Source organism: Dromaius novaehollandiae, chromosome Z (assembly GCF_036370855.1).
Source record: "Dromaius novaehollandiae isolate bDroNov1 chromosome Z, bDroNov1.hap1, whole genome shotgun sequence".
Classification (NCBI taxonomy): domain Eukaryota; kingdom Metazoa; phylum Chordata; class Aves; order Casuariiformes; family Dromaiidae; genus Dromaius; species Dromaius novaehollandiae.
In genome coordinates, this window is record NC_088132.1 from 29,127,538 (window position 1) to 29,362,388 (window position 234,851).

Genomic DNA, 234,851 nt, shown 5'->3' on the forward strand with positions numbered 1-234,851 from the left:
GCTCCCACATATCTAAGTGATACTGGGTACTGAAATATACAATTGCCAGAGAACTAGGGGGTAAGAACTCCTGTAACTCTGTCCATTCTGTAAGCAAATGTAAAACTGTTTGGAAAGACTTTTTTTTTTTTTGCTTTTCAAAACACACATTTCTAATATATGACACGTCCATGGCAACTACAAAAATTATTTCAAGGATTTTAAACATATGCAGTTCTGACTGGTTCCTCTGCAAGATGTTTAGATGCTACACTGGATTTTGACACCTCTTGGCTTCTTGTCAGGTTATTTCTCTTAGAAGGAGAATCTTTGCTAAAACCAGTTATTTCATTGTACAGTACTGTTTATTCACACAGGATGTTCACGAAGCTACGTTTCCTTTAACACTGTTGGAACAAAACCATCAGACAAGTGGCTCACACAATTTTACACTCACACACGTGTCTTTTGTTGAAAGTGTTGCTAGTTTTTAGCTGCATGAGGGAAAAAAATGACTTTCTGGTATTTCCTATATTTATTTATTTCTAAATTTTATGATAAAAGGTAGTGCCTATCTAGCGCCTTGCTTAAAACTTAAGGTACATTAGCAATTTCCTCTAGGATATATGACGGGCTTTGCATAAAGAACAGCTCAACCTCAGTCACGCTCTGCTTACTTCCCAGAATAAGTTCATGTTGTTCAGTAGCTCATGTTGACTTTATCCACTTCCAAATAAGCAGTGTCTTTGATGTCAGCTAATTAGTTTTGCACTGCTTGTGCTTGTTCAACAAGTCTCTGTGTATCTGGACTAATACAAAAAGCATACTAAAATCTTACAAGTAAACCAATGATCTTAAACACTTCTCCTCAGCTCACACCTCAGCATAGATTCAAAATTCCAAATTTATATTCCAAATTCCCTCCTGAATACAGTCTTGATCTGTCAAAGGTTTTCATCTGAGCTAGGCTTTTTTCTTGGCTTGAAAGCCCTTTTTTAATCCTGATCTTGAAAGGATCTTAACTCCCACAGTTTCACTTTATTTCATTCCAGCTGAGACTATTTATTTATTTCCTAGAGCTGCTCACCATGCTGCAGCATGCTACTCAGACTGATTCCCTAGTTAACTAACTTATGACCTACGCATGCAACATCACTGAGACAAAGTCTGAACAGAATGGAAACCTCAATTGCTTCTAGCATATTTATATAAATAAAATAACCAAAGGACTCATAATACATCTAAAGATGCTACTGCTTCATTACAGCACAGAATAATTTGACTGTTACCACTGCAAAAATTAACCTTAAAAAGATTCAACATTTCCCAAGTAATTGAGACTTATCTCTGAAAAGGGCCCCCCGGAAAGTTTTGCCTTTATTTGTGTTTGCTACAGCATTGTATACCAGTGCCCATAGCAACCTCATAATGAAACACTGCTTCAGGGTAAACTTTCACATAGCCCTTGTCCAGAGCAGTGGGTATGGCAAGACACTAATCAAGGCCACCTCAATTACTTCGTGGCCTTCTCTGCTTTAAACAGGTGTTACTCTGGCTGATGATCCAACAGCATGAAGTTCTCTATATAAACACCTGAATATTCATTGCTTAGTATCAGGATATATATAATACACACTAAGAAAGAAAAGAAAAGAAAACCAAATCTCCTGGACAGGTAAAAAGAAGAATGAATGATTGCACTTGGGTAAGCTCAGTGCACAAGAATGCCAGAGGAAACTGGATCGAGAAGGTTAAGTCATATTTTTGTTGTCAAGGGATTTTACAGAACACTCATTTAAATCTTTAATATACAGTGGTTTCAGCTGGTAGCACTACCCTACTAATATACACTGATCTACATTTTGCATCCAAACAGAAAGAATACAGGCTAATAGCTAAGTTATGTTACTATTCTTTTTATTTTCATTATTGCAAAAGCCTTCAACATACAACAGCTCAATTTTATGCACTCATTCAAAGGTTTTCTAAAGTCTGTTCTACTAACAGGAAAAGTATGGTGTATTGTTTAAGCACTAACTGCAGCCAGTTATGAGTCCTCCATTTTCCATTTTTTAAACATCTATGACTCAGGATTTTATAACATGACAAATCTTTATTAAGACCCTATAATAAATTATTCATGTTTAATCACTGTCTTTTGCTTCAAATAGCATGAAAAATAATCTAAAACAAAACACTTTTCTTATTTGTCCCTAGGGTGCCATAACAGATGCTGTACACATAGCTACCATCGCAACAGCAATAAAAAAGCCTTTGTTCACAAAAAGCCTAGAATCCGCCATTTCTTATCAGTTATATTATCTTACTTTAAGCGAACCACCTTACTGTCTTTTTCTGTGTGCCAAAAGCGACTAAGATTTGACTGACATGACATAAAACTTTAAGGAATCACAATACTTACCTCTATTAAACTGCAGTTGCAGAAAAAAGGAAATGAAAGGACAACTTAGATTCCATGTTAAGTGAATGATACACCCTATTGCTTCAACACACTGATTTAATCTGTTTTTTTCTCATTTATACACAGTGTACATCAGTTCAAACTTACATATAAATGACCTATTTATATGCGGTATATTGTCAGGTCTTTCCAGTTATAGTCAAACCTTACGGCTCTACTTAGAGAGATGGTGAACTTTCCCAGGACTTTCTCATTTCAACTGAAATGTGTGTTACTTAGTACCTTCCAAGATCTGGCCCAGAGCACTTCAAAATGCAAGAAGCAAAAGGAATAAAAATTGAATGTTTTATCAACCTGATATTAATGACGAAGGATAGCGTTATCCATTAAAATCCATAAAAACAGGGATTGTTCTTTCTAAGATCTTGGCTTGTTTTATTTGCTGTGGTAGACAGACAAGCTAGCACTGAGTCACTTAATGTGCCTCTACTAAGCCTAGGAAATATATAACCCATTTTATGTAAATACTGATATATTAAAAGCACTCTGTTTTTACAGAGTTTCTAACCCAAAGATTTGTTTCTTATTAAATCACTGCCAGTATGAGTTATATTTAGGAGAACTTTATATAAAACATACCAAAAATCCATAGCTTTGAGTTAGATCCATTTTTCAGCTGTTTCTCAAAAGACGACACATGTAATAATACAGATGATCTAAACAAGTCTGCTGTTTTAAACAGTCAACTATAATTTATATGCTCAGAGTAACACCATTTCCAAAAGAGAACTGCCTGATCACATCAACTCACCCCATGCTCAGTCCGTACATTCTTCTTGCATGGTAATGACTAAAAAATGACATTCATCGTTATTACAGACTAAAAAAGATCTAAATAATGGATTAAGAACAGAAATTAAGAGCATGAATTAAGCCTTAGAAGGAGAACAGAACTTAACTTTCACAAGCAAAGCAGCACTAAAGGGCAGAAATTATGTAAAAAGATACCTTCCACTCCACTCTTGCTGTGTGATACAGTGTAGAACAACCAGCTGAGAGACTATCAAGGATCCAAAGCAGCTTGCTGCACTTACGGCTGCAGTGGAGTTAAATGATTTAATTATTTTTAATTGAGCCTAATTAGACCATATATTTGTCTGCTTATAGAATACAGATGTTAATACAGCTTTTTTTCTTAAGAAGTGCTTAAATATACACTATTAACTCTAATGGCTGGAATAAGCCATGGCAGCGGGTTATAGGAGAAGCCCAGGATCTTCAGACCTTAGTGTATTCAAAATACTGCACTTCCCATCCTGCCCTACTTTCTGTTCCAGCAGCTGGAGAGGGATTTTGTAAGATCACCATTCATACAACTACAAATCCGTTCTGTCAATACCAACTTGGCACTAGCAGGGAGATTTTAAAACAGCTGTCTTAGGATTGGCTTCACCCAGTATTTGTCCTATTGTTAATTACATCGGTTAAGCAACTGGAACAGTTAAAGTGGTAAGTAGCTACAGTTATCTGATCTATTTATATGTACACAGATGTCTATGAAAACTTAAAAAATAAGAGTAAAAAACTTTTTTTTCTTTTTTTTTTTTTTTAATAAGTACACCATTGTATTAGCACCACAGGCTGAACATATTATTTGTCTCCGAACAGTTACGGCAAAATAAAGATAAGACTAACCCTTGAAACAAATTGCTTTAGGTCAGAAAAAAACTACCTTCATTTCTTTGCGTGGCTTCAAAATAAACTAGTACAGATCAACAGTACTTTCATATTTGTAAACTTTGTGTCTTATTATTAATAGAATATGGATAGTATAGAAATATTTGTTCAGAACTATCTATTGTTAATCATAATAATAATCTTTAATCATTCTTTGGAAATGAATATATATACTGCCTTTGCAAGTATTACATACAGCTCATTACACAGAAGCTGTCAGAAAGCCTTCTTCTTATTAAAGTCACCATGTACAACTGAAAAAACTGAGTTTTGCAACTTTGGTGCTTCATGCCATGCACAACAGGCAAAGCAGAATAAAATAAGTTCAGAAGAAAAATCTCAAACTCTTATTTGGGTTTTTCCATGCCTAGCTTTCTAATTCAGTTTATTTCATACATGCAACTCTCTGACACAGTGCAAAGATCCTGCATAAAGGCCTGCTGGCTTCATCTCCATTGCAAGCTTCTCAAACTACACAACTGTGGTGAGCCAGGAACTTCTCTGTCAGGTTGCAGAGATCCTGCCTTATGCTGCTGCCTCTTTAAAAGGACAACATGCTTAGCTGCTAGGACATTTATTCAAGCACCACTGAAATGCAACACCGGACCTTTGTTTGCGCAAGGTTAAGTATTTGCTTTGGAATTCACCGTGAGAATGTGACATAAGCCATGACAAAGCCACCTTCAGCAGGTGACCTACAGATTTGTTTGCCTTTTTAGTCACAGCCTTGAGGCTTTTTTTTTTTTTTTTTTTTTTTTTTTTTGAGTCTTTTTGCTATTAACCATATGGTACTTAGGTCATTCAAGTGCAAATTCGTTTGTTTTTGCTTTGTTGCTGAACTATTTGCCTTTGGCCTTTGGATAAAATTTTTCTGGGGCTTTTATGTACAAGAAGAAAAAATGAATTTGATAAACTATTTTTTATTGGGATCTACTTCCTAAAAAGAAGTAGTAATTTAGAGAAGAAGAAGATGCCTTAAAGTAGAGATAATAGTCCTTTCCGTTTTCATAACAGAATGCTATTTCAAATTAGATCCAACTTAGAAAAAAGGGAATGAAACTTCCTGTACAAAACTATATACTGATAATTAAAACAATCACTTCCTTCAACTTTAGCTGATTAAAACTACACAACACCTTTGAAAGTATTTTCTACATACCCCTATTCTCATTAGTCATTTCACTGAGGGGAAAAGACAGAAACAGTGAGGCCCCTAAAGCCTCACCACCAAGTAGAAGCAAAGCTAGGATTAGAATTCAGGGTTTCCTGTTTTCCAGGTCTAGAAAAACATTAGTTTACTATTTCTCAGATATTATCAGGCTACTGATGCCTTATATGACATTAAAGGATCAGTATAATTTGGCAAATTACAAATATTAATCACTTTTCCCACTGGGCTGGCTGAAAAATTCCTATTAAAACTGTCCACCCTTTATAATATACTTTAACCTCTTGAGAATAAAGAAACAAAAGCATTGTTTGGCACTGGAAAGTCTTCGGTTTTCCTTTTATTTCTCTGCAGTAAGTCAAACTTTCTCATGGGTGAAAGATTCTGACCAGCTCTAGTAATAAATTAAGGGAACTTAGGTTCAGTGACTTCCCCAGTCACAAAGAAAAACTTGTGGCAAAGTTAAGATCAGAATCAAGATGCCATTAATCACAAACCTACAATTTCCTTGTATATGCATGTAAACATACAGGGTCAAATTCTCTGCTGGAGGACAGCAGGTTCCTTTTTCTTCACAGAATGTCTGTTCAAGTGAATGAAAACCGACAAATTTAGTCCACGGATCAGACCTAACAAAATGGCATATATTTATGCATCCTTTTGCAAGAATAAAGACAGTTTTTTCATTTTTGGTTCACATCCACGTATACATTTACTTGGATACCAAATGCAGGAATAATTATAGTATCTGGTGCAAATCCACAGCATGTCAAGGTGAACTTAAAAATGAAAACAAAAACTCAAAAAGCAGAGGGCACCTTGAAGAGAAATCATATATCAAAGATAAGTATGACAGAATTTTCCTTAATGGAACCAGTTCAAAAGAACTGACCTTACTGAAAAATTCCAGTACAAGTAATTTATAAGCCACATATTAGCAAAGATTATTAACTAGAATTTGTAATAGTCTCAAATTAATAATGACTATGATTTTATGTAAGAAGAATGAAACAATTTAAATATAAGTACATTCAAGAGAATTTTTTTGCCTTTTTTAAAAATGTATATCATATGGAACATAACGAGTGTAATAATGTCTGTTGTATTGTACAATGCAATTACTTAGCCATTACCCGTAATTATTTTCTTGACATACAACATATGAGAAAAATGAAGTGGTTCTCCAGGCTTTTTTGCAGTGCAAGACATTTAATAAAATTAAAATAGTCTTTCTGCTTAGAACAATGAAAAATGGACCACTACAGAGTGTTACCTTCCTTAATGCAGAAGCTGAAGCCACGGACAAGCCTAGATTGAATTCAACTTCAAATAATACTAAGATATACATATAAACAAAACAAGCCATATCTAAAAGTCTTATGACTTCAATTACATACTGAAACAAAAACAGACATGTTACTAGTACAGTACATCTGAAAATTTCTAATAAGGCTATGGAAAGTAAATCCCTTTCTATTTTCTCCCTCCAAGCAGACATACATTTCTTTCTAGCTGTGATCAACATGAATTATCAATACAAGGAAATTCATTTCAGATGTCATCTTTTCATGCACAACTCTGTCGAGACAATGGAAATCTCTGCAGTTTTAATTATGACCCCACAGTAAGTTTAACAGTTTCTAAAAGACTGCATTGCTCCAAGAGCAAGCAGACCTGCTCGCTTCAAAAATTTGTCCTAAAAATGAAAATAAAGTGAATATTTGCACCAGTTCTTGCCTGGTAATCTGTTACTTACAGCAATTGTTGCAACAACTGTGTAACAGTGACAAGAGTTATTGCTGTTTGAGCAAATGCAGTATTTGTAGAAGTTTCTTCTGCAAACACCTGTAACTTTTTTCATTAGAACTGAGCCTGTAATACAAAATTAAATTTTAAGTCCAAACTTTTTTGAATCCTAGCTTATTTAGCATCCATCTCTAATTTCAGTATTTGTATTCAGTAGAAAGGCCAGTTGTCTCTGACTAGAAGATGACATTTTCTTGACACTTAAAAGAATCAATTCTACCTGACTGATATAAAGTGCAGATGGACACATATAAACTTCATTAGGGAGTGTCTGTATTTCTCTCAGTGGTTACTAGGATTTTTTTAGAATTTTCATTTGTTATTTACCTTCCGCTTACTGATATTCAGATATTTTAGTTTACTTACAAAATGATTTCTCTCTTGTAAGCCAGTGGAACCGCTGGCAGACTTGAGCAACCTGCGAAAGTTCTTGATGGGACCGCAATGAGAAGATGCACAGCCACACCTCATCAGGCAGAAGAGGCCACACTGAATGTTTTGCCCTTATCGCCCTTAAAGTAGATCAAATCTACAAGTAAATGCAAGGAATGACAAACAAATACAATACAGTGTGTAGTATACACCTGCCTGAGCAAATACGCATGCAAAATCAGGTACTGAAGAAGAGAGAATTTTCTTTTCTTTGATGGCAAGCAGAGGACAGGAACAGCCTATTTCCCCTCCTCTTTCAATCTAAGTGGTTAAAAGCATGTATTTCTTGATTTCAAGCTTGTAGACTGAAGCATTCAAAATTTTGGCCTGGAACCTCTGTTAGCAGATTTCGTAATACTCTCCTTCAGGTCTCAAAGACATCCCAGAGTTAAGATAGTTTAATTCTACCTGATTCTTCCACATCAGAAACACAGCATAAAGCATACACTGCCAACTCCTGGAAGAGAGATCACTAGTCTCTACTCTAAAAGCTGCTTCCTACACCCTAGAGGACAGCTGGCCAGATCATCATCTATTTAGTAAAAATAAGCTAGAGCACAGCTCTACAAATACAGAACACATAGTTTCTATTTTCTAGTCAACTCTGACACTCTGTATTCCAAAAGTCTGAATCTTTTGGATAAACAATTTTTTTTCTTAAAGGCTGATTTGTGGCTCTCCAAAAATTAAAGTCAAATGTAGCAGTACTAGCATTTTAATACCCAGCTAAGTATAGATGTACAGATTTACCCCATCCATTGTTCTCTCAGACATCTAAGCTGTATTTTTGGAAGAATATCTGAAGTCGGACCCTAGGAGAACGAGAGATTATTTTGAAATTCCAGTTATGAGACAGTTTTTTTGTTATTTAGTAAGAAAAGATACAAAGAAAAGCTGAAGCAATAAATATATAAGCAGTGGTCAACCTCCACTGGCACACCCCAAACTTCAAACATGTTCACCGTCATCACAGGACAAACAGGATCAATATCGAATTTCTGAACTTTCACATGAAGAATTCTGCATTTTCATTTTAACCATTATACAACTGGCCAGACCATAATTTCTCATAACTTCCAATGCAAAATGACAAAAAGCCCTAGAGCGCTAGGGGATCTATTCTGTATTTTAGTCCAGGCTTTCAAAGGCCTTTTATGGCTTCAAATGACTGGCACAGGTAACTACAGGCACTATTTTGTGCCAAGATCAGTGATGTGTGTAATTCTTTGGGCACAACTGCTGTCACACAGCTGTCTGAGCAGGCAGAGGAACATTTTCTATTGAACCAGCACTAACAAACACTAAGACAGTAGGTTGTACGGAATCATCCTACAGTACCACACAGATAGATTACATGCTCTAATAGGTCTTCTCCATTTCTAAGAACTCAAATTTCCCCAGGTGATCTAAGTATTTGTCAGTCTTTCATTTAGTTTTTATTCTAACTCAATCTCTGGCATTATTTGGCCCACATTGATTTCTTCTGTCACTACAATTGCTAAATGGTCAACAATTGGTAGCAAAAGAGTTATTGTAGCAGGAAGCATATTAGACATTTATACATCACAGTGACACATTGACACTGCTTTCTAGATTGTGCTTTATACTATGTTCAAGTTGACCAGCATAGGGGATCAGACAAGATCGCTGACATACTGTGAGCCTGTCAAGTTCCACTCTATTGTTCCACTTACACATGAAGCTAAATAGCTGGACAGAGTAGCAGAACTGAGGGTGTAGTAACTTTGAACACAATTAACTGGTACCTAGGAGACCATACAGACTGCAAGTAAGAGCATGGGGTGCCACCCTATTTGCCCTTCACTTAACTTCTGTGCTGCTTTAATTAACAGCTGATGTGCTAACATGGTCATTATGCATGAAAATTATCCTACTGCTTCTATTAATTTGATTCTTTGCAAAACACCAGAAGTGCATTTCCAGGAAAAAGTGCATTCACTAATACACTTTAAGAAAACAAAAAAAATTTAACTTCTATTTAATGTGCTGAGTCTAAAGCACTTGTGATTAGAGGGCAACCATATTCTACCAAGAAAGCTTTTTCAATAATGTAGAGCCACACGTGATCCCATGTACATTAGCAGTGTCTTGCTGAAAAGCAAAATGGTTAGCATGCTGACATATCCATGCTAACATTATCATGTGACTGCTGGAAGAGAACCACTGGTTATCTTTGTAGGTGGAACACTGCTGAAGATTGAGATGGATCATAATTGCCAGTGTTCATTATAAAACAATAAGAGCGCAAATGTCTACACTATTTCCAAATATATACAATACTATTTCCATGTATATATTCAAGCTACAAGTAACAATCAACAAACACAAAACATATATAAACATGCATAGGTGAATGCAGATATATACAGATTTGTACATTTGCATTTACAAAAGCTACTACTTTGTCTTTAGCAGGTAGTTTCTGCTAAAGTTCAGGGGAAGGATGTGTTTTCACCGGTGTGGAATTGCCACCACCTACAGAAAAAATGTTCTCATAACACAATAGAAGTGAGAAGCTAATTACTAGGTCAGCGAATCCATGATTTTTAGTATTCTAAATTTTTTGGAATGTGATAATTAACAGAACACAGGACAAAGTTATTTCAAAGGTTGAAATGAATCCATATCAAAATTTAATTCAGTTTTTATGCATATCCTAATTTGTAGCACTCCAGTGGTTCTACTATGCTGAACCATACTATTCAAGTCTTTATGTCATATCACAGGTATCTTAGGTTTGAACTTGGAATTTCTTTGGATCAAACATTTTATCCTAATGCTTTGGGTCCCAAAGTTATTGGATCACAAACCACTGCAAGCCCTTGCATTAAGTTTTTAATCACTTTAAATACATCGTGGCTCACCAGTCATGGGCTGCTTCCCATGATCTGTGGACTCACAGATTGCAATCCATCAGTAAAATGAACTCAGAAATATAAACCAATGGGAAAATAAAAGAAGGAAAAAAATCAGTTAACTTATCAGTTGCATTGTGTTTGAATGCATGACTAGATTCGCAGCAAAATAATAACATGGATTCTAACTGCTTTGCTAGTGAGCAAGGTTTGCTTTATGCAACCATTATTGTTGAATCAGACAGTGAATGCTGAATAACATAATCTAGCAAATGATTGTCAGTTTTGGGCCTTTTATCTTTGAATGACCTGTCATTACTTCCAGTAAGAACACATCTAGAGTAAGAGCATAAGCCTGATAAGGAATGGGATGTTGAAGCCTCTTCAGGATCTCTTGAAGAGTTCTGACACCATGAACATGAGATCTGAAATACTGAAATGTGGTTTGTTATTAGAGTACATTCTCCATGCACTGCGGAACAGTTCGTGCATGAAATTATTTACTGGAACTGTTACATATTAGCTGTCTTATAGACCAAGAGACATGCAAAAAAGTGACAATAAACAAGTTCCACACTATATAAATCTGAGAAATACTTTTCCACTGAAAATTTTCATCTAATTGATCAGACACAGAAAACAAGATCACCATGCTTTAGAACACATGTAAAACCTTTGCCTGCTCACAACTCAAAATTAATTCAATACACTGCCTACAAAGAACTCTGCTGTAGAAGCTCTATCCAGCAAAGAATGATATCTATCTATCTATACATAAATCTCTATATCTGTGTATCTCTCTCTCAAAGCAAGATTTAACAACTGGGAACACCTAATTCTGTTGAACATGACATTCCACTGAAGAAACTTAATACCTGCTCAGGTAAGAAGTTAGCTTTGAGGAGAGCTATCCAGCTGCAAGCAATAAGGGGAGGAAAAGGTTAGCAAAGGCAGCATCTCTCAAATATTCTACCTCCACAGAACCACACAATCTCAACTTCCTTATCCCAAAAGCAAGCTTTAGGTGAGACTTTTGGAAGCAAAAAGTCTTCAGAAGTCAGGAGAAACTTTCCTAAGGATTTCAGTGAATTTACTATGGCTTTTACTTAGATCGGCAAGTAAGTGTTAAAAATATATTCCATTTTGATGAATGTTTTTGACCAGCTTTATACTCAGAGTTTTCATTCTGAGTTGGAAAGCTAAAGTATTCTGATTATAAAAGATATTTAACACTGATTTACAAATTAATAATTGTCAAATAACTACCTACTGGCAGATCATGACAAAAATACAGCTAAATAAGCATCTACCTGTTACATAAAGTATAATTGTCATTGTATAATCTGTGCAGAACACTAGGAATGTAAAAGGGAAACAGAAAAATGGAAAAAGCACAGTTAGTTCATATGGACCAGGAACTGAAAATGCAGAACACAAAATGAATCTGGTATTTCATATGATAATAGTAATAGATACTTGCTTAGGCAAACTATCAAGTATATGCTCAGTAATATATCAGTTATTGCTCCTACATGAAATAATAACTAACTTTTGCATAGTCAGTATTATATTACATACTACATTGCATATATAATTAGATTACACATAACTCTACACAAAGAATTCTGATCAACCAATGAACTAATTTACACTCTCAGATCTTCAAAAATGCTCTGATTTTCCCTCTTCATTATGGCAGCGTAAACCATACAATTCTTACTCAGATTAATCTTGTCAGAAGTTGAGTAATGCGGCTCTGCACATTTAAACCAAAAAGCAAAACACACAGTACAACTTTTTGTGAATAAGGCCTCAAGCAGGAACATGTACTGACTGTAGAAGGATGCCTCTAAAAATGGATGAAGAGCAAAAGAGAGGACACAAGAGAACAAGAAAATGAGTGCATAGAGGACATAACAATCAAGCACATTTGAATAAATGGCCTTCTGAATTACTTTTTAAAGGTGATTCTTCCACAGCTCTGGAAAGCTCCATAAATGGTGGCAGGAATAAAAAAACTATCAGAAGAGCATATGGTCTCCAGCATTTGGCAATTCAGTCAAGCTTTTAGTAACTCTGTCCATCATGTTGCAGAGGATACCGCAGGATGTTACATTGGTTTCACTGTGTAGTCCTAACTATATGCCCTCCACTTCCACCTTTCGGGCTGGAAAAGATGATTGCATGCTTCCATGTCTCTATTATATAAAGTTTGTTTACTTGGAAGTGGGATAGCAGCTACTAGAATATCACATTTAATGATATCCATTTAGAGGAAAAGTAAAATAGGGAGAAAAAACTGAAAAGTATCAAGAGATTCTCATACCAGTACATCATTTCTCCTTTTACTGAAAAGCCACACCTTACTTCTCTATTTTTAATTATTATGTAAACAATTTGGAATCTGTTTTCATCCTTCTTAACAGACTTACTTATGCCCTTTTCAGATCATATGAAAATGTAGATTCATGAACCTTGAGATTTATCTCACACATGTTATTTGGAGTTACAGGCTACACAAGCATTGAATAAAATTTATATTTTTATCTACAAATATACAATGGCATATAAATTTACTTTCACACATTGTGAGCACATGTCCCATTAGCTATACATTTAGTTGAGGAACTCCTGTCATTTTGTTTAACTGATGTACCTAACTGAAGGCTGACCATTTTGATACATACCACTGACCATCAGCACTGACCAACAGGTCTTTCTACATTGCGTGATCTGTAACAGGCAATGAAAAAATATTCATTAAAATAGTTGTTTATTTTCATTTGCTCTTCATCCAAAGCTATTAGTATGTTGTCTAATACTATGGACTAGCAAATATAATACAAACATACCACTGAAGACACAAATGTAACTGAACTCATAAAAATAGTATTTTATTAAACCCACTAAGTGTATTAGATTTCTTCGTAAGTGGATCTATCTTTGCAGAGACAGTATAATTCTAAAAAGTGCAAATACACATAAAGGAACCACTGTAATATCCATATGAAGAATTTAATGAATCCACTATAATGATAATGAGCTAATTACCTACGCAAAGTAATGGAGTAAAAATTGTACGATTCAGCTTTCATGGATTAACTACTTTACAGAGGCGCATACAGATTCCTCCTGTTAAAATATTAGTGACGGAAGACCTGAACTTCTGTTACATTGGTTATACTGATTTCATAATAAGACAGTCATACCAAAAGTCGCCTATTAGATAACTGATATTAACAGCATCTCTGTGTTTATTTTAGCATAAAATGAAAAATGTTGATGCAAATATTCATACCTCTCACCTATGGATATGATCTCTGACAACAGTATACTTATTTCAGAAGAGGCCTTTCATTATTTCTTCTTAACACATGCATATATATTCATAACACAAGAGCTTAAGAAGGTCTAAACTTGTATTTTGTCTTGTTAATGTAAATAATTACTGCTTGCCCCTGTGAACAAATGAGGGAAAAAAGAGAGACAAAGTACAGAGTTTCTAAGCACTAAAGTTCATTTAAAAATCTGTTAGGAAATTGTTCTTTTATACAGTATCTGCTGCACTTCTTCATGCAACATTACACACAAAGCTCAAATTCATTTAGGTCACATAGAATAAAAATTGATGGAACAAACAAAAACAATTAAACAGGTTAACAACAACTAACTGTAGGTGAGGGGATCTTCAGAAGAATAATCCAAAGTCCTAATATTCGGTTTTACCACATTTAAATTCTTTGCTAATGAGGCAAAAACGAGTGTGCAGCAGAACTCAGAGGAACATAGGGGTGGAGAAGACTGTGCAGGTCTCTGAGTTCGCTGCGCTGCATGTGGCTAGTACTACATCCTATACTTCTAGCCATGACTGAAATTCACTGCTATCAAATTAATAAACCTCTACTAATGTATAACCTCATTAACCCATATTAAAGTATAACCTCATACATTTATCAAGACAGAAGAACAACAGCAGAGTATTGAAAAGCATTAATAATCAGTTGGTAGTAAGGGCACACTATGATCGAAAATATGGAGAGAGAGAGAGATAGAAGGAAAAAATAGTATGACTCAAAAACTTTTTTATTCTCTCAATGAAATTTTCTCTCTCATATTTCAAAAAAATGCATGCAGTTTTGGCAACATATGCACATAGTAGTCTGACTGCAGAAACTGCATAGTTTGTCACCATTTTGACAAAACTTTCAATAAAAGAATTCTAAGAGGCTCTAAAATGTTTGTCTTTCAAATTTATTTTATGTTATATAATTTATTTTGTACTACCTCCATATATATTTTATATTGTAACTTCTGTTTTCAAAGCAGAATGTTACCGTAAGGTTGTAACAATAACAGCTATTTTTTTTGTTTCTGTTTTGTGGAAAAAAAAATTTTCAGCTGAATCTCAAGTAAAACTAAGATAAAAATCAACAAAGGATTCTAAAGAAAAATACAGGCGATAGGCCTTCCGCAAGGCAAGGAGCTGGAATAGTAACCTTTGGCCCAGTACTTTCCCTTTAAATCAGTGAACGGGGCAGATTTTCCACCCAGATCAAATTCTGCTCAAGCACAGCAAAAAGATGTGGATGAGTACTATTTGCAGGACCTCTGTCATTAGATAACCATGTCCGCGCATACAAGAACAGCATACAAGAAACTAGCTTAGCAGCACTGGCTCAAACTACATGTAGGACATTTCACCTGCAGAAAATCAGGCAAAGCAACACTCTGCTTTGTCTCATACACACGGAAAACATGATCACTTTTGGCAGTTGGCTCTAACATACACCCCATCCTTATCTCATTTTAAACTGATTCTATACTAGATTTATATCTAATCGGATATAAAGACATATCAGATAATTAGATATTTATATCTAATTTTGTCTAATCAGATACAAATCATATGAGATATAAATCAGACCTTCATTCAACAACTTTCGACTTAAGCATATAAGCTTTCATATTTCTTATAGTTATTTTATTTTTCCTATACCCTGTCTTAAATATTAGGCTGTTCAAGGCCTATTTAAAGGAGTGAAGTGCTAAGACCTTCCAAACAAGAATTTACTGCAAATCTAATGGAGGTCTTACAGGAAATTAACAGTACAGGACATATCTTGTCTAATTCATGGACATGATACAAAAAGAAATGTATATTAAAAGAATATATTCCTTTTAGTTTACCACCTCAGTGGACAGTGTCTTAAAATTAAGCTCTAGTAACTGTTATTTGAATTAGGTTAAATTGGATTGCTCTCAGGACAACTGTAACCTTAAGGCAACATACTTGCAATCAAGAAAATATCAGAGCTGAAGATAAGGATTAAGGGCACTGCAGTCTTGAAAACCAGTATTAAAGCTCTCAGTGGAACATTTACTAAAGATAAGAAATATAAGAAATACAAACTAGAAAAGTAAGCAAACCTTGCCTTTAGCTCTCCACATACGTAAGATGACCATGCAAGGCTGGATTTCTCCCAGTGCCTCCTTGGACCAGTTACTTTGTCCTAATGATTTCTGTTTCACAGAGTTTCCTGTCTAAAAACATGTAACAACACTAAGAGTCACCAAACACATGTACTTAATGCAAAGTATGATGGGTGTTGTTTTTAATATGGAAAGAGCAAAACTTTTACCCCACTGTAAGATAACTGTGATGCTGAAGTACAGTTTCTTGGCTCTATGTTATACTGTGCTCCATTAAAAACACTTTGGGAAACACGTCACTTCTTGTGAACAACTCTAAAGAACAACTTAATTTGAGGTGTTTTACATATGTCCAGGAAAAGGGCTAAGAAGTTAGTCATACAAGCAGCTTTTATGTATTACTTGACAACATTTTTCTAACGCAGGATTTTACCATGTTAAAACAGACCAATCTATTATATGTTTCAATGAATAAAAGAGTGTTATTTTTCAGTGTCATACTTATTTATTACCACATTAAGGACAGTTACAAAGTGAATAAATAAGAAAAGAAATGATAGTCACAGCAAAATACATGACTTGTATTTAATGGAATCATTAATAATGATTACTTACCCAATTAAAATGAATAGCTAAGCATACGTTAGAAAGTCTTTACCTAGCTGAACTTGACTTTTTTTTTCTGCTTTATTACTTACCTCAGGACTATCCAAAGGTTTTGAAAAAACACATTCTGCAGCAAATTTTCCTTCAAAGCTCTAATCCTCAAGCTGTATGGTCTTTTGTTCCACATCACTGCTCTTACTTAGTTTGCATGATCTTGTTAGTTTTGTTAGCTTTTTTTGCTAGTTTTGTTAGTTAGTCATTGTTAGTTTCTTCCATCTGATCTTGTTCAACCACTTTGTCTCCATGATGCCTGTAAACTGTATTCCCTTCAGAAAACCCATTATATTCGTGGAGAAAAGATAGTTCATTTCTCTTTGGGCTAAAGACTTTTAATCATACTCAGCACCTTCAAATAGAAATAATATTCATCCAAAACACCCATTTTGCGATTTGAACTTAATGTTGGTTCCTCCTCCCAGCACAACACTTTTCTTAGTTGGGGAGTTTCATCTAAGCTACTTTTCAAAGCTTGTGTAGTAGATGTGCTTATTTGATTTAATACACCTTCCTTCTGCTCATCAGTCTGCTGTTCCACATTGTATTTCCTAGAGTTTACTGATAAGTGATACTGAAAAGTGTATAGCCATATTCACTGCATGAATTTGTATTAGGACAGTTGAGATTTTAACAATTAGAACAGACCTTAATGGACAGACAGGTTACTGAAGGACTGACTACTAAGTTCAGCATCAGACAAGTACTTTCTATAGTAAAGCCTTTTGCAGGTGACTGTAGCCCTATTTTACTACCAATATTCTTGTCGACACTTGATTCAGTAAAGATGCTATCCCTCTGCTCTGTGCAAATCCATTTTCTCACTTCTACCATCAGTTTTTCCTCTTGTCTTCTTCTTCTGTCTGATCTTCAGATCTTTTCTTGTTTTTCTGTCCTGTCTGTCCTTTCAAAACTGCAAAATTTAATAACAAATCTTCCAAGTCATCTACTTTTTCCTTTGACTTAGGAGAGTCTGCCCCTTGTTGCTATCTGTAATACTTCTACCTCCATGGGTAGTGCCAGCCATTATGCAAAACGTGGAATTCTTCAAGTCATCCTCTTTATTATCTTGTATATGTTTCTCTCCTACTGCATTTTCAATTGCTGTTGGTCTTTTTTCTGAAGGAAACATTGCCTTGCCTTCCGACCTGGCAAAACTAAAACGTTTTTTATTTTTTGTTTGGAATGAAGAGACGTTCTTAGGAAGACTGAATACAAAAACTGTCCAATCAAATCTATTTTTAAACCCTGTCATTGCAATTCTTTCTGCACTGTCTTCATCAGAACTATCAATCGGGGGGCCCCAAAACAGCTATCCGTAGTTTCATGTGGAGCCTTTGCAGCTGTATATTAATCATCATCATTACATACAGCAGGAAGAGGTTGGAGATGACATATCTCTGCCTTTGTCTCTCCTTCATCCAAGCTTTCAAAGTATATTTCCTGGAGGTTTTGTGGCTGGTCAACAGCTGGAGGTTGGCCCAACATAACTCTGGTGATCTCAAGATGCTTTCCTTCACATTCATTCATAATGACCGTCTTCTGTTGACTGGTATGAGACCGAATCTTAGAGAAACACTTGTTTTGAAGAGATAATGCATTCTCTCTTAAGAAATTTAGAGGAAGAGATTTTTCTGCATATTCCATGTTATTTGATGAAGCTGAACAAAGCCCTGCACACATCTGCATGCAAATTGAGGTTGTCTGCCCACAAAGAGCAAAAGCTGTCTGAACTGTTAGTTTTTTCCATCTTGCTAAATGGTGTTTTTTTCACTTAATCTTGCAAAAGGACTCATTCCCGGTGCAAATGCAAATTTTTTGATATACAAGTCCCTTCGTGAGTTTTACTAAGAAAAAAACTGTGCCCAGCTAACAACGTGTGAGTTTTTGTGTCTCTGGAACAGACACATCAAGAAGAGTATGGTCTAGTTCCAAAAGACCAGTACATTTTCTAGATACTTCTGAACCTGCAGTAGTTATCTGATCTTTTCCTGGATATGGTATTCCATGTGATCTTTGCATGAGAGATTTCCTGCCATTTGCTACCTCATTGGATGGCTGACAGCTGTTTGACACAGACGACTGATTTTTTTTTCTTTTTCTGTCATCACTATAGAATGCAAAACTGTTCCCCTGGAAACTGCTAATTCTGGTCTATGATCAGCATTATGGTGGCTAATCTTTCTTTTTTCATAACCATTTAAGTGCTTGGCCCATATGAACGTGCGAACTCAAGTGCAAGGTATGTCTGTTTCATTAGTCATTTTGGCAACCAGCTGTTCAGCTGCTGTTTCAGAAAGGCGTCCATCTGAAAGGAAAAAAAAATACACATACTGAAACAAACTGGAATCTTCCCTTAACATATTCAAAGCCATATGATTAAAGGAAAGCAGTTTAATAGCGGCAACAAAAAATTCCAAACATGCAAATCCATTTTAAATTATTTATGTTTAAATCAAAATACAGTTGTATTTTACTCTTTACTAATAACTAAGATTATTATAGACTTGATCCTGCCTCCAATAAAGGAAATGCTTTATTTCCTTTGAGAGCAATGAAGGCCCTCAAGGCAAACAGCTTAATGCATGAAGAAACAAGATATGAGAAGCATTACTTCATTGAAGTTCTACTGTGTGCTTAACTTGAAGAGAAGAGAGTATCTTTTTCTTTTTTGATCCCAAATGAAAAATGTCCTCTCATTACAACGGGGATGTAAAATGCAAAACGAGGATCGTCCTACTGGCTTTTTAAAGTTGTCCTAGTTTAGAATATTCATGGTAAATCAAACAAAAATTTTCAATTATTTTCTTGAAAACAGAACTTTTTTTTTAATCCAGCTCCTGGATGAAGTGTTGCTAAGGAATATATGAAAATAAAAAGCTAGGTGATACACACTTAATATAATTGGTTAAAAGGAAGCAGACCTTTCACATAGGATTCTGTTGCTATCTACATATGTTATTAGATATCAAATCAAAACACAAGTATGTTCACATTTACCTTTGAACTAGATACCAAGATACGAAAAACTCCAGCTTGCTTTCAAATCCGTAGTAAGTTTTTGCCCAAAGGAAACAGAAGGAAATTGGATGATTTGAAAAACAATCACAAATATAAATGATACAGCAGAAAAAAATAACGAACCCACCATCTCCAAAATCACATTTTGGAGTGGAAATATAATACACAGTATTAAGCCAAAGGGAGATTTAGCCAGCAAAGCAGGCGTGAAACAATGAAAAATAAAATAAAACACAAAACCCAATTTAAATTAAAATTCTGAACCAAAGCTCACTGTTCAAAACGTAAAATAGTTTTCTAGAACAAGAACAGGTAAACTTCTCTCATCAGAATTTTACTGTAATTCTTGGAGAATGAATTCTTTTGGCACTGTTACATACTTAACAAATTCACAAGTACATGCATATATGCCTTCATATCTTTAATAAATTCTTTAATGTGCGATCTACTCAAACCACATGAAATTCCAAAAATCCTGAGGATGAAATCTTGACTTCATTGAGATCACTGAAAATATTTCCATTGGTAACAACAGGAGAAGTCAGCGGTTTTGTTTGTTTCCAAGGTCCAGCTGAGTCCTGAAGGCTGCAGAAAAGTTACATTGCCTCAGATTCAGGGAACACAAGCAAACTCCCTTGAATGAACACCATGGTGCTGCAAAACACCCTTGAGGCGTTGGAAATACACAGTTCCGTTTGAAACTTCAGAATCAAGATATTAAAAAGAGTTTTATAATATTTTTTAATTTGATTTTTACTTTTAAACTTAAAAGCAATGATAAATGAGATATTACAATCTTTTTGCTGTTAATCTAGACATTTTGGGATCTTACAGGAGAGAAAAAACAGTAATATAAATAGTAGATCTTTTACTCCATCCATTCTTACTTGTGTACAGATGTAGACCTTAACCTTACATGAAACCTTTCACATGCTTAATTTTAAGCATGTGAATATGAGTATCCTAGCTTACATAAAAAGTGTCCTCGTCACTCTCTTACCAAACTAATAACATCATTTGTCTTCCACAGTGATGTCACAGCCAAATGAAGGAATGTTGATAACATGATCATATGGCATGTGACTGAGCGTGATTAAAAACCTGGGTAAGGCTCACTTTCAGTGTCTTTTTCATGCTATGTTTGACTTCATGGATTGACTTCTGTGCTCTTGAACGTCTCTTAACATGAAGGAACTGCAGCAAAGTCTCTTTCATTGACCGATCAGCTTTTCCAAGCACATGCTTTCATCCTATAATTCCGTCACCCCAGTTAGATCTTAAAAGTAAGGAAGACTGGGGTAGTCATTTGAAAGCAGAGGCTAGTTACTTGTAGGTATCTTACCCGAGCAGGAGAGCCCTCAGATTCATATTGCTACTTCTTTATTTTAAGAAACAACGTAATATACGACATGCTAATCAATCACGACTTTAATGCAGAGTAAAAATGGAGCCATGAAGCAATCAAACTGAAATCACAGCTAAGACTGCCTTTGTGTTTCAAACATCAATTCTCCAAGTTACTGTAAGTGATAAACCACACTGATCCAGAGGCTGCTCTTAGAATAAATTCTTCCAAGGTAAAATTGACAACAAATACTTTCAAGACAAGACAGAATCCTTAAAATCTGAAGCTTCCACTAGGCTTTAAGACCATACAGTGAACAGATCTAAATAATCGAGAATTATGCAAAACTGTCATGGGTTCTTGGATTTCTATGCCCATCCTGATCTTAGATTTTTGCCCAAGTAACTTATTTAAGCAGACTAATTAATTTTAAGCAGCTAAAGAATGAGTACAGCCAAAACTCATAAGCCAAGTAGCAGAACTCCTCAGGTTCAAGATGGGTTACGCTGACCTCACTAATGACACACATCCTGCCCTGGCTCCTCCTTTGGCTGCTCTGCACACAGAGCGGAGGAGGTAGACTCAGGTTTCAGAGCGGTCAAGATAAAAAAATATTCTTGCATCCAGTCTTTGCTTTAACAAAGGGTTCTCGCATACTTGCTCAGCCTCAGGAACCACTTCCACGTCAGCGAAGCCACTGGAATGGATCCAAGCCGTCTGCGTACTCCATGTCACACCAACAGAGCAAGCAGTATGAGGCAGCAGGAGGCAGCAGGCAGTACAAGACTGTCAGACGGACAGTCAACTCTAATCAAGCTGGTACCCATCAGTTAAACAAGAAAAAATTCCACTAATGTTTACAGTGAGCAAGTCATATCTAGGCAAAATACATATCATATGAAATTCCTCATAAATTCTTATCATTTTCTAAAATACAGCACAGTTGACAATTGGCACCTACAGCCTTAAGTAAGCTATAAACATTATCTCAGTTGCTAGAGTTAAGAAAAACAATGACAACTAAGCAGTTCACCCAGAAACTTACCTGGCACAGCAAGAAATGCAAACTAAGCTCTTGTAGCTTTGATAAAACTCAACATAAAATGAATAATCAGTATTTTCAAATAATTTACAAATATAAGCACATAAACAACACCCAAGAACACGGAAACTAACTTCAGCTTACAAACACTATCTGAATTCGCAAGAAAATTACACTATGCTTTTTTATAACTGTTCTCAGAAACCTGATTTTCAGGTTATCAGACCGCCATAATTTTCACAGCAAGCCTCTCCCAGGTGCTTTTGCTTGTCAGACTTCTCCAGGGGTAGTTCTTAAATATTCTCTGATTTTCCCCACCCACCACAAAATGAAATCCAAACCCAAACTTCTCCGGTTCAGATCAAACTCTCTTAATTTTTAGCAGTACATCCTGTTCTTCCCCTCTAAGAGAAAAAGAAACAATCAAAAATCCCATCTACATATGTAATGAGAAAAAAGGAAGATATCATAGCCATTCAATGCTTTTAGTCTTGGAGATAAGCTAGGGAGCAAAATTGTGCACTGTATAGCAGTATACATGCATGGACCACTATCCTTGATTGTTTCCGGGGAACACTTCCATGATATTCTACTCTCATCTTGCTGTTTGAGCAACTTCCTGTGAATGTTTCTTTTATATCACCAAAACACTTTCTCAAGGAGTAACAGGTAACTGAGACAATTTTTTGAGATAATTATACTTTTCTCATGAAATTCAAGACAGCAGCCACATAAACTGACAAAACGGATTATTTTTTGCTGTGATCGTTCAGTGAAATGCAGCAGTGGCACTTGAGCTATCCACGCTAAACACAATACCGCTGACAGGAAATTTTCAAATGGAACTTGTCAGTGGAAAACGTTGCTTCACCAAAGTACTGCAAGGCCGTGTTCCGATTTCTGTAATTGCTTAGGAAAGAAAAAAAATCCCTTTTAAATAAATGAAACATTTCAATTTGATATTATACTTCTTAGCTGCTACACACCTCTAGCGTCTTCATTTCTCTCCTTTTTCCAAGTCTCCTCGCTGGCGTCATCTTACCCTACAGCCAAATTTTGCAACTTGACATTAAACTTTTGAAGCCTCCCTTCCTATTCCATACTGTTGAGAAGCAGCTACCTACATAAAAACACATTTTTAGTACCTTTAGGACCAATCAAAGAGGCACACGTACAGCAGAGCCCATCAATCCCAAATAAACTGATTTCTCTTCTCTCATGCTGTGTAACATCACCCTGGGAGCCTGCAGCTATAGCACTGCTGCAGTAAATTAAAATTCATCTGTGACTGGTGTAAAGCCATAAAGCATAGGGTGGACAGGGGAGAAATTAACTAGAAGTCTCTAAACTACAAGTGGGTAAGCTCTGTTCAGCTGCATTTACCTATGATTACTCCATTAGCCCAACACTGCTGCAAGCACTTGCAATTTTAAAGCTGGAATGAGAGGAATAACCACCAGAGAGCTTGGTGGAGGGAGGCGCAGTGAGAGGGTCCATACCACCACACAAACCACCACACCACACAAAGGTCAGGCCTTAAAAGGCGCTTGTTTTTACCGTTCCTACAGAAACGGCGCTCGGGGCGTACCACAGGGTACGTAACGTGTCTATACACGCAGAGAGAAGCTCGTATTGCACACACACATCTGCAGAAGCTCGTATTGCACACACACCCCTGCAGAGGCGGCGCAGGAGATGGCGGCGGTGCACGAGGCCGGGGCAGCTGCCCGCCTCGTCCCGGGGCTGCTCCGCCAACACCGGCGCCGCGGCAACGGCCGCCACGGGCCCGGCCCCTCGCGGGAGGGAGAGGGGCGGATCGGCCTCCTGCAGCTGCCGCGTTTCAGGGCCTCCGGTTTCCCACCGAGCTCCACCCCCAACCGGCAGCCGCGTGTTGATACCGAAGGGCAGCAGAGCTGTGGCAGCAGGGTGCGCATAGAGCCGCGGAGGCGCCACCGGCCCACCGGCTTCTCGAAGCTTCTTCCTGCCACGCAGCGCGGGAGAGCGCCGAGGTGCCATCCCCCCCCCCCCCCCAGCTTCTCGAAGCTTCCTCCAGTGGCTCGCAGCTGCCCTCTACCTGGCGCCGCGGTCGGGGGTGCCTGGAAAAATGAAGAAAAGGCACCAGCTGTGCAGTGGTTTTGCTTCCTTCTCAGACGTGGGGCAACATAGAGGTGGTCCCAATGCAGCAGGTAGTCATGTGCGTTTGTGCTGATGTTCATAGTTCATTTCCCTTGTGAGATTTCAGAGCATCTGACTGACTGACTGGCTGGGAATAAAAGGATGATGCACTTTTGAAATGGTGACTGCCTGTGTCTCTCGGTGTTTAAATGGCTTAAAATCCATTTCAGTTATTCATCCCCTCTGATGAAGTTTGAAGTGTGATGCACAGCATGCTTACAAAGTGCTCTTGGTGCTTCATTGCGAGTGCTCTAGGTAAAAAGATGGTTAAAACTGCAAAATCTTGCAGTTAAATGGCAGTAGAGCTGCTATTTCACCTTGTAGTAACTCTTGTTCTTTAGCTGTAGTGGCTATGTATGGCCCACCTGAGGTTGGTATACTTGTGAGATTGCTGTTAGAGGAAAAAAAAAATCCCTAGTTTCTTGGCACTTCTGCTATGCTTGGGGGAGGGAATTGCCATGACTATAGTTCAGGTTATAACAAGAAGTTGAACACTGAAGAATAAAGACTCTCTTGTGGGTTCCCAGAACTAATAGAGTCAGGGCAGGCTGGATAATCTAAGTGGGCAGCATGCCTGGAAAACCCTAATTATTGCAATGTAAATTATTGTTTTTTGAATAGTCACATACATTTTACTCTAGAGAATTTTTGAAAACAAGAATCCTGTCTTTACTGAGACAAAGACTCGGCATATAGAAGTTCAACCCAAATGGTTGCTGTTTGACAGAGATAACAAGCAACAGAAAACAGAGCCTTATGAAATCACTAGGTAAGTATAATTGCCCACAAGTGTAAATACCTAAAAGTCTACAGTTAATGCAATGCAAATTGAAAGTAGACAGACCCATTTTTCACAGCTCTTGGATAAGATCTCCAAGTCTTTACCTTTTGCACTTTAACTCGGTTTGACACCTCAGCTGACCTCTAAACTGTACAACCTGGCCATGACAGCCTGCGAAGAAGATTGTAACAGGAGTCAGCACTGTGGTGGACAGATGAGTGAACTTTTGCCTTAAACATTTCTTGGTACATAAGGTGCAAGCAAACCGTAACCCCGAACAAGCCATCTGTTCCTGGCGGAAACAGGACTGAGCTGCTGCGACCCCCGAAGTGGTCTCCCTGCGACCACCTGGGACACACCGAGCCTGCGCTGAACCAGGGCACGATCGGGCAGAGACTTTGGGACCTGGACTGTAAATTATTGCCGCTTAGCACAACTTTTATAAAACTTGCTTAGCATGAGTACCTAAATTTGCTGAAGCCTTAGGCAGTGAGAAAGGGCCCCAGAGCTGGTGCAGACTGGAAAGATAAGGGAGTTACAAGCAGTTTGCATCCCTATGCTTCACACTCCGGGAGGGAGGATGTGAAGGCTTTGAAATAAGGCCTGCTTGGGCGCCAAGACCCTGGGAAACAAAGCCTCCCCTCGCTGCTGAAACAGTGTTAATTAGGGGGGGGGTCTGGATTATATCCTCTTCCTCAGGACCTTGGAAGATAACACCTACTGTCACTGCTGGGGCAGTGCTAATTGCTGGAACAACAGCTGTTTGTCAGGGCCCTGAGAAAGAAGGGCAGAACCCGAGGAATCAAAACACATCTGTCAGCAGAAACCTCAACAGTAAAGATAAGGGAGAAAAACAGCCTGCCTAGGAACAACGATGAGACCCAATAGGGAGCAGGAGACCCCAGACCCAAAAATTACTATTGGTCTGAACTACCGCGTGAGGGGTGGGAAACTTAATTTGAAAAAGCTATAATTGCCCAGGGATTTCTTTGTTCAGGGTCCCTCTTCAGAGGCACCCAACTCGAGCTGTAACTACTGCACGCGTGTCATTACAATTTATTTATTTAATTTGCCTTGAATTGGCTCCGAACTTTTCAGCAGGAACCTAGGGTCAGACCCTGCTCGAGTTGTAATTACTGCACGCGCATCGCTAAAATTTACACCCAGGGTGAAGAGGACCAACAGGACGCCGCTGGATCCATGGGTGGTGATCTCTCTTTCTCTCTCCCCCTTTTCTCTCTCTCTCTTTCTCTCTCTCCTCCCCTTTGCCTTTCCCCACCTTTTCTCCCCACTCCGTGGAAAATAAAGTTAAAAGGTTGTACGATATTTGACCGGTTTTAGCATCTTAATCTCGTCCTTGGGATCGTAACGACCCCCCCCCCCCCCCCCCGATATTGGATCGGGACAAGCACCCCTGCACAGGAGTCACTGCCATACTGCCTTCTCCTCAGTCTTGTTTACGAAGCCATCAAACAGAAGTATAATCAGCTGCTGTTCACGGAGGAAGAATCCTCTTCTGTCTGGTTATATCAAGGGGAGATCTAAGCTGATGTCTCTGTGGGGTAACTGGCATCGGAGGAATTCCTTTGGTATCCCAGTGAAGGTATTAACGGTCTCAGTAACATCCAGCAGAAACCATGACATACAAAAGAGCTTTCAAAATAATTCCATGTGATCACATATTTTTAAATTCAGTGTTAGAAAAGCTGTAGCAGTTGTATCACTTAAAATCCTAGGATGCAAAGTGTTGTTTACAAGGAAACAGACTTACACTGTTTATGCTGTGTTTCCACAAAGCTGTACAAGACAAAATTTATTCCCAGGTCAACAAGATTTAAAACTTGCAACTAAAACTACAAATGCATAATTCAAGTCTATTTGCAAATATTTCTTTAGTATAGTTAAAAATCTGCTTTCTTACAATTAAGTGTTTTTATGTGAGAGAACTTGTGAGAGATTACTCAGAAGTGCCAGAAGAGGACAGTCTTAAACCATTTTTTATGAGCACTGCAGCTTTACAAGTCTGTGTTCAATGATTAAATGTGTATTTCTACCTTCCAGCAGCACAAAAGATAAGGACCTTTCTTTATACTGACCAAATCTTGCTCAAGTTCAGAATGCAGGTAGTAAACATATAATAAACAGAATTCCTTGTTTTGGCTTCTTTAAAAAAAATTGAGCTCAGCTGGCAGCTGTATCGCTTTATACAAATTGTGTAATCTTCAGTCTTTCCAGCTTTTTCCACTGCTGTGCTCATACTTCTCCATGCTTTACTCTGAGAGCAGATAACATATTTAACACATTAATTACAACACTGTTAGAAACTTCTTAATTAAGTTTCTATAAAGGTGTGCTACCACTATTCATGCACTTTGTTTTTTAATTGCTCAAAACAACCTAGCATGCATGCTTTTTTTTTTTTTTTTAATTAAGAACGAAGTTTCCAGAAACATAAATCTAGGTTCATAAAATCAGCAGTAGTGTTAAAAGTATTGAAATGGCTTCTATCTCATTGCCATAATGTTATTTTAGAGACATAGGGTACAATTTCGCTAGTGAGAGCCAAGCAAGTAATTACAATATATGAAGTATGTATTTAAAACACCTGAAGTGATGTAACCCAGTCATTATTTTGGAACAGAAAGGAAACAAATACATAAATTATCTTGCCTCCTTACAACAAACTCTACTGGAACGAGTGTTTACAATAAACAAGTGGAATCTTCCTCCACTTTTTTTTTTAGTAAGTGCTTTGCAGCAAGTTTTGTGGCCTAAATGAGGAAAAAAATGCAATTAACAAAATTAAATGATGGCTTTGTTTCCTTATACATACAGCTTAACAATCCATTGAGTAATTAATTAGGAAGCACACACCTTCCGCTAGGATAGCTGGTGATGTTGGTTTTATTTGGGTTAAATATGTTTCATACTTAATTTCATTTTAAAGTTAAATCAGGAATTTGAATGGTGCTTATTATCAGGGAGAGTAGGACTTAAGCCTTGCTCTTTAATGCATCGCTTACTTTTTTGGGGAGGAGAGGAACCCTCAAATTGTTATTCAAAGCCCAGAAGCAACACTTGTAACTTTGGCTTTTGTCACAGCAGCATGGGTCACAGGGGTGCAGGAGAGCACGATTACCTTCATCTCGACCAGCGCAGCCAATTCTGGGATATTCAGCCAAGTCTTACTTAGACCATTAGCATCTGTCCACAGAATTTCATTAGGTCTGATGTGGTACTACCAAAACAACTTTTCCCATGCTGCCAGCTCCCATCTGATGCACTACCGCATTCCCAGCAGGCTAATTCTATCACACTGTCGCTGTTCCATAGCTTTAACACATCAAGAATACCCAGCAAGGGGTTTTAAGTTAAAGAGAACGCACAGAAACTTGTAATAAAATAGTCATAGGTGCTTATACCTCTGAAGCACATGCAGCTTGTAACTGGTAACAGTACAAACTTTTTTTTTTCCTCTTTTCTTCTTTTTCTTTTGTAATCTGTATGGGAGCTGAACACTTAGATAAACTTAGCTGCAAATAGTATTATACGCCTCAGTTTGTATATCTTTGGAAAGAGCCCAAACCCTATAATTAGTAAGGCTTTCTGATGCACAATCACATTTGTAAAAGTGTTTTTTATCTAAATGAGAAGCATGCTTTATTAGTGCTCAGTAATGATGATGCAATTCCAAATTTGCTGTATTGCTTTTTCTGAGTTGTTCTTTTTTTCTCGTTAATAGCGCTAACCTTTGGGTGAGAATGCCTTGTGATTTCAGAGTTCTGCTGATTGCTTCTTGCTAAATGCTCTACTCAGGGTTCTGCCAAGGAAGTCCTGATGACTGCAAAAGTAAATGTGCAAAATAAAACCATAAATTCAGAGGTGTTACTCAAAGGCAGGAGAATAGAGGCATCAGCAGAGCCAAAATCTTTGAAACAGCTGCTATTGTATTACATACTAGTCACAAGAGTGGTGGATTATAGCGTTTGCTGTAACTGTGAATTTTTAGGGAATACATAATGACAGTGAGTGCTGTGTAAGTCACAGAAGACAACATTGTTCAGCATACAATATACAGGAATCAGTTGTGTGTGTTTTACAGTTTGTGGGAATTGCGAGTCAAAGTACTTTGTAATTAAACAGGCTGGGAAAGAGATTGAGAACTGATTGCTTTCAGAACTGCCTATTTCAATGCAGAAGTTGCTTTTTGTAAAATAACAGAATAATGTAAAGGGAATATCATTGTTAATGCATTGCCAAAGATTTAACTCACCCTGTTACAGAACAACAATGCTAAAGCTGCCCTACGGACAGGAAGTATTATTTATTGTGGCAGGAGGAATGGTGACAGTGTCAGGTATCCAAAACCAAAACCACTTTCCTATAGGTCAAGAAATGTGTGCCACTGTTGTGGAGGCAGGTCAGGCTCCACCTGAGCTGAGCGCCTTTCTGATGTGGGAGCCGGGCATGTGGAGGATTAGGGGCTGCACAGGGCTGTGCACGAATAAGGGGAGCAGCTGAGAGCTAGGGATGGAGACTGTGCTGGGGACAGAGGCAGTATGCTGTGTTCAGTGCAATGGTTTGGGAATCCAGGATGTGGGTTACATTTGCACATGAGACTTAGGAAGTGAGGGTTTTGAGAGGGGAGGCTGGAGATGATCTTGGAGAGGAGGCAGGGCTGTGGCTGTGCAAGGGGTAGGGAGCACAGGGTTGGGAGAAATCAGTGGTTTGGGAGACTAGAGGAAGCAGGAGGAAGGGTTCTTTGCTTTGTGAAAATGCTAGTTGTGAATTAAGGTCAGGCAGTCATGTTTACGGCAGAGTTAATGTGGCTGAATTACCTGGGCCAAAGCAGAGCTGACCCATATTTGCAATTGCTGAGAACTGAGGAACAGAGCCCCATGAACCAGTTTAAGCAGAAGCCTTGCGTGCTTACATGTGTCATATTTACATATGTGTATTTTAGGTATCTGGCCCAGAAAGTCCAAAGCTTAGTGTTAAGCATCAAGACTCTGCAGAGTTCATGAGGAGCACTAGGCATTTCCAAAAAGGCACTCCAAAAAACACTTATCCTGAACTGGGGCTTAGGAAACATTACAGCTAAGAACAGCTGTGCTTTGGTGGAGTGTAGTTGCCCAAATCAGTACTGCAAAGGAAACTTCATCAGAAAGAATATACAGGAAGGAGGAAGTGTAAGAGTATATGGCTGACAAAAGAGAGACTTTGTTTGCAGTTCCTGAGCTCTCTTCCCACACAAATTTGCCAACTATGCTATTGTAACAACAAATGGACTACTCGCACATTAAAGAAGCGATCGGTCCTGGCTCTGTGTGTCCCTACCGTATCAGGTTCTTTAGGAGATGTGTTATTTTGTCTCATTCATGAAACTCCAAAGCAACATGGAAGGGGAAAGAAGGGACAAGGACTTCTCATCCATCTCAGGCTGAAAAAGTTGGGATAAAACTAATGGTCTCAAAGGTCATGCTGTTAATAATATTTTTTGGTGAGCTGTACAAAGAAAATGCAACTACTTGAAGTATTCTGGCTTAAGGTGTGTTTTATTGGGAACAAGCGACAGGTTGAAATAGCATGAGCAGATAGGCAGCTATGAAGCAGAGCTGACCAGGCTTACATCTTCAGAGGGCATCCATGTTAGTGCCCACTAACTATAATTGTGGGATTGATGGTGATCTCAGATTACCGCAGGCCTTCTTTTCCTTCTTTCTGTCTTTCATACCCCTGCTGAAGCTCAGTTCACCTCATTAATCTATTTTTCATCTGCAAATCAGCATTCATTTTACTTTTATGCTACTTTATACCAGCTTAGACAGGATCTCCATACTCACCCCTTGTTACAGTTACCTGTCCACAGGCCAGAATCTCAGGTTGCCTTATGCCATCGGTTAGGCAAAAGCAGTAAAGTGGTGGTCATGAAGAGATCATGCTCTATTATGCCACCGAGTTTTGGCATTTCCAGTAGTTATGTAGCTGCTGAGTGAGGATTGCAACTTTTGACTTAGATGCCGAGAATAGGATTTAGGCAGACTATGCACAGATTCTTTTTAGATTTGGCTGCAAAAGTCCATTTTTCCTGTACATAAAATGCATCTCCTTATGTCTACACAGCTTTATCAGTGGGCAGAAGAATCTGAAGGAGGATGTGATCTGGTAAGAACTACCAGGCACACTTAGCAACACTAACCTTCATTCCTAGGTGCATTGCATTGAAAATTAATTTTAAAATACCTACAATCCCTCTCATAACTTCTTTTTAGGAAACTTGCTATCCAAAATATCGAAAAACAAAATACTTTTAAAGTGATTAAAATAAAGACTTTCCAGGAGACGTTACACGCAGCAAATTTTTTCGTTACAGATTCTAAACAGGATATATAGGATTGCAATTAGAGGCTTTTCATGTTCTTCTCTCTACAGTTCTTTCTAATGATACATGTACTATTCAATCAATATAGTTAATAATTCTTCAATCAAAGAAATGCAACCTATTTCATCTCAATTTTTAGTCCATTTAAACCAATTATGTTCCCTTCATTTTCTGTGACTGAGCAATAGCTAGGTGATACTTGTTGATCAGGACAGTGCTGAAGATTCTAGAGGCTCCTTTGCTCCTCTGAACGACAGTACCTGTTATTTTGGTAACTAACTCAGCAAGCATGTTACCTGCATTACTGCATTCAAAAGAAAGTAAAAGCTAACATGAGAGAGATCAAAATGGAATAAATGTCCTGCTCATGTTTAATTTTTATTTTAACACATATATTATTACAGCCATTTTTTCTACCCTTCCTCCACATGATCACAAGATAAAAAATGAATTCCTTATTCTTCTTTATTGTAATGTAGTAGCACGGAGTTATGATTGATTATAAAAGGAAAACCTCAGCGATAAAAGTGATGCCACAGTATTAAATTCAGGTCCTTCTACATCATTAAGCATCACTTCACAGGGACAGAGAGTGTCCATGATTTGTTTGGAGGGAGCTACCAGACATGTAAAGGACAGTTTGTGAGCCTTTCTAACAGTGTAAGATGAAATGATGGCACTGAGTTTATCTTGCTGAGATAAAAAGCAGTATCTGCCTTAAAGCAACCACAGGACAAGTCAGCTTCAAAACATCAGAGTGGCTCCTACAAATTTCTGAAGTTGAGTCTGATGAAGGAATCACCTTTGTAGAGGAGCAGAATGAAAGAAGTAAGACCATGGGATCAAGGTCTTGTAATATAGCATTAATAGTAGAGGTATTTCTTGGCATAAAACACTGCTATAAGAGAATCCAGAGCAAGCTGGTACAAACAGATGAGAAATCAGTTCTGGGATTTAAACAAGAGAAGTTCAGAAACACAGCTGGACCTTCCAGATAATGCTGCTTGCATTCTTGCTAGTGATCTGTAATTTGGCCAACGTGGTGGTTGTCAGATTCTAAGAATTAAGTACAATAACCATTAGCTCAGGTTAACTGTGGCTTGATCTTCAAATGTAGCCGAGACATGACATTTCAGTGAGCTGTATTTTTAGGGGAAGTCTGTAAAAACTATTTTGTGTGTCATCATTTGGGAAGATTTTATGACAAACGTGAAATTTCTACCCAAAGTAAACATTATTTTCACAATACATGCTCAGGACTTTGAATGCAAAAAAAATAAGCTGAGCATAAGCTGTATTCTTCATATGTTAAAGCAGGAATGCAACCTCACTTGAAGGTGGCATTATAACCTGCAGCATTTTAACTGAATAGATCTGTGTTTGTACTAAAAAGTCTCTTTACATTTCAAATCACTAGAGAGCCCATTTAGATTTTGGCACTTTATATAGAGCACAGACATATTTGCATCTTTATGTTCTATATGCTCGAGAATTGGCCTCAGTTGCTCTAAATTATCTGCTCCAAAATGATGTTCCTGTTGCTTAAGCCTCTTGGGAAGTGCCTTTTTGCAGATGACATTTCTTACCAGACAGATGTGTTTTGCACTGGGCTTCCAACCAACTTAACCTAAGCAAGCTCCATTCAGAAGCTGCACAGTTTCATTAGTGCAACACGCCAGTCAGATCTGCCACCAAAAAGTTGAGGCCCTATATCTGTGTCCAGGGTCTGACTTTAAAGCCAGACATGTCAATCTGTAGTCTGTGCACAGTAATTTTATTTGGGGGCAAATTCAAGACTGTGACTAATTCTCCTATGGTAACTGGGCCAACGATTAAGCTATTGGTTAATGCATCAGAAACCATGCTAAGAACATCTGAAAGACTGGCACTTTGTTAGTGTCTCTACAGATAATGGAGGAAAAAACATATGTAAGAAAAGAATTTGTAAGAGTCGTAAGAAATCAGTACTATTTCACGTGCCAGCTGATTCTCAACAAAATGTGTTCTAGGAAAAGCAAGTTCACAAAGTACCTTTCATCACAGGAAATGTCATAATTGCAGAATGCTTTTCTCCAGTGTATTTTTATTAGGGATTCCTGCCATCATATCAACATACAAAACAATCAGGATGTTGACATAGAAATGTGAAATTCACTGTACAAAGATAAGGCTCGAGTTACAGGTATATTTTTCCCCCAGTCTTCAATGAAATAAAACCATTTTTAATTCTTCCCAGAGTTGTGTTTATAAATATTAGACAAACCACAAAATAGATTTCAAGTACATAACATTTTACAATATAATCCAAGCACAGACAGAAATACACAATACTGTACCTACAGATTCTCCATAATCCAACTCTATCATTCTTGCCGATAAAATACAAAGACTGCTACTCTGTCCGAATATGCCCGACCATATGCTTCTGTGTGTGTTATGTGGTCCTGGCGCTTTAAGTTACAGGACTGTCATGACTTTCAATTAAATTACTTTGGTAGACCAGAATGTATCATGAAGGATGGGAATAGCTTTAAAAGGCCAGGCCTGAGTGTATGCACATGGTTAGTAAAGGCAAGCGCATGTGCACACATGCTCTTGCATGTAACCACACACAAAATCTTACGGCACTGCACATTCTCTGAGGTTACTTTCTCATGCAACTCAGCTATTCTCTGATAGAGTTAAAGCAATGCTACTACTTCTGGAGTGCTGTGACTTACAGAGACAAGACTACATTTTAGAACACAGGACCTAACATTTTTCTGTATAATTATCAGACTTAAATAGGAGCCTATATGGAATCTTGTCTCTGTAGTCCAGCAGGATGCCAGCTCTCACAGCCTTCACCACTCAAAACACCATTTCTCACACCTTTGTTTAGAAACGCTAGAAGTGAATAATTTCTTGATAAGGCCAAATGTCTACTTTAGTTCACTCTCCATTTCTATTAGGCTGAGTGATTATCACCTAATGGGAAAGGATCATTTAGCTGCAAGTAGCACAAGATGAAAGACACATCAAGTAACTGATCAATATTTTTTCCGGGGAACAGATTGGCAGGGAGAAATAATGATGAGGAAAAAAAGACAATTGTTCAATTTAGCCTTTGTTGGTTGGAAAATGAAGAGCAATCCATAAGTTTTGAATTGAGAAAAGGAACTCCTAAAAGTTGTCAATGGTTTTGTCCTTTAAAAACTGTGGAGAGAAAAGGAAAGGAGGAATCCTGTAAGGAAATTGCCGTTATCAAAACTACAAGAATTTATGCAGTAGGAATTACAGATGTGGTTATAATAGGTTAAATCCAGGTCTAACAACACAGCCTGAAATATGCCTCCAGTGCACAAATCTCTGAGGCAGAAATATCCCTAGCTTAAATAGGAGCTTTGTCTGTGCTAAGGTCAGGGAAAGGAAAGAATAAAATTCTTCTCTTTTTAGATACAACCTCTATGGTACATCTGGGAACCTTCAAATGTTCTCAGCCATGGACAAGATTTTATATAAGTATATCGTCTAAGCAATACTGGAATAACTGTAGATACACAAATCCATGTAACATGAAACAGCACTAGACCCTGTAACTAGGCGCATAATATTTGGGAAAGAGGGTAAGTATGCTGCTACGTGTAAAAGGAAAACCCATCTGTATGCACAGAAAATGTTAAGTGTTACGAGATTAGTACTAAAGGGCATCAAGGATGAAGATTTATCTCTTAGCGTTTAATCCTTAAACTGTGACTCAGTAGAATTCTTTCATGTCAACTGTACAATCTAATGCTTTGTTTTTAAAAAAGGAATATGTTTTTCTTCTCTACCATTTTTAAAAGTAGGTCACTCATCTACTGATTTAGCTAGGGTTTGGGGTTTTTTCCTACTTACTATTATCTTCTTTCCATATTATGTACAGTAATCTACATTTAGACCAAAGACTCACTCTGTTCCAAAACATACTTGGACTATCTTGTAGAGACTTTCTGCAGCACTGATTAAAGTGTACGACAAACTGACACAGAAGAGGAAGGATCATTACTTTCATTTCTGTTCAGTTCCCCAAGCTTTACAGCCGTGCTATTCAGAAATTCTTTTGATTACTTGGTGTCGTTTCATCTCCCCTAGGCAGCCCCTACTGAACTTGAGTGAACTTTCTATATATTTCCCAAACCACAGCCCCCCTGTGTAGGGCTATATTAAACCCATTCACTCTCCAGCCAGAAGCAGTTTAAAAACAAATTGCTGCTGAAACATTAAAAATACCCTACGTGCCCTTGTGCATTAGTCTTACCAATCTGTACATTTAAATAACATCAGAAGTTGTCTTTTGCTAAAAAGTTACCAAAATATTTTAAACACATAAAACTGTAAAAATCCAAACAGAAAAACAAACCAAAAAACAAAAACCCAGCATAAACATTGCTTGTATAGGCATTGGTTAGAAGAGACTGCTGCACTAAGGAGTATATTCAAAAACATTTTTCTTTCGGTTTCATTAGATTTAGTGTCATGGATTATAAGTTATGAATAGTGAACCTGTTATCCCATCTTGTATGATGTAATAGATGAGCAGGAAGTCTGAAATGCAATGAAAATAAAAGTTCCTTTTTGGTTACTGAAAGGCGACTGGATAAGCCTGTAACTAAAGCAGCTATTTAACTATGTAAAGGAAACTTAAGAATGCCTGTAACCAACTGAATATGAAGACAGCTACCTATTGGTGGCCCCAGGGGTATTACGAAAAGCTGGCACTAACTGAAATTTGAATATAGCCCTTAGTTATAGCGCATTTCTTTAAATTTTAAAAGCTGCCCAGCATGTCACGAATGAAGTTTATTTTGCAAGCCACCCACTGCCTAAGCGGGCAGTAATATTCAATATGAAACTGCTGGAACTCTGGTGTCTGACGGATTTCATGGAGAAAAGAGATTTCAAGGTCCGACTCCAAGAGAACAAGGAGAAGTGGGAACACAAACAACAACAGTCCAAGGCCTACAAGGAGGAGTCTGGAGAAACTCTTCACAAAAGCATTCACCTCTATGTTGCCCATTAGGAAGTCATAGCTCCACCTAAGTGCTCTCCGAGCTTCTTTCAGTTCTTCCTCCTCTGCAATCAAAAATGCATTTTCATCTGCTTCCAGTTCCTCAAATGAATCTGTATCATCTTTCTCATTCTCTGCTCTTGGAGAGGTATCAAAGAGCATGTCAATCTCATCATCAACTGGGGTGGGCAGCAGGCTGGCACTTGGATTGTAGACTAGTTCTGAGATGGTTAAAGGTTCCTCTCTCATCTTCTCTTCCTGTTCAATGGCAAGATCAACGTTCTGCCCAGTCTCCTTAACTGGGGAGCTGGAAATCACAGGGACCGAGATCTCATCTTCCTTTGGCAACTGGATACCTAAAAAAGAGAAGAAGAAAAAAGTGATGCTAAATTCCTGTTTTCCTGGTGACAGAACCCAGCCTTCCAACAGTATTTAATATAGGTCAGAAAGAAGATTCTGCAATCATTTTGAACATGGAAACCTGACAATACACCACTAGCAAAAACTGGAAAAGCCTTTTGAAAGTTGCATCACCTCCGGAGAGCAGCATTTTTTACAGCACTGCAGTACACCAGCACTCCAGACCTGATGATTAACTTCTGGTCTGATGCAGCTGCCACTGGTAGTGGTCTCATACAAAACAGAATAGTTCATTTTCTACTGGCAATTAGACTTCTGATACAAGTGAATATCTTCTGCATATGTGAATTGGTGCTATTAGGGTGCAGCTCATAATAATAATAATTAAAAAAAATCTGCATGAATGAGGTGAAAGTGGTAAGCTAGCAAATTTCAATACAGCATGACATTAAAAAGGAGACAGCAGCTTATCATGATAAAGTCATGTTAAGGGTAGAGAGGACAAAAGAAGAGAAGGCAAATCCACATTATGAAAAGTAAATATGATGGAAATTGAGTAAGTCTTTCACCTCTGTAAAAAGCTCTCTCTCCTCACGTCTCATTTTTTTCTTCCAGTCATCTTTCCACTCTTCATATTAGTAGTCTTTTGTCTCCCTCTCCTTCAAGTTTCTTTTTCCCTTACAGACAAATCTTTCTTATCTTCTCAGTCTTCCCATATGTTCCTTTCTTATGTTCCCCCTTTCAGCTCAAACTCTCGCCTCTCAAAACTCACTACCCTTTTTCCAGTCTAGTTCTAGTTACTCAGTAGTAAATCTCAACTGAACACTGCTACGTGAAGACAGCAGTGACTGGAATCCATTTGCTGCTATTAGTTGTCAGGAGGAGTGGAGGGAATGAGGAGAGCGAGGCAGACAGCTGGGACTTTGAGACAAAGTGATGGGAAAAGAGTTTTAAATGTATTCCCATGTCTGACACTCATTAGCATCATCAGATGCCACCTATGTGCAAAAGGAACAGGCCATACATAGCATCATGTGCTGTAGTAATACATAATAAAATAACACTCAGTTCTTCTTGTTCTGTGATGTTAAGCATCTCTCCATTCTTCACAAATGACTAATCCAGATGCGGTGTTAACATACAGAATAGCAGGTAAAACCTACACAAGTTTACCTGACTTGTCCAACAAGTAACCCAGAAAATTCATGTCAAAATAGTATTTATAATTCAAATTAGCCCAATCTTTGATTCTAGTAACAGATCTCTATAAAAGATAGAGAACTGTAGTCATCAAAGATTCATTTCAGTTTCAGTGCAATAACAAAGATTAAGGTTCAGAGGCTTTAAAGCAATAGGGTGTAAAAATGTATTATTACAGAAAAAACAGAAATCAGAAAAGTGTGAACTGAGCCACAGCTTTCACTATAGTGAAAAGACACACCACTGCACTGTAAATACAGGATACAGGACAAAAGTGAAAAGTAATAATCCTGGTCATAAAATAGCTACAATATAGCAAAATATGCAGCATAGCTTGCATCACAATACTAAGCTACAATTTTAAATATTAACTCCACTATAATTGACCAAAATGTTCCACAGAATCTCTCTCTGAGATCAGACACCTTTTCATTTTTTTCTTGAAAATGACACTGTGATTTTTTTACCAGTATTAGTCTTAAGCCTTGCAGATAACATTCCCTGTACTGAAATTACTAGCTTTGTTTCTGAGGTCTACCTTCCCTCCTTCCCTCCATTTGACTAGACAGCAAAAGAACAGTCTTATGCCCCTGGTTAATGATCATTAAGCTAGCAGTAGGCCATAACTATGTTTCTTCTTCTTCTTCTCTCTCTCTCTCTCTCTTTTTTTTTTTTTTTTTTTTTTTTTTTGCTTTTACGTTTAGCATGACTATCATGCTCAGGACAGAACATACATATCCAAAAAATCAGAGCTTCACAGTAACTGATACCACATCTGTGCACTACCGGGTGTCACCCAACAGCAGACTTGTCCTGGGCCAGACACAGACACATGATTGCATTTCTGCTAGAGCCACAGTACATAACATGTGCAGCTTTATGGTTTTATTCATGCTCTGTGCCACCTACTGAAATACTAACTGTAGAAATCCTGCTGATAAAAGGTAACGATCAATACTTTGTGGGAATGGGCCACAGCACTAGGAATCTCATAGTTTAAGACACTTCCTCGTGGAAATATCTACCGCAGTACCATGTCGTATACCAGAGATCCTCCATATAACCTCTGCAGCTCTGTTACCCTTTGGATAGGCTGGAGAACATAGTAAGTAAGGTACTTGTTAAGTATGCCAGTTTATAGACTTGCCACAAATTGGGTGAGTGATGCCTTGATAATATCCACTAACTTTGAAATTATGCTGAATTTAATACCGGTTGAGGTGAAATGCCAGAAAGTGCAACATACGAAATACTCAATTTATTACAGATACTTCTAAAAGGTGTAAGCAGTGACAGAAAAACTAAACTTGACCTATTTGCATTAAATTTCTCCTTGAAGAAGCCAGCTCCTTACCTGACAAGAGAGCTTTCAGAATCCCCTTTGTTGTGCAGAGTTTTACGCCTTAGGTTTTTTATACATGTGTGTGTGTGCGCGTATGTGTGTGTGTATATATATATATATTTTTTTTTTAGACAAAGCCTCCTCAGTACAGAACACCATCCTCAGGAAGCATTCCCCCGTCAGTAGCACACATTAGCTGCTGCAGTTGATTTCCCCTTTGAAGTCTTCAGAATGGCCCAGACAGACCCCTCCTCCTGAAATTTTTCATTTTTTCTTGCTTTGTAGAAGATAAGTTTGTACAGCTTGTACAGGCAAAATAAGTGTTTGGTTTTCTTCCTGGGTTAGTTCTCTGCTGTTTTTTCTTTCTGAATTGGCTTGTTAGATGTTCTCATGAGCACCAGCAGCAGCACGTTGCCAGTAATGGACAGAGAACAGGATTGCTCTTTTCAGCAACAGCTAGCCAGTAGGTCTGCTTAACTGTATTGAAACCTTGTTCTTATTAAAGAAAATGCAACTATCTCCTTATTAGCCTAATTTGACTGGCTAGCAAACAATTCCTTGCCTCAACTACTCCGTCCTCTCCCATCACAGTCATTTTAGACAGTCATCACATTTAAACACAAAACATGTTTTACAGTGGAACTTTTTCAGGCGAGAATATATTTGGGGTGATCCTCCTCCTGTAACAGCTGGTAACACTGGATCATCAAACCATACTCTGAAGCTATATGAGAGTGCAGTCCTGGGATCTTGAATAGAAATGCCAAAATTTTCAAACTTTCTAGCCCAAAATGAGTCATCTACACATGTATTTGATATACAAGTATAACAGTTTGCTTTTCAGAGGTACAGCACTTCCTCTTAAATTTAATAGGAGTAAAAGGTACGTTGAACTGCTTACTTAGGCACCTCAGTATGGATTAAAGGACCTAATTTTAAACCCCCCAAATTAGCGAATCCTGGCCATAAGCCTCCCTATACCTGCTTAGATGCAAGGTCAGTAATATGTCTGTTCTTCATGTTTCTTATCATGCAGAGGACAGCTGCAACTACTCCAAAGAAAGGTCACCTCGAATTATGATTCTGAGGCCTTCTCTCCTTCCCCAGAGTAAATTCCAGTGTGCATAACACACATTGTGACCATAAACAAGAAAGTTCATATTAACATTAACATTGTTCTTTTCTCAAAGAGCTGGCAAACTTTTTTGACTTTGTGATTAACCTGCAGATAGAAGGCAGCAGAGTAGCCTTTTCAGATCAGTGCTTTCTAAAGAGGTTGTATTAAAATTAGAATATGCCACAGTCCTAAGTTACTATCAACTTTGTGGTCCATTTTTCATTTTGAACTTCTTATTTAGGAGAGCTACAATCAGAGGAAGGCACATATGAAACTAACCCAATTACTACTGCCAATCCACACTACCCATACTCATTTGCTCATATGGCAATTGATGTTTCCTTAACATAAAGCAAAACAGTGTTCAAGAAAGGGACAGGATTTTAACTATCTTACAACATGTGCTGTTAGAGCATATTAAATCAAAGCAACTGTATTTTACACCAGCTTGACACAAGTGTAAATGAAAATTGTTTTAATATAAAAAATTTGATAATTTAGAGTAGGCATTAACTGGTATTGTTGCAAGCTGATTTGAAATTTAAAAAATTAAATATATAAAGCAGTTCTTTTAATTCCTTCATATCCAATGTCACACTATAACATTTGTGGAGTCAAAGATTCAGGAAACATTTACTCATTAACTGTGGTCAACATAAGCCCAGTCACACTGCAGTATACAGATACCTACATTGTGTATGTCAGATTTTGACAGTGTCAAAAGACATGAATGTCATGTTGTTATTGCACATATCATTTACAATGCTGAGACTTCTTATGCAGGCATAAGAATATCACATTAAAATGTAAAAACTCAAAATCATGAGACTTAACCACACTAAATATTCCAATAATAAAAGCTTATATAATCTGAAAAACTGGCTCCTTTGTTACTTTTTGGATATGCTTCAAGAGAGTCAGTTATCTCAAGTAATGAATCCAAGGTTTAAAAAAGAAATCCTCAAAGACCGAGTTCCAGGAGAAAGAGAGAACACAGAATCTAAAGCAAGCCTGAAGCCAGCACCCTTTAATCAGTTCTGTGACACCGCTGCAAATCCTTTGCTCTTATTCATACACGAAAATTACTCTGCTGTCACCCTTATAAAGTTAAATTTTATTTAAATTTGGGGGCTAGATTTTGAAAAGCCTACTGTTTCTTTAATAACAGTTAAATTTTATATTGTATTTGGATTTAAAGGAATCTGCCTTGAGTATTAAATTATGTGTGAGAGCATTTCTTCCTTCCTTTCTTCATTTTCTATTTTTACAGGCAGTTGCATTCCATAGATCAGAATCTTTTAATACATGTTACTGGTATATCAAGTGAAAAAGCTAATTTTTATTTCCTATATTATACATCTATTCCAAAGGTTTGCTACCCTTCTCTGGCAACCGTATGAGTTTTATGGAGCACGAGTGGTCTCACTATGCTAGCCAAAACTCCGTACCGCCCTTCACTATACTCCACCAAATGCTGGGATGGCTCCAAACCTCTAACTTGCTACTGCAGATAAGCATGCGAACAGCTGAATAAAACACAAGCTTTACAGCGGCCGTATGCTGTGAACACGAACATGCAGGAGGTCTGCCATAAATGCTGGCAGCTGCTCGTGTTTCTGAAGAGGCCAAAAACAGCAGCTGAGGATTAGCAGAGTGAAGGGCAGCCCCAGCTCCGCTATTCTGAAGTAGCTACGTTTGCTGGAAATAAAGTGCCTATCTCAGAAAAACGTATGCACTGTTGCTAAAAAATTCAGTTCACACATTGCCAGATATACTGCGCACAGCTTTACCCACCAGGCATGCAAACACAATTGCCCACCTGTAACGGGCTTGCATTGGAGCGAAGGGAATGAGTGTGAAGATTTCCTTCTTTTAGAGGGAAGGAGAGGGTAACTGTCTCACGTGAACAAAATGCAGAGGTCCCAAAAGACATGTAGGAAAGGGAAACAGAATCTAGAGCTCCATTAAACTCAAATATTCCCCTACACAGGATCTACATCAAAACAGGGTCTGCATCATGGCCAGACATGCAGCTCTTGAACCCAGGCAGTCATAGATCCCAGCCTTGCCCAGTTTACACTCATAAAATTAACCTATTCTGTCTTTGCAAGGTGTGTCTTTCCAGCTTGCAATTCCAGTTTGTTTTAGAGTTACTGGGGGTTTTAAAACGGAGTAAAGCAACGTCATAGTTGCCAGCTCACACCAGTTGCAAGCACTGAGACTGCAGCATTACAACTGGACTCCAACTGTGTCATTTGTCACAGTTTTCAACTAACATCAAGACAGTGCAGCTACCCGAGGCTGCCGCTCTGCTTTTCACCCCCCGCAAAGCACACCCAAAGTGCAGAGATAAAAGCGAAACAGCGCATGCAGTACAGAAGGCCTTATCCTCCCTCTATGCTGGAAGCAACCCACGCCAGCATTGCTGACCCCCTTCCTGAACTAGGATTAAGCAGCAAAAGGGTAAAAAGAGCATCAGAGCGATGGAACGGTACAGCACGGCAATAGGAATGCAATGGCAAAGCGTGTGCGTGCCAGCAGATCAGAGAACGGGGAGGAGCTGATCACAGGACTGGAGCGATGCCGTGTCCAACAAAGGTCAAAACCAGCAAGGCTGTGAAGGACTGGGTGCTGACGTGAAAGCTTAGCACCTGAGGAAGGACAAGCGGGACGCTTTCAGCATCCCCGCTCGGCTTGCGTCAGCACTTGTGCAAGTCAGCGTTGCTCTGAAACAGTCACATGCAGAATGGGGTTCTCCCAAAGAGTTGCATGCACCTTGCCTGTCCCCCGAGAGTCTGCAGCACAAACCAACTACAGTCCTTAGCTTTTATATGCTGATATATAGATTTTTTGAATGCGTACACCAAAAAGGATTATATATAAATAGCACTGTTTTACCATAAAGTTTTTAAGAGCCAGTATAGCCCCAGTGTTCATCCGTTGCTCAAGCAGTCCCATATTAAACCATTACAATGGCTTGTATGTGCTTGGAGCCAGCATTTCATCTCTAAGAATACATGTATATGTACACTCATGCTTTTTCAATTTTGCCACTGAAGTTTGCAACAAGGGAGTTAGGTTCATTCTCACAGATACCACAGTTTCTCCTGAGCGGTGAATTCATTACATAAAGGCAGCCAGGAGCTGCTGCCACTCAAAGGCAACTCACAGCAAAAAGCAGGTTCTCCCATACCTGCTGCACTTGCTGCTTTTGATTTTCAAATGCTGGCAGGTGTGAAAATACTCTGGTCTTTGTCAGAACATCCTCAGTTAATTTCCTATAAACATTTATTTCTAAAACAAAGATTCAAGATGCATGGAAACATCTGTCCAACTATATATGCAAAATATAAAAAGCAAACAGTATCATAGAAAGCAATGGAAAAAACAACTTGTAAAATGTCTTATTGCATTGAGTAGAGACAGATTGATAGATGGACTAATCCATCTTTGGCAAACAAAAAGATTTATAAAAATAAATAAAACTTTGTTTCAGTTGCTATCCTGAACAATACTGAATATTTTTTGTTTCTTAGGATGCCCTCCTGTTAGATACAGTGCAAAAGAGATGAGAATCTGGCTCCTATTTTTTCAGTACTATTATTCATTATATTTTATTATTCAGTATCTAGTAAAATAGATATTAAAAAAGTTACAATCTGTTAGCCCAACTCAGTCAGTTGTAGTAAAAGTGAGCTACGAGCTAAGCAGTATCTGCTGGTTTATTCACTTGACATTCAAAATCTGCTAGCAACCTATCTGCTAATTTAAGAACTATTTAGTTTTGTCAGAAATTATCAGTTTTACAGGTGTTTCTCCCCATCAGTCCAAGAAAACTACAAGAGCAAAATCCCTGTAATTAATTTGTTAGCAATTAACAAATAAATCCACAATTTAAGATGTTACAATAAATCTCACTTAAGTTTTGCCTCATTCATACTCCATTTGCAAACCTTCTCCCCTTAGCAATTCCCCTTTATCCTCTGCTGTACTTGATGTAATACTGTCATTCCCAGTACAGTTTGTTTCTTTCCCAGTGACCAGTATTAGTATAACAAACTATGACAAAAAGTTAGAAATTAGCTTTTTCTGCAGAAAATCATGAAAGTAGCTGAGCAAAAGAAGTTTAACTTTACCAGCCCTTCTGGCTGTGATCTTGGATCCATGCCGCAGTAATCGAACGCTCACTTCCTTGTTACAGTGGTTAACCATACGCAAATGAATACTTCTCTTGGTTTGGATTTTTACAAGACATTTCACCATTTTGACTATTATTCTCAGTCTTGTAAAGGCTCAACCCATACTGGCTTTGACCTTTTAGTGCGTTTCCACTGAGTTTTAATAGACTAACAAGTCCCTCTCAATGAATCAAATGACAAGCTTCTAACACGGCCAACAAAAATATCCCGGTAGGGAACAGAACGAGAGGTTATTTTTAAACATTTCCAACTGCCTCCTAATGTACAATACAAACTTCCACAGCATCCATCTCAGTTAGCAGTTGCTAGCATAACAGCTGAATCACACACACAAGCATAAAAATATCCAAGACATCAGAACAGAGTGCAATGAAACAAAAGACCAGCGTTTAGCACCGGCTTTTCAAAGAACAAAATGACACCGTGGCTATTATTTTTCTAAAGAGCTTCGATTTGGTCACTGATGTCAATTCCCTGCTATTACCTGGAAAATACTTATGGAAAAACACATAGTGACATACGGACAAATCCTGTCATGTGCTTACAAGCCCTCAGTCAGCGGGGAAACCAATAAGACGAAAATGATTTAATTTCAAGCCTAGTATCAAACCTGACCTGCCTGTGAATAAATGAGAAAAGAAAAATCCTAAGTTTGGGAAAAATGTCTGTCTCTGTATATACGCTCCAGTTCTCAGCTGTAGACAACTACTGAACACCTTCGTATCCACCAGAACGATGGGCCGTTTCAGAAGGCCGGTCACTTCAGTCTGTCCAGTGGGGATATGCAGGCTGCTAAAAAAGGCATGACGCCTATATGCTGACTGCCGATAACCTGCTGCAGCTGGCAGCACCACGTGCGTAGCGTTGCGCTGTCGTACTGCGAAAGGCACTCTTACTGAGCCCACTGAAACCACAGGGGGAAGGTGGTAGTTTCTCACCTCCCAAAACACTTACCTTTAACGTTGGAGATGTGCCGTGCTGGCAGTGTCTTTGTTACCCGATGTCCTTGCTCTCTGCGCCATGAAATGACTGGCGTGTGTGCAAATATGTGGGAGAGAATAGGGAAAGGGAGACGGTCCTGCAAATGCGTGTTTCACACCAAGCAATTTCTCTCACAGAAAGAGAAATTTCTCACCAAGCAATTTCTCTCATCTATTTTGATGGAGCTTTTGGAAAGCACCTTTATGGTGGCTCCTTATCCCCTGTCTGGCCTAGAAAATAGCAATTTGCAGCAGTGCTCTTTTGCACTGCTTCCTCCTGCAGAGCAGATGCTCCACCGCTACTTTGGGGGCAACCCCTTTCCTTCTCCCCAAGCCAGTTCCTTGTGGGGCTGAGGAAAGATCAAATGCCCTTCCGCTTTCTATCTCTATGTTGTCACCGCTTCAAAAGTAGGATTCCTGTCTGCCGTACTCATCTTTATTCTTATTGCTGTTGTGGCCACCAAAAGCATATAATTAAAATCTCACCAAAAAGGGCTGAGTCCTCATTGTGTACATAGCTAGAAAACTGTAAAGCGCCACTTCTTAAAAAAGTATAATTACCAGCATGTTTTAAGCACCCAAAGGAAAGCCTATCTGAGGAAGTAAATGTCACCTGGACAGAGCTAAGAATGATTTCCAACAGCAATACATTCATGTAGATGAATATACATATATAATTTGTATTTTATGTGACTGTGTTCATGTAAAACAGAAATGACTGTGGGATTGCATGACACTGCCCATGAACCATATATCCAGAACTAAGGGAGATTTATTCTGAAATCATGCAGCTAAGTCAGCACCTCTGTCTTTACTACTTAACTCTTGGCAAGTAAGGAACAGACCATCTCACAGCACAGAAAAGACTGCATGACGTGATGTTGGCATCAAGTCCTGCGTAATAGTTGGAGGATGTTTTTCAGCAAGGATTTTCCAGACAAGAAGCCTGTTTCTCTCCTGTAGAACCATCTGAAACTCTCTGGTTGCAGGAGAAAGCCAGGAAAGCAATGACTCCAGTCTTAGTAACTTCCTGAATTTGCAGCTCTTGTCACTCTCCTTCCTCCTAAACTGCAATTACAGATATTGATACAACTGCAATTCCAACCACTGGTGGAAACTGCGTTAGCAAGACCCTTAGCATTCATGCACATTTCCATTGGAGGTTGAAAATGGTGGAGTGTTGTAATTTCTCTTAAAAAGTATGGTTTAAAAAAAAGCAAAAACGATCCCCACCGAACAACACAAAAGTAAAGCTGATAAAAGCACTCTTCAAAACTTGTATGCTTCTTCCCTCCACCAGTAAAAATTGCAAACAGGAAACTTCTATTCAAACACAACAGTTCTAATATATTGGTGAAAAGGAAATGTATCACCTGCCCTCAAGTTCTAGAGATACAGCATTACAATGATGGGGGTTTTGTTTTGTTTTGAACAAAAATAGTGATCTTATCTTCTGAACATAATGCCTTGTGCTAAATACCTGAACATCTGAGAATTTGTAATTATGTTAGAAAGGAACGTTGGCAGAGCTTATTATCGTTAGCATTAGATACTGAAGATTACTCGAAGCAAAAGGTTTGCCTGTAAAAAGCCTGATTTCAAACATGGTAGCACAAAATTAAAAGGTTAGATGACCATGAATCCAAGTTATTTTGTTGAACATAGACATGATGATGCACATAATGATGCACAAACATCTCCTGATTCCAGAGCAACCTTTGGGAGACTCCCAGAAATCTGCAAGACAAAGTGCACAGCAGAGGAAGAAACTTCAGATGACCAGGCTTTATTCCATAAATGAGATAAAGACCTCATCATTAAAAAATTACCAAACAATTAGGAGGAAGGCCCATTATATATAACCTCAATAAAGGATGCTCATTTTGGCCTTTACCAAGTTTAATGGAAAATTAGAAAAACTTAATTATCTCTCCAGACCACAGAAATCTAAAAATGGAACTGTTATTTTATTTTGAAAAGCCACTAAGAAATCTGATGGCCTCCTGCAAACCGCTTTTCTTTTTACTATTATTATTATACATACATGCACACCCTCCAGGTACAATTAGCTACCAGGACTATTGCTTCTGCTAATTTCAAGGGGAAGAGCAGTTTGATGCTCTGTGACACAAGACATTTCACGATTCTCTCCATCTGACATATTAAGATAAATTGTTTTATATACAACAGATACAATTTAAAAAATATGCATGCTGAAGAGCTGTGTATTACTTCTACCCTAAAGTAACACTTGGTACTAAACCAATCTTTTTTCTAATAAAAAGAAGTAATGTAGCAAGACTGAGCTGTGCACAAGAAAAAAAAGTGGACTGAATTATCTGTTATGGTATTCTTGCTGTATAAACTTGACATGTGAACAACTACATAACATTATTTTGTATTTTACTGGCATATTCTTAATACTTATGAGACTATTATGCGTAAGTGGCCAACACTTCACGTGTTTTTGCCTGAGCTGTATGCCCAAAATTCCACATGCATCAGCTACATACTCGAAGCTTACACAAATCAGAATTCACAAGTACAGCCAGACGACTAGACATATACAGTAGCTGGTGTGCGTTCATTCCCATACGTTGTTGTCAGATGCAGCAGAGGCTCCGCACGATAGAGGAAAGCTATCATTAATACCAATTAATGCCATCAATATTGCTTACATCCTTAAGTGATATGCAAAAATAAAGTTCAGCAAAATGTGCACTAGCTGCAGATTTTTATGGAGCGATGAACAGCCGGTAGGCACACATCTGCTTTTGACAGACAGCTAACATAAGGAAAGGATAAGAGCGCTCCACACACTACACACATGCACAGCCTTTTTTTTTTCCCCCTTAAAAAAAAAAGAAAGAAAAGTCTTTAAAAGCTTGCCCAGCTAAGTGAGGACATCTAAAAAGCGTGCAAATCTCTGGGAAAAAAAAAGGTTAAGAAACCTGGACCTTAAACCAAAGGAATTTAGGATGAATCTGCATCATCACCTGTTTTGTAAAATGCAGTACCAGATAGATCATTCAGTAGAATGACTGCAGCTTGCTACTTTTCATTCACTCCCAAGTCAAGTCAATGTCACCAGGGAAATGAGTCATGTATGAAACCTGAGCACATAGGTATCAAGTGGCTTAAGTCTTCACCACTTTGTCAATACCACATTAATATTCTATGACTCAGAGGGTTGGGTTTTTGTTTTTTTGCTTGGTTTTTTTTTTTTTTTTTTTTTTTTGTAGTATTCAAATATGTGAAGCTGTGCTTGCAAGTGGTGCCAAGTGATCAGGAGAGGAACTAATCTTTAAAACCGTATCAGATAACAAAAGAGGGCAGCCATACAGTTGTCATAGTGATACCAAAAAAAAAAAAATACAAACATGTTCAACTGCACCACGGTGAAAAACCTTCCATGGAGCAAGTCCAAAGGACCTAATTTGGGCTTCTGCGACACAGATGAACCCTGCAAACAGACTTCTGGACACAACTTCTGCAGTGAGGTGTCTTTAGAAGAACATCCTTTAGGTTCAGGCGGTAGAAGTGACCTCTCCAAGCATATCTTATACTCATACATGTAAAAATAAATTCCACATTATAATCTTGTAGGCAGGATAGTCATTTTATGGTTTCATCTATACACTACCATGCCTCTTTACTCCTCCTGAGGTGGAAGGACATTACAGCAAAATAAGAGTCACGAACAAGCAACATGAAAACATGAAGAATTTTGAGCATTATCAACAAGGAACTGAGAACTGACCTGTAAAACCTAAGGCATGAGGACTTCAGATGAATTTTCTGAAGACAGATATAACAAAGTGGAAAAGGGAAGGAGATGCTGCAAGAACATGATAGAGAGTTGAGAAGCAATATACAAAAACGCAGTAACATGAGGGGGAGGGAAGGGAATCACATGCTAGAGGCTGTGATGCTAATGCATGAAACAGGAATTAAAGAACAAAGTCTAGAGTAGAAACAACTGAAATACAGACATTAGAATGCCACAGACTATGAAACCACAAAACTGACCACACAGAACAGCTAAACTAGTGGGAAATGAAAACTTACATGGACAAAAAGATGAAAATAAAATGTTCAAGATGTCCAAAGACAAAAAAAATACCGTTGTTTCTGGAGAGAGCTCCCTACCTCACGACACCTAAGGAAACTCTGAAAGAACCTTGTGAAATTGAGTTATAGAAGACAGGATGTGATTACAATGATGTAAAATATTTGCAGTTATTACCAGAAAGAATCTATAAAAATGTTAATCTAGGGGAATACTGTTTTGCCTTTTTTTTTGGCAGCTTGAGACTCAAGAATGAGAATCCTGTGAAAATAATATCTTTAAAGTAATTTTCATTAACTAAATAAAAATGCATTAGCCATCGTTTGATTTATATAATCAGTGAGTCTAGCCTGAAAACTACTGCCAACACCCAACATATTTCTTAAACAAATTTCTACAGCTCTTCAGGGCTTTCAGTAAAAGTTAGACAATTTCATCTGTCAGCAAAATAAGAATCACTAAGTATTTCTTGATTTTCATCTGAAAAAATGCATTTAAAATCTTGAGGTGGAAGAGAAGTCACTTTATGTATGAAATATGCTCTCCTTAGTCTTGCAGCTCTTCTAGCCCAGGTCTAGTAAGCCAAGGTCATCCAGATTAGATGCTATATAGCAGCACTGGCATCTGGAAGCCTCTGTGCCAATCAGTGAGGCATCAGCTCCTTGCTCCTGAATCCCAGCACTGAAATCCACTGACACTTGGGTGCCAGCGGCTTGCACAGAACCAAAATACCATTGAAATACGATCAGAAATTGCTTATTTCTTAAAAGGCAGATCTTCTGGGCTTCAGTTGAGTTTCTGTTGGCATACTCACTGTCTAAGTTGACAAGAAAAGTACTGTCAGGTGCATTGGTGGTCAATCTCTGAAGGTAAGAAGGTACATTTAGGAATACCAGTTCAAATCTGGGTGCTTAAACTAGTAATTGCACACTTGTATATGGCCTCTAAGTGCAGATTTGTGGACCCTCTTGAAGAATGAGGCACCAACAGACAGACTCAGGACATTTTTGCTTGCCCTTCTAACAAAAAATAATTTAATTATTTATTTTCAAAATTTCTAAAATACCTATAACAATAGTATCATGGACATCCGATATCTTTATTCCCACACATTGTAATCTTTTCTGACCACAATATTTAGTCAACATACCCTTTCTTCTATGTCAGCAAAATCTGGACACTTCGGACTTTCATGGAAGACCTTTCATTTCAGCATGATAATCCTGACAGATTTGTAAAGACAAAATTTAATGTGTGAGAATGGCTGGGCTTTAATTATTTTTTAATATTTGTTGCATTGTGTTTATTTTCCATCTGAAAGATTTCTCCTACAGAGAATGAGGCAGGCTGAAGTTGTTCAAAATCCCCTACTGAATGCTTCTTCTGCTAGCACTGTCTCGATTGCTTTGTTCCCTAGCAACATTCAAGTAACTGGCACGTAATCTTTCCTCTCATCTGGCAGTTTCTGTTAGTTCAGTTTCATACCTCTCAGACTCGGCCAACTCAGAATTAATCTCTCCAGCAATTTTAGGAAGCACAGAGATATATTCAAAACATTGATTAAAAAGGATAATACTACAAATCACTAGGCCATGGTAGTTTTGGCAGTGTATTTTGCTTGTCACATATAAAGTCGATTTAAATATAGGAACAAGTTTTGCTCTGTTAAAAGAGAAAAACATGCACTCCACTGACTGCGCAAGGAGCACATGGCAGAGCCTTACAGAAACGTTAGTGGGGGTCCTTGAAGCTGCATTAGCCGACCTACATAGCATAGAGGCAGCTGAACTGCCCCAGAGCCAGCTTAGGCATGGCTGCACCACGCTCTTTTGCACAGGGTCAACGGGCCCTTTGCGAAGCTCCCCAGACGCTCTGTCCCCACCACAGGCCCCAGCGTTTAGAGATGTTGAGGCTGATTCGCATCTGTAATGCACTAAAAACCATTTGCTAATGCAGCTAAGCCAGTCAGTCGTGAGGCTAGCTGCCTTCCCTCTCTCTGCCTACAAACTCCTACTCCCACCCTTGCCCTGGCAGAGGATCTTGCCTGACCCTCTGTGACGAGCCAGTCCAAAATGCTGAGCCAGCAGGAAGTAGGACATTTTGCAGTTAAGAGTTATTTTATTATTATTTTAACTGCTTGTACCAGTGCAAGGCAGGAGACAAGAATCCACAGCAGAAGGATGTATGAGAGTGTGCAGGGAGGTGGGAGGAGGGCCAGTTTCAGTGTCAGTGAGCTGTTAGATCAGTTCAAGGTACCATTTGATAATACAGCTAAGTTCACTAGCAGAAAATACTGTATGAGAATCAAGTATTGTTACTTAACAGCAGGAGGTATTAACTACGTGTAAAACATCTTACAGGAAACAACCCACCAGCAAATATTCGTATTAGTCTCAGAGCTAACAACAATCTGTGTGACTAAAAGGAAAAGTGGTTTTTGAACTTACATAACATATATTTGAAACATATCAGCACTCTCTGAGGAGCATATAGCAATGGTAACTCAGCAGTTTTCAAAAACAGGTTTCATTGCTTAGAGTCGTAAGTGTAGCCCAAAAGCCTTCACAAGCAGCAAGCTGCTGTCATTCTGCAATGGTGATAATTGCCTAGCAGTAATACAATGCTTGGTTTTTGGCTTCCAGAAAGCAAAATTCCCATAAAATGGAAATATTTCGTAGCAGAGGTAAGCAAGCAATTGTTGACATTAACTACATGTCATTCCTCTATTACTGTTACTTATTATGATCTAAGTGCACAAACAACCTAATTCTTAGCGAAATCACTTTGTTCTTACTAGAGTCCATGTTGAAACTCCACAGAATGAACAAAACAGGATTTCACATATGAATGGTGTAAAATAAAATTAGGACAGCCTCCCATGAAAATGAACATACTTGCAAAAGCTCAGCTGTTTTCTGTTTCCCAAGCATTCACATTGCAAATGATCTGATCCACAATAAAGCAGCAGTAGAGCTCATATTCGCCAACTTGTGAAACTCTATTAGCTCGCTGTATCTCAACTGAGAACTGGTTGGCTTCTTTTGGTTGGTTATGCAAGACTGCAGCTACCCTCATTCAAACTGGCCAAGATGTTCACACCATTATTTGTAATGACTGCATCTCAGAAGCATAGGTGCTGAATGTGATTTTTAAAGTGTCAAGGAATAAGCAAACACATAGAAAGCTTTGTTTTACAAAACATGTTTAAACCCATCCTCAAATAATGTCCCTTTGTGTCAGTGGAGTTAAATTAGCAGAGAGTTTTTCCTGCATTAGAACAAGGCAGAAATAAATATAAAAGTAAAGGGAACCAAGTAAAACAATGTACCTGGCAATAAATTGTCAGCTTTCACCTCAGAGTAACTGCAGTACATGTTTAGTAAAATGGTCCTGTATGTTGAGACTGTTTACTTTATGTCCCTTTCACATGACAATCTCTGAAAAGATTTTAGATACAATAAACTCGACACAATTAACTTTCCTCCCAGCAAATCTTGCATGAAGCTGGTGCACAGTTCTTAGAGCCAAAGATCATTTCTCAATACAATGTGCAAAGACTTAATGGTGTGACTCCTAAACAGAATTGTTCCATATTTTCCATATACTAGAGTCAGTAACACACCTGTAAGTTTTTTTCATATATACTATTTTCATAATAAATATTTACTGAGTGTGGGGCAAGAATCAGGTAAGTGACTCACCTTCATCTAAAGGCACCTCTTCCCCCTCGCATGGGGAAGGAAGGAGGGGCTGCAGAGGCTCCATGTTAATTATGAGTTGCTTGTTCAAGGAGGGAGAGCTGCGACTCTGGGTAATGCTGGTTCTAAACCAACAGGGAAAACAGGGTCAGTTTGTTCATAAGCAAACAATTACAATCATATCTGTCTTATCTCAGAATCGCTTTGCATAAATGATGATAGGCCTTGAGCTATCAAGGCTGTGCACACTGGCTGCCACTTTCAGCTGTGTAATGCTGCACACTCAGCAGATGTAAACTTTTCAACTCTTGAAGTGTAAGAGAAGGCTTTGTGCAGGTGCATTTCTGCTTATGCAGCCTAGCTTCTTCTCATCTCACACAGGATTGCAGTGTGTTGCTCCTCTCTACACTGTACAGCAGATAGGATTATTTGGCTTCAAGGAAGGGGAAAGTAGAGAGGATACAAATCAGTTTGCTGAAATTGCTCCACTGCCTCTGAGACTGGGTGAAGCATTTGCTGTGGTTTGAGCAAGGCAGATTAAAGAATAAAACTGGAACAATTCTACCCCTTCAGTCAAAAGATAAGCACACCTCTCGTTCTCACGCACTCCATACACTGCCTCTACACTATGCCTTCAGGACCTCAAACTGGTTTTCTTGCATTCTTACTGGGTTCTAACAGGCTTCCTTGATAGCAGGTGTTGAAATTTCTCAGAAAAGTTGAAGGAATGCTGTTGATTCGCTTCAATCATGCGACTCACTAGCCTAAAATCATATTACTGAGAAAATAGAAATGGCTTTTTAAAGTAAGCTATCTAGGACTTACATGACATAGGCCTGAAGCAAGAGTCCTGCAACAGAGCTGAACCATTACATTATAGAATATTTATTTTTGACAAAAGCAAAGATGAAAGGAAAGAGGCTTCTGTTTGACTTCAGACAGTACATAGCTTTGCATTGAAGATAGGCTAGGAATACTGCCCATGCCCTGGTCTTTTCATTTATCTTCAACTTCCTCCAGATTAGACTCCATCATAAAATTGCAAGTGAAAGAACTGGCAGCAGACCCAGGAACAGTGCTAAATTTTCACAGAACAGATCTTCAGTTTGCACAAAGACTCAACTTACAATTCCATATAGGTAAACAAGCTAATTAAAGCACCTATTGCAAGTAAAAAGAAGGGTCTGTGTGTTCTTGAGAGTCTGGGTAAACTGAGGACCCAGATGCGCTGCTTTAGGTCACATTACATGTCATTAAATATTCTCTGGGGATAAATAGGCTTTCTTGCTCAATTGCCATGATTGCCTGCTCTTTAACATATGCCCAAAGCTACTTATGTCCTCATTTGCATTATGCGAGCAGTCTCCATTAACTATTTAGTTTAAGTTTTCACTATCCAAAGAAGTTCTTCACTGATGCATGACTGTAACTACAATCACGCCAACCCAACAGTACCTCCGCAGGTTTGTTAGGCATTCCCTGGATCTTTGTGCTTTTTGTAAAGAGCTAAGAAGGGAGATGTGCCAGCTAGCACCCATATGGCTCCTACTCCATACTTAAGACAGGGATCTCTCCTTCAGACATGCCCTGAGAGCACAGAATTAAATCCTTCACTGTATATTTGTTATAAAAACTTGCCACTGCATTAATGCTGTATGAGCACACGCTCCAGTAGACTTTCAGTCCTCAGTGCTGGTGAGTGCAGTATCCCAAACCACAACAACATTGAGCAGCGACCTCTTCACAACTACTGTTCTTCTCTCAAGGCAGTTATGGTACCACTGAACTGACACTTTGGGGCTTAGGGGAAGGCTTTACTTTTTTTCCCCCAACTTCAATCATGTAATTTCCTCTAAATGTTCTGCACCTGAAAATTACCATTTCCTGCCTCTAAATCTTCTTCTGCAGAGTCACTTGTTTCTTAAGCCTGCTTTTTTTGCATAGAAAACTATCCCTTTTGCCTACTTGTGCTACTAGCTGGGCGGAGTAGCTACCTCTGCCCCCATTTCAAAATATGCATGATAAAAACACTTGGAAGCACTAGATTTTTTATTAGCCTATCTGGCTAAGGAACTGAATTTGGAGTTATCAGAATATTATAAATACAAGCATTTAAGAAGGTTAATTATAAGGAACACACACTACTATCTACAGATGCTAAATACATGACATTGCTCTATAAACTTAATACATTTCCCTCTGATCTGTTCCTTCACGTATTGTAACAGTTTTAAACAACATTTTCTTCTTGAAAGCAAAAGTAAAATACAAGCTAAAAATTATTTTAAAATCTTTATCTCATGGAAAAAAAGAAACCTGATGGCAGGCAGGCAACACAATATTTCTGTATCTAAGTAATTTCTTTGGAAATACACTTGTATGCCCAAGTATCTACTCTGTCTCACTGATGACCCCACATTCTGCCTCCTGTGTTCCCTGTTAATACCTTCCAGACCATCATTTACACAATTTTAAATGGAATCTGCAAAAGCATGTGCAAAGGCCCCCCTGTGTGCACTGACTATTATGTGGTGGTACCGGACAACATATTTATAAATATTTACTGCTAATATATTCCTATCCTGGAGTAAAGACTATCCACTTTTCCCTCAGGTATAGATGGAATTGCCATATTCAATTAAAAAGAAACCAAACAACTCTCCTCCCCCACAATTTTTGCACAATAAAAGTAGGGATATGGCTGTAGAATACCCAGAAAATGAATGAACTTCTTTTAAAAGGAGGTTTTAAATAGTGTTTTCCTGATGGCCTCTTTCTCATCTTCTAGTAAGACTTTGTTAGCTTTAATTAGGTTCTGATCAATTTTCACTGTCAACATGAGTAACAAGCACCAGAAAGATATTAGTTTGCTTGCAAAGTCCAGCTGCTTATTTCTAACAAGCCACATTTTTTTCCTCTTAGATACTGAGTGAACTTCTTGCTTTTTAATCTGTGTTACCAAAAATTTATCACATAAACCTTTAAACAGACCCATATATGTACATAAAACAGCGTCTTTCAAAACTGGATAAGAACCAGGAATAAAATGGAAATGTATCTCCCTTTTGGGATCATTTAACAACTTTCTATGTCATAACACAGAAAATAATATAAACTACTTATCTGACTGATTGATTAAAGGCAACTTCAAAGCAGCATAGATTAAATACCCTTGTGTATTGTATAATATGCATATTGTGTATTGTATAATATACAATGCATATTGTATAATATGCTATTGTCAGAATTTTGTGACACTGGCAACACGTCTTTCCCAAGGCTTGCATGCCTCAATGCGGGAGCTCAGAACGACAGTCATTGCATCTCACAGTAAAGAAAAGAGAATTTCTGTGCAGAGCATAATAATCCTCCTCAATGCTTCAACTTCAATATTGAATGTCAAAACATACCTGTGAACTTCAGGAGGTTCCCTCTGGATCTTAGAGCTTGCCTCCACAACCTCTTTGGCTACTTTTCCACTGTATTAAAACATGAATTAAAAATTCAAGCCAATACTAAGAAAAGTCAATTACATGCCAATAGCTATACATACATGAACAATTAAGTTACGTTCAAAAGAAAAAAGAAAAACGCAACAATTTTTTTCTAATATCAAAACAGCTACATATAGCAGGTAACATATAGTGCATATGTAACTTTCCAGATTAGAAGTCCTGTTGACCATTTATCTGCAAAACCACTCAAGAAAAAGCAGCTGCTTGTGGGAGAACACTAGGTGTTACTACAATGTCCCACTAATGCATCTCTATTCCAGAGTTGCCCAGTAAAAGGGGAACTCAGTCTCTACACTAACCGCAAATCTGCATCTTACAGCAGTTATACGAGAAGTGGAACCCTGTTCTGGTAGAACTACTGTTTGACAGAAGTTTGCATGAAGCCACCAATTTATTTTATAAAAGACTCTAGACAAACACTAAAAATACTTTTCAATCCTGACCTGAATTAGGTTTGAACAGGTCGTCAAGAAGGAGAAGCCCTCAATTTGCCATGAGTAATTACTGAAGCTTTCTCTTACTTCCTCCTAAAAAGAAACAGCAAACACCTACCTGTATCGAAATCTACTGCCTTTGAAAAATATTTTGCTGCTGGACATGGTCTTGATCTGACTGGATTTTGCATACCTTGAAGGAAAAGAACAGAGGCTGTCACATTTGCAGCACTGAAGGAACCTGACATGCAAAAATGAACAAGATCATCTAAAAACTTTGTTATTCTTATACCACAAGGTAATATTCAATAGTTAGCCCTTCCAACTTTTCATAGGCCTATATACAAATCTTAATATAAAGCTGCACACAAAACAATTTAGACAGTATAGAATGACTGTGCATAAAACAAGTGGGTAGGAAAGCAAGAAAATAAAAAGCAGATGAGTGTTGCATACCTAGGGACTTTAATTCATAGGATGCAGAAGAGACTATAACAACCAAACAGCCCCTACGACAAGTTCTGCTTAACACCAACTTGTTTGTGGGAAGGTGTGGCTATTTCCACATTCCCACTAGTAAAACAAATGAGGAACAAAGAAACAGTAATGTTTGCCTCCAAGAGCAGCTGCATTTCCCATTCATCTATACAGTCAAGTTATAAGCAGACTACATCATACTCTACTCCTCTCCCTAATCACAAAGTATGCAGCAACCTTTTATCACAGCTATCAGAATTTGACCTACAAAGATCACGTACAGCTTCAGACATGTCATTTTCTTGACATTCTGCAGTTCTGAAATGGCAAACTGATTTTACATCAGCTTCTCTCACTCTTGGATCCTAGTAGACGATCTTCTACAATTTATAGCTATTTGAAAATAATCACAGCAGTCAACCCTGAGCCTGGATTGTGTCAGGAATAAAGCTCCATTTTTCAAGACTTGCTCTAAGATCACAATCTTAGCTTAAATTTCAAGTCTCAATCTCTTCTAGCAGAGGAAAGGCCCAAATATAATTAAGCTAAAGTGTCATTATCAGGAATTATGTACAAGACCTGGCTATGTCTGTTCTAATCAGAGTATCTCATTGATATCATATAGTACATAAACAGACAATCAGGCCATAATATCTATAATGCTCTTAAGTAACTGAGGATCCACAATGCCTAATTCGGTTTCTCTGACTGACTATACAAAGACCTTTGCTGCTTTTAAACTGCTGTCCTAGCTTTTATTCACAGATTTCTTTGGTTCCTCTGTTTCGTGTTTGGAGAGTTGGGTTTGTTTTTGTTTATTTGTTTTCATACTCTGCATATTAACCATTACTATTTCCCTAACAATCCTGGCCATTGAATACTGTGGCCACTGCTCACTTGACTAACACAGTCCTCTTCTAAGACCCACTGAAATGTACGCAGGCAAGACAATTTTAAGCAGTCACATTGAAGAAATAACCCCATAGCAGTGCCCTGAAGCCACCTGGAAAGCAGAAGTGAGGAAAACATACATCTGTGACTAAAAGCCAAACAGTAAATATTACAACCATGCAACTACAAAAGCAAAGAGATCATATTCCTATGAGCCCACCTCATACATCTTCGCTTTGAGTACTGATTCCTCTCCTTTGGGTATAGATAAGAGGAACTGTACTTCTCAGTTCCTGACATTTAGTTCTAGTAACATAAAACTATTCAAACAACATGCACTATTCTCCTACTTACACACACTTCCAAGGGAAAACATTTCCTAATGATCTTTTTATAACTCAGTCTTAAGCAGAGTAGATGTCTACATAAAGCAGAATTAACAGCTGTATTTTAGCAGCTTGTATTTCCTGTTTTTTCACTGAATATTTTAATTGAGTAAATTGTATTGAATATATTATTGCATCAGTGTTAAAATAAAAGAAGGAATCTCCTCCAAAATAAAACAGGTCATTAACATCCACAATAGGAAACGCATTCTTCCTACCCAGTTAAAATCTACCTTTATACCAGTCCCTGGTGTTGCTATGCACCAGCAGAGAAAGAGTAAATTTATAAAATATGAAGGATGCTATAACGAGAGACTAAGTAGCAAGAATAAAAGTTATATTCCGAAAGGGCAGTGTTAATAAACAAAGAGAAAGATCTAACAAAGTCACCTGAGGAAAGAGAGGCAGGAAAAAAGTCAAAGGGCTTTTAATGAGGAATTATTTTCAGGATCTCTTTTGGAGAATAGGGAGGATGCTTCTTTTTTTCTTGTCAATTTACAGGCTACATATTTCTTAAACGAGATAGCTGTCAGCTTTCAAAAATTGATCTAAGAATATTTTCTTTTTTTGAACTCATTGTACAGATTTTTTAAATCAACTCACTAAACCTTGGATTTTACTGAGAAAGCATTACCTACTGGCAGAAGAGCCCAGAGAATTCAGCATAGCACATGGTCTCTTCGGTTTTCAAGGCACTCAGCAGCAGGGCTGAGATTAACAACTGTGTTCCCAGACACCATGTATGGTACCCTGTCCATCTGACTTCACACTACAGAGCTGCAGAAACAGGGTGCTGGGAGAAGTTTAATTCTTCACTCCCCAAACCCTTCAGCATCTTTCTAATCTTAAACACTTTGTAGTACTGGCTTGAAATTAAGTCATATTCTCCACTAACATGGGTATATTCTGTTCACATTTTGAATGCTGCTAATGAAACAGAGAACATTTCACACTGAACTGCTGTCCACTCACATGCATATTACTTAGTATACATAATGGAGTCAAGTTTACTTACTTATAAAAAGCCTGGTTCTCCACCCCACACTTCCAAAGATGCTTGCAGGCTGCTGGTGTAGAGGTATGGAAAGACAGCATAGCCTTTTTCTAAGTGCAAGGAAAAGAAGGGAAATAAAAGCAATTCATATACTGAATTCTGAAAGACTGAAGTAGCAGGAACTGACAGCAGCACCATGACCTGGATATTGTGAAGACCAACTTTCTCTGTATAGCCTCAATCCATGGTTCACCCACAGAAGTACAACCCATATGTAGTTAATATTCCGACTGCCCATGCAACTGCTTCAGAAATGAAAAGGGACATTTTAAGGGGCTAGAGAAGAGCCTATAAAGTGGCTTCTGGGATAAATCTACTGACCACCTGCAGGCCAAAAGGACAGGAACAAAGTCTCTATGTTCACTATTCCCTGTTGCACAGTTGCTCTGCTGCTTACCATCCACATTCCCCCTAGTCACCATCTTCTGCTGTCAAATCCTCCCTGGTATCACATGACCAGTGCCTGACATCTAAGGCCTTATTTCCTTCTGTTTTCTGTTTATCACCCAGATTGTATCCTAAGCTATATCACCCTGCCAGGGGTGAAGGAACTCATTACAGTATGCAAAGTCTCTAGATTTCAATGCTAACAAGCCAATGGCAGGACATCTATCTATCTAGGTCAGACTCCAGTCCAGTTAGCTAAGCAAGATTTGAGGAGGTGATCCTAATTAGCTAAATCAAAAGATCTCATTCTGATCCAGGAATCAAGGCCCATCTGAAGTTTTGATCATATAGAGATGTCGCTCATGTCTTACAGTAGGTGCAGCTTTCATGCTTTAAAAATGCAACTATTAAAACTTAACTAGTCAAACAATTCAAAAACATCAACAATCAGTGCAGCACTGCATGAAGGTTAAGGGACAAATGTCTGATCTTTTTGCAAGTTAGATGTTCTGTTGAAATCAGTAATATTCACATTCACTTGTATTCTACATTTGATCTATAACAAAATAATAATTATTGTTTTTTTCGAAGTTTAAGATCAAAGTTAAAGATGATACTATTATACTTCAGTTGACTCCAAATCAAATACAACTTCTGTAAAAACATTAAACCTGACCTCTTTCTGAGCTCCAAACACATAAAAAGTCTTCCCTTCAAATTTCAATTTATAGACATCACACCTAAAAAGAGAAAAATCATTTAAGTATTGGACCAATAGATAGACCTACAGGTAAAAAAAGTGATTTGTATGCAAATGTCACTGATTCCCAAACCCAAGTAGGCTATCAAACAGCAAAGAGCCTCATCAAAAGTCTTATAACCTTTACCATAAAAGCATGTACTGTTCTAATTTCTTTTAGAGTACAGAACATAAGCCTGGAGCATTTGTTTTACATCTCTATGCCCCTTCGAAGAATTAACTTTGGCTGCTGGAAGAGGAGGAGGAAGTAAAACGATGACAGAAGCTTATGCTTACATTCTATAATACAGTCTAGAATTCCTTTTACTTCTTAAAATCTTAGGATCTGTTAGGTAATTAAAAGTGAGGGAAGACTCTTGGCATGCACATGTTGCATAAAAAGGCATATGACTTTTCAGATGCAGGCACTTCCTGCCAGCAACTTCTTATCCATATGCTTATTTGTTTATGGTTCTATATCACGTTATCTTGGTAACTGCGTACTTACATCATGGGAAAGGAAAAAAAAAAGTTTGACAGCACTCATTATTGGGTCTTCAGTCACTAGGTTATACATCTATGTCAAAATTTAATTGAGCCAAGTTTCAAAACACAAACTATGAATGCAATGGTGCTACACAATATTAAGGCAATATGTTGCCTATGTTTAAGCTGTAACAGAAATTTCATTATTGCCACAGCTGAAATGGAGACACTCTAGTTTCTCATAAACTTAAGATTTTAGATAGCAGATGGTTAAAATGGAAAAGATCCTGGAGGTAAGGAGGAATGTTCCTTTCAGGAATTTCTAACAAATTGTATTATTCAAAAACAGACTGATTTTTGGGACAGGTTACAGAGATGCAATACACTTTAGAATCTTCCACAGAGACTACTTATTTTATGAATCCAAAATTATTCAAGAAAATATAAGAACGCATTTTGAAACAACAATAAGACAACAAGTCTTGGAAGCAAACTAGGAACCCCAAAACACTTTGTCTAACTGGTCTAACTTTGGTCTAACTGAAGCAATAAAACAAATTCATATAATGTGCGGACCTTACACTGATAATAATCTACCCTGCATCACCTCAAACAGAACCAATTTTTTTTAACCTAAACTAAAACATATAGCATGCTCTGCTTCATTTTTTTTTGTTGTGACAGTTGAAGAAAATGTCTTTCAGTGTGTCCATCACAATTAATGTGTTTCTTAACGCTTAGTGAAGTCTATATGTTCTCAAAATCTGTTGAGATTCTGTGGGACAGGCTCAATAAAACCTGAAGACAAGAAAATCTCAAAAATGAATTTGGACTTTTACTGATTGTTGCAAATTTCAGATAATATCAGTGAGAGCTATTATAGTACTCAGTTCTTCAGAAAACAAGGTCCCAGATATTAAACGAAGAACGTATCACGTCCAGATAAATCTCATCAGATTCACCTTCCAATAAGCCAGTGTAACACTGAGACAGCTTAATGACTTCTCATCACTATTTCATTTTCTTGTTTACATGCCAATGGACTAAATGAATACGCAGAGATATCCAAAAGAACAAGGTATCCTTGAGTGAGAACACGAAAAACAAGACACGGTAAACCTCAGCTCCCAAAGTATGGTGACGCACGCTTGCTGCGTCATAGTCGCTCCTCCCTCCAGCACAGGATGACATTATGGCTACACTGTCATTACGCCAAAAGCATAAACCACCTAAAGTACTGTTACCAAGACTACCTGAGCTTAACCCTAGGGAAGCTATGGTACAAGTCCAGGATAACTAATGCATAGTATTTGACAGACACATCCCCAGTGCTCTCCACAGGGAGATGAATAGTATAGAGAGGACTATGCTGAGATTTCAGAGTAGTCAGCTCGCGGGGAGGTTTCTATGCATAGGCCGGGAAAAGCCTAGCTCTATACAAAAAACTATCTCACCGTTTCTTTCCTTCCTGCCCACCTCCTCCCATACAACACGCTGGGAGCACTGAGGCGAAGCAGCCGTGTCCAAGCAACCAACCACTCTTGGCACCTCTTTAGCAGCAGGGCTAAAAGGAGATGCCCTGATGTCTGAGCATGCCCGTGCTCACCCCCTACCCCACGGCTCAGGGCACAGGCACTATTTTCACAACACCTGCAGGAACTCAATTTTATACCTCCTTTAGCATGGCTGATGCTGGCCAACGAAGTCAAATATTTTACAGGAGGAAAAAAGAAACGCCAGACAAACAAAGGGTGACTGCCTAAGTGTTCTCTTCTTTAAAAAAAGAAAAAGGCTAAAAAAAAAAATTCAAAGGCATTCTCTTCTCCTCCTGTGCTTGCCAAATAAAATCTTGTTTTCTCTTCTAATTGGAGAAAATTAATTGAATGAGGAAATGGTAACTTTTACAAGAGCCAAATAAAGATGCAGGTGGATACTCATAAACTTTTCCAGACATCTCTGCCAACAAGCGTCTCTGGCGATTTACAGCATAGTAGAGAGGGATGCTCAGCCAGAGTAGAGCTCTTATTTAATTTTAGGGTTGTGCATTGTGTGGACTAACTCAACCTCTGGAATAATTTTCTCTGGAAGAAGAATAAGACTAAATTATTATTATTATACTTCTCATTTAAGATGCTTTAAAAATGAAATATGATGGGACAGAAAAAGAAATATTCACTTCTTTGACCTTAAAGAAAACAAATACAGGTGAAGATACTAGGAAGAAAGGGAAAAGATTCTTACACATATTATTCTATTCTTACTTCATATGCTTACCATTTTAACAAATGAATTCTTTTATTCCCCTGGAAAACTACAAATCCTGCAGCTGTGAATCCTAAAAATGTAGTCATCCCCGTCGAGTCCTTTAAAGAGAAAAAAGAAACGTAATCTTCTCCTTATCTATTGGGGTACTTCTCACTGATAGCATAAATTCTTACTTCATTATAGACTACCTGTGTTTTATTTTCATTTTAGAAATAAATTTTGCAAATTATACATTTCTGAAGAGCAAAGATTGCTCTTGGCAGCATAGGCCTCATTCATTTCATACTCACTTAACTGAGTAACAACACTTTGTGCATTGTTTTTATTTACTTGTCACTGATGTCACATAGGGAGTCCCTAGGGATATTTACTATTTTGGTGAAAACATACTTCTCTGTATTGTCTCATTCTTAAAAGTGATGGCTAAATATAATCCAGGGATTCATGTCTACTTCATTGGTGTTAAAGATTTCACAACATCTTGTTTCTTTGTGACATTTCAAACAATTATGTTGGAAGTGTGGCTAACACATAGCATTTACTACAGTAAGCAAGTACTTAATTCTGGGTGGCAGTAAGAACATCTGGTTGATACTTGCCTTTAAATTAGGAAAGACCATTTTTTGCTTTCAATTCCGCAACAAAAGTTTTGGCTCAAGTTTTTTGAGTAAAGATTCAGGTGAGTTTTGTACTAGCTGGCTTTCCTGTCCATCCCAGGCTCCAGACCCTCACTATGCTAAAGTTAACCCGCTTTATTGTTCCATGTGATCTATCAAGAAAATACGGGTATACAAAAACAATGATGCTGCTTGCGTAGCAGCCACAGAGTTGCACAGGAAGATGTAAGGAGCCGGGAAAACATCTTGCTTTGCAACCCGCTTCCAAAAATCTCATCTATTTTCCTCAAGCTCTCAGCATGGGCCATGAACCCCTGCATGCCCCCATACTATAAGCCTCCCTGCACAGGCAAAGAGGAGATGATGCTGAACCAATCTGGATTTTGTCAAGTGCCAACATATGTCTCTGAGAAGTGCTCTGAAAATCTGCACTATGCTTTGGAAGTAAAGTTTACAAAGTCACCATATCTCATACTAGGAGCACCATTTCTAGCAATGCGTATGTGAAATCAGCGCTTCAGGTTAGAGCTGACTGTTTAAAGGCGCTCACCAGAGCAGCTAAGCAGACAGCATCACATACTTCTGCTGCTCCACCAAAGTAGATGGCATATAAGCTGGAGGACAACCAAAAATGGCAGTTAAAATGTGAAGTAGACAACATTAAAAACAAACTGAGCTAAAGCTATTAGAAATGCAGGTGTATGGAATAATCAGAACTGATAACCAAAATTGCCTTCCTATAGAGAACTACAAAACAGTGAAGTGGTGGAATACCTAAATGTATAACGTGCTTACCCAGTTCTTTCCTCTGTACATTTAGTTTGCTCTTCTTGCTAAGCTTTGCATATTTTGCTGGTGTTTGAAATAATAACCTAGCAAGGCCTAACAATTTTTTGCAGCTTTTGGACAATGCTAATGCACTGGATCCTGAAAATCTTGGCAAACACGAAGTATTTCACGTTGAGAGTATTTATTGAAACCTTTGCAGTAAATGCAAAGAAACGATTAATTATAATCAAAACTTTTGCCCTAATACCCTCTTACACTCTCCTATGATGTTCTACTTCCTCTAGAGGTTTTTTTTTTTATTTTTGGACTGACCCAGAAATTTCAACCAGGCAATGTTTTTCCAAGGCTGAAATGAAATCCATAGTTACAAGACAGGTTCTTTTATCAATTACTCCGTATTTGTGCCTGGATAAAAAAAACAAACCAAATGAACCCTTCCCTCCTCCAGAAACAGAGCAATATCAATTCATTTAATGGCTTTTTATTAAATGTCATTGAGAAAAAACTGTTACCTTGCAAGGATGAGGATCAACACCGTAAGTTTCCAAAGAATGTGCTTTCAGGAGCAAGTTAAATTCAGCAACAGCTGGGCTCTGACCTCTAAAATTACACAAGAAACAACAGTTGGACAAGAGGAAAACAGGAGAAAAGGGCTTTTTGATTGGAGAGTTTAGATCCCTAAAAAGGAGGAAAAAAATTCCCCTGACATTTGAACAATTTCAAGCATGTTCTATTTATAATATTAAGACAGGAAACTTTTCACATGATTTCTGTTCCTGGATTGTCCAATGCCTGATCTTTTCAGGTAAGTTCTGGTGTTTTTTTCTTGCCTCTAGGATACCAGCACACTATGCAGTTAACCAGAGTTATCCAATATCCTGCAAGTATTTGCTATCTTTTGATGTACATGCAAGTCAGCCAGAATACGAAATAAACCTCTGCATCTTTTTTCCACAAACCCTTGCTCCCAAACTCATTTAAAAGGATTGTCTAGATTAACAAACATGCCTTCCAGCTCGGGATATAAACAAGGCAATCATATTACACTGTCTACTGAGACGCATGCCTAATTATAGCAGTGCCTGTTACCATCATGATAGCTTAGGATCTGTCAGCATTTCCATTATATGCCCCTATTTTTAGGGTGTCTATAATCAACCATGAACATACACTGAAGCCTGAAATATGGCACTCAAGCCTTGAGTTCTGGAGGAAAGTTTTATTACTTCATTTTAGCTCCTCTAACTCCTGCTTTTATAACAAGCCCTAACAGAAATCTGGAATCCCAGTTTGCCAATGAAATGGACTGAGTAAGTATTGTGTTATTTATATGCTTGCATGGTTATGGTATATGAGCCTGACAGAAATACTGCCTTGAGACAATGAACAGTGCTTAGGACCTTTAGAAAGTCCGGTCTCATAAAGGCTTCTCACAACAAGTCATCCCAAAAATGAGGCATAGACATATCTTCAAGGAACACAGGAATGGTCATACTAAGTCAAACCCCTGTGTTTCGGGGTCCAGTTTCACTCAGGAACAGGAATTCAAAGACAGCTTTGTGCATCCACATAGGATAATTTCCCTGCAGTAGAGTCTCCGTTGTTCTTCAACAGCTAGAAATCAGCAAACACAGACAGAAGAGACTCAGTATCCTCCCCAAAGTTCAGTTTAACTCTGAAGATGATGTCTAGCATACTTGCAGATGTCAAATCCTATTTTGAAACCTACCAAACTGATGCCCTATGGCAATATCAGTAGCTATAACCTTTTCTGTCACGAGGTTCTAATTCATGCTTGTTCGTACTCCACTGCCTCCCAGTCAGTCCCATGATACTGATCTGGCTGTCTTCATATGGCTTGGGTCCTGCTTGTTACTACACTATTTGCATTTTATTTCAGATCACATTGTTGTTGTTATTTAGCTTTTAAAGAAAAAAACAAACAACATTAGAGAAATGCCCTTCCTTCTCCTACCTTTTTGGTCTCTGTTTGTCACCATTTTCCAGTGATGAAGGTAACAGGTGGAAAATCAAAAACTGCAAACATGCATTTACATAGCTAAATACTGAAGGAGAAGATAGCATGAGTATCGCAAAACAAAACAAAATTGTTTACTTTTTTTTTTCCAATCAAAGCTTTTTGATGGCTGTACTGACCTGCTTTTCTCTCCCCTCGACACTAATAAACCATAAAAGTTGTGACAGATTGTAAAGGAGCCTTAGGACTGCTACAAGTTTGTTTCATGTACCTATCAACTGCACAGCATAGAAGTAATTAACCAAATTAACCTAAATTACTTAGACTGCTTATGTTGCATAAAGAAAAGCCAAACAAAAATAAGGTTTGATTGCTTAGTGGGATTTGTCCCCTTACAGAAAAATAGCATCATAAAATGCATTGATTTCCTACCTCTCTCTGCTGGTAAAAAGGAAAGTAATCTGTCCCCTAGTCTGAAAGGACTTAAAAGTGACAGATAGTTTGAAACAATATAATTTCACCATTTTGTTTGGTTGGGGCATTTCCAAAAGGGAAAGACACTATTAAATTGCAATTATTATTAAAGTAGGAGAACACATTAAAAAATGACCAATGTGCTCTCCTCACGCAGAACCTCTGACACTATGCGGTCTTTGTGCATATCAGGCTGAATGAACTGTGATACTTGAAAATAAAGCAGAATACATGGATAAGTTTGATCTTACTGGATTACAGGAAAATTGAAATGGCTACTTTGTAAAGCCTTAAAAGAAAAGTGCAAAGCAGAATAATCTTTTTAGAATCAAGTGCGATATCAAATGAAAAAATTCTGATCCATCCCTTATCAAGAGAATAATGTCTGAGCCTTGATGACATGCTTTTCATCTGCAACTTAGTAATGAACTTTTCCTTACTAAATAAAAAGCAACATTTGCTGTCTACAGCAAATCCTATCACCAAAGGAAAGCCAACATTTTATTCCGACCACCGATTTAACATTAGATACTCCTTTGATCGGCTTTGTTAAAAAGCCTTTAAAAGTTTCTACTTGCAAGAGCCTTACACATAAACACGCAGGATTTCCTCACCTGTGCAAATGTTTCCACTAATGCCTCTTACAGTGGAAAAACAGAACATCATTAGACAACGCATCTTTGCTATTTGTTAATTCAATTCTCTCAGGAAAGTCAGGTCAGCATGTGCAGTAGCTCCAATTCACCTTACACGATTGCCCAACCTATTCAGCATGTATTCAGCATTAAATTGAAGATGTATTCCCTTTCCAGCTGTTGCGACCATTTTAGTACCCAGCCCCTGCGTGCCCTACTGCCCTACTCAATAGGACCAATAACATACTATGTAGAAATATTTCTGCATACCACACGAATAATAAAATAGTTATTTGTGAAATTAGAGCTCCATAGCTCTTATCTCTGAATTAATCATTCACCCTAGGAATCAATCAATCTAAACATTCCTAATAAAATTTTAATGAAAAAATACTTTAACAGAAGACTGAAAAATCTGCAACATGTTCTGTTTTTTCCTTTACGCTCAAGACAAGTACACACTAAGGGATGTAAAAGCTCTGTTTATTCCCCAAAGGGCCTCCAACTCCGAAGCTTTTCAAAGGCCAGGAAGCTCAGTGGGGAATACTTTCCAGGGTGTGCCACAGAAGTGATCTGCTTGTTTTGCTGGCTCCTCACACTAATTCACTCTAGAATTTTTTTCCCCTTCATTCCTCCCATTTGAGGTATATAACTGTTACTGAAGTTAGTCAAAGTCAAGGATGAGGTATCACAGGATTATTGAATCTTAATTCCTTTAAAGGAATAGAGAAGTTTATAAAGCATTAACAGCAAAGCAAAACACACTCTCAATTTAATTCACTGTAGCTGGCTTCCTGAATGACCCTGGTCAAGTCATTTCCTTTACCTTGCCTTACTGGTTTATGAAGTATTCAAACCTACTAATAAAAAGCATAATTATTGTCCATCCTTTGCCTCATCTGTATGCCACACAAAAGTTACCTGCCGCAGAATACACTAGCAATACAGTTCCTTAGCATGCCCCGTACAGGAGTCACTTCTCAATATATATGGTCTTGCAAAGCATTTAAATGCAATTAATTCAAAGAATAAATGAGTATGCTCATAATGATCTGACCTTTAGAAACACAGTGAAACACCTGCACTCAAACTGGCAAAAAGCACAAGCCATAAGGCTTTAAAAAACATAGCCTCAATCTCCATCAAATACCCTTCGCCTTGCGCTGCAACTGTGGGCATCCTTCACTGGCGTCTTAGAAGAGACAACGGTGGCTATTTGGAGGATATCCATCTATGCAAGATTCTCTTTGTTATATCCCAGATCACACACATGGCATCCTTCAGCAGAACAGGAATACTCTGGGTTTCCTTTCAAGCTTAAAAAAGCCAGAAATCTGCATAAAGAACTAACAGGTTTAATTACAACATATACGGATCTCACAATCACTTACACCAAATGGTTCGGGTTTTGTTTTTGTTTCTTTAAAACTTTTTACGAGCAGCTGAGACTCTAAAAGCTGTATGATCATGGTGCTCAAGGTCTCGAGTGACTGTTTAGTTTTTCCTCTAAGCTTGGGAGATTCCAGCAGACAATAAGGCTGTTTTTAATACAGCCTTTCCGGTTGTATTTTTATTTATCATTAAAGGTGCTAAAGAGGACTAATTGGTAGTGAATCACAAAGGTATTAATGGTAATAATAATAATTCATATTTTCAAAGATAATTTCAAAGAAAAGCACTGAATGAAGATACTGGTAACTGCAGTGGTGTTTATTAGCCCTGTGTCTGAGTCTGTCAGAACAGCAAAGCACTTAGCACATCTCCCAAGTAATGGCACTGCTTCTTTCAGCATGGCTCTGGCCATAGGCATCAGGAGAGAGCTAAGGCTTTAAACTGGTCTGCATATGAAAAGAAAGATTACCACCTGGTAAGCGGCTGAATTGCTGAAAAGTTGCTGGGGCATATAAAGCCTAACAAATTTCAGAAGATCCAAATATCAGTTGGAACTTGTATTACAAAATTGTTTTTTCTCCCAGACAGAATTCTAGGATGATAAAAACTTAAGTAATTCCTTTAAATCAATTATCAGCCTCTCTTAGTGAATCTACTAAAGGCCTAATGGTTTAATTTTACACCATGCTAACTGTAATAACATGTGCCACTTACTTAACTCCTTCTACCGGATCGTTTCAAATTACTTGTCTCAGCCTTATCCCTGAAGCCACACAGTACCTCCAAAATCTATGCTGAGATACTTAGATTTCAACATTACTTCATAAACTGATGTAGCAATGCAAAGAGCTTTACATCTTTTCACAAAAAAGAGCACATTTATAGGGCAGATGCCATTTTGGTTTCTTTATTCTTCATTTAAAATCTATTCCCATGATACCGAGACATCTCTCGAGCTCTGTGTTTGTTAACAGCATAGTACACTGATCCCTGGTAGTCCAGATATACCTAACCCCTAAAGGGCCGGAGGGAGGAATAGGTCCATGCAGCTGATGAATAAATCCCTGCCTTCTGGGAACTTGCACAGACAGCTCAACTCAATGATACTTATGCTAAATAGCAGAACCTGAGTCCAAACCTCACCATCAGATAGCTAATGACTAGCCTGGAAAAGAAAACAACTACATTTGCTGAGCATGATTATGGTCACTTTCCAGAAAGAAACAAAAAACAAACAGAAAAGCTCTCTTGGGAATACAGAAGCGAAAGAATGATCAAACAAATTTTATGATAAAAACAGCTATATTTTTCAATTCAAGTAAATTATCTCTGCTACTGAATATAACATACTGCCAGGAATTCCTATTAAAAGAAAAATTACCTGCATTATCTATTTGCTTCTATTTTCTTTTTATATCACATAGAGCTTTGGGAAGAGAGAAGGGAAGAGACATCTGTTTTGTCTATAAAGTACCTCCCTCTAGACAAGTACTCAAATTGCAATGTCTATAAAAATGCCTGCTCAGGAGAAGTTGCTCCCACCCTACAGCTTCTGGAAGTACTCTCTGTGCTGTGTGAAGAGCGATCCAAAGAACTGCCATTTTTAGGAAGCACATCCAGAACTACAGGTACAGCTTGTTTATTTTAACTGGTTTTAAAAATACTTCTGTGTATATATATGTATATAAAAGGAGGTTCGGAAGAACAAACCTTGGAGGAATGCAACACACATTATTCTTCAGGGAAAGGACTACGTGACCAGAAGAGCTCTTTTAGTTCAGATTTTTAACACTGCTTCATTCATCTCAGTCAAATTATGACTGCTAAGAGGAATTAAGGAGAGGAAGAAGGATGATCACCTCAAGAAACAGAAAAATAGGAAACTCAAGTAGAGCAAAGAATTTATTACAGCAAGTACAGTGCCATTTCAGTATCACACTTCTAAGGTAGAAAGAATTGTATAATTTTGAAATTGCAGGCCCAGAGACATCCTTAAACACACAAAGGCCTGCTAAGAAGTCTAAACTAGTATCAGGCTTAAGAAGAATATGCTGAACTGTGGGAGCCTTCAAGATGTATCTCAGCACTTGTTCATGCCATGTTGGGGCTTATGAGAGTCACTCCAAGTGGGGGTGTGTGTGTGTGCTTCTTGCTGAAGAGGTCTACTTGTTTTGACAGAACGTCACACAAATGGACTCACCTACATCAAACAAAACAGAAGCAGAAGCCTGTTAATCCAGACCAGAATGGGAATGCAGAAAGACACCATATATACTAGTGAGTCATTCAAACACATAACCAAGCAGTTTTCTTGACCTCATGCATGGCATTTGGCTTTGCTGCTCCTCTGTTACCATTTTGACAACACACAGTGTTTTTTAAAATATAGTGGAACTACTGGACATGTTGAGCGCATGGACAACAGAAATGGAAATTCGTTTAGATGACTGTATGGTTCATCACCATATAGTCATCTAAAAAAAAAAAAAAGCCCATTTTTTTAACAGTTTTCTGATATAAATAAAGTATCCAACCAGATAGTCACTATTTCCAACTCAAGCAAATAACCAGGCTTTTGTTAATACAGCAATTTTTATAAGAAATAACATGATTAAGCATAAAGATATTTGAGACCAGTGCAGCTAGGAGTCTATCTTCTTTCAAAATAAGGATTACCATTACAATATTTCTCACTCAGAGATTCTCTAGCAGTTACTGATCAGGTTTAAGTAAAAAGCATAAAAAATGTTGTATGAAAGTACATCAATTGTGACTGGCAATTATTCAAAACTTAACCTTTTCAGAGACTTTATTTGACAAGATGGCTTTCACTTTTTCATTCAAATACCTTTGCAAAAATATGTTTGCCTCCAACTGCAATTCTCTAATATCAAATACCAATTTTGAGCCTTTTTATTCACTGGAGCTGCAAGATCTGCTGTGGTGCTAGCGTGACTCATGCCACCAACATAATCCTGAAGTTTAAGTACATATGCTTACATAGAGAGGAATGCTGATAGCTTCAAAATTACCTATGGTTACTTTTTCTTCAACACTGTTAGCAACAAAGCTCACAGGACATCATGCAGTCTTAACTACCTAATGGGATCAAGGAATAAAATCGACTGCTTTTGTTTTGAATATTTTAAAAACAATCTTAGGAATGTCTTCCTATAAGCAGGAATAGATCAGAGAATAAACCCACAGACATCACAGTTTTCAACAAAAGGCCTCTGAGAGAAGTTAAACCAAAAATCTAAAAAGCTTACAAACTCAGGAACCACTAAGAGGAAGAAAAGCCAAACGATCGGAGGTGGCCAGCTTGTGGCTGCTGAAGTGCGCAGAGCTTGCATACAGTTCAGCTGCATTTCGCAGAACAGAGCTAGGAACATATGGCTACCAGCAGGGCTGTGCCAACACACAGCCTGGTGAATAAATCCAAATGCTACACTGGGAAACAAATGAGCCAGCACAGGCTGTCAAGGCTGAAATTGAGAGGACATTCGGCACAGCCTCTGGCTGTAATGCAGGTTTGACCCCTAGCAGCTCATAGTACTATCTACCTGTGAATCCGCCTTACATATCCCCCTCCTCTCAGCTCAGCCAAGTACATGCTTTTTATGGATAAGAGCTTCAAACATTTTGGCGTGAGGCTCCTCAGGTGTGGAAGTCAGCTCTCCCTGCTGTATCTCAGGCCCTGCTCATTTCCAAAATCCTCCTCCGCCCGGTCAACCTCAGCAGATTCTAGATCCCCAGCAAACGAGCTTGTGTTTCCTATAACATGACTTGCAAGTTTTGAAGCATACCGTAAGCCCTTCCAATTGGATTCCCTTCGTGTATATGAGGCAGTTAGATACCAAAGTGATTAGGACAGTATAAGAAAGTAAATACAAAGCGTAGATGAGTGCATCGCCAGCTTTAAATGCATAAAAGCAGACAATACGTAGTTTTATTTGCAAGAAGCTCTTAAGTGCCATGCAAGATCCACCTTATTCTGCACTTGCTAAATGGGAATTTAATTTCAGCAGTTTTGAATGTAGTCAACTGCATGCAAGAAGTTTGCTTTAATCTTGGATCAAATCCTACTAACACCCACAAACACAAACATTTTCTAATGGTCCCTGCCGAGGCTTTTAGGACAGCCTCCCACAATATACGTTCTGAGAGTAACATTTTTTGTTATGCTTGCCAACGGCTCCACTGGCAGCTCCATGTCTGCATGAGAGGTGCAGAGCCAGATTAGCATAGGCTGGGAAATCCTGTACTCCTTCTGCTGACACCAGAATCGGAGCACTCCACATAATTGATAGTATTGTGAAAGGAATAAAGTAAGCGTTAAAGCAACAGAATAAAGGTCAAAATGCTCAAATCACCACTGGCTAGTCTAAGTGTAGATGATGCAGCATGGGATAAAGATGCTTAAATGCCTTTCAAGCTAAGATTAAAGAATATTCCTTGTTTAGCTTGAATAAAACATGAGCTTTAATTTGTTAGTCTGATTTTCAAGAAAAAGTGGGCCTGCTGTTAAATGCAGCAGGGGACCTGGTGACTAAAGATGGGGAAAAGGCCAAAGTACTCAATGCCTTCTTCACCTTGGTCTTGCCTTCAGGAATCTCAGGCCCCTGAGACCAGACAGAAAGCATGGAGCAGTGTAGACTTACCCTCAGTGGAGAAGGATCATGTTAAGGAACATTTAAACAAACGACATAAACGAGTCCATGAAACCTCACAGGATGCACCCATGACTGCTGAGGGAGCTGGCTGATGTCAGGCCATGCTCTACCATCTTTGAAAGATCATGGCAATAAGAAGAGGTTTCTGAGGACTGAAAACAAGCAAATGTCAATCCTATCTTCAAAAAGGGCAATGAGAAGGATCTGGAGAACTACAGGCTGGTCAGCCTCACCTTGATCCCGGGGAAGGTGATGGAGCAAATCCTCCCGGATAGCATTTCCAAGCACATAAAGGACAAAAAGGTGATTGGGAGTAGTCAGCAAGGATTTATGAAGGAGAAATCATGCTTAACCAACCTGATAGCCTTCTATGATGGAATGACTGGCTGGGTAGATGAGGGGAGAGCAGTGGATGTGGTCTACCTTCACTTCAGCAAGGCTTTCGACACTGTCTCCCATAACACCCTCACAGGCAAGCTGATGAAGTACAGGCTAGGTAAGCAGACAGTGAGGGCAAATGAAGAATGGCTCAACTGCTGGGCTCAGACAGTTGTGACCAGCAGCACAGAGTCCAGCTGGAGGCCAGTCACTGGTACTGTACCCCATGTGTCAAAGGCAGGTTCAATACTGCTTGACATCTTCATTAAATGACCTGGATGATAGGACCAAATGCACTCTCAGCAAGTCCATGGATGAGACCAAACTCATAGTAGTGGTTCATACTCCAGATGGTTGAGCTGCCATTCAGAGGGACCTCAACAGGCTGGAGAGATGGGCAGAGAGGAACCTCATGAACTTCAGCAAATGGAAATGCCAAGTCCTGCCCCTGGGGAGGAATAACCCCAGGCACCAGGACAGGCTGCGGGCCAACCAGCTGCAGAGCAGCTTTGCAGAGGAGGACGTGGGGATCTGAGTGGACAAGCTGGACGTGAGCCAGCAACGTGCCCTCACAACAAAGAAGGCTAATGGTATTCTCAGCATTAGCCAGAACATTGCCAGCAGGTGGAGGGAGGTGATCTTGCCCATCAACTCAGCACTGGGGAAACATTCCTGGAGTGCAGGGTCCAGTTCTGGGCTCCCACGCAGAAGACAGACATGGACATACTGGAGGAAGGCCACAAAGATGATGAAGGGACTGGAGCATCTGACATATGAGGAGAGGCTGAGAGAGCTGGGACTGTTCAGCCTGGTGAAGACATTGCTCAGCGGAGGTCTTATCAATGTGTACAAATATCTGATGAGAGTGTAAAGAGGATGGGGCTGGACTCTTCTCAGTGGTATTCAGTAAAAGGGCAAGAGACAACGGGCACAAGCTGAAATACAGGAAATTCCATCTGAACTAAAGAAAATAGTTCTTCGCTGTGAGCATGGCAGAACACTGGCACAGGTTGCCGAGAGAGATTGTGGAGTCTCCATACTTGCAAATATTCAAAACCCAAATGAACATTGTCCTGGGCAACCTGCTGTATGTGACCTTGCTTGAGCAGGGGGGTTGGACCAGATCTACAGAGGTGCCTTCCAACCCCAACTATTCTGTGATTCTGTGACAAGTACTTGCCAATACTTGTCAGGGGCTTTATCAAATAAACAAATCTTTCATTAAAGGAAGATTTGTATAGGGAAGGGATTTTTGCCTTGAAAAAGGGAGAAAGGAGTATGAATGCACTAAAACCACCTGAGATATCTTACTATTCTGACATCTAAAGCAAATTCCACAATTGTAGTAGTATGGAAGTCAATCTGGAACTAGTACTGACACATCCAGGTATGTAGTCTGTCCATTTGTAAGAGGCCCATAAAATCAAACAGCAAGAGCTAGAACCAAAATTAGGCCGACGACTGATGTAGGTTGCTCAAACAAACAATACTATTTCTGTCACGGAAAAAATACATCTATTTAGGGAACATCTGAAAGAAACAAATTCCTCCTGATGTATTAAAAAAAATTCCTCAAATCCCAAAGATATTATTAAGATCATCTGACTGGTCTTATATAAAAAAATAAACAGCGATCCTAGCAATTCCTGCTGTTATGCTTGAAGAATTTTCTCACTCAACTTCCTTCTCCTCCATCTAGAAGATTTCATGGTTCTGCTTACGCTCATTTGATGTGTTAGTTCTTTTATTTTTCCAGATCTATACAGTATTCTTACCATATTTTTGTTAAACTGGTGGCTTTTAGTCACCAGAAATAAAAATGAGCTATGGCTTTATATACTTAGCACCTTGTAGTGTACTAAATATCTTCAATAGTGCCAAAATACATGAGAACCAAACAGGTACCTTTTGCTTGGAAGTCAAGCAAAATAAGTTATTTTTAACTCAGGTCATTTCACTGATGTGATTTACAATGCAGCCTTACAAGTACTTGTACTAGTCCCAACTAAAAGGGCTAAGGGACACGCAAATGAACAACTTGGGGAGGAATCTTACCATTAACTTTCCTTCAAGAAAAAGGTATCCCGGAATACACTCATAGCATATGCAGCTTTTCACAGCCAAAATGTTTTCCAAACTGTTACAGGGACAGCAAAACAGAAATGCAAGCAGCTATGACTTCATAGCTACTAAGAACAGTAACAGGCAATCAGTTGCAATTATTTGATGCATGCTGTGTTGTAGCCATACCCCAAAACATAGTTACAAGGCAACTTTGAATTCTTTTAAGCACAAGCCTCCATGTCCTATCAGTTCCTAAAGGATCTTCACATATTCTAAGATTTACTTTGACTTTAGTCTAGTCCGACGACCGTTATCTCTTTTACTGTCATCAGTATGCCACATTTCAGAGAGGCCTTATTTGGAATGACAGGAAAATGAGAATATATATTGTGATGAAATCAAAGCAGATGTTTGCTTACTACCCACTGGTAAGGTTCAATTAAATTATTCCTGCACCTCTCCCTTTCTTCACTGAGGGAAGATTAATTGATTAAAAATTCACAAGACAATTAATCACACCTCAATAAAACTGTCATGCATTTCTGTCTGTCACACTTCTAATTTATGCAATTAGGTGCAGAGGAAGGTCACAGTAAAGGTTGCATTTTGCTAAAATCTGGTGATGTTTTCACAACCACAAAAAAAAAGAGAAACAAGGGCACCACACCATACATCTGCTCTAACTAATAAGAACAAGACTTCTCAATGAGACAAAATCAGTCACTAAGTCACTGGCAGCTGTCACCATACACTATCGCTACTTCCCAGACGTTTCCCTCACTGTTTTTAAGGGCCTTTCAAAAGACAAATTCTTCTGTCATTCTCTAGGATGACAGAGCAGATGTGCTGAGTTAACAGGCCCTGAGGACTACGAGATAGGATTCAGTGAAGAACCGGCCTGTTCCAAGCCATGAGGTCTTTGACTATACAAAAGCCTGCTGCAGAAGTGAGATGCTATGATCTTTTTTCACTCAAATGTATGAAGAAAACAAAAAAAGAACAGATTCATTTGCAGTGCTGAAACTCAAAAGTAACTCTTCTGAAGTTAGCAGAATGACAGATAGATTTAAAATGTCTCTCAGTCTCCTCTGTCTTCATAGTACCTAACATATCATCCAACTATCTTGTTAGAAAAAAAAAAAGGCTTAGGTACCTTTTTCAGCGTTTTTAAAAATACTCACTGAGGAGCAAAAATTTTAATTCTTATCAGAAAATTCTAGCTGCTGAACCTAATGAAACAGGATGTGCTAATCAATACCAAATAAAAGCCTGCAAGCTTAGCGGGTAAGCTTAGTGGTTTTTCTAATTATCTCCCATTTACTTTTCCCAGCTGAGTATTGAAATCTGATTATCAACACCACTGGAGTTTTATATGTAAAAGTTTTTTATATGACAGACATATTTTATTCATTTTGCATTCCTAGAATAGAGATTCATAGTATTAAATATCTGGGGGGAAAAAAATACAACTTTATGTGACTAGTGAGCATTTGATGGAAAAGATGTAACAGGATGATCAATTTTGAGAACATAGAGCAACAGTAGAAAATTGCCAGGACCAGATAGCGGCCATCCAGACAGCTCTCCAAATGTCTTGTAACCAGAGAAACAGATAAGGCACATTGAATGCTGACATAACAGAAAGAAAATGAAAATGAAAACAAACGATAAAGAGCTAAAAGCCAGTGAGCCTAACATTCATGGCATGTCAACTGGTAAAACCTAGAATAAAAAGAGAATTTACCAACATATAGATAAATGGGATCTATTGAGGAGAGTTCTGTTACAAATTCATGTTATGCCTCACGCATCTCCTCAAATTCTTTGAAAGAATCAAAGGATTGATTCCTTCAGACCTGCAGATACAGGAGTTCTGGTTAATACAGTAATGCAAAGATACAAATTTTCCTTCTAAATCTGGCTTCTAACTATAGTAGTGCATTGTAGTATACTAATGCTTTCAAGGCTGTAACCCCCAATAGTCCAAGCTAGTTTCAGTGAGTTACACAAAAGTGATGTTTGTCAGGGAAGCAAAATCTGCCTGCCCGCAGACACGACCCTGCTGTAAGGCAGCCAGAGACTTTAATACCGAGGTATCTGAACAGCAAACTTCAGTCCCAGTCTGGGTGATAAATACACCCTGGACCTTCCCCAGAGCTCAGATGCAGTATCTTTTTCATATTCCTACATGAGATTACAGTTTTCTGACCATTTTCTTAATTTCTTGGAGAGCTGCTGCAGCACACTGTCTTAGTTCTCACCTTGGTATATCCTTTTCTGCTGGGCAGACTGTAATATATTACCCAGAGGTCTGTGATGACAAAAAGACTAGCCCTGCACACTGGAAGCACGGCCCCCCATTAATACTGGAATGAGTCTTCCCTTTCATCCTTCCCTTTTCATCCCACTCTTCCCTTCCCCTCTCCTAACCCTAAACAAAAGACTAGTCTTTTCCGTTGCACCCGGGCTGAGTTGATGAAAACTCTTGGTTTGCAATGGTTGAATTTAGCCTTTGGAAATCTGTAGTAGTACAGAATATTATTCAAAGACAGAGAATTTCTGGTTTCTTTTTTAAAGTACTGTTTCTTTGTGTCTGTGTAAAGTTCACCCTGGACTATGACGCTCTAAAAATATTAGACATGGCTGCACTATTCAAGACATTGTTTTGATGAAAGAGATATAAACAAAATGCATAGGTTTTAGGAGGGAAAAAGGGAAGTTATGTTTACTTTCCTATAGGATCCAAAAGTCTTTATTTATTTATTTATAAGAAATAACTACACCTCTGGTGGTGAAGAGCTCCCTTTCCATACTGTCATGAGAATTACATTCCTGGTTTAACAAAAAATTTGACAGACTTTTCCATCAACCTCTGTATTATGCTTTAATCACTTAACTCCTCTGAGAGGAATTGCCCATTTCATTTTTTTTCAGGGGGTTGGTGACTCACATAAAATCGTATGTTCTTATGAATAGTATTTGTTTACTTAAGAACAGCATTTATGTATTTAGCAGTAAGAAAAAACAAACGTGTTTTCAGCAAGTGCAAGGAACCTTGTAAATCTCTGAATAACAGATTTTCCTTCTACCTTATGCAATTAGTTGTTTGCCTTTAATGGATCTTCTCCACATCCTACTCCCTCCAGCTTCTCCAAGGACTATGCTTGACTGAGCAGAACGGCTGGAGTATCAAATTATCTTCGCTACTACTGTACATGTTATTCACTGACAATCCTGAAGGGGGTATGATTGTACAAAGCACTGCTGCTTCTGCTCTGAAACACTGTACTTCTGGGACACATTCAACTTCGAAACTATAAGACTGATTATCTATCTTTGCCCATTCCAGTTTATGAATATATTAAAAGTTTAGGACAGAAAAAGGGCTGATAGAGTTCTCCATCTCACCTCAGTCTTCCAAAGGAGTTACCTAAATACATTTCTGTACAATTCATCACTGTGTTACCGCCCCATAGATAAAATAGCGTCCCTACAGTTTCAGCCAAGACAGTATCTGTTGGGAATTATATCATTACACTAAGTACAGAAATTTCACAGCAAAAGACATAAATATATATTTCCACAGAAAGCTGATCCCTAAAAGAACAATGTTCTTCCATTAATCAGCCACAGCAGCACTCACGATATGAGCCACTCCCACTAATCGGACCTACATTTCAAGTAAATGCAGTCTAACTTACCAGCACACACGTGGGAATCAGCTATGCTTAATAAAGGTTAACAGCAATAGAAAACCCACTAAGCTAAAACTGATTTGCATTTTCAAATACAGCGCTAAAGACCATGCTGGTAGAGTACCTATTATAAACTAAGGAACAATCCCTCTTCAATTACTGTACAATATGTAGAAACAGATAAAAATAATTTGTAGCTGTCTCTTAACAAGCAGCATTTGAAATTACCTGAATTCATTTTTGTGTATTTCTGCTATTTTCTTCTCGAGTTTTTGCGACTGCTTGGGAAAAATCTTAAAGTCGCTGATGTAATTCTCTGGGTGTTCATCAGGATCATAATCACCAAGCTCAGCTAAATAGATCAAAATAAATTAAATTGCAAAGTTAGCTAATAAGAAAATAAAAAGACAGCAAGTATAGTGTAATTCAGAAGACTTCCAAGATCACTAAGAATGCAGCATTTCTGAAGAAAAGCTATTTTGATGAGCTGGTAAACTGAAATTGCAAAATCCTTATAGCTGCCCCTGCAACCAATTTTGTGGCAGAAACATGCTCTGAGAAAGCATAGGTATAGGAAACTCTCCCCTTTCACTACTTATCATCCTGGTACCAGGCAGAAATATATCAGTGCATTCCGAGCTCTTCTCTTTTCTACACCAGCTTATCCCCACCAACGTGGTTTGGTTTAATTCAGCTCTAGCAGAGAAACACAGTTTGCATCATTATTTAAGTTTGCCTACAGTATTTGATTCCTCCTCTGGAAAGTGTACCACTTAGGTAGCCAAATATAGCACTTGGTGTCTATTCCTCTAAATTAGCCTCTTTTAGTAAGCTCTAGGCTCAATCTAGTTTGGGATATACTGCCTTATAATACATTAAGAGCTTCATTCATCTTAAGGCAGAATGTGGTTTCATGCATATGAAGTCCCTAATTAGACACGGAGCTAACAATTTTTCTGTGAGCAATCCAAGTCACATATCTGAATTTGGCCCTCCGGAAAAGATGGGGATGGGGGGAAAATCTCTTTCTCCTTGAATTGCACCTACTATTTTTGCCAGGGATTCCATCATCATCACACAGGTCTATACCATAACAAATGACACCGCATGCCACTCTGCATGGAATGGGCTACGTTTATATTCATGAAAGTAAAAGAACAGAATTTTGCTTTCTTTATAATTTGAATCTAGTATCGATGTCACACTTTTTCACTTACATCCTAAGACAACTGTTTTTTTTTTAATTTTTTCAATGGTCCAATTTACTTTAAGTTGGCTAAACAGCTGAATTGCTTCAAAATTTTCCAATGCATGTCAATACAGGGAAAGAGTACAACAAAAAAAATGCAAGTTATTACTAGTTTAACCCCCCATCCCAGTTTTGGACTTCTCTTGATACTGAACTCTCCTAAAAGTTACGAGGTATTTCACAAAATCCTGCTGTTCGTACTTACCTTGGACAATGCAGGCACCCAGGTAGGCAGCATCAGAAAAAGAACACAGCAGACGGCCATGGAAAATGTCCCTTTTTATTTGTAGATATAAGAGGTATCTAAAATGTTATTAAAAAAAGGATTAGAATAAGGTATGGCATCTTTTCGTAACAGATTTAACTTATCACTGTGAAACTATTCCAGATCTCTCTCTTGCTACTTAAGTGGCAGAAAAAAGAGGTAAAGTGCAACCATAGGAAAAACTAGATTCTGGACAAGATTGTTCTCGTGAAAAATGAAATAGTGACAGCAGAAGTGACAATACCCACTAAGAGATAGGATGGAGAAATCTTATTAGAAACAAATAGCTGTTACAATACTAATTAGTTACATGAAATTAATTATAGTAATGTAAACTAGTGCATTCCCTTCCTTTTTTTAATCCGTGGAGAATCCTAGCTGAAATTTTGAGGCAAAACAGCCTCCCTGAGGCGCAGCAGTGCAATGGGGCACCAGAAACCTGTCTGGGAGACTTCTCAGGTTCCCTTCCTCTCACAGCTGTTCGCCTTAGAGAAGAACTGAGGAGAAAAAAGAAATTGCTCTCTGTAGCTGCCCTCTGCCTCTTGCCACACAGCAGCATTACTTGTAAGAGCAAGAGGAGAGGCGCAGCTGCAGGGACCCGCTTTCTCCTTTGCTTTCTCCCCTAGAGAGCAATCTCCCAGAGGGGCCCCAAATTCAGTGCCAAGCTACAGAGACATCCTTCCCCGCCAGCTGGCTCACTGTAGCTATCCCATTCAGCGCTCACTCCTCTGGGAAAATAAAGCGTATGAGCCTGGCTTCAGGCAGATAAATCACCTAGCCACAGGGTTTTAGAAGATCCAGCTGCTCCTGCAAGTCCTCAGGATATGCCTCAATGCTGCAGGTCCTTTCCAACCTCAGGCTACACTGTATTGTATAAAAATGGGCTTTTCAAATAACGCTGATGTAAGAAATATTTTGCCTGAGTAAATTATTTAGTTGTGCATGTACCACAAAATCCTGTACCAAGTAGCTTATCTGAAAGTTTGCAGCAAGTTCTAGATTACAGCAAGAATGAAAGTATTATTTGAAGGGTGAGATAAGCCTGCCTCCTTTCCCCGGATTATTTCTGTGTGTTACACAAATTCAAGCCTGTATCGTTGAGAAAAACAACCTGTACTTGGTGTGAACGTTTCCGTTCACAACGTTACAGGATCCCAAGCTTCTACAGAAGTCCTGCTCTTCAAGGCCCCATTTTCACAATGCCTTTTCTCCTGTAATCCCTATTAACAGCTCACTAATCCACTTCCATAATCTGGTAGCACTGCAGCGCAGGTAGCTCCTGGAATAGTTTACTTCCATCAGAGTGAACTGCAGGCCTCAGTGACACACAGAAAAAAATTCTCCCTCTGCAGTGACATCCTACTAGAAAATGCGTGGTACAGCCACACAAATACCCCACAGAACTTGGGCAAATGAGCAGTCCCCAATTCTAAAACCTTTAATAACTCTTGCCAGCAGGAAAATCAGGCTGTGATTCCCCCGGGAGCGACCATTAGCCCGAGGCCACACTGAATTCACTTCTTAGGAAGTGCTGAAAAAAGCTGCCTATGAAAGGGCATCCCGAGATTTCACGGCATGGCTTGTTAGCCAAATCAGGAGGTCAACAGATCCTCAGAGACCCTGTAAATTGATGGTTTCTGAGTTTGGAAATGAGTATAATGAGATATGCAAAGGTAAATAGGATTCTAGAAAAGCGTATTAACCCACTGCTCCCGACCTGCTTTTACAGACATCAGGCTATTAGAACCAAAATTCTGAAGTCACACACCTTACGAGTTTAGAGGGGCGTAAAAAGAGGGCAACCATGGAAATACAGCAGAGGGCAAGGAGGTACTAGAAGAGCCCCAATACCTTGTCATATTGTCTTTTAAACTCAACTTGATACTACAGGAGCTAATCCCTTAACTCACAATTCCCACATAAACAGCAATTTGCTACACAGCAACAACATCCAAAACTTAAGTTTCTTTGACAAGTGTATACATTCTTAGGGGTCCTTTGGTATTTCAAGGGTGAAACAGTATTGTGAGAAAGCTGGAGAAAGCTAATATAAATCTAAGTATTTCTCACCAGCTGTGCCAGTTCTGACTCTCAAACTGTATGAATGGAAGCAAATGCTCCGACCATTAACTATGCTATGAATATTTTGATACTTACACGAAGAAAAATCTATTCTGCAAGGAATTCTTTCCTGTATTAGAGGATTAGGCACTCATACTGTTCAACTCGACCCATCTATCACAGGCCACTACAGAGCACAAGAGAGAACGAAAAGCAGAAAAATCTTCAAGAATCGACTCAAAGCACCTATTCAAAGCGCCAGGCAGCCTGCCTCGCCTTCTCTCTCAACTGCCGTGCAAGAAAGCACAAGTTAGATTCCTGCAGTGAGATGGCATGGACTTTCTACCCCCACAGACACATTACACAATTATGTAAGAATGAGCCTGGAAACACGCACACATGCATTTATTAGAATTCAAAACCAGGTGTTTTTAATACAGGGGGACTATACTAAAAGCCCTAAATACAACAGTCTGTGATGGGTCACTAAGATGTTACTTTGGTGCTTAGGGTCAACAACGTTAGCAGCATCAGAGCCCCCACAGAATGAGGGCAAACACAAACTCATTTTTAGGCATTCTACTAAAATTCTGTATAGAGGAACACGGATGCTTGGGTGGGAGTGTGCATACCTGTTTCTAAGCAAATAGTTTGCTGCTGACCAGGATCAGGGACCCTCAGTATTACATTTCTGCATCCATAATTGTCTCTCACTTATCTGAGCTAAACTTGAACAAGAAATGTATGTTTTCTACTTTTTGTTAAAAAAAAAAGCCCAAACCAAAAAACACAGTAGAGTGCAATATGAAAGCACTAAAATTTAATGTTTTTGGAAGGTTTTTGATATCCTCATTACGATAAAAACAGTCTATATACTTTACATCTAAACTGTCAACTTATGCATTTTTATAAATTACATAAAGCTAATAAAAATATATTATTATTCACTCTCCCCAAAATAAATCAGCATCTCTGTAAGTTGCTTAGAATAAATGATTTTTTCAGAATTAAAAAATTACAAAAAAATTCCATTACATTTTTTCCATAACATTCACTTAGCTCTGTATATCGCATTTTTCTTTGTTCTGTCTCCCTAATATACCAGGGAATATTTCCTTTCCTTAAAGACTGCAAAAACACAACATATTCAATTTTTGCTGAGAGATACGTTAACAAGAATTACTTAAAAGTAAGCAGAGGATACGTAACCATCATAGCACATAAGGCAGAGTTTCAGGAAAAAGAAGAATAATACCTCAGAGCTCATTTCTTTCCAGTGATAGTCCTGGGATGAGAGAGCTGTTACCTAGGCTAGCTTCTGTCATCACGGTGGGCCGTAGCTGCTACGCATCTGTCTTTGCTTTAAAATATATAAACCCTAGTACTTGGTATGCCCAGGAAGAAGCTCTGTTTGTTTTCTTCCCTTAAACCAGCAGGGGTTTTTTGTTGTAGGTTTTTTTCGGTCAAACTGCTCACATACCTTCCCTATTACATTAGTAAGCTTTTAAGTAAAAATGCTCAGGTTTATTTTTAAACACTGAGGTTCTAGTCTACTGAATTGCTGCGTGCATTCGACCACTGAAATCTGGGTAGAGAAAACCAGTTACAGTCACACTGATGTCTTACAACTTTCTTAAATCAGAGGGCTCTAAACTGCACTTTCTGTGTGATACTACCAGGAATTATTGCACTTCTGGAACAAAGCCACCTCCAAGGCAGACAGCAGTCAAGCGGAAGAGAGACACAGCACTCACTTCACAGCGGAGGCTGAAGAAACTGTTGGCTGGGACACAAGGGAGGCACTTGATCTTTTAAGAAGGGCAGAAGCATGTCCATGCAGACCAGAATCAGAGTCTAAATGTCTTATTTTCCAGAGACCACCCACACAAGCAATTACATGTGATTCAGTTCATCTTCCTTAGGCAAAGCAAGTAGGGCTGGAACAAAACTAGGATGTTAAGGAGTTCTTTCAAGTGAAGGGGATACACACAGTGTAGACTGGAAATCAAAGTTGTAAGCTTTGTAAAAGAGTTGGCTCAACCCCAGACACTTCCTATAATCCTGAGGAAATAATTTATGTTGCAGGTCAGCAAAGACCTACAAATGCATACCTGACTACTGACTTCAGTGAGGTTTATGTATGTACTTAAAATCACCTACACTTACAGAAATAACTTACAGAAATAACTTACAGAAATAACTTACAGAAATAACTTACAGAAATGGATCTGATTTTGCCATTTCTTGTGTCCTTCCATCACATCTATGTTTTCCAAGCCGTGGCATGATACTTTAGCCTGATTTACAGCCTAGTATAAGTACTCAGGCTTAGCAGCAAGCTAGTAAAAGTCCTATAGTCTAGGTTGCTACTCCTTATATCACAAATGTCTGTCACTGGAATAACCTCTCTTCTACCTATTCCCTATTTGTAATACAGATGACTCCAACAACTCCAGGTCAGCCATCCCCTTCATGCAGCTGCCGATGGAGGGTCTGCAATATCCATACTTGTTTTCAAGCAGACTTTGCAAACCTCAGCATCCATGTTTCCAACTGTTTAACTATCAAGATACTCAATGAGGCAAGAAAGCTTTTCTATAGCTAAAATTTGTGATTTGTCCGTGCAGCAGCTGCTCATTTTATTCCAGTAACAAGCATTTCTCCCAGTGTTGTCCTGAAGCCTTCCCAGCTGACAGACATGGTTGCGCTGAGAACTCCAGGAATGTGTCAAGAAATGTTCTCAGCGTGGGAACTGGCTTTGACTGTACTGCTCTTTCCCAAGCTACTCTGCACACCGAGGAGCAGAGCAGCAGAGTGCAAGTGCCCGCGTTTACAATATTCCTGGATCATGTCATCCGTGGCCCCCCCCAACCCAGCAGGATTTGAGCTCCTTATGTAATATTATCCTACTACTAATTTTTCAATCTCGCTTCTTTGGTAGGTAGCAGGCATTACACTGCAGGAACACTAGTTCCTGCCAAAGCCTAGGAATCTAACCAAAACACTAACTACTACATACTAATATCTAATATCACAAACCAAAAACTTCTTTTCTGTGCTTACAGTGCCATCTAGATAGTGAAAATAATACTATTTCCCTAAAAATACATTACTTGTCTACTTATTAATATTTGTGAAGTATTTTGATCTTATACATTGAAGAAAAGCCATCATTTTATTAGATATGTGATGATAACACACAGCTGACTGATCTTGGAGTCATCACAAATAGTTCGCTGAAATCATCAACTCAATGTGCAGCAGCAGCCAAAAAAGCCAATAAAACGTTGGGCATCATCAGGAAGGATATTGAGAAAAAGACATTTTGTGACTATTTAAAGCCTTAGTGTAACCTTGATGTCTTGAGTGCTGTGCCTAGTTCTAGTCTTTGCATCCTAAGGAGAACATAGCTGAGCTTGATAAAGAGAAGAGCAACTAAAATGAGTGGAGCCTTCTTCGCAAGGACAGACTTCAGTATGGAGAGAAGGTACCTTAGGGGGAATAAGACTGAGGTTTAGGAAATCATGAAGGCAGTGGAACAGGTGAATGCAGAACTGTTACACATTGAATCTTGCAATACTAGAACTATGGGGAACTCAGTGAAATTAGCAGGAAATTGTTTAAGACAGATAAAAGAAAATACTTCTTTACACAGCAGTTAGTGAGCTAACTGCCACAGGAGCAGCAGTAAGACAAACAGTACCATTAAGTTAAAAACAAACAAATGAAAAAAACCCCACACCATAGAAAAATTCATGAGTAACAGATCCAGAAATCAATACCAAAAATGAATAGTCAAGAATGCACCTACCAAAAATCCTTAATATAACAATTCAAGAAACCTAAGTTTTAGTGAATTGGGGTCAGGAGGAGATCATCTACTTGGTTTTCTTGTTTTTTTTCTGGAAAAAAATGAATTTTGTCCATAGCAGGATGGTTTAAGCCACCCACAGTATTTGTAAAATAGATATACATAGTAATAAGCATGCAACGGTGATGATAGTACAGCAGTTGCCCCTTCAATACATGCAGTCAGTCACAAACCAAATTCTAGCAGAACAGGCTCTACAGACATAGTCACAATGACTTCAAAAAATGACCTTTTCAAACACTATAAAATAACTATTTCTCTTATCTAGAAAGGAAGGACAACTGTATGACCCACTCGCAAACATCTAACTCCAAAAAAGCAGGAGAGACTAATTAAAATCTCCCTCCTAATTAAAGAGAATTTGACATCAGCCTTCCATACGTGATTCTGCATTTTACCAATCTTACACCTTTATTGTTACACCTCTATTAGAGTGATTTGCTGATAACAGTCCTATTCAGACTGACTGCTTCAGAGGAATGCTGTATGGAAACTGCACTTCAGCCAATGCTGCAAAACCTTGCTTTTCTACAGCTATTATCTGCTAAATCTGAAGCAAAAGCAGTGTGGCTTTTTAAAGCTACTCATAGGACACCTGAAATCTCACCCCCTCCAATAGCGGAAACTGCTTTGTTAACTTATTTGAGCAAGTGCATGACTGCCTCTTGTGTTAACAAGCACCTGTATGAACAAAACCTCCCTTCCCGTACAGTTTGTGAAAAGAAGTTATAACTCAAGGAATCAAACACAATGAAAGCAGCCTCATCCTATAACTGCATCCTGAACCCTGGTCCCTCCTAGAGGGTCAAATCCATCAGAGATCTGGACCACAGTATCGTTAAAAAAAATCCCTCAGAAAGAAATAGTCTATTTGCTACCCTCAGAGGTGGAGGTGGGAAGGTCACTACCCAGTAGTCTCAAAACTCTCACTTTTGTGATCAGACTGAAGACTGCCAATTAGCTCGAGCAATATGTGCGCTTGTCTTCCTGGCTTCAGAGCAGGTCAGTACCTCCATCACAGCGAACGGTCTTACTTTGGACTGGACATGAAAAACAGGATGATGAGCATCACTGCTTCAAAGCACTGGTTGCAGGAGAAAAAAAATTTATAGCTACACAACACATTTTTTAGATGCAACAAATGTAACTGATCAGCAATGATAAAGATGACAAAAGAAAGTTTGCAGCAGATTGTACCTTTGTTTTGGATAGCAGGTGACATTGTACAGCTCAGGAGTTTGTGAACCCTTAACAAAACTGTTCCTATGGAAGGGATGACAGGGCTTTCAGTTTTACACAGAGAAATGAAATTTTTAAAATGGAGTTGAAATGTTGGATAAAATACTTCAAATGAAGCAATCCTAAATCTTCTTTTAGGCTTGCCAATAAACAGTTTGGTATTCAAGGGTAACAACCAAAGAGAGCACTACTGGCCTCAACTGGCTGCCCCACTCTCTTCTGGAGGGGAAAGCGCCAGGATCTTACAGCACAAGGGAGCAGCAGGTAGAGCTGGCTGAGATAGGTCTTGTCAAGCAGCACACGCGTGTAGCTGTGTTATTCTTCCTCACCCAAGCTAGCTCACTCAGAGTTCTTTAATTGTGCCCTGTTTACATACCCCTCATCTTTGCCATCTTATACGATTTCCAGTTAAGCATTTTTTTAGCTGCTTTTCTGACAGCAAAATACTTACTACATTGTTTTACAACAGCCCAATGATTCAAGATCTGCTTCTAACATATGGATTAGGAAAAAAGTGCAAGATGAAGGCTAGCTGGAATAATCCATCTTTGGTTATTATCTTCAGCTACTCAGTCATGCCTCTTAGGGGCTCAGTTTTCTCTGCAGTTATCATGGATTACTTCTGATTCAGTATTATCTATAGCACTTCAGAGTGTCCCTTTGGGACCTCAAATGACATTAGAATCACTCATTTTAATTATACGTATACAGTAAGATGTAGGGATGTGGACATAAAAAGGCACAAAGCACTCTGCTATATTATTCCTTAAGAAAGAACAAAGCCTGACTTATTTATTACCTAAACAAGAACACTGAAGAGAAATAGTATGGTAAAAATCTGTGCTCAAGTGTGAACAGCCTTTGGATCCATCCATTAATGTTCCCATTCTCCTCACATGCAATCTCTCAAAATTCAATAGCTGTGGACCCTCCCAGGGCCATGACCAGTGGTCAAAAAAGAGCAAAGAGAGCACAGAGCGAAAGAATCTGTGCTTTGCAGAAAGGGTACTGGGACACCAAGCACACAGCAGATCAGGTGATTACTGCTGTTACAGCTTCCTTCATGCCAATTTTATATCTTTGCATGTCAGTAGAATAATCTTAATCATTACAGTGAACTCTGGAATATCCACCAGTTTTTCTGCATGTGTTTCCATGCCCATGGCTAAAAACAAACCAGTCTCCCCACCGAGCGTGTCATACTCTGTGGAAAAGCAACTGGAATGCACCAAAGTGAAAGACAAAGAAAAAGGAAATTAGCAGCAATACTGAAAGTGTATGTATTCAAGGCTCCTACCACAATCCAGTGGAGAGTCGACCAGAAGAACAGGTTGCAGAGCAGATGTTTGATTTAATGAAAAAAAGAAACTGAAATTATGCTTTACAAGTATGCACGGCAGAGAACAAGGGAGATATGAGGACCTGCTTATTATTTTGGCCATTGCCTAATTAAAAACTAGTAGTTATTAGTCTCAGGAGGGATGCTTAGTGAAGCCAGATACATGCTGCTTTCCCAAAGCACTTTGTTCTAACTTTATACAGTCTATAAGACTGCCAGATTATCTCCTCTATAAAGACATAGATACAAAAATCAGAAGAACCTGACACCTTCCAGATGCTGCCACTCAGAGGTGGCCACGGTATAGAAGAACACTACCACTAAGGTTGAGCACCATTCTCTGTGTAAATGAATAACAAACTGTTCCAAAAAAACCAAAACAAAACCAGAAGCCATCCACCACCCTACATTCACTGTTTGTGTTAAGATCTGCTGGGTCTCCAGGGCATCTGAAAGAAATTTAGAGGTCCACTCATTTGAGCAAAGTGATATCCTTGCCATTTCCTCATCACAAAATTCTTTAAAAAGGTGTTTAAAAGAAAAGTGTGCCTTTAGTCTTCCTCACACTGTTTTCAAACACGTATGGCCTCGATGCCCCTCTGAAGAAGCAGAATTTCTAAAAATAAGAGCAAATCTTCTAAATCTACATTGACACAAGTTAAAGAGATGGAGCATCCATCTCTTACACATTAAAGCGCAGCAAGATTTAGGGTTTTTTTGACAGGCAGGTGTTCACACAGTCTGTTATTACAAAAACAAGAGAGCTCAAAGTGACAATCTCCATGGCCAAAGAAGTTATATTGTGAATTTGAATCTTAATGTTAGCAAAATCTAGAAAAAACAGTGTGCAAGGACCACACAGAAGGAATCTACTTCTGCAGGGATGCACTGAAATTTTAGCCTCCTATCTCAAAATCGCCAACATCCAGAGGCAGGCACTGATTTTATTCCAAAAACATAGCTAAAGAAACCACTATTAATTAAAAAGAGGGAAGATGAAAGCAAATGGTTAGAACATGGTATGATACAACTGACGATATTCACACACTTCCCTAACAGTGGAACTAAACGCAATGACAGCAAAGTGAGTGGCTCAGTCATTTGCCCAAGGGATTCCTGATACAGAGCCTTTGAACATGCGGTGTGCATAAATTTTCAGATTATTTCACACTTTTTTCCCAATAACACAGTAGGCAAGGATGGCTTCAGCTAGGTCAATTTTCTATCTTAATTTCCCCCAAACAATTCCAACCGTAAAACAGACTAGCTCAAGAATTACAGTCCATTCTACTGAAGGTAGCACAGAAATGAAGCAGCAGTAATTTGAGGTGACAAATGCTCAATTCTCCTCCTGAAAGTGATGTCTAAATCCAGAGCACTATTCCTCTCCATTTTATACTATTTTCCAAGAAATCAAACAATTTACCTCCCCCCACAACACACAGCTTCAAAAACTGAATGTGTGATTTTTTTCCATCAGATATTGCCATGGAAGAGAAAGTAAGACAGCTCCTCTTAGCATCTGTGCACCTCTGAAGTCTCTAAGGTACTTTGTTAAAGATTTATTCCTATGAAGCTTCTACAAATACTGCATCAACAATAATCCACAGGGGGGGATTTAAGACAGGGTTAATTAATATTCTGAACCAAACAGTAGTAGGACAATGTGACAGGACAAGTCTCACTATATCTTAATTTCATTATCTAAATGGGGACTACAGACACCCACTAGATATCTATCCAGTAATAGCGACACTGTAACATGTTCAGGCACAGTTACTACCAGAAATGCAGAGTACTATTACTGTGACTCAGCTGACTGCACATACAGATGTGAAGTACAGATCGCTTTTAAGTCAAAGGGTGACTTAACATTATTCTTTTCAATCTTAAGCATTTACTGCAACAAATGTTACTGTCCAGTTAATACAGCAGAATTCAAAAAAAACAAAAAAAGACCCCAACTACTGGATGTCAAGGTTTCAGGACTGCCTTTGGCCACATACTAATGAACTTTTTTCTTCTTCAATTTCAACAACCATTGCAATTCAAGAAAAAAATATAATTTAAGCCAATTTTAGAGTGTCACCTTGAGTCTGACCTTCTTCTATATATGCTGAAGCAAATGCTCAGAGCCGAGTTACATGATTTTGCGTTTCACTTGCTCATTTCAGGAGCACTTCCTATACTTTGTTATAGTATAGGAGACCTGTGCAGATACCAAACCTTCCCAATCAGCAACACAGGGGAAAAGGGTAAAGCTGCTCGCGTACAAAGTGCTGTCACGTGCACAAGTTGAACGAATGAAAAGGGATTATTTCTCCTTTTTATGGTTTTCCATTACCTTAATAGTACTACTTGAAATAAAAGAACATAAAATATTTTTCAAACAGCAGCTTGACTTTAAAACTAATTTGAAATGTTCCAGAAAAGCTTAAAACATACTGACAGCACAATACACTTCAATGAGCTGATTCTGGGTGCTTCGTATTTGGACAAAACTTTTTCTGCGAGGCTTAAACAAAACAAAACCACTTGAATAGGGAAGGTCTATACCAAGCTCAGAGAAAGTAAAATGTTCATCCAAGGACAATTACTAACAAATAATGAAAATCCCTTGACTTCCTGGTTTACAACCTGTTCACTCAGCTGAACAGTTTTAATATTTTACCCAAGATAAACAGCCATAATACAAACAGCATGTTCCGGCTGCTCCTTACAAGCTATAAACTTACCATTTAGCAGAATGCAAGCTGTTCCTGAAAACTTTCAGTATGAGACCAGTGATAATGGGACCTCTCCCATTCACAAAGTGACTCGTGAGCATAAGAATTTGCAGAGCTTAGGGAAAAGGTAGATAAAGTGCTCAAGTGCTCAGTGCTTCTGCAACGTGCAATTATTAGTCAGCAACACGATCTGCTGACAAACAACGTGGAAAGGCATACACGCAGTCCTGCACAGCATGGCTGCTGCAGAGGTCAAAAGAGCTGCTACCTTCCAACATTTTTTCCCCAGTACATTTCCTGAAAATACTCAGAGCAACAGAGCATTCACAACGGCTACTAGAGAGGACAAAACTCCCATCTAATAAGTATGACTGATCCGTTGCACAGGTGTGCTTTCAATGCATTTGCTGGAAGATTATCAGGTAAGCAGCAAGATTCCTTAAGCTCTATCGTAGCTATACTTTTGCACTATAATTACATTGCACCTCTACATCAGTTTTCTAAAGGAAGTCTACCAGTGCTTATCCTGGTCCTAAAGACAAATGCGCAACAGCAAATTCAGTGAGGCTATTCATGCTCCTATTTATAGAGTTAGGGCCATTACTGAATTAAACTTCACAGTTTTAGTTTACAAAAAGAGAAAGCCTAAGACAAAAGAGGAAGATCAAAATGCTTGTCAGTGGAAGAGTCAGGATAATCCTTGCCCAATCTTTGACCACTGCATCTCTTTCCAAGAGTGCCCCAGCAGCAACACTACTTCTTTGTATGTTATAGAAAAGTCTCCTTAAACTGTCTTTAGAATGCCATAGGTATCATATTAAGCATAAAAGCTATAAATAGTGCACTTATAATGAACAATGGAAACCCTACCCTACACAACTAGCTGTCTTATTTTGGACTTGTTAACAGTGTACATTAAATGCACAGACAAAAAAAAATACCTGGTGAGCTCTTCTTTAATCTTCAAGGGTTCATGTGGGTAGAATTTCACTCTAAAGCACATGGTATATGGTGGATGAGCTGAAACATTATAAAGAAAAAACATGAGAACAATAGCAAACAACATTGCCTCGGTCACTCCGAAAGAGTGGCCTCTAAAAGTCTTACAAAGCAGCCTGAGCATTGATTAAGCAAGATATATTATACATACATATAAAAAGAAACAAAACATATGACAAAGGAACTAGAGCGTGTGCAAAATATGGACAAACTATGCAAATCAATTTATACACAGCTTTGCACCTCACAGGTTTTATTGCTCGACCCAAGCAGTACAAAACTCATCTGGGTTGCTGGTTTGGTTTTTGGTTTTGGGGCTTGTTTTGCTTTGTTCTAATTGATAAACAGGAAGCAGTTGCATCTTGTCATTGTGAAGTGCAAAAACGTTATGTATAATTGCTATTCCTGGTAACGATAATGCCTAGACTACAAAATGAAACAAACCATTCATTAAATTAGGCTAATGCAACCAGAGCACAACAGAAATGTTTCTGTTTCTGATATTTAGTTAGACTGTGTTATCTACTCCCAAACGCAAGTAGCAGCACTGGGCTGTAAATAAGTAAAATAATGTCACTTCTCTAAAAAACACCACCACCACACAGTAAAAGAATGATTTCAGTCTCTCTCAATTCTACGTTAATGAGACAGCTTTTTACCCCACTGTTGTATCTTTGATAGCATTCAAGATATTACCGGATCCTAGGGCAGTGATCTTTCAGTGATTACAGAAAGGATGAGAGCAAATCAAAGAGGTACCTTGTGACAATCACCTGAGGATAAAAGAAGTGTGAAAACCACGTAGAAGACTTCAAAATGTCACGTCAGGCATGAGGTGCTGGTAGGCAGCGCCCTCAGGGCTACCTGTAGCCTGATAGTTTTTATGGTTTAGGTTCCAACTAGAAATGTAACTGTCAGGCCCGCTGGTAACAACACGAGAGAGAGCAGGGATGGAGCAAGAGCAAAGGCAAACTCCTAGCAGAGCAAGCAAGGCCTCCATACAGTAACTAGTGCGAGGGGCCTTTGTACCAAAGTTTGCCAGCATAGCTGTCCTCAGATGGACAGAAAGAAGAAAAGTGAAGACTTTAAGCACAATTGAAGCATGTGAGCACTGTACTCATTTCGGGTAGCATCTTACAGACCTGACTGCAGAATTACGATCCTTTTATCGAAATATTTTAACTTATGAAACTAACTTTCAGCGGACATTTACACTAGTATAGGACACTTACAGACCCTTAGTTTTAACAAGATTTTATTCTTTTTTCCTGTTTTAAAGGAAAGCATCTATGCAAATTTAAGTAATAGTAATGCATAGTTTTGTAATACTCTACTTAGTTTTAAAAGTCTCTTTGTTTTAGTGTCGGCACACAGTCAACCTAACTTTCCTATATCTTAAAGAGATGGTGCCTTTAAGGGAGGAGAATGAGGAAAATCAGGAGAGAAGGGCAAAAGGAGATTACAGTGGCCCATGGAGGAAGGAAACAGTTGGAACAGAGAATTACATTTAAGTGAATGTAATCCATAACAGTAATTATTAAGCTAATGCAACATTTTACTATAGCATCTTCTCAAGCTTATTAGCTCATTGGTTTGTATTAATTGCACACAGAAATTAGTTCTACAATCGGGAAATTCTTGAAGCTACTTTGACTGCAGCATTTACCTGTATGCTGCCGTTTTCCTCAAACACATCCTTGGATATCACATAATTCCATGTGATGTACAAAAGCAACAGAAAATAAAAAAGCATTACATTTTTTGTTACAGTTGTTATTCTTTGGAGCATTTGACTGCTTTTCAAGATGAAGAAATATTTTCCCCTCCCAAGACTTCATGCTGCATTTAATTTTAATATGGTCAGCCTCAATAAAGAACTATTGATTTCTCATTTTTTTCCTCATTTACATAACTACTCATTTCAAACACAGGAAGAAATGTCAGAAGAGAAGGGGATGGAGACATGAAAAATACAAATACAGAAAAAAATACAGAAATAAGAAAGGAATAACAATAAAGAGAAACAAACAAGAGGGAATGGAGAAAGAAAAAGAATTAAGCCTTAAGTCTTGTCTAGTCACGGTTTGAACATTCAGGCAAATCAAATCTGAATGAGGCCACTTGTTCAGAAGGTAAGAGGAAATCAGACTACTTTCTGTGGGCTTTGGCATCTTAGATGCAATCACAGCATTTTCTTACAGTGACTGGAAATAGGTTGCAAAACAGAGCCAATTGTTATGTCCTCCAGGTGCTCCGTCAGGGCAAACTAGATGGTAAACTGAATTCAATGTACCAGAAAACAACCAAGTAAAATAACCACTGAGAGACGCGCTGAGAAGTCACGCTGCCTGGGTAAAGCAGAAGATAATATAAGTCATTTTAAATGGCTCTGTCTCTTCTTAACAGCCTTCTAAAAACTCAGCGAGGGAGAAAAACTTCACTTCCAGAATATGGCTCTGCTAACCAAACTTGATAGAAGAGCCAACTTGTATTAAAGGAACTGGAGTGCTTTCTCAGAGAGAGAGAGAGAAAGGGGAAAAAAAAGAAAAAACAGTCCTTTTAAAGCTCCTGGCAGATTTAGAAGTAGTTTGTGCTTGAAATAGAAACACAGTAATAAGAACAGCTAGTACATGGCTCTGCAGGACCCAAGCTAGTACGTGCCTACTGCAAGACCCTAAAAATGCACTGATCTTCTGATGTCAATAAAATGACTGACACTTTGGTTCCGGTCCATAATATTTCCATATCACAAAGAAAGAAAGTGTGTAAGAGTTACAGCAGAAGAGCTAAGCTCTAGCAGTATGTGGTAAACATAAAAGAACAACAGTTGTCCCACGCATAAAGAGTATTATAGTGAGGGCACGTATGGGTAGGAACAGATGACATGCACTGCACTGAAGAATAGCCTATGTTAATAGAAAAGGCTGATTAAGTTCAAGCAGAAGGGCAGTACGTGATGGGAAAAGTACACCAATACGCAGAATATGCAGAATCCAGACGGTTCAGTAAGGTAGTTTGAAGCTACTTTGCAAACCTTTCCCTAGACTCAAGCTTCTGTAGCAATATATGAGTCCTCAGAAGTGCAGCAAGGAATACAAAATAAGGCTGCAGCAGCCTGCTAAATATATGTCCTTTCTTAGCAACACCTGCAAGGTTGTCACAATTCTGACCGGTAATTTGAAACGTTAAAAAGAACACGAGCTCATCTATCCAATTCATCCCCAGGTATACGATAACAAGGCACCCTTCCATTACAAAAAGAAACAGAGGATTGTCTTTTCTGTTCCTTCTTCCCCACTAGAAGAAAAAGACATAAACAATGAGCATTTGAAAGGGGAGGGAGGGAGGAAACCCACACGACCATCCACATTCCATTTTAACTTTAAAATCAGCATAAACCTCATGCTCCCTCCAAAATCCATTTGACTGTATGTAAACATTCAAGGTCATTGTCTCCTGGGTTTTACAGCACTGGGGAAACACACACGAGAACCTCATATCCTTTCAGTTGCTCTATTCTTGTGATGGAAAGCAAGATAGGCAATGAACTGTAAGAGCCCAGGAGATGAGACTGCGCAACCAGACAATCCCCCAATTTCTTGAAATCAGAATTACTTTCTACCATTTACTCCCACATTCAAGTGTAAACACAAACAACAACAAATCTCCCCAAGACAGAGCATGATTTTCAACAGAACATTCCTTCAGCCCCAAACTCCTTTGAATAGAATGAATAGTTTGAAATAGCTATAAGCCTCTTCTTCCAGAGTGGGCCTTTATCTGTCAGATAAGGAGCAGCTGGTGTAGTGAAGTGCCCAAGGCTTTGTCAGAATTTCCTACCATCACAGGCTTGCCATCTTACTAAAAGAGATTCACAATTATCATCATTTCAAAGGATTTTAACGCAGAGAATTGAGCTGGCTGCAACTCTATTACAATAGGGCTATTAATTTGCCAGTTTATGTGCTAACAGCACATAAGAGATGAAGACAAAAGAATAAAACCGACTTGAATGATATCACATGCTGAAACCATTGACTGCAGTAAACCGTGATCTAGTCCCTCATGAAACAACTATACACACAGCCTAGAAGGTTTCCAGGCAACTGATTGTATTTTTTAAAGATTTATTTCAGTTGCCTTTAGCTAAGGCAAGCTGTCTTATGTATACTAAATAGTAATGAGTTCCTAGCTGAGATAAACCTCTAACACCCTGGCTGGACCAAGGAGGGCTATGGGAGTTTCACCCCTTGGCACAGATACTAATGTGTACAGGAATGAGTCTCACATGCTTTCGTTTTGAAGCTGGGTATCCTGAATTATTCAAGTCCTCTATGAATTTGAAGGCTTACAGGGAATGAGAAGCCTAAGAAAAAAATACACATTCAAACAATCATTTTGTTCACAAAAAGACAACTTGAAACAGTAGAGAAGTGCTATTTACCTAAAAGAAAAACTATTTAAAAATGGTGAAAAAGCTTGGCTAAAGTTCTAGAAATATGAACAAAAGAGGGAGAAGGATGGAAAATTCTCATCTGCCACTTCCAGGAAGGTTGGTTGGTTGTTTTTAACAAGCTGCTTTTTACCCAGCACAAACGCTAGCTCCTCTAAGGAGCTCTATTGACAATATTTTTTTTTTTATAGATGGACACTGAAGGCTAAAAGCAGATATCTAACTTATCTTCATAGTCCTGGGAATGCACTATGACAGAAAACTTTCTGCATCTTTCTTTCTACCACATATTCTCTGACCTACGTTATCCTACTAAAAGTTAGCATTCATTAAAAAAACAAAGCAAAACCAAAAAACATCGCCTCCAAACAGTCTTTAAATTCACTGAAGCTGCAGAAGCATCTCTAGGGACCCCTACAACATGTGCTACTGTTTCCATATACCTTTTCCCTTAGCAAGTAAGCCAGCTGTTTATCCATACCACTTGCTGAACACATTCAAGACACAGAATACTAACCAGTGTTTTTATTTTTGCATAAGTGATACCTGATCTATCATAAACCTCAAATTGTGGGGTCTTCCTCACTGCACTCAAGCAGTTTTGGTACAACGCAGGGCAGGGCAGATTTTCCTCAACATTTCCTCATAATGATTCCAAGTGTTTTTGTGTTTTAAGTCTGTATAGAAGAAGAATAAGGGATATTCAGCTTAGTGCCCACGGAGTCATACAAAGGTTCTCGTTTTCACTGTGTAGGGATTTACAAATGTCGTACTTGGTGCAACCTTTTCTTGTTTTTTAAATCTGTACTGAAACATCAAGTGTTTTCCCTGGTTCATTCCATCTCATTTTACATTTCACAGCAGCATTAGAGATGAAGGAAATTAAAGTCTCTTAGCAAATCCCAGTGACCTGATACAGGAGAGTATTCTTTCTGCATTGCTCTCTCAGATCATCTGAGAAGCAAGACAGGGAAAAAAGCATGTAAATTTTGATCGCGTGCACATCAGAGCAACAGAACTTACCTCCTTCACTTTCACCATTATATCATATTCTTTTCTTAGAAATTTTAAAGGTCGCCAAGAACAACACCCATGTAGTTGGGTATTTCCCACAAGACAGGATAGCTTCATACTTATTACAGAAGATAACCTTAAAACGAATTTTTAAAAAAGAAGGCTGGAAAACTGTATCTTTTACTTATACATTGCTGCTGATGTGACCAGTCAGAATCACACCAAGAAATTCCTGGACAGAAAACAAGTCAAAAATTGTGAGAAGATGGCAACGTGGAGAGGAGCTCTGTCTGTTAAAATCTGGGGGAGAATAACGGCATACACAAAAATACACAAAAGAACAGGAAAAACAGGTTTAAAAAGGCCTTTACCTAGAACCACGGACACGCAGCTACCTTAGGCAACCTCACAGAGTTTCTAAATACATTATTGGAAGTTGGTTCTGCTGACGAACATAGTGAAGTATGAGGCTTACAGGTAGCGGTCACTGGCCACCAACTGACCTGCAACCATGACAAACAAGACTGGCAGAGGTTCAGGACACTTCCTGGGGACTCAGACAGAGTTTTCTTTCTCAGGAAATTAACAATAAATTATTAGCAATAAAAACTGCTGAGGCACAGACTTAGAATTTGCACATCATGTTACGACACAGACAACACTTCAACGTAAGTGGACAACCAAAAAGTAAATGCTAAAAAAAATGCTATGCCTTCATTCTTCTTATGTTGCACCAGCACAAACTCAAATGAGGTTTCCTATGTGATATAACAAAACATAAAATATGCTGAAAGAGTCCTTCTCTCATATCCCAGTATTACTAAATAGGAACTTAAAGAACTCTTTGCCATTGTTAAAGAAATTAAAACGACAGAACATTTTATGTTTGAAGCTCTGAAGCCTGTATAGGTCTGCTCTATCTTACTGGCAGAAACGTACAGCTGCTGAAATGGATTCTCTGTATAACATGACTGTATACTGGGATTTTGCCTGAATCATCATGTATTACTGACTGCCATGAGATCTAATACCTACTGAAGTCTGGAGTACACCACTACTCCCAGCCTTCCTCTTCCACTCTGAATACTTGGCAATACTGTGCTCTGTGAATAAACACAATGAAAAGCTTGTTACTGTGCTGGAGGAAAATTAAATCTCCCACACATGGCAGCTAAGATCGAGCACACAGCACTTCTCTATTTTTGCTGCATGTATCCAAGTGCTTCATAATCCTATCTTAATCCCACTGGTCAACTGAATTTAGAACATTTAAAATCATTAATATTAACTACAGCCTACTCTTGCATCAGAGAAAATAAACATCCATTCTGACAAAACAGATCATTTCACTGTTCACAAAGACAGAAAAGAAACTCTCCACCTAATACACTCGCTGTGAGCAACGTTCTGTCACCATGTCTCCCACAAATCATATACGCGTAATATATGTTCTGTTTACCAGTCACTTCATTGCTTTTGTTTTCATACTTTCCACCTACTATTAATTTCAATCCTCATCTGGATCACCTGAGATTGTGATGCTTTTTTGCATGAGTATTGGTAATTTATAAGCCAGTTTCTGAGTCTTGAGTCTTTTCATAGTAAACTGAATATCTGTAGACAAAATGCAAATTAACCTTATGTTAGAAAGGTTACTTTAGAAATTACTTAGAAACTTACTTTAGAAACTGCTTAGAAAGTATTATATTAATATAGTACAGGAGTGCAGGACTTTTTAAAAAAATATATCAAGAGGTTTCTGATATGAAATGCTTTCAACAGAAAGTGTCCTTGAAACCTATGGGAGAGAAAGATATATTCATAATCTACATGGATGCTGTAGGTAATATCCTTGTTTTCGTCCCCTTAAAGGGTTAAGAACTTAAGTCCTGCATCTGTGACAAAAAAAAAAGTCAGGTTACACTGGTATTAAACTGAATTTGCTTATGAAAAACTAAACCAACCACATACTTAACTCTGTTTCTGTGTCCTGTATCTAAGGATGCTGACAAAACTCCTTTGTTGCCCTCTAATTTTATTGAGGGGATAGACCTATCACTTTTCACAGTGATAAATAAGCTCGTACTAGCTGCATTTTATTTTGCTTTTTTCTATGAATCTATTTGTCAGTCCTCAGAGCTCCCATTGGGATGCTACCACAAAAGCCACACAGGTTCTCTGATGAGCCCATCGCATCACAACATCCATGTAATTTAGGGAGTACCTACCATTGATCACATCTGGGCAACATCTATATGCAGATAGAGTTGTTCTGAATAAATCAAAACACTCTCAGAGCATCTATTGGCAGAGTTCCTGAATATGTTGCTATGCAAAGTGCAACAAGAAGCATGAGCTCTTATGCTTCACTAGGGGAAAGTTATAAATGCAGATTAGAGGATACTTTGAGGAAACACTGTTCTACTTTTGATGTAATGTAATATGTAATTATTAGTCCCCCATTTCTTCCTTCATTAGCACTGCAGATGAGCTACTTAGTTTTAGCTTGATCTTCTTGAGCTTGCTTACTTTTACTGGAGAATACTCCAGCTAGCTGGACACTAAATGTAACAGTTCTTATCTAACATGTAAATATATGTGTGCATGCATACATGTACATGTAAACACATCCTGCAACATGTAGTATTGCAGTACTAATAGAAGAATTTCTTGAAGCATTCCATGTAGTCCAGCCAGTACCCAGGATTGTTTTTGCTCATTAGCTAATTTCTTTAGCCTTATCACATTCTAAAAGAATAAATATACTATCTACCACACAATAGGCAGCTTGTACTCATGCTTAAAAACCAAAACAACTTCATATAAAGAGGCATGTGGGTGATATTCTCCTTCATGTCACAAACTATGCAGGTTGACAACAGCTTTTAATAAAACAAGAAGCTACACTCAATGACCTAATTCAAGTCTTCAGGGACTGCCAAATGAACTCTCTCTTCAGCTGCTGGATGTAAACTTCTGAGCATCAAGGTAGTTTTGTTTACTGAACCAGTCTTCACTTAATGGAAAAGATGAGCCAGACATAACATAACATTTCAAAAACACAATTAAAAGATACTTTTTTTAAATTAAATAACAGTTATAATTTTCTGCTCGTCTGTGGCAGAAACTCAGCACAAACTACTACATAGCTTTGAGATTACTCGACTGTAACCATGATCTAAAACTAATGCTTGGCATTGCCAGGAGGTTGTGGAGAGTGAGGAGGGGGAAACAAAACAAAACAAAAAGCCCCAGAGGTTGATTGCCATGCTCCAGATTTTATTGCAATCTACCCATGGCTGATTACATGTGACTACAAAACCGAGCCAGAACACACAGGTCTTCTTATCAGACATGTCACTCCACACATCAGCTGGCCTCTGGCTCCAACCTGGAGCCCCAAGGGAAAGCTCCTGATGTGCAGAGCTGTGAAACAACAGTGAAATGAAGGTAGCGTGGATTTTGCAGGGCTCCCAAAAGGACATGAAAGGTCTCTTTGCAGCAGGAAACAAATGAAGCACACTCTGAACAAGTGCAGAAAAGCAGAGTAAAACCTTTAGCCATTTCAAAACCAGGTACCAGATTAAAGACATGAGCTATCAACACTTACATTTCATTTGCTTGAAGATGGACTTGTTGGGCTCAAGCCAGTGCTGGAAAAGAACAGAGATCAGAGGTTAATACACAGCAGGTAACATCGCTGAAAGATGTACATGGAAACAAAAATAAAAAGAAGGATTTTGGTTTCAGTGGGGCACACACAAATTGAAAAAAGCATCCCCATGCTGTAATATTGTATCATTGTAATTGCACTGTATAAACGCAATTGATGTAACCACTGTCTATTAGCCGTTGTCAAAACAACAGAGTAAGACAAACATTAAAGCACACAGGCTCCACTGATTAGTTTGCAGCAGACACTTCAGTCTTAAACCTTCAGTCATTTTTTCCAGAAGAATCCTCATATTGGACTAAGTAGACAGACTATTCAGAAACTTTTACACCCTCTGCTCGCTAATGTTGTCTTGCACAGTCTTTATAACTAATGCATGTATAATTACTGTACTCTCAACTAATACCCTCAGAATCTTTCTAAGAACTGGAAATCTGAAAGAGAAGAGTGCGCTTTTCCATAAGGTACGACAGAGGTATGGAATGCTACCAGTCAGTTTACAGCTTTGCAGGAAAGGAATTGCAAGGGAAGAAAAATCTTCATGTTTTATTTCTCCTGGCAGATAAACTCAGATGCTTCTATGAAGAAAAACTAGGTTTGTATTTCAGTGAAGAGCCCTAGCACACCTCCTGCTAACACTATTAATAAGCTGAACCGTTCAGGAGGATATTTTGATTGACAGAAGAACATGCTGATATTCAAGTGCCACTTCTGACCACAGCCAGCAGCATTTGTACTAGGATTTTTCCTGTAAGCAAAAAATCTCTACACTAAAAGGAGACTTGTGCTGCAGAAGCAGCTGGTAAAAAAGCACACTGTTCAGCTTTAATAAGCATAATCAACATTGAAAGGCCTTGCACCAAAGCGTTCGTTTTTAACCCTTTTCATTCAACTCCAGTTGAATGAATCCTCCAGTCTCCCACAAAAAGAAACCTTAGCATTTTCACAACCACATTTAATACTTAAAACATCTCACAACAGCTACAATTTTGCCTCATAACATATAGTAATTTTACTATGGAGAAGTGCAAGAGGAAGATATTTCCCAGAAACTGTGAATAGGCGACAGAAAATTACTATTTTTTAAATCATGGTGTCTCAAGAACTCAGTCAAATTCAGCTCTAACTGTAAACTCTTTTCCTTCTTGCAAAACAAATACCTTGGCAAGAACATTTCCAAATATCTGCAGCTTGTGTCGGGGCTGCTCAGAAACTCTTGCGTATGTTTAATGACAATACTGGAGATAGGCACTGCTACATGTTTCTGTTTGAAGCTTGCTTATCACAGCGAGGCTGATTTGGAACCCTGGTACACAACAAACAGAAAAACACACATAAAAAACCCCACCCCACCCAGACCAAACAAAGAAAACACCACTTCTTCGTCTTCCTCCCTCTCTCCCCAGTGTATCTCATACCAAAGAACAGGATGTTTCGGGAAAAAAAAAGAAATAGAACTGAAAAAACAGTATCTACGTCACCGACTTACCAGAAATATCTAGCTTGCCTGACTCTTTCAGATCACAGAGATACAATATTGCTTTATTTTGCTCTGAAGAACAGTGAAGGAGTGGAGGGGAGTGTTCATAAAATGGTAAGGTAATTAAAGAAAGTTGCTAGTGCTTGCAGTACTTTATAGCTACATAATCCAGAATGAATTCACAGATAGGAACCCCGACAAGGCACACAGGTGTGCAAGTTTTTCTTCCTACCATATTCCCCCACTCACCCTTTCTCCACCAGGATCTAGATAGTCCTAGATGAGGAAGCAGGCAGCAAAGAGCAACTTGGACAGTCAGCAATGCTGTACTGTTCCCACGCAACTGAGAGTTGAGGTGTTTTTCCCACTATTTTCATCTAGCAGAAGCGCAACACATTTTGTTTGGTATTTTTTTCCTCTTTTTAAAAGGCCAGGCTGAAATATCAGCCCAGACAAGGCCAGGTTTTATGGTTATTTGAAAAAGTCAATCACCTATTCTAACAAAAAGTCAGAGGCAAAAAAGCAAATTTTCAAATATGAAACCTTTATAATTCACCACATGAATAACGAAAAAGGGCAAACTGGCCAGAACAACGAATCCAATTATCCTTTTTATTCAGTTAAGGGAGTTGAGAAGTGAATGGAGCAAGTAGTGAAGCATATCCCTGAGCATCCTATAAAACAGGCTATGCTCATGTGGATCAAATTCCTCACGCAGCACATCGAACCCCAGGAATACAGATTTAGCTAATATACCCGGATGCGAATGCTTGTTTCACTGGGACCCGACTTTCATGGGTTAAAAATGGACTGAAAAGAAACAGAACAATTTGGCAGGCTAGATTTTACCTGCCAGGTCAGGGAACCAAGACGCAGTTTTTAGAAGCTCACATTTCTGTGGTGACCTTCTGATGGTGGAAGGTTACCAACACGCAGGCAATTCAGCTGAATCTTCTAGAAAATTGAGCAATTACTTCATAATTTGTGGAGATTTTCAAAGACAGGGCAATTAGGTGCCCAATGCTGTGTCAGTGGAAGATAAACACCTAGTAGTTGCTAGTACCTCTGAAAATAGCCATCCCTATATTTGTTTGCGTATTTCAGTTTGAGTTTTAAGAAAGATTTTCCCCTGAGTACTTATCTTTCAGCCTTACAGCCTTAACTATTAATAATTAATAACTGTGCCTTGTCTGTACTATCGAGTATTCAGGCTATATTTATTCCAAGATTAATTAGCTGTTATAGCTAGGACCAGATTAAGGTTTCTGTAAATTCATCCAAGGGTTTCTTCAGCAATTTTCTATCCAAAGGGGTTTGACTGTGCAAAATGTTTCTTCCACATATCAAAAAAAAAAAATTTTTTTTTTTACAATTTTCCTGAATTAAAATAATCAGTTGAAAAAGGAAGCTCTAATATCTCATTTTGAGTTAGCCTGTCAGGCTAAATTTTGGAAGTATTTAAAAATCTTCAGTTACAATATTGCTCTACTCTGCGCCACGCTACCTTGTAGAAACAGACTTTAGGTGTCTCAAATTCTAACACCTCATTAGACAAATAAAACAAACAAGCAAAGTAGTCAGAAATGACCCTGGAAGCAAAGGCCAGAAGCCAGAACTCCTCTCCCTCCAGTGAAGTGTGCAAGCCAGCAAATTAAAAAGAAAAAAAAAAATCAAATCATGTTACACAGCTTTTTTGGCCTCATGAATTCCACACTGTTGTTGTCCATACAGCTTGCTTTAGCTGGATGATGGCAAGTGCCCTCAGCTCAGTTTAGCTTTATACATGATGGCTCAAAACAGCAATCAGAGGCCATTCCTGCAGAGGCTTAGCCTCCCTCTTCCTTGAGGGCATGCCAGCAGTATGGTCATGACGTAACAGACAGGAGAAGACTTTGATCCTACCTAATTCAGCTATTAGGTATTACTGAGGAGCCTGTGAGGAGATTCAGGTTCAGTGCTGACCACTTCTAATCTCTTCTGCCCAAAGAGGTTGGATGGGAGGTGGGTATCAAGACAGCCTGCCCAGAAGTCCTGGCAGAAGCTAAAGGCAGAGCTAAAGATACTTAGAGACCTTGAAGAGCAAACATGCAGATATTCAGCGAGTTTTGGTGCTTGAAGTGTCAGTGGTGAGTAAGCAAAGTATTTTGGATATAAAATACGCTTAAAATTGCTTTCTGGATCTGCCCTTCAGTAATTACGAGTCTCTCTGACTAAGGCTTCATTGAGACAGCATGCTGTGTTTTGAACTGGAACAGTTTTTACTTTGTAAATACAGCCCTCACCTCTGCTCAACATTTAAGTGGCACTGAGTAGTCATTAGTGAGGCCAGGTGTGCGCTTGCTTACCCACAAATGCCGAGCAGCTGAGGTGTTACGAACTTCCACAGCAAAAGCTCAGGAGGCGCAAGGACACCACACAAGGGTAAAAGCACCATCTTAGAAAGCTTATTACTAAACTCTGCAAACGCTGATGTGCTTCTATCAAAGACCCTTCAGCCCACAAACTGCTTCAAATGAAGTCATTCCCTGAGAAGCTCAGACAGGACTGAGTTTGGTCTCAGTATAGCATAGGGGCATGGGTTTTAAACTGAGAAGGTAAGAGGACACCGTGTCCCATGTGTATTCTCACAGCCTTTGTCAAGTGTAATTATAATCCCTGTACTGCTCTTCCTCCACATTGTAACAGCCACAGCCACTCTGCAGTGCAAAGATGTGTGCTCCAATCTCCTTTTCCTCTTCCTGTGGACTCCTGCATTAGACTGGCATAAAAGAAAGTTAAGCTCCTAAGGCACTGCTAGGCCAAAATGAGGTGCTTGGGACTTGACCATAAACCCAATGAACTTGGTGAAAAAACTCCCTCCTCCTTCAACAGAACAGGCTTTTGAATCAGACCCCTTGTTTGCAAGAGGAGCAAGAATGAAGAGGCAATCATGAGTGGCCCAACACCATGGATATTGAAATCACCCTCGGCAAGCAATAGTCAGTCAAGTGCTCAGATGTGCACATATTAAAACAGAGTTAGAAGAATTTGCAGATGTCACAAGAATATTCTGGCCAGGCAAGGATTTTTTTTTTTTTTTGGAGACTTTTGTTTTAAGGAACAGAACAGAACAGGAAAATGCAGAGATGCACTGAAACATGCTGGAGGAGTAATAAAAGTTAACTTTATTTGAACCTCAACCCTATATTAATCTTTAAAATAAATACCTCAAATTCCTCACCTTCTTCTTGAAAGAAAAGCAAATCTAAATCAATCTGCTTTAGCCCCAAGGCAGCATCTTCCACCTGGTCACTGCCTGCCAAAAGTCAGACTCAGACAACAGTGACAGTACCCAAGGCTAACGGAGAGTTCAGAGAGGGGAATTAATTGGATGCCCACTCTCTATCCACACAACAGATGCCAAATGACAATGGCAGCTGCATGTCTCCTTATTTATGCTCAAGGGCTAACACCATTTTTTTGTGCCTTGAAGAACCTCTTAGTACAACAAGGATATTAACATTATGCTGTTGCAGTAAAGAAGCTGTTCCTCCCTACTGCTCTCAGAATTAGGGCAACAGCCCTGGTTAGTGGTATGTTATTCCAGGAGAGGCAATGTACATCAGCTGTCAGGGAAGTTAACCTGGTTCAGAAATAATGCCCCATGCTGGAGCACAAGCAGCAGTGGTATAATTCTAGGCTGGGATTTATTACACAGATTTCCAAATTCTCATTCCATTTTACACTGAAAGAGTCAGAGACCCTCCAGTGATGTAAGTCAACGTAGTTCAACTGATCCATAACCTCTACGCCCCTAAAATCTCTGTATATTCATGCATGCATGACCTGCCAAACTTTCTCAACCAACAGCTTCACAACTGATGGAAGAATCATCTGGATCCTTATTAAAATAGCCTGCACAATCATTTGGTTTGCAAGGTTAGTAATCTTCACATAAACTAATTCAGTTAGTAGCATTAATGCTGAATTAAATGTGTATATTTATACTACTGTTCATCGATTTCAAATTTTGCTTATTACATAAAAACACCTCTACTGGCAAAAGTAAATAAATATCCATTTAGCTCAGTACTCTGTCCCTGAAAGTGTCCCGAAGCAAATGCTTAGAGAAAGACTGCAAGAACAGAACTAGTGAAGAACAATAATTCCCATTGCATCCACTGGGCTTTTTGCAACAGCCTCTATTACAATTTGTTAGTCTTTGTAGATTTTCACCAATCTGTCTAAACATTTATTTTTTGAAAACATTCTCTGATTTTTTCTGGTATCTCCAACAATGAATTATACAACTATGCGCAGTATTCAAAAAAAAAAGTACTTGTTTGCTTTACATCAACTGCTTTGTAATTTCGTTAGGTGCCTTTTAGTTGTGTAGTAAGAATTTCTTAGTAATTTTTCCCTAGTCACCATCTCCAAGCCATTTGATATCATATCTTCTCTTTCTCTATTACCTCTTTTCCCAGCTGAATTATCCACATTCACATTCTATATCATCCTCATAGCTTTCTTTCTTCCTTTTCTAGTTCTACTGTAGCTTTTTGAAATAGCATGATCCAAATCGCACACACTACACATGGTCACACCAAGACTTTGTGCAAATGCACATCATTTTTGTGATAATGCTGTAAAGGAGGACAGATTCATAGATACAAAGAAGCATTAAAACTTTAATTAGCCTATGGGCTCAGTCAGTCTGGTGTTTGGTCTGTAATACTTCTGCTCAGCCCCTTCAAAGAGATTGCAGAACTACAAAATAGCTCTCCTTCTGTAGCTGTACAGAGCCTAACAAGACATTAAGCATACCCATAGCTCTGTTAAGCTGAGGTAGGAAATTTTCTGTTGTCTCTTTCTGACAACCTTCACGGTACCCACATGGGACCAAGCGTGCATTTTGAAGAACAGGTGTTAAATAGCTGTTGCTGCTAAAACAGAGATCAGCTGCACTCCAGACTTGCTGACCCTCTCAAGAGGTCTCTCTGATGAGATACGGCTGTACATTTTGTGTACATATCCCATTAAAAACAGAACTGCTACTCCACGATAAAGAAATCCATGAGTCACCAACAGAAGGTTGCAATTTCCTTTGTTAGTAAATACTGAGATGCTGCTGAACTACTTCTGTTATAGGATTAAGCAAACACTGTCCAGTTCCATTGTAAATGACAAAGTCGAGAATGCAAAGAGACTCTATGACAGCCTTAATATGAAGGCTATATGAATATTTAACCTGCCAAAACTATCTGTCTGTAGGGGGGCCTACCTTTTTTGAGTGCTTCTGAACTTGAAAGCACAAAGAGAAGCAGAGTTGTGACAGTCCTCTTGGGGCGGGCAGGCAGGCGACTATCAGATCAGCAGTGCACAATGTTGTCTTTCTAGCAGCGCACAGAGCCGGGCTCTGTGCTCTGGGGAAGTCAGGAAATCCCAGTGTACTCATACCCCATTCAGGATCTGCCACACAGTGGGAGTGTATTCACACTGCAGTTTCAGGGATGTAAAAGCTTTGTTTGCACACTGCCAGGCATAGCTGTGTGTAACTAAAACTACCGCAGACAGCGCTGCTCCCAGACAACCCTGTGGCATATCCAAATGAAAAAGGACCTTAATACTTCAGGGTGATTACAGTCTTAAACATTTCTATAGCAACAGCTGAGATCTCACAAATGTTTCTGGGTCCTACAAAGTCATCTTCGCTTCCAATCTACTCAAGCTCCAAAGTGTTTCTGTGCAACTACCACCTCGTATGTTCTAACCCAAAAGCATAATCACAAGCCCATACTCCAATCATTATAAGAAACCTGGTATTTTCATCTTTAAGTCTCTGCTACGATGCCCTCCTGAAGAGATTTCAGGAATGAATTTCACCACACTACCATGTCCCTTCAGCACAATCCTCCACTGTCCTCAGCACTGGTGGCCTCCCTCAACAAGGAATCCTCTCTCTAGTGAGAGATGCCAAACAGTGTTATTTCATCCCATTTCCATCTCCCACCAGCTCAAAGAATGGGAGAAAAGGCTCTCAGTCAACCTGGGCTTTCTGGCACAGAATTAGCCATGCTGCATTTCCTCAAGAGTGAGAGTGTAATAACTGGCTTCAATTATTTTAGGATCTCTTGTGAGATCTACTGGTCAAAAAAAAAAAAAAAAAATCAGTCTACCAATAAATTGTTCCTTGAGTAGCAGAATTAGTGAAACCTCTTCCAGGTATGCTTCTTGTTTGAAACCACTTTTTCTTAAAAAAGGACAAGCTCCAAATAAAAGTTCCTGGGTGCTCACAGTATCTCCCTCCCAACTCTCTCTAGATTCCCTATGGGCTGGGTTTGCCCTGCAGTGTTTCCCTCAGTGAAAAGACTAATAGGATTTTTTCCCCGATGTGGTAGCCTGTTTTCATGAAACCTTACAGAAACTTAATATTTGAGACCTCTACCCTCGGTCAAATTTCACTGAAACTGATTTCAGATGTTATTACAGAAGGGAGTTGGGGGGAATGACAGTGTGATTGATATGCCTAGTTTCCTCAGGAATCCAAGTTAAAACCTCAACAGTTAATAAAATATGAATACAAAGAATTCACTTGCTCCCAGTATAGTACAGTTACACGTAAAAAAGCATACTTTTAGCAAAAGTGTATTATTTGTGAAGCTACCATATGGCTCAATTTCCCCAAAGGAACATCCAAACGTGAAGCTGGAAGATAAAATAGCACATATCATGTAGAATTTAGAGTCTTCAAATTCAAGTTGTATTTGAGGCCATTGTCATTTTTCTCCTCCTGTTTATCCAAAGATAGATAGAAAGCAATCATGCTGCATTCCATTATGAACGTCTTCCAGAGTTTCTTTTTGGTGTGACGTGGAAAACTCTGGGAAATTTTCTAAAAGGTTTAGGCATGCCTAAAATATATCCATACATGTTTACTTATGCAGAAGGAAAGAATCAATAGAAAAGGTGGGGAAAAAAAAAAGACTATACCTTATGACTTACTTGAAAAATAATTTATAAAAATCATAGCTGTTTCCCACCACTGAGAATACTTCAAAATTTTCTTTCAACCTAAGACAATTAGTTCAATTATCAACATTTTTCACAGAGTCAGAAGTTCTGAATGTTCTGTACAGAAATACTGAAACATTTCATTTGAAACATCTGAAATACTGAAACATCTCATATTTTGAATTCTCAAACAAGTAGTTTAATACTCCTAAGTCAAAATGTTACATTTTGGTCTGATGCTCTGAAATACACATATTTGGGAGGAACTAAAGCTGGTATTTTTGCCTGCATGAGCTCTCTCAATGATTATGGAACAGAAAGATGGCAAATTAGCTTTTGGAACAACTTCTGCACAAAAAAAAAATACACAAATAAACAGGAGGCAGGCATCAGTTGTACACTAAATGCCAGCAAGAGAAATTTTACATAATACTTATATATGTGTACCTCTATGCACACATATATACACATTATTATTTTCATATAGCTTAGCAAAGAGCTAATCAAGAACAATACATTAAAAGACAGGATTAAATGCATAATTTAGGCTGTATCCTTTGGAGTCACAGATATAACCTTTTTTGTGTAAAGACAGAGACTACGCAGTGGAATATAACTAGAATATAGGCATTCGCAGCTCCAAGCAAAAGAAAATAGCAACAGGAATTTTTTTGCTACCTGTGTCAGTATCATTAGTAACCCTTCTAAAAAATATTATGTTTTCTTATTTTTTAGTACATATCCTCCGAAAGAGATTTCAGAGTATAAAGCCTAGTACCTAGCTGTTTCTGTTAATGTGTGATGCAGTGCCTTTCTTAAAACGATAAAAATTCATCTTAAACACAGTTAAATTTTTGCCCCTACTGCTCCTGTTACGGCTGTTCCAGCACGTACTGCCCTCATTAGCTTAAATGAGAATCCACCTCACTGACATCAAGATTTATTTTTCTCTCTAGTTTATACTCTGACGCATCTATAAATGGTAACCATATCCTCTTATCCTTTGCTTTGCTGCACTACATTGGTTGCACACTTCTTAATATAGTCTCATAAACAGGCTCTCCATTCTAATGCTCCTTCTGTTGATTCAGTTAAATCAATCTTTCACGAATGTGGATGCCGAGATTAGAATAGTTGAGATCTCATTAGGGTCTTGTATAACGACATTAATACTTTCCTGAAAACACTTCATCTGCTACTTCTAACTTTTTTGATTGCCATATCATGCTGGTGGCTTATTGCTATCTTGACTACAATGATATACTATCACTACTGAAACAGGACCAGGAGATTTTTATTTTATACATTGCTCTACACTTCTTTTTTTGCCTACAGAGCACAGAAGTATATTGTCACACTCACCATTAAACTGATTTACAATGAACTATCACTTCCCTTCAAAGCAATTGCTCTCAGTCAAACCACCAGATGTAACTTTACAAAGAAGTTCTTTCAAAAATGCAAATGGATGTATTATTTTACAAACAAAACACCTGGTGAATTCCATTTACAGATCTTTACTGACTTTGCTTGTTATTGTTTCTATTTTGTAACACATCTGAATATATTACAGAAAACATCTCTCCCTTTTTCCTTGATGGGACTTACTCTTTCCAGTAAGGCAGCTACTGTGATGGGACCCTCCTCTCTGTGACTCACTGTATCTTACACTTGCCGCATTTTATGACTATGATCATGAGTCACTTGCTGATGAACTTACCTAGCTAGAGTGTTTGGGCCCTAATATACTTGCCTGTTATAGTGCCAGGAGACTGTGGGTTAGTATGTCTCTTTCAGATCAGAAGAGTCTTCCTGTTGATAAGAGAAAGACTGAAACAGTTTCACAGTCTTCCTGTACTTGGTTGGAAGGTATTCATGCATTCATATGCGTTATGGAGGTAAAACTCAGGGGAGAGAACTACAACAAGAGCACAGATTCAAAAGAACCATACTACATGGTATTTCTTTATTACAGCATTTCTCTGTGTTTTAGCCCTTAAGATGGGGTTTGTTGCAGAGGAAATATTTTCTTCTTCTGAACATACTTCTGAGGGAAAGGACATGCAATCTTTTTTTTCTAGAATTGTCTTTCCTTAGTAAACAAGTGTAAACTTGAGCTTTAGGATGAAGCTTTTTCATAGTATTCTGCCAGGAAAAGTTAAAATTTTTACTAACAGGATGTCTTGATTTCTGTTAAGTAAACCAACTTTTCTGTAGCAATTTTTGAATGACTGTCAAAGACAGACCCAACAAAAGTAAGCATTCATTAAGTCCTATCTAATCACAGTCTAATCCAACAGTCCACCTATTTCAGTCAGTTTCTACTAGGTGATTACCTTTCAATTTTATTGATCATGAAAGATTTAGTACACTGGTCAGAATAACTGCTAATTTACTAAAAAGGAAGATGCAATGGAAATGATCTACTGGAGCTTTGCCACACTATTCCAATTCTATAGGCTTGAGCAAAGGGTCCTAATTCCAGTGATTTTTGCCAAAATGTTGGCTAATTTGTGTCTAGCGAAGATATATGTCAAATTGATTTTCTCCTCCTGAATCACACCAGTTTCAAACTGGTGCTCATTTCCAGAGATTAAAAGGCTGTATATACACTCCATGCTATTTAAAGTCATATTCAAGCCTTAAATTCTGAGACCAGCAGTTTCTGAGACTTCACTACACAGTGAAGAACGAATTTGCAATTCACAGTCTGAAGACATCTGCTTCCAGAGTTGACCATCCTTTCCCACTCTCAAACAGTAACATTCATTTGAAACCCAAATGGGGACTGGCAGCAGCAAGTCACCTAGAGAAGACAAACTGCAGGACCACCTTTCACCTAAGAGCGATGACTCTAACCACTATTCACACAAATGCCTAGAGTACAGGCCTGTAAGCACATTAAATTTTATTGTTCAAATATGATGTAAAGATGCTCACAGTGAGAACTGCAGATCCCTCCCAACCTGACAATCATAGCTGGTTTCTGTATTAGAGATATCCAAATTTATATCCCCTGTGAAAAATAGAACAGAACATCTTTTGCTGTTAAGCTCAATACGATTCCTGCCAATATCGCCCAAGAAATACACTCTACAGAAAAAAAGAGAAATCCTTGAGTCCAGTGCACTGACAGAGCCTAGAGCTAGAATAACCACGTTACCACTGAGCCTTGACTAAAGATCTTTTCTATCTTCAGCAACCAGGAGAACTATACAAATTCGAATATATCAATTAACCTGAAACCTATATAGATGAGCTGAGGATAAAATGAATTTAATAAAGTTGCTTTAGGAACCTCTGGATTCTAGTCAGAGCATAATCGCTTAGAGATACATAACTTTGCATTAGATCTTGCCTACTTGTTGAACAAATCAATTTAAAAACAAATGTAGTCAGTATTCATATACATACCCTCTGCTTCTCAGGGTCGACATATCGAATGCCAAAATAGTCTTTTTCCAGCAAGCTGTAATAGTTGCAGATGTGATCTATGAGAAACTGACCTTTCGTTTCCCTCTGAAAAAGAGAAAGAATTGATACATTACTCTGAATATTCTAAACTTGATGATTATAAGCTTTAAAGGATTAATCAAAGCATCAAAGAAAAAGGCATATGGATTTATCTATTTTTGGCTATTCAGATGAGGACAAAGGAGTTGAACATTTGTCTCCTCTAAAATATGCAGCAACTGAAACGTACTCCTCAGGGATCAATAAACTCCCTGCACCTTCACAAACTGATTCTTGACAAGAATACTCTAAGTTCTGCCTCAGGAAAACTCATGCTACTCTAATAGCTGCACATTTACAATATTTAATTTATTACCATTAACCATATTTCCACCTGATGCTATAATGGCACAACAGATAGCCATTTCAACACACTTTCAAAACTGTGTATGCTTTTTCGTGTCCCCAAGTTCGCAAGCAGTTTTGGCAGTGACTACCCTTATTGCATCTTTGTGCAGAGCCCACAGCAAGAGAGACCTGATCCTCAGTTCCTAAACAGTACTGCAGTACAAGGAAGAAATGCCCAAATGAATGACAGAAAAAGACATTTTCATCCTTGCATCATCACTAGGTAACAACAGCCTTAAGGAAGCATGCTCTACACATCATGTTTAGTTAACAACTTCACTCTTTACTTCTTTCTTCAATCTTAGCACTGTCTCATCTCTCCTTCATCTAATGCCAGATACAGGGAACCTTCGTGAACCCTCACATTTCTTCTGGTCTAAGTAACATGATTTTTCATATTATTACCAGCTGTGCTGCGTGGGCCAAAGCTGTCTGCCTAGAATAGTTGATTCTTGGCAGGAAAAGATGCTCTGCTCTGTCGCAGTGTCGGGCTCTGGGTTTCTTCCCCTCTTTCCACCTAAGCCCTGCACAAGACCCCTCCGCTGTGGAACCTGCATGAGCTACTTTGCAAGCCTCCACTCTTTGCTGCCATGAAACAATTCAAACTTAACACCCTAGTGTCTACAGCACAGAAAATACACGGAGTGGGCGATTACAAATGTGCTGAATAATACTTAACTGTTCCTCCAAATTGTTTCCTTAACAATAAATGCCATGCTGTATTTAACCTTAAGAAGGCAACAATTTAAATTATGCACAGCATAGCTACACAAAAATTAACAAAACAGCTCCCACATTTTTCAAAGTGTTTTAGAAAACTGGACATTGTTATCATCTGCATTTCATGGAAGAGCAACTGAGGCAAAAACAGTGCTGTGACTTGCCCGAAGTCGTACTGTAAAGTGCAGTGGAAGAAATGGCCTTGAGGCCACCAGTCCAGAGAGGCCCACAGCTCCCTACAGAAAAAGTGATTTGTGCTTGAAGACTAGACTGTTACACAGATAAGGACAAAATAGTGCAGTGGTTTTGTGATCGTATTATCTTTACAATTAAGACACTTCTGACAGATACAGTTGCTCTTCCTTTCACTCCCATCACTGAACAAATAAAAAATAAAATTAAATTAAAATAAAAAATAAAATAAAATACCACACCACTCTCATTTAAGCCATCTACACAGTGCTGTGCAGTCCTTCCACTGAGCTTGGCAGCTTCTGTGACTATTCCGTTCCTTGTCACCTGAGCGTCTCTCTTCACTCACCTCCAGCCGCAAACTGCTAATTTCTGTCCACATTTCTCTTTCCTGGAAACAGGGGCCTCTGTTACGCCGCCTTCTGTATATGCAAGCTACCTCCGCTACTCCTTCCTTCCTCTACCTTCCATCTCTTATATATGTACCCTTCGCTATGTCTCTTTACTCTCCCATATGTTACTTCTTGCCTGCAGGGTATCTGCTGCCTTATCCGCCCCATGATATTTCCGCACTGTGTTTTCCTGTTATTAACAGCCAGTGTTGAATGATGTTAACTTAATTTGTCTGTTGTCTGTACATGCTCACTCAGCCTCCTGCTTCACCCCTTGCACTACCTTCTTCCCAGTAAGGTAGCAGCAAAATGTTTCCTTCTGTAACTTTTTTTTAAAATGTCCTGAGGCTGGAGAGAAACAGAGTGAGTTGTTTTCTATTCAGAATGATTAACACATACATGGATATTTTATACTGTATGCAGTTATGAGTACTGGCATGCTAGGGACACCCTAGTGAAAACCTTCCTCAAAAGGCAAGGTCTGTGGCAAAGATTCAAAAGTACAAAAAGTCACTCTCCGTGCGACTGACAGAAAAAATTCTCTTCAGGTCTAAATTTATGCAGCCATAGCTCCATGAAGTTTACTAGCTAAAAACCTTAGAAGTCTCTGCAAACTTTTATTTGTGACTATGCTAAGAGCGTCAAAGAAAATTACAAACAAATTGCAATACATTTCAGAACATAGGCAGCAGGAAAAAAATTCAAACGCAAGTGTGAAATTCAAGTTACATGTTGTTTTAAGATAGACATATGATGTACTAAATAGAACTGGGGCACAACAGCTATTAGGTGACTCAGATAGATCAAAGACAGATAGTAAGATCAAAATAGATCTTACTAACAACAATGCCTAAGTGTAATCCAATTTTAAAACACTGCCAACAAGGAAAGCAGACTATTCATATCTTCATCTGACGGAGGGCGTTACTGGAAGGACAGTCAATAAATCTACGTATTTCTACAGGTTCTCATTCTAATCCATTCACTTAACAAGTCCTTCGCTTCCTCCACCTAAGCGATCACAAAAAATACTAAGAGTTGTTGAGGCATGTGATCAAAGGCTGGAACACGTACTGTGTTTTTCAACCCTAAAACAAAGTTGCCTTCCTAAAAATCAAGGGCTGCTCTAATTTTCTTGCTTGAAAGATAGATGATAGAAACCGACCAAACAAAAAGAACAAACAAAAGCCTCCAGGCTAAACGCATGCTCTAGGAATCCGTAAACCCTCCGCAGATACCTTTGGTTAGGATGCACTTCAGTTATTGCGCTGTTCAAACAGCCAGCTTTCAAATTCCACCTGATCACCAGATAGTAGCAAAGGCTCTGTTTTGATAAAAGTAAATAAACTGATACATAGAGAATGTTATTGCCTCTCAGAAGAAATAGTTTTAAATACTTCTCTATTATGCTTTTAAACTACCTAAAATCTGAAAAATTCCAGATAATTCATACATAGAAAGAAATATTTGATGTGGCACTGACTACCTTAAGTCTGCATTTGTAATAGACAGAATGGCAAAAAAAATGATGGGCAAAACTTGTTCTTTTTGTTTTCTACAGAGAGCATCCATAGACGTTTTCAAAATTTCTCTAACAATGTTCCAGTTTCTCTTGAGCATTAGCAATCTAATGATCTATGTCTTCTCCTGCATTCTGTGATATACTTAGTATATATTGTAGCATAAAAGCATATATTAAATTCAAAGCTTATTCTCACTTGCAAAAGAATATGGATAAATTAAATTAGGAACTGCCAGCCATCCACACCAAAGCACGAGAATGGATTTGGGTCATGGAATAATGAATATAAAATTTCATCTGAAACTTCAGACAGTTACCATATAGCTTTCCAGTTAAATGAACCTTTTTCCTTTTTTAAGTGCCATACCCATAAAGTACTTCGCAGCAATTCACACACATAAAAAATATTTTTATGTCACAGTTCAGCACTTTGTCAGAACATGACAAAAAAAGGCATCATTAGGCAAAACATTATTTGAAACACCGCTGAAAACACGGGCACATGTTCTGTCAGACGACAGAAATCTGAGCGCAGAAATCAAGTCCGATTTCTGAAAGCTTCCAGGCTCTGATGATCACACCACGACCTCACGCAGCAATCATTGGGCATTCCCGAGCGGAGACGTACAACTGGGGCAGAAACAGCAGCCACAGAGGTGTGCAAACAGGAGAGCCAAAATGTCCTAGGCTGTAATCAGCACCTTATTTTCAAGGATAGAATGAGAGGTTTAAAACAAGGCACTTTTTTTTTTCCAGGCCATTCAAATGCAACATCTGGTTACCTCGACTCTGCTATATTTTCCTGCAGATTTCTGTAACCCACACTTGATGAAGATGTTTTTAAAAATGGCCTTTAACCAAGTCCTGTAATGTGGCCCTTTTGCACGCAAAGGCTTTTGGAGATTCCTGTACATAATTAAAGGAATGGCTACCTGATATATTTAGAAAAATACAAGGCTGATGTACTTTTTTAAGGCCATGCTTGAACATCTGATATGAATGCTACCAAATCCCCACAACAAACCCCTACACGCAAGCAACAGAAAAAATGCCACGTAAATAACAGAATCACCGAATGCAAGCAAGGTCAACTCGGAAGCACCTGTGAAAATCTGTTCATGCTGGATCAAGAGTTTTGTTTTCTACTGAAACAAGCCAAGCCAAGCAAAGGACACCCTCCTTTCTGACATGCCACAGTCATATCCGAAGTCCTCCAGTGAGTGAGTTGCAGGGCAACTCTCCCCCTTTTTCCTCTTCACTTCTAAGAGCCAGGTAAGACATTGCAAAGATGCATTTGCACTACCAAACACTATTATTAGGGTTTCCATTTCTGCACCTCTGCAAATTTATGACCAAGTAACCCGTTTCCTTGATATCTTCTTTATTACGTAAAAACTAACCCAGACAAAGACCTCAGCAGCTCTTGGGCAGTTTCAATCGAACACAAGAATAATATGTGCACTTGTGCACTTTTTTCTTTTTCTTAATTCCTAGTTTCTGTGTGCAATTTAATAAACAAGGGAGAATTTATCCTGTCCCCCCAATTTAATCCTCTCTGATGATATAAAACGAGCTGCAAAAGAGTCATTACTTGTCCTAGAATTCTGAAAGCCAGAGGACAGGCAGGAAAACCCTTTCTAGACGTTTGGGCTTTTACATTCAATGAAAGGGCATCTCAACTCGCATTTGTTTCACTGTGAAGTTCTGGGTCTGTTTATTTGAACACTGCCACCAGGAGAAGCCAGATTCACAAGCGGATTAAGCACAACACTTATGCTGTTACCTAACCACTGAAGCCCTGCCAGCTGGGCTTACTTCAGTCAGGAAGCCACTGCTACCGCTAAGAAACACTGCACCGTTATAAAGGTCGCGTTTATTTGTACAGGGGATTTCAACCCCCATCCCACAAGGGTCTTCACACGTGCCAGCGCTTCCCGCGACCCTGCGTGTCAAGCTCCTCACGCAGTCAGAGGTGGCTTTGCAAGACTAATGTAACTCCACTCCAGAAAAAGTGAACTGAAACCACAATAGAAACAGCATTTCTGTTAAGATAAATGGAAAGTCTAGGCTCTCAGGCAAGGCAGGAATAACATCTGGTTTGGTATGCTTGTTTTGGTTAAGGCATGAGGTATTTTAACATGTGAGACAGATCTAAAAGATTAAACATAACACTTGAACTCAATAATAATCATAATACCACCACAAAATGAAAGCAGGTCTGGAAAACAGACAAAACAAGTCACCCATGAGGCAGAAACACAACTCAAAAGGCAGATTTTCATAACGTTAACCGACGACTGGACCACTAAAATGTTACAATGACAAAAATATCAAAAATGCAGCAAGATTTACAGAGCCGAACGGCCCCCTCGAGAGGCACCTCTCCCGTTTCCAACGCCTGCCTGCCCAGAGCACGGGCCTGCCCCGGCGACAAAACCGTAGCTCCTGGGGGCCGCTCGCAAGAGAGGCGCCTTGGCGCCCAGCAGGACCGGCCCGCCACCTTGCTGCCCGTTACCCGACGGCTCAGCGTGGGGCCTGCCCTTGTGCGCAGAGACGAGGCTGCAAAGGGGCACCCGGGAACAACCCCGGCTTCACCTGCGCGTTGGGACAGCTGTCAGCACGTCTGCTTGCGTTGCCGGCGGCACGGCAATAAAGGTCGCTAAATGGCGCTGGCAGATCGGGCCACACGCTACGACAGCAAGTTTAAAAATCAACCCCGTGGAGCTGAATAGAGAGGTTTGAGGGCAGGGAAGCAGCCATTGCCTGAGTTTTTTCTAAGCAAATTTTTAAGTCCTGCCCTGAGAGCAAAATCAAGCGAAGAATTAGGATGCAACAACTGAAAGCAGGGAGGTGGAAAGGGCTGAGCTCGGACCTGGCAATTGCCAGCCCTAATCCTGACTCACTCCAGGGCCCTGGGCAAATTTCTTACGGCTCTTAGGATTTACGAATTCACCGAGATTACAAATGACAGTAACTGCTCACAAGATGGATACACTGACAACCTCTTTGCCTTTATTGCTCCGCCCTTTGAAATAGTTGTAAGAATATCACATAATGCCTTGAAAATATACAAGGCAATTAAAAATGTGCCTGTTGTTGTTAATTAACTAAAATGCCATAACCCATCATTCCTTCCTGCTCATAATCAGCGCTTTCCAATATTTTAAATTACTTGAAGGTATGCTGGAAACCTATTATTTAGTATTTAACTGAAAAATTTTGGCAATAGTGAGAAGGGCCAGCTATAATTATTATTTTCTATTAAATTTGCAAATTAAAAAACACACTTTCAGCTGATCAAAACCTAACTGGAACAGTCACATTTTATTCTAGAAGCAAAGTATCTATAATGAACTTTTTTTTCCCTTTACAATGAGGAAATAATTGCATTTCTACAAACCTGAAACAAGGGAGGGAGGTGGGGGAAATCAACATGTTAGTCCTTTAATTAGGGGGAAAAAAAACACACAAAATTACATTACAATAAGGCAGTTGCTGCTTACTTAATAGACGAGTCCTCTTCCATACACTCTCTTTCATGAATCACCTCTTGCAAATGACACACTTAATTCTACACCTACCTATAATTTATATCAACAAGTGCTAACACTAGAATGGAGGAAAGAATTTTATTTTTCCAATAAATTTGCTTATGTATAAATTTACTCATTTCACTATGCAACATTATGGAATCAGCTTTTGTAAAAAGGTTTTACCTGCATATGTCCAGGTCTTTCTAAACACCTCCATCACTGAGCACTCATCTAATATAGCACAAATAAATCAAAGGACATGCTCTCACTAAGAAAGTTTTTATCAATTTTTGGATAGTTGAAAACAAAAAACTAGCACAGCACTGCACTGTGGGAAATCCAGCTGCAAGCCCCTCCACACACAGATGTCATGGGAGTGGAGCTGACTGGCCTATGCAGACAAGATGCAGAGGCTCGGGAAAGCCAAAGAACAAAAACACTCCTCAAACGAGGAGAGTGGCAATCCAACCCAACATGATAATGCACAAAGATACTTTACGATATGAGAGGCCAAGACTAGGGCAAGACTATAGGCATAACGAGGGCAAGAAGCATCCTTGCCCTTATTTATCTCCTCATTTCCTGAATAAAACTCATGGAAGATGCATCTAATTCCTAATAAGCCCCCTAACAAGACAAGCAATCAGATTACGTGTTTGCCTCGGTTGCAGGGCTTTCAACAGCACATTTTAACCCAGACCTTCCCAGCAGCTTTTACTGAACAGAGGCACAGTGATGCTACAACACCAACCCACTCACAACTAAGGGAAGGGATCTTTAGATCCCCATGAGCAACGTAGTTTACCCTCGTCTGAAGCAGCAAAGACGTTCAGGAAAAGGAAAGATGTGAATGCACAAATGAAGCACGACTGCGTCCCTCCCTTTTTACTTCTCACGGAATTTAACAGTCACCAGTGATAACTTTGCCCCCCAAAACACATCACAGCTGACACGTAAGCTACGTTTACAGTACACAAGAGCACTCCATCTTCAATATGGGAAGCTGATCTTTATTTACCGATTACACAAGCATGGAAGAGGAAACACTTAGCCCAAGGCTCTGACTTCCGCTGCCACCTGGTAACTAGGGTTTCTAGATAGGCGCTGTGTGGCCAAGAAACACATCTCAAGCAAGCCTGCATCATAGAATATTTGTTTTTCTAAAATAACTTTTATAATTTTTTGCTGCTAAGAATAAACAATCATGTTAAACCATAAAGCATTTAAACTGCAGACTTTTATGCTTTATCTTTCCCAGAGTTAGGTGATAAAGTGGTATTTCTCCCCAAGGATAACTGAAATGATGAGCTTAAAGGGAAACTGCAGTGTGGTTACTCTAAAATGCAATAGCCCAAGAGACAAATTTCATGAGCTATTTGGGAAGAAGAAAACAACCAACCAAACAAACAAAAAACACACACCAGTTTTACCCTTACAAACTGCCTGATGGACTTACGTTAGCAGAGAGGCCAGAAATGAACAACAGAGACAACATATGACAATTTTCCACTTAAAATGGGTACTACCCCATTTTTAGAACTAATTGGCTAAATCAAATTGGGTCCTTAAGAACATCATTTATATGAAGGATATCACTGTCTTTAAACTCAAATTCCTGAGCCCTTAATTAATTATCAGTTTAGCCCCAAGTGCTATATTTTAATTAACAGAATTAAATAAAAAAATCTCTTCCTGCTCCTTCCTTTGGTTAAGAAATATACAAGCACATCTCAAAGATAAAGGAGAGTACAAAGAAAAAGGAGAAAAAAATGTCTATATCGAGCAGAAAAAAGCAAGAGGGGTACAATGTCAAGGTTGTATGTGTGAATACAGCTGTGGAAGCTTTAGTGGTCTTAAAGGAAACAGCATGGCTAAATCTCCACTGTGTTGAAAATTTAACCTGCAACATATGCTGTAGTGAGCTTAGAAATACATTCGTCAAAAACGGTTTCTCTGGCATGCTACCTCAGCTGGGAAGTGTGTGGGGGGGTCATTTGAGGTTATTTATTTTATTTTAGTCTTGCATTAACGATTTGCAACAGTGAGACAGCTTTGTCCGGACAACAGCATATTTTTGCCCTCTATGGAACTAAAGGCTATTGTAGGATGATATTGGTCAAATAATAAAAGATGAAGGGGAAAAAAGAAACAACTACGCCATAGAAATATTCCATGGTGTCAGTCCATGCAATGAAAACTATCATCAAGACGTAATTATATGGGAAAGGAAGAGTCTATTCCACTGATTATACAGTAAAATATGGACAGCAGGAGTGAACACACATAACCGAAGAGATAACGTGCTTTCACACAATCAGCTCTCGACCCTGGTGCTATTCAGCCAGTAAATTACTCTGACCCAGGAGTAAATTATAAATGATAAAAGGAAATATTTATAATTCACATAATGCAGTTCTCAAAAGTCACTACCAGCCAGGCAGGCGCTGAATAAACCACAATGCAATATTGTCTTACAGGGTTCATCATCGCTTTCTGTCCTTCCGGGCATGGGCAATACGCGGCCATTTAGATTTTACGTCCCTGAGCGCCGGCCTCACAGAAGGCTTGCAGCACTGACTGCTCACTTCTGGTAACAACTTCCATTAGTGCAGTATTCATGATGCTATCTGAGGCACTATTGATTTCTTAAAAGGAACTGAGTGCTTCTGTCAACAAGTCTTCCTATCATTTTATTTAATTTCCAGCATTGTTCTGCAAAGCTGAGTCTGCTTTCTCTCACTCTTGCATGTTCAACATTAAAACTAACTCAGAAGACATAGCTAGCACACCCCAACATACATACTAATATGCCAGGTCTAGCAAAGCAGATGAGAGATTTCAAGGAGTTCAAGTCCTACCCACACAGCAGTCCAAAAGCCAGATGAGGGTTTTGACAGAACTACCTGCTGTCCCCCAAGTGCAGGTAATGGCCAACAACGCTCCTCTGGCCCTGTCCAATACTGAATCTCCTCGGTGGGTTTAGCAGCCCCAGAAAATGAGGTCTCCCATATATTCTCTTCCAAGTACGGCTCTTTAATTGTATGTTTTCTAAGGGAGATGCAGCACTGTGCACTTGGTATACAGAAACAGAAAGGGTGGGGAGGAAAACAACACAAAAAACCCGCCAAATTTCCACACTTCTGGCTAACAAGACACTTCCCCGAGCACAGGCAGAGGAGAGAACCAGCACTGGATGGCTGAGCATAGCCAGGCTGCTCACAGAAAAACAGCCAAGCAGGTGGGGGGTAAAAATGTCCCCTGCAGCAGCATTTCAGGGCTCAGCTGAACGTCCTCAAACCACATGGTGGTGTGGGAGGTGCAGGAACAGCCACATGGCTGGGCAGGGAAGAAGTAGGGATGTGGGGCAAGTCTGAACACCAGGTCAGCAGTACAGGGGAGCTGCTGTTGCCACGGGCAGTTGCTGGCTGCCCTCGCGAACACCGCTGCCAGCACCTTGCCTGGTCTCCCTATCCCCGCCAGGTTGGGGTGCCCACCCAGGTCCCTCTCCTCTCCCCAGGGAGCTACAGCACGTGTGCTGGCGTGCATGACACGGCCTCTGCGTGTGCTGGGTGGGAGGGAAGGAGAAAGAAAAGGAGGGTCATATAACATAATGCCCAGAGAGAGAAGGGAAAGACGCTGGGTTAATCCCAATAGAAGGGCTATTAAAGTGATGCATGGGGCTAAGAGCTTACATAAAGAACAGAATACATCACTAGATAATGATGGATCAAATTCCCATTGTACGCGGCTTAATCCAGAGTCACAAGCTCAGCTGCATAGTCAGTGGCCTGGCAATATCAACTCTGAAGCGCTCTGAATCTCTTGAAGTGCTGCAAATCAGAGAAAATGGCTCCTGGCAGGCAAGACCCTCAATCATGGTGATGAACTCAACAGCTCCTGGTGATCCATCTAAAAGTGTAAGTAATACACTAATCACATGTGATAAGGACCTAGATAAAAAAACTTTTAGCTGGCTGAGGAAGCCTCACCATGCTAGGCACTTGAAGTATCTGATAGCCACATCACATAATCATATCACAGGCTTCACAGCACACCTGTAAAGGATATCCAAAAAGATTTTATGCATTGGAACAGGGCAAGGATGTACACATATCTCTGCCACCTTTTGGTGATTTAAAATCCATCAACACACTTTTTCTTTCAAATACTCATCTTGCTCACCTGTCCAAGGTAAATAACTCAGTTTTTGGAAGATATAGTCCACTCTTTATTAATATTGCACTATGTTTTCTCACTTTTCCCATGTGGTTTTTAACTTTTTAAGGCTCATGTTCGTTCATTTTTGCCACCAAGTGTTTTACTGCTTTACAGTCTTTGGGTATCATGTAAGTTGAAAGAAAATTTTACCATGAAAAATTGTTTCCAAACAAACTATTTAATTAATACCTTATAGATACATATATATAAGTATATATTCCTAGAAGAAATAATTATACAAAAAAGGCTTGTTGTGAAGGAAAAACGGACAATATTAAATTTGCAAGACTGGACATCCAGTCTTTAGAAAAACAAGTTTAATGCTGGACTAACAATGGTGGAGGAAGAAGTCTTTCAAGAAGTGTTCCTTGGACAAAGTGCCCACACCAATGCACTCCAACAGCATTTAATAAAATCCAGCTAGTGTAATCAGAGGAAGGACTCATTCTCTGTGCCATACAAGCTTCTGTCTCCATGCCAAAAAGAAGTTTCCAGGTAGCAAACTTTATAGCACAAGGGTTTGGACAGAAGTTGCCTTTTTTGGGGGGGGGGAGGGGGGGGAGGTCATTCAGTCCTTGAAAGCCACACCAGCTGCCTCATTAGGACTGCTATCAAATAGAGGTCTCATTTTTGATACAGTCAGAACACAAACTCCTCTTGCATTTGTAATCATTGCTTCACAAAATTACAACTATGGGAAATATTTTCTGATTCTTTTGAGAACAATTAGATATAATCCAGGTTAAAATAAATTCAGAAAGAATTTTTGTTTTAAAGTACCACCACAAAAGATACAAAATAAAACATTTGAACAATAGCTGGCAAAAATCCAAAAGAAGGATTCTACAGGCTTGTTAACTGTGGTTGCAAAAAGACTGTTAATAAAGCAATACATTTTACAGGTCCTGTAATAAATTGTTTGTCCTTTACTAGATTTCACCTTTCTCCTTTACTCTGTCAGATGCATCTCCATGTTTCTGTTCTGTGCTCAGACTTCCTGTTTCCATTAACTCAACAGAGTAATAGAAAGATCAAAGGCAATCTGGCCTATCTCTTTACTGTTTCAGTAACTCCTGTTTTTTAAATCTTTAGGTAATGGTACACTATTAAAACGCATCCTTTCTGACTGTGTTGGGAACTGATGACATTTGATTCTCCATAGCAGTAGTCAGTCTTATGTTCCTTGTAAGATCCCCAGATTCTAAGTAAATCCTGGGATACTGGAGAAATTTCCCGTATCTAGTAACTGAGAAGCCAAAGCCCTGCATTACATACCAAACGACATCTCACAGCACAGCTACTCTTTCTCCAGCGCAAGCACTGACCCTACAGAAACACTGCGTAGGTCCTATTCAGGACACAATTTGCTCTCTCTTCGTTATTCCTAAAATTTTAGGTCCCTGCTGAAACCAAAGACGACACCACTAGGAGTCCAAGCTGACCGCTGCGTTCCACAGTAGATGGTATTTAACAAAAGCATCGACGTCACCCAGGACAAAGCAGCTCTCCATTGAATATGATGTTGAGGATCTTTATAACACTGACCAGTTTCCCTGAGCTATCCAAGCAGCTTATGACAAGTGAACATATGCAGAGGAAAACTTATTAAAATAAGAAAAGGGAGAGGAAGATACCGAAGAGGATTGCCTGCATTTATTTTAATATGTGTAGTTGTGGATTAGGCAGCAATATAGTGAAAATTATATATCATATGCAATTAGGAAGGGCATGGCTCTCCTATGGAAGTCTCTTCAGATAAGTCAAAGCTCCAAAGTGAGAAATTCAAAAAATAGTATCTTATTTAGAGAGATAAAAACAAAACAGCAAAGTTCTGGAAACAAAAGCCTTCAATTTCTCACAAAGATTATTAAGAGGGAAAAAAAGTACTCGTCAAAAATTCTACCATACTCTAACATCCACAAATACATTGTACGACTGGTTCCTAGGGCACCAGTTGCAGCAGAAAGGCTTCTATCTATATTTCCATCCCATTTAGAGTAAAAGCAGAGCCATAACATGTCAACGAGAAAACTGAGCAACTTGACAAATAAGTGAGCAACTTCAAGTATTATCTCAAGTTAAAAAGCTAAGGAGGGTTTCTCTCCAGTCCTGTCCTGCCCTGTCCCATCCCCCCCGAGTTTTAAAATATTTCTGCTGAACCTCTTGTAATTTGGGAGCAGACTAAGGCTACATTTTTCCTTCTCTTCACCTCGATTAAATAGGGCTGCTACAGGTTTATGTCAAAAAAAATCTCTGAAGAAAGAGCTAGAGCCAGCACAGCGCTGACATGCAGATTATAACAAGCAGAGCTCTGACAGCTTCATACTTGCTACTCCAAAACTGCAGGCAAAACCTCAGGATGCAATTGTTATATAATGATCTTCCCTTTCAAAACTGGAAAAGTTATATAAATGAGCAAATGACACCAAAGAAGAAAGTGTACCTTTGTCTTACAGCATAAATCAACTTCTTTTTCTTTTCTTTTTTTTTTTTTTTTTTTTGGATTTCTGTTTCTGCCTGAAACAGCAAAGAGAAAGGGAGCTTTGGGAAATAAAGTGACAAACAACTGAGCATGGGAACAGACAGAGAGCAAGTGGGGCTTTCAGCACCCTAGTGCTTTTCATGCAGTAAGTAGAAACAATCCTCACCCCTGAGCACAAGCATGAGCATTAAGCAGAAGGAAGGCAGAAAAGCACAGAAAGAGCTGACCAGCCAGTGCACTTCTGTCAGTAAACCAAACCCATCAATCTTCATGGATTCTCCAAAGAGCCTTAGCAGGGGGATCAGAAGCCTTTCAAGGGCTGGACTCCCAACTCAGCTGAGAAAGTACCTCGGTTAAGCACAAAAGTAGCCAAGTCAGGGGAGACCCAGACAACCAGCATGCAGTGTTTGAGAGAGGCAAAAGATCCCTTTCTTTCCCAGGAGTTTAAGCCTTACTGTTGGAGTTAGGCCCAGCACCCAGCCTTTCTGTAATCCCCTCCTTTGTACAAAATAGTGGATGACCAGGCCCAGGACAGGCCGGAGGGAAGAGCACATCGAGGCCCCGAAGAGCCAATACGCTCTGCGGCTTTGCCTTTGCTGCCTTCTCCCCAACAGAGAATAGAAAATCGAAAGTGAACAAACTTCAGCTTGGGAGCTCCAAGCATCTGACTGTAACGTACACTGAATTATAGGCAGGGCATGAGAGAAGGCACAAGTGGTTAGCAGTGCACAACTGTCAGAAAGAAATGGACTGCTGAAGGACACAGTTTCATGGTGGCATTGAAAAGTTTCAGTAATTAACTACCAATATTTATTTCTACATATGACTACCCACGTAAGCAGTGACCCCGCTTGCATGGGTAACTGCAGTACATACTCATTGGTATCTGTCTTGGAGTGCAACAGATTTTATTCTTGAAATATTAATTTTAAGATCCTATAATAGTAATGGATCATAGATCAAAAGCGTTGAATACCATCATGTACTTATAATATGTTCTCCATTCAGCTGATAAAAGGCCCTTATCTGGCCTATAATATATCTTTGACATCTCTCACACACATATTCTTTTTTTTTTTAATGCATACACACACACTTTATACAAATAAATATAGATAAAGATGTCAAGGAAAAGAATCAAAGGATTTTAAAACCAAGAGACCCATTAGATCATCTTGACTGTATAATTTGAAGCATACAATTTCATTCAGCCTCATATTATCCAGTTTGATCCTTTGTCAAGCCTAACAATTACATCTACCTAGAGCATATCTTAACCGAGGCAGTCAATCTTGATTTAAAGCTTTCAAAAAGATATGGAAAATCTGCATATTCTGTTGTTGGTTTATTCTACCGTATTAGGAATTTTAAAAATCAAACTTGGAAAAAATCATGCTTCAGTTAAACTGTCGGCATAGCACCTATGCCTACCATAATTCTCTGTAAATATTTTAACTAAAAATACTAAAATACATACATACGGCTCTCTGTCTCTCTCTCTTTCTCTCTCAAACAATCTCCTTTCATCAAATGGATCTAAAGAAGGCCCATGATCTGTTCGACAGGGTTCAAAAATCGTTACTTAAAAAAAATATGCTGTCATATTTGATAATATCCATTTTATCATAAAGCAGAACACATTCTCAAATTTTGAGCACAACGGTTCTTAAAAGTTTTGAAATACAGTCTCATCTTTATCCTACTTAGTCCTTCAAACAGCTATGCGCAGCCAAATTCAAGCACCCTTTGGGTGAAACTCTTTCAGACCAGCCAGACCAAAATCTATGTAAATATACCTGAATTTATTTCAAACTTCTACTTTGCTTTTCCAGCATCAACTTTTAAAACACTGATGTAAAGCCCATCCTAAGGGCTTCTGATATTTTGAATAGCTGTGAAGTTTAAACAACCTGCCTCCAAAAAGCATAAGCAGAACAACAAAGCATTCAAACATCAGGAAAATCCCATACAATAATCAGTTCAGTTCAGTTACTGAATTTATGCTGGAAGCAGCTAGCTTGTTCTATACACAGTTTTAGGCAAGAGTTACTGATTTGCCATTTCTTATAACTGCACCCAAAGCAGCTGGATGCCTTTGCAACTTGGGCAAAGCCACGCTCGGTGTGAGAGCAGCTCTCCCAAGTCCAGTGAGTTTTCAGCTCCTTGCTCCAGCAGCGACTTGGCCCTATGGATTTGGGGCATTCCCTCTGTCCCAAAACACACTCCACACTGCCTTGCACCGAGCTTGCGCTAAAACACAGTGATGCTGCAGCACCTACTGCCCTTCACCAGAAGCACCCTCCAGTAGCTGACATGGTGCTAGAGCTGAGGAAGGGATGAGGTGCACAGATATACCTTTAATACTGGCCTTAGAAACACCCATTTCCAAAGAGCTGGTGACAGACTGGTGAAACAGAAAGCAGGCGGACACCCTGCCCTTGGAGGGCAGCCTGGTTCTCCCCAGGGCTCACGGGAGCAGACGTCAGACCCCAGCTGTGCGACGGTCGCGTTTCCCTTCTGGCTCACTGCAGCACAACATCTTTCTACTGTTACCCTACATCAGGAGGAAAATAAGTGTGGGTCTTCTCTCCTGGCAGAAAGTACCGGAGGGAAATCCAAGGAGGCACATGCCCAACATGAGCTGAAGTTTTATCTGCAAAGTTCCCTAAAAAAGCTCAGCTAAGAAGGAAACAAATACAGAGAACAGATTCTGACCACAGCAGGGTGGAAATTCCACCCACTTCACTATGCATAGCCATTTTAGGCTTCTCATCTGTTTTCGTCAGAACGTCCCCACTTAATTTCACCTACCCTCATCTGCTATTCTATGGACCCTGCTGAAGAGTTTCGAAATAACTGGAAAACTACAACATAAAGTTTCTGCCACTTGTGAAAACATTACCAAATGACTACATTGTGCACATCAAGAAGGCTCAGACAGATTAAAAATCTGTATAGCTTTTTCAGTTTCCTTGTCCAATCAGCAAAAGAAAAAAAACACTGACACTGCAAAACAAGTGGTACAACAGGAGCAAGTCTCAACCTCTCAACTGCACAAGCAGGCAGCAATCACCCTACCCTTGTCTACAACATCATCTATCTGCTGTTCTACATCACATGGTGTTAGGAACTTACCCACAGACTGAAGCTGACAGCTCGCATTATTGCCTTAAAATTGTTGTGATATTTGATCCACTCCTGAAAGCTTCAGCTGCCATAAAATTGAACAAGAAACTGGTGGGACCAAAAAAAAAAAAAAAAAAACCACAAAAACACAGGGAAAACAGGAACCCTAAGCTCAGAAAAAGACCCGAAGCACCAGAAGGTAAATAAAGAGGCAGACGGCATCTTGTAAATACGGTTTGCTTACCTCATAAGTAAATCTTGCAATTTGGGGGATGATTTTTGTATACTTACTCTTGGCAGCACTGGAAAAGAATAGTAAATCTGCTGTATCACAAACCGCATCAATTAATCAATCAGCCTTCAACAGGTCTAGCCAGGAGTGCATACGTTAGATACAAAACAGCTTTTTTCCTGAACATAGAAATATTAATTCACATCAAGGATGAAGATTCTACTTTCCTAATGCAATATTCTTCTGTCTAGACTGTGAGAAGACTAAATATTTGAACTTATTTCCATTATAGAGTTCAAATTTTAAAAGAAAACTGAATAAATTTATTCCAGCATTGTATCTGAAGTGTGCCACATTTTATTTAGGTGGCTTAATGGCATCAAACAATAAAATGCAAACTCTCAAAAAAGTGATTTACTAGAAATATCTCCTGTTTAAATACTACATCAAGTGTATAAATAGTTTTTATACTTATAATCTATGACAAACATTTGGTAATCTTTTCCATTTCATAAGTTTTAGTGCTCAGTAAAAAGCGTAGCGACAAACTGCCTACATTTAATAAAGTACATTCTGCCCTTCAACTTGCTTTCCCATGAAAATGTGCAAAAAAAGCTATATTCCATTCCCTGATGTTTTTAAGCCTTGTTTGGGTATAGTGAGGAACAAAAGCCTTCCAAATCCTTTTCTATTATGTTCTTCCTTCGCTGGACACCCTAAAATACAGCAAGGAAAACGTCCGGATGCTTAGTGATATTACGCAGCTCAATACTCAGCAAGTACCGAGCAGCTTGAATGGAGCATGAATCCATTCCATCTTTTGGTGCGTTAACACTTGTGTTAGCGTTTCAGTTACAACAATGGTCCCACTCTGGACTAACCTGAACAAAGAATCAGTCCCTGGGCAAAGAACCAGAAGGTCAATTCTGATTAACTCTTTGTCTTAAGGGATGTAATGATAGTCTCCTGGCCATGAAAAAATAATGGGTATTATATAACCTAACTCTTCTGGAAAGAGACTGCATTGATGATGGATCAGGAAACTGATCTTCTTACAAGAACATCTCAAGGGTGCTCGGTACATTCATAGAAAGCATGTAAGTATTAAAGTTACATGTGTTTTCTTTTCAAGAGCAAATTTATTTACTCACAATAAGACTAAAAAAGCCAAGAGCTGCACAGCACAGAACGGTACAGCACATCTCTCAGCAGCATAACCTACTGTAAGCACACCAGCTCTTTCCTCTCCTGCATGCACTGGCTTCTCACACAACTTTAAAACAACTGCAAGGTCTTATTCCTTCCATTAGTCATGGTCCAATATATCCTAGAGATCACATAAAGGAACTATCGACATTTTTATCCTCCAGCCAGCCATTTGGATAACCGCCCAGTACAGGGAGATGGCTCTACTGCCAGGACTCTATTATTCAGGGTAACAAAAAGCAGAATATCCCAGATAACAGAGAGGAAAAAATTACAAGGGTGCTATGGGATGCATACAGCAATGGGCTTAGCTTGGGCTTGATGCAGTTTATCAAGGCTGGCTCTACACTAGCTTTACCAGTGATATAGGAGAGAGCAAGGATAACTCTCAAATACTTAATACTAACTCACTGCAGGATGTTTCATGCCTCAAATGCACAACAGTAAGAGCGGTAGAAGAATCAGTGTAAAAGAACATACTATTACCACCTCACTAAGGCTAGCTTCTTCTGGGTGAAAGGAGTGTCTGAGTAGAGATGAATTAATGTTTCTGTCCCTCATTGTAGTCCGTATCCCTCTCCATCCAGAAAACATTCAGAACATACAAGTCTTCTGCTCATTACAATTTTTTCTTTTTTTTTCTTTTTTCTTTCTTTTTTTTTTTTTTGCTTTCTAAAATATATGTAGGAGAAGAATTATTTCAGGAAAGTTTATTAAACCATTCTAATTGAGTAAATAATTTAGTTTAATATATTTTTGAATTGCATTTTAAGAATATTAGCTCAAATGCTGATTTTAGGCAATACCTTCTGCAAAAGACGGTATTTTTAAATGTATCATGGACCCAACTCTGCAACTCTTGCTGTTTTTATTTAAAAGCATTTAGAGGTTAATCCTGCAAAGAGTCAAATGACCCCATAACTTCACATTTTAATGGCGGCTGAATAAGTTCACAGCTTGAAGAAGGACAAAAAAAAAAAAAAATCCTCCACCATACATACACTCAGCATTTTGCAATTTCAAGCAGGAGTCTCAACTTACATTGTAAGCTGCTATTTGCACACCACAAAGGACTTCTTCATGCTAAATTTATGAGGCTGAAACTTGCATGCAACTCCTAAACCTGAATAAAGATTTCAGTGCTTATGTTCTGAGCATCTTGTCCAGGTCTCAGTAACATTCAAGGTAGCAATGCCAAGCTAAGATCACCCTTTCCTGTGCTTGTCTTTGCATGAACACGCTTACCTACTTTCTTTACTCTCAGATCAAACTTTATTCTGTTTTCAGCACGTTAACACTGCAAGATGCATCACTGCAAGCCATGCAAGACTTGCATGTATCACAGTAGTATCACACGTACATATCAGGATGCATATATGCATTCTCAGGAACAAGCGTAAAGGGGACCAGCCACAGATTTGCGGAGGGGAAGATGTGGGCTCAGGGCATGCCTTCCTCTCCCAAATTGCCCTGTCCACTTGTATGTCCTCAGCGAGGGGTAGGGAAAAACCAAAAAAACTGCCAGCATTCACAAGTTTGAGCAACAACCCATAGGCATCCATGAAAAAGTGCAAATACATACTACTTTTACTGGTGGATAAAAGACATGTTACATGGCACGAATCTGGAAGTGCAGCACTTGCAAGGACCGGAGATAACTCATGGGAACTACCAAGGATGAAAAAGTTACCAACTGATGACAGCCAGATCCCTTCACCCACTGCAGCAGGAGCCTTTGAAAAGTTTGTTATATTCCTAAAAGGAAGCCAGAAAAAGTAGGCTTGTCCCAAGTATCAACTGGTGCAGTTATGGGAAATTACTTCAGTGTTATTCAGTGGAAGGTAAGAACTGGAGCAGGAACAAGAGGAATAACATCTTCAAGGCAAATGGATTTCTTCAAATTAAGTTAATTATGCAATGAAACAGAAAGTTGTGGCCTCAACTCTCCATTTCCCTTTCATGTAAACCAAAGACATCTGTGTATTAATTTCATTAATTATGTTTAACTTCAAAATTAATAAAGTTTTCTAGAGATGAAAAAGCTAATTTAGTTCTTTTGCTTTTATGCTCATTACTTCAAAAGCAAGCTGACCAGTAAGTTGCATAAATCTTAAATATTTTAAAAGTAGCAGGGCTTGAAATTTTCTTTTAAATCCCCTAAGAAACTAAGTAACACAACCGATCTTTATTTTGCCCAATCCTTATGCTTTTTAATCTTTCTTTCGAGGAAATGCCAGTCCTTCATCTTTATGTTTTAGCACATCTAATACTACTAAGCTATAAATGAAAAAGTACACATTATAAAACAACTCAGCCTATAAGAACTTGATATTGATTTTCATTATTAAACAAAGGAAAAAAAATGGAAAAAAGACTTTGCAGTTAGCACTTTAACAAATTTAACTAATATATCACTGAAGTTTTACTGAGCAGGTGTTGCTTGGAGCCAAAAAAATAAGTCATTTAGATACAATAATGAAATCAGACAATCCAGGATTTAGGGCTGTTTGTTCCTCTGGCATGCAAAGTTGAAGCAAATGGGTTTTGCATGAATGATGTATGTAGTAGGTGAGGGAATGAAGTGCTCTCCCAGTCAGTCCAAAGCAACATTTCAGCCACTTCTGCAGGCGTGTCTTCCATGTACCCCCTCTCTAAAGGGAACCGTCCCGTGACTTCACGCAGTTCAGTGATCCAGTTATCATTGCTTCTTCCTCCGTTCTCCTCTGTGTGTCCTTGCACAGAGAGCTAACGTGGAATAACACACGCTCCAGAGCTCATGGCAATTACAGACCTTGCTTTGACCTCAGAAGTGGATCCCCGTTTGTTTCGCTGGGGACCTGGCGCTTGTAAATAACTCTAAGAACAAAGCAAAAAACAAACAAACAAACAAACAAACAAAAACTGGTTCTTGATATGAAAAAGGTGCCAGGAAAATTAAAAGAAAAAACAAGCAAACCAAAAGCACACTAGCACGCAGTGGACACTAGATTTACTTGGCTTGACTGTGATCTACTTGCAAAGATCTATTTTTATAGCAGAAATGACCACTATGCAGAGGGAAGAGAATTAAGCCTGTTACTAACATCAAGCACAGCCTTCTCACATGTTCCCTGAACCATAACAGCAAGATTTTCTTCTCCGAGGTTTGCCTGCTACTGTTTTAGGTAAAACTTGTAATGGACAGCAAAGCTGCCAGCACAGCCCCTTTCTGTATTTTCATGCTCTGTTGTTACTGAGACACAGAACACTGATGACTTGACAGCACTTGTACTTACAAAAGCATAGAGGAATTTACTTATAAAATTTATTTACAAGAGCAGGTGGGAAATCCTTGTTCATTTTATATGTATCAACAGACTTCCCAGTTTTTACAGACCACGGTGCTATTGAAAGGAAGATATCAATTAAAGTTTGGTAAAAAGATCTGAAAGAATATGACACAAAACTACACAGGCAAAATGAATCATAGGTGTTTTGAGTTTAAAAAACCTCATACTGAACTCATATTTAAAGTGAGCATATAAAAATGCTCACTTTATAAAATGTTCACTTAATAAAAATTACTGGTGGTGCTAAAAAGAAAGTCTGCTGTAATCCTTCCCTTAAATTGCTCAGTTGTCACAGTGGTCAATATTTTTCAGTGCAGTGTTTTTACTTATTATCTCAAAGAAAGAGATTTGGAAGTAATTTTCTTTAGTGGAACAAAAAATATTTCCTTCCTGATTAAACTTGCATCTCTCCTTTTCCACCCACATCCAGAGCGCAGTTACATCAAATCTAGCATTCAATCCAGTGCACATCACAAGCACGTTGTGTTAGCTCCCAACTAACTAACTTCCCAAGTTACCTTTGAGGGTAAATGCTGAAGCCAGCAGGAGACTTCAGAAGGGCTCTACAGAGCACAGACATCCATCCCTGCAGACTCTTCTCAAGTTTATGTAAGCAACAGGCTCTTCAGTGCTGATCAGCTTCACATTCGAAGTCTGACCTTTTCTAGATAGTACACTAGAAGCACATAGAAAATTTAGAAAGATTTTTCAAAGTGCTCGATCCATCTTCAGCTGAAGTCAGCTTGAAATTATTTCAGTGAATTAGATCCAAATGCTGATTATTAGCACTGACAAATAAATGCTGACAATGTGTGTGACCACACATTATGCCTTATGCTGCACTCTGTATTTTGGGTTTATATTAACCTGAATAAATCCCCTCTTAATTTTGAAGTCTGGCTGCTTTTCTGACTCACACAATGATGCTTAAATCTAGGTGCCTCCTCTTGTCAAAGCATGCCTAAAGCAGAAATAAAAGGGTTCTGACACCTATGAAAGCAGCAAGATGAGGGAATCGGAGGAAGAGGAAGGCAAAGATTAAGCACTCTCCCTTCCACCTCGTATTTCTCCTTTAATAGGCACAGGAACAGTGAAGGGCCGACTAAAGCGGGCCTATGACAACATGCTTCTCTGTTTCAGGCTCCCCTCCCAGGGATCAGGGAACCTCACTGAGGCATGGGGCAAGGCTCAGCTCTATACAGCAAGTGTGGAGCTCCTCTCCGACCTCTGGCCCTGCACCATGGTAGTAGCAAAGAGGCTGAAATCACCACGCTGGGAGCTGAGGAGGGGCAGCTGACTAGAATGAATACAAGAATGCCCTTCTGCAGTGCAAAATAAAGGGATAAATAAATTGAAAAAATAGACAACTTTAGCCTAGGACTTGATGGCATTCCATGGCCATTCAAAGCTGTGCTGGAATAGCAAGGATCAGTGACACCTGGAGTCTCCGGCTACAGAAATGGAGGCGTCTGCTTTAACAACTAACAAAGCTTCCTTTGCCTGGAAGTGAGACACCTCTGTTTCTGTGTATAAACCATTAGAGATGCACATGTGGACGTTCTTACACTGGTTAGTTTGAATTTATTCATAGCGTTGCAAGGATACACACTACAAAGTTTCTTAGTGCTCTCCTCCCTTTGGTTTTAGTTAAGACAAACAAATGCTACAATAAATCCATCCATTAACTGATTTCCTAAACTTACTTTCTATCTTTTTAAGTAAAATACAGTCTTCCGAAAATGCCTACAAAAAATAGGTTCATGAGTAGCCAGTGTTTTAAAACATTCAGAATACTAAACATCTAAATGGCATGGAAGACTTCAGCTGCAACTTAAATTCTCATGACTTATGCTCAGTAAGTTTCTTTGAACAGCTAAAAAAAAGGCTATCGGCTTTTAAAAACCCAAACTTATGCAACATTATGTGCATGTAAACAAATGCAAGAAGACGGGAAAAAGAACCACATATTACTGAGTTGATTTGTTTGCCTAGCCTAGCCACAAAAGAACTGTCTCTTAGGCACACACAGTTCTTCTCTAGTCTATTAGTCTCATATTAGGCTTTCTAGCCTCGTAATAAGCACTGTATCAATGGGAATACTGTGGTAGAGAATGTGATGGAAAAGCCATCAAGGCTCACTGTGCTCTGGGCCAGTTCTCAAAAACTTGCGGTCACCACGGGAATGGAGTGAAAGCCTAAAAGCAAAAGAAAATGAAAGGGGAAAACCCCTCAGTGCCTGCTCCCTTAAGAAACTAAGATAAACCAACTCCCCTCCCCCCCCCCCCAAAAAAAAAAATTAAACATCCTTCTGGTTCATCAGAGAAACTGAAATGTTCTCTGGATTGGAGTATTCCTCCCTCCTTCACATTCACTTCTCCTCTTTATTTGTAGACCCGTGACACTAAGCTTTTCTGTCCAGAGAGATTGCTTAATATTTTCTGTAATAAAAAGTAAAAATACAGGGTTTTGTAATCTTTCCACTTACAAACCATGTGCTGGATTCCCATCAACCTATCCTACAGCTTACAGATTTACAAGAAAGGAGATGACTTTCTTGTAAATGACCTACTGAAAAGTCATTCTGCTGATGGCAGAAGTAACATACCTCTGGCAAAAACATGAGAAAACATCCAAGAAAATTAGTTCTGTTTTTGTTTTTTTTAATAATTACTTAATACATGGAGATATAAAATGGATGGACAACTACTAAAAGATAGAATGTAAGAAGAGTGAGGCTTGAAACAGTCCTTACATGCTCCATTAAAAATTTACCTCAAGTAGTTTCCTTGGAGATGAAGAGGACAGCGTATGTATTCAGTCTCAGCAGCTCGAGAACCAAGAATTTTCTAGGTAAAAGCAATCTGTACGATGGCCTCCCAGCGAAAGATCTGTCTGTGCAAGAGCTGCAGAACCCTGGTTAATTGAGGTCTCTGCTTCATTAGTGAATCAGCTGCATATCACAATGTTGCAAAAACGCACACACAAAGTTTTGCAGTCCCTTCACTGTAGAGCATAACAAAGGGTCCTATCACTGTCATGTAACAGCACTTCTCAAACATTAACGGATTCATCATTCCTGCAGCATCTCTGTGATGGAAATTAGCACTGTGCTTCCTGTTTTGGCTAGAAAATGAAGATACTTTTAGCTTGATTTGAGAAACTGAGATTGAGAAGATTAAGAAGAAACTCCACCTGCTCCTAGTGCATGTTCAGTACCTTGCCTTCATCTCAAACCAATGTATTCACACCCATTTGGGACTCTCCAATTTTGAAAACTGCAGTCACAGTACTTTGGTTTTTTTCTTCTCTTAGACACTTGCATAAACTGAATTTAAGTGAATTAGCTGAGATCTTCTCTTTACTCATAAATATCCCTCCTTCTCCTCTTCTGTCTCTGCTATAAACCAATTCCCGATGAACTACATTAACATTTCTATCAGGATGCCAACTCGGATATCTACTGCTTGGCAGCATAAGTTCATATCTACCTCTCATCTCCTCAGTCTCATCCCTCTCTGTAACAATTTTAGACCTTATCAGCTCTTCAGATTGTTTAAATCAGGTCCCAACAGAAGAACATTTCTCAGAAACACTAGCTTGTGCCCAGCTCATGACCCTGCTTGTTTCCCAGCTGCTTGGTTAATAGCTATGTGGTGCCTACAAGGCTGGAGCAGGGTCAGCCTACGATTTTATTCATCCGCATGTCATTTCGCTTCAGAAACATGCATGAAGAAGAGATCTACTCCCTGTCAAAAATACCACAGAGGTTAAGCCTTACAGGAGTACAATAAAAGACCAATGTTCTTGAACACGACAACAGAGGAATGCAGCCCATTGCTCTCATACAAACTCTGCCAAACTGTTGTGGGGAGAGGAGTTAAAAGCCTCCCACCAGCTATTCAGCTTCCCACTTGCATACCAATTTTCATGTGCAAGTACAAGAAGTGAACCCTTGCAGCCCTCTACTACAGTGATGCTATGCAATTCAAAAAGTTAAGCAACTTTGTTCCAAATCACTGTAAATCTCTTAATCAGTTTAAGTTCAGCAGTTTTTTTGATAATAAAGGTAACTTCTTATTAGTAAATATTATACATAATGTATTATAAAACCTTAGCACAATGAAAACTGGTTTTGTAAATAACTGACATAGAAAGGCAAACTAGATACATTCCTAAAATTTATTCTAAATAAACCTGCAATAAATGGTGCCTCATGGGGCTAAGAGGCTCATGAATAATACAGTTATGATATCAGTGTAGCAGATCTCAGAGAATGGCCTACAGGTGGTGTCAAAATACCTAGCTTTTTTCACTCCACACAGATTGTCAGGTTTTTTTCCATGGAACACTAATAAAGAATCTGAAGATTACTTTCAAAAGTAGGATGACTGTATGTTTTGCAAGAGTGCACACTTTTAAAATTACTCCGATGGGAGTCAGTGAGAAGTGTAAGGTAGAATCAAGGTGCGCAGCTACACATGAAGCGGCATGCAGGGAAGCGTGCAAAGAACCCATCTTCACTGCATCTGATAGCAGCTAGAAGTGTCAGGCTAAATTCTGAGAGGAGAAAGTTCCTCCAAACATCAAAAAGCCAAGCATGCTATTTTGCATGTAATTGTTATATTTTCTAGATTGAAAATTCACCAGAGTAACCACGCTGAAGACTGTAACTATTCCAGAGGCTTCACTGTCTCCCTGGAAAGTGGAAGATTTGTTGTTACTCTAGCAAATTATTTTGTAGACATACACTACTGCAGGACAACACTCATAAATTTGTGTCAGTACAAAGAGGATCTTCGTATTCATGTTACCTACTTAAGAAAGAGGTGTGCATACACAATATTGCTGAAGGTAAGGCATTTATGCATTTTCACTTCATTTTTGAGGAAACTTGTGTGAACCTTACCAAAAGCTGTGCCAGAACTGTTACTTCTGCTCAAATCTTCCCTCTCACCATGTGGGCATACAGTGGTCTGAGCTTCCCACTACCAAAGAAAGCCTTTGTACTACTGTATTTACCCTTCCTGTATGAATCTAGTCGCATCCCTTAACATCTGAGTCTTTGTTTGCTCTCACATAAAATGGAGATAAACCACTCACTTTTCTCATTGAAGTGAAAATGAAAATTAATTCTTTTGGAAAACAGCTGGAAAAAAATATGCACACCAGCTATGCTGTTACCTTTGCCTCTTCAGGTCTATGTATTTCATCTGTAAATACCCAAGTTTGCAGGGGGGCATCAGTGCACTTTAAAATCAGGCAACTGCTTAAAGAGTTATTAAAAATGACTCTCAGACATTTTCTTTAACTGTAAATTCACTGCTGCCAGTATCTCCACATTTATTTTTCTGCCTCCATCACCAGAGTTTGAATACAGCTGAAAGCACATCTACTTGTAATAAACACACACACACCAGTAGGAAAAGAGAAATGCACATGGGAGTAAAATATAGAGGATTTACATTGGTCTCTCTCAGCCTAGCAGGCCTGTGATGCATTGTATCAGGAACTATTAGAAAGCACAACAGTAAAGGTTTGAATAGAGGAAATATTTCTGTGAGGCTTCATCTTCCCTTCCTTGAAAACAAAACATAGTATTTTCCACCAACTAAACTACTCATTATGGCATAAGGGGCAAAGTGCAGTGAAGTACCAGTTTTACAGCTTGACAATTCCTTGTAATCAGATCACTACTTACTGTCATTTTAAAAACATAAGAAAAAGGCCGCAAGATATGTGGAAACGCAAGTAAGAAATCAGCAGAAGCAGATAAAACCTGAGCTTTCTCAAGCTCTGTTGAAGTTATACCATTAACCCTCCTCACTACTTTCAGTTTCCCAATTTCTATAGCCTTGATGAGAAGAGAAATACATTTAAACCAGAACACAGGCTAAAAAGAGCAAGTTCAGGAATACATATTTGTCCAAAATGTTATCCACAGAAGAGGCGACTTGCTCACAGTTTGTAAGAACCTTTTTCTATGTGAAAGGTTTAAAACAGATACTACTTTAAATTTAGAAGAAAGGCAGACCTCCCCACCCCAACAATCAAAAGCTAAGAGTATGATGTGCATTGATTCGATCAGGTTTCACATTTCAGATGTTCTGGAGGTACCAACACCTACAGAAAAGCAGAAGGAAACAAAGACCATAGTGGCGAAATGGTGAACATTTCATCTAATCATATTACCTGTTAACAAATTGCAGATGTATAATGAATATCATACATAACAGCAGAGAGATTCAGATTCTAAAGATTAAAATTCTCTGTATTTCACCAGCAATTAAAAAGAAAGCATGGAAAACAGAATGAATCCTCTCACAAAAGAGCAGTTACTGTGATGAACTGTAAATCAAAGGGCAATTAAACATGCACCTCCTACAGCAACACAACTGTTTACATTATTCATCTTGACCACCAAGGTAAAATCTACTTAAACTGCTGAAATGGCTTGTTCAATTACTTCTTGCTTCAATTTCTTTTGTATTTTACGGATTTGCTTACTGTCCTCAAATCACCCCTTGATATGAAAGTGAGTGCAGTTGCAAATCTCTTCCTTCACTGTGTGATCCATCAGTCCAGGTCACAACTGCACAACAAGCTGGACAGCCTTGAAATGAAAAGTCCTGAATGTGACAATTAGTCATCTCAATACAATCATACTTATGAAGTGATTGATAATAAGTCATATGGACTCATATGAAGACTGACACTAAGAGTATTAAATGACTGAGAGGAAAAAAAACTACAAAAAATAATTATAAAGGGAGAACATAACATTTTTAATGAGGAATTTTTATTTATTTTCTAAAGACTAGCTATATTAAACTGGAAGGAAAAAAAAAGTTTCATCTTTGGCAGAAGGCAATTACAGTTTTGCTGCCAGAAAATCCTCTCATTAAGCACATCCCTGTTAACTAATCTGAAGCTGACTACTCTTAAAATAATGAGACCCCAGATGTTGCCCTCCATTTAATTTCCAATTTATAGTGTTCTTTCAGCAGCTTTTTCATTTAAAAACTATTCCAGACTCTACAGCAACAAGTTTCTCGTTCACTTTTGAACGTCTGTATTTGGCAAACAATAATTCTTAGACAATTACTAAGTCCAGAGTTACCTTTTCAAGGTTCTCATTTTTACTTTGTCTAAATTGATCAGCATATCTCATTGTAACGGAGTAGCTTAGCATGTCTGAACTGATTCCTGTGTGCCAAAAGCAACTCATTACAAACAGCTGTCCAACTTGTTAGTTAACCTGTGAATATCTTTGAAGAAAAATATTGCATCAAAACCGCTGATTTACATCAACCAATAACAAGATTAAAAATACATCAAAACAGAGACTCAAAATATAATTAGACTGAAGAGGCATATCTTCCCCCCCTCACACACTTACATTCTCAGTAGCTGTCCCAAATGAGCGTATAAAAAAAAAATATCTTTTTAAGTATGGATGCAGGAACCATTTATTCCTTGCAAACAAGAAATAAAGCCTGCATGTATACAAACCCTTAGGCGTAAACAAATCCTCTGAGAAGCACTGCTGCATCAGAGTTCCCCTGACTTGCACATTTAACAGACTGACAGAGAAGCAAGAGCATGAATGATTGTAACACACTACAAAAGCTAAAAATACAGTTTTCAAAAGACTGGAAGAGGTCTACCCATGCAAAGAGAAGAATGAATACCTATTTAAAGACAGAAAGAACTTTGCTTCTATCAATGGTGATTTCCAGAAAAATTTAGCATGAAGCAGAAAAGCATCTTAACATTTTAGATGCTGTTATCGGTTAATACCAGACATATCCAAAAAACATGCTAATATTGAGTGCAGGATAAATGGTATCTACCACATTAAAAGAACTTTATATGCAGCATGTGCAGCAACTATTAACCAATATTACCACTAAAATATAATGTCTTTTTTCTACAAAAAACAATGGGCAGTAATGGAAGAGTAGAAAAACAGAATGTGCAGTACACAGGGAAAATCTTCAAATACACTAAACTCTCCCTCCCTACTCCACTTTCTAGGACAAACAGCGTATGATGGTAAACTACCTCCAGTTTTATAACCAACCCCAAAGGCAATTGTGTTTGTTTTTCCTTTTTCCTTTTTTTTTTTTAACCCCCAACCTTTCATTTTTAATACAAGTAACTGAAGTTGAATATATCACTTGCATTCCTAAGAAGAGTGGTTACAGGATAGCGTAATGAAACTACCAGGAAAATCTCACCAGCTCCAGTCATTATCACCATGGTATCAGCATTAATGGACAGTATAACGTCCTCCAATCATGAAGCAGATGGATGGCACCTTTTCAAAGCCAAGATCCTTAGAGTAAAATATATGGAGTCCAAATCATCCAAGGTCGAAGAGCTAAGCATATGCTTAAAAAACAAGGAAAATACAACTGCTTGCAGGTCAGCTTCAATTTCTTTGTTGCATTCACCTTCTTGCATTTAATGTCTTTGGAAACTTTCCATACTTGGCCCTTGAAAGCATCTACCTGAGACAAATAAACAGCATTATTTCAGGTAAAGATTCCTATGTTAAGAAAATAATTAACGCCACAGAGAGCTCTGCTCTTGGTATTATTTAACCTTAAAGAATCCGGGCTTTTGCTGCAGGACTTCATTTAGGGAACTTTTTGTTTTTTAAATCTACTGCGTAGCATGAACAAAAAAGGTCAGAAGAAGGTTGATTATCTCTTTTCTACTAGGGAAGAGACCCACTACAATCATTCTGTGTAGAAAGACCATTATGGAGGATACTGTGCTCACAGAACTGCGTAGAAGAGTTATAGACAGCCAGGTAACAAGTGGAGAAGGCTAAAATCAATTATGCGATAGCAAGGACAACATCTAAATGTGGTGACGACATTTCCCTTTTGTTGGAAAAATTACACTAACCTAGAAACGTCCTTGACTTCTCTGAAGAGAGCCCATTCAGCAAATGAGAGCTCTTGCTTAGTGTAGTCCCCAATTATTTGCCAATCCATGTAGCATGGGAACACAATGACGTTCCTTTTGAGAGACACAAGATGTGCTACAGAGAGAAGTCACACTGAGGTAGGCATAGCCACTTCATTATATCAACACTATTTGGTGACTCCATTCTCTGCTGCAGAGTTCAAATTGGTAGGAAAAAACAAAAACATTAAAAACCTCACCTCACCAGAGTGCCTTGTTAAGGTGTTTTTCAAAACAGGACCTCAGCTCCATACTTGCTGAGCCTTGCAACCATCTCTCTAGGCTGACCTTCCAGGATTAAAAAGGAGGAGGAGGCTAAGACTTCACACACACTTGAGAGGCATCCACAAAAGCTGCATGTAGGCATACATCTGGGTTTACACATGTCATCGTAAAAGATGTGTCTCCACGGTTATTAAGTATAGAGCCTGAGACTTAGAAACTCAACAGAAAGTCTGGATGTGCCCAGGGAGGATGAATGCAACAAATGCAGACACATTTTCGTACAACAGTGTGAGCTTCTGCTTTTTAAAAACTTCATTCTAACAGTTAACGTTAATTATTTGAAATTGATTATCCTGGGGAGACTTGCAAAATAAGTCCACAATCACTTTCTTCCATCTAAAATTAGGTCTAGGAATAAGCTCACAGCATAAAATGTGTACCATTTTGTTCTTTAGACTATACTGAAATAACTATATCTGAAATATGGAATAACATTTATGTTCCCAGGCCCAAAGACAGTGCTATAGCAGCCTTAACTTTTATCTCCAAAGCAGAATACTTTTAAGTTGTGGTCTAAGCCACTGTTGTAAGGCAACAGCCAAGCAATCTGCCAAATAGGCCTGTGACTTCCTTAGACCAAGAACGTCAGATGCAGGGGAGCAGAGCTGAGATCCTCCCTTTGCCCACCATCACCATTCACCCAAATCCACCTAAGAACAGCAACGAGCAGTGGAGGTTTCGAGCCAGAAGTATCCATACTTGTGCAAGCCCTGAAGATGTGCATGCGTGTTAGACATAGTCTGGACTCATTTATAACTCCTCCCCTTTCATTTTTACCCCACCCTAGCATGGTCCACTACAAAAAGAAACAAAAAACAACAAAGACCTTCTGAAGCTTTTTTGAACACCTACCTCTAGCTAGAGAATGCTCTTCCTACTGGGCCAAGAACAGACAAAAGTCCTGTTTTCGGTTAGACCGATTTGAAGGAATCAGACACACCAGTAGTTCAATCCAGCTGCTACTGTATAAATATGACTTGGGTACAGAATAAGTCTCCTACGGAGGCTTAATTATTAATATTGCTTCTTCAAGTAGCTATGCCCTTTCTTTGATGTTAACAGAGATGCCTCTGTCTGGAAATTTTCACTAGCTTTAAAATTGTACCTGCTTCCCTCCCCCTTCCATTTTCTCTTGTTCATCTTGAGCCCTATTTGGGTTGTTACTAAAGATAGCAGAGCAATCAAAGAAAAAGGAAAAGGGTTTGAAATATGAGACAAACAGCATTATATAAAAGTCTAGTGTAATGGATTAGAGTTACACAGAAGAAAAAATCCATAGCAGCTGTTCCTTCAATAACATTTTTGAGTACATTACTACTTAATAAAAGACTTCTGGCGCAATTATCACCCTCAGCACCCAAATTCTTCTTTACTTGTGTTTCTCCCACAGAAAAGCAGCAAAGTGACCGTTCTCAAGATGACCCATGAGATTAGGAAGCTCTGATAGAGGGCACCCAGAAATCTTAGCCGTCCTCCTGGAATTCTCTCTCTCAGGTATCAAGCATCTTCTCCTCAAAAAACCCCTCTCTTTGCCCCTCCTTTTGGCACAAAGAAGGCTTCGTGCATCATGATAGTTCATTCTACCTTCCAGTCCTCCCTCCCTCCCCCAATACATCTCTCTGATGATCTTTAAAAACGCGCAGTTGGTTGGACCACCAGTAAGTGCCAATGCAATGATCACTTCCAGGGAAAAGTTTAGAGTTAAAGCTCTAACTGAAGTTGCTGGGACTACTGCCTGTAAATAGGCTAAACAAAATCCTAATCGAGAATGTTAAGGCTTCCTCCTCAGGATTACTTTAAAAAGCACTGGATATGGGCTGTTTAATGTCAGCAATTTTATCCTGAGCATGGACTTCAGGATTTTAAGTTCAGAAACCAACCTAAAATCCCTGTAATTCCTGAAAATTTTAATAGTTTCCCAGAATTCTAGGTTGACAATTAGTCTTAACAATATCCACTAGCTAGGGTGCTTTGCAACAAAAGATTTCATCCTTTCAGTTCTGTTTTCTTTTCCTTGATTCCTGACATTATTTCATGAGGCTGTTTCTAGCAGAACTGATGGAACTAAAGCAAATGTGTACGCCAACAGGAAGCTTGTAATCACAGCTTTCAAGTGATACACAGTGTTAATCTTATTCTGGAAGTAGATGATATTATCAGTTAAAAGTATGTTAGAATTACAATGAGGAGAACACAAGATATTAGTCATATTGACCAATTTCAAAATAAGGGCATAGTTATAATTTTTATCCTAATTTTGGTTTCAGCTATTGAATCTTCTCACAGAAATCTTCTCAGCTGCTTTTTAGAAACACCGATGCAAGTTCCACCTGCAACATCATATCCCAGAAGATATGCAATGGCCACTTGAGACCACGATGCTGCCATTACCAGCAGCATCACCTGTTTCTCAAGTCAGGAGGAGACAAAGAGAAATTACCGGAGTTAAGGAGGAAGACAACAAAATTTGTATCTTCTTTGCTAACAGCTCCCATTAGCAGCTGCAGCTTCTCTTGGATGCAGAGAAGGGAAAGCACATATTACGAAGGCAGCAGCAGCAAGGGACTCAGCATTTGGCATATATTGAACAGCACAATACAGCAGCAGGTAAAGATACTCCAAAGCTCTGAACAGGACTTTGCTGGCTGAAGCAGCACAAGCATGAGTAGAAAAATCAAAGGACTGTTTGGATCACCTTCAAGTTTTAACTGCTGGCTCAAAATTAGCTATAACCCTCATCTAGCTAATAAGATTCAAGTACAAGCAAACATTGAACTAAACACGGTGCCATTTTTGCACTCTACAAACTTAAAAATGTGACGTAGAGTCTGCAATGGGAAAAACTGAACACACCTCATCCTGTCATTTTCATTTTTCTTTACCAAATCTCTATATGTTTATACACAGACTATATACACAGGCTTAACCCACATTCAGTATTCAAATTATATTCTTCTCAATGTAATTTTTACAAGAAATCACTCATATGATTCCATTTTTTTTGAGGCTAAAGCACTTCATTTCAAATGCTCTGAATGAGTCCAAACATTGCCATGTCACAGACTCTACAGTTAACCTGTACAGTCTTCTCCATAGATCTAACTAGTCACCACACCTAGCCTTTCAGTCAGTCATAGCTGTACATACTCTGCCTAGTAAATACTGTCAACCACCTCTATCAAGCCAAGCAAAAGGAGAAAGTTATCTTGTGAGAAATTAAGATTCAATGAGATTAATGTTTTCCTTAGAAAAGAATTACACAGCAGATGCTGTCTTTTGCTAACATGTGACTTGGCCACAGCTCAGCTGGTCATGTCTCTGGTTCCCCATATGCTGTATTTTATTTTATTTTTTAAAAGAGAGACTGACTAATACAGAGACTTGACCTGCAGGACAGTTCATCTGATGCCTCCAATGGCTCCTTCCACCACCCCTTGTTCCCCACTGTCACAGAGAGAGGCACCATTTGTGATGTGAGGGAGAAGAGTCAAGCTGAGCCTGGGAAACTGGGCTTCTGGAAACCACCCTGACTCACAGCCAGGCATTTTCACAACTCGACACATTTGCATTTGACAGTGTTACTGTTACTCACATATTACTGGGCACTTCCCTTCATTGAAGTGCAGAGTCCTGCACCCAGGGAGCAATAACCCCAGGCACCAGGACAGGCTGGGAGCTGACCTGCTGGAGAGCTCTGCCAAGGACCTGGGAGTCCTGGTGGAAAACAAGTTAACCATGAGGCCAGCAATGTGCCCTTGTGGCCAAGGCAGCCAATGGTATCCTGGGCTGCATTAGCCAGACCATTGCCAGCAAGTTGAGGGAGGTGATCCTGCCCCCCTACTCAACCCTGGTGAGTTCACATCTGGAGTGCTGGATCCAATGCTGGGCTCCCCAGTATAAAAGAGATATGGAGTGAGTCCAGCAAAAGGCTACTAAGATGATTAAGGGACTGGAGCATCTCTCTTATGAGGAAACACTGAGAGAGAGCTGGGACTGTTCAGCCTGGAGAAGAGAAGGCTGACAGGGATCTTATCAATGTGTATAAGTATCTTAAGGGAGAGCGTCAAGAGGATGGGGCCAGACTCTTTAGTGGCGCCCAGTGACAGGACAAGAGGCAATGGCACAAACTGAAACACAGGAAGGTCCATTTGAATATGAGGAAAAACTTCTTTACTGTGAGGGTGACTGAGCACTGGAACAGGTTGCCCAGAGAGGTTGTGGAGTCTCCATTCTTGGAGATATTCAACAGCTGTCTGGACACGGTCCTGAGCAACCTGCTGTAGGTGACCCTGCTTGAGCAGGTGGGTTGGACTAGATGATCTCCAGAGGTGCCTTCCAACCTCAACCATTCTGTGATATACTAGGTAGTAGGTCAGATTACACAGACAGGAATAGGTATGGATGAAGCAAAGTTTATCACCTATTCAAAGATGTTAAGGACTAACATTCTGCAAAACCACTGACCTCTCCCTCCCCCAGCCTTGCACACACCATTCACTTCAACTCAAGATGTCATGCAAGAAAATGGTGCAATGGTACAGTTGCATCAACTGTATCCCACAATGGTCTCTTCCATGAGACCATTTACAGAAAACAAATAGTACCACATTATTTTTTAAGAACTCATCCTAAAAGGTGGTGGAAGTTTTATGCATCAATCACTTAAGCGTGAGCTGGAAGACTCAGTCTTCAGTTGCTCCTTGTTCAGACAGATGGCCTGTCTGTAAGGCCAGAGTCAGCTCAAAAAATTAAAAACCATTTCTAGCCATTTCTAGCTCTGCCCAGGAAGCAAGACAACAGCATTTTGCCAGCTCTGGCTACCATCCTGGGCAAGTACACACTCTCCTAGAATGGCCCTGCATAGACCCTCAAACCCTTGAAGTTCATCAGCAAAATATTTTAAAGTTAACTGGCCACATGCTCTGTGCATTTTGACTCCCACACTAAGATCTAATTGAAACTGAACTGGCAGAGCAAGAAAAATCCAGCCCAAGGAGAAAGCAGCTCTTGCAGTCTTTGCAAATCAGCATCAAGGTGTCCCTTCCAAATCCCACACTGGATCGCTTGAGGCGGCACAGGGGGAAATACCGCCAATAGACAGCTAATTAAAAGGAGCATTAGGAGACTATGCCAGAAGAATAGATTTTTCTTATTGGCAACATGAAGAAGAAGGAAAAAAAAGACACATTCTTCTTACAAGTCATCTAACCAACACTCAAACATTAAATGCAGTAAATGTCACTAATACTGTCCTCTCGTATTTGTTCATATAATAAAATTCATAGTGCACAATGCACCCAGTATCCAACAGGGTAGGAAAAACTTCCACAGTTCAAATAAGACTCTCTAAGATAATTTCCATACTATCTATATATACTTTTATGAACACTGAACATAAATTTGGAAAATGAGTTAAACGTGAAATTGCCTAGTAAAAAAGTTAGTCAACTTTGTTCTTAATTGAAGGGACAAAATCAGTTTTCATTAGCAATGTCAATTCACCGCATTTGAAGCTTCAAGAAAAACATTACTGATACCAGCTCTCTGTCAACAATGGAGAGAAAATCCTCAGACATCTCATGACATCAGGACATTCACTGAGAGCATTTAATGCCTAGGGATGAGTCCACACTTACCTGAATCAGACACGCTCTCAAGAAAGGAAGACCTAATTCTTACTTTATTTGCTACCCTGGGATACATTTCATTCCCTCTCCCCTCTGTTGCAATTGTACCTAGTTTTATAAATAAATTCATACATATGTATACATGCATGTGTATGCATGCATGTGTGCAAGGGACAGAAAAGAAAGATAATAAAGTAACTGTAAAAATATATGGCACTGTATCTAAGATATAGGGCAATTGATTGGGAAATGGAAAACAACCTCATCTGAGGCTGCAAGAGCGGGAACTTTAACCTCACCCTAAACCTAGTCCTAGGACAGAATATTAGGAAAATTTATTGATGCTAATCAGCCCAAGGTTGAAATATGCTGTCCTCCACCCTTCTGAACAATTCAGTTAATTCACTAAGGCTGACAGGACAGTTTGCATATTTTTTAAACTATTTTTATCCAGTAGGTTTAATGACACTTTTAAAAGATACTAAATAGACTGACAGAGGTTAAAGAGGAAAAACAGAAGTTGCAAGTGACCATCTACTATGCTACTATAAAGCTTTAAGAATAGTTGGTTGATTTTTTTTAAAGCAGTATTACATTTTCCATTCTCCTTTGTTACTTAGCTTTCTCTTTTCTTTTCCCCTATTCTCCTTCCCATCTTTTCCAGATAAGATTCATGGGTAAGTATCGCTACAAATTAATAAAAAGAGAACACAAAAAAATAAAGGAGGAAAGAAAGAAAGTCAAGGTCACTAGCAGTACTAGTAGACTGTAGCTTATTTTTTTAAAAAAAAACTATAATGCTGTAACATGTTACAAAATGGTATTTGCCAAATAACAGTACAAATACAAATTAAACTTGCTACATTAATAAGACTCTACATATATTTGATTTTTTCATACCAATTCTTAGGTGTTTTCAAAGTATGTTGAACTATTCTGTTTTCTTACCAGTTGCTTAAGGGTTTCTAACATGTTAAACCAGGCATAAATAGATTTAAAACGGCAGATTCTGGTCCACATCCAGGCTGTGTATTTTGCCAAGGCTCCACCAATGGCCCAGATATTCAATAGCTCTTACTTTCTCACAGGAAATCCTTCACTTCTGATGCTTCTGCTGCTTGCCCAGGGCTTTGCAAAGTAGCTGCAATGTACTGCTCCAGTTCCCAATCACTCTGAAAACTCACAGCCCCTCCTGGCATTGCAGAGCTGGAGTGAGCACATTGCAACTACTCCCTGATGCTGGACCTTGTAGACCTTGAATTAATCAAGGTCTACTTTCAGTAGACTCAAAGCAATTATGTACTCCTCCGTTAACAACAATATTCACAGAGTAAACATCTCAGTGATCAAGTCAGTATAAATGAGAAAATGATTACAGATCATCAAAAGGACACAAAATTTCCACCGAAAGCCTGTGAATACAGCTTTTCTGGGAAGTCAGCTCCTGCAAGCAAAGGGCAGGTGCTGCATTCAGCCGTTGTGAAAGAGACCTTTTGTAATCTCTCCACAAGTCATCTATATGGACTTCCTGCAAATTGCATCAAGCTTCTATTGGCCACTAAATAATCTGTCATCAGTTTTTTGGAGAGGTACAACTCAGCTTTACAAGTGAGTTTGTATACAGGGAGGAGGGGAGATTAGTTGGAGAAGAGAGAGAGTGGGACTACAGATAGGTTAAAAAAGGCTAACTAGGGAAGGATTATACAATGAGTGGCTCCAACAATAGCGTGCTGAATGAGGCAATAGCAAACTGAAAGAAATATCTTTGCAATGGCAAAAAGCGAAGAGTCCCTAGCTAGGATCAGATCAGGTTCTGAAACTGAGCCAGACTTGTCATTAGCTTCCACAACTGAATCAGGTATTATGTCACCCCATGCAACTCCTTTGAAAAGCAAGTACTGTGGAGAGGGGTGTGTTAAAGGGCAAAGCAGAACTTAAGGAACACAGAATAAAGTGAAAATACGCACCACAGGCACCATTTAGCAAAAGCGTGAAGGGAGGAACAAAAGTAGCACGGGTTACAGAACAAGATGCTGTCTGTGGAGGATTTCTTTTTTTACTAGGCTTTAAAATATTTACATTTCCTATAGAATCAGGATTACGTAAGCATGGCCCATGTTATTTCATTTATATAAACAAGAAGAAACAAACAGATAACATTAGGATTAGACATTCTGACCTCCACAGCCTGTGGAAAATGCAAGGCACACACTATACTTAGCACCCAATAGCTGCACATTTCTAATCAACCTGGTCTATATATCTAGAACCTGTCCTGATATACACAATGCATTATAATAATTCAAAAAAAATAGTACTGAATATACAGCAAGGCCATCATGATCACACGAACTGCAGTTAGAGCTATAACAAACCATTGTTACATCAAAGAAGTAAATGTATTTAAAAAGAAAAATCTTTACACTACACAAATCCAGAGCCTGACCAGTTTCTACACGCACACATGCCAATGTCATACATTGAAATGACTGAGGAATTATAGCTACCAATGGAAAAATCTGTTACAGAATAAACTAACTCCACCAGAGTTAACAGAGACAAGCAAGTATGATTCAGCCATTCAGACATATTTTCTCCTCGTAATAAATGTATAGATGGAGTCTTGATCATTCCTTTGAGACTGCTCACGGAAAATAAGAGAATCTTTGGTTTTATTTATAATAAAAGCAAATCTATAAATATTTAAATGAAGATTTTTTTTAATCAGAAGCATTAGTCATAACAGATTGTTACTCATGACCTTCAAAAACAGCACAGCTTCAAGCACAGCAAAATCAGTGTTCTGATCATTTACTCTAAATTTGCCTTAAATAGCAAATACTGTGTACTACCACTAAAAAGCTCTCTCAAAATAATGAAACGGGCTTTTGAGCTTGGTTCTAGAGAAACAGTTCATATATCATTCACCAGCAGCTGGGCTGGCTGAAAAAACACTGCGATTCCTGGCCGGTCTCTCAATGAATACTGGAAGATCCTTTCCATTTCTGACTGCGCGCAGTAAAATTCTACCAGGGAACATGACCACAACAGATTCTCAGGCCCTACTTACCTGTTCACATGCTTATCTGCAAGAACTTCAAAGCTATCCTATTATGCTCAATTGAGTTTAAGGCTACAAAGGTACACTGGCATTGTCAACCTCAGCACTGGCAACAAAAAAAACCATCAAACCCTGAACAAGCATAAACCAAAGCATCTCAGGGAGCATTCTGGAAGATTTGATTCTTCTTCCACAGATTGACCATAACAGAAAACATAACTCTTACAACATTATGTATCTATGGGAATAATGTGCCTTCTGTGAAGATATATTTGGCCTAATGGACAATTTAAAAAAGACAAACAATTAAGAACATCAGACAAATGGAAAAGCAAATTCCTCTGGACTGCTACGGGATATGAGTTAGGACTAATTTAGAGAACTAAGTTTAAATATCACGAAAGTCTACAAGGCGTGTCCCAAGAAATAACCATAAAGCAGAGAGATAAGGGCCAAATTCAGAGTTGCTTAATTTCACCTGTACCATCTTACTCAATTTTCAAGCATCTGGTATGGCCAGTCACTTTCCTGAAGACCCATTTACACTCTAATTATATCCCCCAGGCACAGTACTGAGAGTAGAGTGGAAAAAATTTTCAAGATATATTGTTTAATTGAAACGAGAAGAATACTATGAAGCTCACATTGAAAATGCTCATTCTGTTCATTTGAAAATGCTCTATAGATATTTTATTGGTAGAACTTGTTAGCTACAGTTAGCTAACAATACAGTTAGCTTTACAATAAAATGTAAAAGGCACCTAATGTTCAAGCTACAAATACACCTAGAGATATGCTGCTGTGACTGTAACGGAAATACACTTGAAAAATAATTACTCCAAACTTTAAGGTTTGGACTTTGTAACCAGACCACTGCCAGCACGAAATGTCAGAAATGACATAAATAGGACTAACACCTTTATACACAGCATTTTACACTCCCAAAGAACGAATACCCACACAATGAAGCTGGTAAGGAAACGCGTAAGGCCGAAAGAGCCAGAGCCAGCTCAAAGGTTCCTGCAAAAAAACACGTCATTTTGTCCTCGCCTCCATGACAAAAGCTCAGGAGTGCAGAGGCGACAGAGCCAGTCCTCAGGAAGGCACAGCATGAGCATCTCCCCACAGACACCCTTATTGCCCTTTTCCTGCTATGGGTATGCAGCCACCTGTCCCCCCTACTTGTCCCCCCATGCAATCTCTCAGCAGCATCCCCCACCATGCCCTTCGTTCCCCAAGCTACAGACAGTACCACTCTCCCCTGACTCAGGGTGAGGAAACAGCCAAGGCAGAGGCCATGGAGACAGCAGCCTGCGTCTGGGCCCCAAGGGCACCACCAGCACCACCACGGACTGCGGATACCTGCCCACCCCTCGGACCTCCCCCTCCTGCCCAGCCCCAGGTCCTCATCTCAACCCAGCCCATGGCCGTCAGTCGCTGCCTCAAAACACCACAACAGTGCTGGCCCCTGCCCCTGCCCAGCCACAGGCCCCCCAACCCCCCCTCGGTGCCGGCCTGTCCCCACAGTGGTGCCTGATGCCCTCCAGGGCTGGGGCTGCCCCCAGCGCCCCGCTCCCTGGTGGCCAGGCCCAGCCCAGGCCCGCCGATAGTGCCAGGGAGCCCCCGGCCCTCTGACAGCCTGTGCTCCTGGTGGCACAGCCATAGGCCACCACCATCACCCCTCCAGCAGAAGATGCTAATCCTCATCCCCTTTGCACTTGCATCAGTAGAGGGCTGTACCAGCAGAAATCCTCTGCTACAGGCCTTTTTTCCCGCCTAGCAAGCTACCTATTTGTCGCCTGTGCTCAAAGGCAGCCCTAAAAAAACCCAGCATCTCCCAGAAGAGCAGCTTTTAGCGACTGCATGGCTCTGTGGTGCAGAGGGACTTGCCCAAGAGCAAGGGGACACAAGGAGCTTTCACAGCAACATCAGGGCTCCTGGCATTTTGTCACCTCACTGAAAGCTTCAGCCATGGCAGAGGCCAGGTCACTCCGACGCTGCCTCCCATCCCAGCAGGCAAGACATCCCTACAAAGAACTGTGAAAAAAGATGAAAATATTCTCTGAAATACTGTCAACAACAGCACAAGAAGATGCAACCAATTCAGTGTTTGATATTTGGGAGAGAGGGAGAAAGGAGGGGGGAAAAAAAAAAAAAAAGGAAAGTTGTGTTTACAAAGTAATAAAATACACTTATTCCTATTTACCTAAAAAAACCCTTGCTGACACAAGGATGTCTTCTGTGACCAGTAATTCAATCTTTGGTATTATGATGTAGGATTCTGTGGTAAACTTAGCAGGATTCGCAAAAGCCTCCCTTTTATAAATTATATTTCAGGACAGATTTGCATGCTTCAGTTTTCCTCTCTTCAATTGAAAGATGGGTATTTGCTGTCTCCCACTTAAATAATATGCTTAAGTGCTTGTTTTATATTGGATAAATCAGGCTTATGTGACTGAAAAAGACAGAATCTGGGTGTATGCTCTTAAAATAATTACAAAAATTCATATCCTTAATGAGTTTGATTCTTTTCATCCACTTCATAAGCAGAATAAGACTTGCGTCTCCAGGAACACTGCCTTTCTATTCTCAGAGCAGATTTTATTGCTAAAAGGAATTTCCAACTTTAATGCTGGCTCTCTCTTTTAGGATGCTTTCAAAAATCATTTTATGAAAAAAATCATAAAAGTTAGGACTGTCACACTTTTGTGACCCTTCTGCAAAGAAAAACTACCTGCAAGTCTATTTTAGAAATGTGAATAACAGTAATACTTGGGACCTTTCTATTTGTCTCCTCCTAAACACAACAATTTTAAAAAAATGACACATAGCCTTGCAAGTCCTCTGTCAATTGGCAATTCACTCTATTTTACGTGAAGAGGCAATGAGGCACAGAACAGCAGAGGGACTTGCCCAGGAACAGAAAGCAAGGCAGTGGCAGAGCCAACATATGAACCCAGGAGCTGTCAGCTCTGAGGTGGAAATCCAGCCCAGACTCATTCCACACTGTGAGATAAGTGATGAACCAAGGTTCTAGTTTAGAGGCCAAATTTAGCCCACAATGTAAATTGCAGAGGTGGAAACATTTACAAAAATCCCTTGGCAGGCACACTTTACAGTAACAGGGAAGAATCTGCAGCTATAAACTAGTTGGAGGTTTGTTTGCTTGTTTCTGCTAGTAAAACCTCAATGCAAACTGACACCGCAGCCATTATGCCCGCTGACCACCTGTGCACGGATAAGGTGGATTTAATGTGATTTACAACAGCAACCAGGAAACTACTTCAATGAAAAATAAATAATTTTTTATTTGCACTTCTATGTTAATTGCTTTTAGCTGATAATCCTTAAAAACAGATTAACAAATATAACCATGCCATTATACTGAGTACACATACAGAATTATTTAAACAATTATACTGCTAAGCATGAGCTTACTTGGACTGGTTATTTCAGAAGATGATCAATACTTCATTTGCATTTGACTTATAATCTGTGTTCTGTTCTAACTGAAAGGACATTAGAATGCAAGTGAAAAGAAAACAGAAGTGTCTATTAAGTAAAACGAAAATACGAATTGGAAGGGAATCCAACAAGTTACTTAAATGTGTTTTAGATGTAAAAACAATTTACCAAAGAAAGGAAAGTAAGATGTACAGTGGGAGATTCGAACTGTTCATATTTCTACTTTCTTGTATGTTCCTGAACTTGCATCTTCTTGCAATCATTTCATTTATAGGTCTGAAGAGGAAAAAACCCTTCCTTCATCTTGAGTTCTCCCGAGCAGTTTCTGAAGTTTGCACGAGTCACTGAGATGAACTGCTTGAGTGCAGTGGAATGAAAATACTCATTCCTCATCTGACGAGGAGGCTAATGCTGAGAAGGAGAAGCTGCCATGCCAACTCTAGGTTTAAATGATTGCCTTGTGATCTCAGGAGCTAGACTTTCTTTTAAAGTTTTCCACAAATAATATTAAGCAGTACCTGGTTTTCATTTAAGATGCTTAATGGAGGATTCTTTATTAATTTATCGTAATGCTAAATAGCTTTTTTGAAAATATTCTTAGTGTTTTAAAATAATTTTAATCAGCTACTTATACACAACCAATAATTTCTGCATGATTGTTCAAGAAAAAGGCATTGTAAGTAAGGTATAAAGAAACCATTAAGAAGTGGTCAGCTTTCGTAAGGTTTGTTGTTTTGGCAAACTTCTTTATTTAGCACCATTAAAACATGCCAAAGATAAGATTCCCTTCCATATTACATCATCTAATCATTAACATAATGTGCAGAGAAAATGAAGCAAAATATGGATTAGCAGCTTCTTATGGCAGTGGAATAGCTTATTCCTTTCCCTTCGCACTTGACTGCAACTCAAAAATCAGAGACAGCTTTAACAGCATCACCACAGGAAACTCAAGTTCATTATTTGTTTGCATCAGGCATAAAACCAGCTTTATTATAAGTACATACAGCAAACAACCTCAGTGTTCTGAGTGCTTGCAAAAGACTATCTTGGTGAGAAATATGTAGCCTCATACACATTATTTATCTGGTCTGACAAGATCTTGGACTTGTTACAAAATATTAACTTTCAAAGTTCATTGTGATGCTCAAGTGATTTCAGTAGTGCATGCTCAGCCTTTTAGAAGAACAAAACTGAAGGTAAAAGCTGTATCTGTTAAAACAGTAACTGCTGTTCTTGCTGAAGATTATCAGCATGAACATGCCTACACCAGAAAACCTGGATACAATATTCCAAATCTCTTATCTGTAAACCTGACAAGAGCAAATTGGGAAATTACTTACAGTGTATTTAAAAAACAAGATGAAGTCATTTATGCAAGAAAATGGGCCTGGTCAGTGCAAGCATACCACAAAATAATAAAAAAGCAACCATATGCATTTCAGAACCACTACTTCTCTGCATTGTGCATGTGCAGCTCAAGATTTCAAGTAAGATTTTGGAAATGAAAGCAACATCTAACTTGCGTGTAACAATGCACCCTCCAGATATCCTAAGCCCTACTGATTTCACTGCATTGGGATGACTCAGCTGGTCCCACCTACCTTAGCACACTTTGGAGGACACTCTTGAGAAACAGCTAACCATGTTTTCAAACTCAAATCTCTATAAAAACCTCTTTTTCCCATCCCGAGCTTTTGAAATGTTTTACACTTGAAAACTGATCCATTTCCTGCTGGATGTTTTGTATTACAGATTTGTTTTTAACTGATGTCACCAATTGGTTAAACAAGTAATAGTTGTACACATCTTAACCTAAATAAAGTTCTTCTGTGAAAGCTTTGCCTATTTTCCATTGCATGGCTATGCCTAAGGTTGATCTAAATTATAACATGATTCCCACAGTAACAGAGACTAGCTGTAAAGCTAGCATTTAACTTCCAACTTCAGCTGCTAGCGGTATGGCTTTGAAGGGAACAGGCATGGATCCATCCCATTAGTTATACACTAGACAAGGAAGTGAGTGGGCAGGAAACATTCTTGCCAGAATTAAAACACGTAAAAACAAAGATTCTGGCCTGGTCAAATGGGTGACAAAGCATTTTAAAGTGCCTAAAATTCTTTTCCATCTTCTTTTCAGAGGCATTTCATCCATTGTTCAATCCTTGTTTTGCAGCTGACAGACAAGCAGTCTGGCACATAGTCTACTTATAACTGATGAAAAAACATTTAAATACTTTAAAAATTAGATGTAATGAAAGGTACTTTATTTGCATTTCCCATTCCTACTGCTCTCGTGTCAGCAGTAAGGAGAGCACTATATATACTTGCATTCACTTCTAATTAGTCAATAAAGTTAAGGGGAAATCTCTTGCTAATAAGAAAACCCCTTTCAGACATGCCATATTAAGCCTTATGCATAATACCTCTGAATAGTTCATGAATTATGGAATAAGCGTACAACCAGTTCTCCTTCACATTTTTGGTCAGGAATTGGGAACACTTGCAGTCTGTTAGCATTCTGCGACACACAATACGTAATCACATTAAACAATCCTTTAAAAAACAACTGTGAAATGTTCATTAAGAAGTATTTAGGTTCTTTAGCTTATTAATTTTCTAACAGACAATCCCAGAATTGAGTCTTTCAGCATCAGTGCTGGTTGCCTCATTCCAAAAACCTGTTACCTAGTCTAATTTTAACTAATCTAGTCTAGTGAACTAATCTAGTCTAATTTCCCTTAACCTAATCAAATACTTCATATAAATTAATATTCACATTAATTTTTCTAAACGCATTTTCATTTTCCCTAGTGTCTCAACTCTTTTTCTTCAAAGCAGCAAACTACCTCGGAAGCCAATAAGGAGTTCATCAGCACTTTTACCCATTGCAGCATTCCCTAACACCTAGTTAAAGCCAACCTTAAAGCTAAAAGAGATTGTGAAGGGCAGAATTTCTACATTTCTCCTCCAAGGAGAATTAGGCCTGTAGATCAATTTTCTCTTCCCAGCATCCATAACATGATGATCATGGCCACCAATACCTTGCAATTACAGTAATTTTGTGATCTTCCATGGAACCTCTTTGAATTTTGCTATCTAAAACTTTTATAATAGAAATGTCAACCTTCTTCTACTGTTAAAGAGTGTAATAGCACTTGAAGCGTTAAAAGCTGCTGATCGTAACAAAATCATATCATTCACGGTCCGAGTACATGTAATTTGTTAGGTAAGTTACAAGAATAGCGATTTTGGAGTAGCTGAACAGCTCAGCAGAATTGAGACTCACCTTTAAAGTCTTTAGACTGCATTATGGACAATCCCAGAACAGAAGAAATCTAAATGAGATCATCCAGAAGACTGCGACTCTGCCAGAGCACAACTAGGTGCTGGTATGTTACTCAGAACGCTTTATGCCAAACAGGGAAGTATTAAAATACAATTTCCTAATGGAAAATGGGGTTCTACTGCTGAGCGTCAAGAGATTTATTACCTTCTCGGAGGACCCACCTATTATGCAGTACAACCAGCTTCACAGTCCATGCATCCTTGGCCTATCAAAGAAGGCTTTTAAAAAGCTCTTATTTGCCCAATTAATTTTTTTAAGCATGTCAAAGCTGATGTTCTACTAACACACACTGTACTTTGTTTAATGAAATCATATTCTTATTACAAATAATCACTACTCCTCCTAACCCCAAAGGAGACAAGGGTATAATGAAACAAGACATTATTCTGTTACCATCATGTTACTACTAGATTATCCCAATGTCACATTCTCTGGCCTTGCCAAATGCCGTTTTGTTCCACCGGTATTATTCCTGAAGCCTAGTCTTCTGCTTCAATATATCCTTCTGTGCATCCCTCCAGTGACTTCATCATTCCCACTGGTCACTCTTCATCTGTCTGTCCTCAGTTATAACTCCAATTGTACCTACAAGGCCCCTCTCACTTTACCCCTCCTTGTCTTCTTGCTGCTGAGCGAGAGGGAAGAGCAATAACCTATCCTTTTCAGCTCCCACTGCCCACTTCTTACATTTACAAAACAAGCAAGCTAGCACTTCCTTCCAGGAAAATCCTTCCTTCCAGGAAGGAGGGACCACAAACATCCTCCATTAAAATCCTCCAAAGCTCTGTTTTCTTGGCAAAGATGACAATATGTTGAGACCACTGTATCATGCTGCCCAGTGCTGTTTCTTTGTCTGCCCATTCCTACAGCCTTATTTTTAAGGTGTGGGTATGTAATATAGCTCAATTGTATTTGAAGGTTCAGTAGATTACTGCTCATCTTGGTAAACAATGTCCAGCTGCAATATATAAAATATATTAGCAAAAAAGATGCAGGCTATTACATTTTTGCTTCTGGTTGCCATGAGCCACAAGCACAGATAGATTCAAGTAAGACTCCTCTAAATTGTAGTAAGCTCTTGTATTTATGTCACTCACTGTATTCCACTAGGTGTCCATGACCTCCGACTTGTGAAGGAAATGCATTCTAGTTTGTGTTTGTATAGCAACGGGGTCCTTACCCCTGCCTTGGGCTACTAGGCACTATTGTAATAATATGGTAAACACTGCTATCACCACCCATGGAGAAGCACTCCACACATTTAGTTCTCTGTGTCAAGCTTCCACTTGCTTGTTGACCCTAAGCTCTTTGCATCTGTTTGATATACTGAAACAACTGAAGCATTTGAGATTTATTTTTAAATAGATAAATGAAATAGCATGCATTCTTAATGAAAGTTGCACAAACTTGTCAGTACATGTATTATTAAAAATCACAAATCCTCCAAAAAATAAAATGATAATATGGTAGAGAAAAACAAATTGCTAGCATGGAAGAAAATTCCTATTAGTTCCTCTTGCAAGAAAACAAGAAAGGATCCATCAGAAATTTGTGACAATACTAGTACTATGGAGCAATGGGCTCTGAAAGAAACCTGATTCTGCCTTAGCCAAATTATGAGCCTCTGAAAGGCATGTGGTGTGAATTTTGGTTGGCCTTTGCTGAATTTTGAACGCTTCCCTGTGCTGTACACTCAATTCGTACTGCTGAATAGTTATCTCGTTAAGAATATAGCAAAACATAATGCTTCAAATCCGAGTACCTGAGGTCAAGAAGCAATGCTGCCATGCGCAAAGCCATACCTCTGCTTGTGAGAATCATGAGACAGCAAGGTACTAAGGGCTCTGACACCCTCGGGAACACAAGGTCAATCCCAATGGAAGTTAACTGCCCCACAAAGAAACACCCGAGCAACAAAACACTTCTTATGAATCTCAGGGAAGACATTCCCCCACAACTACATGTACAAGTACAGAGAGGAAGCCATTTATTAGTGTTTCTATCCCAAATTTGTAAAGTTTGTAGATACTCTTGTAAAACTTTTACAGAGCTCCAAATTAAACGGATTCATTGATGCCCCCCCCAACAGCAACCTTTACCCTTAAAATCTAGATATACGGCTCACAGCATGCCCCATGGAAACAGAAACAGACATTTGAGGATGTGCGGTCACACAAAGGCCATAAAATGTCAGCGGATGGAGTTTTTCTGTTAACATCGTCTCCTACTGCTCAGAGGGACAAAGCCGTATCAGCCAGCCCAGTTCCCAGGGGCAATCCTGGCTATGACCATGTGTCCTTACAGCTCCACTTCTGTCAAATTTGATCATTCCCAATCCTATAAACTCCACTACTGCTCGGTCATGTCTAGCTAAACATACATATTACCCTTTTTTAACTTTTCACCAACCACTGCTCTGTTCTAGCTACAAAACATTTTGCCAAAACCCCAAACTACACAGACAAAGACAGGTGACAAGGTGAAAAGCAACAGGCAATCTTCACCACCACCAGTTCTCATACTGTGTTTGGGATGAATGCAGTCACAAATCACTCAGCCTTCTTCTTAACAATATATGTTGCTACACTATGTTAATTGCCTCACTGTCAGGGAACGATTCCAGAATATGCTTAAGGAAATTTCTTATGGCAGCTAAGCCATGAAATGGCCCGGTGAACAAAGCCATGGTTGAAAATATATTTCACTCATTCAACAAAAATCATATCACATATCAAATTTGCAATCATACCTCACATTTTTACATGCAGTTTTCGTCATTTGTGCTCTCCCTACATCAAGAAAAAAAACTACATTACCAGCATACACTCTGTTATGTTTGGGCCATTAATTAGATGAAGAATGTCATCAATATTACAGCAGATCTGGCACCAGTTAAAGCAAATCTGCATAGATGAAGGAGCAATCATTAAGGCTTTACAGACTTGCTTTCCTCCAGAGTGTCAAAAATACCCCACATGCCCTCAAGTGCTGGAGTTTGCTTTTCATTTCTGCTTTAGCTGAAAGATGCATAAGTTCAGGCACAGCGTTAGCCATTGACTAAGTGTCTGAGACAGCCCTGTGCGTTGTTTATTCCAGTGAGCACATAAAATACCTTGCGGTCATGAAATGTGTCAGAATGATGTTTACTTTGAACAGAAGTATACAATTATCTTGTTCATAAAGCAGAAACCTCCCTCTCTGGGCAAGGCAACTCATCTTCTCAGTAATATTTCTACAAAGAAATGCTGCTGCATGAATACAGGAATCCCCATACACCTTTGGGAGGACAGTACTTTCCCTTTTATATCCCTCCTTTTTTAAGCATATGTCTGGCTGTTCTATTTCAGGAATGCATGAGAAAGGGTTACATAGTTCAAAATGAAGAGAGAGAGAGAGAGAGCACTCTGTAGATGGAGATCCAATTTTAATTATAAAGCAACATCAAATCTTTATGGAGACAATAGGAAAACAGAATTCATTAAACTCCCTTCCCCCTAGAATCATATCCCTTTCTTCATCATTCAGCCTGCAGGATAACACACACAGAATCCTCTTCTAGCAAACATTTTGGTTTCTGCGTAAGCAGTGAACCCTCTGGAGACAGAGGAAGCAGAGCGAGGTTAGAAAATACAATTCTTTCTGTATCTCTCTCAGAGATGCCAAACATTATGTAGGGCACAAAGCAGCTCTGCAGCTTCATGATGAACATAGCTCTTGTCTTCTGTAAGTACTGTCAAGTCAGCAAATTAGGAATTTCAAAGAGCATTTACATATCGCCATGCCTACCTGCTTGCTCTATTAAAAAAAAAAAACACAGAAAGTAGAAAAGCAGAAAAAAAACACTTTGACACAGTGAACAGAAGAAATTTCTCTTTTTAAAAGATTAACTGGGTAGCCAAGATTGAAAGCAAAGAGGAGGTTTCCTTCACAGAAATAAAAAGGCTAATATTAACTATTTATATTGTTAAAGAGAAAGAAGAAATGTCTTACAATACTGTACCCTGCATCACTCATTCACCTCCGTAACTCAAGACACATCAGGCTGGACCAAGCATAATCTTGCCAGAAGAAAACAAGGATTCATGTCTCTTGCCCACACTGTCGCCGGCCTACAAAGCTCATGCCATACGGCGTGTCTGCAGCTGCTCAGCTCCCACGTTTAGATCAGGTCTGCATCTACCTGTGAGACAGGTAACCAGTAAGAGAACTGCGGAGGTCAGCTGGAGGCAGAAGGAGGAGAACATCACAGGCCTAACCAGTGACCTGCCTGGGCATCAAGAAGAAATTATTCCTACCTGCCAAAACAGCAAACACCTAGTAGAGTTTTCATCTTCCTTGAATTACTGTAGAAGCACAGCTTGGTTAAGTGGGAGGAGTACACCAAAATCACTATTATAAATCAGTGTCCTGAAAACAGCCAAAAGCTCCAGCTGTGGAGACTGGGGATGAGACGAGAAGGTGCCTAAAATCCGTATCTGCATCTTCCTTTGTCTGTATTTCCTAATCGCTAAAGATATTGCTAGCCAGAGCTCACAAAAGCAGCTTAAACCCATCAAACGCAGCAAAAATTTTCCCATCCTCAACACATTCATATATAAGGAAATATTGAGAAGGAAATACAACTTTTTTACTGTTTTTAAATTACAGTGACAGCTCTAATGACAAAGCAACAACAGCCTAAATATTCACAGAGCGGAAAAAAATACTTAAAAAGACAGATGTTGGAGCTATGAATACATAAACATTCAGTTTGTATTTATCTTTTCAGGACACAAGATATCCAATAAACTATTTATCACATACAACTTCCTGTAAACAAGACAGCATGTCTGAATAAATTCCAGCACAACAGGAAAAATTAAAAGATGTGAATATGCATACAGAAGACAAATATCTAAAAAACAGTGCTAACAGTTTTACCATGTGCAGACAATATGTGGCCAAAAGCAACAACATTAAAAGAAGTGAGTCAAGATAATTCACTGAGCCAGCAAACTACCAAAGGACTGCAAAAAACAAAATACAGTACAGAACTTCCAAAAGTAGTAATTCTGGTAATCAATATCCAATAACTCTTCACTTCGGATCATCATCAAAACAACAAGATAAAAAACCAACCCTTAAAAAGTCAATAAGAAACATCTAGTGCAAGTCTATAAAAGTTCTTTGATCATTCACTGTAAAATAACTACAAGAATAGGCTGATCAGGGAATAACATTTATTAACAGATCTAGATTTTTGTTGCGTATCTAACAGTGTCTTGCCCCACTCCAAAAAATATATATACACATATAACTTAGAAGTGTCGTGAATACAAACACTGCAAAGAGGAACAAAAAACCTTCTGGAGGACTGAAGAAAAGGTTCATGAAAATCAGATGCTAGCTGGTGTCTTAGATGAAGGTGTAGCATATTCAGGCATTTGGGTTTAGGCCTGGCATTGATATCTTCATCCACGATAGAGAAAGCAATAATGCTAAGAGTTTCCAAAAGGCAGGAGTAGAAAGCAAAACTGATGTATCTACAGGACCGAATTACAGCTAATCTCTCTTCCCCCTACCATCCCAAACCAAACCTTTGTGGATCTGGTTACATTCACAAATGGCATTAGCCTGTCATGGAGCAGGGAGACAGCAGATCCTTTATACGACTAGCTACAATTGAGTTGATTTCTTGCCATCTTCGTACACGCATGAAGTCAACAACCAGGAAGGAATCAGATCAGAAGAGTAAAAACTACACAGCAGACGAAATCACTGATTTACAGTAGAACCCCACCTTATTTTACAAATAACACAGAAAAACGGAATGAAATAGAAACCAGGCACAAATGAGGAAGAGTGTAGCGAATACTGCCATCTTCTCTGCAACATACCATGTAACCTCAGAAGTCCCTTGCTTTCCTTCCCCACACAAACCAGCATCCAAATCATTATCATCATCTACAGTAGTCATCATCCCCCAACTTCCATTGCTCAAAACTTAAACAAATTACTCTGTGCAATCTCATAATCACAACACTAATTACACACTTCCGTATTGTGTCTTCCTTCAGATTAGACCATAAACTCTTCTGGGCATGATACAAACCAGCCTCTGATTCGCATGGAGCTACGAGATGAGAATTACTACTTAGTTTCCCCCTCTAATCCAAATAACCAGAATAGCAGACAACACAGAACATTCTCAAACTATACATTATTGTTTGTGTTTCCTTTACATGTACCACTCTTTTTTTTCTTTAATAGACACCAGACAGCAGGATTTGCTGTCTGTGGACTGATGATTCCTATTCTTTAAGTGTCCTCAGTTCTGACAGTTGTAAAGTACAAACTGCCAGACTGTATAAGAAAACTAATCCGGAAATCCTGGCAACGTGAGTGGATTCTCCAGTCACAACAGAAAAGCCTCTCTGATTCTGCACCTAGCAACTGCCTGAAGCACAGCGAGCTGCTGGAGTAATTTTCTGTGAATGGCAGAGGCTGCACACTGAATCACTCACAGCCCCATCTGTAAAAGCCTGTGTTATTTCTTTCCTTTTCCAGGATGGAGCTAAAGAAAATTCACATAGAGTGAGAGCAAGAGAAAGCGGAGGTAGCATGTTTGGTGTATACTCCATACTGGCACGCTCAACAGCTCAGGATAAATCCCTGAAGTTACTCGAGTTCAAGCTGGTGCTGTACAGCTTCAGGGTTCAACTCAAAGCCTGGCTAACTATCCCATCTAAGACTAGAGAAACCATGACTCTGTGGAGTATTTGTTGTTATTAAGCAATTTTAAAGTAACAGAGGGAAAGTGATGGATGAGCTATATTTTACCCCTGAAGAAACAGGATTAAAATTAGGTCCTCTAGTATCTCTACAGAGAGGCTGCATGTGCATTTAGGCTTCAAAGAAAAAACTATGCTTCATTTTGTATTCTACTACAGGACTTGGGGTTAAGAGACATTTGTGCCAGTAAAAAAAAAAACCCAACAACTTGAGGTCCTGACACTGCAGAGTACTTTTGTATAAGTCCCTGTAGTTACGAGCATTCAAAAAAAACCATAAAAATCAAGAATCTGCCTTCCCAGAAGAGATTACAGGTTCAAATCCAAGGTTACAGCCACAAATCCTGAACACAGCTGTTTTGTAAGCACCTACCAAAACCACTACTGCTCTTAGTTTAACTATCACTAACAGTTTAAGATGCTGCACACAATATTTCATTTTTTCCATTTAGAAGGACAGAGCATTATGAACACAGTTACCATTTGACATGTTTAAGTATCAGAAGTACATCTTTAGTCATTCCCAAAATATATTTTTTTCTTGTGAAAACAGAGATTGCATCTATATTAACACCCAAATCAAGCATTTTGGGGTGTTGAAACCCATCACCCATGTTAGACCATTCCCTGGCAAAAGCCTGGCTTGTGCCAATTAGCATTCTTCCTGAGCAATTCCCAGGCATCGACTGGCAGATATAATGGTCCAGGAACCATTCTCAAAAGCCAGCGTGCATGCAGCCACTCTGTTGCAGAGGCAAACATATTTTACTAGCCTCCGTGCCTGGAAACAATTCATTTACCCATACAAACAGACCCTTATAATCTGAACTTTATGCATCAATTTCCGCAGGATTTCACCATTAACTTGAAATTGCTTTTAACTACTTTCCAGTCTTTTTAGACTTAAATTATTAAGTCCAGCCATAAATTCTCCTGATAGCTTTTCTAGTTTTGCAATCTCATTTCTTGCTGGCTTCCTGTTGTAGTTATGTGAAAGACCTACAAACACAAGGACAGACCGACCAACTGTATGGAAAAAGGGGCAAAACCTTTTGCACAGTGTTTGTCAGAAATACCCAAAGTCACCTTTGTAACACATCCCCTTTTATAGTAGGCTTACATATTACAACATCAAGCCAAAAGTAACCAAGTGCACATCTTGAAATCTTTTCTTTTAAAGACAAAATTCTCTTCTGAAGATTGCTGCTATGGGGAAAATATCATTGTGAGATAATACGTTTGCAATAAGCAATGCATGTTTTCAATCCAGACTGTTTATTTTTTCCTGGAGTTTAAGTAAACAAGGGAGAAATAACAAATGCTTATAATGAAAAAGTTGACTCCTTTACCATTTTTCCAGAGGAAGTCTTTAAAGAGCAATCATTTTGCAGCCATTTAATACTCATGTTTCTAATCATAACTATTTTGAATGGCCAGATTTCCAATTCTTGCAGCTCTAGAAGTGATTTCTTTTTGTGAACCCTTCTGCTGAGAAAGCACTCGCTGTATGTAGTCTGTACCTTCTGCTTGCTGGCTGTGAGCAGTCTTGAAAAATTTTATACATATGCTCACCCTATGCAGACTTCTACGATCCATTTTATCGGAAGTTTTTTCCTAGGTTACTTTCACTCAGGTGAAAAATGTAACATTACTAGCATACGGATGTCCATTCTTAATCAAGTTACTCAGTAACTCCCATGAAGAGCGTTCGCGAATAGCGTGATTACTATTCATACCTGGCCTACTACTGAAATACAGTTAACCGAGCTAGCGAACAGCTTTCTTGACAGCACACTGAAATAGCAAGAGCTGATAATCAATTATCCTCCACCAAAAACAAAGAGGGAAAACAAGAATGCTTTCATGAGCAAAGTGCCTGTAGCTGGAAAGGATAAAATAAACCAAAAGTGGAGGAGGGGAGGAAGAAGGAGTGTTTTTCATTTTCTTCTACTTTTAGGTCTAAAGGAAACAGATTTAGTGTTAATTTAATTACTATCAAATTAATAAATTGTGTTTTCATTATCAGAGAAGGGATTAAAACAGAGTGAGCACAAGGAATCTGAGATACGGATTAAAAAATGATTTGTAAGGTCTAGAGAGGGAAGCAGAGAAAAGAAGGCGAGAAAGAAAAAGGCTGCTGTATTTAAAAGAACAAATAACGAAGGAACAGACAAGCAGCTTTAGCTGAAGGAAGAACTAAAAGTAGGTATTTTCCATACGTATCAGAGAAATACACAGCAGAAGTCATTCAGTGACAGCTTGACTGTAACAGGAAGAGGAGAGAAAGATTATCTGGATGTTATGAACCTTGACAACAGGTTGATATTATCCACATGGAGCAGGGGGAAGAGGGCAAAAAGAGAGCAAGAGAAGAACAGCAAGATGAAGAGAGCAGTTTTACAGCATGTTTGATTTAATGAAATAAAATACCCAGAAGGAGAGAGGCCTCTCTCCTCTACAGGAAGAGGTGCTACAGAAAAACAAGCATTTTCTCACAGGAAGAGGAAGAATTACCCTTCAGTTCTCCCAACCCATCTCTCTCACTCTTTTTCTTTTTTTTTTTTTTTTTTGAGGGAGAAGAGAAAAATCAGATACCATTTTGCCTAAGTGTTTAAGTCCTGAGCTTTTTATAGACTGTCAATTCCAGAGGACCAGCCAAATCTGTACTGTCAAAATCCAGATCTCCCTAATGCCACTTCCTGTAGAAAAGGCACAAATCATCTTCTTTTTTTTGGTGAAAGTGATGTATCTTATTGGAAAAAAATAATCCCCGAACAACACAGAACATTCAATTTAAGTGAATACATCCAAGAAAATGAAAATACGCTACTTCTACACCAATGACTCATTTCAGGTCTAACCTTAGGCCAACTGTTTTTGCTGAAAGATCACTTCTCAGCTGCGTCATATATTAAATGCATATCAATGTATTGAAGATACAAATGAGAATATCTCAGGGGGCCACAAAACGCAACCTCATGAGGTGCCAAGAGCCCTTTCAAGACATAACAGTATATGAAGTTCCTGGATACAGTTTTCCTGGGTCTCCTGGGAGCCGCTTTCAACCTCACGGGATCAAAGCAGTTATCTGCAGTTTGGAGACCTAAGCTGTGCTGAACTCTATTACGGATTTTCCAGTTGCCTTTTATTATTATAGCTCCACCTCTGCTGCCCAAAGCAGTGCCAGTGTCCAAACACACATGACAATAAAGAACGCACAAGTTTTGAGTCAAAGTTGTAAAACTAACAAAAGGTGGGTAAAAGTCAAAAGATTATAATGACATTTTAAAACCAGTAACTATCTTTTCAGCTTGCCACTGTTAGCTAACTTTGTGTAAGGATAGCTGTATTTTTCATCTCCTTTGTCACCCCCATATCGCAGCACCAGGCCTCAGCAGCATATTGAAATACTTGCTTATATTTAAACCATTTGCATTTAATGAAACATAGGTTTATCTTCAACCTCGGATTAGGCAGGTCCTTAAGCATGCATCTAAGTTTCCCCTCTTTTGTTTACCAGCAGTCAAGACTCAGATGAAGGTGCCAAAAACAATACACAGGAAATACACAGTTAAAACAACAGGCAAGTGCATCACCTTTAAGATATATAATATTCAGATTTTGTTGATTAACCACATAACCTGGTGCGTGGAAAAAGACAAACGCAATGTCATTAATAAGCTTTCTCTAGCAGAAATGCATTTCAGCCACAGTTCAGTATATACTAGCTATCATCCTGCATAAGCCAGCTTCTTAAGTATTTTCATTTAAGAATAATAAATGAAAAAGAACAAGAAAGTTTGTGATCTAGGAGCAGCACATAACTAATGTGCAAACATATGCACCTCTCTCCTACCAGAGATATAAAAACCAGTGCTAAGCAACTGCCAAGCTTCATAAACATCTAAGAAAATAACTTGTCTAGATGGATTTGATAATTCATAAATAAGAACTCTCGATACCCCAGTACCTCTCTAGTAATAATCTCTACTTCTTGTTTCTTACTCAGCCCTTAAGAGAGCAAAGAGCACATCCATAAGTGCTATTAAAAACAAGGAAAGAAAACATATTACTACAAATTTAATCACACACATGAAATGACAACAGAGGGAGGTTTAACCCATAGGCTCAACTTGATAAGGGAGGCTTTTCGTCTGCAACTCTTGCCAAGTGTCAAGTCACTTGTCATAACTGTACAATTAGAGGCTCAAACATGGAGTTAGGAATACAAGCCTTAGTATGCTCTTCTTAAAATACGTCAACAAAATATGGCCCAGAATCCGTCCTAACTTGCATCCGCTTCCATATCTCATCTTACTATTTTGATGCGTTACAGCATCATCCCAGCAGCTCAAGGCACTTGCTGGTTACGGTTCTGACGTTGCTTACGGGATAAATATAAATTCACTAAATCTCCTGCCTGCTGTCTACATAATCCCTTAACCTTTCCCTTTCCGCAACTACGGTTCTTTGCCTTGTCCTCATCCCTGGCCTCTCTGCTCTCTTCATTTCCCATGCTGCTTTCCCTTTCCCTCTTGTTTTTCCAAACTGTCAACATTCAGCATATCTTCACAGTAAGATTCATTCCCCAAAGGACACTGCCCTTTTATCTCAAAGCTCACTTCAAAATGTTCTGCTGTTTTTTACACTTCATTGAGGGACACGAATTTTAAAGAGAGTTCTTTGGTTACGGATTTCTTTTAAGTTTAGCATCTGTCTGCAAGACACAGAACAAGGAGAGAACACTAAGCAAACAGGCATGTTCCCAGTCACCAATGTGTTAAAAACAGGACAAACAAACAGAGCTAACAGTGTACGCCACACTTTAAAAGGAGGGGGGAAAACCAAAGTCAAGCTAGCCAGTTACTACCCAAACTACAGACAGCAGCATTCAAACTGTACAGATGCTACTCCTGAATTAAGAGTAAAAAGACACAAGGCAGTCTTATACTGTTAGACCACTAGGGGCAGAGGGGAATCCTCAGATTTTGTCACCCTTATTCTCAGTTACACGACGGAAGGTGCAAGGTCCAAGAGCAGACCATAAGTAAATCAAAGTCTTGCTTTCCAGCAAGGAAAAAAGTATTTTAAAAATGTTTTGGAAATTGAGAAGAAAACGAGCAAAGCTGGACACACACAGAAATTTAAGTTAGTACTTTTAAGTGACACTTGAATAATCATTTAGACACTGACATAAAGTCAGTAGCATAGCCAAGTGGTATTTGTTTGGATATCTACACGGGTTTTTGTTTGGGAAAGCTCATACAAAACAACGCCTCTGTTGTCGAGATAAGTACCATTACCACACAGTCCTACTTTGGGGTTTACTGAGGCACAAAAAGATCAAGTCATACAGTATTTCTGCAAATAATCATGCAGAAAGCAGTTTACTATCACTGTCAATAATAAGCTCTAGGTGGGAGGAAAAGTCATTCATGCCAACCATATTTCCAGTCAACACAGTTTGAACTGAACAGCTCAAGGAGTATAACTTACATGAATTTTAAAATGAAGTAACATATTAAAAGTACCATTTTCCTAGGGAATGGGCCTAGAATGTTTATGAACATACGTGGAAAAATAAGTTTAGAGACACAGTGGTACCTAATACACACTTACATGAAAAATAATAATAATAATGTGACAGTAACCTACTCAAAAGTCCCTGATCAAACACTGACATCCAGAATACACCTTCAGGTAAAGGTACAGAAGAATAATTAAGACTTCAACTCAACAAGGTATACTTAAGACTGTGACTAATTTTAAACATTCAAGAGGCACCTCTGAGGCTGAGGAACACTTGCCTATTTAATAACAAACAGCCTACCACAGCAGGGCCTCGACTGGTAACTTTACACACTATTGAAATAAACACACGTAATCATCCAGAATACACCAGTCAAAAATGCTTTTCCCTTACTCCTTAAGTTGTTTAGGTTATTACCCCTAAAAGGTTAACAAGATGCATGAAGTTTTGCATGAAGCCTGCAAAAACAGGAATTAAAGTGCTTGTGATCTCAATGACTCAGAAAATGAATATCTCATTAGTTCCTCCAGAAAGGAGGTCTTCCTGCTGCTCCAGTCAAATTTCCAATAGTTTTGAAGACCTACTTCCCCCAGTGCCCTCTTTTAAGCCTTGGCTCTGCACTTTATAAGGCAGTCTGCACAAGCAGGTCACCTCTCTTCTGCAAATGGAAATAGACAGTGGACATTGGTTGTTTTTCACATCCCCTCCGTTTCAGCCGTGCTACTACAACCTCACTCTAGTGCTGCTGTAAGACTGCTTGACATACCCATCCCAGAGAAGCTTCACAAATAAATAAGAGGCACTGGAAAATAAATGCCATCACAGGAATTAGTTAAGCCTCCCTTGGGCCCCAACCCTTTACCATGTCAGTCACCACTTCATCTGATCTGCAGTCATGAAGTCTTTCCAACAAAGACACACTGAATCCTGACCTTTGAGCTGCAAACCTAGCCTTGAGCAACTCGGTGACCTACATGACAGTTCCACAGCTCGATAACTAGTTGGCTGCAGTCTGCAAATGCATGATTCATCTGTGATTCTCCCCACATCATCCCATATGTTGTCATTTGATTATTCGCTATAAAATATAATTTCCAAGAGCAAGCACTGTTAGCATCTTGGGTAGCTTTGAAAGAAGTCCAATATTAAAATGAAAATTGTATTTTATATTCCTACCTGAACGTAATGAAATTTACACAGGGAAAAAAAATATATAGCTATACAGCACCTAAACAGGTCTGCTTCTCTCAACTTTTCTCCATGCTACCTCCCAATGCTTTAGCTGAGTAACACAGTTCTGGTTGCACATTTGGTAGGGTCAAAGACCTACAGTGCATCCACAAAGATTTAATTAGCAGACATCTCTGCACCGAAGTGTTACTGGGGCCCTCAAATACAAGCCCACGAGTGCAAGCTAACTGCTGAAAAGATATACATGAAAAAATACGGTGTGTCAGAACTGAGAGAGCTATAATGCAGCATATCACCAACTGCATATCCCACCATTCAGACAAGCTGAGTATCTCCTCTCCTCCCCCCCAAAAAAGGAGAGCTAGAATTTCAGTCCTTCACCATTTCTTACAGCATCCCATGTCCTTATGAGACTCTGTTGCCATTTCTCAGTGTTGTGGAATTAGGCTTTCTTATCCTCTTAATGACCAAAACACAGCTGTCCAACATGTCCCAGCTGGCACAGCCCTGGCATCTCTGCCATTAACCCAGCAGCACATCATCTGGGCTGTTTTGTCCCTCTGAATACGCATCATTACACACATATGCGACTAACTCGCAACATCTTTCTTTTTTGCACGGAAAGACAAAATTGCAGCATCGTAAAAGTTCCTAGCAAGTTTTGTCCATGTTATAAAGTTCAAATACAAAACTGATCAAGAGGCTGAAGACAGAAAGCTTGGGATTTGCTAATCTCCAGTGTATCAGAAGCTAAATATATACAAGAGGTTAAATAACTCATACTGCTAAGTTATATCTCCTTTGTGTATACCATTGGGCAATGATAGACAAGATGTAGTATTTGTAGAGAGGATAAGGCAGTTTGGAGCATTTGACACAGAGGAAGAATGAAAGGTAACTCAGAAGCATGAAAAGTCCTTGTTATTTGGATGTTTCTGCTAAAGTGACTAAGAGCAAAGAAGTTCCTAGTACTAGGATCTGTATTTATACACTTAGGATTTCAGCACCTAAAACTCCTGGAAAATAAAAAAAGAAAAATTGAGCCATTCCTACATTTTACATCTTTTTAGTCTGTTGGCAGATTCGGCAAAACAAGTTTTAGATCAGTTTATAACAGAATTCAGTTTTTAGCATTACCCTTGGAACTATGATAGTTAAAAACATTTTAACCCATAGTATAAAACACTTTTCCCCCTGCACATGTTAGATATGAAACGAGCCATGGCAGTACAACACAACACAGCTCTGAGCTCGCTACCTCACCTTGCACAACAGAATTCTTAAAGTAATGACTTTTTCTTCAACCTGGTGGGCAAACGGCATACTTTTAGCAGGCCTAAGTCTGTTTAGCTACAAATCCACAGAACTGTAATGATTCACACCACGTTACACTCTCACTTTAAAGTCTTTATAGTTTAAAGAGCCTAATTATTTTTTTTAAGATGACAGATGTTACGCAAAGCTTGCATTAAGCTCGGAGAAAAGACACTCCGAAGGCCATTCTGGTTCTTACACATTAAAGCTATGATCTCATAACCACACTATGCATCAACAAGAGCATTATAACAGTATATATACAAGATGTTTCAGCAATTTCCTGTTACTTCCAGGCTACATATTGCTTGAGTGTAACTCATTGTATCTCTTCAAATGGCTCCATCGGGACTAATAACAACAGAATTCGCTCCAAGAAAAAAAAAAGGTAGCTACGCATACCATGATGCTTGATTTTTCAGACATATTTACCCTTTATACAAGACTACTGACTTGATTTAGAGCTGTGGATATTCGGCATTGCCAGAGAGAGAAAGCAGAACAAGAGGAGACCAACTGTGAGTGACCAACAGCTTCCTAGAAGACCCCTCACGTCTCCCAATCTGAACGCCAAAAGCTCATGTCACTGCGACTCTGCTAACGTCAGTGAAATTTCAAACAGAGTAACTTGGCTTCTGATGCTTGCAGCTGAGGAATCTGCAAGACTTCCACAACACACCGGAGTTTGGGCTTGTTAGGAGCCTCCTGTCACACCCAAACGCATCAAAAAAATCCCCGCTTGCACACAGCACAAATAACGCTGCATGAGAAACTGATGGGCTCCTTGCCTTCTGCCTCCTTACCCTTATCCCTTAAAGGAATAAAGAGGACTGGTTAAGGAACCGGGAAGAGGGACTAAAGTTGCTTGCTTTCCAAGCGCACAACCGCTAATCACTGAAAACCCTCCCCCAAGTTAGCTTGCGAATTAGGAGGAGAGGCGAGCGGCACTTCATTTTGAACTCGGGGCGCTGCCTCCGTACCGGGATTTCCCGGGGCTGCGCGCCCAGGGCCTTGCTCTGGAAGCGGCGCTTGCCGGCACGGCAGAGCGGGGCCGCCTCGCGCAGCACCGCGGAGCCCCCCCGGGCGCCCGGCGAGGGCACGGCGGGGCGGGAGGCGCTGCCGCCGCGGGGCCGCGCTCCTCCGGGCGCCCCCGCTCAGCGGGCTCCGCGCCCGGCCCTCGGCGGGGGGGGGCGCGCCGGGAGCGGGGCACGGCGCCGCCCCGACCCCGCACCTCGGCAGGGGCCGGGGAGCGTCTCCGCGCGCAGGGGACGCCGCTGCCGCCCGCGCCGCAGGTGCGCGGAGCCGAGCGCGGGGCAGGGCGCTCCGCCGCTCCCCGCCCGCTCCGGGCCCGTCGCCCCGCAGCCCGGCCCGGCCTCGGCAGCCCGGGGAAGGGGCATCGCCGGCGAGCGGTGCCGCCCCGCCGCCGCCTCCCCGCCCGCGGCACCTGGATGTGGCAGGCGATCTCGGAGTCGTCCAGCAGCCGGACGGTGCACTTCATCTCCGGGCTCAGCGACCTGATGCTGGAGCTCCGGAACCGGATCATCCCGGCCGCCGGCCCGCCGCCGCCGCCGCCCCGCAGGCAGCCGCAGACGGCCAGCCTGCAGCGGCGCCCGGCCGACACCCCCGGGGCGGCTCGGCTCGGCTCGGCTCGGCTCGGCACGGCACGGCACAGCGCGGCGCCGCCCCTCAGCCCCGCGGCGCCCCGCCGCCGCCCGCCGCGGCTGGGGCCGCCGCCGCCGCTGCGTCAGGCCGAGCCGGGCTCGCCGGGCTCCGCATCCCGCCCCCGGCCCGCCCCCGGCCCGCCCCCGGCGCGGCCCCGGCCCCGGCCACCTCTCCGCCGCCTCACCTGCGCCGCCGCCCCCGCCTGCGGGGGGCTCTCGGCGGAAGGGCTGCGCTCCCGCCGCCCGGCAGAAAGGCAGCCCCCAGCCCAACGCAAGCGCTCCCAAAGCGAGCAGTCACCGGCGCCCGCGCGTGTGTGTTTTTCCCCGGGACACGCGCGCCGTGCTTTTCTTGGCGTTTACCTGAATTGTCGGTGCTCGTGCGGCAGCGCCCGGTGCTTCGCAAGGAGGCGGCAGCAGCAGCAGCAGCGAGGTGCGCACGCCGCCCGCCCGCCCGCAGCATGAGCTCCCGCTGTCCTGTCGTGGCAGGCGGATGCAGCAAGGGGACCTTGTGAAATAAAAAAAATACAACAAAAACCACGCAGTGAGAGGAGGGTGCTGCAAGAAACTAGAAGGGCACATAACCAGACTTCTTCTTCCCTTCACCTAAGAGCCTGAGCTAAGTCTTGGAAACTTGTTTCCCCAAGGCAAGACTGGTCCATTAGGGAGGAGCTGTCTCGTCCGGACTGTTGTGTAAGTGGGAAAGAAAACACAGCCTGCAGTAGCTTCCCTGCTGGGCTCTTTCTTGTGGAAGGGTGTATATATGTGCAAAACTTTACCGAGTATGTAGGAAGTAAGCGCTAAAATCGACCAGCCTTCAAAACAGGGATCAACAGCGGGATGGAAGAGGAGCACTTCTGGTGCACAACAGCCGGTGTGAAATGGGATGTGATCGAAAGGTTACAGAAGAGAAAATTGTGCTGACAGCCACACACAGTGTATTGCAGTCATTTTGCCTAATTACATCCTTGATGGCCTGGAGACTTCTGTATTTCGAAAATAGTTCTGTGTGATTTTAATGTTATTTGGAAAATCACTGAAAAGCCTAAGCACTGCTACTCCTGCAAACTCTTCTTTCAGCTCTCTGCTGGACAACTAGCAGCAGGAAATACAACCATGAACAAATAAGTATATCATGCAGGATGTTGTCAGTCAAACCCTCAACCAGAGAAACAAGCATTCACACATATATAATGCTGACTACTTTGCTAATAAACATGCAAAGTCCTTTAATGTGGGACATAAAAACTGTAAGTATATGCTTCTCATAAATGATAAATGCTTCTAATTGTGAATGGTGAAGCAAGCTAGATTATTTACCTCAATAGCCACAGTCAGCCCACAAATTAAAGGAGATGGCCCTTATCAGCTGAGCCACCAGCTGTGCACATCCACCTACTGAAGTAACATTTTTTTGTCCAATAGTCCTGACCCATGGGAGCTCAGTATAGCCAGGACTTCAGCCCACATGTGGATTTACTTGGAGGCTACACAGATTTTCCTCCCTACACCAGAAGAGGAATCTTTTCTTTTGAAGTCAGATCTTTTACCTTCCCATTTGGTCTCTCCAGCACGCATTCCTCCATCCACCCAAAAGGGAAACTGAAAGACAGAGTTGAGCCAAGGATGAGCTACAGTTTTATGGAGCAGGTCAGAGTTTACTAGTCAGAGGACTTTCCCCTTCATTCTTCAAACTATGAGCTCTATTCAGAGAAATCAACTTCCTAGGCATTCTCGGTATTATGGGCAGTGCTGACTGCACTGCAGAATAAACGTCTACAGTAAACTGGTACACGGCAAGTGTAAAATAGCACATACAGATGGCACAGCTGTAGGAGCACAGAACTCAGCAGAAGTTTACTTACCTGGTTTTAAAGACAGGTCAGGCATGTCTTTTTGACACTTCATTTGCTTCTGTGATACACTATCCCATGTAGACTTGAGATGCCCAGGAGTCCTGCAAAATGAGTAACAGATTTCTAGATCTCATTCATGCACAGAGACAATACTAGCACAGAATACAGCAGTTATCTAGCAACACACAGGATTACTCCACTACCAAGCAAATGAAAAGAAACAAATATTCCACCCCACAGGAAAAAAAAAATCTAACAGAAATAAATATAGTTGAAAACTACAGGATGTAAACCCACCAGCTGGATTTTGTTCCAGATATTATGACTGGCATCTCCACATTATTCAAAAATCATTATGGGTCTTTTTTTCTACAAACAGGAGTCTTACATGTAACGTACTGCTACAAACTACACAGAAAACCCCACAAATTCCAAAAATCATGCCTGCCTGAATGCACCCCTTTTTGCTGTACCTTGGAGGCCAAACAATCTTTATCCAGCTGTTTAAAAACATCACCTGAAAAGCTGGGTACTTCAGGAACTCACATCAAATAGAGTGGTCAGTATCAGAAAACAAAGCAATACTTTCTAATTTAATTCATGTAAAAAATATAATTCAGTTAACAGCTGATGCTGAGCTGACAGAGGGGGATAAAATAAAAGCCACTGCCCATACACTGATTCAGTTCTGACTCAGTGGGAGATTATCAACTGCTGCTATCGCCACCAAGACCAGAGCTTGGAAGGCCAGTGCGTTACAGGGAGCTCTATCCAAGCACAGGCCTGGCTTCCTGCTACTGAGTTTGCGAGATCTGCTGAGAGATCACAGTACAAGGTAATTACGGCTGCTGGAGCAAATCCTGGTGGGTAGGCATGTGCTTGAAATGTGTTTAAGATTCATCAATTGCAGGGCTGTTACCACTCTCGCCATAATAGAAGCGTTCTCCTTCTTTGTTCATCTAGCTGTTTTCTGAATGAATTTGCTTAGGGCTGTATACATCTGGATGAGTAAGGGACACCAGCCTATATACCCTATTTGCCTAGGGGTTGCTGCCAGATGTGAGGTTAGATTCAGGGGTAGCAAGAATCACTGTTAAGCTTGACTAGTACTTTGATTTCTGCATGGATTTAAATTGTGGAATGTAACTGTCAAGGGGAAACTTCAGTGACCAATCAGCACATGGACTTTAACTCTTTGAATTAATGTTTGTAATTTAGACAAATATATATGTATATGTGCATTTCCAAATATTCAAATATTAACCCATAAATAGAATTGCTGAAGCTGTAAAGATGCCTGCCTTGGGTCAGACCTCAAGTCCTAACACAGGCAGAGCAGAGAGACAATTCAGCACTCCCGCAGGAGTGTCCTGTGCCACATCACTATCCTTCTTCCTCTAAACCCACAAATCTATCCATCACCTTGGGCTTGGGCCTCCCATAAGGTTCTCACAGCCAGGCCACACAGCACTTTGAGCGATTAGCTGCGGCTAGGTCTCTCAGGTATCACAATAACATAAACAAATAACAGCAACTTCATTAAATCAGTTCTAGTACAGCTCAGATTAGAATCCGTCCCCTTCTACAACAGGATGAGGATTTGTAACTCTAAGGTTTTTTTAAACAGACAGTCTGGACATTAGGTTTCTCTAGAATATTTCCTAAGAAGGTGAGAGAATACTAAAAAAAAAAAAAAAAAAGGGGGGGGGGGGGGAAGGTTGATCCAGCAATGAGCTAAAGTTTTAAGGAGCACTGTCAGGGAAGTCTGACTTTGTTCTCAATACCGTAAGGTTTACAAAGAAGACCTAGCTTCCTACATGTTCTAGATGTGCAGTTATACTGAAGGAGGTTTGGATGATTTATAAAGGCTCCAGTTCACCAGATGACTTCTTTGTACTAAGGCGCCAAGTTTACAAACGCTTGTGCACATACTTTGTTTTCTTCCATGGCATTGTCTTTGAAAAGCACATTCTATTTGTGCAAAATGTATCTGGAAGCCAAGACTAAATTAGTACTGAAATAAAGTGAACTTCAACCTAGTCTCTTCATGTAATATTGCTTACTGACCTTTTATCTATCCCTTTTTATTGCATAGCAATTGCTGTGTGATATTTTATAATACTTATTTGGTAACACAAAGTACAGATAACAATTTGGTTTATCCTTAAAAATACTTCATTTAAGAAGAGAGTGTTACAAAGGTTGCTTCAAATTAAAAACTATAAAAATATTGGGTAGTAATAGAGCTGGATATACTAGGCAGTTCTCAAGAGACAAAAACAAATAAGCTCTTCAGAGGTAATGTACTCAAACAGATCCCACATCTACTGGAGACTTTTGTTTCAAGCTTAAGTAAGCATTTGGAAGAAAAAAATCCCACAATTGATTTCACTTCATAACAACAAACAATTGTTAAGAAAAAGGGTTATTTTGCATCTGGAAATAGAAGGTCTCTCACATCTGAATATTACACCAGTAATTTAGACTGTATATAAAATACTAATGCATATTTTTATAATTCTTATTACTGTCTTAACAAACCCTAAGAGTATTTAAAGACACATAATTCACAAAGAAAAAAAATATTTAAATAGTAAAACTCCTACTGATTACAATGAGAACACAGTTGAGCCAGAGGCTGCTAACCCACACCAGGTTTCAAGGTTTTTATATTAGAAAAAAAAAAAAAAACCCAAACCCCACACGTTCATTGCTCTCATTGCAAGTTCACTAAAACGAAGGGCTATTGGTCACATATTTGGTCACCCTTATCCCAGCAGAAAGAGCTAACGTCCTACTGATAACAGCAGGGATGTGCCACAGCTTGCATGGTGCAGATGGTCTTGCTGACCCCTGAGCTCCTTATGCATGGCAGGCAGACGAGGGCACGGCTCACAGGGGGAGCCAAGGCAAGTCAGAAAAATGTATTTTCTTCTGCAACTGCTGCAGAAAGTTTAGCAATCTTGGCTGAGACTCGGGAAGAGGTGCTAGGAAAGCATTGCCATGCACCATTCCAGAATAAAGGGTTGCATTTGCTGTACAAACTTCTTACCAAGCTTCCTGCAGATGTCACCTTGAAGCTCAGATACCAAACAGCATTTATCAGCCTGTTAAACAGGGTTGCACAATACCACATCTGAACACAGCCTGCTAGAAGAAAGCTTCCATTGATTTTAACCCATGAGCCAATTTCCATTAAGTCAAACGTCAGCTCAGAGCCTCTGGTTCAGAGGGTACAAAGTTAGTGAGACAATTATCATATTCACTAGGTACAGGGCCTTGCCAAGATGTTTCTGCCAGCAGGGGCAGGCAACTTTCCTATACACTTCTATACATATATACTCTTGTATACTTCTGTATTTCAGAGAACGCATACCCAGGCATGCTTGCTAACAACGTAATCAGGAAAACAACAGCAGGCAGCATCCTCTCAGCTTCCATCGCTGCCTCTCCAAGGAGCCTCTCTCTCCCCCCACAGCCATGTTCCTCAATACTTCTCTCACTACCCATTCTCTCTAGTTGCTCCCATACAATCAATGCAGTAGCCTCTGCACTTGCTACCAGCCCCAGAGAAACCCTACAGCTCACATGGCTGAAAGGTTAACAGGTTTTGCATGTAACACAACTGATGGTTTCAGATGTCTATAGTTATCTCATTACCTAAAACGACTGTCTCTGGCTGAATGCAGGGTAGGTACCACATCCATGTATCTTACCAGTCTCTGATAAATCAAAGAAACATTCTTGCATCGATGATTCAATAGTCCAAATGAAGATACTCTGCATCTCAGGATCAAGCTTAAAATTGGAGCTGTGCTTTCTTGACTGGATCTGTGCATGGGAAAAGAATATAGCAATGCACATCATACTGTACCTGCTCATCAAAAAAAGTTAGACTTTTAATAGCTAGGGGTATATTTGCAGATTCTTATAATCAGTGTTGGCAGGTGGAATAAAGAGGTAGTGCCCACCTCTAGCTTGAATAGCTCCTCTTAGTATTTATCTAAATGAGTGTTTAATAAGGCTCCAATTAAAAAAAAGTCTGTTAGACCAGTTACTTTTTTTTAAATAATTAATGAACATTAATAAGGACCATTGCATGGAAGATAAAAGCAAGACTGAAAGTTGATCATTATGCTAACATTAGTCACAAAATACAGAAAATCTGTGTTAACCTAAGTTACCAGATGGCCAGTCCTGCAACATCTTCAGAGCCAGGCTTCAGAGAGCGCGCATGCACACGCACACACGCGTGCACACGCACACTCTCACTCACTCACTCGGTGTGTTCTTTTATACTGTTCTTGTTACTGGATAAATTTAGCCACTACTGGGCAGAACTTGCTTCCAATAATGTCCTGTTTCCATAGCTGCTTCACAAGCACTTTGAAACAGCTGAAGGTGCTTAGACTGGTTTTGGCTGTTTTACAGTTCCTTTTCTTCGTTTGGGTTATTTTGATTTTTAATATTTCCGTCATACATTTTTGATTTTGCATCCTTTGTCTACACTGGTATTTGTCTAACTTTAAATAGGCTTAAAGCACTTTTCCAAGCAGGAATTCTCTTCTAAGTCAGGGCCTATATGGAAAATCAAATTTTACACCTGGCTCTTATTAGTGTAAGTCATGTTAAGAGTCCACAAAATAAAACTTCTGCTTTGCACATAAGCAAGTCAGGTTCCTAGTACATTTTGCCCACAGATTAGGGAGTACAGGAAGAATGTGGATCATATACAGGTATTTCAGGTTTGTTAACCTTGCCAGCATCAAATTTCTACACAGAATCTGTTATTAAAGTAATTAGCACCTTGATTTTTAAATAATCCTGTGCAACAATATTCAGTTTGTGATACAGCTCTCTTTGTAGCTTCTGATTTTTGTTATTAATTCCTTTCTAAATTACTTCAAGGATTATTTGCTCTTTATTGATCCAGATCTTTTAATTATGTAAGAACTAACAAGGGCAGGATCCTAAATTGTAATTATCTTTGTTGCTGACTTCCTTGCATTTGAGAGGCTGTATGGCATAACACTTAAGTATGTTCATAAGTGACTGCAGAATGAAAGCATGACTATTCAGGAACAAGATGTGGAATAACCAAATGCAAAAAACCTCAGATACACTAAGAAAGCACATTTTAAAAGCATTCACTGTTAATTGCTCAGTAAGAGTAATCTTACAAGTTACTTTTTAGGAGCAGCATTTTAAAATATACTTGTTCCCCTTGCCACCCTCCAAACTCTACAGGTGGCTACATTTTACTAATGCATTGAGTGCTTTCAAAATTCATGGTGCTACATCAGTGCACATTGTTGTTGTTATCCTAAGTAATGTTGAAATAGTATGTATGTATGTATGTATGTATATATGAAATAGAGTATGTAAGTTCTACCCCCTGGGTGTTAGAAGGCAAGTGACAGATGAGAAGATAAAATAATATAGCTCTTGTAGAACCTGTACTTCCAATGGAGACCAGAAGCTTTTAGAGTGAGAAAGTAATCTTGCGGAAGCTGGTTCTAATCTCATTTAAACTGGAATAAAACCAGCATAGCTCTGCTGGTGTCATCTTTAGCTGTGCCAGACTTCCTTTTGAAGAGACTAAAGGAAATTGGTTTTGTTCCCATAACTCCATGGCCTCAGCAGCCTTCTACACCCAGGTAGAAAGATCCAGGTGTTTTCCTAACTCTGCTCCAGAGGAGCACAAAAGCATCAGACATAAGCCCAGAACAGAAAGCCGTGACTTTCAGTCACCTTTGAACTACACTGCTGCAGCACTAGCTGCTATTCTGGACTAAAACAACAACCCAGCTTTCCAATTTCCTAATTTTTTACATTTCCAACATAGTCAAGAAATAACACATTATTATACAAGCTTTCAGACAGATTTTCCTTTGTTGAACATTTGTGAGGACTCTTACTGGTTGGACTAGACGGTCCCTAAAGGTCCCTTCCAACCTCAGTCGTTCTGTGATGCTGTGGTTACGTTAATGCATCCACTTTAGTCAGGTTGCAGGGAGGAATTTTTCTGTGGGAGCACAGACTTTGATTTCTTACATTCAATTAAGTTTGGCAAGATTCTTGTGAAAACCTGGAGTTGCTATCAACTGCATTACACTGATACAGTATAGCCCATAAAGTTGTTTTCAAAGACTAAGGAACTACCATGTCAGAAACACAACTAATTTTCCACTGCTTATCTACATTAATTTTCTCAAAAGTTAATCAACTAACCATCAGGTAAGCAGAACATAGTATTTCCTTTGTTGTTGCTGCCAAATTAAAAAGGAATAACAATAGCTTCTGTGTTTAGAACTAAGTGTATTTAACTCTTAGATCTATGTTTTCATAAGCTTCTCTTTATAGAATTAGTTAACTAGGATGAGTACAGGTTTTAGCAGAGTACGAAGTATTGCGTTCTTAACTACAGTTAGATTCACTTACTTAGTCATTTCTCCAGCTTCAGAGTCAACATGAGAACATACTTATGTTATACAGGAGCAATGAAGAAAAATCATGCCCATTTTCTTTTACTTTTTTTTTTGTATTGCAAACTGGAAGTATAATAAAAAATACTTACAACTCATCTTTCATCTCACGTGCAGTGTGCCCAAAGCACTACACTTCACTATGAACAAAGGGCACAAGGTAACATGTACAAATACTTAATGTGATTTTTATAAAAGCTACAGCAGCTTTAGTTTGATTTACCGATCCCAAATTGCTGAAAGCTTGGCATATTCATCAGATGGATGATTTTCTCAGTACTGTGAAATCCTGCTTGGAGCAGAGCGCCACTTTGGTTGTACTGAGTTCTCCTCGGCCTCCCACGTATCTACTGTATGACCAAAGGAAAAGGGAAAGGATTTTAGACAGCATATTGACTGATTTCACATTATGTAAAACAGACCCTGAAAACTTTTGGTGTGATTTTAATTAACACAGCCAAAATTTGAAGCCAATTTACTTCATAATGAGGATTAATTATGTCTAGTACAGAACAAAACAGTATGCTATTTAGTGGCACTTCTTACAGAGAACGTATCATATTGCGATCTCTCATTTATATTTCCTGTCACTAGCTATTGAGGACTTCACTTGAATCCCTAAAGGTCTCAGTAATTTGAGCCTTAGCTCTTTGAAAGATAGCCTTTCTCCCCTTTATGATTCAGGAAGTTGAGATAACCCAATGCATCCTAGCCCTCACTTTTATTAAAACAAAGAAAAAAACCCAGCATCTGTGATGCTGGATACTGTTGGCAAGTTTTAAGAGACCTTAAAACTTTTATAGGAGTTTTCCATTATGTTGTGGTAAGTTTCAATTAGGAATTAGCAGCAGGAAGGGTACATTCTTCCTCCATTTTGGACTTCATAATATTCTGTATACAACAGAATGCTCATTCTTTTCCAGGCCTTTCCTGGTATCTTTGGGAAGGAGGCAGATACAGTAAAGATAAATAGAAATACTTCCAGGAAGGTTAGAGTTACTAAATTCATATTTTGTGTTCCCCTTCTCTAAAATTAGGCAACTAATTTAAGTTGACGATAATGCTTTACTGACTTTTATGAGTTCAGTATCAAGTAATAAGTCAAACCAGAAAGGCTCAGGAAGAGACATTCCAAAATGTCATAAAATATTCACCTTTTTAAGACTTTTTTCAGATACTAGATTTTAAAATAGACACTAAATGTCATTAAGGGGCTAGAAGCACATGCAAGACAAGGATTTTCTGATAGGTATCCTTTAGTTTTGGGCTTTTGAATTCCTGAATGCTCATCCTTCATCACTGTATTTTAAGTTCACTTGTTATTACATATTAAATGTAATAAATAAAACATTGGAAGTTATTTACATTTGTCTCCTGCTTGAATTGAGTGTACTTTGGAATTCATGAAACCACACAGCTTATTACGTATAACTACATCAAAGCTTCAGAACCAAGCTATATGCTCTGCCACCATGCTAAATAACAAGAATTTTCAACACTACAGAGAAGGCGCCTATTCCCACTATGGCAAACGGTCTTCACTGGAACTACAGTACCACAATAAATTTCCTGTGATTCCTAATTAACAAAACCTAATACCACACTCCTCCGTGTTATGATGTTTAAAGAAATAAAAACTAACAAAAAGCACATTTTATCTGGAACTAGGAGTGAAATCCTCATTCAACTCAAATCAAAGGGATTCACAGACCTTAATGGATCTATGAATTAACTAAAAACATTTTAAGCAGATACTGAAGCATACATAATGTGATCCTTTTAAGACTCAACCTTTTACCTGAGTTTTATCCAGTCAGCTGTCTAGTTGACTAGTGATATAAATTACATCTGCACAAATCAAATGAACTACACCAGCAGGAAGTCTGAATGTGTTTGTCTTCTTATACCACCTTCGGGTTGCCTACAGGCTTCTGTGTCTGTAAAATTTGATTAGTTTTCTCCCTTTCCTCTTGCTCTCTCTGCAGTATCTGCACAGCGCGTTGCTGCTCACACAGCACTATGAGCACATGTTCGCATGGTAGCTTAGCCCAAGCTTCAGGAAAAGAGAACTCCTGGCAAGACTTTCTGCAAATACACTGACACAAAAATAGCTGTTAGGTGATGTCATGCCAGCTTGGCTTGGAGCTTTTCATAAAATGCAAAGTTATACGTTACCAAAAAAGCTGTCAAATAGAGAAAATATGTTTTGTAATAATCAAGTCAGATAAAACTGTGATAATCTGGTTACGAAAAGAGAGTTAGACGTGCACGGTAGGCTACGCGGTCAGTTGCTGTTGATGTCAAGAGAATCTCAATGATTGTTGTGAAAGAACAAGATAAATTAAAATTTTAATTCTGGGAATGGGATTAGCAAGTCTGACAATGCTTCCAAGGTGTAAATGACCATGGGTGTTTTTCAAGCTTGTTCACACCAGCATTAGAAATTGATAGCTTGTGAGATACAAGACATTTGGATCTCCCAAGAATTCTCATGTGAATGAAACATCTCCCACTGCCTCACAAGTAATCAGCCAAGAAATTGAGTAAGATACCAGGAAAATTCAATTCGCTTTAGCACAATCCCATTGCTACTAAAGCATAATTTTTATTTAGTCAATGAATACCTTAAAGGTGTCATCATGGTCTACTAGTAATTTGTAGACAGGGCTGTTTGGATGATAGCCTAGTAACTTGCAAAGTTCTGGTCTTTGTTAGGAAATTCTTAATAAGCAAGTGAAATACAGGCTGTTCCAATCTCAATGAAATGGTCAAAGACAGATGGCAGTAAAAAAAGGCAAGGCATTCATCACTCATTACATCATTTGAAGTGCTCTGCAAAGGAAATAAAAGTTTCATAGGCAGTGGGAGACTTAATATGCTTCCTGATAATTTCTTCTGAAGCTTGATTCATATAAAGTCATGCTACCCTTTTTAACTTTAGGAACTAGGACTGACTCAATATTTTTCATTTTGCTTCTATTTGAGAAACTAGTGATACAGTTCACTTAACTGATGTACATTTAGTAAGTGTATGTAAGAACGTTAAAGAAAAAACACATGTATTCCATTTCATTAAAAATGCAAACACTATCAGTTCTCATACCTAAACACAGTTTCTCTTCTTTGGTATGTGCAATGTCACAAACTTACTCATTTTGCAGTCAAGACCGCCCTTCTTTGCAGGAAAAAAACAAAGAGGAAATCTAACACATATAATGAAAATAAGCAGATATTTTCCCTTGACAAAATCAAGTCTTCACATTTCAATTGAACGGACAATGTTCTGCCAATTAAAGAAAAATAAAAGCACTCTTCTATATGTTTCTATGATAACACAAAAAACAGCACACGAAATTTGAAAGGAAAGAATCAAATTAAGTGGATGCATTGTGTTATTAATAATGTGGCCATTTAAGACCTCTTTTATTATTTTAAGCTACTATTTCTCATACACAAGCCTGAAAGCAAAGTAAGCAAAGTACACTACTTCAAAATTCATAGGACAGCGTATTTGAGAAAATATTATTATAAAACATGATTTTAAACTCCAGTTACATTAAAACATTGAGAAATCTATCATATAAGGTCAAATAATCATGCACGTATGAGAAACATTGCTTTAATATATTTAGCACTATTGCCTATTATGGCAATCTGGTATCTGTAACCTAGAGGATGTATTCACTATGCACTGCTCCACGTTGACAGCTGTGGTGTCTCATAAACTAGCGGCTGACCCATACAGCTACAACAGAACATTCAGTATCATATAATCATCACTGGTGTCTGACCAGCATTTCACTTTTTTCCTAGATACTTCCTCCCTTCCCAGTGCCCTAACATTGGCTAGCTCTTCCCTCCATTAGAATCACAGACGTTTGAGCACTGTTGAACACATTCTCTTTTTCCACTGGGAAACCGCGTGTGGGTAGCACATACAGACTTTGGACTTGCTTGGAATTTCTGGACATTTGGCTGTTTAGCCAGAGTGGCAGCTCGGACCAACCTCCCCAAGTCCATAAATGCTTGCCATGCCCACTGTACAAGCACAGAGCAACTCTGCTATTCGTGTACTGCAAATGGCCTGTGCAAGGGCAACATAGTACGTTCTGTATCTACCTTGACCTGCAGGCAAAGGCCACCAGTAAGAAGCCTGAGCTGTAGGTCTGAGACATCCCTCTACCCATTCCCTCAAAGCGGTCCATCCCCCCTCGAAGATACAGACCTAGCACAACCCTTGCAAAAAAGACTATAAAAAAGACTAAAACCTCATACCTTCTTGTTGTCTGTATTCTCTGTTCAAACTGCAATCTTTTCTGTGAAGGGACTGTCACCCAATTCTTTTTACATGCATGAAAGTCTGTTACTTCTCATTGCTACTGTGTTGCAGCACTGTTTGCAGCATTAGCTGTGGACAGCAGTGTCTCTGGCTAGGGCATGATGTGATCCTGCACAGGTGAACTCTAAGAAAGGAAGCCAAAAATGAGCTAGATAGGAAAGTTCTCATGGTCTTCCTCCAGAGACTGCGCTCAAAAAAGGGACTTTTAGAGACATACAGCAAGGGCTCTCTTGGTTAGATTTCAAAATAAACATCTACAGAGAACCACAGTCTTTTGTCTGACACTAATGCAGGGCATACATAATAGGCTGATGCTTGTCTTAAGCCACAAGGTAGAACAGCTTTCACGATCCCAATACATGTTGCGTTCCGTATTCAGAAATAATCAAATCCCAGCTGTTCTACAGTACCACTCCATTTGATCTTTAAAGAATAATGTCGCTAAAGCAGAAAAACGGTAATATAAATACGCAGGCTTATTAATTCGTGTACACTATTAGGCTGCAAGTAGTAAATACAATGTTAGGAATTACTAGAAAACCAGAAACACCTAAACCAGACAGAAAAGCTACCGGGGAAAAAAGGGTGAACAAGACTATCCAGTAATTTCAATCCAAGCAGCAACTGAAGTTAAGATCCTTGCACCTGGCAGGGGCGTGAGTGAGAGGGAGGTAAGGTACAAGTGTAACAAGAGGCTGACGGAGAGGAGCGCTGGAAGAGTTCGCTGTCTCCTCCAGCGAAGACACCTCAAGGGAGCGACATGCCATCAGCAACATGGACCCGGCGGAGGCACTTCTGCAAGCCGTGGCGGACGCTGCCAGTACTCTGGACCACGGGGCTGCGGTGCCCAGGCAGCCAGAGGCACCAAGAGCAAAAAACCCCGCTGGCTACCCAAGACAACACCGCTCCGGCTCGGGAAGCCCCTTTCTGTGGCCAAACCGCCGGGGCAGGGCCCGTGGCGCTCGCCCTGCCCTTGTGCTCTTCCCCGGGTTGTGAACGCGGCATCTGACCCGGGATGGCCTGTCCCACGTCCTCACGCTCTCAGGACCAACGTAACAGGTGTCAGGGCTATGGGGTAATCCCCTCCGAAGAGGGATTTCGCAGAAAACTGCCTCCTTTCCCCGCGGCCAGCCAGGCCCGCCGCGCCTCCTCACCCCAGGGCCCCGCGCTCCCGCCGCGGCACCGCCATCTTAGGGTCACCCCCCCCCCCGCCGAGTTGCCCGCGGCCCAACGGCAACCCCCGGCCCGGCCCCACCGCGGCCGCGGGCACCCGCCCCGCCGCCGTGCCGAGCCCGGGGACCGCCCGCCCCGCCACTGCCCCCCCGCGGGGCTCGGGGCAGCCCCCCGACATGGCCGCCGCGAGGTCTCCCTCGCACGCGCAGCCTCCCCCTCGCGCGTCCCCGCCCGCGCCGAGGCGCCTTCCCGCCCGGCGGCCGCCGAGGGGAGGCGCCGGGGCGGGCACGGAGGCGGCGCCGCGCCGCGGCTGGGGGGGCGGTGGATCGGGAAAGGGCCGGGCTGGAGGAGCAGGTGCGGCACGGGAGCCGCCGCGGGACTCGCCATGGTGCTGGTGGTGGTCATGGGAGTGAGCGGCTCGGGGAAGTAGGTACCGCGGGCGGGCGGCGGCTGGGCTGCCCTTGCGTCGTCTCCGGGGGATTCTTCCCCAGGCGGAGCCCGAGGCGGCGCCGCCGAAACCCGGCCGCGCTGCGGGGCCGCCGCGGGGAGCCGCCGGGTGCGTGACGAGGCGAGGCCGCCCCGGCGGCGGCGGCCGGGAGGCCGTTTCGGCACTGCCGAGGTCGTGAGCGGCTTCTCTGACCTCTGCCGCGTTGTCCCGGGTGCCCTTCCTGCGGCTGGAGTCTGTTTGTAAATTTAAAGTAATTATTAAATATGCTGGGATTATTGGGAGGTATTATTTGGAAATACTGGGCTTATTGACATGGTCAAGGCTTGCATTTTCTTTGATGTCTCATTCTGGCTGCTGTTGGGGCAGGAAGAAGCAGGCTGAAGGAATGATAACAAGTTACCAGGTTGTATCCGGGGGAGGCAGGAGAACATCTCGTCTCTCAGAGAGAAAGGGGATTATAAAGTGATATTTATCTAACGGGCTTCTTGTGCTCTCTTACAGAACCACGGTGGGGTCGCGTTTGGCAGCAAAGGTATGGTTGTGTTATGTTCCAGATGTTGGGTGCTTATTACCACTCTTCTATAGGGCTTTTTTTTTTCTTGCTGCTTCTGGCAGCTTGTAGTTCACAAATAGCTAGTGTTTATCCATGGCAGAACAATTGCAATTTATCAGGTTAGTCTGTCTTCTCACTAAATTGGGATTGGGTGGCTATCACCAATGCAGTGTGGCCTAAGTTGACTTAAACAACAACCATTATGCGTCAGCTGTTGTGATGTCTTATTAAGCTCACTTTGTAGTTATGGCAAATGTCATTACATAGATGGTGATTCATACTGTGGTGCAAGAGGCCTGTAATTCTTTAGGTGTCTTGATAAACTCTGAGATTCTTATTAGTTAATATCTGGGTTAGGGGAATGATTCCCAATTCCTTTTTTTCCCTTTTTTTTATTAGTTGGGATGGAAACTCTATGATGCAGATGATTATCATTCTCCAGAGAATAAAAAGAAGATGGCAGAAGGAATACCACTAAATGATGAGGTAACTTTGTATACATCCTGACAGAATAGCCATCAACACACTTTTCTTCACAAGCTCTGACAAATCATGGTATGGTATGTTGTGCTTTATGTAAGGTAGACTGACTGTAAACACATGCTGAATTTGTACGGCTGCAGCTGGGAAGAGAGGGAGCATTTTTACGTAACAAAGAGTTATGCATAAAAAGAGTAGAGGCTATTAAATTATACTTGGTAGTTCACAAGTAGTTAAATTCTGAACCAGCATCTATCAGAAATCTCTGTTTCTTAGTCAATATACAGAGAACTGTAGCTTTAAATTACATGTTTTACTTTGAATTAAATACACTAAGACAGACAAACTTCTCTTTCCTGGAAATACATCTCACCACTTTCAGTTGCTACAGTAATTACTCCATAATCTTGCATTTTATACAATCCTACTTAAAATGAGATTCCTTTCCTTTAGCTTGCTGTTCAACCCAAACAGGTCAGATTGGTCAAGCTTACTTTTATAAATAATACTTACAAAATTAGAGACTCAAGTAAATTACAAAAATTATGATGAGATGCTTTTGAACTTCTTCTGGGAAATCCCTAGAAACACAAGGCTGAAGTAGGGTGCTCTTTGAAACACTGACTAGGGACTGAGAAAAATATTCTAGATTCCTATTAAAAGTTCTTGTCTTTCATCATTAGTGGTTGGGAGTTCATATAAGGCAGTATCTCTTTCAAAGCAGCATTGCACAATTGAATGACTAGACCATTCTTCATTGGCATACGATGCCAAGCAGGAGGGAGGTAGTTCTTTTGACACATCAGCAATGCAAAATTGTGAGGGTTGCCTTCGATGGCAGTAGGAAATTGTTCTGTAATGACAATAGCAAAAAAAAAGTTGCATTTATTTGTTCACATTGTCATTTGTTCCATTCATCCAGCAGTAAGTGCGTTGAAAGATGAAATGGGAACAATGGTTTAATGCTCGTAGGTTTGAAAAAAGATACTAAGAGCTTAAAGATTGATCAGATTCACAATATAATCTAATTTTAATCACTTGCATTGCATTTCCAAACTCTACTGGGCAAAGGTGTTGCAAAATGTGGCTGTGATTGCATTTATCTGTGATTGCTGCTGATATAAAAATGATATTATTAATTTATTGCAGATAAGTACATTTAGATCTGTGTTGATACCTCGGAGTAGTTCCTGAAAGCCTCAACTTTGATCCAAAGCATTACCTGAGTATCCCAAGGTGCAAGGGAAAAGAAATAACAATTCAACTTGCGTAAGCAGCTGTCTTAGACATTTCAAATGTTAAGTCTATTCTGTAGAGGCAAGAGATAATTTGACTGTTCTTCAAAGATTTACAAGGCACATGCTATGCATAAATACATATTACTTCCATCAGATAATTCTAGATATTTGTAATATAAAAAGTACTATTCCACTAAAAACCTCTTATTGATAAAAAGACTAGCACATCTTGTTAGCCTTAATGCAGTGGCAGCAGAGATACAAAACTGAACTTGCTCTGCATTACAATGCTAATTTTGCTCTCTAGTCAGATGCTCTGAATGTTAGAAGTGATTATTTCAAATCAATTTCATAAATAATTTTGAGCTAACTTGTTTTGTTTTTAGGACAGGATTCCATGGCTTTGTGCACTGCATGATATATTAAGGAGGTAAGAGAACCTCTATCTTTAATGAGTTGTAGCTGAACAAAACCAAGTATTTTCCCAATTGCATTCCAAAGCAGAAATATATGTAGTGGTATAAAAATACTCTGCAGCTAGTAGAGCCATTCTCTTTTCATTGATCTGAGGTATCATAATAAGGGTGAGCTAACTCCTGAGTAATAATGTGGGAAAGCTGTTGGCAATGATAGTTTTGTTCTACTGTCTGTATTAAGAACTTATTTTTGAACTGGATCTTTTGAAATATTAAATGTGACATTAGCTGCTTCCAGAGGGCATAACCACAGAATACATTGGTAATGAATTTAGGATGACATATTTCTAAAATCTTACTAGTTTCACTCAAATACAGTCCAAAATGATTAGAGCTTTGCTAAACATAAAATTGAATCTCTCTTCAGAAACATTTATTTTCAAAGATTTAAATTAGCCGACCAACTCATCATTCAACCTTGAAGTTATTAACACACACTTCCTAAATAATCCTACCTCAAATGTTCAGAAACAAGCAAAGATAATTCAAAGGAAGTTTCATGCAACTTGAAAGTGAGAAGACTAAAACATATAGCTTTAAGCTCAAATACTTTATTTTTCACCCTGCTTTAATTTGGTTTATTATACTTAACACCTAGCAAGCCTCCTTTGTCAAGAGGAATAAGAAGTTCCAAAGAGCTCAAGCATGGTCAAAATGCTGAATTTGTGTTCTGCATCCTTGGCCACATATTTTTCCATTATCTCCGATATCAGGTCTTCTCTTGATGTTTCAAGTAAGTGGGAGATAAAAGAACAGTTTCTGTGAGTTTTATCTGTGTCTTCTAAAAACGGCAGGAGGCTGATGAACTGCTGGGCCTCAACCCTTGGGGGCATTTGGTTCCTATTCAGAAGCATCTAGAAGCACCTGAAACTCAGAGTAGGGGGAAGGTTCAGGCTGGCAAAATACCTACCAAATGCTGTGGAACTGGACACCTGACACAGCTAGTTAGAGCTATGACTCATCCCATGATTGCTCTCCAGTCGCAACTGCATTTCTGTAATGCTGCATTTCACCTCTTCGTACATTTACTGCAAACAGAAAGAGGAGGAGGATCACAGCCAGTAAGTGCCCTTTCCTTTTAGCTTGCTCCCAGTAAGCTGCATCACTTCTTGGATCCTGGGCTCCATTTAGGGATAGATAAAAGAAGAAGGAAGGAGAAGCTAGCCACCCATCCTATGGCATCAGCCACTTACCTCTCATTGTACCACCTTGCTTACGAAAGTAGTCTCAAAGGTTATTCTGTCAAAACTTCTCCTCTAGCCCAGCTTCCCCTGTATCTCCTGCTCCCCAAATTTCTCTTTACTGTGCCTTCCCACAGGCTGTTACTTGCACATGTGCATCAGGAGATTGTACCTTGTTGAAGTGTGGGTTAATTTACTGAGAAATTTATCTGGCTTTGTTATGCTGGAACGTGAACCATGGCTTTCTGTGACACGCCTGCCCAAGGCAGCTCCAGAAACTCTGCAATATCAAGTATGCTCTAACAGTGCCTGATGCCAAGGTGTAAGTGCTTGTACTTGTAAGTAGCTGAGGCTGGCATGGGCTCACCTAGGTGATAACACTACGTGTTACAAGTTCTCTTTTCTTTGTTTGAGGAATGTGCATGATTGTTAAATATACCTAATTTTAATTTGATTAGAGAATGTATTTTCCTGTGCAGACATTTCAGTCACTCTGATTCATAAAGACAAAACTAATTCTAGATTTGCATTTTTGGTGCAACAGACTACCCCCACAACTTTTATGTCTTTATTTTAAGAAACCTCGTCAGTGGAAAAAATACATGCACAGAGTATGAATTAAATTTTATCCAATCCCTTGTATTACTTAAAGTGAGCACACCTGCAGTGCTCCTAGTAATTATGGCTACAGCAAACAATTAAGTTAAATCTGAAACAATGAAAACAGGTGTTGAAAATAAACCTGAATATACATTCAATAACAGAGCTTTGTTTTGTTCAGCAGTCACTTACTCTCTAGAGAGTTGCCTATCATCATTTTTTAGATGATGGATGGGAGTTTCTAAGGATACTCAGTTGCTGCATTTCTCTGCAATTAAGGAAATGCTCATGGCACTTCCTTGCACTATTAGCCACCATTCTTTCAATCAGATTCTAATAATACAGAAGCACCCTAAGATAGAGATTTTAGCAGGAGACTGGCTGGCTTGCTCTTATTTTCAAACCATGTCCTTACATTCATTATAAATTTGATTTCAAAATCCTGTCAAAATAACAAAAAAATGTCAGTACATCTAAGGCTGTTCTCTGCGAGGAACCAGGGGTTGTCTGCTATAGATACAGCACAGAATAGCTGCTATTTTAATATACCAAGTGTGGACATATTTTTTTCTTCTTGGTAGAGAAGAATCATCTAGACAAGATGCAGTTCTGGCCTGTTCTGCACTGAAGAAAATGTATAGATGTATATTAGTTAACGGAGCATCGGCACTTGAAAGCAACAAGCCAGAGAAGCCAGGAGAAAACACAGCACTGAAGATCCTCTTTGCCCATTTGGATGGGCCTATAGAGCTCATTGCTCGTCGCCTGGAGAAGAGGAGAGGACACTTTATGCCACCTGAATTACTTAAGTCTCAATTTGATACTCTGGAGCCTCCTAGAGCACCAGAAAACTTTATTACTGTCAGTGTAGAAAAATCTCTTTCCGAAATAGTGCTGGAAATTGAGAAAGCTATTTTTTCAGAGTGAGGCTTTTTCAGAGTTGTTTCTAAATTATATGTACAGAGACTCTCTCGAGGATGTTTGAGCTGTGAAACAGCATTTTAATTATTTTCTTAAGTTAATCTACTTACTTTTCCCAATACTTAAATGGATTGCAGTATCACAAGCTGTTTTATTACTGTCAATATTCTTATCATGGCTCAGTAAAGGGTGTATAACATGGAACTTTCAAAATCCATCAATGTTGTTTAGCATCTTCTCCGTATGAAGTTAAAATTCCCATTAGTATGGGTGAAAGTGGAGCTACCTAAGCACAACCTGCTTTTGAAAATCCCATCAGGAGTCACACAGTAATTGAAATTCTTGTTTTTAATTTTTTTTACTTTGTCAAACATGGAGGTGAAGGGCAAATCTGCCATTGAGTAATGAAATAATAAACAGCTTTGTAAAAAGCTGTATTTATTTTTCTACAAGTATAAAAGGCAGGAACTTGAATGATGAAGTTCTGTCAGATCTTGAACAAGTTATAGCTTCCATGTTTGTGTGCTTGGCAACCCCACCGGGGGGCTGGGACGCTATGAACTCGTGTTATCTGAACAGCAGCTAGAAAAAGAGGGGAAAAAAGGCAGTGATGGGGAGGCAATACACAAAATGCAATACACAAAATGCAATTCTCTGGAAAGCTTTGGAAATAAAATGAAAGAGGCATCATATTGGCTTTGAATTAACATTCCTCATATGCAAAGTGTACCCATTGATGAAAGCCAGCAGAAGTGAGTCAGCCAGCAAGGTAAGATACTGAGCACAGGACTGATAGATATTTCCGTCTTTTAAAAAACTAACTTTCATTCTTCCAGTGTTGGGCCTTCTCTTTCACTTCTCTCTTTTGGCATGCTTTACTCTTCCACCCAAGCCTATATTATGCCTAGTCCACTGTATGCTTATGGATAGGTTTTCATACAGCTACTTTAAAACTTGAGATCAAACCGTTTCTACTATACTTGTTTAACTCTTTTCTCTGATCAGGAAATTCTGAATATAGTCATAGATATTAAGGTTTAAATCCTCTTTTTTTATTGCCAATTTTTTAAAGTTCTTTTTTTCCCCTGTTGCAGGAGAGATGCCTCTTATCTGCAAAGTTTTCATAAGGTTACAGTAATTTCTGTTGGAAAGATTCCACAAGTTAGACTGAATGGAATCATCTGTGTGTGCAATTGCACACAGATTATTATTTTTAGTGTTTGCATGCAAATTTATGACTTTTAAGGGGATTAGTTAATTCCTTTTCAAACAAAACTTGTGATCTGAAGCATCTTTGGATCTGTTTTTATCTAGATAACTAGTTGAAAGATGCTCATCTTGTTTCTCATTTTGTAGTGGTAGTAGGGGTTTTGTGGTTTGCCAGACATTAACCACCGTGCTTAGCCCAGTATTTTATATGAACATAATCTGACTGAAATCAAACATGTTGGATACTGATTTGGGATTGTAAACGCACCCACACGGAAGTAGTCTTTTCCTGTGTGTTTGACCCGGAGGGAAGACACCAGGCAGTTAGCAGTTTTACAGTGTGCAGCTGTAGATTACTGGGGAAAAACCTTCTCAAGTCATCCTGAGTTGATTTCTGCACACTCATGGTTGTTCTGAGGGACAGCCAGGGTGCAAGTGGAAGACTCTGAGGCAAGGTTCACTGAAAGTGAACTGAAAGTGAAAACTGAAACTGAAGTGACCAAGTGGTTCTTAACACCCTCAAAATTCGGAGGCTGCAGCTATTCAGAGTCACTGATCAGAGCTGTAAAAACGTTTCATCACTATGAAAATTAAAGAAACGGCACCCTCTTGTGGTACCATCATTTTTAATGAAGTCTTCATATTTTCCCATTATGCCATTTTACAAGAAAACAGCATTTCTGATATGCCCACTATTAAATGCAGATTTACACTCACTTTTTTCAGATGCAATAATGAATTCTTTAATTCAGGACATAACAGTGGTGGGAAAGCAGCTGTGTTCTGTCACAGAACAGAGTATCAAGCAGATGATTCAATTTCAGTACCTCATAACTAAAAGAAACTGGGCATCTTTAAGTAGGAGGATCTAAAAAGCTAGATTCTTTGCCTGCATAGGAGAGCCCTTTCTTTCAGATCTGTGTATTTATATTATGCTTACAAACTGGCTGGCACCAACAGGAAATTGTGCTCCACACTTAAAAATCGCTCCTCTCGTGGGACAGTCTGTTTAGGCACCTTGCCTTGGAAGTCTCTTTTCTAAACAAAATAGTACATTCTTACTACTTTTCATATTTTATTCCTTCAAAGTCAGCTTTGATGTGCCTTATCTCCAATGAGAGGAATATTTCCTGCTCCTAAATGCATATGCCTTTTGCTTGAACTTAAAGCAAAACAAAACATCTCCGGTTCAAATGATGAGAGAAGACAACAAATCAACCATTTAAATACTATGCCATTAACATTATGAATGACAGGTGCAGATTTTGCTATTGCAGTTCAATACTTTAACCTGTTATATCCTCTCTGTGCTTGAAGGTCATAATACCTACTTACATACTTCCATTAGAAGCTGACACCTCTGCACTTTGATTTTCTAACCTCCGCAAGAGCCAGAAGGTATCAGTACATTTTTGTTGCATCTAAAGCTATTTAAATGTTGCCGAGTTAATGTTCATGAGAACCCTGTATTTTTAAGGGTAGCTGACAAATGACTGACCATGGTAGGATGTTAAAAATATACCACTTTTTTTCATAAAACTCTGATCTGAAGACAAGGCCAAAAGCATCTTTCCTTTCTTCTTCATAACTGCAGAACAGGAGAGCTTGCCCCTACCTCTTTCAGTCTCAGAGAATCACAGACATAGCCACAAAATAGTAGAACCTCCCTTTCAACAAAAAACCCAAGTAACATCTGAGAAACCATTACTCTCTGTGGGAAGCATGGGAAAATCATCTGTGCAAGACAACTTTCCATATTTGCTTTTCCCTCCAAACTCCTCCTGCTTTCATTTCATTTAGGAAGGGAAGTTTGCAAGACTCTTTGGAAACAACTTCTCATTGGCTGATTTATTTTTGCCAATATGGAACAAGACTTGTGTAATTAGCAGAGTACAGCCATCCTAGTTCACTATTTCGCAAGTTTTTGGCACAGTGTTACACCTCCTAACTGTACAATGCTTGCAATGCCACAGTGGCTTGCAGGGACAGTTGGCATTTTTCCCACTACAGGAGAAAGCCTGCTCGGATGCTGCAACCCTGCTTCACATGCAAGGCTGCAGGAACGCACAAACTGCTTGAAAGAAAATGTGAACTTGCATTTCCCTGGGATCCCACCAGCTCTACAATTTGAGACTGCATATAAAAGACTGTTGTCGACTCAATCTGTTAAACAGTCTGTTATCTGCTAATCTAAAAGACTGTTGTCTTTCAGCATCACTTTTCCTGCTTGTTTATCATGAACAACAAAAAAAAGATGCTAATCATCCAAAAGCATATTCCTGCAACATTTGGTTTACTTACTTTTTTTTTTTCTTCTTTAAATGAACTTTCACTCAGTGAGGAGTATCTTGTTGCAATTTGGATTAGTCAGGCAGGTTATTTGTATTTAGTTCTTCTGATGCAAATTTTCTGTCTGTATTTTGAAATACAGTTAAACCAGTAAGGAACCCAAAAACTAAGGAAGACACATGTGGAGTTAGAAATTGCCTTTCCTACCTTGCTGTGACCACAATATAAGTTAGTATCTTCAGAAGATATATGCACCGTACCACTTAGGAATGTGGGCCGAGCACAGCTGGTAACATGCCGTGTAAATGCTGTACCTACTACAAGAAATGTTTACAAAGGAGTAAACATTTCACAATGCTATACTGAGGAAATTAAAAATGATACGGTAATTTCCAATAATGGTAGCAATTCACAGATAAAACAAGGGAAGGGTAGAGTCTTAAACTGCAGAGTATCTATGCAAGCAAAGGAACCAACCCAACTGCCTGCCATCTCAGCTCTAAACTGACGGGGCTATTTTATTATGCAGACACCCCCTCAAGAAGAGGATTAGTCAGACCAACAATTTACAAAACTAACCATCTTGTTAAATAAATAATAAATAAATTCCCAATGGTACTTACCAAGGTTTGATGTGAATGTACCAATTTTAAACCTCCATCACTTTGAACTTTTGACTTTTAGGGTATGTGGGGGGCGGGGGGGGAAGGCATTTCTTTTTGCAAGTTACTATTAGTTTCTTTAGCAGTAGTGTGATGACCTAAGGACGCAGGCAAGGCAGCTTTGTATATAATCCTATGAGATCATTTAGTCCAATGTGGGGGGCAAAAGAGGGAAGCAGGGAAATAAAAAGACAAGCTTCAGGCACACGTGCTCTTCTTCTGGTCCAAAATGCAAGCAGCAGACTTCAAATACAAGTTATCTAACTGCTCAGAGTTAACTGTAAGATCATTTCTGAAAGAAACAGTAGATGAGACTTCTAGAAGAGAGAATTTTAAAGAGGGAAAGCAGAAGGGGCAGTGAGTATCTGCTCAGAGAGAGTGAGCAAACAGGAAGATTCTAATATGCCATTAAACCAACAAGTGTGATCATCTTTTGTTACTAAAGAGGCAATAAAAGTTTTCCCTACCTAGAGACTTTGTTCCACTTACTACCACCTTTAACATTACAGTGCTTTCTGACAAAAAATAAAGTTCTTCCTATGCAAAAGATGTCTCTGTTTTACCACTTCTTACGAGAAAGTCTAGCTGACAAGAGTTACTGATAAATTAAACATTGATTATACCTCAAGAAGTAAACTTAGCTCAAGGTTCATTGCGGAATTCAGGTCAAACTTCATTGTTTCTTAAATTTCAACAGAATTGACTTCAAATATAGTGTTTCTTGGTTGGTGTGCAACTTAAATAGGTAAATGGAATGTCATCTCAAAAGGATGTTCATGTAGGCTATATTCAGTGTTTTGGTATCTTGGTACAGCTTGGTAATTTTTAAAATCACCAGTAAAATCATCATTTAAAAATCACTTCTTTTCCCCACCTCATCCTTGGGTCTTTCATTTGACAGTGGCCTTTTTAGAAATTATGCGTTTTATTCTTAAAAAGACCTGCCTTCTGAATGACTGGAGGTCTCACTTTTTAAAGCAAGGTCGTTATAAAATGTCAAGTCAGGTAACTTACTTTGAAGAGCCCAAGAGTAATTGTGAAAATAACTGAAAAGTTCTACAGAAACTACTTGCTATCATTTCCCTATCATAACCTCATACTCAGTGCAACAAATGCCACCTACCCAAACCGAAGTCACTGTGAAGGTAAGATCCCTTGCAGGTTTACTATTGTTGGTAAAGAAAAAAAAGTAATAATAATTTCCCACCCAAACTATAGGTATATTAAAACGCTTTGATCATATAAAACTCGACCTACCAAGGGATTTTATTTTAATTGATTTTTGTTTGTTTGTTTAATACCGTGCTGCTGTATATATGAGACTTTGATCCAGAGGCAGAGGCCTGCCAACAAAGAGATTGTCTTGACCTTTTCCCAGTACTGTGCATCAGCAGTATTTGATCAATTTACTTACTGCCAAAGTAGGAGACGAGGTTACTGGACAGTAAACACTTCTGTGAGAATACAGCAGTTACTCCCTGCAAAGTCTGCCTATTTGGCTTTGCCAAGAGTTTTAACAGTTGCACCGTACGTAAAAGACAATATATGCTCAACATCCTTCTTTATACCCCAACATAATTTTGCTTCTGTTAACCAAATAACAACTTTGAGTTAGGACTGGTAAATTTAAACCATCTGCAAGCAGTCTTTTTAGAGCAAACTGAATTTATATTTGTACTATCAAAAGAAGATTGTCCACATTAACTGTTTAATGCAATACAGGAATTAAATCAAAGTACTCACAACTGCACTGACACCAAAGACCAAAAAAGGCAGAGGCTATTCACTAATACACACAGCAGAATGCTTTATTTCACTACCTCCACTTTATCCAAATTAATGGTCTTCAATATCGTATGCCCCTTCCTCTCTCCCCTCCAATTTATAATTCAAGTATTGCTTACTAACCTAGCCCCAAGTCGGTAAATATTCCCAGAAGTTACAGGGAGAGGCCAACCATTAAGCTGGTCAGTCATCTTGAATGCCAGGTAATCATCAACTGCAAACACACTGAGACAAGATGCTTAAAGATTTTTTAATTCATTTATTACCTGTGCACAAGAGAAGTAACTACCAATAAAAACTCAAAAGATATACAGTATTTTTTACATGGTGGTTAAAAGTAATTAGAATATCACATGACAATGAGTGAAAGTAATGCTTCCAATTACAAATCATAATACATGTTAGAATCTCAATGGAACAAGCCAAAAAGCCTTAGAAGCAGTTTCGGAGCACAAGGCAGTGCTCCTTTAATTTGCACAAAGGTTAAGGTAATTTACAGTTAATCTTTGTGAATATTGAGACAATGTTACAATGCAAGTTTCTGTACAATTAGATGTAAAGAGATAACCAGAACAGCAATTCTAGTATATTTTAAATGAATTTGCCTAAGCATTTTTGCTGAGATGTTTACCAAAGATGCTGGAAGATTCTACACTGAAAACATGTCTTACAACTTTTTTTTTTTCCTGGCTTTTTTTGGTTACTTATAATTTCATTCTATTGCAATGTGTAAATTTCTAGAAATGAGCTGTCTCCATTGTATATATTGTGTTTATACTTTATACAAATAAAAGCAAAAATGGTAGATTACTCAAGTGGTATAAATCTTACAGCATTTTGCTAGCAAAAAATACATGCCGAAGTCACAATAAGCAGTATTGGTACCCACAAATTATAGCTTCAATTAATTTGTTCCTTTTTAATTTGTATTCTACATAAATTACTACTGAAGGCTAATGTTTAAGTAGTAAATAAATTCGACAGTTGTAGGTCAGACAAAACCTGCTCACCCAACTGTGAAAGCTGATATTGTTTCAAAAAATCACAAATAATGCAGAACAAAGAAGTGTGATGCATGCAACAACTGAGTGAAAATGCACTGATTCCCACTGTTTGAAGAAAACTACTGCACTCCACCTTAAAATGCATCGGACTGATTTTAGTTATAACAAGACAATCCCAAGAGTCTGAATGAAATAAAGCAAGTATTTTAAAGATTTAAGAGCTGTTATCAAAAATAAATTACATTTTTTCAAGTTAAAGAAACACTGCTATGAAGGCTGAGAGCCAAGCAGCCTTTCAATAGCTGCATTGATATCTCCTCCTGTTGCTATTAGAGCTTGTAAGTTTGCTTCACGGTTCAAAAAGCCCATTGCACTCAGCTGCTCCAGTTGTTGCTGAAATCTAACTTCTGGATTTTGTAACTGCTAAGAAGAAAAATGTCAAGCTATAAAGGCACAATACACATTTGGCAAAGTACAGGATTTAAACATAGTTCTGCACCACTCCCTGTCTTTAGTGATTTCTGAATACAGCATTTCCAAGTTCCCCAAACTAGGCTATGATATAAATTCAATCCACAACTGAATTACTGAGCAAGTCAGGCTCACCTCAAATTTTAAGAGTATCTACACTTATGTGACATTTTTGAACTACGGGAAGTGTTGCTTGTTTGACAAATAAAAAAGAAAAACAAAATTAAATGAGGTAAATTGTGTCCTGAGAACAGTTTCTTAAAGATGTGCACATAGATCATTTTTGAAAATGAAACAGTTTAATCTAGTAACATGGGACAGCAGGATTAGGATGACCTCTCTGTTGGCAACAGTGAATGTGGCAGGCTATTTTATTCTTGGCATAAAAATTACTTCTTTTATAATGATCCAAGTATTCACTGACCTAAATTTACCAGAATTCTAGTTGTCAGAAAACTTCAGCCTAAGGCAAACCGCCAGCTGTGCTTTATGGGTTAACCCTGCTCATACATAAACTGATGGCAAAATTCTCAATTATTTCAGTGGTATGAACTTCAATTCACAGGGATTTCTGAAACACGACAACTGCATGAAAATAATACGCTTTAGGTATATAGGGCTGGAGTAATACTCGGAAGTCACTTTTTGAAAATCAAATCAACAAAAGACTTCTGCAGCTACTACTAATTTGCCTTTTGTTCTACTTAACAGTTTCATACACTGAGAAATTCCTATCAGTATTTAAAATCCACATAGCCTTCCATATCAATGCAGTGTAAAGACATCAACTGAAATTAAAACTCCCCTACCATCTTCTTCCCCCAAGCAAAACTAAACAGAATACTGAATTTGTACTGTAAGATTCAGCAAGATCAAAAGTGAAAAAATCAAAGGGAATATGGTTTCCCACAGCTACACTGACCACCACTGTTTTGTGGTTAGCTAAAATAAAACAATAATACAACTATTTTCCTCTTAGATCAGCAAACTGAACTGACTCACCCTGTGGCAACAGAGGAGGTAAGAGCAGGACTGCGCCTTTTACCAGCAGTCTGCTATGACACTGGCTACATACCCCGGGGTAAGGATGCTGTTTCACACAGCCCCCTTGAGATACCTCTCCACTGTTAGGAGTGCGCCTCCTTTAAATCTGCTCTTGCTCAGCACTGTACAACCACTTGCAAAGCTGCCACCCTTGCTGGAACCCTCTGGAAAGCCTGAACTCCACTTAGGACATTAACACAAGGTACTGTATGGCCCGGACCTACAGAATGGCATGTAACATCCTGCAAATTCAGTCCCCAAATAACCTGAGCGTGGCTATCCTGAAGCATGGGAGAGAGGCTTAATCAAAGCTACAGAATATGGGCCAGCAATGCAGACACAAAACACAGATAAAGGTGTTCAGTACACTTAAGCTGTTAAGGGTGTATAACAACTGTTCGGAGGACACTTTTACTCTTTTACTACTTTTACTCAAGTTTTTCTAGCAATTATTTGCACAACTACAACACTTTTGAGCCTCCTCTTCTCTCCTTTGGCCAGAAGTATTCAGCAAGCTCTCTCCTCAGCACACTCTCCTCTCTAATGGTCTACATTGAAAAATTCCAAAAGAAAAGAGCCCTAAAATATAGTGATCTACTTTACCTGGGCATTTGCACCAGCAAGCGCCTGCAACATCTGCTGGACAAACTGCTGGTGACTAGGTTCAGCAGCTCCTGATGCTGGGCTTGTATTTTCACTAGGAACAGAACTAGGGACAGTGGACCCTGTAGGAGCTCCAGTGCTTCCCAATCCACCTAAACCAGGATTAAATCTGCACAGATGACAGAAAGAGAAATACATCATTTTAATAATGAAAAAAACTTAACCGTAATGTCGCTTCCCATCGTATCTTTAATTACAGAGTAAAAATCCTGTCAAATAAATGTAGGAGTGGATGACAAAGACCATGCATCACTGTTTAAAAAGTGCTTTGCAGACAAAAACATGACAGATTCTAAAACAAGTTTAGTGAAACTAGAAAATGCATGAGGAACAGTCTGTAAAACTGGATAAATCTCTACATCTAAAAGGAAAAGGCAAAAAGCTGAAAGAACAACACAACACAGGAGAAAAGTTAATTTGTATGACAAATTCTTACGCTGGTATAAGTCCTGGTGCTTCTGTTGCTAGTGTCTGCAAGCCCTGCTGAATCTGTAGCAAAGCCTGCATTGCTCTAGGGTTTGACATAGCTGATAATGTGTCAGGATTCTGCATCTAGGAACAGGAGAGAAACCCGTAACTGAATCATATACAGACATTCAAAGTTAATCTTTAACACCAGACATTTTATATAATCTGACATGCTTTCAGAACTTGCTGTTTCTCAACTTTCTATTTCAATATTTACATTAAATCCTTGAGATATTTTTCTTTTTTTGAGAAAACTTTTACTGGAGGTGCTCCCTGGGCTGGAACAAAGGCTTCCAAGTAAGGAATACGTAAGGAAAAGTATTTTTCATTACCTCTTCTAGGTAATGAAAACTACCTTTTCTAGTCTTCTTAGACTTTATCATCTTCCAAAGTCATAGGAGTGTATTGTCCAATGTAATTTTAAAATTAGTCTCCTATATCATAACTGCTGGTAAGCCACAAGGCTGAATACAACGAAACTTGATCAAAAGATATCTAAGAGAGTTATAAAATATTTATTTTTCCTAGCTAAATTCAAGCCACAGCGGTCTGCTCATGACAGTTTGTGCATCTGTTCACATCTATAGTGCAATCACAGCCTACAGACATACAAACGCTGTACAAAACATACTAACAAGCAGATGTCTAATACTCGAGAACGATCACTCTACTGCAACTTCAACTAAAAATTGGTGTTCACATCTGCAGATGATTTAAAAAGAAAATCCATCTGATTTCTGAAATTAAATGTCCAAAAACTGGACTATTTTAGATATGAAACCCAAACTGATGGCCTTTTCTCACCTCTGCTTAGAGATGCCACATGTAAGTGAAAAGTTATTTGTTTCAGTCACAAGTGAGGCAGTCTTGGTAGCCAGACCGGCTGATTAATCTTAGCAGCCTTCACTTGGCAACTAGACCAAATTCCTTCCGCAGCAAACATATTTTTGATTCACAGAGAACTGCACAGATTAAACTTCCTCTGCTGCAAAAGAGAAGTGCAGAATAGGGCACAAAGAACAAATGTTGACTCTGTCATGGAATATGAGTGTGTTATGAGACTTAAGCACAGCATGTTTTTACTATTCTCGATTTGTCTCTTGGATTTTTATCTTCCTGATAGAAAGAAGTCAGCTTCACAGCTGGTGAAATTTATCCAAGTTCTTAGAGAATGAAAACATTTTAGGTTTTCTGAAGTAAGCTGCTGTGACTACTTCAAGAAAATGATCTTTAAGCCATGAATTACTGTCTGATATTTGGAGTTGTTTTACAGAAAACTGTGGCCCAACAATTCTCTGAGCATTTAGGTGACTTGTATCTTATCTCTGTTAACATTATTAATTCTAGCTGTAGATTAGCAGCAATTCTTGGTAAGATTTCATGTGAAAGGAACAGATAAAGCAGTTCACAGATAAACCCTGAAGTGATACCGATGGAAAGAGATACCCAAAGGAGGCAGAAAGGATTTCTGCTGCCTCTGCATGATATACTAATTAGCACTGATTTACAGATTTCAAAACACAAATTTGGTATTAGCTCCTCAGATACTACTGAGTCATCATAAAGCAGTGTCGCTATGAAATGCTACAACCATTCACCTGCTTAAAACAATTTATAGAGTTTCTTCTGAACGCTGAACTTGCTACTTTAATTCGTATGTATGTCAATAAATTACTTATTTTACTCATAATACTGACTGCCTGCAATGAGATCCTGGCAACAGACATCTACTCTGACTTGCAAGGACTGCCTAATGATGGAACTCCTGCACCGGATTATATTTTCAAATCCTGAAAATCTTGCTTACTTCTATGTAGAGTACACAGTCCTATTATATACACTGTGACAACCAAGATCAAGCATATATCCAGGCTGCCATTTCACTGGTATTAAGAGAGGAGTCTGGTGGTATGGCAATCTTTACAGGCACATAACTTCAGAACCCACTCCACTTCTTTTCAATTAGCTCGTGATTTGGTGCTTTCAGGTCATGCTGTAAGGTCTCTTTATACAAAAACTTAGGCAGGGTGGAGGAGGTATAAGAAAAGCACAGTAAAAGCTGATTTTAGTAGTGGGAAAAGCACTGATCTTTTTCTTTAATTTGCAAAACAAACCATGTAGCAAAGAGGTGTTCTCTGACTGGCGCTCCGTAAGAACAAGTCACTCCTAAACAAAGAAGCAAGAGCAAATCAAAGCAGTTGCACAAGCTACAGCCGAAAATATTCACTAAAAGTCAGGTTTTACTTTTCAAAAGAAGAAAGAGATGAATCAAGCACCACTTCATCAAGGGACAATCCAACTTGGTGTCTGAAGCTAAAAAGAATATACATAACAGAATCTAGCTTTTAGCCAAATCAAGGAAAAACACCAATTTGTTGCAAAAATTGCTCATTGAATTGCAGACATTTATTAACGACAGCTAGTATCACATCTTACTTGCTGAAGAAAAGTAGGAAGATGTTGTCTCATTTGTTCCTGAAGTTGAGGATTTCCAGCAAATAAAGGATTATTCAGCATCATCTATGGGACAAAAATATGTAACTTCAAAGATCAAGCAGTAAACACTAGAGTGGATTTTAAGACAACTATTTACCAAACACACATCATACAGAACAAGATAATCATCTATGAAACTAACTTCACAGAATAATTACCTCCTACTTCTCTTTTGGCTAGGACTTCTTATAAACCACCAGCCTGAACACTGACTGAACTGATTGATCCCTCTTACCGCCCCCACCCCCTGCTTTAAAAATAAGAACAGAAACAAAACACTTTTTAAGTGAATGCTGTGCCAGATCCTTGCCAAGGCACCTCATTTATGTGACAAGAAAATCCTTTTCTGGTCAGACAGTAGTGACAGCTTTCCTGTAAACATCATCTGCAAAAAGGCAGGGATACCTTCCAAAGTGTTTAATATACAAAAGATAGTATGTTTTTCTTAGTTCAAGATTTGACTCTGGATATTATTGCTGTAAGTAAAATTGGAAAGCACTTCCGTGATACCATTCACAAAACAGCAGTAAGCATCAGCACTTTCTTTTATAGTGAGCAAGGGTCACTGATGACAAATGAAAACCAGATTAACACCAAGATATAGCATCAACTCCTTCCACTCCACCTCTCTCCTCCTCCTTATATTTACTCACTAGGAGAGCTATTTTAATATATGATCAAAGCATTTGTTTTGTCTAACTGGTTCTGACACTAGGTCACAAGTTTAGGGCTGTACAAATCATACACTTACAAGTTATTTCAGAATAATGCCTGGCATGACCTCCAACTACAAATTGAAGAAGCTTACATAGGTAATAATTTCAGTGAGCTAGGCTTTTACATACTTTAAAAACTGGACTATTCACAACAAACAAGTGATTGTTGAGATGTTGGCAGAATTACCATACAGTGAAAATACAACCGTATCAAACTCCCTTTTCCCCACTTTAATGCACAAAACTAATTGCTACATCTAATGCATTTACCTGTACTGCAAGATCAGGATTCTGGCTTAATGACTGCATCATGCTTCTCATGTATGGTGCAGACAACATATTCTGCATAAGCTGTGGATTTTCTGTTATCTGCTGTAACAAGCTCTGCATTCCTGGTGTGTTGAACATACCAGCTTAAAAAAAAAAAAAAAAAAGTAAAAGGCCACTTTAGTAAATATACTGTCTATAATCAAATGAATTAGACTGCCTAAAACTGGGATATAACTTCTTCATTTTTAAGAGTTTCAGTCCCTTAAGTAGGCTTCAATGTGGTTCTGCTCACACAGATGCATCTGTCCTAAAAACAAGTTAAGACAGAGGCTGTATCCAACACGCAGTTCCACTAAGTGTCTACATTATTAGCTGTTTTCATGTTTGGCTCCAAACGGGAAGAATATCATTCACTTTTTCATTTTAAGGCAATACACAAGTACTCTGAGTTTACTTTTCTTGTTCTTTTTTCTACAAAGGACTTTGATACTAGCCAAACGTTCTATGAAAGCAAAAAACAGTAAAAAATCTGAATCAAAATCTTTCTTTCTGATAAAAGAATCAGTTCAGCAAATTCCTGCATATGTACAAATCTATACAATTGCAACAACAAGCATACCTCCTAGTCCAGGTCCCAAATTTGGTATAGTTGAGCTCTGTCCTGTATTGCCAGAGGTGCTATTTCCAACATTACTACCGCCACCGCTCTCTCCACTGGTGCTGGTACTTGTGGAACTCTGAGAGCTCGACTGAGGAGCCCAGGGATTTGGTAAAGGATCTCTATTTTCTGTACGAGACGGCTGGCTTTCCCCTCCCGATGATGCATTGCTTACTAAAGAAGCAAATGGATTACCTCCAAACTACGGAGGAAGGAAAAACAAACACGTATCATCTATTAAAGCCAACTATTTTGAAGTGTGTTAGAAATAGCAAGTTACCTTTCCAAAATTATACATGAAGATAAATGTTGATGGCTGCTGATCAATTATACTCACCAGTCTAAAGTAAGTCATAAATATTTTGAAAAGATACCAACATTGAAAAAGAGATACTCGCATCTCCAAAAAATACAGTAACATTTCTTTTTGAAAGCAATGTTGCTACTATACTACTACTTTGATCACAGTAAGATTGCATCTTGCATAGTGGTTTCCAACTCAAAAACAAACTTCAAAGCCTTTTTTCTTCCCACCTTAAGTTTCAAGTTACTAAACACACCCTTAAAAATTTTTGCTGGGCCTTGGAATTTTGTAAGTCAAAGAATTAAAGAAATTTGAATTTAGAATATCTATTTAATATCAAAATTCATTAACTTTAATATAGCTTCTCAAACCCACAAAACAGTATCTTTATTCCTTCAAGCTTAAGGAGCACAGAATTTTCAGAGGAACAGGACACACAGTGACTGCAAGCTTCCTGACTTCAAGCTTCAAGAAAGTAGATTTTGTCAAGTACCCATTTGAAAAGCTACATCATGTACCTTTCTTTCCCTTCAAGAAAGGTCAACTTTTAGTGGTGCTTACATGCATTTCTCACCTGTTCCTGTGCTGCATTCAACATTGGCTCCTGAATGTCTGTGTACATACGTCGCAAGGCATTGTATCCACCCGGTATACTTTCAAGGTTGCTCAAGGCTCGGTCTTGGTTTCGCATCATTTCCTGCATCATTGCAGGGTTTCTAGCAAGTTCTAGTGTCTAAGGAAGTGGAACGTTTAATCTGTATTAATAAGAAATCCATTCTAAAGTGAAAACGTCAGCATTTGGCATTACCACAGTTACTAATGTCTAGCTCAGTCTGAACTTATGATTAGAGCCAAATCAAGATGTCAGCTTAGTGGGAGTCAACTAGACCTGATATTTAGTCAGTGTTCTGCCACAACTGTTGTTATGCTGGTTGGGTCAGAAAGCATGACTAAACAGAAAAAAAGAGCTTGAATGTACCATCCTTTTCTTTCTTCCCCTTTTCAACACAATATATCCCTACCGTTTCTAATATCAGTATGGCATGCAGTTTATAACATGAACTTTAAAAATAAATACCTCAATTTTCAAAAGCCTCAATTTGTTTCTTGATACTGTCTACCACTTAAGGCATGCATAGGCATACTTTATGTACCTTGTAACCTTAGTAGCACTCAGAAGTACTCACAGTTAGATAAACTGGAAATAGTAGTGTATTCTGGAGAATTACTACTTCTGGTAAAGTCATTATTGGCTAAACAGAAGATTTCAAGTGCACAGTGACATTCAATTCTAACTCAGAAGATAGGGTTATAAAGTCATCAGTACCTTTCATAACTATGCTGCAAGTTTTCTGAATTAGCAGCCTATTTCAGACACTAACAACTGGAAATAGAAACATCAGCAGCCTACAATGACCTTTTACAGATTTTTTTAACATGCCTAAATTCCTCTACCATGCTTCAGCACTCATCTAAGCAGGTCCAATTTTTGCTCTGTTGTTCGCAGTTACAGTATAATCAAAGGTCATGAACTTACAGAGATCTTTCTACATACCTGTCTCATTATATCTGGATTATTCAGCATGTGACTGATTTCTGGATTTCTCTGTATCAGTTGCTGCATTTGAGGGTTGGCCATAATTAACTGCCTCATCAGGTCAGGATTTGAAAGCATGCTCTGAACAAATGGATTTTCCATTATCTGAACCATCATTTCCGGGTTGGACATAAGTTGTCGTTGCATCTGACTTTGCAGCTCTGAAAAGTTTGATGTATTTAAGCCCAGGCTGCTCAGACCTGCCAAACCTCCAAGGCCACCTTTAAGAGGATGAAAAAATATAATTGAACTTTCAGCTTCTGGTATACTTCTAAACACATCCAGGATCTTTCTAAATACAAAACACTTAAAACATATCCCACACTTCAAAATAATGAAACCCAATGGAAATTCCATTTTTGCAAGGCTGTTAAGGTGTCATCCACTGAGATGTTTGTTTCTTTAAATAACAAGACACTTAACTAAAAATCCAACAAACTGCATCGGAAATATAACTTGTTAAAATTCTAAGAGCTTTTCTTCCCCTTTTTTATAGCTAAGGTACAAGAGATGTTTGAGTTTTGGGGTGTCAGGTTTATCCCCCACACTTTCCAACACATTCATAATAATTATTTATAGTCTAACCAAGAGCAGACAGATGACCAAGAGAGATCTCTTGATACAATGCATATTCCCTATTCTAATTAAAAGCAGAACTCTTCTTTCTGAAGTGTTACCAAAAGCAAGTAATGCTCTGAATTCTCTACCTTTGCTGAGTCCAAAACCACAAAAGTTTCAGACTTTTAGAAGGTCCTAGTCAGTCTGAAGAACTGTTTAAACCTAAAAAAGCAATCACTTAACACGGTTAGCTTCTCTGATTCTACTTTTCAGAAAGCAAATGAGATTAAGAAGCATGAATAACAAAATCCAGTGTGGCTATGGAAAGAGACAGTATTTTTAAATCAGTAGACTGTAAGCCTCTGTAGCCTCTTTATTCCCGGAACAGATGATTGACAATCCTATCAGACTCGGAACTTGAGAAACATTTGCTCCTAAGATAGCAGTAATTTTGTTACTTCTGTTCCAAATCTTGGCTTGATGTTATGGGTCCGACTTCTTCAATACTCTCCTCAGGCCAATTTAGATATGCTGTTAAGGAGCAAACAGAGACTGCAAGGAGTTTCATTACCCACAGTGCCAGAACATGACATCAGGTGCACCTTACCACTGAAGATGACACAGCACAGGTCTGTGAAGTTCTGTCTACAAAAATTAAGGAAATATCTTTCCCCTGATAACTTACTGATCGGAAACCTTTTACAATCAATACCACAGATTTTTATAACCAGTAATTTTTTTAAGTCCTTTTTACATGAACATAAATCTCCAGAGACAATTAGTTGAATCCTAAAAAATATACCCACCATGCTACCTAACAAACATTCTTACCCAAGCCAAAAGGGTTGCTATTTGTTGAAGCTGGTGTTGAGGTACTACTGCTTGACGTTGATGTAGTAGCAGTACTCCCAGTGGTACTTGTTTGTGGAGCTGGGTGGTCTTGTGATCTAAAAAAAAGCAAGTTAAAAAAATTACAAGTTTAACAGGGTAACTTAAGTCACGTTATTTAATGCAGTAATAGCGTCATACTTGAGAATCTTAATTTACATTTTGATTATTTCTCAAAAAAAATTACACTATTATCTCTAGATGGCTTCCTGTAACAAATCATCCTCAGACATTTGTAATGTCATCAGTTCTTCAGAACAGTAGTTTCAAACATTACAAAAATGGATGGGCATCACTGCAGCCACTACAACCTTTTCATCCTATGTCTGGGACGCCTGCCAATGAATTGTTTCCTCAGTCCCTACCTTGCTTTAGGGATCCTTAGCCTTACCCCAGCTGTACTCCAATTCCCTCAAAATCATAATGATTCCACGCCCAGGGTTTAAAGAAAAAGCTAGCAAGGTCTAAGGCAAGATTTATTCCATACCACACCTTTAATAGGATGCCTCACTGACTCTGAAATTCAGTTAAAATCTTATTTCATCTCAAGGCAAATATCAGAATCTCCATACTCTTCAACTAAGAATAGGGTACCAGTGAAGTTACACAAAGGTAAAGGCACCATAAACCGACACAGGCACTAAAGGCCACTTGCCCAATTCATATGCTCACCATACCTGTCTATTGCACAGGCATAAGCACAGGCAGTGACACGTGGTGAAACAGATCAAGGAACTGAGCTGGCTGAAAGCTAACCTGGTCTCTATTCAAAAGCAAAGAGGCTAGTTTTACACCCTCGTCAGTTCCCCTATCTGGTTCATCAATGACACACATGCATGTTTTTGCAGAACTACAGAATAAAATAACTTGTACTTACTATGCACTAAGCCCTCACAGAAAGACTTGAGGATTAGACAGTACACTAAATTTTATTCCTCAATTCATCTCAGAGTATCTTTCGGTGCAATAGAATTCTGTGATTATTTCCCTAAAGCAAAGGCCAAAAAAACCCATATCAAAACAAGCTTGAGAGATGCCTTAGGTCCATACTCCCCAAAGGCTTCCCCGAGTTTTCTGAGAGTTCTCTGACTTCAAGCTAAGCATCGCCATCTAAGTCATAGGCAGAAACCGAAGGGAGTATGAAATCCTGTGCGCACTTTGCAAGTTCTTTCACCAAATCAACAATGTTACCTTACAGTAGCCCATCTGCTAGTATACCTTGCTAATTTGACCATTATCCTTATGCCAAGCATTCTTGTGAATAAGTAAATAAAATGTGGCATGCCCAGTCATGAAGGTATAGGGTGCGATGGGGCCTAATAACCCCAGTCAAATTCCCAGTGATGTTCTGTGTGTGAACCAAAAGACATGAATTTAAGTCTACAAGATCTAAAAATTCTGCTACAGCTGCTATTAAAGTCCATAATGATGCCTATGAATTTGATTTTGCATATTTGAGTTTGTATTGATTTCTTGTTTACTTTCAGGTCTATCCAAACATATGTGGATACTGCTGAGTGAAAACCATACTAGAGGGAACTGTCCAGATAAAAGCTAATAATCCAGGTAAGGGGACACCTGGATACTCAGCTTTGAAATAGGCTGCCCTGATCTGAGACAGTGCGGGAAAACCTGGGCTCTTGCAGGAAGAAGGAAAAAAAAAAAAAAAGCATTAATACTCTGTAACATTAACAGCAACTACCAACATCGAACACAAGACTACTACCATTGGTCAAACAGCTGCAACTTTAATGGTCTTGAAGATCATCTGTGGCAAAGATGATTTTCTAATGAAGACATTTGGTTTCTTTTTTGTCTCAGAAACATATCAATCCTTTCCCCATAAGCAAAAAAAAAGAAAATAAGCATAAAAACCTCTTCAGTTCTGCAACTGAAAAACTCTCTTTTGAGATGCAACTCTACCTCTTGATGTAACAAGCAACAGAGGTTTTGCTGCAGGACAGGAAAGTAGACAAGAATGTAAAAACTGATTGCCTATTTCTGTATTATTTTAAGGTATTTATTGCAACAGTATTGTATAATCCATACCTATGAGAGAAACAATTACCACGCAGAAGAAATTTCTGCAACATTCCTAGACATAGATGGAAAGTAAAAAGAGAATATGGGAGTGATTTTCCTGAGAAATGAGTGTTTTTTTAAAAAAAAGATTGTTAAAATTGTTGTTTATTTTGATGTGGTACATTTTTAACTCATAGCACTGCCATTTAGAAACTGAGAGTATATACCCTAAAGATGTTTCTTTCAGTGACTCAAATTCCTGTAAAGCGCACATATTATTATACATCTACTTCAGAATTAAGTTTTCTTTTGTCAGGTTGTGAACATATTCTAGGTTTTCACTTGGAACCTTGTACTGAGAAATTCAATGCGTCTTCACTAACCATTGCTAATCACTACTACTTTGAAATTGTATTGGCCACCTTAAAGATTACAACAGAAGCTTGTATTATTTTAGAAGCTGTTTTCTGTAAACACTAGCATGTCATTACAAAACTATCCTTCTTTCCAACCAGGCTTGATATATAAAGATTCCCATTTGAAATCCACATATCTAATATTGTTTAGAAAGGAAAAGATCACCTTTTTCAGATCTAGTTTTGGAAGAGAACTTCTGTTAATTCAGATATGCAGCATCAGTAGCCACTGGCACTGCTATTTCAGTACTTATACCTACTGCAGATCCCAAGTCAAAAGTATCCTGCTATTGCTACCACATCTTATGAAGTCTCTCTGCCGCACTCAAAAGTGTATAAACAAAAAGCAGTAGTTTTAAAATTTATATATTAGCTAATACTGCTTACAAGATTGGGATGGTCACCAGGGCTAAATTTCAGGCTGGAGGGGGCAGTGGGGTAGGGCAAGGAAGGAAGAAGGGGAGTCATCTACCAGGGCTAACTGAAAAATATTTTGCAAGAGACAAGACTCCGGGACAGAGAAGAGAGTGCTGCTGGGACGCAAGCATGTAACTGAACACATCATTTTCAAGAGGTGCCTAAATTAAGGCTAATGCTGCATATTGGAGGTTTTTATTACTCTTAGGCCTTTGCAACTTAGTGAGGCCTAGAAAGGAAAGCGTGCTTCCTCTTTCTCATTAGTTTCGTGCTCTTTTCTCCACCATCTGAAGTTTTTCCACTGGAAAAGATCCTCACCACAAACAGGAGAGGCATAAGTAGAAAAGGAGCAGGAACGCTTTTAGACTAGAAGAGCTAACATGTTAACTAAGCAAGTTAGATTCAAATGAGGGATGCACTGTCCTAGTTACTGAAAGGATTTTTCAATTAATTCTTTTCCTTTTGGTCATTTCAAGGAAAGTTACATGCAGATGACGTAGCTCAACTTGATGTACCTTTCTCATCGTCATTTAAAAGTAGCCTCCCAGAAAGAACAATTCTTAAAATCCAAGACTTTCTGCTCAGCCAGATGAACTAGTTGCGCTACAGCAGCTGTCTCGTAAGAATTTTCTTTCCTTATTTTTTAACAAAAACGTGCACAAGAATTCACTACAATTCTTTGCATGTTAAAAGAAAAGCTGCACAGCAGATCTTCATGGACACCGAGAACTGATATCCAAGAAAACTATGGGGCAAAACCACACTGACTAAGGAACTGATGAAAGTGATTTTAATAGTAATGGTTTAGTTTAGAAGGTAACATTAAACTTTCAAAAAGTCTATATATGATATATGGGGTGCTTCTCTTGCTCAACAGTAGGAGCATTTTCACTGCTTTTGAATGTGTTCTGTAGTCAAATCCAGATCTGCCCGACATAAAGCTGTTATAACTAGGAATTAAGAATATTTTTACTTCTTATGAGGTAAATAGAAGATTGTTCATCAGTAAGCTCACCTGTTTTGTGTTTTGATGACCAGGTGAACAGTGAGTCCATCATGAATTCCATGCTGAGTCAAAGTATCTTGATCCTTTAAAATTTTTCCAGCAAATATCAACACAAGTTGATCGGTGTGGGACTTGAAACGCTTAGAGATTTCTTCCTTGAACTAAACAAAGTTAATAGTACACAATTATGCAACTGAATATCGAACTATTAGATTTTTGTAATTTAAGGAAGGGCTATTTTATTCACATTTATTATGCTAAACAACTTGCACAATATGTTCTGCTTTACACAATCTAGAAATACCATTAAGTTTTCTCAACACTTTTTCCCCAAAAGAAGACAAGAAATCAAGTCATTCCTTTTCCATACAATAAAAACCAAAAGTGTCTGATATCTAGATCACCAGTTATATAGTTAGCAATAATCTGCTTCCACTTAAATGCTATACTGTGGCTTCAATCAGGCATGCATCCATGACACAATAAAAATATACTGGTACATATATCACTGACGCAATCCACTGCTAACATTCTGAGGATGGTATGTCACAATTCTGTTAAATCAGTCTTCATTTGTGCATTGAAAGGAGCAGTATCCTTTCTTCTCTCACGTATTTCTGCAGCCTTGCATGTGTCAAAACTAGCACTCCTCTCCATACAGTCAAAAGTTTCAAATCCCAACACAGCTACATGAAACATGGTTCCAGCCGTGGGCATGGTGAATAGCCACATATTTCAGCTGACCATAAAATCATACCTTTATTAAAACAACTAAATATGGAAAGCAATAGTATTCCTTCCTGCCTTCTTAGCCAAAAACAAGCAGATCATGCTTTGACTGAGTTTAACAAAGATTCATTATTCTGTAGAAAAGCACTCTCCCAGAAAGCAAAAAGTTCACAAAATGGAAAATGGGAAATACCTGAGAAAAACATTAAGAAATAACTTGATTATAAGAAAATCAGATAAATTTATTCAACATGATCACTCAGTAGACAAAGTAATTTTGAAAGGATCTTAGGCAGTTAGGAAGCCTTCTAGAAGTTCACCGTATTTAACACTGTTAAAGTAGTATGGTCAACTTAATTTTAAAAGGATCCCATTCCAAACACCCTAGTGAATTCTCATTCCATACAGGAACCCCAAATATTAATCTTGCAATAACTTATTACTAAATAATTATATTTCATATCAGGCAAGGAAAACCCTGCTGGTTTAGGTCTCACCTTCAGTGTCTAACTGAAAGGGTCGATATCATAGAAAGATTCAAAACAGACCCTAAAAGTGAGTCTGAGAGACAACAGAGGTAAGAAATCACTGTGCCTGGGTAGCAGCACATTTGGTCATTTAGAAGTCTGCTCACACAGAATTGTTCCAGTTCTTAGAGAAACAGTTTTTAAGCTAGCCTTGATACTGGTAACATTTAGACTTGGAGGCATTCTAGAAAATCATGCAGTCCATTCCTGCCCAAAGCAGATTACTTACCTAAATTATTCCTGACGTTTATCTAGCCTGTTCTCAGAGATCCCCAGTGACTGAGACTCTCTAACTCTTAAAAGAAATCTGTTTCAGTGCTTCACTATCCTGCTTCTTCGTTGTCCCGTCCACCATAGACAATGCAAGCAGATTGTTCTCCTCCTCAGGATAAAGGACTGCGGCAAGGCTAACCTTTCCTTGAAAGTTATGTTTTCTATTGCAATCATTCCCACTACTCTCTAGATATCCAAATCCAATCATATCTTTCTGTAAGTGCTGGGCTCAATATTCTACATAAATTCTTATCCATATTTAGCAGAACAAAAGGAAAAACTCTTCAGCTTGCAAGCTGTATTCCCATTTATAAGAAAAAATGAAAAAATCCATACAGGAAAGTTATCCTTAACAATATACTTTCCAGTTTATCATAAAAAATAGCAGAAACCCTCAAAATTTGGTACAAAGTTAATACATAAGAATAAAGAACTACCATATTGTGCTAGACCAAAGAGTAATCCAAACTCATTTACTATCATATTTTCTACAATATGTTGTAACAGCAAATTCCCCAACTTAGTTGTTGTCAGAAGGCTGATGCTGTAGGATAATGGCCATTCAGATTACTTTAACTTTATTCTAAACCAAGTCTTGTTACACATTTCTTGAAGCAGCTATTTACCATAAGGTCAAAGAAACAAGACACTTATTATAGAACATAACCACAGAGTATCTAATATTACCAATATACAGGCAACAAAGCACATACACTTCCCTTTCTCTGCTTAACATGTAGCCATGGTAATTAGATCATCTGCAAACAAAACTGCAGTAAGAAACAAATGCAACAGCCAATGTACCAGGACAATAAAAGAACTCCTACAGCAGTGTATGTGGATGATCCAAAGGGCAAGGGATCTCTTTCCAGCCAGGACAATAAAACTGTTGTGAATACTCAGTCACTTCCAGCTACCTGAAGCATATATCTACATTAAAAGGCTAACACAGCTGCAAAAAAAGTCAAGTCTCTTCACCAGCATCCCTTGCATTCAGCACAACCTCACAACTCTAGAATGAGAAAGTTAAGAACAAAACTGACACTTCTGTTTGAACTTTCATCCACAACAAAAGACCATACAAAACCTAGGTTACTATCTTATATGTTTTGCAAGTCAGTCTCCTGATTACTGTTAACAATCAAAGATACCATCAATAATAGTTTAACACATCTACAATCACACTATTTTTTTTCCTGCTGAGGCAGAGGGAAGCAAGTAATTTATATATCTGTAGAGTCCTGAAAACCAATTTCATTACAAGTGTTTTTTTAAATTGACAGCATCTAACATGTTGCTTCTGAAAAAGCTATCAAAATATAATTCAGACTTCACCATCACCTGATCTTTGCCAATAATGGAAGAATATTAGCTGTGGGCTGGAGTTTGTCATAAATCACTACTGGTTGCACTGTGAAATAAAGGTGATGGGGATGTGTGGAAGAGAGATCTTTTTACCATCCTCTGTGGGCAAACACCCCTCTTCATTGTTCTCAGTCTCACTGTTAACTGTAACTAAGTTGCAAGACCATTCCCCCACAGTAAATAAAAAAAAAAAAAAAAAAAAAAAAAGGAATAGAAAAAAAAGTTTCTTTAGATTCAGACAGTGAAAGGATCAGAGCAATGACTGGCAATTCCACTCTTACTCCCACAGGCCTTATCTCTGTAGTTTTTATAGGACTCCTCACCATTCTTACTGGCAACAAATAATTCAGGGGATGAGGTGCTCCAGTGCCACAGTAATGAAAACAATACAACTTCTGCAAGCTGTTAGATGTGAGCAGTGAAGACAACTAGCTTCATTTTCTTTTCCCTAAACAGAATAGCAAATGTCAAACTAGTACTATCATCCCAAGTGCCTCAAATTAAATATACGCAACTGACAACAAAGAGAGGAAGAGAAAGGAGAAAAGATGGTAATTAATACCTATTTAGGCTGCTGTAAGAAAAGAAACTCTAGAAATGGTTACATCCTCAATTTGTAGAACTGAGCTAGATAACTCTAACAGTAAATTGGAGGTAATGCTTTGTAACAGTTTGTCACTTGGGGAAACCAGAAGAGGAAGTTCAAAGTCTCACCAACTCGCTGGAAACTATGTCCGATTCTCCCACTGCACTGACTCTTCTCTTTTTATTAACATGTAGTACTATAAACAATGGCTTCAGTAAAATTGTTTTACTGTTCAAAAATACGAGTTTTGTAATAATACTATGCATTGTGATAGTAAAGGTGTTTGCTTTTATCCAAGCATAAAAAGGGGCTTGAAGATGTAAAAATAAATAAATAAATAGTATTTTGCCATATTTGACATATAGCACGTTCACAGAAACTTGTTCTTTGTACTGCTTGAGTAGCTGAATTCAATAAAAATAAGGTAAAAAGTGATGTTAGTTATTTAGATGTAATAGTAGCATCAGTGGAAAGACTGGACAGAAACAGAAGATTATCCATCTAGATAGATAGCAGCCTGGTTTCCTTAAGGAAACAAAAGCATTCTTAACCAGAGTGAATTAATTCAAGGTTACAGACTTCTAAAAGCATGGTAACTTGTAGATTTGACATGAATTAAGAGGAGCTGAAGCTAGTCCTGTTGAAGCACCTTGCTTGCATTAACAATTTACCCTAAGTTAATTTGTTTCTTCTTAATAATATACTATATACATACATATATATATATATATATATAAATAAAAGGATGGGAATAGCATAATTTTTCACACTGAGAACACATTTAGCAACACTCCAACACTTCTTGTTTTCACTCTCACTGGTTTCCACGCCAAATATCCTCAAGTTCACAGGACCTTAAAATAAAACTCAACCCAAAACTCTGCTAGCAAAATTCCACTCTTTTGTTCCAAGCTAACAACAACAACAACAACAACAAAATCAGAGTCCACAAGTGAAGTAAGGACTTTTATTACACCTGCTCCGTTCGATTGCCTCTGAAGGTTTTTGCCACATGTAGGTGAACACAACTCTGTTGATGCACAGTTCTGAACAAACGCAAAGGGAATCCAAGCTGCATTCTCGTAACTGAGCTAGTTCTAGTAAACTTTTGTTTTGTGACTGAACAAAGCAAATGTCTGAATACACATGAAGTAGAACAGCTGACTAAAAGGGACCTTTTTGTACAGACACTTTGCATAGCAGATCCATACTTTAAACATGAACTTGTTAACTTCTGACAAGCTGGCCTCGCAAGGCTCCATAAAAAAAGTTATCCCAGATGAAGTAAAAATCTTAAAACAAAACTGTCTTTTGATACATTACCACCATGTAACAATTCAAAAGCTTTTTGCTGACTCACAGTATGCCATCAAAAAGAGCAACTATAGTAGCATTACTGTCCATTCACATGAAAAAGTGCCATGAAAAAAGAAAAAAAGAGAGGAAAACAAAAATTAAATTAAAAATATTTTCCCAGTTCCTCTTAACCTTGGTTTCAGTATCAGTCTGAATGAGGTCTCATGGAATTAAACATTCGACACCCACTGAAACAGGCTCCTAAAAACTGCAACTGCTTTGAAAATACTAAGCTACAACTTTATCTAGATAACAATAAAAAAGAAACAAAGTTGCTGACTCTTCCCAAACCAAATTCTGTTTTTAACAGGGTGGTGGATGACACGGAGGCAAGGGTTTGTATGTGGATGGCAGAGCTAAAATTTACATTGCCCGCAGTCCCTTAGATCACAGTTCTATTGCAAAGACTGATTTTCACATGACATTACCGTGTTCAGAACTGTTGCTTCAAGTCGCACCCACCATGACTTAAACTTTCAACTGCTATTCCTATTAAAATGTGTAGTTAAGTGCATTAACTGGATTCTAGTCTTTCTTATACCCGTGTCCCAGAAGTTTCAACAGAGAGTAACTGCAGACATCTGTAAGCTCCAGACTTCTTTCATACAACAGATTTAATGGCTGCAGGTCTTCTTAACCCAAGAAGTAAAAAAGAAACAAAAGGACGCAAATAGTTAAGTTTTACAATACACTCAGGGCAATATAACTGCTGAAAGGTACAGTCTCCTTTCCTCATGAATCATATCTGGTAATACAATTGTGAATTAAAGTGATTCAGTGAAAACAGACACATTGCACAACTGCTGGACACTATACAGAAAGAAGGACAAGAATTTGTGGTTTCAGGCAGGAGATCACTTTTGGCACAGCCTATGGCTTACAGCAGAGGAAGTGCAGCTATAAAGCGCACCCAAAATTAGGTTTCTGTCAAGCCTTTTCTGACTTTCGTGACTCGACAGAGGGTTACTATCTTCCTATGCCTAGAAGTTAGCCCTTGTCGATTATACATGCCAATTGCAACCAAATCATTTCCTCAAATCTCTGCAATCAAGTCACATCTATCAAAAAGTCATTTCAAGAAACAAATCCAGCTTCTTGAGTTTCCAAGGCTGGTAGTCCAGAAAAGAAAATTGAGACAATGCAATCTAACCCTTCCAGGCAGCCTTTAGCAAGCCACTCCATTCCTCCGCACCTTGAGCGAGGAGGAAGGATTAGCAAGCACTTACCTTGGTAAAGGCACTCTGCAATCTAGCGATTAAAAGTGCTGCACTTGCAACATAGTAAGTCTGCTCTGGAGCAAGTCACAGATTGGAAAGGGGCATAAAAGGATCATATGTAAATAGTGATTCTCGTAGTACAGCTGCACGTTGAGAACCAAGCCTTACACTCGTCTTTTCACGAGACAGCACAAGGTGCTTAATTTTTCTACTTAACTGGAAAGAGATTGGGCAACATCCATTTTTCCCGAGGAAAAACTGCCATTTGACTTACTGCCAATAGAATTCTTACTCATTTGACCTTCTAGGTAAATTTCTCTAAATTGTTTAGCTTCAGCAAGTTTTAAATTTAAAGGGATACAGAATATAAAACATGAGTGAACTACACACATTACAGCTAAAATTTTTTTCATCCTGTTAGGGGTAAGGAACTATTAATCTCAGCAGCAAGAAGTAGTCCATACAAAAGCATTTTTCCTCATATCACCATGTAACCCACAATTCTTAAGTTTTTGTCCCAAATTCAGTCCGGGTAGTTAGCTGCCCTCCCTATATAACCGAGGCTAATAGCCACTAGGTTGAGAAGTTGACTGTGCTTTAAAAGAAGCATATAGAATATTTTACCAATATACCTCTGCAATAGCTGTTCATCCATTAGGGTGCTTTTCGCTGTTGAAAATTTTAACAGTATACAGGACAAACTTCTAAAGTTTTGTGATTTTTACGAGACTGAGGATGGCTGATCCAGACAAAACAAAACAAACACACGGTAAATCAGAGTAGGGAGGAAGAGTGTATTTGTGCCTTATTTGACATGGATAAGCAGTTAAACAGATTAAAAAACTGGAAATGTCAAAATGAAATTGTTACTCTGCATAATAGTATTTGCATAGCAGAGATTTCAGAGTATTATTTCAAAAGATATAAATATCCCATTATATCTGCTAGTCATTTATCAGAAAATACTTAAGTACCTACGTTACATAAGTGCATCTTTAAAATATCCATTAACTAACCCAACTGTCAGAAAAGTCAATATACTGCCTTCTAAAGGTTTCTATTTCATCAGAGAGCAGTTTACCATTGTTCTAAATAATTTTTAATCAAGTTTCAAACTCTGAAAAAAAATGACTTAGGTGCTGAATAGTTAATCAAATAGGGTTTCTTTATCTCAAAGAAACATGAATAATCAGAGCATACTACAAGGCTGACTCCATAAACAGTCACACAGATGCATCAGTGATGTGTTTCAACACACTCAGACACAAGACAATGGAAAATCCAATGCTTTAACTCTAGTGCTAAACAATCCATGCACTCAAGTTCCTCGAGTGCCAACAGAAAGCTAGATCATAATAACAAAAAAGAACAACAGATTGGACTACTATAGAGTTTCAACCTCTTTTGGTGGTACCATTCAGTAATCCACGGACTACAGGGAAAACACTGAGCCAGAACTGGATTACATTAAAAGAACTGAAACTAAACTGACCTTATGAAATAAAGCACTATAAGAAATATTAAAAGCATATGCGAGTCAGGAAAGAGACTCTACTACCAAATCACCCAGTGCTCCCCTTAACATATACACTTATGTGATCTTTATATGGGGAACGTGGGCAATCTGCGATTGTGAGAACCAGGCACAAATCTGAAACACTGGATTTAGAGTTTCAACCACTATCTTTAGTCCATATTCAAGTTTTAATCAGAGGATACAACTCTGCACAGACCTCCACTTGTCAGAACGCAGTCCCAACATAATGTATATAATTACACATATAATTCAGTATGTCAGCATTTTATTTTAAACTGAACACAAAACAGAAAGCACATATTCCAGGAATATAATTAGTTTACAAAATATACTGTAAGATGATAAATATATTACTATTGAAAACTATACCCTCTGCTGGAAAAAATTACATAAAAAGGTTGAAGTTAAATAAAAATGAAGAAAATAGTTGAAATCGTTTTCTACGGTTGTATGAACTAAACTTGATTTTACTAACTTTTCCAAATAGATATTACCCTGAAATTTTCAGATAATCTTAGAACTGACAATAATTCTCTGTGGCTTCTGAACTGTGGGCTTCTAAAATTAACAGTGCTCTAGGCCTAACAGTTAAAAATACAAGGCAAGCCACATTATTCTGTTTCATAGTTGCAGTGTTTGCAAAATGCCTAACTTGATATCTTGCAGTCTATATACACATTAGCGGATAGTAACTCTGAATCAATTACAGTAAAACCCTGAACATTGCAAATTCCAACAGTGGGCTGTGTTGGCATTCCAAGAAGTGCACCATGAAGCCTCAGCAAGCTTTAGCTTCTCTAAAATCTTCCTATAGATTAAATGGACTAAACGAATAAATTGTTTTTCCCCTAACTTGTTCCAGCACCTCATCACTCCAACAATTCAAGTCATTCACTAAGAAAAGATATTAATGCATGAGAAGTCTGTAACATGACCGCTCAGTCGCTCTGTTTATAAGAGCTTTACCAAAACACGCTGTTAAATTAAGTTTAGTAAGCAAGGAATTGCATGGACTGTATTGCCATGACCTCACAAAATAAACCAAGCATGCAAAAAGAAAAAAAATGAAAGACAAACAGTTTTACTGAGCTGAAGTCTCCCATGTATTGGAATTCCAAGTCAGCAGGCTCAGCAGTTAGGTATTCATCTACCTAACATGAATAGAAGTCTTTGCACAAAACGGTGTACGGGCCTGCAGGTTCAGTATCATATCCAGTCAAGAAAGCAAATATTTAGTCCGCGTCCTAATACTGAGCCAAGCTGTGCTCAGTATAATCAAATAGGTTCTACGGAAAATAAAGATGGATGGGTGGCACTTGCAGTCAACTGACCTTCCCGAGTGGTTTGTAGTTAAAGGTTATTTTCCATTCCAAGTTACATACTGCCTGTTCTAGATGTGCAACATAGGATCAACAATAATAAACCTTCTGTTACTTAAGTCTTCCAACACAGGAAAATCTTCCTCAGCTTTGAACAGTTGCTAACCTGATTTACATCAATGGAGCAACATAAAATACACTTTGCATAGCCCTAAATTTGGCCCCAGGACCCAAAATATTTACCTAAAAAATCTCAAGAGTTATGTTCTGGCAGTATTCTGAAATGACTATAAACAAATAAAAAAGGAGTCAAGTCACTGAGTCATAATATTAGCTACAGAAACATAACCAAATGGCTTTTATTTTGCTATATGAGTTTAGGCCACTTTTTTTCCTCACCTGCAAATATGGCAGACATTGCTGGCCGGTCTGTCCCAGCAAAACAACCCACTTGTTGATCCCAAATGCATTTGAACAGATGTTCAATTTGTTTCTTATTTGAGACTAAGCTATTTTCAGGGCTGGCACTAGAAACATCACATCTATTGTTGACGTTTATTATTAACAACAGGTCATTTTGACAGTTTAAGAAAAACAACCAATACTAGTCACACTACAGGGACTGCAAGTCTTGCATTTTTTTTGGTGCTAGCTGTGACACTGTCTGGGAATCAAAGCAAACAGTGGTCCCACAGGAGCAGCAGCAGTCTTATTTCACAGGAATCAAGATTCAATTGTATAACTAATCTGATAATAGCACCTGAAAGGGATACCAAGACAACGTTAAAAGTTTAAGATACATGTAAACAATAAAGATATGTTAAGCAGTGCTTTCTATTAATCACTTAAATCTGTATGACTGTTTTCAGTAAAAATATATGTTTTAATTAGTTTAACTATTTCAGTTTTTGAGACAGTCTACTAGGAAAGCTGGCATTTTCACCGGGTTCATGTTTGAAATAATCTTCTTAAAGTCATATATATTACAAAATTCACATCTTACGTGAATTTGTTTATAACTCCTGAAGTATCTAATCTAATTGCAATCAAACAGCTTTTCAGGACAAATACAATCTTTAAGTTAGATAAAATGTATGATGTTTTCTAGAAAAAAAAGGAGTACTAAGAATTTTAGAGCAGCTGCATTGATGCTATTCACAAACCTATGGAAAACAGTGAAGTGAAAAAGTGCTCATTTCACACTGAGATTCCTGGGAAAGTGCTGGACAGTATCAAAAGCAAACACAGGAGTTTCACCTTTGGGAGAAAAGCCTAGAAATCAAGCTTGCAGACAGAGTAGCAGATAGCGTGCAATACTGCAGCTGCCAAAAGACCACTGAAGACAAGAGAATAATCTCACCTTTTTGGCAGCTTCAGAAGAGACCTCAATGAAACTTATGCCTGGGACACTGATGTAAAAAAAAAAAAATGAATCTTGAACTGCCCCAAGAGTAACAACTTGAAAGAAATACTAGCATTTTGTCTCTTCACAGCAACTAGGTGGGGCAAGAGTCCGATATTCTAGCCAGGGTGCTGACTCTACACTTTATGCTCACCTTCTGTATTCTCCTCTGAAAACAACATAGTATCTTTTGGCTCATTAATAACTAACAATTTCAAGCTCTAGACACCAGTTGCACTCTTTCACGTGTAACCTGTTTTTCAGGAGGGTTTGCAGTTACCAACTATGCAAAAAAAACCCCCATGAAGTCAAACTCAGTTGTGTACATTGAATTTCAGAGAAATTTTATGGAAAACAAAGTAAGCTCTAGGTCTCCTTCCAGGAACTTCACCTTCTGCAATATTTTAGTGTACTAAAGTCTACATCCGTCACAAGCCTCTAGCTTTGCAGGCACCTGCCTCATACTTTGACTTTTTTATGATTTGTAGCTACGTAATCTAAACAAATGAAGGCCTAGTCAATACTTGCATGGAAGGCCTCCAAATAAAAAGCATTGCAGGAAATAAGTGTTGATGATTCAGTAGGTGCCACTGTTTCTGTTGAGCCAAAGGCACCATGGGACACTGACTTTCACGAGAATACAGAACAAAGACCCTGACAACCCAGAGTTCCCGGACAATACCACAACACTAACTACCATATCAATAAGAAGCACAGAAGCTGCGCTTTATTGGCACTGCAAGTTTTACAAACGTGATCTAAAAACATGGCTTCTCAAAAATTAAGACATCGCTCGCCATGGCCTACTCATTCTAAGGCCTGTTTTAGACCAAGAGAGCCAGTAGCACCGCAGCAGCACCGCCGTGCAGGTGCAGGTGACCGCACAGCCTTCCACGGCCGCGGTAGCCGGCCAGCGGGACTGCTGCCGCCAGCCTGACTCAGCTCGACAGCACAACTCAGAATTAGGAAACGAGCTCCATCCCCCTCCCGGCCCCGCTCGCAGCCCCGCAACCATCAGGAGCGGAGCCGCCGAGGCAGGAGGCGTCTCCGCCGCCGCCCGCCCCAGAGCAGCTCGCCTGGGCTGGGCCGGGCCGGGCCGGGCCGGGCCGGAGCTGCTTTGTCACCGGGCAGGGCCCGGGCCCCGCAGCGTGGGAGGCGGAACCACGGCCGCGCACGCTGCCGCCGGCGGGGCCCGGCCCGGCTCGGCTCCCGCCAGGCCGCCGCCGCGGCCCCTCACCTGCCGGATGCTGCTGGTCTCGGAGACGGCGAACTCCTCCTTCTCCTTCGGGGTCTTCACCGTGACTTTGATGATCCGCGGCTCGGCGGCGGCGGAGCCCTGGGCGGGGGAGTCCGGGGGGCTGCGGCCCCCGGCGGGGCTGCCTGCGCTCTCCGACATGGCGGGCGGGGCCCGGCTGGCTCGGACCGCGCGGCTCCCGGCGGCTGCGGGCGGGCCCTGCCCTGCGCGCCGCGGCCTCGCGCCCCCGCGGCACTCGCTCCCGCAGCGCCGAACGGAAACTACCCGGCTCGGCCGCGGCGCGCGCTGATGACGCGCCGCATCGGGGAAGTTACTAGAAAGGGGAGCTGTCTCCGCGGGCGTGGGCTCCCCGCGCTCCCCCCACAACGCCGCCGCCGCGCGCATGCGCCGGCCGGCCGCGCCAGGGGCGGGGCGGGGCGGGCGCCGCCGGGCCCGCGCAGGCGCAGTAGGTCGCGCGCCGCCCCAGCGCCGTGAGTGCGGGAGAGGCGTTGGGTGCGCTGTCACGGGCGGCTGTGCGAGGCTGTGTGAGGATTTCCTCTGAGGAAGGAGGGAGAATACGAGCTCTCTACAGCTTCTGAACCTAGAAGAGGATAGTTAATTCCCTTGGCTTTTAAGTTATTTAGCAGCAGTTTAAGGGTAAACCCAATATCTCACTAATAAACATTTACTACTTTAAAAATAAAATTACACAGCTAGAATGAAACCTGGACCAAACAAATCTGTCAATTTTAGTACCAATTTAAGCTTAGTACCAAATAAGTTACCCCAAGTCACCAAGTGAGGCCCTAAATGCCAGGGAGTTGTAGTGCCAGCATCCTAACCATCTTTTTGTGCCAAATGCAGACACCTTTGCATGCTAGAAGCAAATGCCCTTTCCACCTTACCTTTTAAATTATCCCAGAATTACCTTTTGCCACACCAGCCTGCCTCCTCTGGTGGCTTGGTCCACAACAGGGATAGTGTCTCAGGCACCCTGTTTAAGTTGGTTCAGTTGACGTTAAGTTGGCAGAGTGTAATACAACACGGCTCCAGTCGTCCAAAGCATTTCCACCAAACCAATTTAAAATCCGTTAAAAGGTTTTAAAACTGGAGTAGAAAGAAACAGGCCTCAGGTACATTACCGTACAAGTAACTTACTTCTGAACAACGCTCAAATTCACATGGGGAGCTTCCACACCAACATTACAGTTAATGCCGCACTGAGGTTGCCAATACGACCCAGAGTCCATCTCAGATCTCACCAGCCAGCAGTGGACCAAAGGATGTCCTTGCACCACTTTGAATGGGCTCACGGCCTGTTTTGCCACCACCACAGCAGTTTCTGGTGCGTGAATTGCATGGCACCTCAAAAAGCTAGACTACCAGCTCTGCCAAAAATCACAGAAATCCTGTCAGCGTAGGACACGTGAGCATGCTGGTTTTCTGCTTCTTCCAGAAACAACATTAAAACTTGGGTATAAGAAAGGATGAGGAAGAAGGTTCAGGATCATTTATTTTGGCTGTTAAAGTTTTGTTTAAGAAACAATTCCTGTCCTAAAGAGTTTAACGTGCATCCATGGAGTCCGTAGTATAGAGGGAGCCAGTTCTCAGTTGAAAATCTCTAGGCTTTCCCATAATTAAGGTTTTCTTCATTGAAATACAAGCTGCTGGCAACCAACAGCTGCCAGGCATGCAAGATAACCTGAAAGCACTGGCAAGTCCATGGTAAAAACAACTAGGACAGTATAAGCTTTTCACAGAACTGAGTATTTATGTAAAAGCTCAGCAATTTTTCATACTACTTTTAAAGCATGTTTCATTAAAAGACAGGATTGGGTTTGTAGTTGCTAGTATTCTTCATATCTGCCACCAAGCAAAAGGCAAAGCGTTTCAAACACACAGTAGATATATATACACACCCTTATTATTACATTGCTCTATTAACTGGGAAGAAAAAAATTCTTCCATAGAAATTAAAATACTTCATATTCCTAATAATTCTAAATAATTATGAACATTTTTTCTTTTAGTGGATTCTTGTTAAAAGGTACCGCTGAAGAGGAAAAATCTGCCTTCAATCTAATAGTCCTGATTTACTCTGAGTCAACCAACTTTGCAGTTTTCTTTTCACCTTAATTCTCAACTCTGACTAGACATCTCTGATTTGCTATTTTTTCCACAGATAGTTGATTTAAAAATCAATGCAAAGTCATTCTAAATTGGCTAAAAAACCCAATGAAATAATCAACTAAAAAACCCACACAATTGAAAATGAATTTACAGTGACGAGACCATTTGCATCAAAATCAAAATACTGGCTCAAGCCAACTTGAACCAAATCGAGAATATCAATAAAAGGTTTTGAACCAGTTTAGTTAAACTCCGACTAAAGTTACACCTTTAGTTAAAATGATGTAATTCTGAAACTAGACAAAGCCTCAGGTGGTATAATTACAGTAAAATTTACATCTAAGATATCTAAAGTTTTGCTATAAACTAGACAACATTCCTTATAATTCTGAACATTAAACACACAAACATCTTTCATGTGTTTCTTCATGCAAAAGGGAAGAAAAAATGAGTATAATTATCTACTTTCATAGCATCTTATAAACAAAAAGAAAACACATTCAGCTTCCCATTGCTGAGTTGCCAGAACAATGGTTGGGAGTCTTGTTTTAGAGTCAGTTAAAGTTAAATTAAAAAAGCTGCAGGATAAAGTGTAACTGGATAGACAATTGTCTTCTACTGTTGATATGGGGTTCACTTGGTGGATGACACCCTGCCTGTAATATAGCAAACAACCATAATGCTTTGCTAGATCTGAACCAGAGTGCAACATTGTGGTCAGCTCATCAGTAATATCAATAAATGCAATGCTGTCGTCTTGAGTGGGATTTGGCTTTACTTTCTAGAAAACATTGAAGAGCTTCATAAAAGTAGCATTATACAGGAGCAGAGCCTTGAGCTTCTGAGCTGACTGCTAGTTCTAAACTGAAATCACTCAAAGTTTAGAAAAAAATTCATCAGTTTTATTATCCTGAGCAGTAAACAGGCAGTTTCCAATTGGACTCTATGATCTAGTCTTAACTCTATTTTTTGTTATCGTTTTGATTGACTGTGCTCTCTTCTGGTATCTGAAGTTCTGTAGTTATATTTGGTCACATCCATCTTTGCATTTTTTTTTCTTCCACCTCCATTGTGTACATGTGCTCTGGTCTTTCCAACAGGCTCTCCCTCACCTCTATTTTGTGCAACTTCTCTTGCATTTGAGGAAAGAAACCCAAGTTCTCCTCACTTGAGATTCTTTTCCCAAAATTGATTAGTATTTCAAGTTTCCCATGCTGAAATTAGGATCTGTGCTACCATTTTAACCACCTACTTTAAAGCAGTACAATACCTATGCAGTATAAACTCTTCCTGCTTTAAAAAAAAAAAAAAAAAAAAAAAAAAAAAAAAAAAAAGCCTTTTCTATCTTCCCTCTATTCTGGCTTTCTGTCACCTCATCTTTGGTTCTCAGATGCTGGTAATTTTTTCTTCTTTCTAAGGCACCATCTTCATTTGCTGAATCTTCCTGTATATGTTGCTACATATACAATTACAGCTCATTTCAAAGCAACTAGAATACTGCTCCGCTTTACAATACGCATCTTCAAAGGTGACAAAGCTGGCTATCAGTAAGTTAAATGCACTCACAGTCTGAAATGACTCAGATTATGGGAAAGTAATAGCAAACAGATTGCTGAATTTTCAGGAGAAAGCATACTGAGAGTCTCTCTCTTCTGCAACAGGCTGCAACAACTATTAAGAAAAGCTTTTGCTTTATGAACATGCAGTTCTTACAAATGTTCATAAAGCAACAAGATATGGAAAAATAGTGTGTCCCCCCCAGGAGTCATACAGAACTTTTATTGGGCATAAGAGCGATAAACTGAGAACAAATTAGCTGATTAAAGCATTTTCTTGTAATTCATGCTGGATTGCCTGGCCAATATCCCAAATGTTGAACAGGGAAAGGGGAAATAAGATTAGTTAAGTGTTAAACAGTAAGAACCATCTTCAGCATTGCCCAAATTAGAAATGTCTATTTCTTTAGCACTTAGAGCAAGTCTTTTATGAGGAGATGAATATGCACTTTTAGACTACAACTTTTCTCCTTTTAATAGAATTCCTTCTGCTGCTAATCAACAAGCATTATATAAACTAATTTTCATTTATGTCAAACTCAGTAAGACAAGAAAAAACACACGTTAGTTCTACAATACACAGGAAATAATAATAATAAAAAAACCCTTTTACTGAGAGTCCTGAAGGGGGGAGTCTTCTGTGTCAGAGAGGGACAAATGGGTAATTTAAAATTTACAGAAAGAGGAGTTTAAGGAATAGTGGAAGCCAATTTTAGGGGTTTTGACTTCCAGACATCTGAAGCAACACAGTTTCAGAATTCTTATTTCTAAAAACAATTTAACAATTTAATGATGAATTGAAACAGTTGACTGGATTTTAGGGAAAGATATATGTTCTGGATTTCCTAATTCAAAATTGCTCACAAAATAGAAGTATATTGGAAAAAAGGTCACATCTTAAAATTATAGGCACCACTGATTTGATACAGAAATAGAAAGTCTTGGAAAATAAT

General features: G+C 39.2%; 3 protein-coding genes and 1 long non-coding RNA gene across 6 annotated transcripts; 1 reads left to right on the forward strand and 3 right to left on the reverse strand.

Annotated features, from left to right (window-relative positions):
• Positions 1-15,857: 15,857 nt before the first annotated feature.
• Positions 15,858-22,180, reverse strand: LOC135324683 (uncharacterized). Its single transcript, XR_010385981.1, has 3 exons — positions 21,922-22,180; positions 16,549-18,818; positions 15,858-15,961 (listed from the first exon to the last, which is right to left on the reverse strand). It is a non-coding gene; the product is annotated as an uncharacterized LOC135324683 (long non-coding RNA).
• Positions 22,181-33,319: 11,139 nt separating this feature from the next.
• On the reverse strand, positions 33,320-179,905 carry LOC135325145 (FERM domain-containing protein 3-like). 2 transcript variants are annotated; one of them, XM_064502804.1, is made up of 16 exons: positions 179,840-179,905; positions 179,525-179,576; positions 178,338-178,482; positions 115,353-115,457; positions 103,406-103,448; positions 94,271-94,349; positions 82,034-82,131; positions 80,808-80,931; positions 65,803-65,890; positions 63,894-63,982; positions 61,071-61,134; positions 59,969-60,057; positions 57,318-57,392; positions 56,661-56,729; positions 53,254-53,375; positions 33,320-36,641 (listed from the first exon to the last, which is right to left on the reverse strand). In XM_064502804.1, the coding sequence occupies exons 1-16, from the start codon at positions 179,880-179,882 to the stop codon at positions 36,046-36,048; spliced, it is 1,881 nt and encodes a 626-aa protein (XP_064358874.1). In that variant the 5' UTR covers positions 179,883-179,905; the 3' UTR covers positions 33,320-36,045. The 2 variants fall into 2 exon arrangements, with proteins under 2 accessions (XP_064358874.1, XP_064358875.1); XM_064502805.1 differs by lacking the exons at positions 178,338-178,482; positions 179,525-179,576; positions 179,840-179,905 and adding an exon at positions 177,761-177,955.
• Positions 179,906-192,135: 12,230 nt separating this feature from the next.
• Positions 192,136-198,414, forward strand: LOC112978765 (IDNK gluconokinase). The gene is made up of 5 exons (XM_026092459.2): positions 192,136-192,253; positions 192,777-192,807; positions 193,228-193,314; positions 194,933-194,976; positions 197,385-198,414. The coding sequence occupies exons 1-5, from the start codon at positions 192,213-192,215 to the stop codon at positions 197,728-197,730; spliced, it is 549 nt and encodes a 182-aa protein (XP_025948244.1). The 5' UTR covers positions 192,136-192,212; the 3' UTR covers positions 197,731-198,414.
• Positions 198,415-203,900: 5,486 nt separating this feature from the next.
• Positions 203,901-230,637, reverse strand: LOC135324992 (ubiquilin-1-like). 2 transcript variants are annotated; one of them, XM_064502238.1, is made up of 11 exons: positions 230,216-230,637; positions 218,677-218,828; positions 214,750-214,865; positions 213,319-213,581; positions 212,338-212,496; positions 211,421-211,661; positions 210,802-210,944; positions 209,756-209,839; positions 207,288-207,403; positions 206,792-206,960; positions 203,901-205,093 (listed from the first exon to the last, which is right to left on the reverse strand). In XM_064502238.1, exons 1-11 carry the CDS (start codon positions 230,615-230,617, stop codon positions 204,941-204,943), a joined length of 1,998 nt encoding a protein of 665 aa, XP_064358308.1. In that variant the 5' UTR covers positions 230,618-230,637; the 3' UTR covers positions 203,901-204,940. The 2 variants fall into 2 exon arrangements, with proteins under 2 accessions (XP_064358308.1, XP_064358307.1); XM_064502237.1 differs by having other exon boundaries at positions 203,901-205,096.
• Positions 230,638-234,851: the final 4,214 nt, after the last annotated feature.

Bases quoted from the DNA above. Each gene is read 5' to 3' on its own strand.
- LOC112978765 (XM_026092459.2), top strand. From the start codon at position 192,213: ATGGTGCTGGTGGTGGTCATGGGAGTGAGCGGCTCGGGGAA. The intron at 192,254-192,776 runs GTAGGTACCGCG...GCTCTCTTACAG, and splicing joins GGAGTGAGCGGCTCGGGGAA to AACCACGGTGGGGTCGCGTT. The intron at 194,977-197,384 runs GTAAGAGAACCT...TCTTCTTGGTAG, and splicing joins CTGCATGATATATTAAGGAG to AGAAGAATCATCTAGACAAG.
- LOC135325145 (XM_064502804.1), bottom strand. From the start codon at position 179,882: ATGAAGTGTCAAAAAGACATGCCTGACCTGTCTTTAAAACCAG. The intron at 65,891-80,807 runs GTAATTTCAAAT...GTGTAATTTTAG, and splicing joins ATACACAAAAATGAATTCAG to AGGTCAGAGCCCAGCTGTTG. The intron at 56,730-57,317 runs GTAGGTGTTTGC...GTTTTAATACAG, and splicing joins GGCAGTAGATTTCGATACAG to TGGAAAAGTAGCCAAAGAGG.
- LOC135324992 (XM_064502237.1), bottom strand. From the start codon at position 230,617: ATGCGCGCGGCGGCGGCGTTGTGGGGGGAGCGCGGGGAGCCCACGCCC. The intron at 209,840-210,801 runs GTAAATGCATTA...TTTGTCCCATAG, and splicing joins ATCCTGATCTTGCAGTACAG to ATGATGCTGAATAATCCTTT. The intron at 205,097-206,791 runs GTAAAGTAGATC...TTTTCTTCTTAG, and splicing joins TTGCTGGTGCAAATGCCCAG to CAGTTACAAAATCCAGAAGT.